At 34.8% G+C, this 269655-nt stretch overlaps 11 protein-coding genes, 1 long non-coding RNA gene and 1 pseudogene across 16 annotated transcripts; 6 read left to right on the top strand and 7 right to left on the bottom strand.

Moving 5' to 3' along the window:
- Positions 1–3533: 3533 nt before the first annotated feature.
- On the bottom strand, positions 3534–43826 carry LOC138332992 (uncharacterized). The gene is made up of 5 exons (XM_069281081.1): positions 41334–43826; positions 13084–13254; positions 10706–10966; positions 8908–9167; positions 3534–7297 (listed from the first exon to the last, which is right to left on the bottom strand). Exons 1-5 carry the CDS (start codon positions 41630–41632, stop codon positions 6576–6578), a joined length of 1713 nt encoding a protein of 570 aa, XP_069137182.1. The 5' UTR covers positions 41633–43826; the 3' UTR covers positions 3534–6575.
- A 16520-nt stretch (positions 43827–60346) lies between these two features.
- LOC138332756 (forkhead box protein E4-like) lies at positions 60347–61204 on the top strand. The gene has a single exon (XM_069280725.1). It carries the CDS (start codon positions 60366–60368, stop codon positions 61143–61145), a length of 780 nt encoding a protein of 259 aa, XP_069136826.1. The 5' UTR covers positions 60347–60365; the 3' UTR covers positions 61146–61204.
- An 8106-nt stretch (positions 61205–69310) lies between these two features.
- On the bottom strand, positions 69311–71952 carry LOC138332991 (uncharacterized). The gene is made up of 3 exons (XR_011209920.1): positions 71664–71952; positions 69988–70167; positions 69311–69538 (listed from the first exon to the last, which is right to left on the bottom strand). It is a non-coding gene; the product is annotated as an uncharacterized lncRNA (long non-coding RNA).
- Positions 71953–74289: 2337 nt separating this feature from the next.
- LOC138332521 (uncharacterized) lies at positions 74290–76128 on the top strand. Its single transcript, XM_069280523.1, has 2 exons — positions 74290–74649; positions 75656–76128. The coding sequence occupies exons 1-2, from the start codon at positions 74415–74417 to the stop codon at positions 76072–76074; spliced, it is 654 nt and encodes a 217-aa protein (XP_069136624.1). The 5' UTR covers positions 74290–74414; the 3' UTR covers positions 76075–76128.
- A 1307-nt stretch (positions 76129–77435) lies between these two features.
- On the bottom strand, positions 77436–78915 carry LOC138332520 (cerebellin-1-like). The gene is made up of 2 exons (XM_069280522.1): positions 78599–78915; positions 77436–77915 (listed from the first exon to the last, which is right to left on the bottom strand). The coding sequence occupies exons 1-2, from the start codon at positions 78879–78881 to the stop codon at positions 77476–77478; spliced, it is 723 nt and encodes a 240-aa protein (XP_069136623.1). The 5' UTR covers positions 78882–78915; the 3' UTR covers positions 77436–77475.
- A 12649-nt stretch (positions 78916–91564) lies between these two features.
- On the bottom strand, positions 91565–93155 carry LOC138332519 (uncharacterized). The gene is made up of 2 exons (XM_069280521.1): positions 92921–93155; positions 91565–92659 (listed from the first exon to the last, which is right to left on the bottom strand). The coding sequence occupies exons 1-2, from the start codon at positions 93138–93140 to the stop codon at positions 91596–91598; spliced, it is 1284 nt and encodes a 427-aa protein (XP_069136622.1). The 5' UTR covers positions 93141–93155; the 3' UTR covers positions 91565–91595.
- A 14615-nt stretch (positions 93156–107770) lies between these two features.
- LOC138332989 (C1q-related factor-like) lies at positions 107771–108764 on the bottom strand. Its single transcript, XM_069281079.1, has 2 exons — positions 108468–108764; positions 107771–108199 (listed from the first exon to the last, which is right to left on the bottom strand). The coding sequence occupies exons 1-2, from the start codon at positions 108700–108702 to the stop codon at positions 107805–107807; spliced, it is 630 nt and encodes a 209-aa protein (XP_069137180.1). The 5' UTR covers positions 108703–108764; the 3' UTR covers positions 107771–107804.
- Positions 108765–108800: 36 nt separating this feature from the next.
- On the top strand, positions 108801–110474 carry LOC138332990 (complement C1q-like protein 2). Its single transcript, XM_069281080.1, has 2 exons — positions 108801–109077; positions 110059–110474. Exons 1-2 carry the CDS (start codon positions 108879–108881, stop codon positions 110466–110468), a joined length of 609 nt encoding a protein of 202 aa, XP_069137181.1. The 5' UTR covers positions 108801–108878; the 3' UTR covers positions 110469–110474.
- Positions 110475–114253: 3779 nt separating this feature from the next.
- On the top strand, positions 114254–126654 carry LOC138332988 (sodium/glucose cotransporter 4-like). Its single transcript, XM_069281077.1, has 15 exons — positions 114254–114625; positions 115294–115365; positions 116164–116268; positions 117058–117117; positions 117694–117798; positions 118246–118351; positions 118983–119063; positions 119308–119513; positions 119807–119942; positions 120244–120351; positions 122401–122551; positions 122922–123090; positions 124069–124284; positions 125347–125479; positions 126382–126654. Exons 1-15 carry the CDS (start codon positions 114518–114520, stop codon positions 126585–126587), a joined length of 1962 nt encoding a protein of 653 aa, XP_069137178.1. The 5' UTR covers positions 114254–114517; the 3' UTR covers positions 126588–126654.
- Positions 126655–130708: 4054 nt separating this feature from the next.
- Positions 130709–163670, top strand: LOC138332987 (ras-like protein family member 12). Of its 2 annotated transcripts, XM_069281075.1 has the most exons (5): positions 130712–131111; positions 154965–155021; positions 155765–155838; positions 157694–157881; positions 162971–163670. In XM_069281075.1, exons 1-5 carry the CDS (start codon positions 131021–131023, stop codon positions 163281–163283), a joined length of 723 nt encoding a protein of 240 aa, XP_069137176.1. In that variant the 5' UTR covers positions 130712–131020; the 3' UTR covers positions 163284–163670. The 2 variants fall into 2 exon arrangements, with proteins under 2 accessions (XP_069137177.1, XP_069137176.1); XM_069281076.1 differs by lacking the exon at positions 154965–155021 and having other exon boundaries at positions 130709–131111.
- On the top strand, positions 159420–162964 carry LOC138332986 (uncharacterized; annotated as a pseudogene).
- A 1852-nt stretch (positions 163671–165522) lies between the features above and the next one.
- LOC138332985 (zinc finger RNA-binding protein-like) lies at positions 165523–187384 on the bottom strand. 4 transcript variants are annotated; one of them, XM_069281071.1, is made up of 23 exons: positions 187265–187383; positions 184530–184744; positions 184186–184267; positions 183635–183838; positions 182174–182233; positions 180719–180909; positions 180376–180558; positions 179630–179951; positions 178974–179036; positions 177863–178002; positions 177342–177487; positions 174513–174648; positions 174227–174310; positions 173540–173613; positions 173087–173152; positions 172456–172636; positions 171787–171928; positions 170370–170470; positions 168341–168436; positions 167814–167925; positions 167430–167527; positions 166806–166947; positions 165523–166574 (listed from the first exon to the last, which is right to left on the bottom strand). In XM_069281071.1, the coding sequence occupies exons 2-23, from the start codon at positions 184728–184730 to the stop codon at positions 166510–166512; spliced, it is 2889 nt and encodes a 962-aa protein (XP_069137172.1). In that variant the 5' UTR covers positions 184731–184744; positions 187265–187383; the 3' UTR covers positions 165523–166509. The 4 variants fall into 4 exon arrangements, with proteins under 4 accessions (XP_069137172.1, XP_069137174.1, XP_069137173.1 ...); XM_069281073.1 differs by having other exon boundaries at positions 177360–177487; XM_069281072.1 differs by having other exon boundaries at positions 183635–183835.
- Positions 187385–199341: 11957 nt separating this feature from the next.
- Positions 199342–259276, bottom strand: LOC138334057 (neuronal acetylcholine receptor subunit alpha-10-like). The gene is made up of 8 exons (XM_069282772.1): positions 258720–259276; positions 235992–236239; positions 229238–229282; positions 225518–225627; positions 224589–225124; positions 216488–216795; positions 215092–215104; positions 199342–199406 (listed from the first exon to the last, which is right to left on the bottom strand). The coding sequence occupies exons 1-8, from the start codon at positions 258787–258789 to the stop codon at positions 199342–199344; spliced, it is 1395 nt and encodes a 464-aa protein (XP_069138873.1). The 5' UTR covers positions 258790–259276.
- Between the last annotated feature and the right edge of the window lie 10379 nt (positions 259277–269655).

The raw sequence follows: 269655 nt of genomic DNA, 5'->3' as shown, positions 1-269655 counted from the left end.
TAAATTTTACCGTTATTTATGAATTTTCAAAGAAAATTGTTTTGAATTAGATATGAAAGAGCATGCTCTCAGACACATAAAATGACCAATTTCAAGGTCATATGATTCAAAATAGCGGAGATATAGGACATCAAAATCGAAATTTTAGTTTATATTTGTCCCTGCGCGAGACGTTTCAGCGCCTATAAACCTGTATGTACAGTCTTGATGGCGGAAATATAGCACTCTGAATATGGCGATTTGTTTCATTTTCTTATTTTTTTCCGTAATTTATGAGCTTGTAGGGCCTTTGTCATTTGATGTAGGGTGTTGATTTTTCGTAAATAAAGACTTTGGCATATTGTCTGTATAGGCTTGTAATTTCAAAGTCATCAATTTGAAAATGGTGGCACGCGTTTTTTCAGCGCCTTTAAACCTGTACAATGTTGATTTTTCATACCTATGTTGTATAAACTTTTGTCTTCAAAAGTTATGGATTTTAAAGGGGTTATATAGAAAAATGGCGGAAATATAGCTCCTCAAATATGTCAATTTGTTCCATTTCCTTATTATTTTCCGTAGTTTGTGAGATCGTAGAGCCTTTGTCATTTAATTTAGGGTGTTGATTTTATGTGAATGTAGACATTGGCATATTGTCTGTACAGGGTTATAATTTCAAAATCACGAATTAGAAAATGGCCGAAATATAGCCCTCTGAATATGGCGTTTCGTTCACTTTTTTAACGTAAATTTTACCGTAAATTAAGACATTTCCAAGAGAAAGGTTTTGAATCGAATGTGAAAGGGCACGCTCTCAGACACATATATTGACCAATTTCAATGTCATATGATTCAAAATGACGGAGGTATAGGACATCAATTGTCCTTTCAGCGATTTTATTTTGTGCGTTTGTGTAGTTGAGATTACATGATGTGGCCAAAGGGAGATAATCCTCTAATACTAAATAAATACTAATAAATCCTCTAATTGTACGAGTTATTCCGCATTGGTCCAAGATCTTCATAAGAAAGGGAGAATTTTTGCACTTTAAAAAAACCTGAAATTCTAATGTTTTTACCTATTCATTATCAAAATTGATATTTTGAACCTAAATCTCAATCTGAATTTCCAAATTCATATCATGGTTATCAATGAATAATTACCTGTCAGAAAACATTTTTAATTTTGAAATTCATAATTAGCCAGCCAATCAGTGGCCGGGTTAACATTATATCCTGGGCTCAATCTTGTATACACAGGGGCCATTTCGAAGGTCTTTTTTTCATTTAGCTGGTTGTTACTTATACCCAACCTGAATACTTTAATTTCGAGATGTTTAAAGTTTTACATGAAGAATGTACACAATCGCCATGTTTGCATTAATACACATACATGTACATGTGTAGCTACACCGCATGCATAGGAAGCCGTCCTTACGTGAAACTACATGTAGCTATTAATAAGACGTACATTTAATAAAAACACAAACAAAAAAGGTAATGCACAAACCCTATAACTGACAGGTTCAAAACCTTTTATGTGTTTGGCAGAGCTGTCACGTGTGACACCGGATATTTAAGCAAAACCGGTGCTATGTTGGGGAAAATACTCGGCAGTTTTGAAACCTCAGAACCAAACAAATTCACATCAAAATTCTTTACAAATTTTACATCTACATGTATTGCCCGACCCATACATTAACCATTAATTAATCTACCCTGAATATATCCAATCAGCAGGCTGCGATATATTCACATCTCTATAAAATCTTAATTCCCCTAGATCTGTTTTTCGGTTGGACCAGACTACTTTCGTAAGAAACGCTTTCTGATTAATATTGAGTGAGATCATCCGTTCGTTCAAGCAATCGTCTGTTTGCTAACATTACTTATATCAATACATACGTGGAAATCCCGTGTTTTGATCGCGATCAAATCTAGTCTTATTTTGTTATACTAACAGCCTGTTTTCTTCATTTTCTTAACAGATGTTCATTTTAGACGAAAAATTGAAAAATGGTTGGAGAGATGTAAGATGGTGAATCTTCTAGAGAAGTTTAATGGTCGATTCACCGAAACCTTTTTCAATAAGAATCAATGAATATGCGGACGTGTTCAGTGTTTTGTCTTGGTAAGTTTTTTTCATTTCCTTGTCGTTTCTCTTTGGGACTCTACACAGGATAAGTCGTTATAACTGAACATTTATATTGATATGGATTCTTCTCGTTAAGGTACAGAGACGTGTTATAATGGTCTCATGAATAATGCATTGCATTGTTTATGTTCGATGTGCTTCATTTACAACAACGGGTATAGTTAGAGGCGGGTTAACTTTGCAGGCAGTGCGACATTAGTTTATTGTCTCGGTGTATTATCTGTAGTGTCTCCCGTGTGTTTTATATATAGTGGTTTATGATATCATAACTCAAATAGATATTGACAGGGATGTTGTATTTTATATATTATCAGACACTTCTGAAACATGAAGCTTTTTATGCGGAATAATTTCCAAGAATAATTATTTTATGACGGATAATTGTGTAATAAACTATATTTTCTTCTACTCGTCAACGAAAGTCATGGTCTCCACTGGTGTCAGTTTGATTTGTACAGACATTAAGCTGTGCTAAAGATTGATGATGCTGCACGTTTGCTATGACCAAGACTTTATTCGACAGTATGACTTGATTGTGTTATAGTGAGCGGTGTACACCCAGCCGACAAGACTAGATCGAGGCGCGCCAAGACGTGACGGTTTAGACATTTTATGGTATTTGAGAATTAGGTTAGTGTTGTAATATACCACTAAGAATGACAGGCAAGTACGAGGCATCGACTTCAATTTATGCTAACTGGAAAAAATTCAACAATAGGTATTTTATTTTTCTGCTAGAATCGATATGACGTGAGGTACGTAGAATATTTTCTAAAACTTAATCCAATATAATTTACGTTTTCGTGATTAATAAGCCCATAGATTAGAGTATAAACACATTAAACTACCAGTATTCTAAGATAAAGACTAATAAACATATGGTTCAGATAATTGAATTATATTTTACAGAAGCGAAGGTTCCTTGGTCATTATCTTGGCAACGATTAAGGATACTAACGTAATGAAAGGTGACATCATCAGGTATATGAAACAAAATATTCGACTATAATTAGCATGTTGGGATAGAAACGTGTTAATACCCTAAACTTCATTTTCCCTTAGAATTAGGCATACTTGGCATTTTCTTGAAAATTCGGTTTGTCTTTTAGATATGCCCACTTTCACCAACACGTTTGGTCCAAAACATTAGGAGAAAAAATGGAAAGTTTGGTTTTTAAATTTACAACGCTGAGCTTCTTTTAAAATCTTTTACAGAATGTTTTTGTTAACTCTGTCTTTTAAAGTTTCTTTGTACAGAACACTTTACAAATACGTTTTTGTTTAAAATTCCTCAAGTTTACGTAATTGTGTTTGACAAGAATGTCATTTTACCGCGGTGTCAAGTGTAAAATGACTCTGTTGTGAACGTAAGACTTTAAACCATTAAAACAAAAATATGAACAATAGAACGTTTTATTATCTAGTCACATATGTATACAGGTCATCATATAAGAACATTTCTACCCACACTGGTACGCTGAAGATTTTAAAAGCAAAAACAAATATCCATACATCAGACCGGATACCAAAATCTATCATACACTATGGTGCAAATAAACCTTTCTTTAGACCTCTCTCGCACTTCTCAAATCTGAAATGAAATTTGGACAAAAATCTACATTGAACACGAGACGACACGGAATTCAGCCATTTATTAAGGAAGAGCGGGGACAGACACGTAATAGCCGCATCCCATCTCAATGGCGGCGCTCGCATATGCCAGACACTATCATTCTCTACAGATATATTTCATCTTATGAAATAATAGAAATTGTCTTTATCTGTCGAATAGAAAGAGTTAGTTGATTGCTACCATATATACCGTCCATAACTATTGTCAAACAACTCGGGACACATCGCAGCAGTGCAGCTAGCAGTACAGTATACTAATGGAAAGTTTTATCTCGACATTTCCATAATTTTTTGTCCAGATTACTACGTTTTTGAAAGTGTTTTTTTTTCATTTGTTTTTAAATATTGCAGGCCGATATATTAATATAACATTTTAATTCCAATTCAAGAATAGATTGAATACATACGCATGGTAAAGGTTTTATCGAATGGTTAATTAGGTCGGATCATTTACAGTTACAATCGTCATCGTCATGGTTACAAAATATGAATAGATTTGTTCTCTATTAACAGATTGAAATCCTGTAAAGATTGAAATTCTGTAATTGCAAAACATACAGTATATGTATTTTCCATGCACGATTACATTAAAACTTATTACACTTGTGGTCCTAAAATAAACATGCCGGAAGTAGGTCTACTTATATACAGACACAGCATCCGGTGCGTATTCTTACGCGACATTACGAAACCGCATCACTCACATACCGTGCACTTAATGACTTAGAAAACGATGTATCTTGATTAAAACACAATGCTACCGACATGTTGTCAGGACTGTCGTGTTGGTGAACGGTAAGCCTTACCGAAAGGGGTCTGCAGAGTTGCGTGAGGAAATAGAAAACCCAATTACAGCTTTCTCAATCAGATCTAGTCTTTATCATCATGATATGTCTGCAGCTATTACACAGAAATTGTTCATGAATTAAGATAGAAAAGCAGTTCTCGAAAAACAGGTAATAAGGATGTTGATGATGTGCTTTATTTCTATTAACATCCAGACTTGAATGGCATTCGCTATTCCGAGAGAAGTATTAAATTTTATCTTTCTAATAATTTGCGGACACATAGGGAGAGGAATAATTACGTTGTCTTCTCAAGTTCTCTATAAGTACACGTTTAGTACATAGGACACACACTACGGTGATGTGTGTCACAGGGCACGATACACATGGAAATGGTATATACTTATCAGGCGACACGCAATAAGTAATGAAGTATTAAACGAAATTCGTCAGTAATTTTAAACTGCAGATACTATACAATGATTGAAACCAAAAATATAAAATGTCACATTGTTATGGGTAACATATTTGATATACATGTATGTAACATACCATTTAAAAAAAAGTTGCACAATAACTGCGTAATGCTTGGAAATATTATCTACATTTAATAAGATATGCCAATTTGGATAAGGGGATATTAAATACATGTATAACATGCAAGAGAATCTAACATAACTTTTCGTTATGGTACTGTGTTGATTTCACAGCTGAAAAATAAGTCACCGTATACGGTAAATGACTTCATGAAGCCATTATTTAGGAAGCTGGCGATTTCATACATCTTTGTACGAATAGGACGAATTGAGCATAGAAGACGCTTAGCATTTGTATTCGTCAAAATAACAATAAAAGAGGATTTTGAATCGCTATTGACTCTCAGTCGAAGTAGGCCCCTTAAATGGTTTAGAACAGTAGAACTGCTATCAATTGAAGTCAAATATCAGTTCTTCTTCATTCCACAGGATGTTGCCTTCCTACATTCACATTACAATTTACAGGTAAGAAAGGTTTTGTAATTAAAACAACTCAATATATGTATATTTATCCTCATTTCTGTGATTCGTTCAAACTCCACACCTTTAGAAAAGATCATTGTGAACACACCATTGTGAACACAGATCATTGTGAACATAGACCATTGTGAACACAGACCATTGTGAACACAGATCATTGTGAACACAGACCATTGATCCTTATTTGATGTTTTCTATGTATGTATTTTTGTTTCACCTCTATAATCAAATGTTACATTAAGACATATATACTATAGTCAGGATTTCCCGTTTTATGTTACGAGAAGAAATGTTTACTTTACGTACAATGACAAATGTTTATTTTATATGGACGTTGCTGATGCCTTTTCACAAATTTGTAATTTAAGTTGTTTAATTGACCAAAACCTGGTTAGAGTCACAATACCGCGAGGAATTTCAATCTTTTTAGCGGTACCTATTTAGCCAACTTCCAACGGTCAATCACGGCGACGGTCATGGTATGCGACACTATCAGACTGCAGATCGGGTAAGTGAGCTTGCTAAGTCAGAATAAAATACGACTTCCTGAAATTAATCTTCCGATGAACTCACCCTTATATTTGGATTTCATGGAATCCCGTTACCTTTGGAACGTCGTTCATACATCAGAACATTAGTCACACTATCCGCCTACATCACATGACGAGGTACGGATTGTTCAGACAATCATGGCCCTGTTAATCCCAGAGTCATGCCACAAAAGATAATTACTAGTTGTACTTCCAGTGACTTACGATACTCCTTTACGTCCATTTGATTACGTCACAGCAATTGAGACTTACTCATTTTTCGACAGTATCGTTATTCTGAAGAAATTCCAATCCTCCATATTACATGTCGAAAATATTTTATAATATGTTTTCTCGGGATTTTTTTTTCAACCTCCACCTCAGTTGTGTGACGGATATGAGTAGATCTTGTGTCGTGTTGACTGTAACCAGTTGCGGATCATCTGGATAGTTTTAAACTAAAGTTTTTAAATATTCGCTATGATTGGCAGAATGATTTTTTTGTGTATACAAAAATGTTTGTTATCCAGATAACCATAAGACAGAACATTGCATGTATTGAGTGAAGGGTATTAGCACTGTTCCGGTGGGAAGCGACATACAGAGTATTGGAAAGCTCCGGGGGATCATTCTGTGTCATAAACCGCCGGAAGTCCGGCGGATCCTTCGTATCGAACGTCGTCACTTCGAACGCTGCGAAGTATCCCGATTTGGTTTCCATCTTAAATTTAATTGTCCCAAAGTTTAACACAAACGCCGCAAATCCGAGCGTTTCGAAATGAAATTCATTCTTCAAAGCTTTGGGATACAGGCCTAGAGTTACGACGCCATACTTTATGATGAGTTTGCCAGTCGTGCCATTGACAGTAACAATCATCCTACCGTACGCCGAATTCTCGTACTCTCCAACGTAATACGTGGCGTTCCGAGGAAGTGCACGGGTTTTGTCGATCAATGGTTTCGATTTTTCCTTGCCGGGTCTAAACCAAGGTTCGGGAAAGGAACATATAGTTGATCCGTTCAACCAGGGAGTTTCATCAAGATATTTATCTGCCAAATAATTGTGTAGATTTGTTCTCAATATGTAGCCGTAATCCTCACCAGTAAGCGATGTATAGATACCAAGGCGCATGGCCGGAAATAGTGTAATAAGTGCTCGGTAACCCCAGGTCGATCCGGAATGTGTCAGGACTTCATATCCTTAAAACGAAACAAAGCAGACTATCAAAACACACTTAAGATTAAATTCGATGGAAATACGTAAAGGAAGATTGTAGTTTTTATTTATTCGCATTATATCGCGATCATACGGTGATGATTCATGTATTAACATAAAGTAATAGACATATGAAAAATTAAACACGCCAATCTAGAATTGTTATTGACAAATTCAGTAATGAAGTGAGTTCAGAATAAGTTTTTTTATTTCATTGTAGCAAAAAAGCTAATTTCGATTTGAATTGTCTATTTTACAATCAAATTGGTTTAGAATTTAATTTTATTAGTAATGTTTTAGAAGATGTAAATGCAGGGTTAATGGGGCGACTTAATTGTATTATATGCTCAATATTATGGTTTTTATATCAAAATATTTTAATATTTTGCAGCAAAGCTTTTTTCGGAAATTATGTAAACATGTGAAAAGTGATTACTTCAGTACATGCATATACATTTATATGTATACAATATACATATAAAAGTAGCAAATATGACAATAAAACAAACATTTTAAAAGAATCGAAATAATAAGGTACATTGAGAATCATTTAACAAGGAAGACATTGTAGCCTCTTTCACGTCGAATGCAACCGACATAAAAACTAAACACCCGGTTAAGTCCGGTTTTTCATTTTCATTGAGAATCGACATCATAATAATAGATCCAGAGTCAGTCTTTACTTGTACCATGTATTATATATATATTACCAAGAAATGGAATGTTTACAAAACCAGGTGCTTTAAATAAAGATTTATCCATGATATTGCATTCCATTTTAATTGTCTCTATTTTCTTCACTGATAATGAATTTTCATTTCAAACAGAAATTAGTCCTTGACTAGTCGATATTCTCCCAATCTGAGTGTTTTGGACGTTATTTGCATATTATTGTCTATTAGCACGAAATTTCGCCTTTTTCTTCGTTCAGAAAAATAAATACCGACGGTGGTATTGAAATAGCGCATTCATTTGACTGACTCGTAATGGCCCATTTATGAAGGCCTAGAAGGATACCAGTATTGGAAACAAGGATAATTTAGCGTCGACCCTGAGTAAACTCGGTTAAAATGAGATAATATGTTTAATTTCATATCTGGTTGTTAATGCATTACAAGGCGTTTATGCCGATCAAAGCCTTTCACATTTCCTGCATAATGTACCGGAAAATTGTGAAGACAACCCCTGCAAATGGCAGGAATCTGATTTACATCAATGTGTTTCCACTCGCGGGGATGCATAGAGCACGTCTTTATATCGTAATGCATTCCGCACACGTGAGTAAAACTACAAACGTATCAAATTTTTAAAGGGAATTGTAGTTTCACTTGAAATCAATTGAGGAGTCTATTTTGTCATCGAGTTTTACAGAAAAGAGCTCTGCTGTTAATTTATTTGATTTCCTCCGTGGTTGTGGAAGAAAGGATTTCTTTGGTGCTCATAATGACTTAACTTGAACAGCTATGAAACAAATCAATATTCCGAAATAATTCACTTACCAATATTCTATATCTTCTGAATGAGTATTGCGTTTTCGAAATGGATTCCTTATAAAACTAATCGAAATCAAACAATGTTTTATTTGGTCACTGACCTCTATAATAGCCATTTTTCCACCCGAGTGCGTAGTTGGTCTGACTATGAGTGTGTGGAACGACGGGTTTAGTGAAATATTTAGAAATGGACGACTTGGCAATGGTGTTGTGGGCTTTATGTGTATGTGCCAGCGCTCTCTCTTCTACAACCTTTACTGAGAAGGAGTTACGCCCCTTGTCGAGGTGGAACATCATCCATTTCGCCATGTCATTCGCTGAGCTCATTACACATCCCGATCCACACAAGTTGCCCCACACTCTAAAGGAAAAGAGCAAAATGTCAGTTTATATGTCATATTTAAACTTAACGCGTGTTTATATTTACCAGACAATTGTAAAATGTCTTCTGGTGCTGATTTGAGTGATTTCATTATAATGTTCTATCTCTAATAATCTTCTTTAAATCCATTTCGTTATGTCATTCAATCTATTCACCTAGTTTGTGTGATTCAAGTTAATTTAACATGTTGACAGCCATGAACAACAAAACTGCAATTTGTGTATCAGTAATATTTGAATTCCAGAAGGATGATATCAAAAATGAAAAACAATGGCTAGAATATTGCAGGGTCAATGAATAACCTTTATCAGAGTGGAGATCCCCGAAGAAGTTAGCGGTAAATGGTAAACTACAATATCGGTACAGTCAAACATTTTCACAACGAACTGCCAAGGACCTTGGAATTTCGCGTTATTCAAGAAGTTCGGGAATCGTCATACCAATAGCCCGAATGCAAATTAACATTTTAATTAGGTCATCTGAGACGAAGTCTCATGTGACCTATTCTAATCGCCTTTTGTAAGTTGTCGTCCGTCGTGCGACGATAAACAATTCACATTTTCGACTTCTCCATAATTGCAGAATCAATTTTAATAAAATTTCGCACAAACCTTCTGAGGAATAAGGCCAACCAACAATGTGAATTATATGGCCTCAACCCCAGGGGACTATGGTATGGGCCAAAAGGGGTAAATTTCACTAAAATTTCAAAAATCCACTCCACTCACAGATGTGGTCGAATTAAATACTCTTCATATATGGAAAGGTCTTAAGGTCCTTTACAAAAAATGTGAATTATATGACCCTGGGGTCTCAAGTATCCCTCTGTGGAGGGGGTCAGGTTTATAATACTTTATACAGGAAAAACACCTTTATGAGCATTATTTGCTCAATTTTCATAGGAAATGAGTCAAACTAGAATTATTAGCCTAAAATAGCATTTTACATCATATACATATTGGTCCTGGCCGACCGCTAGGGGCAAAGAGGCGGTGCCAAAAGGGGTCAAAATGGCTAAAATTTCAAAACATCATCTGAATTTACAGATTTGATGGAGCCAAATACTCTTTAGAGATTAAAAAGTCAAATTTATAAAATCACAGGCTAACTTCAAGGGCCTGATAAGCCAATATATAGTGTTTATATGTTTTATTCTGTATCTGAACTCAGGTGACCTTTAAGGTCCATGGGCCTCTTGTTTCGTCATATATTAGTACATTTGTTCAATCAAAATATATTTTTTATATTTTTGTCGAAAATGCTGTAATTTGGTTTTACCGGAAATTTGATTACTAGTAGGTATATTATAACTTGAATGATAATTCGCTGTACGAGATTTTAGATAAGGCCTGAACGAACGCAGGGGTGATTTTGTTTTATACAATGTTGCAGTCTGATAATTTTTTTCATAAAAATCGCCAAGAGAGCGTTCGTTATAGTTGAGTTTAACTTCAGCTATTCAGAAATTTTGTTCACTGAATTATAAGAAATAAAAAAATATAATCATTTCTACGTGCCTTGATAGTTTAAATGGCACTGGGTGGATTTCTCCGTAGAAATCGATGTAACCTGTGGCCAGGTCTATCTTCTTTTCGTCAGCTACTGTTGCAAATGTTGTCGCTGACATCCCGATAGGATTCAATAATTCTTCCCTGACCAGGTCCTCCCAGCTCTTCCTGCCAATCCTCTCCGCGATATCCGTGATCACACCGTACATCAGATTACTGTAGTAGAAACTCTCCCGGAACCGGCCCCGACTCCGGAGGAACCGGAAACGTCTGTGTAAGAAACATACATGATGTTAAAGATCTACTCTAACGAATTATCTAACACGTTGGTTATTTTAAAAATTTTCCTACAATTTCATTCAAATTGTATTAATTGTCCGTCTCAAAAGTGTCGGCTAGGTTTAAGGACAGTACCAAGGACACGTCGATATAAGAACAAAGTCACGAAGCTATGAATATGATAATACAAGACACACTACTTCAGGTTCCCCCTAATAGCTGCTAAATTACAACATAACTACTGACGAACACCGCCTCATATTTTGGCTTCGAACGCTCGACCCCTGTGAGACACGCCATTGTCTATAACAGTATAACAATTTCCATAAAGAGAGTGGGACGACTGGTTTGTCCGTTGTTAGTATATTGTGAGCGGGTCGATGCGCTGCTCGGTGGTTTTGGCTTCAAGCTTCAGTAAGATAGTACTATAGTACTATCAAATGAGCAAAAATTGTGTGGTATGAATATATCGCAGCCTCCAAAAACAAAAATTCACAGACACAACAAACTGCATATTGGGGAGATCAACTGCTTATTTGACATTGAGCATCCAATCAATAAATCAGGTATGTATAAAGTAGTATGATATATATCATAGTAATAATACGTATTTTTTGCATAAAAATAAATAGCAAAGTTAGCATCTTTCAAGCTCTCCTGCTTTAAACATTTTGCTTGTTATATAAAATGAATTTCACAAAACAAGAAAGACTTTCGAGCACTGCGTTTTTTATGTTGTCAGAATAAAGTAGGTCACAGTCTGGTGACCTCAAGGTGACCTTGAGGTAATTAACTATAGACAACATGGCAGACAAACTAACCCCGACAGTAATTGGGTATAATTTACCCAAGATGTATAGAATAATGTATTTCAAATCAAACAATGAAATATGACTACCAACCGAAGGGAATCTTAAAAATACATTTATATGAATTAGATGAGATTGAATTTATAAATAACTTTATGCACGCCAAACTAGAGGATGATATTAAGCAAGGTATGTAATTAAGATGTGAAACTCATCGATCAGACATGCCTGTCCCGCATTTAACAACGGGTCAACTTTACTACCAGGGGGCGCTACTATCGATTAGGAAGGAGTTTAACAACGTTTAAAAATAAATCATTGCAACACAGCCCATTTCTATATTGATGTTGCATATTTATAGGAGAAATTGCAGTCGACCTCAAGGTTGGATTTCATGACCAACACTGTTAAAGCCACAGCAGAAAGAGGCACAGATAATCAAGGGATAATTACTGTGGCGGAGGAAATTGCGGGTTGCGTGTTGTTTTTCTATCGATGGCTTTATAAACGAAACTGAATATTGCGTCAGATGACTGGGCATGTGTTGAAGGGACAAACTTTAAGTGCATCACAGCTATGGTGACATAGGCTATCTGTAACATTATATGCCATCTAACACCTGGTGATGTATTAAAACGACACATATATATCCACATACTGAACAATAAATCTGAAATACTGACTCTAACCTTGGATTTCATGCTACGGATTCAGCCTTGATTCAGTATCAAAAGAACAATTATCGAGACATTTCATTTGTTGTATGATTATCTAATTTATCACAAAATAAAAAAAGACTGAAATATATATACGTTAATTATCCTCCTATCCTCGCGAACAAGATCAGATGGCATGACATTATCATGCATTCCTGCTTAAATAAATCATTATACATGTATATCATAACTCTTTTATCTTCAATCTGCGTTTACCTGCCATTGTGTACTAAACCCTCGTGTCGTCTGAGGCTGTATTACAAGTCTATATATGCAATACGACCACGTACAATTGTTGCAGTAAAATTTGAACGTAATTTCTAGATCATTGGCTTGTATTTATGTCAAATATATAGTGCAATTTTCACGAAGGGAGCCAAAGTTTTCAGGGAATTTTAAGAGTTTTTAAGATGGCGGAATAGCTTTAAGGCAAAATTGTAATAACTTCGAAGTATGACCTCGGGATCACAAAATGTTATAAAACCCACAGGAAGTCTCGGGTATTAATATGTTTTGCGACCCTCGGATGGAATGTAACCTTTTCTTCATATCTACATATGAAAGAGTCTTATATATCATATACCTGTATATATTTCCTCTTGTCAGGGAGTCATCGAACCTCATGTAGTTGTTACTACGGATACCGATGTTGTGAGCCAGAAGGTCCCGGATAGTGACGTAGCGGGATCGAAGATCGTCACTGAAAATGTTGTCATCGTTATATATTCTACTTATCTCTGTATCCAAAGTGATCCTGAAAGAAAGATGTCGACAATACAAGACAATACAAATACCAGATATATGACATTCAGTTCAAAGTAAGATTTTGATAGCCTGTTTAATCCAGGTTGATCTTGATTATATTGGTGGTTGTGGTCGTTTGGACACATGACCCACACCTCATACACGCAACGCACCGCGTACATGGGAGGGCGCACTTACATGACACTGGCTGTTAATAGGACGTTAATTCAATCAAACAAACAAACAAAAATACTTATTCTGCTTAGTGCTACCGAGGAGTTTTATGACATTCGACCGACTCTAAGTACCTTTCTTTCGACACTTTCTCTGAACCGTTGCATACAAATAAGTATCAGAAAATCGGACCTGATTGAGACACACCATCGGTTCGTCTCACACAAAGGGTAATGTATGAAGCATTTAGAGGTTACAAGAAATGACGACAGGACTATTTGTCTTGAGATCCTGTTTACACTCTCAGGCTTGATAAAAGTAATGCAACACGTCGTGTACAAAACACTAATGTAGAACATAGTGCCTTGCTCTAAAACAGTCGGTTTTCCTCCTCCAGAACCTTTAAGGATTAGGGTATGCATATTTCAGCACACTTGATATTGTATGGACATTTGTCTGCATTTTTACTTTAGAGTGACTAAATTGACGAATACAATTTAAGACTTGAACTGAAAGAATATAAAGAGAACTTATTTGGTGTCGTTATTCATTACATGTCTTTTATTACTTTGATATACTATATATAACAACTAAATACAGTATATGAACTCATAATCTTATAAGTAAGCAACTGGTAAAACACACATTTCGAACCACATAAGCATTTTTTTTATTGATGGCATGTTCTGAAGGTTAATGATAGCCCTGCCAAGTGTAGGCAGCTTTTAAGTAGATATTACAAAAACAAAGTCAGTTAAAAATGATGTCACTTGTAAATAGAAATCTGTTTAACCCTGCTGTATGAGGAACATATATCTCTAACTTCTAGGTAGAATTTGATAGAAGAGTGCCATAAATCTATCTACCCCATATTTTCCACGAACGGAACTACCGTCTTCGGCAATTCCACTTAAAAAATAACTCATTGTTATAGACTTCTACGCTGAAGATGTATCTGTTTTGAACCCTGCGAGTAATGCCAGCACGACCCCACTTAAAAACAAAGTGTCCTTGGGAATATAATTAACAAAATGGTAGTGGTTTCCAAGTCTGATCTGAATAACTAGATATATTAAATGCACGTTACATAATGTACAAGCTGTCCGCACTAAAGCAAGATTTTTTTTCATCTTGTCCTGTTTTAGCCGTGCCCTGGAAATGTTAAGGAACGGTTCACAACTTTTAAATTGACATATCCCAAATGGATAATAATACTTATGGATAAATATACTTGTATTTTCTTTTAAGACAGATTCTATAAAACGTCAAAGATCGTGATTTCTTCATTCGCGTCATGATACGATCGTTTTGAAACTGGATGTTAGTGCAAAGATTAAAAAACCAAATTTTATAAAAAAAAAAAAAATATGTCTGTTTCTGTATTCGATGTACCCATTAGGGTTTGTAAATGACCGATTTTATTGTTGTTTTATATGCTTTGTTTTTCCATCCATTAGTTTTCGTTTTTCGTAGCTGCATTGTTTTGTCACATAAACTTCTGTAATGCTTCGGTAATCTTTTAACTGTGTAAAGCGGCAGCACCGAAGACCAATGTTTGATTTCTACCAACTTGGTTTGTTTGCAAATACACGTGTTTTATCGATAATGCCCAGCAGCTGTATCTTTCTCGAATCTGGCGGGAACACGCGATGAATGTACTCTTAAGCTACAGAGGAATGACTACCACACCGATCTCCAGGGCGGAAACCAATACTAGGTATCTGTTTCGCAAGTAATTGATGAGAAGAAGGGTTTAACACTCATCTTGTAAGGCTTGATACAGGGCAATGAATCTGCCGAAACAAACACTTGTCCAAAGTCGTACTCATAATTTTATTTTATTCGTGAAGCAAAAGAAAAAACGAGTTAGTTTAAAAAAATGACGATAAGACTATTTTCATGTTCGTGACATGGTAGAATCGGGCATCTTCGCTATATCTAGGTTAATAGACTTTATATGCGAACGGAATGAAACATCTAGAGAAGAATTTGGTTTAGTAAATGGCGGAATAATACAATGTTAACACGTTCCGTTAATGATCGTGCATTTGAATTCCAATGTCAACGCGTTCTGTTAATGATCGTGCATTTGGATTCCAATGTTAACGCGTTCCGTTAGTGATCGTGCATTTGGATTCCAATGTTAACGCGTTCCGTTAATGATCGTGCATTTGGATTCCAATGTTAACGCATTCCGTTAATGATCGTGCATTTTGGATACGTTAACCACTGTTTCTGTTATGAAACTTCGTCAATTACATTTTCTTTATAACTCTTATGCACACAGGTAATAGTCCGTAGCTTGAAACGGCTTTGGGCGTCGCTGTCGAAATATAATTACCAATAAAGAATAAATGAAAACATAAAGCTATGCGAGGCAATGACAAGTATAATTTTTACATAAAGACTAGTTTAGTACAAGTTAAAGTTCTGAAAGTATAAAGTCATTAAAATAAAACAGTTTTACTAGCTGCGATGTAAAACCGTGAGAACATACAATCTTTCTAGTATTCGTTTGAAGAATATCTACTTTCCTGATCTCGAGAGAAAGTGCCTGTACTAAAACGATGAGATGTTATAATAAGGGTACCAGGCAGAGTAGCAGGACTGATAATTAACCACTTATTATTAACATTACCTGTCCATGTTTCTAATTCGATCACTGGAAATGTTGAACTGATTGCATTGAAATACACGAATAGAATCACAGAACAGTAGATGACAACTAAATGTACAAATATCAATCCAAGTACATCACAACCAGTAAACAATCACTGATTTTATTGTATTTAAACAAAAGTTTTTTGTAGTAAATGATATATCCTTATACCATATCGCAGTAAATTTCCCTTTATAAAAGCACATCATAGTAATTAAATTTTATGAAATAAACAAGGTATTTACATGGATTGTGAACTTATCTTCGGCTTGTCCAAGTATTAAAGTAAATAAATGGTTCTATATACAATCATATTATTTAAGATTATACAGTGAACAAGGAAATGAAGTGTAGCAAAATTTTACTGATTTTGATATTCATATAAATATAATTAACTTTCTCTCCTGTTCATAAACAAGCTATGAATCAGCGAACTAGAAATGGTCTGAATTCTCTATATCTTAATCTAGGTGTCCCTAAATGACTGATACTATCCTATATGCAGAATCAGATTTAATAGCGATGAGCTTTTATATGTCTGGTCTGCAGAACATTTATCACAACTAATGATGATATATAACATTCCCATGTGTTGATGATTCAATACTGTCAATGGTTTAGTTCCAACACCTAGAACAATACGATCTTCTGCATGGTGATGTGTTAAAATTAGAGCATGTTTTGTTTGATCGAAATTATTTTATCCCAAAAGATGTAAATCTATCAATTATCTTTTATCATAAACCCTTATTTAGTAACTGATTGCAGAAAGGAATAGATATCTGCAGAAATGTTGATACCTGGATGTTTGTTGGTTGGTTAAACATTATATTATCAGAAGGAAAACAGAAATTTAAAATATAATACCAGGACACACAAGTATGACAATTTCTTGATTTAACCAATATAATGTTTCAAAATATTCAGTTAATCTCGATATCTCTCTAAGTATACTAAACTCTAGTCAGCTCTGTTCTACTCGGGTCTTTCCAAAATCTCTTGTTTTTTAAGTTATCTTCTGTTAGAAACTTAAACGACAACCATAGTGACCAAAACTAGCAAAACTACTTTCGCTACTTTCGCTACTGATTTTGATGGTTCGAGCGGCTGATCGGCACTGTTTAATGTGGAACAATGTAGATAACATGGACTTAAAAATCCACAACTAAGTATATTGTGACGTCTACAAACACTTTTCTTTTGTCATTAATATCGTGGTGTTTAAATGATTTTTTTATTAATTAACGTCCTATTAACAGCCAAGGTCATGTAAGGACGGTCTCCCATGTATGCGGAGTGTAACGTGTATGAAGTGCGAGTTGCGTGTTTTGGGAAACTGAATGAAATAAAGTATATGGCAAAATCTTTAATGGTGATGGTGAAACTTTTGTTTAACTAACACAGTTTGTTTCGTTTTAGTGGAGGCTCTTTCTGAATGAGCAATATGATATGTCATTCCTTTGTCATTACACCTACACTGGTTCCATGCCAAACAATACATTTCCAAAACAAAGGGAGATCACTGCTTCTTCGAAACCACACACACCATGCATCCTATCGCGTTTAGGAAAGGGGTGCTATATTTGGACTTAAATTGTGTTCATATACCGACTAACCTAATAAGAGAAGATAGTCAATTATTTAGTACAAAAATAGCTCCTTAAGCATTTGAAGATATCAAATAATATAAAAGCGGGATTGTAATATTGTATAGTGATATAGGGGCGGATTTCTTTGCTTTATGCACACTATATAGATTGCTTTTTTGTCCTCGAAGAATATATAATCACTCATGTGTTGAATCCGTGTCGGATGATTGCGAAACTGTGGTTTAAAAATGCAGTTTAGTTAATAAAATGACATTTTGATAAAAAAAATGTTTTTAACTTTGATATATACAGGGAATCTATACAAAGGCTATAAAAAGATTAAAAACATATGGCATCGTTTATTCATTAGGAATTTGAAAGGTTTCACAAAGCAATCCGATATTTCTTTCTAATTGATTTATTATGCAAATTCTACTTCGATCCAGACAAGAGTTGTGTTTTAACATTAAAGTTCAGGTCTTGAGGGAATATCTGTCTTATTAAACATGGACGAATTCCAACGGCTGTCAAACGAAAATGAACTCCGAACCCAATAAATCCGCACCGGAAGGGAATTCGTCTTACCTTTGAAATATACATTGCCTAACGTATGCAGCTGAAAAACCTATGCACCATTGTTTTTTTTTTGTTTTTTTTTGTATTTTTTACATTTCTTTTGCATATCACCGACTTCTTTTTTTGGACGAAATGAAAATTGCATGAGGTCAAATCGAAGTATTTCACTATCATATTTTTACCCCCTTATCTCTAAATAACGATGGCCGCAGTATACTATAGTATAGGATTAAGAAAATAATTTATAAATAAATAAATTACAGTACATCATTTTTGAGATGCAATCAAGCATAATCTCCGAAGTGCAATGGGAATATGGCATACAGGGATTATTGTCTAACATTTACATTTCCGTTTTCTCTTTGCAATATAACTTTACCAACTGCGAAATCGTTAACACTTGCGTAAACGCAATAGTTGCCGCGCAAGAATACACACACCGGACCACTGACTTCCGCTAGAAGTGTGAATGCGCATTCGCTTAGACCTATTGCAACTGTATGACAAATCTTTAATATATTGCATGTATTAATGTAATCTAAATATCAATTATATATCGGCAAATCAAATATTCAACAAATATTGTATAAATGGGACGATAAATATAAAGATAATGTGGAACTATATTTTGTGTACTCTCGGAATTTGATAACATTTCCCGCCAAATTGAGCCAGCTGTTCCGAGATTCCATCAATTGACCTGCTGTTTCAACAATTGTATAACATTGAAAAAATTATTTCATTTGAACACTTAATTTAAATGAAATGGTCGGTCGAAATGTAAATATAAGGAATGATTGTTATTGTTTGTGGTTTACTGGTGTGTATGCTGCATTTTTTGTATAGATATTTCAACATGATGCGCTAACGCGCGTCATTTAAAATATTTATACAAAAAAATGCAGTTTATACACCAGTAAACAACAAACAATAAAATTCATTCCTTAAGTTGCGTCACGTCGAAGTTCTAAAAGAGTTCATGTGCCGAAAAAACACCTAACTATTAAATACTCCTATTCTGGTACAGTTCCAGATTCCAGAGCCTTAGCATTGCTATTTTGGCTTCCTGACCAATGAACGTTTTGTCCATTGGCACAAAATACGAACCTTGTGATCAGTTTATGTGAGTAATATATATATGTACTAAGTAAAAGAATCTGTTTCAAATCCCCCATGCTAGCCAGTCTTTGTTTTACATAAGCTGGAAGACGTATTGCGAACGAGAAAAACGACCGTTGTCATTTCAAGTTGTACACAACATATTCACATACTAATCGGTTTGTACATTGACTGTAGCACCGTTAATTAGTGACATATATACAAGAGTGTGAGAATATAGTCAATTTACTCATGAACTCGTTGACGCCTTTTTGTGCCTAAGGATATCGAGAAGTACATAATTAGAGACTGCTAGTTCGTCCTCCATGATACTCACTATCCTCGTTAGTTACGATAACCTGGAGCAGAAAAGTGGTATTCAAAAGGCCAATGGTGAGTGAAGTGCCAAGCATCATCCGAAGTAACCGAAAGCGAGAATTTAATGTGACATGTTCACCTTAATTACAGGTAAATAATGATACAGGTGTAATATAATCACAGTATGACTAGGTAATTGTTTAGGATGACAGCCCGGACATGCGTGTCAACACGACAGGGTGTCAGTATAGTGAGGATCAATTGTCGGTGAACCAGGTCAGGGCTACTCACTTCAAAAGGTCAAAGTTGTTGTTTACAAAACAAGCAGTGAATTACGACCCCTCTTAATTGAACTCTGATATGTATTAATATTAAATTCTGGTTATTTTGAAATGAAATTTAATAATTATCCACAAGTAATTATTGTATTTTCTCTTAGTTAAGTTATACTGAAAACTGGGTGATTTGAAGTTTATCTCGATTCCCCGAAGACTTCAATATAACTGGGTTATATATAGAAACATTTGTATTTGAGACTGAAGTCTGTTCCATGATCTTTTAGGTAGATTGTTTTTATATCTAACATTAGATAATCACATTCGCTAGTAACGAGAATGGCTTGACCTCAACGTTTGCAATATGGCCTCTGATTGGCATTAAAGGATTTTCCCTGGGTAGGTCTCGTTGAAGTCTTGTTTCAACATTAATCAAAGAGTTTTTGTGATTTTCAAAAACTTATTGTCTCAATGTAGCAAGTTGGAAAATATGTAAAAAAAATAAAACTTATATTACTTGTAGATTTTTTATACACAAATTTTCAGAAATAACCAAATTGGCGGCCATTTTGAATAGGTTATCTTACAATTTGCAGAGAAGTGAAATTTCACACTTTTTTTACTTGAATATTTTTACTTAACTCCCCACGCTACAACAATTTTAGCTATAACAAGTCAATTTTGCTGTAAATCCTTTTAGATTCATAGAGATAAAAATGATGAGCATTTGAGTTTGGAATCATGACCTATTGGTTTTAAAATTTTACATTTTAGTCAAGATATAGTGATTGGAATGTTTTGCAAAAACTGCTGAAAAATAATTAATTTTGTATCGGACAAAAACTCAAGCGCACTGACCCCCTAATTTTATGTTAGTTTAAGAAACAGCAACATTTTAGAAAAAGTTAGTCATCAGAACTTTTCCTGTAAAGCGTTGAATTTGCTGAAAATTGTAAAAAGAAGGTATTTTCATCTTCAAAATTGAGGGGTAGGGGTAATAGATACAGCTGTTCTGCTCAAAACAGTAAAATTCCGGTAAAATCACAATTTACGATAAATAGCTATCTTTGATTCATAATAGCTCAAAGTCAAGCACACCACCATATTATCTTTTATTGCATTTGGTTTGAATTCATTTTTCCTAAAATCTATATAAGAAAACAAAATTGACTTTTCACCAGAGTAGATCCTTAAAAGGTATAATGATTTTGATAAAAGGAATCCCTCGCGTCATTTGGAATTTCACAGAATGATATTGAGTGATTATGATTTACTTGATATTTGTATGTAATGTTAACATATCAATCAGCATGTATTCAATATGTATTTAAACATTTTTCAATAAATTTATGATCGACATGTATTCATGTCTTTCTGAAAATATCAGCCTTATAAACACATCATGATTGTTGTTTAGATCACTTTAAAGACAACAGAGGAATTCGTCATCGCATCAGATAGTTCACAAACTGAATATTTGATTTTTTGTAAATAGAATGAGTATTTTTCGACCGGAAAATCGATAATTCACGAGCATAAATAATATTCTTAACGAGAGTCGGAGCTTATGCCTTAATTGTAAATGCTTATCTCTCTGATTTACATCCATATATAGAATGTATTTAAGGAAAACATCGATTTGTGACAATACCCTCAAAGGCCCCGTATCTTTAATTTGCAATTTCGACATTATATTATACGTATACAGAAATAGTAATGCTCTTTAGAGACTCAAAAATGGGGGAAAAGTATATGAATGTACGTGGTAGTCAATTGTAACTCATTACCCAATCTAGTCAAAATCCGCTAAACTTGTCACATGACCCATTATCATTTGACGTCATCCCAGCGTTAGCCAAAACACCGACTAGGGACGTGTCAACAGCAGGCTTGTCATAATGAAGGAGATATATGGGCTATTTGGTGCCTTTGATGTCTACCTTAATATGTTAAAGCCTTATCGCGATGTCTACTGAATAAACACGTCTCTTATCGACAAAATCGTGTGCGTTTGTTTGCGTACGTATCGAGAGAGAAATTTTTATGAAGAGAACAATTATTGACGATCAATTAGTAAAATCTTTATGTAATATTATAAACCGAGGAAACAGTGATGGTTTAAGGCCAGTAACTCGTTATTTACTCGGTAACACAACATAAACAATGATGTGAGAGTAGGGTGAATGTAGACTATAGTGCCGTCTACTCATTATATCGTGCCTGGTGGAATGGAGCACTGCTTATAACTTATAGCTTAGAACACTGCTTATAATATCGGGGTGTATGATTACAAAACAAAGTTGTACTATCCATTGGTTTTTATCTAGTGTATTGAAACCAACTATATCTTCGTCAAATAGTGAACAAAAAAGATTATATTTGATTTTTTTATTGTGGTTATCTATGGATAGATTGAAAGAACTGAACGTCGAGTATTATGACGTCTTTCACGAAGAACTTTTTCGGGGAAGTTTTAAAAGCGGCACAGTCATTGGCCAATCTAAACTATTGACTAAAATATCAATGCACTACAACCGAATTTCTTTTACTATAAAAAAGGAAAAAAACCCACGGAAATTCGTGTCTAGCTAGTACCTCATTGAGTTATTAAAACTAAATTATAAACAATATATGGACATTCGGCATTCTTCAAAAGAATATCCATCAGCTTTTATTATCTATGGCTTCATAAACCCAAAAGATATTGGGAATAATGCTGAATTAATACGAAGAACTGATTATCAGCTTAATTTCCTTGCTAATATTTGAGTTGCTAATTTCTGTCACCTAAATGAATGGATGCAAACGAAATGTGTATGTGGGCTAGTTGATGATAATCAACATTGTAGGTAGTTAGTGTACAATACTCCTATTTATCCTATCCATGTCGTTTGCTGCTGCTCAGGGGTATGGAGTAGATCAGTCTGACTTCAATTAATCATAGTTTGACGTTCGGGTAGGGGATAGGAAATCAGCATGTTAACTCATTTTTATTATTATTTGACATAATGCTCTTAAGACAGTTTGTTTCTAACGGATGTTTCCGGGTACATTTATAACAGCATACAACTCGTAGTATTTTTTTTAAAGAAACAGAATATTCTATATTTTTCGTTGTTGAAAGCGTTTTTTTGTAATTTATTAGCAAATTAATTCGTTCTGTCGTTGTTTTTGTACTTTACCTGTGTAATGTTTGATATGTCATTTATAGGCGTTTAATGGAACATGAACCTAAGAGATCCCGGTAAGTTTGAATAAAATACATATTTATTATATATTAATAGTAATATTTATCAGTTATTGGGCAGATGTCGAATAAAGTAGTTGAAAATGAAATTCCAGCGTAATGTATTTTGCATCGGTCTAGTCGAGATTGTAAGACAAAGTGGCTGGTTGAAAACGTGGATGAAGCGAACAACTTATTTATATCATTCTAACACTTAACCCTAATGTTTTAATAACGCATATAAACAAATACGGCTTATACTTCATATGTCAGCAAAATGAAATTAAAGTCATATAATACTGTTCGATCGTTTGAGAAAGACGTAGTTCAGATTGAAATTATTAATTATTTTTGAGGTGAAGACGTTTAGAGGATTTGATGGGAAAATATGTATATGTTAAAAACAAAATTCAATGTATGCAGCACAGGGCATTGGAACAGTTTGCCTTAACTATGCAACGCATGCAGCAACCAATCTAGGTGGCTGTTCTATATGCACAGTACAAAACGTTGGCATGAAAGGAAAACAAAATAGAGACACTACTTTAAAACTACACGGAAACAAAAGGAAATTTAGTTGAAAAATCTAGTTTTAAGAAATTGTAAATAACTCTCGACTCGTTAAAACTGTTGCCTTGATAGTACATAGAACCTTTCAGCGCGCTGTAGTGAAGGCGGCAATGTTAAATATCCTCTTAGCGCTCAATACATACATCACCGTTCGTTTAAAACGCTTGGCTGAGTAAGATCGCCCTTATAGAAATTACTACGCGATTTTCGCGAACAGAGTACCTCGTTAAATATATTACACCATTTAGTGCTTCCTTACAGTGACACATCAAACATTTCTTGCCAATTAGCGGAGTGGATACGTCTGTAATTGACAGATGCAACACCCCAGAGTTCCGCGGCCATCAGATCCACGGACTGTACGACACTATAAAAGACAATCAGTCTCTGATTATCGTATATGATTAACGAAATTCACTTCATTTAGAATTGATTTCATACATAAAGAGTTCCATATGGAATCAATTGACTAGTACAACCCCTGTAAGACGTAGGCAAGGAGATTCCGGCCGGAGATAGTCCCCCATGATCCGGGTTGTTACCTAGACATATAGAGGTTTGTAGTCTCAATCAGGTACATGCTTAGCAGTATACACACGCACTGCTAATTAAAACAAACATGCAACAAACCTCGAACGTAGAACACTCTCAACTTGATGCGGTTCAGCATGCAATGATCGAACAAATTCATTTTTCTAAATTTGGCGTTATAGTTTTTCATTCTGAATGCATTCAGCCATGAATTGATGTGTTGACCAAGGTGGTTCAAATACGTCCAATATAGAACGTATTTTTCACTTAAAAAGGTTAATACGACTAGTTTCCAAATAAGGAAAGTCAGATAAAGTGATATGGATGGAATCATTTATCCCAACGTGGTGGGTTAACGACCAGAGACACAAATTAGTTTTAATTACGCTGTATACGCTGTGGAAGTTAAAATGTCCACGCTTTTACTAAACATACTCGGTGAAACAAAGGTGAAATTAATCAAAACTAACAATGGATACATTGATCCAAACTTTATCGATTAGACCGGTGCAAAAGTAAACAAAGAAATATGTTTACATGGAAATGAACAAAAACCGTAGTGATAAGTTCCAAAAGTGTGAGCGTCTCTACAATATAATGATTATTTCTCAATTTGATAATCAAATACTCTGACTCATATGCTATTTTAATGTATTCACATCTTGTTTTTCCTGAACTGAATTTCCCTTGGTTGTTCATTAACAGTATAAATAACTTTCACCAATATCGTAAACGGTCACGAGAAATCCAAAATTGCAATACGATACAGGTAAATTTAGGACACCAGGGTTCATAACAAGACAAGGATAGTAAAAAAAACCCAGATCTTTAAAGTAATGCCGAAATGCTATATATATAGTCCTCTAGTTCCTATTTCTCAAGGCTAGGATGCTACGCTATCAATTTCTAGAGGTCGTAGTTCCTCAGTAAAATTTGAATACTGCAAGTTGTTTGCCTTGATAAGCGAGCCTAGATTTCCAAACGAGAAATTATGTAGTACATGGGACATATGGTGGGCGATTGATGTGAAAGTTGTAGGTTATACATTTGGTGAAACACATTATGCAATGGGGACGCTATTTGAAACGCGGTAGGCAGTTTCAAATATGTCAAGAACAGTTGGCATATCTTATATAAAACAAAAAATACAATAGGCTAAGTTGGAAGTTGAAGGCTATATATTTGGTGAAACACATTATACAATAGGAACGATATTTGATACATGGTTTCAAATGTGTCAAGAACAGTAATGTTGTCTCTTTTATAAAACAAAAAATGCAAGAGGCTAAGTTCCATTTCCTTTTTAGGGAATTTCGATCTATTTTGAGCTTATGTTACAATTATTACCAAAAAAAGTTGTTCAATGACTTTGTACTATACCGGTCGGTAACGACTTCTCACAGAAAATCATTGTATGTTTTACATCTTCTATTGTGAAATATTTGAGGTTCCGAATTGGTCGCCTTCAGTCACTGTGAAGTCTTAGACGGATTTAACGACTAATAAAATTTACCAAGAACAAAGTATGCTGGTTTACCTATGGAGAGACAGCTTTTCAATGCTATATTACCGGACCATTTACACACTGACTTTTTGTATCGGTTAGTTTATCAATTAATGTAAAATTCGTCAAATCCTTGTATCATGCTCTGGTAATCATGTTTTATTAATTAGACCAGCGGTCGTTACGTCAGGAAAAAAGTGTTATGAAACACGGTTTTAATGTCTTTAAATACATGTACCTGAATACATATTTTGATAACACATCTTCAAAATATAAAGGTTAATAGTATTTCCATGTTTAAAAATCTTCGACATTCGAATTCAAAAATGAAATCACTCCTTTTTAAATTATCCTTGTTTTCACTTTGATGCACGCATTTATTTGATATCATTACAGATTTATGAGTGTTGGAAACTATGAAACAAAAGCAAGCGACGTTTTCATTTTTGTAAGGAAATGGGTTTCACACTATTCCAAAGATAGGAAGATTATAAATCTCGGTAATAAAAGGCAACACAGATGGATGACATGAAAGGATCGCGTATCGAAAAGGATGGAATAAAAGTAAAAACGGAGAGATTGAAACAAGAAATCAAAAGGAGGGGACATATTATAACGATACTATAATCAAAAAGGAAACTTTATAAAAAAATTAATAAAAGCGAGATGTTAAGGATCCTACAGAACCAATATATAAGAGAAAACAGTATCAGTTGCATCAACATCTACCATATCAATCTAGGTCGAGTCAGTTACCTACCAAACAATAATACAGATCTTGTTGGAGTCCGTTACCTACCATATAAATCGAGATGGATTCAGTCACCAACATGTAACATACGATTTCTGGAGGAATAATTTGCCTACTATACAAATCAAGGTCGATTCTGGCACCTACCATGTAAATCTAGGTGGAGTAAGAGCACCCACATCTTGTTGATACGATTACCTTCAGTACAATTGTAGGCCTTTTACAGAAAACTCTAAATATCTTAATAACATTTCTACATGGATATGGAAATATAGCGATTCGCTAAATGGAAAATTTTCGAAAGACAAAAAGGTTTTTTTTCTTCAGATAGCAACGCATGCCATAAAAGGACGTTATTTAGATAATATAAAGTAATTCATGATCACGTGGTTTATCCAAGAAAAGTACAAAATGGAAGTCTTCTCATCGTCCAGATAGAATAACACGGCATATTGGTGAAGCTCAAATATTTTTATGCTCAGATATAAGAGCTAATATTCAGCGGCTTACACGGAGTTCAGAACCGCCTGTCTGTCTCTTAAGAATGAAATTACACAACGATAAAACGATTTGATGATTTTCTATGGAAATCGAATAAAATGTCAGTCTGGTTTGTCCCAACAATGAGTGCAGAATTATCAATCAATCAGACGGAAGATCCGAGTCGTTTAAGGTAATTTATAAAAAAGAAATAGTAAGAAGTACTTTTAGTCTGAGAGCCGTTTATGTCTTGTCATAACATATGCATTGATTCAATATTGAGATTGATTGAACAAAATGCTGGCTCTTTAATGGGAATATGCCTTGCTTGTGTTAAACACAATCATTGATTGTACTGATACAAAACAATGTCACATGCTTCCAATTTTCGAAGATGTTTATGAGTTGAGCTGCAAGGCAGGGATAAAAGAGTTGTAGTAACATCGTAATAGGACAGTGACGGCATGAAATCTCGGCCAAGCAAGTGTATCTATCACACTATTGGTTAGATAGCATGGCAAAACATGCTGATGGATTACTACAATCGATGCCAAATTCAATAAATCCGGAACCGGATTTTCCTTTGAAAATGTTCAAATGCAGATTCTAAAAATGTAAAACAACCCGCATTTGTATGAAGTGAGAGTTATAGATCCGGCAGTGAGGGGTAGTGACCTTGGATCGCTAATATTAAATGGGACCCAACACGCTGACACAATCTCTACCCATAGTGCATAGCGGCTCTTCCTTATTGAACGATTCGCGTCATTTCTTTACTCACATTTCATCAAATACTGAAACAAAAAAACAACTAATCACTTTTCTTTCAACATTGTTTTATCGGGATTACTTTTTAAGGTCATCTGACCCGAAGGGTCAGGATGACCTATTGTCATCATGCATCGTCCGTCGTCGTGCGCCGTCCGCCGTGCGTAAACCTTTCATTCAAACAACTTCTTCTCAATAACCGAATGGCCCAGGGTACTGATATTTGGCCTGTGGAATGCTGGGATGAAGGGCTACTAAGTTTGCTCAAATGAATGACCATGACCTTCATTCAATGTCACAGAGGTCAAAAAGGCTAAAATCTTTAAACGACTTCTTCTCAAGACCCAGAAGGTCCAGGGTACTGATATTGGGCCTGCAGCATGCTAGAATAAAGGGCTACCAAGTTTGTTCAAATGAATGACCTTGATCTTCATTCAAGGTCCCATGGGTCAAAAAGACTAAAATCTTTATACAACTTCTTCTCAAGAACCAGAAGGCCCAGGATTCTCATATTAGGCCTGCAGCATGCTGGGATGAAGTGTTACCAAATTTGTTCAATTGAATGACCCTGACCTTCATTCAAGGTCACAAGGGTCAAAAAGGCTAAAAATCCTTTAAACAACTTCTTGTGAATACCTAAGAGGCCTAGAGACATGATATTTGGCCCGTTACATGCTTAGAAGAACGGCTATTTTTGTTCAAATGAATGACCTTGATCTTCATTGAAGGTCACAGGGGTCAAAAAGGTTAACATCTTTAAACAACTTCTTCTCAAGAACCGAAATGCCCTGGATACTTATATTAGCACTGCAGCAAGATGAGATGAAGGGCTACCAAGTTTGTTCAAATGAATGACCTTGACCTTCATTCAAGTTCACATGGGTCAAATAGGTTAAAATCTTTAAACGTCTTCTTGAGAATAACTAGGCGGCCTAGAGACATGATGTTTGGCTTGTGACATGCTGGGATAAAGGGCTACCAAGTGTCTTCAAATGAATGGCCTTGATCTTCATTCAAAGTCACAGAGGTCAAATAGGCTAAAATCTTTAAACGACTTCTTCTCAAGAACCGAAATGCCCGGGATACTCATATTAGCCCTGCAGCAAGCTGAGATGAAGGGCTACCAAGTTTGTTCAAATGAATGACCTTGACCTTCATTCAAGGTCACAGGGGTCAAATAGGTTAAAATCTTTAAACGACTTCTTGAGAATATCTAGGAGGCCTAGAGACCTGATATTTGGCCTGTGACATGCTGGGATGAAAGGCTATCAAGTTTTTTTTTTAATGAATGACCATGATCTTCATTCAAGGTCACAGGGGTCAAATATACTAAAATCTTTAAACGACTACGTTGTATTGTGCTAATAGTCAGATGACCGTTAAGGCCCATGGGTCTCTTGTATAGAAAGTATTATTTGATATATGTCATGTCACAGTTCATTAATAAGTTGGCATTTACAAATCTAAATAACAAAGTGGCAAGTATTTTCAAAGTGCCATGGTTAAGAATGGTATACGAATGAACTATCAATCAATTGATAATAAGTTAAATACACAATAGATTAAATATAACAAAATACAAAAAGAAAACCGCGTCTTATATTATGATTCATGATGATTGTTATCGTGAATACATATAGATAAAAAACAGACTGCGAAATACATTTTAAAGCCCTTCTGACACTACAAGCATAATAATGATTGGCAACAAAAACAAAACTTTAATTAGGTCAAACTAATTAACACTAAATGGTGCGAAAGCACTTATCAATTAACAATTTGTTAATGTTAGTACAATTTATGATTCCAGATTTTGAAGATAAATGTTGATTTTAATGAGAATGAACGTCGCTGATAAGTGTAAAAACGGTCAGATTTATAGTCTATAATAAACTAAAACAACATTCATATCAATTATAGTCGTCATACTCCGACAGCACGGTGGTTAAAAACTGATATTGTACGCATGTCCCAGACTCGCTCTGTGTAGAATCGACTGCTCCATATTGACTTTTTTTTTGGTTGACAAAACAAATCGCATGGATCTAAGACTTGTTTTCACTGTCTTTACGTCAATAAACTAGAGGGAAGATAAATACTACACTGCCTCTGGCGAACTCTTTACGTATCCAGGGCATAACTGGGTATATAAAAACTGTGACCGGAAATCTAACTTTATGTATCTAAACACTTACTTACAAATACAGCACATTACTTATATAACACTTGATTTACTGCTATTTCTCTTACATTTGCCACCAGAAGAATATTTGATATTTGTTTGTTTCAATTCTATTTCACAATTCAATATACAGTCCGGATTTGGTAGTGATAGGTAATCGTACTAAAAAGAAATTGTAAAATATGATTATTCCGTATATTTATTTTTGTTTTATCTAGACACTTTTGTAAATAAATGTTGACATTTAAAGTCGTAAAAACCAATATAAAACAACGTGTTCCGAATCCTCGTCTATTGACGTTTAGGGTTGTTGACGCTACAGAGAGGTAGAGGATGAAAAAAATTCAACACATATTGACATTTAGAGCACATGTGGCTAGTAAAAGATGTGATCTCAAGTTGTTGGTACCATATATTCGAGAGAATACGAAAAGGAATGTATACAAAAATTTATCATAAAGGACAAATCAGTTTGTGTGATATTGGGGAATGTCGGATTTTTCTGACACTCAGTCTTCGGGCGCTAGAAAGGGAGAAGAGAAGAGGATTTTCAGAGAGTGTAAAAACGGAAGTTTTACTATATAATTCCCTTCAACGCTTACTAGTTATAAAAAGAGAATGTAGTATGATGTAGTGGTAATTATTTGAGGGTATAACGACATAAATATTTCCTGTATGATCGTAAAAGGCGACTAAATTTAGGTTTTTTTCTTTCTCCCTAGCTTACTTTCTTCTTCCTAACGTCTCCCTTGACACCTTGAGGGTTCGCCTCTGTGAGAAAGGTTTTGGGTTCTGTCCCCTGGCCGAGAATACTATAGCCTATTAAGGTGGTAGTTTCTGATCCTACTTAGGGCTCAACATCGAGGGAGTGGGACGACTTGTTCACCCGTTGTCAGTATAATGTGACCTGGTCGGGTGTGTTGTTTGGTGTTTTCGGCAGCATGTTTCAATGACAAAAAGGGCAACAGTTCCACTATACAAAAATAACCAACATGAATATACCGCATTCTCCCAAATCACGAACCTCGCATTGCATACACACTACACGCCGCATACATGGGAGGCTGTCCTTACATGACCCTGGCTGTTAAAAGGACGTTTATTGCTGCATTCTGGAGAGGGACAAAAGTCATCACCCCCTAGTACTTTGAGAAATCGTTACAAATTGGGAAAAACTTATAACTTAAATTTAACTTTTAGGTTTTGTGGCATCAGAAATGAATCCAGGATTAATCATCGGCAATAGACAATTAATCTAATAACAGAGTTTGTCATAACGAATCTTAATAAATCATCAATGGTACAAACAGCATCACCAAGTCTTACCAGGGAAGCCCATTCTGCAATGCTGTCATGCCAAATTCACCATATTGATCATAAAAATCAAAGTGACATAATTTATGTTGTGGTACATAACCCGCTTCCCGAGAGAGTCGAGTAACAATAGTTATCGGGGAGACGGAGGAGGGCAGCAATCGATACCGGTCACTTCGATCAGTGAGAAGAAAAAGGACAGCATGATTACACGCTAAAGCACTGACGAGGTGTATTGGGATGTAGGTAAGGTGATTTCGTGGGATACAGATGTATGTCGGTGGTCTGTGACGTACATAACAACAACACCGAAATATATCAGACAGCAGACGGGTCTGATCGGAGGCCAGACTCTAGTACCCTACCTTCTCTGTGTATTGATATCACAGAAACACATATAGATCGCTAGAGGTATCAATATCGTCCTGTTTCAGTATTCTATCATTAGTCTCCCTTCATCGAGTGCCGAGTTCGAACCTCACGAGAGGCTGCTGTTCAATTGGTGGCGTTCCGTCCATCTGGTTGTTTGTTTTATCAATGATTAACATCCTATTGACAGCCAATGTTATCAAAGGACAGTCTTCTCTGGACGTGTTGCTGGTGTTTTTGGAGACTGCGGTATATTTATACAATGTATTCGTGTACGTATTATTAGAGCTCTTGTTCATTTTATACAGCTATTTTAACACCAGAGACTTCAAACAGTACATACACCAGTTAACATTATATATCGAAAACAGGCAAACCAGACGTCCCACACCCGTTGTTCTGAGCTTTGAGCAGAAGACACTACCGATTTAATAGACTGTGGTTTACCTTTGCTATAAAATGAAACCCATAGTCTTCGTCACATGTTCAATCAAAATGTAAGGCAATGTCAATGAAGACGTTGGGGAGAAAGATGGCTCGAAAGAAGTGCAAATATAAAGATTCCAAATTAAGTCGTTTTTCATGTTTAATGCTATGTATGCTTCATAGTACATTATCCAATCAGATTGTTATCGATATTACTACATATAGCATCATCTGATGAGGTTCATATCTCCTACATCAACATTTCTCAGCAATCTATATTTTCCTTCTAAAAGGCATCTAAATACATTGCTGTTTTGACGCGTTTTGCTGTGTTAAATTAAAGCAGAGGCAAATCAATTTTTTTGTTTATGTTTTCCGTGGTACAACTTACAGTCATAGCAGTTTCGGATGCTGAAACCACTCACGACGGAAAGTGTAACGAATGGTTTAAAAACCTTTTGAGCTTGAATATTGTAGCTAGTTAGCAGCACTATACATCAGACAAGGGGAAGAGTGTCCCCGCTATCTCATGAAGCACGAAAGGATCAAAGTGATAGGAAAAATAAAACATTGGAACGGAAAATTTGAAATCAAAGAAACTGGCATCTTTCACATAAATAAACACATGTAATTTATTATTTTACTGACACAATGCGAATCTCCTCATCCAGATCACAATGAATGACAAACTGTGTTTTACATTTATCTACATTGAATATTAAGTATTTTATTGAGAATTGGATGCTTAGCCGAGATTTCTAGAAATAATAACCATTTCTTATGTTTGTATACAATTTTAAACATATCCGTTTAATTTTTAGCATAACATCAATTGTATAAGTAACAAAACAATATTTTATTGCTTGGCAAAAATAAAAAATATTGCGTTTTGCTAAAGTCCATACATGGTGGGGTCAATGAATTTCGTCTGTAATACGAAAATAGCTACTGAACTGAGACATAACGTCACATTTATTAATTCTTTCCTCCAATCAATGTAGCGGCTAGGAACGTGTACTAATCTACATAGATCAGACAATTGGCATTTAATTAAGAGCGATTCGCTACTTCGAACACTATATCTTTTATTTGGAGCGATTGTGACGTAATGGCTCACCTTGAACTTTGTACTATCAATGCGTGCAACGGGTGATAGGCACTGCCATCAATCTCCGTCATATTTCATTCGCAGAGATTAATTGCGAGCACAGCGGAAGCATTGTCTTTCTAAAATTGATTAATTTCGATCCGTCACATTTTCAAAAGAATATGAAATAATGTGTTGTTTTTTCTCTCTCATTCTAAATATCCGGATCACAGAATGCTTCTCAATATATGTCAAACATAATAGGATACACCGGAAGGGAAGTTGATGTACATGTCGCTTAGTGGGCGATGATATTACGTTTATATTGTGTATAGAAATGTGGCATAGGGGAGGGGCTGGGTAATAGAAGGAGAGAGAACACTTTGTGACCCTCACCATTATTGACTGTGTACGTTTTAATTTGTTTTTACACCTCTTACTCATTATGGTCATTAACATATTCTATCAGTTATTTTAATTCATTTCATGCTTTGTTACATGTACGTTTTAAAGATCGTGTTTTTCGATAATTCCTCCAGTAATTGATGTGAAAATTCCCCATGGGCATTCAATAGATTTTGATTTGTTTGACTGCAATTAAACTTGATAACGTTATCATTTTGTAAAGACAAGGTATCGAAAAATACAATATATCTCCATAAATGAATTCCACATCACAAACAAACTATTCGTAAAGGAGCTTTATGTGTAGAAGCGAGATTGATGCATCCTAGAGCGGTGACAAGCACTATTTGACAACGAGCACATTTGGTGTTCCGCCGTGGCCCACAATGAAAAATGACATGTCGGCAACACTAAGTGTACGAACCTGGCAGACAGTGCCTTAATGGGAGTCCATGCGTCAGTCTAATGAAGGCAAGTCGACATAGTGTTTTGTAGATGGTGCGCAGGGGAAAAGTAAACGACGATTTAACCAAACAGTATACTGACGCTGAGGCAATAGGGAAACCGTAGTCTATATTAGTAACGAGAGTAACATTTGTAGTAATGACAATGGGAAGAAGTGTAATTATCGAGTTATTGTCGGCAGAGCCATACTTTGTTGGGTTTGATTTTCAAAAACATAGCAAATTTAATAAAAAAAAGTTAAATATGTAACAGTAAAAAAAATGCTCACATTAATTGATATTCATTTTGGAAGCATTTCTCTAAATATTAAACTCATTGACCGGAAGTTGATAATTTCTAGCTGCGGAATAAAACCATAATTTCAAAAATGGTAATTTTCAAAGAAGAGAAAGAATTGGCGTCTGTGAGGCATGGTCGTTAGGGAGTTAAAGTGATGCAGATTTGTCGATAATGTTAACAATATCGTCATTTACAGACTAGCACACGTTTCTCTGCAGTTGTCTAGCTCCATATACACAAAAGACGTGATTATCGCCGTCGCCACCAGGCTTCGTTGTTGATGATTATCCTGATAACGGTATAGGGCCGTAAAGGATGGTCACGAAAAACTGGCATTTTTTGTTTAATGACTTCAAACATACGTATGTGCCAAATCATTAAAATATTTTCACCGTTCTTTTTTTCTTTTGCTTGGTACATGCGTCTTCATAATATTTATGATTCATAATTTGTAGGAAGCCGTTATCAAAATTATAAAAAAAAACTTTTGAATAGACGTCTCTGTATGGAAACATTTCCACAATCTATACCTATATCATTGTTATGCAAAAATGGTGTCTGTAATGTAATATCAGTCCTAGATCAGAAGGCTTTGAAAAATACAAGTTGATTTCTAGAGATTTATATCGTTGACATAATTAGTGATTATAGATAAATACTACAGGAATCATTAAAATATATCACCGTGTTCGCTAAGCATATAACTAATATCAGGTCACGGTCAAGGATACACCAACAACCAAAGTCATATTAGGAGGGATGCCAAGGGGACACCAACAATAGGGGTCATATAAAGATGGTTGAAGCTGTCAAAGAGACACAAACAGATATTCTCTTACTCAAGGTGACGCCACAGTTAGGGTCATATTATGTGGGAACGTGTGGTCAGGAGACTCGAAACAGATATTCCCACGAAAGGTGACGCCAACAGGTAGGGTCAAATTATGGGGACGTGTGTCGGGAGACACGAACAGATATTCCCACTAAAGTTGATGCCAACAGGTAGGGTCAAATTATGGGGACGTGTGTCGGGAGACACGAACAGATATTCTTACTCAAGGTGACGCCAACAGGTAGGGTCAAATTATGGGGACGTGTGTCGGGAGACACGAACAGATATTCCCACTAAAGGTGACGCCAACAGGTAGGGTCAAATTATGGGGACGTGTGTCGGGAGACACGAACAGATATTCTTACTCAAGGTGACGCCAACAGGTAGGGTCAAATTATGGGGACGTGTGTCGGGAGACATGAACAGATATTCCCACTAAAGGTGACGCCAACAGGTAGGGTCAAATTATGGGGACGTGTGTCAGGAGACACGAACAGATATTCTTACTCAAGGTGACGCCAACAGGTAGGGTCAAATTATGGGGACGTGTGTCGGGAGATACGAACAGATATTCTTACTAAAGGTGACGCCAAAGGTAGGGTCAAATTATGGGGACGTGTGTCAGGAGACACGAACAGATATTCCCACTAAAGGTGACGCCAACAGGTAGGGTCAAATTATGGGGACGTGTGTCGGGAGACACGAACAGATATTCCCACTAAAGGTGACGCCAACAGGTAGGGTCAAATTATGGGGACGTGTGTCGGGAGACACGAACAGATATTCCCACTAAAGGTGACGCCAACAGGTAGGGTCAAATTATGGGGATGTGTGTCAGGAGACACGAACAGATATTCCCACTAAAGGTGACGCCAACAGGTAGGGTCAAATTATGGGGATGTGTGTCGGGAGACACGAACAGATATTCCCACTAAAGGTGACGCCAACAGGTAGGGTCAAATTATGGGGACGTGTGTCGGGAGACACGAACAGATATTCTTACTCAAGGTGACGCCAACAGGTAGGGTCAAATTATGGGGACGTGTGTCGGGAGACACGAACAGATATTCTTACTCAAGGTGACGCCAACAGGTAGGGTCAAATTATGGGGACGTGTGTCGGGAGACACGAACAGATATTCTTACTCAAGGTGACGCCAATAGGTAGGGTCAAATTATGGGGACGTGTGTCGGGAGACACGAACAGATATTCCCACTAAAGGTGACGCCAACAGGTAGGGTCAAATTATGGGGACGTGTGTCAGGAGACACGACAGAATTCCCACTAAAGGTGACGCCAACAGGTAGTCAAATTATGGGATGTGTCGGAGACACGAACAGATATTCCCACTAAGGTGACGCCAACAGGTAGGGTCAAATTATGGGGACGTGTGTCAGGAGACACGAACAGATATTCCCACTAAAGGTGACGCCAACAGGTAGGGTCAAATTATGGGGACGTGTGTCGGGAGACACGAACAGATATTCTTACTCAAGTGACGCCAACAGGTAGGGTCAAATTATGGGGACGTGTGTCAGGAGACAGAACAGATATTCCCACTAAAGGTGACGCCAAAAGGTAGGTCAAATTATGGGGATGTGTGTCAGGAGACACGAACAGATATTCCCACTAAAGGTGATGCCAACAGGTAGGGTCAAATTATGGGGACGTGTGTCGGGAGACACGAACAGATATTCCCACTAAAGGTGACGCCAACAGGTAGGGTCAAATTATGGGGACGTGTGTCAGGAGACGCGAACAGATATTCTTACTCAAGGTGACGCCAACAGGTAGAGTCAAATATGGGGACGTGTGTCAGGAGACACGAACAGATATTCTTACTCAAGGTGACGCCAATAGGTAATCAAATTATGGGACGTGTGTCGGAGACACGAACAGATATTCTTACTCAAGGTGACGCCAATAGGTAGGGTCAAATTATGGGGATGTTTGTCAGGAGACACGAACAGATATTCTTACTCAAGGTGACGCCAACAGGTAGGGTCAAATTATGGAGACGTGTGTCAGGAGACACAAAAGGTTTTACATTCAAAGTGACGCCAACAAACATACAAGGAAGGTTGTCAAGGAGACATAGCTTGTGAGGATCACATTAGGACGGTCATAAATGAAACGCCAGTAATCAGAGTGATAGGACACGGGGACAACGTGTTGTGTATATTAGTAATAGAAGGACTCTGATCCGGTTTATAGTGCTATCTTTATGAAGCATGCCGCCAAAGCTACCTAACTGGATCTGCCATGCCGACGAAATCACACCTGCTGCCCCTACTACACGATATCGTAAAAAGCGACTAAATTTGGAATATTACCTTCTCTTCCTACCGTGGTCGTTTTTACTGAAGTCTGACTATGATTTTATACTGTTGAGTTATTTCTACAGATCTTCGGGGAAGTTATTAAATAGAAGTTTGACTTTGTACCTGCAAGACATTGTTACTGCTAATTCGCACCCCTATTCTAGACTTGCGGAAATGTAAACCGTCCTTATTATTTCATGACGCTAGTGTTTGTTCTTACGTTTTTGCATACATCGGTGATTATTAAACCATGGTCTGACAAGAGATACACTATATGGCGCCGTCTGAAATTATATCAAACATACTTGTCAGGGAGATCGGAGAGCAAACATTAGTATCCGCTTTTGGTCAGTCATATCAGAGAAATCTATTCTCAGCATCGTATCAGATGGACACCTTTTCTGTGGATATTGAGCCAGGTCAAGCTTTACGATGTAAAGATATCCATTCTAAACGTTACAAGATCTCCTACCGATCATCAATCAAACTAGTTTTAATTACAGATCAAGTATACAATAGTCCAATTTATAATCAGCAGTACGCGATCTCCTATATGTTATGGGCCGCGATGACCCCTGGCCAGTGAGTGGACACAAATCAGCAATTTAATGCTATGGATATTGTTGTCAATGACCCAGGGCCCCGTGTACATCGTCTACTAATCACCCATTCACGGCGATTTTAGGCTTCAGTAGGAATGAATAGACAACTCTTTAATCAGATAACAGTCGTTATTATAAATATGTATATTCCATAAGAGTGTTTCCGCGTAATTAGCGTCCTCATTGAAAGTCACATGACGTGGAAGACGACATCGCATTACGTCTGAATTTACAAGCAAGATCCAAGAGTTAGTCAGTTTGATACCTTTGTATTTGATTTGAACTTCTTCAGTTTGTATTATTTATTGGTGAATGCCAACTAAACCAAACTAGTTGGCATTCATAACTAAACCAAACTAGTTGGCATTCATAAACTCATTTAAACTACAAAAAATGGTAATGATGTTGCTGTAATGCTAATGGTATGCTTGTATTTGAGATAGATTTCGTTAAAACGAACATTGTTTAAAAATACAGTAGCAAGCTCGACCTTTTTACATGTAACTAATTATGATTTACTATTCGCTGTATTGTTGCAATCGACATATTAATAATGATGATGGAATAATAGTTACGTTCTACGTTTTGTACATTTCTTTGTTTTTGTATTTGTTCCACATTACACATCATCGAGACAGTATTTATCGGAGAACGCAAAAATTGGATAGGGAATTAACTGTCATTCATATTCCTCATGAATGTCAAACTGATTTAACTAGTGATTACAACAATCTTTATATAACCACATACATATATACACAACGTAATAACTAACATCAATTACGACTAATAAAATCTCTGTTGAACACCATATTTATCGGGTTAACTAGAGAAATACATCTAATAAACATTTAGATTTTACCGTAAAGATACCGAATATGCTTGAAATCGACTGACTACTATTTCTGCCATAAACAGTCGTCACAATTTGCTGATACTGCATCGAAATTACTTTGTCACGCATCATTAGCCAAAATTTCGTATCACGTAAATACTTATATCAACAACGATGGATCCAACGCCTAGGCAGAACTTTACGATTTTCCTATGTTTAATCATACTTATGTCCGATATGGGTATTCCAAAATATAAAACATAGATTGACAGAACAGCATCAAAACGTATTTTAACCGGAAGAGCTCACACACAAAAACATAAACTTTAATAAGTATGTCACCAAACAAATGATCACGTGACCAGTAATGTGATCCTAATGCGATATGATGGCAGACAGCAGAAAATTCCGCTGTAAGAATGACGGAGCTGGTATAAAGCTGTCAAAATCCTTTTGCGGGTTTCCATGTGATGTTGCAATATTTTACTGATAAGCAATAAGCTAGTTCTCGTTAGTGTTGCTTACACTGTATACCGAATGATCAGGTGAGGGGGAATTGATTTAACTACACCAGATATTGTCATCGCCATTTATCTGGGAACGGAGAACCAGTCCGATAACAGACAAAAAACATCTACCACTTAAACCTATCTCCACATGGAGTATCGTTCTCCCAATCTTTACTTGAAGAATAATTTTACTCCAGCGCAGAAAATAAAATAGGAATGGGTAAAACCTAAAATAGTACTAACCCCTATGATACTACTTTGGTGCGTTGATTAATCAGCTTCCAAGTTTAGTTTGGTTTTATGTAATGTCGAATCTCATTAAATTCTCCTATAAGTTATTCCACAGTGAATCTCCGACACCATATCTAACACTATACTCTCCGTGGTACACAACGTTTCGATAACACAATGTAATTTAAAACTGAATCATTTTCCATAATGGTTTGTGAGAAATTATTGTAAAGGGCGTTAAGTTTACATAGTCTTTTTGACACCTCGAATTATGTCCTAAAATGATTTATCCTTGATGTCTCCAATTTTGTTATGCGATTCTGTACTTTTGACATTGCGAATAATATCCTAAATGAGCCATCTTTGAAATCTCGACGTATGTCCCAAATTATTTAAATAATTATGTTTTAATTGATCAGAACAATGAAGTAAAACAAAGGATGATTCATTACATACAAGTTGGTCAAAATAAAGTGTACGCAATATACAAATCACGTGCTAGGATGGCAAAATAACCTGTGTAACGTATGGATGTCTCAGGACTATTTTCATATTATGTTCAGGTAACATTGGACAAAGATTACACTATTTGTAGACTGGAATTCAAAAATATTCGTTACGGTCTCTAAGTTATTCAGCAGTCTTCATTAAAAAGCTGCCAAAACAATGTTAAATATATATACGACCTCTATAGACATGAAGGTTATGGCTATTCATCATAGCTGTTCGCACGTCTAGAAAAACCTTTTATCATAAAGAGGCATATCAAAGCCCATTATTATTTATTATTATATTATAATGTGTGATAGCTTAAAGGACGACATACACAATACCAAAACATTTCTCATCGACCTTTGGACAGTTGAGCTTAACCAAAATAAACTGCCAAATATCCTAACACGAAAGCTATTCAAGGTAAACCTACAGCTGGGTAATAATATCAGATTATCAAATACGAACATTCAAAAGTCAAATGCCAAATCGAGTACGTTGGATAACATCCCTCGAGTAACTAAGTCCTAGAACGACAGGCAGTTAGATCAAAAGTGATGTTTAATTTTTCTGTTATTTTTACCTTCCATGTATTTCACGAGTGAGGTTAAGTGGGACGTCTTTGATCGACTACTCTTGACCGTTTATAACGGTCAGTCTAGTGACCTTTACCGACTGCGACTCCCGCCAGAAATCTAATTGGTAGTGTATCGAATTTTGGTAAGCATTACTCTAGCCCTATCAGTAGAGAGTGCGTGTAGCCAGCTAATTATCTCTGCAAGTATACCCCATTGTTTCATAAACGTTGAATACAGCTCTAAAACTATAACGGTAAAGATGTTCAAAGATTATAAATCAAATTACCAAACGTCCTATTAGGTATCCAAACGTTTTACGAGGTAACGTTATAAGTGATATATTGTACTGAAATGGGAACATGTCATCAATCAAGTTAAATACAGATATATATTTACATACTCGAGAAACTGTCCAAATATTGTTTTCTTAAAAGGAGCTCAGTTACCGAAAAATCAATTACCATTCAAAAGCCACTAAAACTAAATAGCAGAGAACAGGTCCTACTTTTAGATAATTGCCTATTTTGAACATCAGAGAAAGCAAAAAAGACTACATTTTCCATTTCAAACATAATTGTGTAAATTACATGGTAGCATACTAGGAGAGAAGCCTGTGTCACTATTGTATAAGGGGGGTACTCACTCTTTCGTTCGATGTAGTAGTTTGACAAGCAGCGTAGATGCAAAAGCCTTGGAAAGCGACGCAATTCCAAATAAGGTTTTGTTTGAAACAGGCACCTTGGTCTCCATGTTTTTAACTCCATATCCCTTTGAAAACACAATGCGGCCATCCTTGACCACTGAAACGGCCATTCCAGGATTATTATTGCACGCGAGGACCGTTCTTAGCGTCTTGTCCACCTCTTCCTCCCTAAGTCCACTTTCGGCGAAAGAAAATATAAGTAGTAGTAGGTATAGTACTAGAATTCGTGGTACTTCCATGTTGTTGTATTCGCGATAGATGCAATAATGGAGTGAAGCACTCGCATCCCTCGGAGCCAGTCTCCCAGAGGCACGCTATTTCCCGGCGGACTGCCTAGTGACAAATCTGTGCAATGTTTACCCAGAGATTCGGATGCAACGCGAACAGTCTCTGTTGTAAATTAATTCCAATTTGCTAATTTTCAAAGCATTCGATTTTGTCCACATAACGTGATTGCTATAGTAAGTAAATTTTGGATAGTTTCCTCTAATGTAACGTTATCTGGCTTATAAACTTTTGTGATATCCTACAGAGAAAACTACTAGGATAATGAGACGGAGGATAAAAATACAATAGTTTGTCTTAATGATGAAGTATTGGTGATGTTACTGCTAACTAGCCGGAACTCGCCTTACGGTTCGTTATCGACTAATGCTTTACATTCCAAGAGATTCTCCGCTAGTACGCAGTCTCGTGCTCTCTAAGGCACGTGTCCCTCAGTATCTGTATGATAATACAGTCTCAGGTCTTATGTATTAGTACATCACTGTCAACAACCATACAAACTCTATAGAAAGTATAGAAAGGTGATCTCCATAGAACCTCGCTGATAGTGTCTGGTTGTATTGTCTATGTCTATTATGACATGTGAGTAACTCACTGTTTTGTTAACATCCCAGTATCTGTGCTGTGTTACACAGAATCCAGCTAGCTGCCATTTGCTTACTACTGTATGGAAGTACTGTCAATGTCTATTATGACATGCACTTTATATTATATCTCGCTAGTTTGTTAACATCCCAAGAATTCCCCAGTATTCGGCGGTGTATGCCTTACGTCTGCGTCGTAGTGTCCAACTGTCCTTTACCTACTGTTCTGAAGTACTGTCAATGTCTATTATGTCATGCGTTTCAGAGTACGAATGGTTTCGGCGAACATATCCAAAGGTTTGTCAGTAGTCTGCAGTATCCTTTGACCTACCCCTTTGTCCGTCGTTCTTTTGTGTCCGAGCAATGATCCTTTGTACTTTTGTTGATCAACACTTATTTAAGCCTTTACCTCCTTTTGTAGTATATATCTCACGTATCTTGCACACAAAACATTAATTCATGGCGTTTCATTAAATCTATAACAAGTATTGAATTTTTGTTTCTCACAATTGCAAATCATCAGAAATGTGTCTTCTCGATTTTCTTATGTGACGATACAGTGTCGACTTTGTACAAGACAGTGTAATTTTCCGTATGATGTCGCTTTGACGTTGTGAGATATTGCTATATAGTCAAATATGCTTTAGTGACGTCACAACGTTCAATCCGATATTTGTACTTTCAACTTTCTGATATGTGTATCCAATATTGACGTCATTGCTATTTTTTTTACATTGAACAGCATCCTGGCTCTAGTATACTTGCCGTTGCTTTATAAAATATAACTTTTCCATAAAAGTCTAACTTGTATCGAAAGTTGTATCACGCACCGATAAGAATGAATAGTCACTAAAAGCAATCTCTGTGTATTCTACCTTTAAATGAATAATTTTGCCAGTTGGATAAGAGAAATCCTCGCTTTTTACGGTTTCTTGAATGGAATCCTGTTTGCACGTAAGTGATCCCTGGTGTTGGTATATACTTAATTATCCGATGACTGTAATTTTAAACTTTGATTGTCCACAGCCTTTTGACCACTCCTGTTGATAATTGTCCTTAAATCCACGTTATAATCCAGCAAGCATTGTCACCTTTCTGACGTTCTATGATACTATGTGTGGCTAGAGCTGGGATTCCCTCCCCGTCAAACGCGGTAAAGTGTTCACTACAGGCAATGACAATAATATATCTGTCAGCTATGTATAAAGACCTCCCGTATCCCGCCTTCCCTGTAGTGTTCTATAGGGGCTGTCCAGGGAGCTATGACAGGCGGACAGCTGTGGACCAGTTTGTTAGTCCCTCCGGATCAGTCCATACAGCGGACACAGTATATACACACACAACAGCTTTATATCACAACAACAGTGCTGATTTGTAACATAGACATAACATTCGACTCATTCTAACAAACAGTTCTGTTAATTAGCAATAAATAAAAATATAGGTGTTTTACTCTGGTCAGTGATTGGTAACAGATCGCCGTTCGACTGCATTGCACTGTCTATATAAAATATTGCCACGGAACACATATAACCTACCCGGCTAGTATAGAGCCCCTCTACGTACACACACAATTTATGTTTCTTTACATTAACGTGGTAGACATGTGTTAAGTAATAGAGTACATTACTACAGGCGGTGTGATTTTTTGTCTTTTCTGTATTGTATGTACTTTATGGTCACGGACTCAACCGTATCTTTACACATAGCTATTGAAAGGCTATTTGTAACTTACACTGCACTTCATTTTGTTTCTTTCCATTACCACAGGAAATGACACAGCACATAGACGTGAATTTATAGCCTGAAAGTTTATCATAAAGGGACATTATTTTTACTTTTTTGTGTATGCATATGGAGTGTTCGTGATGCCATTTTAATTTCACTGTAAACTGAGCATTAAAATATATTCCACGTTATATAACACTAGCTGATGATCTCGTGAGATTTAAACTATTATGAATGTATGTTTCAATTTAAAGATCATGTTTCATGGTATCTTAATGAGAGTGTTAGATACCGCCTTGAAGATTATGCGTCGAACTTCTTTACAACGTATTATTAGTGATACCAAACGTATCGCCATTTAAAAAGCATACATATATAAATTGTTCACCAAAGCTTTAAAGTTTCTAAAATTAATTAAAGTTCAAATTCAAACTATTTCATTTCATTACACATTTCAAATTATTTGCATGAATATCATTCAAATATAATTGGCATACTTAAAGGACACAGCACTGATACATTGCAGAATGGACAATATCATAACATTAATATTGTTCTTATTATTTACATTATACACAAATGTATTCAACAGATATAACTCCTTTACATTTTGTATTACTTAAAAAGTTTGATTAACTTCATACGGATTTATTTTTCAATAATATATCTTTAGGAGTTATTTTTTATATCTTGGTAAATTGGACAAATAAGAATAAAATGACATTAACCTACAACATTACGACGAGAATTGTACCTGCCGCCCCTATTGCATGATCGTATAATGCAACTAAATTTAGGATCTTGTCTTTTCTCTTCTTCCTAACTGACTTTATCTTGCCTCCCTTGGCATCGCCTCACTTATGGTCTTGAGTTGAGCGTTCGCCCCTGTGAGGAAGGCTCTGGGTTCTGTCCCCTGGTCTAGACATACCAAAGTCTATAAAAGTGGTAGTTTGTGCTCCTGCTTAGTGCTCAGCATACCGGGAGTGCGACGACTGGATCGCCCGTTGTCGGTATAATGTGACCGGGTGGGGTGTGTTGCTTGGTGTTTTCGTCGACATGCTTCAGTGAAATAGCACTATAAAAAGGAAAAGAGTTCCACTATACAAGAAGACACAACACGAACATATCGCAGTTTCCCAAAACATACACTTCGCATTCACACACGCTACACACTGCATGCATGGGAGGCCGTCCTTACATGACCCTGGCTGTTAATAGGACGGTGAAATAATCAAACAAACAAACAAATCCCAAACCACATGCGCTCACTAACTTACTTATTTTTAGAGTAGTTAGTACGGTTACCTGCATTTAATTGTTCCATGCGGTAAGTTTGTCCAATGCTAAAAATTAGCAGCTGAGGAGTAAAGCAATTTTCTGGTCTAGCAGTAAATACCTTTTTTAATAATACTGAAAAATAACTTTAATTAAAGGGGCAATTATCAACTCCAAGAGCGGCAATGTGTTATATATAACATTTAATCACGTTAATTTTGTTTTGCATTTTTTGCTTTGAGCCTATGTGGGGAAATTAGTTCTATTTAATGTCCTTCCAAAAATTTTCGAATATAACATACAGTTTACAGCAATATACATTACATTTATCTATTTATACTTCATATAATTTGACTAGAGATTGCAACAAATATAACATTTGGATTGCACTGAAATAATAATTGTTAAATGTATTAGTTGAGTGACATCCGCCAGTGTTGTACAGTTTGGGTATAATTACCAGTACAGTACTAGATTAAAGGGATATTGGTAGTATACAGTATCGACAGACATACTCCAGTAAGAATCATGTCCACAATTATCTATACATTCTCTATACAACACTCAACTCATTATTAAGACATGAAGGACCAGTTCCATAGCTAGATCACAAAGAGATTATAATTAAAACAAAATTCTCTTTCAACTGCATTTTTGAATTTGTTGACAAAGAACAAGAGAAAGACACGTACACTAGCAATTAAAAGCCAGTCGTTTGATAGTCATTTTGGAGTTCCCCCATCTCAGTACAAATCTCGTGTGGTTCGCCAAATCGTCTCCAGCGTGATAAATGGGAAGATATGAGCCAGCGAGATGTAAAATAATGAACATCACAAATTGACTTGGTGTTTCAAAGAAGCTCCATGGAATCAGATCGAACAAAACAGGATATGACGTCACCTTAGTCTATGGCGGCATTTAAAAGAACACGAATAATTTCCGCCCCTGTTTCATTACACTGTTTTTTGGTTAATTACCGGAAGTTCGATTGCGATTGGAGCAGAATCGGGGTATACAAATGTACTTTCACACGGAAAATCATTTTGCGTGTGTATCGACATTCTTATTGAATTTTCTATGTTCCATTTCGTTTTGCTAATCTATTATAAAGTATTTACCGAGTCATATTGGGTTTACGGTATTTGGATTAATGTAATTTACTAGAAGATAACACTAATTATCGAGCATCTTGCACACGACTGCATAAACACGTTGATTTTGACATAATTTTATAATTAATCTTGATTTAGTCTTCAGAATTTGAGATATATGTATGAGAGAGTTGATTGTAATCACCAGCTCGGATCCTCGGAAAGTTCCGGCGTGTTGGTGAATGGAGAAATAATCATTAAAATCGGTATGGTGTTGCTTAATATCTTAACCGATATTTTAACATGTGTGGGGGATGTACTGGATCAGTAATGGTTACCAAAGTGATTACAGTACTGTAGTCTGTCTTTTCATGGATTAAAAATCATTCCAAAATCAAGTAGTCATGCCTATTAAAGTGGCGTCACTACAAACTATTGAAATTAAAATTTTAAATAAATAAATGATACACAAATATGCTATCCCTAAACCGCGTTGTGACGTGACGAAAAGACGAAGATTTAAGAAACAATAAAACCAGAACGAAACACTGAGGTGATACAAGTATGAATTGGACAAGATTTTCTCGTTTTTCTGTGTCACTTTGTATCAATTAAGTGTACTGCAAAATTCGAGATTTGCAGCGAAGGTACATCTATATCGGTAGATACGTGTAATACAATGTTTGATTTTAGGAGATCAATCTTATTGGTTATGTAATATTTTCAAGGTCACACTTTTTTTTATTTTCTTCAGCTGTACAGATTGGTCATAAATGTGTAGATACTTATATCTTACAAAGACGTATTACCATGGACTTGGGAGATGGTTTCTGATACAATATGCCGATGTTTCTGCCTACTGCCCATCCTTTGCGTGTTTTGTCCAAACACACTGGTAGATGTGATGAATCAAAGTTGTCTAAAGTGTCCTTGAGAGATCGTACGGAGGACATATGTAGTTGTCGTTATACCAATGGAATGTCTGGCCATTTAAAATGTCATTGTTGCTGATAGTAACCTTGACCTCAGATAGTCTGCCTAAAGAATCGAACCAATACTTTTCAAAAAATGTCTGCGTAGTCATACTAGACCTGCATCAATCCGAAATCGTTGACTGGAAAAGAAGCCGAGTTGGAGAAATAAAGATCAATCTTTAAAAACAAGGTAAAGGTATCATAACATTATGCACTCAATTCGTTACTTATAACATAACACACCGAATGAGAATTTCACAATAATGACTAATTATCCCTTTAGTTTTTTAAATTAATATAACGCCCTATGAACAGCCAGGGTGTCAGTTAGTTTTAAATTAAAGCCGGAGTACCCGGCGAAAACACACCGACAGCGGCAGTACCCGAAAACGGTCCCACATAAGATTCGTGATTGCGACCCCAAAGCTGGGTATTCCTATGCGTTTCAATCAATGTCTTGCTTGCATATGGTCCAGAAATGATGTTGCTTTGGATTTAGAAAATTGTGTGATGTTCACACTGAATTCTCCTCGGTTCTTGAATCCTGCATAAAATAAGAAAGTGGGTTAGTAAGACCATCCTACAGAAAGGGCCTTACAATTGATTGTAAAAGGCGTCTAAATTTGGAATTCGGGGATAAATGTGACTATTCTTAAATTGCTTTCTATTTATAACGGCTCCATATGCACCGCCTCAATTTTGGCGTTGCCCCTGCCAGGAACACCATACATGTAGTCGATAAAAATATTAGTTTTTTTGCTCTTATTACTTAGAATAAATGAAGTGGAACGACTGATTCCCGTTATCAGCATAATGGATAATGTGACCGGGTGGGGTATGCTTGTTCTCTAAACCTGCCTATATTATTAATGTTCCACTTTTACACAACACAACACGAACATACTGCAGTCTCCCATAACACGCAAGACAACGTATAAACGAGAAGCTGTCTTTATATTACCCTGACTGTACTAATCAGCTAAACACAGTGAGGAAAAAATATCCAAAACTTAGTCGCCTTTTACGATTACTGTCTTCCTTTTGGCCTTATGTTGAGAGTTCGTCCCTCTGCTGGAGGCTTAGGGCTCTGTCCATTGGCTGAGACACACCATAAACTTTAAAATTGGGACGACTGATTTGTCCGTCATTTGTATAATGTGTCCGGATTGAGTATGTTGTTCGTTGTCTTTGATGACAGACTTTAGTGTGATAGCATTAAGAAAAGGGCATGGTTTACACTATTTCAAGTTGATACAACACGAAAACACTGCAGCCTCCCAAAACATTGTATACAAGGGAGAGCGTACTTACATGACCTTATCTGTTAAAAGGACATTAATCTAATCAGCAACCAGCCAACCGAGCAACCATGCATACAATATTCTACAAAACTTTCGTGAATAGGTCTTCATCTGCAATGTAGATTATTGGGTAAGGCTTAAAGATTTATTGTTTGTTATGTTTAACCTTATTTTAGAGAAACAAATAAAGAGATCAATATTGATAACCACACACGTAGAGCAAACTTAAGGAACACCAAGCGGAAATTGCCGAGAAAACCCTTTTCTCTATTATCGATTTTCAAAAGACTTCAAAATAATATGTCAAATCTGAAATTATTGCATATTAATCTTCATCGAAATATTGATAATTGTAATTAGTAATTGGCAGCAGACGCGTAACCTCCGGAAATTACATAATAGCTATTCTGTTTGACGGGATTGGAGAAAATCTCAAACACAGAATTCTTAAATTAATTTACATTATCACCAATTTTCTGATATTGCTGAATTAAGCTGAGGCTTCCCGTGTACTGTTTTCAGTTTCGTGTACTATTCAACCAACTGTACGGATACTGTAAACTCAGATATGATTTGTTTGATATGTTATAAATTTTCTAATTAGTCAAAATAATATATCATGTGTGTCTATACAGTGCAATTGTAGATTAGAACGCATGAAAATGAACACTTGTCACCTCTTAGCCATTTGGATTTATCTTACTTCATTTCGTTTGATTTTGCCAGTACTGACTAAGTGATACGAAGGGAGGTAATTCTGATAGTGATAGATCATAATGCCATTGGACCACTAGAAAAGGATCAAGGCACATCAAACAATTTAAGAGACAGTTTCATGACTTTTGAACCTGGCGGTGTCTCATTCTAAGTGACGCACCAGGTAAGATGACGTCACATCTCGCCTCGCCCGATATAATTTTATTTTAGACCCAATATTTTCCCGTATTAGGTCACTAACAAACTGTGTAACTAATATTACATGTGCAGCAATCCTGTCCTCTTCGGCAACGTCTAACCAGTCACGCCATTTCGATTTGGTGCTTTGAAGACATGACAGTTTTTGGTGGCAATGACAATGTAGTTGCTGTAATGTCAGTATACTGACCGCTTAGCAGGAGAGACTATAAACATGCAAAACTGTATGGTAGTTAGACTTACAACCACAGGGACCTGGCACGAAATTTTTTTAACCAATAGTATACATACATATATTATAGTATCAAGGGAATGAACTCGGCGGTCGAGAAAAACGAACCTATTTTTTTTAAACCATGATTATTTTAATAAATGGGTTCTATACAACATTGACTGATATCTTACCCTAAAGAGAAATAATTTATCTTTCCATTGAGTGCTTGATGAACAAAATTGGCCAAGTATTGACGAAGTTATGGCTTGATGAATCGGGAAATTTACGAAAAATATGCTAGGTAGACATTTCCCTGTCCGGTCGAAATGTCGTCTCGGCTCTAATGGGTACCTCAAAAACCAAGCCAAAATCACAAAATCTACGCTTGTGGCGCTAAACACTACCCATAACTGTGTTCATCCACAATCTCCTTTGGAGGTGTCATGGCCCGTACTTTGTTGAAACTCCATTTAAACATCGTGTAGCTCACTTACTTGAACCGTCACCGCCATGTTCATTTGTTCTTCGGAACACTTCTCGAGTTTACCGACAAGCACAACATAACATAATTTGCATAATGTAGTCACGATATGTAAAGTCGAGAAGCGTTCCGAGAGAAAAATGAACATGGCGGTGACGGTTAAAGTAAGTGAGCTACACGATGTTTAAATGGAGTTTCTACAGAGTACGGGTCATGACACCTCCAAAGGAGATTGTGGATGAACACAGTTATGGGTACTGTTTACCACCACAAGCGTAGATTTTGTGATTTTGGCTTGGTTTTTGAGGTACCCATTAGAGCCGAGACGACATTTCGACCGGACAGGGAAATGTCTACCTAGCATATTTTTCGTAAATTTCCCGATTCATCAAGCCATAACTTCGTCAATACTTGCCAATTTTGTTCATCAAGCACTCAATGGAAAGATAAATTATTTCTCTTCAAGGTTAGTTATCCGTCAATGTTGTATAGAACCCATTTATTAAAATAATCACGGTTTGAAAAAAATAGGTTCGTTTTTCTCGACCGCCGAGTTCATACCCTTGATACTATAATATATATACATGTATACTGTTAGTTTAAAAAAAGTCGTGCCAGATCCCTGTGCTTACAACCACCAGACGATATCGTCCTCCGTTCGTCCTCTGTTCGTCCTCTGTCGTCCTGGCGCAAATAATTATCGCTATCCCTGTTTAAACAATACCGAAGTTTTCTCGAATTCCCTTATTTTGCAAATTCTATTTTGAAATCGACGAAAATCAAAATGGCAACCATTTAGTTATCTGGAATATTAAGTAGAATCAATCGATTTGAAGCTTCTCCAATGTTGCCGAACGTTTAGATGGAAGAAGAAAAGGAATGACAGCGGGAATATTATTCTTTTAATTGGCAATAGACAGTTCAATCATATGTGTCAAGACCCTCTATGGTGTTTTACATAAAAAAATCACTGCCAATCTGTGAGAATATCATTGTCAAGTTTGTTGAAATTAAAGACAGTATTTACAATGCATTGATGAAATTATCCTAAATACCCAGACAGAGACAAAAAGACATCCACTTATAAAACTACAAAGCATCCACGTGTCTACGCGATGTTAAATTGAATGGTTGAACATATTGAATTTCAAGGAATATTTCAACATTCATTAATCGGAAAATATTACTAGGTTGTTACGATCTAGGTTTAATAAGCGATGCAGCAATCCATGAATTTTGCTATTTCTGGAAATTAATGGTCAGATACCAATTATTACATACTGTAGTAACGGTCATGTTATTTACCATTTAATAAGGAAATGTTTAAATCTAATCTCCTCAAAACCATTGTAATGGGTATTATGTAAATCAGATCTGTATTTACGGCCATATATTGATCAGCTATAACTTTTGCTTTCATGCTTTCATGACACAGCATAATGATTTGATTCATCCCATCTGTTAGCTAGTATATCTGCACATGTACCGGAACATTTGTTACAGATCAACTTCAACAAGATTTATTGATTTTGATTTTATTTAGATCAAATGAAATGGACATCATGCTACGGCTATTTAGTTCCTTTCCAGTTTGAATTTTAACATGATACTGTATTTATTACCATTAGTTGTTACAGTATATTTGGACTTATCTAAATGTCATGATCAGACGTTTTAGGGTCCTGATCAGACGTTTAAGGGTCCTGATCAGACGTTTTAGGGTCCTGATCAGACGTTTTAGGGTCCTGATCAGACGTTTTAGGGTCCTGATCAGACGTTTAAGGAGTATCAATCAAACCGCAATATGATACATTCTATACAATATAACGTCGGTCGCAAATTGCATTTCTCGGCTTTCCATTCGCACATCGACAACAAAAAGTACCCACAAATGTCGATAAATTTACTTTCTAAAACGTCCTTTTCAACTGTCGTCATAAGCAATCCTGTTTCAGCAATACTGACACAACATGAAAACTGGCCGAGGGAGATTTGCTTACACGGTTATTTGCTTTAAGTTCACGGTCTGGCTTTAGCTGGACAAATTGAAAAATTATATTTCGCTCTTGGACAGAGGCAGTATTATAAGACTCTTGGAAGACAGGGATATTCTACCAGAGGGCCACAAAATGTAGTAAAACATTAGCCCTATTCGTCATATCCAGATAAAAGCGCTTTTTTCTCATACCTCGATGCTTTATTACAGTTTCGCTATTAAAATATACCGCCATTTTAGTTTTAATGCTATGTTGCTATTTGACTCCTTTATACATATGTAGTAAAATCAGTCTACATGCTAGAAGTGGTGCAGACATTTTTACCGGCCAAAGAGTACTCTTGTTGGCGCATTTACGTCACATTGCATGGACAATGAATGTATTGCATGAGAAAAAAGCAGTACTACTCACACCCTCAGATGTGAGAGAATGTCGGCTTATCGTATGATAGCATATTCTCCCATACCTACGGTTGTAATACTTGCTGGTCTCATGCAATACACTTATGTAGCCTGAGGCTGTATTGGATGGTTATGCATGCAATACAGCCTCGTGACGTCACAGCGTCAACAAAATATCCATTTTCTCGGTACAGCTTATTTCTTTCTATCGGAACTTTTCAACATTTTGATTATTCCGTCTGGCTGTTTTCCCCTATATAAATGTCCTTGTATACTGTGTTATGTTGTGGTTAAGACATTAACCCCATACATTGGGTGATCGGGTGGTGAAGTGGTTAAGCCGCTTGCCTTTCACCTAGCCGGCCGGGGTTCGATCCCCGACACGGACGTGAAAAGGTCAGGGGTCACCTGCTCCTGTCTTCTCCGGGCATTCCGGTTTCCTTCCACACTAAGACCCCACGCGCGCTTACATCCGGGCCATCGAGAGTGACTTACATAAGTTTCTCAATCGATGTAAAATAAATAAAGTTTATATTTTTAACCCCATACAACCTTATTCCACTGTTTTCTGACGTCAGTTAATTGTTTACGATAGTAGCACATAGAGGAAGTGGACGATAATCAATGTATCATTATATAGAGATTACGACCTGATCTACCCTCACCTCACTTATACCAACACTTTGAAGTGCCTAATTAAAACTGAGGACTTTAACATTTATTTGAATGACTGAGAAGGAGATTGATAGAGAATTTGTTTGTTTGTTATTTGTTAGTAGCAGTTTGTTATCGATGTGTCATTTTAACCGGAATTAATGCTTACGTTTGAGAGGTCAAAGTTGAAATCGATATGTAATCACAGATCACTTCAAACACAAAAATAATCCCATTTTATGCTTCGTTTGCGCTGCCTGTTTGGCATAACATGTGTCCTCCAGTACGAGAGACCAAAATGCCAGCACAATTTGTCACAATTATACATTCAGTTTGCTTATAACACTTTCGTCATGTTTATGAACATCGTTACCTAATGTTATTTTCACAGTTGTTGAAATGATTAACTACTATTTATTTACTAGTTCTTTTAGATAGATAATTTGAATACGATGTTATATGACGTAAATTGATGGATGAGATATTATGATGAATAGATGTTTTAGAAACCAGATTAATAGATTATCTTCATGCGACAGCTTATCGTATTTCAGAAAGTTTCAGGGCTCTGCTAACTACTAGATTTCGTTTTCACTAAATTTTTGGTTGATTAATTGGTTCAACGTGCAGGGTCATAGAATTTAATGTTTTGGGAGGCTGCGGTATATTTGATTTGTGACTCTGTGCAATAGATAGACTCTTTCTAGCATTGCTATCCCAGTAAATCACACCGACCAAAACATACAACAGCACATACCACCTGATTACATAATACTGACAACGGGCAAACAAGATGTACATCCCAAGAACCTCACCACAAGATTATAAGTACTGTACTGAAGTTCTTTAGCTTGCTCTATAATACGAGAATTAAATATTGACTTTTTAAAACCAAGATCAAAGCAATGCTTGTTTTTATTTTCTTGATTTTTTAAATAAAAAAAATAACAACAACAACCCCCGCCTCATAATACAAGTTAAATGGACATTACATGTTCAACATTGACTGTTTACTTTATAAAATAAATACTATCTAAATTACTGTATTGCTTGATAGAAATTGTTTTAGGTGTATTCATTCGGAGGTCTGGTATACAGACGAGTATTATTATATAATAACTATAGGCCTATAACCATACCACTCACAGACAGGAATTGTTAAAAAAAATCAAAACATTAAGCTTGAATCAATATCATATTCATATTTTGTACCTCCATTTCTAATTTCAGTATTTTGATTTTAGATTATAGTTTATGAGACTATTTCTGGACTTTCACTTATCTGAGCTTTACGATTGACAAGTCGGCAACATACTTCCACAATCTCTCACTTGACTTGTTTTGCCCTAAGAAGAAAATTTTTGTGTTTCAAGGTCAGCCAGCTGCATCATAGTGAAGTATACTTAAGTATCACCCAAAGAATCTCTTCAGTGTCCTTTCCACATCGACAAGAGCATAAACAAACATTGTAAAATCCCTCAAGACATTGTACTCAATTAATACACTTGTGACTGGACATGTCTCTAACCAGTCACTTTATACATTTATTGACGCATATACACCTTGGACGCTCATTTGGAGTTTGACATGAAAAGAAGTTACACAATGTTTAAAATGTTGCTATGTTGTTTGAGGTATTAGACTTAATTGAGACATGCATGACGTATTTCCGACCTAGAACCGACCGAGGAATTAGGGATGGCGAATCCGACACTTGAACCGAAACGTTGGGATTTGTACTAGACATGTTGCCGTTTTAGTTCCCTTATCAGGATTTTGTTTATTTTCGGATCCAGTTGTATGCGCTTTAATTTATACAAAACAAATCACAGACCAATTATTTACAAAACAACCGTTTTCTAATTTTAATGGATTTAATGTGTATTGTTTGTTATTAGTAACCAAAAATAAGGATTGCGTTTACCTGTTTGGGATTACATGTAATATGTAAGATATGTGACAATGGTTTACACACCACTGACTCGTGTTAATTTGAAAAAGGTCGAAGTCGTTCATAAAGTAAACTCGAAATCCAATGACCAAGTATGATACTAAAGAAATCGCAATAAGTCTCATAATAGGTTAAAGGTCCAGGATACGTAACTTTTCATTTGTTTTGTAATCACAACCATATACAATGATCGAACAGTGTACTAATGACCTAGAACAAACATGAATGACGTGTATTTTGACGTTATTCCGTGCAGATAAAGCAATGGTATCGAACGGTCAAATATCATCTCGTTAACATAACTGCCATTTTGAAACAGTCGTTATTGCAAAACCGACAATTACCGAAGCGTTTCGTATATAGCCCTGCACATTTTCAACGGCCGATAACATGTTTGTTTCCGTTTTTCCCGCGCGAAGTCGATCGGGTCAAGTGATATTTGCGGAAATCGAGACTTTCCGTGAACTCCTTCGTTTCGTTTCGGTTTGTATTTATTGTGGGCCACATTATCATTTTTTTTATATATGTATTTTTTCGAAACTTCACAGTTGGTTTCTGTTACAACTTACCTGGCGTTAGTTGACGTTTTATGGAGAGAGAAACTGGTAATTTCTTGTAAATGTATGTGATTACAAAAAAAAATATGAAAAGTTACGTATATAGATCATTTAATATTAGGGTTGTAATGCTTAAATATGTTTTGGAAAAAAATGTGTTTTTAATGTTTAATTTAAAGGTAAATTATACAATTATAGCCAGATAGGTTTGTGTCTTCAGTCTTTGTAGAGCAAAAGAATGAAAGAAAAAGAAATTATCCTTCGTAGTTTATGGAAGGAAAGCGTAGGTCGAATCTTACAGACAGTGAAGTAATTATACCGTCAAACCTAGCTACTCTTATTTCTAGACGAGAATAGACAATGTCAGCCAATCAATACAAGACTTAAATAATGTAGCTATTTGTGATAATAAATTTCCAGGTGCTCCTTTCAAGAAAGATTTTTTGGCGCAAAGTATCAATTAAGTTGTCGATGATGCTTGAGAGCCTGATCAATGTCTACAGAACCCCTGGTATTTCGTCAAGGTCGAACGCAAGCGTGGTATAAAGAATGATACACAAATGTCATTATGATGTAATCAATTATCAAACTTAGATAGAAATACAATCATTTATTTAATTATCACCATCCCTTCCCTGTCAATAATGAAGTTAAAATTAACATCACTCGTTAACTCGTACCCAGGTAACTATGGAGAAATACTTTCATAACTTTGACTATGGAAACATTCACGACAATTCATGAATATTAAATATTCCGTCTGTTTTTTAGGCACAAACTCGTGATAAACTCCTATAAGCTTGGTAGAAATCATATCAAAGTATACAGAAACAGATTGACCACCATAAACCAAACGGATAAAAAAAAAAAATGTCACACATTATTTTTACCAAGCAAACACGACCAACATACATATGGTTGACAAATCCAAAAATGTCGGACATCCTAATGCAAACGGAGACCTTTTATCAGTAAACCGCCTGCATACAGGAATATTGAACATTTTTAGCTAATCTTAATAAAGCTTTAGATACCCTAGTCGCTTTATTGATTAGATTTCACAAAGAACATGAAATGAAATTAAAAATTAATCACATTTTTAAAACGCCATTTAGATTAAATCAGCTTGTTTCCGATGGAGATTTGTTAAGGTTACCGACTCATTTCTATCTAAACCCGTGTTAATTACAAAAAGAAACATTGTCGAATTAAGTATCCTGATAAAAATGATTATGATATATCTTGTTTAAGTAGGATATAATACAGTGTTAAAGCTGCGGTGATTATCCTGCGTTTTAAACAATGGATCGATACAGAGCGGGATTGATTAACGTCATTATGTGTTTGGTAACCGATTAAAGTGATTAATTAATTAGCTGTGCTAGCTTTTATTGGCCCCTATATTGGATCCTGCCTAGCTAGTTTGACATTATTATCTTACGGAAGCAGACGTGTATACGTTACATAATACTTGACGGGCAAACAAAATAGCAGTATCTTTGTTAACGAAGAAAAAACCAGTCATCCAAACAAACAAAATAGCAGTATCTTTGTTAACGAAGAAAAAACCAGTCATCCAAACACACAAAATAGCAGTATCTTTGTTAACGAAGAAAAAACCAGTCATCCAAACAAACAAAATAGCAGTATCTTTGTTAACGAAGAAAAAACCAGTCATCCAAACACACAAAATAGCAGTAGCTTTGTTAACGAAGAAAAAACCAGTCATACAAACAAACAAAATAGCAGTATCTTTGTTAACGAAGAAAAACCAGTCATCCAACCAAATAGCATATCTTTGTTAACGAAGAAAAAACCAGTCATCCAAACACAAAAATAGCAGTAAGCTTTCTTTGTAACGAAGAAAAAACAATCCACAAAATAGCATTTATTAACGAAGAACGTCAAAAAAAATAATGTCAGAAAACAAACAAAATAGCAGTAGCTTTCGTAACGAATAGAAACAAGCCATCAAAATAAAAACTAGCAGTAGCTTTTTAACGAATAGAAAATCAGGTAATAACAAAACACACCGAAATAGCAGTATCTTTGTTAACGAATAGAAACAGGTAATCAAAACACACAAAATAGCAGTATCTTTGTTAACGAATAGAAAAAGGCAATCAAAACACACAAAATAGCAGTATCTTTGTTAACGAATAGAAACAGGTAATCAAAACACATAAAATAGCAGCACAGTGAAACAGTATACACTGTAGTATCACGAGAAAATATCAAATGAAAAACTTCGCAAGCCAAGGGTATTTGTCCGATCTTCTCTATACTACCCTTGGCAGATGTCGCGTCAAAAGTAGGTTCCCGCACTGCGCCACCTGCTGGATCACCGCAGTTGCCCCCTTACATTTACGTAATAAGCAACCAATGAAAAAGCTCGTATCGTTGTTATATGGATTGAAAAATGGCAGCGCCCTTTGAGATGCACATGTTGTTTGCGACAGATTCAAAATACCGAAGATAAACATGTTTGTGAGGCATTATCTCAGTTCGGACACCAGTTTTTGTGCTTTTCATGTTTCAATGTCCAATTTTGTCAGGAGATCGCAGTTTATCTTTGCATAATTTGTTTAACTATTTTCTTTCCGATCTGTTAAGTTCAACGTATCTATGTACTTCATTTAGATGGTCTAAAACAGTTAATAGTAAATATGTAAATAGTAAATATGACTCCGCTACGAGTTGTTGTTGACAGTCATGGTACGCTTCAATTTACAAATGTAGGTAACTACTGTCACTTCGGTACAGTTTTGTTGACATATGAAAACTGCGTTTTCATTTGTCGCCTGAACCTAGCCGCATCCAAACGGCAATACTACAATATGAAAGAATTTGATTTGATATTTAAAATTATGAATGTGTGTGGTTTTCTTTCCAATTTCAATGATTTTATATTTATACTATAGACAAGGAAAGGAAAATGTGACTATCCCAAGCCGAACTTAATGGAAATATTTCTATGTAAACAAGTAATACTGCTTTCAATTGTGCTACTGACTAGAATAGAGGTCGTTATTGGAACTAGAAAAAACTACAATCCAAAGGAATATTTAAAGTCTCGTTAAAGGAAATTACAAAATGCTTACATTCTAAATTGAAAGTAGAATGACCCAATCAGATGTTAACCTTGGGTCTACAGAGGATAACTGTCACGGTATGAAATATTATGATATGTAAATACACATTCCGTTCTCACATCCATATGATAATTAGAGTATCGGTATGGATGGCTGAGCTTCATATACTACATGTTTGATCTGTTATAAGAAACATAAAAAATGGGTTCCTGTGCTCGTCGTAGGACGATATGACGCCTTCAACATTCTTTTTGAATGCTTTAAAGAATTGATAATGACTGTTACGTTCCTCAGTTTATTAAAATGTATTGTTTTGAAATATGTACATTTATTATAATATAATATATCCAACTCTCTTTTTTATAATTATAGCGGTAAAAATACAGACAGTCTTGTAATTATTAAAAATGTTTTCATAAAGAAAATACGGATGGAATGTTTGTCATATCAATAGCCTTATGCATATTTAGACACTTTCTTTTCACCAATCCTGCCATTCACGTTATCAGGAGAGAAGAGCAACCCGATCGATCTCAGTGTCATGACGGAACTTCGTCACGTGACATGTACACAATTATCAAACTTTGCATTGAAGGAAGCGTTTTTGTTATTCTAGTTTTACTGATTTTCTCGGTCAGGGAAAGCATCTGCATATACTCAATCTAAAATGAGCAATATTAGTGTACCGGAGACATTATACTGCTGGATACATAGAAAGGATTATTATGTGAATCGACTTATGTTCATGAGAAACCTGATATTCGGAGATGACACAAATCCCAATAATCTGAATATATTGGTCTTCACAACGCTAACCGACACTATGTAGCACATTGTCTCCAAAGAACTGTTGTGTTGTGTATTACATGTCGTATATATTTTCAAGATGTACAAAGGCAGTGATTGCCAAAGTCTATATATTACTTTGATTAAAACAATTTGAATGAAAATTGTAGCTATATTGACTTTAAAAATACGACTATTTAATGTTTTCTGATAACCCTAATGATACTATACATAAAAAGACGATAGAACGGCAGAACCTAGTTTCACTGATCTGTTCCGAAAACGGCCGAGAAGTACCGAGTGACCTTTCTATTCACATACATATACATGTATCATGGCGACGTTAAACAGTTTCATTGAGTGCGGTATGAGTGTTGGTAACACATACGTCTTATTATGTTTGGCAGTTTGGATAGCTGACACTTTTGTCTGAATGAAATGTTGAAAGTCATTTTAATATACATTGATATATTATAATAGTACTGTTATCCTTATTACTACATTGCGTCTACAGAAAGTTTTATATTAAATCGTCCTGATTTCGTTTGTATATAACAGTTCCGGAGTTTTTGTGTATTCACTCTGCAATAAACAAAGGACTGCAATATATGATATACTTGGTATGATTCTTTCACCACACAACTCTTGTTGGACGGGGGAAGGTGAGTTTGTTTCGGACGTGAATCATGAATGACGGTCCTACTCAGAAAAGAAAACTCGATGCAGAGTCGGAATCAAACCTACATCACAAATTTGCTAAATTTCAGACATGTGAAGATTCAAACGAACATACGGATGGAACTGCTTTAGCAAAGAAACCAAACTTGTCTTATATTGCTTTGATTTCAATGGCGATACAAAGTGAACCCTCTAAACAAATGTTGTTATCGGAAATCTATGATTGGATCTCAAAGAATTATCCACATTATAAGATGGAGGATAAGAGTTGGAGGAATAGCATTCGTCACAATCTCTCTCTCAACGAATGTTTTATCAAATCCGGACGGAGTGAAAGTGGGAAAGGAAGTTATTGGGCGATTCATCCAGCAAACATAGATGACTTCGGTAGGGGTGACTTCCGGCGGCGACAGGCAAGAAGGCGCGTTCGCAAATGTGATGACGAATTAAGGATGCTGTGTAAACCATGTCATTCATCCGGGGACTCAGTGATGACGTCACAGCCTACACTATACTCAGGGTATGTCCCGATGAGTAAAACATGCGTTAGTACAGGGTACTTGGCATCAGTATTTGGGACAGAACCATTTCGCTCTAAAGAAGAACGATATGGAAACAATCATAATACCAACAACGTTATGTGGCCTAATGACGTCATACGTCCAACATTTACCGGAAGTAGAACGTGTACGCCCGAAACGAGAGGAAACATTATCCCTTCTGTGAATGTCAATGTGAACGTTAATCTGGACGGGATACAAAAACAGTTTAGAAAGGTAGAAATTTAATACCATGACGTATCAATACCATTTGAAGTGTAAAGATCACCAATTATTAAAGTTATTTGTTGATAGAATATTTATTTTTAGAGATGTATGACGTTTAACTCATCATCAGCTAGATTTTAAAAAATTGTTAAAAACAAGTAAGACTGATTTATTTTTATGGAAATACATTTATAGTGTAGAATGTATCATTTTAAAAACGTTATAAATCCACGCATGTTTTGAAAAGATAATTTGTTGTGAGACAATCCGAGTTGTTTCCCGTCTGATTGCAATAAAATGATATCACAACTGATGTTGTTTGATGATTGCGTTATAGCATGCCCTGATTGGCCTCAGAATCTTGAGAGTATCTTAAACTTAAGTTAGCTCAGCTAATTATAAATGGTGATAACTTTTTGGAATGTCATCTTTAATTGGTTAAGTCTAAAATCAAGACAATTTTGGACTAAGTCTGTGTCATGATCCTGAGGTCCACGGTCCAGAATAAATCTTATACTTATGTTTTTGAGTAGCCAAACGAATATGTTAAGCAAACAAATGTTCGAAAAGCATGTGTCATTGGCTAAGTCAAAGATAAACAAAACATCATCTTTTTGACCTTGACTCTATACAGGGCCAGTGGGATATCACGGGTATAGTAGAAACAGCATCGCCCTGTCAAATCTAAAAAGAAGACTTTATTTCTGCTTAAGACATCTATTTGGTTGCATGTTGTTTATAAAATATTTATAAAAAAGTAGATAATGTGTAACTGTTTAATAAACAAATGTAGATAATGTGTAACTAATAAACAAATGTAGATAATGTGTAACTAGTAAATAAACAAATGTAGATAATGTGTAACTAGTTAATACAAAAGTAGATAATGTGTATCTAGTAAATAAAAATGTAGATAATGTGTAACTAGTAAATAAAAAATGTAGATAATGTGTAACTAGTTAATACAAATGTAGATAATGTGTAACTAGTTAATACAAATGTAGATAATGTGTAACTAGTTAATACAAATGTAGATAATGTGTAACTATTTAATACAAAAGTAGATAATGTGTAACTAATAAACAAATGTAGATAATGTGTAACTAGTTAAACAAATGTAGATAATGTGTAACTAATAAAAACAAAAGTAGATAATGTGTAACTAATAAATAACAAAAGTAGATAATGTGTAACTAGTAATAAACAAAAGTAGATAATGTGTAACAAGTAAATAAACAAAAGTAGATAATGTGTAACTAGTAAATAAACAAAAGTAGATAATGTGTAACTAGTTAATACCAAAGTAGATAATGTGTAACTAATTAACAAATGTAGATAATGTGTAACTAATAAACAAATGTAGATAATGTGTAACTAATAAACAAATGTAGATAATGTGTAACTATAAAAAAAAGTAGATAATGTGTATAATAACAAAAGTAGATAATGTGTAACAATAAACAAAAGTAGATAATGTGTAACTAATAAAAAAAGTAGATAATGTGTAACTAGTAAATACAAAAGTAGATAATGTGTAACTAGTAAATAAACAAAAGTAGATAATGTGTAACTAGTAAATAAACAAAAGTAGATAATGTGTAACTATAAAAAAAAGTAGATAATGTGTAACTAAATAACAAAAGTAGATAATGTGTAACTATAATACAAAGTAGATAATGTGTAACTAAATAAACAAATGTAATATGTATGTGTAACTAATAAACAAATGTAGATAATGTGTAACTAGTAAAAACAAAAGTAGATAATGTGTAACTAGTAAATAAACAAAAGTAGATAATGTGTAACTAGTTAATAACAAAAGTAGATAATGTGTAACTAATAAACAAATGTAGATAATGTGTAACTATAAACAAAAGTAGATAATGTGTAACTAATAAACAAAAGTAGATAATGTGTAACTAATAAACAAATGTAGATAATGTGTAACTAGTAAATAAACAAAAGTAGATAATGTGTAACTATAAATAAACAAATGTAGATAATGTGTAACTAGTAATAAACAAATGTAGATAATGTGTAACTAATAAATAACAAATAGATAATGTGTAACTAATAAACAAAATGTAGATAATGTGTAACTATAAACAAATGTAGATAATGTGTAACTAGTTAATAAACAAAAGTAGATAATGTGTAACTAATAAACAAATGTAGATAATGTGTAACTAGTAAATAAACAAAAGTAGATAATGTGTAACTAGTAAATAAACAAAAGTAGATAATGTGTAACTAGTAAAAAACAAAAGTAGATAATGTGTAACTAGTTAATAAACAAAGTAGATAATGTGTAACTAGTAAATAAAAAGTAGATAATGTGTAACTAGTAAATAAACAAAAGTAGATAATGTGTAACTAGTAAATAAACAAAAGTAGATAATGTGTAACTAGTTAATACAAAAGTAGATAATGTGTAACTAGTTAATACAAAAGTAGATAATGTGTAACTAGTTAATAAACAAAAGTAGATAATGTGTAACTAGTTAATACAAAAGTAGATAATGTGTAACTAGTTAATACAAAAGTAGATAATGTGTAACTAGTTAATACAAATGTAGATAATGTGTAACTAGTTAATACAAAAGTAGATAATGTGTAACTAGTTAATACAAAAGTAGATAATGTGTAACTAGTAAATAAACAAAAGTAGATAATGTGTAACTAGTTAATAAACAAAAGTAGATAATGTGTAACTAGTTAATAAACAAAAGTAGATAATGTGTAACTAGTATAATACAAAAGTAGATAATGTGTAACTAGTAATAAACAAAAGTAGATAATGTGTAACTAGTAATAAACAAAAGTAGATAATGTGTAACTAGTTAATACAAAAGTAGATAATGTGTAACTAGTAAATAAACAAAAGTAGATAATGTGTAACTAGTTAATAAAAAAAGTAGATAATGTGTAACTAGTTAATACAAAAGTAGATAATGTGTAACTAGTTAATACAAAAGTAGATAATGTGTAACTAGTTAATACAAAAAGTAGATAATGTGTAACTAGTTAATAACAAAAGTAGATAATGTGTAACTAGTTAATACAAAAGTAGATAATGTGTAACTAGTTAATACAAATGTAGATAATGTGTAACTAGTTAATAAACAAAAGTAGATAATGTGTAACTAGTTAATACAAAAGTAGATAATGTGTAACTAGTTAATACAAAAGTAGATAATGTGTAACTAGTTAATAAACAAAAGTAGATAATGTGTAACTAGTTAATAAACAAAAGTAGATAATGTGTAACTAGTTAATAAACAAAAGTAGATAATGTGTAACTAGTTAATACAAATGTAGATAATGTGTAACTGGTTAATACAAATGTAGATAATGTGTAACTAGTTAATACAAATGTAGATAATGTGTAACTGGTTAAAAAACAAAAGTAGATAATGTGTAACAAGTTAATACAAAAGTAGATAATGTGTAACTAGTTAATACAAAAAAAGTAGATAATGTGTAACTAGTTAATACAAAAGTAGATAATGTGTAACTAGTTAATACAAAAGTAGATAATGTGTAACTAGTTAATACAAAAGTAGATAATGTGTAACTAGTTAATACAAAAGTAGATAATGTGTAACTAGTTAATACAAAAGTAGATAATGTGTAACTAGTAAATAAACAAAAGTAGATAATGTGTAACTAGTTAATACAAAAGTAACTGACAAACCGATAATGGAAAACAATGTTACTCCTGTGTAGGATTCTATAGATACAAGCGGTTTCATCCAGAAACTACGTCTCAGCTTAAATGCCTTCTATTTCCTTAATCTGGAGGGAGATCTTAATTGCGAAGTCCATTTAAAAGTTTGAAAATGTTTTCTACCACAATTTAAAATCAATATAAATATGTTGGCGCGTGAGTCGGCGACGATAATGTCTGACGGAGGTGTCGTCACCAATCAGCGGGCCTGTATCCTTAATTGATCAACCCAAATACACAACAGATACTCTGGTTTTTATCCCCCGAGTACGACAACACAAAACAGTAGACATAAACCATACAGAAAAACTGTTTTCATTGAAATGAAATTATTAGCTAACTTTTTGTAAGATTTATTTCCCTTATAACACAGGTGATAACCTTACATTGTCATTTTATCACAACAATTGTTTTATATTATTATTAAAAAATAACGATGTACATAAAAATGGCAAACCAATGATGTAGAACAACCGAGTAAAATCTATCATACAATTCGTTGTTGTATAGACAGTAAAATATGTATCTTATCTATCCGATAGATTTAGACTATAACAGCCTCCATATGCTTTATGAAAATTAAGTTGTTTGATACCAAATGAAATTCGTCATTGGTGAGTCACAAATAACAAAGAAAGAAATCTGTTTAGAATTCTGTTTATGGTTAATTCTCCAAGGAAGCTGAAGGCAAGAAATGTCAGTGATAATACAGGACATCAAAAAACTGTTAGAATTATAAATAAAAGTGTATTCTGAATGGTTTGGTTTAATTTATCCACTTTTTTCGCATTTTTCCTTTGGTTATCTCTCGTTCAAAGTTGATAATTCAGTGTCAAAACAAGGTAAACTTATATATACCGAAGACACGTGTATCATCGACATACATGTAGGTCTACAGCTGGTAGGAAGAATGCACGTGAATTATGTAAACGTATCATACGTTTTACCATGCCACAATTAACAACAAAGAATCCAATCATCTGTGTATATGAGTTTTGAAAGAACAACCCAATATTTTTACTTACAATGTATAAATCAATAACTGACAATGCACTTCCTTTTTTTAATAAATGTTTATTTTTTCAATAAAAAAAATATGAATATATATATATATATACTGATTAAAAATCGCCGTTATCAAACACAGAGAAGGAGTTTCCAATCTCTATGTATATGTGTTTTTGTTACATGTGTTAGTGAGTGTATTTAAAACAAAGGTGACATACGCAGGGAGAACGATTACATTTTGTTTTATTTACTACCAAGTTCCAGCAAGTCGCAGGATTGGGGAAATCTCGGAGAAATTTCTGGCAATCTACGGAAATCAAACACCTTTCCGAAGATTGCTGTATATTTCTCCGAAGTGTTACCATTGCTTTGCCTACCTGTAATTCAACCCTACGTTTAGGCCATGTGCTCGAGTAATGCGTGTACCCGTTATCACTGTAGTGCAACTAGTACGGCAACGATGTTTTGATCCGTTTCCGGTATCGCTTCGATATACGAGTACCGAGCAGGTAGGTTCCAACTTGAAGAGTTTAAATACATTGCGCATGGTGTTGCAGACCGATATTTAGCTCAAGTGTTAATTAGATATCCTACCTTGTATTAAGATCGTGATTTCACGCAAAGTACTCCTATTTATCATACAATTGTGACACTTACATACAGCTTGATGCGAGTTCCTAGCAAAAACTTCAAGTTTTCATCTATATCTTGCTTATTATTCAAGATATTCACAAGATTTGACTGAGAAACAAATTATTAGGTTCATATATATTTGATGATGAAGAATAAAGAGTGATTGACCCATTGTTTACATCGTTGTGTCAGTCTTTGCGCAACGGTTTTGATCGATGATATTGCGAAAAAGTGTACGGTTTGGAGTTTGAGATTGCAACGGTTTGGTATTTATATGATGGCATCTCCATGCGTAATAGAATCCAACCGTAACGTATTAAGCACAGGGATCTGAGAATTAGTTACAGTTTCTATAATTATGGCCCCACCAGAATGCCCATAGACTATTTTTAGATGTTTTAGGGACGTAAATAAAAAAAAAAATCAGTAAAAATCCTATTCTACATTAAACACACAGAGTACAATGTAGAATAGGATATAGACCCCTAAAACGTCTAAAATGGTGTTTGGGTACTCTTGTGGGTCCACGATTACATCATAATTAATGTGCATAAATCTATAAACTGTAAATAATTATCAGATCCCTAGCTGTGGCATTAATTACATTTGTCCAGTTCACCTTTAAAACAATAGTTTGCCGCTGTCCACTCGGTCACACTGACCAATGCATATATACTATTATACTAATTAGGTACATTTTTATTATACGAATGAGATGTGTGTACCTGCATCTGATATGTACATGATTTCGTATACTGTTTTTATGCCCATAATTACAATGCCTATAGGTCTCTCCAATCCTTTGATGTGGAATTAAAGAGTTTTTACTCTTGAAAACTTTTGAATTTATGAATTTTTTTATTGCATACCAACAAAAACTATTTTGGGAGAATTTTAACGGCAAAATTTGCTGTAAATATGCCATAGAGTCGGACATCTTGTACCGCCGTCCTCAATTCCTAGCGTAACCACAAGGATAATTGAAAAAGATACAATTCATTTCAATATGGACCAACCAAAGAACCCATAGACCATGTTTACACGTTTAAGAGGTCTAGATAAAAAATCGGTTAAATCACATTCTACTAAGTATACGTATATATTGCGAAAGGTGGAAAGCTCCCCGACACACACAAAAAAAAAAAAAAAAAAAAAATCTACCACACCTGCGCTTTAGCGGCCAAAAATCATATTTCTAGGAAGTCTAAAGAAACAGATTACTAACGTTGGAAATAGCGATACCTTTTCCTTTTAAAATCGTATAAAATGGTCCATGGGCAATGTGTTGGGTGTACATTGATACAACTTTATCTAATAATCAGACTCTTGTGGGCGTAACATCTTGGTTTCTTGATGTCCCTTCATCGTTATTGAAATTACGTCAGATTTAATTTCGTGCCCGTTAATAACTAATATTTATATTGTCACTGTACACATGTACAGTACCTATGTCTGGCTAATGGCTATTAAACCCAATGTATGATAATTCTCTATCAACATTGGCAGTTACATGTAGATTTTGGTGTGCTAATAATTTCTTCAGAGTTCAAGAGGTCACAAAAACACTGAGTTCAAGTCAATGTGACAATTCGTTGAATAACGTTAAAGTATTCTTAAAATTGAAGTATATATATCTTTGTATATTTGGTTTATCGGTAGTCAGATACTGTCATTGTTTAATCGGTTGTTCATGACAACACACCAGAAGAAATCGAACCAAGTTACCCCAAAAATCATCAACTGTTTATATTTATCAAATGATATTCTTATTCTATGCAGACGTATACGAACGCGTTTTATAATTTAACTTTAGCTTTTTTTTCTATATAACTGGAACGGCTAGTGATTTTGCCCGTGTAATATTTTTGCATGTATCATTAGTGTAATTAAGCATTCGTTGTCATATTTTGACATGCATTGGTGTGTGACATAAACTGGTTGTTTTCGCATATCTATCATGGTGCGGATATATGTTAAAACAGTCATATGATATATATATTTCTATTATCGCACCAAGTATTAATAAGTATATTTGAGTCCTTGTGCGTGCTATTTGATATGGGTTTTTTTAATTACAATAGCCAATGTATGCAAAAATATGACATGAACAAGGTTACTTTATATCAAGCGCATTACGGGATAAACTAGTATACCCATTTCTAGTCTACTACAAAATTAAGAAAACATTACTTACTTTACTTGAAGCTTTCCTAAGTCGTCTAACCGCGTACACGTTAAATATTATGTCTGATGAATTTAATTCTAATAATAGTACACAAATTGGTCTATTTTCATGTCATTATCTGAAAGAAAGAAATCCAAACCGTACACTTACTTTTGTTTTTAACTTGTGTCTCAACCGTACACTATTGAAATTCAAAACCGTTGCGACACTAGTCTGATATCGAACACAAATTGTTGAATTTCATAAGTATATTCAACATTATTGTAAACAAATTATATACCAATGGAAACGGGAAAGTCTAAAGATTTCCAATATTGAATCACAGTAAAACTATACCTCAATATAAGTCGGCAAATCGAAGCTGAACGAAAAATTTTGCTGTGTTTTCTGTCATGTGTGATATTCAAATGCATTTTTTGAAATATAAGAAAACAGATAATAATACATTGTTTTGGTTTGGTTGAAACTTATCATACTCTTCAGCAATCACTACATACCATGAATCATGGTATCATCCGTAACACCAGCAAATTAGTGATACAAAGCACAGTACCGTGGTCTTCATGTCGCCGAAGCGATACCGGAAACGGATCAAAACATCGTTGCCGTACTAGTTGCACTACAGTGGTTATATTCGTTTCTCACATATAAATGCATAACTTTCATTTCCGCTTACTTTGTCCCATTTATAACGCGACGACCGTGCCATCACTAAGTAATTCAAAGCATGCGCGTCCTCCACATCCGGTTCATGATCAGAATTCCACAGAAAATATGCCATCTTTTCCCCATCGTCAAATCGCCATATTCCTTCTGTGACATGATTGCCTTGGATATAAATCTTTTCGTCACGGGAAATATCTGTAAATTATAAAAGTGTCATCGATAAATTACATGTTTAGATGTCTAATGTAGAGAAAAAAATAATACTTTTTTGATTAAAAGTATAACACCATTATGTATGAAACTACACTAACTGATACAGCACGTGAAGACTGGACGGAGACGTGACCACGCTGTTTGATGATATTTAGTTGATATTCGGTGGCAGTTTACAAGTTATACTAAAGTCAATGATTTCGAGCAAACCGGTCGAAATATAAGGATAATGGTATTATTAGGCCTCATAAGAATGTAGAACAATACATTTATGCCATATTTTGCATCGTGGTTATGTAACAAAATTGGCCTTACTTACATGTAATTGTCCCTTTAATGTTTTCCAACGCTATAAAATGCTGATGAACAATATAAAAAGTATTGTGTAGCTTTAGGGTTTTGAATTTGGACAATGCGGTTTGAACATTTACCCAGATACTCGGAGAGGTGTTGTTGTTTCATGTTCGAATCTACTCTAACCAACTCGCCCTCATCACCCTTGCATACAAGCGCTGCATCCGACGCAGATTTAGCATCATTCCCAGAATAAAGCTTGTAACACGTTGATAGGTGACGCTGGTGAATGTATCCAAGTGAAGGATCGCATCCATCTGCCATAAATCGAGAATGTGAAAAAATATTACAGGCATATGGAATAAAGAAAGATGAAGTTGAATGTTGTCACAGAATTATGCGTCACATTATAGGGTTTCGTAATTGACGCAGAATTTCGTGACAACTTTCAACTTCTTTATTCCATCTTATTAATAAAAGTACAATGTATAGAGAAACATATTAACAACATTCAACAAATACTATTATTTTAGGTAAAGCCTATCTGAGAGCGCAGCAGTTAATTCATTTTTTAACTGTTACTAAATAGAAATATATCATTGTTAAGAATGCTGTTTACAATAGATTTCATAGAAATAAAGGATTTCTAACGGCGAAAGAGTTATCTCCCCTGACCCATCAGGCTTATCGATGTCAAGACACGTGTTTTGTTCTTATTGCATATTGTGTGCATCGAATTTGTGTACATGTAGAAACCATTTATAGAATTATTAATTATTAGAATCATAGCTTTGATGAATTACTGGCATCAGATTATCACAAGAAAACATATTTAGTATATAATATACGTGACTGTGGCTACAAAATATATTTAGTATATAATATACGTGACTGTGGCTACAAAATATATCTCAATGCCATTAAGTTACGATTTAGGAGAAAATATAAATGTTAGATTAAGGTGAGAACTAATTGGAAGGTTGATCTTTCACTAATATTTTCATTTTGAATTATTTAAAAGTACAACTTGTTTTTAATCACGCGACCGTTTTCGGTTTCCAACTCTACATAAAAATAAATTGATAAGAATAAATTGGAAGGTTTATCTTTCACTGATGTTTTCAGGTTGATATTTTTCAAAGTATAACATGTTTGTCATCACGCGGGAGATTCCGTTTCCAGTTTTCGAGAAGATTTACCGTTTCCAGTTTTCGAGAAGATTTACATAGATTAACGTTACCGTGACACCTCTATTAAAAGAGATCGCTGCGCTGTGTACAATGTATCAGGGGAAAATTTATAAAACATTTTAAACAGAACTTTGATAAATTTACATAAATTTTGTAATGTTTTTGTTTTGTATTTGAAGAGTCCATTTGCTGATACAAACTCGTCACTAAGTATTCTAGTTTGTTACAAGTGTAGGTCACTAATGAGAAGTAGTTTAGAAAGTACTTCAAAGTACAATATATATAAACATATCTTTTGGCAAACTTATTTTAAAATATTAACACATGCTTTTTGTAATGTATATCGTATTTTGTGTTGTCATACATTGGCAGTGTTCTCCGTCATCTTGCACATATTTCATATGTTGTCACATATATGTTTATTGTAATCATATATGCTGTTTGCATTCGTAATAAAATAAATTGAATGAATTGAATTGAATGTCAAAAGAATCAGATCACTTTCTTCTACAAACGGATACATCTAACCTGCCAGGAAAAAGGTTGTTTCAAGGTCAAGTAAAACGAAAATGGTTCAATTATAACTTTGATGCTTGGCGTGAAGGCCACATCATACAGCTTACCTCCATTCATTTGGTAGTAGGTCCAAGATTTGTCGGGTATCCAAAACGCTAGAACAGGGAACATCACCGAATGCAAATTACACATTCTTCTCTCAACATTAAAAAAGAATGAAATACAGTTACGCGTGGTGAGACAATAGTATGAACACATTCCAAGAGAGACAACTGTCGTAGAGGCGAGCTGATTTTCCCACACAACGAAGTTACGATATTTCTTTTGTTCGTAGGCTATCGCGACATTGTCAGAACAATATATTTGGACGAGAAACGACTGGAAATATAGTAGAAACATATAAACAACAGCACCAGATGCCATAGTCTGAGAGTCACTTTATCTAACTGCTGTGCTGAGGCACACGTTAGCCTCGTTATGGAGACTTCCTTTGATGTTCCATACAAACGCGGCTTTTCAAACAATGTATAAAATCATCATGAGAGGGGAAATCTCATTTTCTCTTTTTTGAATATTCGTTCTGATTGTTAATGTTTCAATGGCGCGGAAGACAATAATCTCTGTGTACACGTTCCGAGGATAAATCAGACTGATATTGCATGTACATCACAAAACATCATGGTCCAGTAGAAGTTTGTAAAAGGTGTTAAGCGTCGAGCCGACTGAGTCGATCGTTGCGGAATACATCTTCGTGAAGATAAACAATGAAGATGCAGATTGGGTGGTAATGTTGCTTTTTAAGCGGAAATCAAAATGTGAAATTTTACTTCAACCTTTCATCGTGACCTCTTGCTAATGTGTTTAAAAGCTTATGGAATAAGGAGTGATTGTATAAATGTCTGCTCACCTTGGGCACAGTTTTATTGTATTCTTATCATCAAATTCTCCATTTTAAAATATAACAGAAGGCACAGAAACAAAATCATACTTGTCTGAACTTCTGTTATCATTTTATTTTTAAAGAATCTAGCATATCTTTCGTGAGTCAAACATGTCCGGGACGATCAAACAGGTTCACACAGGCAAAATAAGTTTAGATGGACAAATAATTATGAATGATTGATTATTGGGGTTTATGTTATCAAATGACAACCTGAGTGTTGATATTTGTAAGATTTGGGAGGCTGTGGTATATTGATGTTGTGTGAAAACACATATTATAGTGCTATATTACCGAAGGATACTTCCTGAGACACCAGAAAATATATCCCACCTGGTCACACTATACCGACAATGGCCGCACGTGTCGTGCCACCCCTTTATAGTTTCACGGAGACGTTATACAGGAACAGTAACCACCACTTTTAAGACCATGATGTGTTTCGGCCAGGTAGTCCAAAATGATCGATATTTGGACAATGTTAAGGTGGTGTCAAGGAAACAAAGGACAAAGTCGGTTATAGAAATAAGAAACTAGATAAGATCCCAGATTTAGTCGCCGTTTACAATCATGAAATTCTAACTCTTTAACTACAGAACTAATCACGAAATAAGTTCAAAAGGACAGAACAAATTAAAAGGGCAAAAAAGTTCAAAAAGATGAAATAAGTTCGAAACGTGTTCAAAAGGACGAATAAATCTTAAAAGAACGAAACGAACTTAAAAAAAGTTGAGAACTTCTCTGGTGAAGTGTTAGTCTCGTTGAAGTCTCATTCCGTTGTAATGTGGCGAAATTACACTTTTATTTTAGCTATATAAAGTTCATGCCTGTTGTACAAAAACATAATCTTTTTGAGGTTCACCATGATGAATTTTAGTGTATTTTGAATATTTAACAGGTAATTATGGACGAAAAAGCACATTGACCCCAAATTTTTATGCAAATCACTTAAAAAATTTCATCAAAAATCCGCAAATTATTAGAGAAAGTAAGTCATCAGAACTATTTGAAGTGAAGAATCTGTCCTAATCTGTGAACAAAAACAAGGGATTTAAGGGATTTATGGTGTAACATATGCTATTATTCTGAGCAATAGCACGGGCTGACTGCATCTTATTAGACAAGTATGATTTTTTCGAAAAAAAAACCCACTACCTTTGTCAATTTAATATGTATGCAATCATTCATATCATTTTGAGGATATCGCTTTATTGAAATTCCGGTTAAAGTTAAATCACACCTACAATGTAGTGTCAAATAGCGTTGTTTGATTCACTAAAGATCAAAATCAAGCACACCATCATATATTTTTTATTCCATTTCAAAACATTACATTTGAAAAAAAAGTTGTTCATAAAAATGTTGACTTTTCAGCAGAGAAGATCCTTAAATGACCAAATAAGTTGAAAGGAGCGAAAAAATGCATATAATATACTAATATTAGATTTCCATTTAGTATTCAATTTCCACTAAATTAGTTACTGATATAGTGATCTGTTAATGCATGCAATACCGAATTTGTTGCTGTTCATCCAATATTGAAAATCGTGATGGCTAAGTGCTGTTTGAATGAACGTTAGACTGATCCATTAATATTGACAGTTAGACTGGCTACCAGTCTCTAGAATCACTAAAATTTGGCTTGATTGTTTTTGTCTGATCCCAAGTTTTAAACAAGGGCGAGATAATCTAGTAAAGAACTACTGAGAAAGTCTTATCAGCAACTTAGGGTCTGGTGGCGAGTCTAATTGACAGTATTTGGATGTGTGAGCAACCCTGAACATACTACATATGTAAGTGACAAATTTCGATGCCACACACTTTATCAGTATGTAGAGATAAGACTTCTCAATCGCCTACAACCCAGAGAGCGTTACAAACAATCCACAACTCGTAGGTGACACTTCAGCGTTTCACAATGAAGATAATCGGTTTAGTTTTAGTATGTGCGATAGTTGGTTATGTTACTGCCGATGAAGGTAACACCGATCTAGCCGATAGACTGAGGACCCTTGAGGAGGAGCGAGCCCAACTAGAGGCGGAGATTAATTTGTATAGAGAAAAGGCGAAACATCTACTGGATATATTCCGAAACGTTCTACAGGACGAGGACGATGAAGCTCCGACTCAATCAATCAAAAAGAGGCAGTTGAGTATGTGTATTGATTTTATTGCTTTTCATTAGTATTTATGAGAGATGCTTTACGCATTTAAGGTGATTTAAGATACATTGTATATGTAATTATAATAATGGTTATTGCACGAATATGTTGTTTTAGCATGGTCGTTATTAACTGTTCTGAAAGCAGGCATTATCAGCTTGAACAACTCGAGATTCCTCATTGCAGAAGTTATCAGATAATGATTAGAATTAGTTATCGCCGCCGAAATATTCAAGTACGGTAATCTATCTAAATATTGAGAAATCAAGAATAGCTTAGTTTTATATACAGAAATATTAACCTACCAAGGTAAAAACTTTTGATATGTTATTTACCACCAAAGGCTGCGAACAGTTTGAGGATTACAATATTCACAATATATGTAATTTTGGCAGTATTGCCAATGATACTGTAGACATTTCTTTCATTGATTTCCGTTAAAAGTTGTGATATTGAATAGATTTCCGAGGCGAAAATACCAGGTCACATTTTCTACAAGATATGGCACATATAACTTTAATCTACTAGTATATTAATGCTGGTAACATTCTTTAATTGAACCTATTTCCTTTTATGGTTAAATGTTCCTTCATTTAACACCAGGTTTTTATTATTCCTTTGGTCTGTCACTTTCTACCTCAATATTTTTTACGATTCCCAAAAGAAAAGCTTCAATATGTGTTGAACATTCATCATGTGAATTTGTACACATGTACATAAAAAAGAGCCAGGACAAACCTAATATATGCCATTTGTTTCTTTAATAGACGGAAAAATAATAAGATTTTTTTTTTTACTTTTTGTCTATGTTGCCTTCACCGTACGAGGATAAACAATACTAAATTGTCTTTTCGCTATTATTGTTTCATGTAAGAGGAACGACGGGTGGTAAACACAGACACAAGATGCAAGAATCATGCGCCTGGTTGTTGAGTAAACGATAATCTAAATTGTCATTTTACTATCAAGTTTTTTTTAAAATACTTTTTCACTACAGCCTGTACCACCGCCTCCTCCCAGATCGCCTTCCACTCACGACTCAGTAGACAGAAGACATTCGCTAGTTCGGGCGAGGATATCGTATTTGACGTTGTGCATACCAATATCGGGAGCGGCTACAACAGTTCCAACGGTCTCTTCACTGCTCCCAGGCGGGGCAACTACCAGCTGATGGCGAGTACCATGTCGACTGACGGAAACACTACTGATGTCCGTATGGTTCGGTCCGCCCACTACCCATACAATGTCTGTCGGACTCACGCAGGAAATGCTCACTCGTCAATGGGACTTTGTGTAGCATTTGTCACATTAGACGAAAATGAAAATGTGCGCGTGGAACATTACTCCGCCCATAACCAGGTGATAGCCGGTGGTAAATTTTCATCCTTTTCTGGACATCTCATCAACGATCACTGAATTCGCTCATTGGTTTTTGTGATTTACAGATAAATAAAATATTACTGCAATTTACAGAGTTATCTATTTCTCTTTTCTCTATGGATACTATCTCGTTTTGAAGATGAAACACAATATTTAGAAAGATTAATAGAACAACATACTTCAAACATCGCCAACTTCATACTGTGTATGGCATTCACCTGAACGCATACAGTAAAAACGAGCAATGAAGCAATGAAAACATGTAGACCGATATTTACCGTAAAACCCTGTTTTGATGCTGAATTTATGTCCAAGATATTGATAGAGAAGGCGGCAAAGATATCAAACGGCTCGACTTTATATTTGTATTTTAAGATGAAGAGCAACCAGTGCTTGCCAAGTACCCATTCTCGTCGTCCTTGATGTATTTATGTGATTATACGTGAAATGTTTCAATGTATTTTTTTTAAATGTGAAAAACTGCATGATAGCGTCTTCAGAAGATGAATTAATTGACGACATTTCACGTGTAACAATACATGTACACAGGTGATGCCAGTATAGATACATGTGTGGATTTATAAATGAAAGGTAGGAGCAGTATAATAAAAAAATATAAAACGCTTTGTGAAAAATGAATTTGATTCTTGAAAATCGTTAAAACTATGGATTCATGCTGTTTCTGCTATAAAGGAGCGCCACGATGGAGACATCATGATACCACTATGGGAACTACTTACTTTACCAGGAAATATGTGTTTGGTGTTACACTATAGGTCTGTCTGCTCCGTTGACATAACCTGATTCTGAATTCAGTCTGTGAGTTCACCCGGATTTGACCTAGATTTGTATGAGCATCATTGGTAGATAAATTGGTTGTGGTTAACATCATCTTAACATCCGAGGTAATTTTAGGGCATGTTAAAAGGATGCTAACCCCAACCAATTTATCCATCAATGATGCCCATACAAATCTAGGTCAAATCCTGGTTTGTCCGTTGTCAGTACAAACCAGTTGCGTTCCTTTCCCCCTGAATACATGGTTCTATTCTACTCGTGTGATGTTCCTTCAGGTATGTTTTATTCTAGTCTATTTGCTCTTCGATTTTGAGTATGCTTTGTCAGAAGTGACATCTTCTGAGAAATGTTGATAAATATATTCGAAGTACCGTTTGTCGAAAATAGAACCAAATGTTATCAAAAAACGAAAAATACAGTGAAAGCTACATTTGAGCTTTTTCTAAAGTAGAGTTATTATAATTGATTTAAAATGTCAGTGTCCATGTGGCATTCCTTTCTTTCCAAAGTTAATTTAAAAAATATACACCCAAATTGCTGCAGAATAACGTTTACCAGTTTTGTTTGATGAACAAATAGCATCTAAACAACAACAAAAATTCTCAATTTGAATCATTTATTCTGCGTTAAATCGATAAATTAATCTCTAGCTATTAAATGACCTGAAAAGGAAGGATAAGCATAGCCTCCATAGATATAGGTTCCTCTCCCACTGTAGTGACGTACGAATACGTCATCACCAGTATTTAGATGAACCATGGAAACGCACATTCCAATTTCCATGTTTGGTGATCCGGCATGCGCCCTGCATAACATCCGGTTATTTAGAACCATTTCCACGTCGACGTAGTAGCCCGAGTAAGCGGAAACAGTTGCCACGAACTCGTAGAGTCCCGGAAACTGGGCCTTGAACACACCGAAGTTTGAGTCATAGGCGTTGCCCTGGTTTGTGATGACGGTGTTGTACACTATGGTTTGTTTAGGGCTCATGACGCTGTATGAGTTAGATAGGGTAGCGTGGAAAACCACTGGGGCTGTCAGGGTAGTGGTTACAGCTGGGGCCGGGGTGGTCAGAATCTCTACAACACATAGGAAGTAATGCTAAATAATAAAAATAATTGCATGTCAGAAAACCAATGATACGGTGATATTGATACATCTACAATCTGAAAATGGTCAATGTGAAACGGAGGCTGTTTCGAAAACTGATATTAACTATATTAAGATATATAAAAGTAAGGTTACCTTAAAAAGTAAAACACTAGATTAAAACAATAAGGTGAAAATTCAACAACATTCCTATAGGGCTGACATCCTTTTTATTTTGTGGTAATGTTGATTATACATGTTTTATCCCATTTCTATAAGCCAACTGAAATTATGTAAACAGTAGAAAAAATAGACTCCGTGTAATAACATTTACATTTTCTCGATGAGATAACATAATTACAGACTCTGTGTGTAGAAAATGAACACGTATGAAAAGTATATTATATACTATATTTGTTTGCATTTGTAATATAAAAGTTTTTCACATTCACATTGAAATATTTCAAATATTAAAGACAATTTTAAATGTTCATTATTTGCATTTCTTACTTAAATGCTATACCAAACAAATATGTTTCGACAATTTCTATAAGAAACACCGTGTTTTAAATTGTGTGTGGAAAGTGAGTAACGAATTGTAGAATGTTTTTATGAAAGTACATACAACAAAATATTGAACAAGAACTAAACAATAAAATGATTAAAAACTCACGTCGTCTGTGGAGTTCATGTTCCGGTTCCGTTTCAACACCAACTTCCGGCTGGTCCTGGCTGTCAGTCTCCACTGGTTGAGCCTTTGCCTTAGCTCTAACTTTGTTTAGAAGTCGAATTAACTCTTCACTATCTTCACTTATTATTTTCTCATAGTTTCCATAAAGGGTTTCAAGCTTGCCTAGCCTCTCAGCTAACTGACTACTTAAAACACTGCCATGACAGGTCCCTAGATTTAACAGGGCAAGTATAGAGACTCCTAACAAAAGCTTGACGGCCACCATTTTGAAATGTTGGAGTAAAATGGAATTGTCTGAGATATATTCATGTATGTGTGGTCTACGTGGCCTTGACAGTGACACAATCAGTATGAGATAAGGAATTATTGGTCCTGGTAGTACGTCCTGGACTAGCCACTATGTCACAAAGATAGAACGTTGTTTCTCTCACATACACACGTGTGTCGTCACAATTTCAAATTTCATTTTCAAATACACATATGACAAATCAATGAAACGAAAACGCAAAATATGATTGTACTTAGAGCGGCGTAGAAATGTTCATATGAAAATGAACCAATTTGTGATAATATCATCATCAAATAACTTAATTTCCAATATTCGTGATGGTTGACAATTGTGTGAAGTCATTTAAAAATCATATCTGTCTTTTCTGTTCACAATAGGCTTTTTCATCACTTCTTAGACAATATGCTTTTCCATCGCCTGTTGTGGTGTGAGCAATAAGCATTTCATCACTTGGGTAGACAATAGTTATATTGTAGTAATATTTCATCATTTGTGTGAACAATAGGTTATATCATCATTTGTGTGAACAATAGGCGTTTTCATCGCTTGTGTAGACAATAGGCTTTTTCATCGCTTGATGTGTGAACAATAGGCTTTTTCATCGCTTGATGTGTGAACAATAGACTTTTTCATCATTGTGTATATAAAAACTTTTTCATAGCTTGTGTGAACATTAGCACTTTATCCTTGGTAGACAATAGTTTATTGTGTTATTCATCAGTTGTGTGAACAATAGGCTTTTTCATCGCTTGTGTAGACAATAGGCTTTTTCATCGCTTGTGTGTGACAATAGGCTTTTTTCATCGCTTGTGTAGACAATAGGCTTTTTCATCACTTGTGTAGACAATAGCTTTTTCATCCCTGTTGTGATGTGAGCAATAAGCATTTCATCACTTGGGTAGACAATATTTATATTGTAGTAATATTTTCATCAGTTGTGTGAACAATAGGCGTTTTCATCGCTTGTGTAGACAATAGGCTTTTTCATCGCTTGATGTGTGAACAATAGGCTTTTTCGTCGCTTGATGTGTGAACAATAGACTTTTTCATCATTGTGTATATTGTTATGTATGACACTAAATACATGTAGTTATGAGATAAGGGAGATAACTCCTATAGCTTTTTTTATCAATACATCCTATGAAGGTCATATCATTGATTTAGGTTATAGAACTTTCTAGAATATAATCATGTATAAACAAATATGTTTGTAAACATGTTGATTTTAAGTAGAGATCTAGAATGATCTATTTCCAGAAAGTTATGTGTGTTTATTTTGTTTACTGCTTTTAGTTAGATATTTCTAGAAGTAGAAGGTTCTCCAATATTCTTGAATTAGGGTTAAGCTATATATACTCCAGCTGTCCACGGCTAATCAGAACTGTAATGAGACCTGTAATGAGACGTATCAAGAATTGTACAGTGCCATATTAGATTCTATTGGGAGAGCTATTGTGACTTTATCTGTGGATTATTACAACACTTTGTGTGGATTTATTCATATTGCCTGGAACTTTACAAATCATCGGTGGACATTCAATTTCCTTGTGGATTTGTGATTATTGTGAATTTGAAACCTGGAAGGATCAAGGATTATACCAGGACATTCGCATACAGATAAGTTACACTTTAAATCATCGTATTACTCTTGTACCACCACCAATTACTTTAGATATTGTAAACCATCTCTGTATAATATTGTATATATAATTAAATTGTGTTTTGAATTTAGCTGCTGGTTTCTCCTTTCTGTTATTCGTTAATGTAACAGAATTGGGGGCTCGTGTCCGGGATCGATATTTAATTTGTGAAATCTAACTTTGAAAAATTAATTTAGAAATTTTCAAAATTTGTGTACAAACTTTGAGTTTACATTTGAAACCAACAGCTAGATAAATATGACTACTATGCAGGTAGAACAGTTTGTTAAAGCGCCATCCCTGGAAGTTCTTTTGCAAGTTAGTAAGAAGGATTTACTGTTATTGGGTAAACATTTAGGCCTTACTATCAAAACTAATTTGAGGAAAGCTGAAATTAGGAATGTAATTATAAGATATTTTGTTGACAATGGCAAATTTGACTCTAGTGCATTAGATAGTATAGAGGAAACAGTCACTTCAGAAATCCAAATTAGACAAATGGAACTTGAACATGAAATGAAAATGAAACAAATAGAGAAAGAAATGAGAGAAAGAGAAATAGAAAAGGAGTTTAGAGAAAAAGAAATTGAGAAAGAATTAAAAGAAAAAGAGAGAGATCAGATGTTAGAGCTAGAGAAGCAAAAAATTCAAGCTGAAACAGAACTTAGAATTAAAGAATTAGAACTAGCTTCTCAAGACAGTTCAAATAATCCAACTTTTAGGGGTTTACAAGGAAACAGAGGTTTTGATGTCAGTAGAAACATTAGGTTAGTTCCTCCTTTTCAAGAGAAAGAAGTTGACAAGTATTTTCTGCATTTTGAGAAAATAGCTGACAGTATGAAATGGCCTGAAGATAAGCTTACAATGCTTCTTCAGAGTGTCTTGATTGGTAAAGCTAGAGACATTTATTCTTCTTTATCTGTAGATGAGATTTCAAATTACCAAGTAGTCAAGAAAGCTATTTTGAAAGCTTATGAGTTAGTTCCTGAGGCTTACCGCCAGAAATTTCGAAACTCGAGAAAGAGAGATGAACAAACTCGTGTAGAATTTGCCAGAGAAAAGGAACAATTATTTAATAGGTGGTGTGATTCTAAAGAAATTGATGAGGATTTCGGTAAATTGAGGCAATTATTGTTGATAGAGGAGTTTAAACGTTGTGTCCACACAAACATAAAAACTCATTTAGATGAGAGAAAAGTTGAAACACTTAGTGAAGCAGCTACAATGGCTGATGATTACGCTCTCACCCACAAAGGCTCATTTGTTAAAAAACAGTTCTCAAGACAAAAACAGTACCACAGGTACTAGTAAATTTGGTCAGCCTAGGAACCCAACCTTTAGTGGCCCTTCTAACGACAAACCTTAATTAGGTGATAAGACTAAGTCTGATTCTAAGACAGATCATAGGGCAGGTGTGGGGTCTCCTTCTGGTCCTGTTTGTAATTACTGCAAGAAAGTAGGGCATGTTATGTCTGAATGTTATTCTCTCCAGCGTAAGGAGCAAAGGCGTAAACAGTCAGTTCAGTTCCTTCTGTGTTAGCTATGTCAAAGCCTAGTCAGAAACTTAGTGATATTGTGGAAGATTCTAAAGTGTCTGTTGAGATTAAGAGCTCAGAGTCTGATAGTGTCTTGGAGAAGTACTCTCCCTTCATTTCTGAAGGTTTTGTTTCACTTACTAGTGATATTACCAACTTGAAACCTGTGAAGATTTTGCGAGATACTGGGGCTTCTCATTCTTTGATATTAGATGGCGTAGTGCCTTTGTCTGAGGAGACCTCATGTGGTAGTAGTGTTTTGCTTCAAGGTGTAGAGTTAGGTTTTGTTAATGTGCCTCTCCATTCTGTTTATTTAAAGTCAGACTTGGTTACTGGGCCTGTCACCATTGGTGTTAGACCGGAACTTCCCATAGAGGGCGTGTCGCTCATTTTAGGCAATGACTTGGCTGGAGAGAAAGTTAGGGTAGATCCCTTAGTGTCCAGTATTCCAGATAAAACAGGTGATGCTGAGACTATTCAACAGGAATTTCCTGGTATTTTCCCTTCTTGTGCTGTAACTCGTTCAATGAGTAAGAAGGTTTCTGATGTTGCAGTAGTTGAGGATCATTATAGTCCAGGGTTAGGTGACACTTTCTTGGCTCATGATATAGAGGATATCGGGAGCAAGTGTGATCTTTTGAGCAATCCTGTAGACTTTGATAGTGATGGAGTTGTTCCTAACAAGGGTACTTCTTTGTCTGACATGATGAGTAAATCATCTTTGTCTAGAGAGGAGCTTATAGTAGAACAGGAAAAAGATCCTGAAATCTCCTTATTGTGTAATCGGGCTTTGAGTGAGGAAGAGGCTGAGAAAGTCCCGGTTTGTTACTTCCGTCAGTCAGGTGTGTTGATGCGCAAGTGGCGCCCCCCTGATGTGTCTCCCGAGGAAGACTGGAAGGTTGTTAATCAAATAGTTGTCCCACCGAGGTATAGGCAAGATATTCTAAGTTTGTCTCATGACGTACCTATGGCAGGGCATTTAGGTGTGACCAAGACTTATAACAGGATCTTAGATCACTTCTTTTGGCCCAAGTTGAAACGGGATGTGGCTGATTTTTGTAGGTCTTGTCATACTTGTCAGGTGGTAGGGAAACCTAATCAGAAAATCCCTGTTGCACCTTTGCATCCCATTCCAGCATATGAGGAACCATTTAGTAGAGTCATTATAGAATGTGTAGGTCCTCTACCCAAAACTAAGTCTGGGAATGAGTATCTTTTAACTATTATGTGTGCTTCCACACGCTTTCCTGAAGCCATTCCACTCAGAAATATTAAGGCCCCTAACATAGTCAAGGCTTTGGTTAAATTCTTTACATTGGTTGGTCTTCCAAAAGCTGTCCAATCGGACCAAGGTTCGAATTTCATGTCTGGTATTTTTCAACAAGTCATGTACCAGCTCCAGATCAAGCAGTATAAGTCTAGTGCTTATCATCCAGAGTCTCAGGGTGCTTTAGAACGTTTTTATCAGACATTGAAGAATATGATGAGATCTTATTGTTTTGAAAACAAAAGAGATTGGGACGAAGGTATACACATGTTGTTGTTTGGCGTTAGAGAATCTGTACAAGAATCTCTTGGCTTCAGTCCCTTTGAACTTGTGTTTGGACATACTGTACGTGGTCCTTTGAAAATTTTGAAAGACAAAATTTTGGACGAAGATTCTAAAGTGAATCTCTTAGAGTATGTGTGTAACTTTAAGCAAAGGTTGACAAGGGCATGTGAATTGGCAAAAGAAAATTTGGCCGTTACTCAAACCAAAATGAAAACATGGTATGATAAAGATGCCCGTGCAAGAAGTTTTGATCCAGGTGACAAAATTTTGGCTCTATTACCAATACCGAGTCAGCCTTTGCAAGCTAGATATTTTGGACCTTATGTTGTTGAGAAACAGGTCGATGATGTTAACTACATTGTACAAACTCCAGGGAGGCGCAAGAAAACTCAATTATGTCATGTTAATATGCTTAAGGAATATGTAGATAGAGAAGAGAGCAAGACCTCTCAACCTATTGCTACTTTGGCCTCTGTACCATCACAAAGTGAAAGTACAGCTGATATTTGTAAATTAGACTTAGATGGTGGTGTACAAGATGTAGGTTTAGACTGTGGTCTTAAGTTACGGAACTCAGATGTGCTCGCGAACTTGGACAAGAAACTATGTCATCTATCAGAAAAGGAACGCAATGAACTGAAAGATTTGATACTTGAGTTTAAACATTTGTTTCCGGATACACCAGGCAAAACAGATGCTATCTATCATGACGTGGATGTAGGTGATGCGCCACCTGTCAAGCAACATCCTTACCGTGTCAATCCTTTGAAAGAAGAACACTTAAAGAAAGAAATTCAATACATGTTGGACAATGATATTATTGAACCAAGCAAAAGTGAATGGAGCTCTCCATGTGTTCTGGTACCAAAGCCAGACAAGACATACCGGTTCTGTACTGACTTCAGAAAAGTAAACTCTGTCTATAAAACAGACTCTTATCCAATTCCAAGGATTGACTCGTGTATTGACAAAGTTGGCAAAGCCAAGTATGTTAGCAAGTTTGACCTGTTGAAAGGATATTGGCAGGTGCCATTAACAGAAAGAGCTAAAGAAGTGTCGGCATTTGTAACCTCACAAGGTTTGTACCAGTACAAAGTTATGCCGTTTGGTATGAAGAATGCCCCGGCAACATTTCAACGTCTTCTTAACAGCGTGATATCAGACCTGGAAGGCTGTGATGGATACATTGATGACGTCATCAACTACCACGACACGTGGGAAGACCATCTACGCGGGATTCGTGAATTCTTCGAAAGACTCACTACCATGAAATTGACTGTAAACTTATTGAAATGTGAATTTTGTCATGCAACTGTTGAATTTTTAGGCCATGTTGTAGGACAGGGGCAGGTTAAACCTGTTCAGGCCAAAGTAGAATCAATTATAGATTTTCCAGCTCCTGGAGGCAAGAGAGAGCTGATGAGGTTTCTTGGTATGGCTGGATACTACAGAAAATTTTGTCAAAATTTCTCTGTTATAGCAGCTCCACTTACTGCTTTGTTAAAGAAAAATGTCAAATTTGTTTGGTCAGACGAATGTAAGTCTGCATTTGAGAAATTGAAAGCCATACTATCAAACTCACCAGTTCTGACTGCTCCAGATTTTAATAAACAGTTTAAACTGTTTGTTGACGCCAGTGATGTAGGTGTTGGTGCTGTTTTGATGCAAGAAGGTACTGAACAAATTGACCATCCAATTTGTTATTTCTCTCGAAAAAGTTTGACAAACACCAGAGAAATTATTCCACCATTGAGAAAGAATGTTTAGCGTTGATTTTGGCCTTGAACCCATTTGATGTGTATCTCTGCACTACAGTTGTGCCTGTGTTGGTCTTCACCGACCACAACCCTTTGACATTCATTGGGAAAAATGAAAAACAAAAACCAAAGAATTCTCAGGTGGAGTTTGACTTTGCAAGAATACAATCTTGACATCAAACATATCAAAGGGAAAGACAATATTCTAGCAGATGCTTTATCAAGGATTTAAATATTACTTGATATGTCAAGAAAGTTTCCTTTTCAAGAAAACTTTCTTTTCTTTAAGGAGGGGTGTGTTATGTATGACACTAAATACATGTAGTTATGAGATAAGGCAGATAACTCCTATAGCTTTTTTTATCAATACATCCTATGAAGGTCATATCATTGAACTAGGTTATAGAACTTTCTAGAATATAATCATGTATAAACAAATATGTTTGTAAACATGTTGATTTTAAGTAGAGATCTAGAATGATCTATTTCCAGAAAGTTATGTGTGTTTATTTGTTTACTGCTTTTAGTTAGATATTTCTAGAAGTAGAAGGTTCTCCAATATTCTTGAATTAGGGTTAAGCTATATATACTCCAGCTGTCCACGGCTAATCAGAACTGTAATGAGACCTGTAATGAGACGTATCAAGAATTGTACAGTGCCATATTAGATTCTATTGGAAGAGCTATTGTGACTTTATCTGTGGATTATTACAACACTTTGTGTGGATTTATTCATATTGCCTGGAACTTTACAAATCATCGGTGGACATTCAATTTCCTTGTGGATTTGTGATTATTGTGAATTTGAAACCTGGAAGGATCAAGGATTATACCAGGACATTGGCATACAGATAAGTTACACTTTAAATCATCGTATTACTCTTGTACCACCACCAATTACTTTAGATATTGTAAAACTATCTCTGTATAATATTGTATATATAATTAAATTGTGTTTTGAATTTAGCTGCTGGTTTCTCCTTTCTGTTATTCGTTAATGTAACAATATAAAAAACTTTTTCATAGCTTGTGTGAACATTAGACTTTTTTATCGCTTGTGTAGACAATAGGCTTTTTCATCACTTATGTAGACAATAGGCTCTTTCATCGCTTGTGTAGACAATAGACTTTTTCATCGCTTGTGTGAACAGTAGGCTTATTCATCGCTTGTGTAGACAATAGGTTTTTTCATCGCTTGTGTAGACAATAGGCTTTTTCATCACTTGTGTAGACAATAGAATAGGCTTTTCATCACTTGTGTAGACAATAGGCTTTTTCATCGCTTGTGTAGACAATAGGCTTTTTCATCGCTTGTGTAGACAATAGGCTTTTTCATCACTTGTGTAGACAATAGGCTTTTTCATCACTTGTGTAGACAATAGACTTTTTCATCACTTGTGTAGACAGTAGGCTTTTTCATCGCTTGTGTAGACAATAGACTTTTTCATCACTTGTGTAGACAATAAGCTTTTTCATCACTTATGTAGACAATAGGCTTTTTCATCACTTGTGTAGACAATAGGCTTTTTCATCGCTTGATGTGTGACCAATAGACTTTTTCATCACTTAAGTAGATAATAGACTTTTTCATAGCTTGTGTGAACATTAGACTTTTTCATAGCTTGTGTGAACATTAGATTTTTTCATCGCATGTGTGTGAACATTAGATTTTTTCATCGCTTGTGTGAACATTTGACTTTTTTTCAGTTTTTACAACCAAATCATAATTTACCAAACCGTTAAGTAAAAATGATTTCGAAGATAAAGGAAATTGAATTAATTTCAGTTAGCCGCCGAGATCATTAATAAAGATATACTATATTCAAACTAAATTTATCAGATTTAAATTAACAATTATGGGCTATTGACTTGCATGCGGTGAACATTAGCGTTGTGAATGAGTTTGTTGATGTTTTAAATTAGGCAAGTCAAACAAGCAAAAACCGGGCACCGATCAATATCACTGCCTTCGCTCCAGCTTCTCCCATGATACAAGCCTTGAACAGATTAATTTAATCAGCTTTCCCATCAACAAATGAATTCACCAATGTAAAACATACTTAACTAAAATATTTCACTTTAGATGTTTTAAATATATGGTGATAGAAAGTATTACAGAAAACATGTCCTGGCTTTAGATTGTTATAATTTCTTTATGCAAAAAGGTATAAAGATACAATATAGGAAAATTATGAAAACCAAATTTAATCACCATTAGTTGGAATGAATTAATTTGAAAAATGAATTTCATGATGAAAATATTATAATGTCATTGATGGCATCATCAAAAAACATTGGTATCTTGGTTTTTGTCAAGGTAATTCGATTTACATGCTTACATAACTATTGCAGGGATGAGGTGAAAGAGGTGAATGTTCTATTGGTAAATGTATCTCAAAGTTACACAGAAACTAGAAAGGGTTTTATTGTGCATATATAACAGTTTGAATGTTTTGCAACAGTTGCTTACTGAATAAAGTTGATCTTCATAGCAAATTATTTTTTATAATTTTTATTTTATGTTCCAATCAATTTTATGAGTACATAGACATATATTAACATGCAAATTCACTCACTATCATTCATAAATTATTTTCATTGAAAGATGATTTCGTATATCTATTTTCAACTTGTTAATGAAAAAATTCTAATAACTTGTTATTTCTTTTTGTTGAATTAGTATGAAAAAATGAATGTTACTTGTAGATATATATAGACATAAGTACGTCAGACTGAGACAAACACACAAAAGATTAGGAGGAGATGGATATAGACAGACAGGCATATATAAAACAGATACAAACACGTATACAACCACTATACACGCAAAACACACACACACATCCTTACACACATGTACGTATAGACATATCACACAAATAGAGACAGAAAGACAAATACGTATAGACATATAAAAAAGAGACAGAAAGACAAATACGTATAGACATATACAAATAGAGACAGAAAGACAAATACGTATAGACATATACAAATAGAGACAGAAAGACAAATACGTATAGACATATACAAATAGAGACAGAAAGACAAATACGTATAGACATATACAAATAGAGACAGAAAGACAAATACGTATAGACATATACAAATAGAGACAGAAAGACAAATACGTATATACATATACAAATAGAGACAGAAAGACAAATACGTATAGACATATACATAATAGAGACAGAAAGACAAATACGTATAGACATATACAAATAGAGACAGAAAGACAAATACGTATAGACATATACAAATGGAGACAGAAAGACAAATACGTATAGACATATACAAATAGAGACAGAAAGACAAATACGTATAGACATATACAAATAGAGACAGAAAGACAAATACGTATAGACATATACAAATAGAGACAGAAAGACAAATACGTATAGACATATACAAATAGAGACAGAAAGACAAATACGTATAGACATATCACACAAATAGAGACAGAAAGACAAATACGTATAGACATATACAAATAGAGACAGAAAGACAAATACGTATAGACATATACAAATAGAGACAGAAAGACAAATACGTATAGACATATACAAATAGAGACAGAAAGACAAATACGTATAGACATATACAAATAGAGACAGAAAGACAAATACATATAGACATATACAAAAAGAGACAGAAAGACAAATACGTATAGACATATACAAATAGAGACAGAAAGACAAATACGTATAGACATATACAAATAGAGACAGAAAGACAAATACGTATAGACATATACAAATAGAGACAGAAAGACAAATACGTATAGACATATACAAATAGAGACAGAAAGACAAATACGTATAGACATATACAAATAGAGACAGAAAGACAAATACGTATTGACATATACAAATAGAGACAGAAAGACAAATACGTATAGACATATACAAATAGAGACAGAAAGAAAAATACGTATAGACATATACAAATAGAGACAGAAAGACAAATACGTATAGACATATACAAATAGAGACAGAAAGACAAATACGTATAGACATATACAAATAGAGACAGAAAGACAAATACGTATAGACATATACAAATAGAGACAGAAAGACAAATACGTATAGACATATACAAATAGAGACAGAAAGACAAATACGTATAGACATATACAAATAGAGACAGAAAGACAAACTATACATATACAAATAGAGACATAGACAAATACGTATAGACAGAGACAAAAGACAAATACGTATAGACATATACAAATAGAGACAGAAAGACAAATACGTATAGACATATACAAATAGAGACAGAAAGACAAATACGTATAGACATATACAAATAGAGACAGAAAGACAAATACGTATAGACATATACAAATAGAGACAGAAAGACAAATACGTATAGACATATACAAATAGAGACAGAAAGACAAATACGTATAGACATATACAAATAGAGACAGAAAGACAAATACGTATAGACATATACAAATAGAGACAGAAAGACAAATACGTATAGACATATACAAATAGAGACAGAAAGACAAATACGTATAGACATATACAAATAGAGACAGAAAGACAAATACGTATAGACATATACAAATAGAGACAGAAAGACAAATACGTATAGACATATACAAATAGAGACAGAAAGACAAATACGTATAGACATATACAAATAGAGACAGAAAGACAAATACGTATAGACATATACAAATAGAGACAGAAAGACAAATACGTATAGACATATACAAATAGAGACAGAAAGACAAATACGTATAGACATATACAAATAGAGACAGAAAGATAAATACGTATAGACATATCACACAAATAGAGACAGAAAGACAAATACGTATAGACATATACAAATAGAGACAGAAAGACAAACAAAAAGACAGATATACATTGCACCTTAAAGAGAGACAGAGATTTACAGGACAGATATAAAAGACAAAGGAAAAGAAGAGATGGTGGATGGATCAATTATTAAATAAATATAAACAACTAATAAAAGTAAGTAAGTAAATATTTGTCAAGGCCCAGGAGACGAACCAAGTCAAGATATATAAGGAAGAAAAAGAGAGGAGAAATACCGTAACATTAATTATAATGAAACATTTTTTCCCCATTTTTGCCATTCCATTTGGAATTTCTCTATAAAAGCATTACCTTATGTATAAGCCAAACATCTCTGAAAATATGATAATCTTGTATAGCATTAATAAGGGTAATTAGATTTAAAGATTTCTGAAGGCAACGCATTATATATATATAGTGTTTCACTACCATTCGTATTTCATTATCAATTCTATTATTTACATTTTTGCAAAAGAAGTCTTAAAAGGAAAGGTTCTTCATTGAAATTGAAAGGGATAAAGAGTGTCTAAAAGAGTTTCAAGATTCACAAGAAGAGTTTGCACCTCTTGACATTCCCAAAGTAGATGAGTAATGGTTTTATATTCCGAGTTGCAAAGTGTGCACATAGGCGACTGAACTATAATAGCTTTAAATAAAAAGAATTATTTGCCGAATACTATGATTAACTCTATATTGAAACCCCTGAAATGGAAGCTTTGAAACATTTGTCCAGGGAATGTTACTCAAATCAAAAATTGAATTCCATTTCTTTTATCCTGATGGTACAACATTGTTTTCATACGACTATTATAAAACACTTTAGAACCTTAAAATTTACTAAACCTCTGTTCAAAATATATTGAAATATAAGGTCAACGTATTTCTATTTTAGGAAAGCCTGGATTGCGATTGAATTGTTTTACTGCTGATATAACACTGTGATACTGAAGGAAGTTAGTCATAGCAAATTATTGACTAATATCTAATCTAGAAGACGTTATTAATAACAGTGACGTCATTTCTGAAACTTAAGGTAAGTACTGAATTTTGTTATGTAGAGCAAATTAAACTCATATGTAAAACTGCATTTAAAGATAAAAAGCAATCAAAGCTGTTGGAAGTCCATGTGTGTCCGATCGTAGCATGTTCCTTTCTGGCATTTGGTTTCATTAAACATTGAAATCGGGACAGACCGCTGCAGGGTGCTAATGAAGTAAAATCACTTAACGACAACAGCATGTAGGACTTTTGTGCGTTTAAAAGCAAACTGATCGCCAGAATTTAAACATTGAAGAATACACGCGACAATTTGATCTTATAATAAAAGTGAAATAAAACAGATATTTCTCAATATTCAATATCTTTTATTGACTATTAATTGTTCACATCATCACTGATCAAGTGTCCGGAGAACGACGAATACCCGTTGATTCCACTAATGTGTGTCCCTTTCCCATTAAAATGGCGGACGAAGATGTCGTCATCTTTTGTAGCGTGAACCATCGACACACACATCCCTATCCCTTCATCTCCTGACGCATGCGCACGACACAACACGCCAGCGTTTTTCATTAATACCACATCGACAAAATGTCCTTTAGCCGCTGCTACCGTCAAAACAAACTCGTACACTCCGTTGTAGGGTGTTTTGAAGAGGCCGAAGTTACTGTCGTACGCATGACCCACATTGGTGATTACCCGGTCGAACGCGATCACTTGTTTAGGGCTCATTACAGGGTACACATTTGTCAGTGACGCGTGAAAAACAACCGGCGGTATGACGTGTTCTGTTGTAGTGGGTAGGGTAGTTGTAGTGGGAGTCGTGGTTGTAGTTGGAGTTGTTGTAGTTGTTGTTGGAGTTGTTGTAGTGGTTGTCGGAGTTGTTGGAGTGGTTGTAGTGGTTGTTGGAGTTGTTGTAGTGGTTGGTGTAGTTGTAGTTGTAGCAGGAGTCCTGGTTGTGGATGGAATTGTTTGAGTTGTTGTTGGAGTTGTTAAAGTTATAGTTGAAGTTGAGGATGTCGTTATAGAGTGTGTTGTTGTAAGTGGTTTACTAGGTGTTGGTGTTGTCAGAGGTGTTGTTGGAGCGGTGATGGGGATCGCTGACGACCATAACACTGTTGTTCCATGTGATGGGATTGTTGACGTTGCTGCTGAGACCGTGGCTGTTGCAGTTGTTGTTGATGTTGTTGTTGTTGTTGATGTTGTAGTTGTTGTTGATGTTGTAGTTGAAGATGTTGGCGTTATTGTTGATGTTGTTGTAGTTGAAGGTGTTGTAGTTGTTGATGTTGTTGTAGTTGAAGGTGTTGTAGTTGTTGTTGTTGGTGTAGTAAAGGGACTTGTTTGCGAAAGAAATAGTGAGATCAAACTGTATAGTCGTTGTTTCGCTCTATACCGGACAGATTCATGGTCTTTCCGTGATCGGATATTCTCTTCCGCACCTACAAATATAAAAAGGAATCAAATTAAATAAAAAGGATTGATAGTTATATGTCGAAACATAGTAGAATATAGCTTATGATTTGTCCCAAAAGAAAAGAATAGTCTTCATTATTGTTTTAAGATTTAAGAATTTTAAAATTGGAATTTTTTCAGACACCTCTTCCATTAATCTATACACAGTGTAGGTAACCGTTGTCATTTTTATGAAGAGCGAAGCGGGCGAGTTTGTAACAATTTAAGTAACCATGGTAAACATATACCTTTAAGTTTGTTAGCTAATGGTTTCGTGAATATTTCCCGGCGTGCGTCAGTGATAGTTTGTATATACTCCCCGATCACGCGAAGCCCCTCCTCCAAGTCATTATAGGACTTTTCCAGATCCTCAAGTTTAGCTATGGTGTCGTCACGACTCGCCAACGTACCATGGACACAAAACAATATGACCATGCAATACCATGATGTCTTTGGAAGAAATATCATGTCTATGTGTTAAGATATCACAATATTTTGTCATATAGATAGGGCAAGCCCAAACTGATCTTATCAGGTGATCATGTCAACCACAACACGGTCAACGTCCATTTAGTGACCATACCTTGAGAATCGGGACTTTTGAATCAGTCGATAAACTTCAGTAATTGCTAATACAGTTTACCGGTTTATGACTATATCGACTTAAAAAGTAAAGGTTCACTTGTTTATGATTATATCGACTTAAATAGTAAAATTGTTTTTAGGTAAGTCCATAAAGAACTTGTTAATAGACATAAAGACGGCCCCTATGAACATGAAACGAGGACATTGTTCTGGGAACAAAATCTCACATCACCTCCAAAGCAGGAGCATGAAGAACAAATAAGAACAAAAAATGGCGGCAAATTTAAAATAATGGTTAGCCTTTCGATTCAATTTGAATTTTTTGTCTGTTGCCATGAAGTGTGATTTAAAAGATTAAAAATACTGATGAAAATGTGAATTTATATATCTTTAAGTACTTAAAGATCGTAAAATGCTGTGAAGTTTGTTTATTGACGAATATCCAATGATTTCTTTATATTGACGTAACGTTACCGTACACGTCACTTGTGAAGAAATACGAGAAACTTTGGCTGGCACGAGTGTCACGTATGTATTAGGCATAAAAATATTTACTGATCAGATTACATTAAATAATTGAAATCTATTTTATTGAATCTGAATTATTATTTAAACAATTAACTTTCAATTTAAAAGGGTGTGGTATTTTTCAGGATTGTTATATGTGTATAAAGTGGTGTCTCCTATTCGGTTTCATCTTCAATGTTAAGAAGATCATCTATAAATTGATTAACTGCTTATGTTTCCAAGTTCCCTACTCCGGCCATTGCCATATTTGTTCTTATGTTATGTTCACGTTGTTTAGGCGAGAATTCATGAGAACATGTTCTCGCTCTATCCTCGGATAGGAAAAAGGTTGTCGCCCAAAAACATCCTTTCAGTTTGTCACTACCCAGGTCGCGTATAGCTCTTGCCCGTTGAGTATGTTACACATGTCAGTCACACGTTAACAATCCATATTAGATATATACGAAACGTTTCCACGTTTACGTCAGGCCATTGTTGACATTGTTGATATAATTTTGATATTTTGTTCAAATTTACTTTTTTATTTCAATAAAAACAAGCCTTAGTAGTGAATGGAACACTGAACCTCACGATTATTGTGCGGCGACTCAACCATATGAGGTATACTGAGCCTGATTCTGTGTGGATTTGACCTATACATTATCGCTAATATTTAATTAAAATATTTTATTGACTACATATTTCTCCTGTTTTGGTACGAGTGCATTACTACAACCCACTTTGAAAAAAATAACGCACTTTGAAAGTTTTTAAAAATGAGTAACCAAGTATAATCTATATCCTTTCAACTGATACATACATTGTAGTAGGCACTGCCGATGTGTCAGTAGTCCACATTGTATGTTTACAAGAGTGGATTGATATGTATGTTTTATCATATTGGTATGTGTATTGAAGGAGAGTCTTTGACTAAATTCTTTAGGGAGAAGGGGTAACATATGAGGATAATCCGAACAGAAACAAGGGGCTGATTGTGTGGTATTATTATATTCCTACACAAAACATTGGTTGATCACTCACGTGAGTATTCATTCTTATCAGACAACCAAATTGGAAAGAATAATTGCTTTAGTTTGTCGTGTGTATTGTCAAAATAGTAAAATACAAATTAAATAACAATTTACGTCAAATAACAATATTTGAATCACAAAAGGTGAAAACCAAGCACAACAACATGCTACTTATATTCAATTTTCGACTTTGGTGTGTACTCTTATTTCTAAATATAGTTTATCTCGTTCTTCTTACTTAGAATTGTTTCCAGAGTATCAAATCGAAAAAGTAATGGCTTTAAAAAATTTTTATGTTTCATTGACTATCAAATTATTTGAGCATAGCTTTCATTGTAATATCTTTTTAAAGAATTACATAGATCATTCATATCATTTTAGAATAATTAATTTTTTATTTATTTTCATAGTAAATCAGAATTTCTGATTGACAGATACTTTTTCTTCATACACTATGAAGCAAAAAGTCCGAGAATGGCGCGAAAACCCGACGTTATCATGTTGCGTATTGATGAAAAATGATCCATTGGAAAGTCAATGGAACCGTACATTTAAACGTATTTCATTTTATCAAGTAGTCTGAAAAATTAATTATAAGCATTGATGTAACGATTTTTTTAACTTCATCGGGTTATGAAAATAAATTTTGTTTTTCTTGTATGTATATATGTATGTATGTATGTATGTATGTATGTACATTTATGTATGTATGTATGTATGTATGTAAACTATACCAAGCATGTGTTAATATGCCTTGTCAATATCTGTCTTCATTAAGTCCTACATGTCATAATTATATTTTATTTATACATATGTGATTGCAACTAGTTGTAACCTGTTTACTATAAAGTAAATGCATGAAACTATGACTCATATAAATATATGTATAGATTAATCTACCTTGGTCAATACTTGTGTGCTCTATTAAGGTCTTACATGCCATATTTATATTTCATGTTTGCCTACGAATGATTACAATGCTCCGTATTTACTGTACATAAACTAAATGTATATTGTTTACTATAAAGATAATTTACCTGTGGTATTTCCTAGAATAATCTACACTAGTTAAAGTGAATAGTCGGGCAAAGGAAACCAGTCTAAATGCGTTCTTTGGCTTTCCAAAAGTCATTGTATACCATAATGATGGTCAAGTTCTGCTTACGGTGTCCAGTTTTGACCATTGAAATTTTGGGGAAGCCCCGTGTAAATTTAGCACAGTTCTAAATATAAATTCGCCAAACTCTTTGAAAACGAGGCTGCGTGGAAATGTCAACATGGACACGTGTTTCTCAGTCGTGTCGGTTTCGTTTCGTGTGATAAACCACTAATGCGGTATGCAAATTGTTGTTTTGAGATGATACATTTGATGCAAATGAAGTATTCTTACATTAATGACAATGCTTTGTAATCATTTTTCGATAAAAGCATCTTGTACATGGAAATCGACACAAATATTCGGCCGATGCAGAGATGGGGCCCCGGCAAGGGGCAATTATTGCAGCATCGCATTCGTCGTATTTTACATCAACCGAATCATGAAGGTTAAATACAAATAATCGTAACATAATTTCCCATTTAAAACCACACGAAAACGTTCCATAGAACGTCCATGCATGTAGCTGTCAAAGATGTGAAAATAAATTAGCTCATACATAGATATTTTACAAGTACAATATATGTGTTCAATTATTCGTGTAGTTTTTTGCAGAGATTTAATTAAATTATCTATGTCTCTGGTTGTTTTTTTTGTAAACAATATTTGAGTTCTGGAGAGAGATGACATGAATGTCCAGCTGGAAGGAAAGAAACTTTTATGATGTATATGTATCGTACAATGTATATATGTAAACGTACATTCCATGTAGCTGCTATAGAATTACAACTAGGAAATTCTCTCAAACATTGATAATATTTAATTCTTTACATTCATGTAGGCCTATGCTGTGAGAATTAACACATCATATATATTTCCAGAAAACATATAGGCCTACATGTATGTTACTTTCCTTTTCTGTTGTTTCCTGTTCTTTTTTGTGCTCTGGAGAAAAAGATGATTGAGTTGAAGAAAAGTAATTAATTAAGAGAAATGTGTACCACAGTACTTTGTCTGTAGCCGAGGGGTTCTATACTGTTTTAATAGTCCAGTAATTAATAATTAAATTGAAAATTTCAAAATTAAGATGAAATTGTAAATTCCATTTTTGAATGAAGTGGTTCCCCTCCTTTGAGAGTACACAGTGTGTATACCCTTTTTGGTTTTTAGGAATAATACCTGAATAGGAACCTGAAATAACATGACAATCAATCAGGTATGTGTGTGTTGGGGGGGGGGGGGGGGGGGGGTAAAAGACAGAAGAATCATGAGGTTGGGAAGTTGTAACTTGAGTGGGGGGTTGAAATATAGAAGAAATAGCTACAGATAACTGGAAGTGGAAGGGTGCTTTATCATTGATCTGGTCATTGCATATTTGGGGTTTACATGGCTTTTTTTTTGGTTATTTAGTCTCATTGATTTTGGAGCAACTTTGAATCCATATGGTACTGTATATCTTTCTTTTTTTTCCATGTGTAGCTATTTCTTCTGTATTTCACCCTCCGCCCAAGTCACAACTTCCCAATAGGTACCACTTTTTTTGTTTAGAACTCAAATCAAAGACAGATGTACTTAGTACTACATACTACATTTTAGTCTATGTGTTTGTAATCACTGTTACTACAGTATTAATACATAAATGGTCTATGCACAAGTTACACATAGACAATAAATGTGAAATTTGGTTCAGACAAAAAGATTTTTAACATTTCAGATAACTTGCTAGTTTTATGGTTTTATTTATATGTTGAGTCTACTCTCTTGTAAAGTAGAATTTAGAAATCCTAAGACAATGGTATCTATATTGCTATATGTAAAAAAATCCTTATATTTTAAAAGTAATTGAAAAGCTATCTCACAAGCCCTGACAAACAAATGGGCCGGCATATGGATGCAAGAATTATAATCACTGGATCTAGAGGACTAATATAAACAAATATTTCTACAAAGTTAAACAATGAAAAAGTATTGCATCATAATTTTATTTAATGATTACAGTTGAAAGGAACATTTAATAAATTAATACTGTTTAAATGTTCTGTTCATGATCTTCTAGGTCCATATTGGAAAAGTTTACTTTCAAAAGCACTCATATCAACATTCTTCAGTCTTCATATGATGCTAATTGTATGTATATGTATACATACACTTGTATACAGGTCCAAGGGATGAACTTTCTGTATTCATGTCACTATGCATGCATGGTGCCTGAAAAAAAGAACCAACAATTTTTTATATCTGTTGAATATGACAAAAATTGAAATGATCAATTTCAAATATATATAAATGAATAAATGTAGGTTCATTCTACAGGGTTTTTTTATTTTAGAGAAAACATTTTATAAGTTGTGAATGTGTCACTGATGCATTTGATAGAATCAAATATTGTTTCAAAAAAGATACAAAATTCATTATCTATAGTTCCAACAAAAATTCAGAATAATTATAAATGATACATGGCTGCAGTACATTTCAACTCTGTAAAGTTTGTCATATACACATGAACCAGGTACAGTTGTAATAAATATACAAACACTATTTATTATTATGACCAGAAATAATACTGTATGTGTCCTCCAAATATATCTAAAGAACAAGCTAAAACCTACATGTACATATGTATATGTGTATATCAGAACATATACAATACAATTTTACCAATTAACCTACAATGTAAATCCTATATACAATGTATGTGTATAACACTACCAGAACATGTACAGAACAAAAATTTACAAATTAAAAATCTATAAATATATACATCAGAACTGTATGAATTGACCGGTAGCATAATATTATAGATTAATTGAAACAAATCTTAGCTTGATAATGCACTAGCGGTTACATTCTAACTGTACATGTATTACAACGGTACATTTTATAAATATACAGGGCATTCATTACCCCTAAAGAGGCCCCACGAAAGAACCGCTATTTACCCCAGGGTTACGTTTTACGCGATTGGGGAACAGGTATGAAACATGTGACCATATGTGACCACTCATTTATGAAAAAATACTGCTAGGGACTATTTACATAATGATCAAAATACGAAGACTCACTCACTATCAGCTGAGCAGGGAGTACCGGGTAGTAGGCCTAGGTACGTTCAGTAGCGGTCCGGAGCCGCGTGCTCGTTTGAACTGTTCTCTTCACTATAACAAGTTGTATTAACACTCTCCATGCGTCGTAATGTTTACCGAGTCAGTTGTTGGGATTGTCGCTGCTCCATTGCCTTTCCTTTCGCATTTTAGGTGAGTCAGTTGGTTGTTTTGGCGGAAACCTTTTGGTTCAAAACTACGGTAGCCATGTTTTGTTTACTACGGAGAGTGGTGGATGTTGCGCATGCGTTAAGATTGAACTGCACTCATAGCCGGTCGGGAGGACTTTTAGGATTCCCATAGATATTATTATTTTCTTCGCATGTACAGCGATTTTGACGGAAAGTTTTATTTTTCTAATTCATAAGAAATTATACCGGATATATTAATACCATTTTTACCGATTTTACAGTCACTTGCCCGACTATTCGCTTTAAAGTGAATAGTCGGGCAAAGGAAACCAGTCTAAATGCGTTCTTTGGCCTTCCAAAAGTCATTGTATACCATAATGATGGTCAAGTTCTGCTTACGGTGTCCAGTTTTGACCATTGAAATTTTGGGGAAGCCCCGTGTAAATTTAGCACAGTTCTAAATATAAATTCGCCAAACTCTTTGAAAACGAGGCTGCGTGGAAATGTCAACATGGACATGTGTTTCTCAGTCGTGTCGGTTTCGTTTCGTGTGATAAACCACTAATGCGGTATGCAAATTGTTGTTTTGAGATGATACATTTGATGCAAATGAAGTATTCTTACATTAATGACAATGCTTTGTAATAATTTTTCGATAAAAGCATCTTGTACATGGAAATCGACACAAATATTCGGCCGATGCAGAGATGGGGCCCCGGCAAGGGGCTATTATTGCAGCATCGCATTCGTCGTATTTTACATCAACCGAATCATGAAGGTTAAATACAAATAATCGTAACATAATTTCCCATTTAAAACCACACGAAAACGTTCCATAGAACGTCCATGCATGTAGCTGTCAAAGATGTGAAAATAAATTAGCTCATACATAGATATTTTACAAGTACAATATATGTGTTCAATTATTCGTGTAGTTTTTTGCAGAGATTTAATTAAATTATCTATGTCTCTGGTTGTTTTTTTTTTGTAAACAATATTTGAGTTCTGGAGAGAGATGACATGAATGTCCAGCTGGAAGGAAAGAAACGTTTATGATGTATATGTATCGTACAATGTATATATGTAAACGTACATTCCATGTAGCTGCTATAGAATTACAACTAGGAAATTCTCTCAAACATTGATAATATTTAATTCTTCACATTCATGTAGGCCTATGCTGTGAGAATTAACACATCATATATATTTCCAGAAAACATATAGGCCTACATGTATGTTACTTTCCTTTTCTGTTGTTTCCTGTTCTTTTTTGTGCTCCGGAGAAAAAGATGATTAAGTTGAAGAAAAGTAATTAATTAAGGGAAATGTGTACCACAGTACTTTGTCTGTAGCCGAGGGGTTCTATACTGTTTTAATAGTCCAGTAATTAATAATTAAATTGAAAATTTCAAAATTAAGATGAAATTGTAAATTCCATTTTTGAATGAAGTGGTTCCCCTCCTTTGAGAGTACACAGTGTGTATACCCTTTCTGGTTTTTAGGAATAATACCTGAATAGGAACCTGAAATAACATGACAATCAATCAGGTATGTGTGTGTTGGGGGGTGGGGGTGGGGGTGGGGGGGCTAAAAGACAGAAGAATCATGAGGTTGGGAAGTTGTAACTTGAGTGGGGGGGTTGAAATATAGAAGAAATAGCTACAGATAACTGGAAGTGGAAGGGTGCTTTATCATTGATCTGGTCATTGCATATTTGGGGTTTACATGGCTTTTTTTTTGGTTATTTAGTCTCATTGATTTTGGAGCAACTTTGAATCCATATGGTACTGTATATATCTTTCTTTTTTCCATGTGTAGCTATTTCTTCTGTATTTCACCCTCCGCCCAAGTCACAACTTCCCAATAGGTACCACTTTTTTGTTTAGAACTCAAATCAAAGACAGATGTACTTAGTACTACATACTACATTTTAGTCTATGTGTTTGTAATCACTGTTACTACAGTATTAATACATAAATGGTCTATGCACAAGTTACACATAGACAATAAATGTGAAATTTGGTTCAGACAAAAAGATTTTTAACATTTCAGATAACTTGCTAGTTTTATGGTTTTATTTATATGTTGAGTCTACTCTCTTGTAAAGTAGAATTTAGAAATCCTAAGACAATGGTATCTATATTGCTATATGTAAAAAAAATCCTTATATTTTAAAAGTAATTGAAAAGCTATCTCACAAGCCCTGACAAACAAATGGGCCGGCATATGGATGCAAGAATTATAATCACTGGATCTAGAGGACTAATATAAACAAATATTTCTACAAAGTTAAACAATGAAAAAGTATTGCATCATAATTTTATTTAATGATTACAGTTGAAAGGAACATTTAATAAATTAATACTGTTTAAATGTTCTGTTCATGATCTTCTAGGTCCATATTGGAAAAGTTTACTTTCAAAAGCACTCATATCAACATTCTTCAGTCTTCATATGATGCTAATTGTATGTATATGTATACATACACTTGTATACAGGTCCAAGGGTTGAATTTTCTGTATTCATGTCACTATGCATGCATGGTGCCTGAAAAAAAGAACCAACAATTTTTTATATCTGTTGAATATGACAAAAATTGAAATGATCAATTTCAAATATATATAAATGAATAAATGTAGGTTCATTCTACAGGGTTTTTTTTTATTTTAGAGAAAACATTTTATAAGTTGTGAATGTGTCACTGATGCATTTGATAGAATCAAATATTGTTTCAAAAAAGATACAAAATTCATTATCTATAGTTCCAACAAAAATTCAGAATAATTATAAATGATACATGGCTGCAGTACATTTCAACTCTGTAAAGTTTGTCATATACACATGAACCAGGTACAGTTGTAATAAATATACAAACACTATTTATTATTATGACCAGAAATAATACTGTATGTGTCCTCCAAATATATCTAAAGAACAAGCTAAAACCTACATGTACATATGTATATGTGTATATCAGAACATATACAATACAATTTTACCAATTAACCTACAATGTAAATCCTATATACAATGTATGTGTATAACACTACCAGAACATGTACAGAACAAAAATTTACAAATTAAAAATCTATAAATATATACATCAGAACTGTATGAATTGACCGGTAGCATAATATTATAGATTAATTGAAACAAATCTTAGCTTGATAATGCACTAGCGGTTACATTCTAACTGTACATGTATTACAACGGTACATTTTATAAATATACAGGGCATTCATTACCCCTAAAGAGGCCCCACGAAAGAACCGCTATTTACCCCAGGGTTACGTTTTACGCGATTGGGGAACAGGTATGAAACATGTGACCATATGTGACCACTCATTTATGAAAAAATACTGCTAGGGACTATTTACATAATGATCAAAATACGAAGACTCACTCACTATCAGCTGAGCAGGGAGTACCGGGTAGTAGGCCTAGGTACGTTCAGTAGCGGTCCGGAGCCGCGTGCTCGTTTGAACTGTTCTCTTCACTATAACAAGTTGTATTAACACTCTCCATGCGTCGTAATGTTTACCGAGTCAGTTGTTGGGATTGTCGCTGCTCCATTGCCTTTCCTTTCGCATTTTAGGTGAGTCAGTTGGTTGTTTTGGCGGAAACCTTTTGGTTCAAAACTACGGTAGCCATGTTTTGTTTACTACGGAGAGTGGTGGATGTTGCGCATGCGTTAAGATTGAACTGCACTCATAGCCGGTCGGGAGGACTTTTAGGATTCCCATAGATATTATTATTTTCTTCGCATGTACAGCGATTTTGACGGAAAGTTTTATTTTTCTAATTCATAAGAAATTATACCGGATATATTAATACCATTTTTACCGATTTTACAGTCACTTGCCCGACTATTCGCTTTAACTGTACTCTATAAAGGTCGTAAGCTTAAAGTTTAAAGTTTATTTCTCTATTGTATAAGTGTAATTGTAATGATTATAGTTACTTAAACATGTTAGAATTTGTGTATTTCTACTTATTTGCTTATCTCTAGCTTTCCCTTTTTTGACTACTTTACTTTATAAGATATACGTCTACCACAAATAAGGAGATGGTTTTACATAAGCCTAAAGCTTGTTACCAAATCCTAATGTACATCATTGAATTGTATTCTATATGTATTGTCTTATCTTTGAATAAAATATTGTTTAAATTAAATCCAAAAATCTATATTAAGAATAAGTAAGTCATATGAACATGTTGACTTCTCAACAGAGACAATCCTTAAATAGCGAACAGTGTCCTCCTATAAACAAGTAAACTACGCCTTCATACAGGAATAAAAAGAAATATCCACAACGTCAACATAGGACTGACTTGTTACGTGACTACAAAACACCTCCCAAATCACAAAGTTAATGTAGTCTATTTTTACATTATGACCTATTCTTATCAAATCATCCCTACGTCGTGATCTGTACGTGTCTATTCGCTTGTAGTCCACGTACAGTTGTAGTTGATTATGGTACGTTTACGCATCTTCTTGTAGTTTACCTCTGAGCCTAATGCTCTAATTCTCCAACTTAAGAATCCGTTCCCTATTACTGAAAGAAGAAAGAAATAAGATGGCTTCCAGTGACCTAGGATTAGTATTACAATTTAGAATTCAACACAAACAAAGATACTACGCATTTTCATTTTTTTCTTTTATATTTTAAACAAAACTCATACAACGTGTTCTTATATCTTTATTTAATACATATTGATATTTTACTCTCTGTCTAAATTAGATTACATTACATGCAATATAATGATGCCGTATTTATTTTCAAAACCATTCGTTAATTGTTTTCTAAAAGGCAATCATATGTCTGGCAGAACTTGTTAGTGACAAACTGTCTACCAAAACATAGATGGTCCCCAAAAAGATCATGGGAAAGGACCATGAGGGTATCGCCGAACAAAAGTCACTTCCCCGCTATAATATAATCGAACACTCATGTTAAATGTGTGTTATGAGTGTATTGTAGGTTCCTGTATGGTAGGGTTAAAGCCAGGGAAACCACACTTTTAAAGAAACATTCTCAGTTGCCTTGGATAATAACAAACATTCTAGATTTATAACGAGGGGAAAATGGTATAAAGCTAGTATATTAATAATCCGATATAAAAGGCCAAAATAAATTCAAAGTAAATATTCAGCCACAATAGGGCCTTCTTCAGTCAAAATAACACACTAGATTAATGAATTAGATTTAAAGATTTAAACGTCATAATTAATTTATTAAAAGGATGAATTTTATTGTCTTGGTGTCTCAGTTCAAACCTCCCCGTTTTTATATGAAAACAGAATGGAAGAATAATGAGGATAGTAGAGGAAAAAATTCAAGACGTTACACAGAGTTATTAGAAACATTTCGGTTAGAGTAGGGAATCGTAAGAGAAATGACATCTGTGTCTGGCGTTTCTTTAGGGAATGTTGCAAATAACCGTCCGTGAACTACCAGATGTTACCGTACCTTGGCATTGGGAAATCCATACTTCCTTGTCTGGATAGCGGCGGACAGGAAATCCCCGACCTATATAAAAGGTCATCATCTGATTGGCTGCTAGGATTTCCCTGTTGCGATAACGTATGGCTCTGGCCCACGATTTTAAACAACAGATAAGTCAGATTCCTCCATAATAGTATTGCTAACGTATATCTACTCATGTCTTCGAGTTAGGGCAAATGTCATTAATACATGTACTTTTTTCCGAATTTGGGGATGTCTTTACATTATGAATCTTTTCATGACTATCTTGTTTTCTTTGTTTTCTATTTAAATTTTTTTTACTGCCAATTGGACAATTTCATTAATATTCAGGACATATTTGTTTCTTCTTTCGTTCAAAAGTACTAAAGAAAAGAACAGCTAGGCATAATTCTAAATAAATTCGTGATATGGAACTATTACGATCTTTTAGTGAATTTCTGATCTTCCATAAGCTTATACAGAATAATCGTATGCATTATAGACCTAATATCGTCTTGAGATACGTGTTTATAACAGAGTATTCATGAACTGTTTTCTTGCAATTGGTCATTGTTTATTTGTTTGTTCATTTGGTCATAATGTCTTAGATGATAACGATTAGACTAATAACACCATTCTGTTCGTACATATTAATGAAGATATTTTCAGAACAAAAGACAGAAGGAAAGTTATTACAACTTACAATTATAAAAAAACTTCTCCTACACGTAAAATGCAATGAGACAAACACAACAGAGAGTGGACCTAAACAATATTATTTGACATTAAAACAAAATACTAAATTATATTTGTTATAAAATCAAAATATATTACATTGTACTTGACTTAAAATTCAAGTTTCTGTTATTTCCATACTTTATAAATTGGAAAAAATACATTCGCTCCCAAAACTATTATCACAGCTACATTTTGAATTGAACAAAATAAGGCAAAATTCAGCTGGATGTATCGATATCTTTATATGAGGTAATAAACTAGAGATTTTGCTGCATAATCAGGTGATATTCATTTTTAAACGTTATAAATGAAGTTGATGATCTACTTGCTACATCCAGGGTATTCCTCATTATAACGAGGAGAGGGAGGTATCAAAAATGTTTGATTAGAAAAGGCCTGTAAAGAGGAATTTGCTGTTTGTTCTTAAAACAAACTTGTTAGTATACCGACGTTTGGAGGACGAAGTGAACAGAAATTGTGTAGACTTCTTCTATATCTATCAGAGAGTGCCGCAAGGGCCGTCTTTTAATATGAATTACCAAATTAATAATTTAATTAGAATGACCGATAATAGAAAACCCACGGCATCAAGTATTATATCTCTACGAGTAATGTTCTAACATCTACAGGTTTGTCAGATATTTGTTATGTTTGTAATTTGTCTATGGTCGTTTTATTCAACTTATCATCATGCGTTTAAAAGGTATGAAAACATCTTTGATAAATAATAGACCATAAATTCATATTATGACATAATTATATTGTACTGAATAGAAATGCATGGAAATGTAAAAGAAATAAACTATTGGAGAAAAAAGATGATTGAAACCATTCATTTCGAAAACAATATGGAATACATAAAACTATTTAAAGATGCTCCACCACGACAGAAGATAAATGATATGCATCATTTGAATAACAATTGGTGTTTAATCGAGTATGTATATGCCTAATTAACACAAAAAATAACATAAAATAATTTATTTCGCCTTTGGTGCATGCGCAATCATTATTTCAATCCATATCGGATATAGTGCAACGGAATTTTTTCGGGATGCAACACGAAGTAAAAAAAGAAGCTCAAACTTTTCAATGGTGGTAATGGAATAAAGTAAGTAACTTTTGTAACTGAAGAAAAATACTAAATCGTCCGTTACTATTTTTGATGGTGAAAAAATACCATTTGTCAGCGGTGGAGCATCTTTAAGAAACGCCCGTGGAGTCAATAACGGTTTACTAACTCATTATGAGAAATACATGTCGTAAATATGATAATGATGTTTTATACAGATTCAATGGTTCATCCAGAAAAACACGATTACAATGTATATATAATAAATGTTGTGTAAGAGTTTTCCTGATAACCGTGCTTTATAGCAATGTTTATCAAATCATTAAAATAAATCAAAACCAAATATTCGTTAAAGACAACACAATTACTTTATTAATGTTCACAGTGTAATGACTCATTATGGAGAAAAATATAAGATAATATTTTGTATTTTGGTGAGTAATTTCTTTCTGTTCCGAAAACAAAAGTACACTTATATTATGTCTATATCTTTAAGTAATTTGGCATATATCTATCAAGAGTTACGTATATAAACGTAGAACATTTACAAGGTAAAAGACATAAAAAAAACATTACAAAGACATTTGTGTTTTTGCGGAATCGCCCAGCATCCTAATAAAAATTGAAAAAAACCCATCATAGTTTCATTCCAACCATACTGATTCTACTTATAGAATAAAAAATGTCGATGATACAGTTGGCAATTTGAAGTAAGACAGCAAAGCTCATTCCGTTAGAGCTCAAAATTCTAACCAAGAAAAAAAATCAATGTTTTCTCCTTTTGTCTAGTAATGCGCGTTTGTTTGTCTACTTGGTAATCAAAATTAAACATTAATTTCAATGTTTCGCGTTTCATGTAATTAGAATTACAATGATAGTACACAAAAGAGTTTGGTCTTTTGCTCCTAAGATTCTTTTAATTTCTATTACTAGTTTAGGCCTCATGTTTGTATCTTAACTGCAATGGTCTTCTTTTGACTGGAAATCAATTTTGTATATTCTTTAGTATTCTTGCATATCATGTCTACAAAGGACGATAAATGAGGACTTCCTTTCTTCGTTAGTTCTACATAATTCGCATCATGGTGACGAGATCAAACGGAGGTTTATATCAAATAGTGAAACATGACACTATCCGAATATGCAAAAAAACATCGCAGCCAAAGTAGTTAACTTCGGATCAACTTATCTCATGATTTCGGAATCTTATCGTATCTGATTATTATCTAATCTAATCAAAGTACTCGCAATTTGAAAAAAAAAACACTTAAAATTCTGACATAAAAAATCAAGGATATGAAAAAGAACTACTTTGTCAACAATATCCTTTCGTAATAACAAAATGCCAAAGAACACAAGAAAGATATTTGATGGTTTGACAATTTTATTTAAGTTCATTTTTACACGATAAGATGACCGGCAAATGAAGGATAATCTTGGCCATTGGCGTACGTTCCTCTGCCACTAAGATGGCGGACCCAGACCCTGTCACCTGCTGCCAATTCTACCATGGTGACACAAGAACCCATGGTCTGGTTGGTTTGACTAGCACGGCCGTAACAAAGATCAACGCCATTTCGTACCATTTCAAATTCCAAGTAGTTACCATCCGAGGACCACATCGTGGCAATAAATTCGTAGGCGCCACCTATCGGTGCTCGGAAGAGACCAGTAAACGAGTCGTAGCCGTTGCCAACATTGGTGACAACATCTTCGTAAGCGATGATCTGATTGGTTCCGATGGGGTAAATGGAATTTTGGAGTCTGGCATGGAACACCACAGGGCCGGCACACGCTATTAATTAAAAAGATGTAATACATTTTATAACTAAATAGTGTTTTCTTCGAATGCATGAAAAATAAGTATGGAAGTTGATATCATTAAATTGTTCTATAAAGTATGGAAAAGATGTTGTATACTTTAAATATAGATATTTATTCTTACTATGACTTATAATTTAAATTTATATGAAATATAGCCTTTTAAGGGATAAAGGAAATGTTTCAATTAAAATCAAAATAAAAACAGAAAGAATTGAAATACACGTAACTATAATACTTACTCAAAGCCTGTCTTTTTTCACGACCGTCGCTCCTCTCTATGAAGTCCGATGAGGTTGCGAGTTCATTAACAAGGTCATTATACACAATTTTTTGATTGGTAAGCTGCTGTTTGAGATTATTATTTAATGCTTCTAACTTTTCAATTCTTTCTCGTATTTCATCCTCCTCGTTACAATTAATACCTACTGTCACTAACACTACAACAAAACACCAAACAGCCGACCGAGGAGCCATGATTGAGAGGTAATATTGTTATAGTCCACATATGTACACTGACCCAGGATTTCACCAAACCTTATCTATGTCGCAGGAACACAGCTAGAACTAGAGCGTGGTGCTATTGTCACCTGGGCATCATATCGACATACTCAGTATAGCCACTCACAGAGATCTGTAAGCTATCGACAAACATGGTGCCTAAAGGAGTCTGTGTTGTCATTTTCGCTGTCACAGTGTCAGCAGCCTTAGGTAATGTCTCCAATGAGGACCGGTTAAGCCGGTTAGAAGCACAACTAGGGAAGGTTACCGCTGAGCTGGAGGAAATTAAGACTCGGTGTCCGTGTCGAGGGGGAGACAACTCTACTGGTTCAGATGGAGGCAGGATTCGTGGTAACGTATTTATTTCTATAATACTTCATGTTAATTAGTTTGTTCATAGTATCTGCTATGTAATTGCTGTTCTGTGATATTAATTGTTATGTTTTGTGGTGACACAATAATTCAATTATTGTAATCGCTGATTGTAGTTTTGAGTGTAATGTAGCTTCTATATGAATTAGTATTTTCAACCATATCCATAAAGAACATGTTGATGACGAATAATTCCTGGTTGTAATAGAGGAACTTTTGATTACCCGTTAATGTTTATTTCAGATGTTTGTAATATGTATATAACGACAGTTGTTTATAACGAAGTAATTGAGATGGTCCCAGATTAATCGTATTTAGCTCTGTTTATCATAAATAAAATATAACATGTAAATCCATCCTATCCATTCCATCACAATTCGAAACGTTAAAGCATTCATTTGCTAACCCCAAAAGCATGTAACACTCTCTGACTATAGAAAATAAATGTGAAATGATTTTAATCCATTATAATTACAATAAGACGACCCATCAAGATACCTACAATTATTCTGCAAAACATTGTAAATTGTTAATAGAAAAAGTGTTTTAGTGCGAGAATATAAATATGGAAGAAAATAATAATGAAATTATACAAGAATAGTCAAACTTAAGCATTGTCAAATGGTGGAACAGAACAGAGCAATTGAAAAAAGAGTATTGAAACGAATATGTCAATCATGTCTTTTAACAAATGAAGAGTTTTTTTCTTCAATTTTGTTGTACAAATGTGTTCTCAAATTTTACATGCAACAAATATTTAAATATTGCAAAAAGTCCGGTTCATAACATGACTTCCTTATATATATTCCACAAACTAGAGCCACGAATCCACTAAATAATATAGCGTTATCAGGTTTTAAAAGGATTGATAATTATAAACATATTTGAGCTATGTATCTCTGAAATATTTTTATTGAGAGTTTTGATAATATGTTGAAACATTTCTATTTTATGTAACAGATACCAGAGATTCTAGTCCGTTCGTTGCCTTTTCCGCTACCATCCAAAGTGATATGACCCCTATTGCCTCTAACGAGGTCATCATCTTCGACAATGTGGTGACGAGTGTTGGTGGCGGATACGACCCGTTCATTGGTCGATTTCAGGCTCCAGTGGCTGGGTACTACCACTTCGTCGTCAGTATTATGTCCTACTCGTCCCACTTCATCGAGATCGAACTAGTTCGGGACGGAACCTTGCTCTGTCGTGCACGTGCTTCTCAGACCTACAATGCCATGGGAGCATGCGCTTCTAACATACATCTGAATGTGGGCAGTGATGTTTGGGTCCGTCATAGGTCCTCTAGTGGTGACTATATCCGCGGACAAATGTTCCCGTCATTTACTGGTCATCTCATTAAATCAGATTAATCTTAATATCTGTTTTAGTTCTTTGTTACACGTGAGGTCATGTGAAATACTAAACCCGTGGTGATATGCTTTTTGCTTGCAGTGATAATAAATAAAAGTTGTCGAGATATAGATAACATCCGCAAATTCGGGAACAAGCAGACGGGTAACAATTATTTGAACAATTGGGGAAAAAACCCTTTTATTTTATTTTTGACACCATTGTGTCACATTTTCATGTCAAGTTCTCAATTGGGAATAAGAACTTACCCGGACTTTGTCCAATTATATAGCGGATGCCGTCGATACATCGAAGACGTCTACTCAAAAAGACTACATGGTCTCCATTTTCCAGTCCCTTTCATATAAATCTTTTTGTTGACCCTTTGTTATCTTCCATGCTTATATAGAATAGCAAGCAGTTGCCATTATGGATAGGTTCTTTAAATACACAGTACATATTTTGCTACAAATATCCTAAATCATGTGCCATCCGATATATAATCGGTCAAAGTCCGGGTAAGTAATCATGAATCATAAATATCGTGAGTGTTAATGCACTTACACTTGCACTCATGACATTTATGGTTCAGTGATTTATATTAATTCATCTGTATCTTCTATCTACGGTGTCATGGTGTCATTTACAAGCAAAATGTCACTTCACTGGAGATCGAATACAAACAAAATGAAGATTCCTTGAAAATGAGTTCAATTTCAAATGAGTGCTAACGCGATATGATAAGAATCCTTATATATATGACATTTTCTGGTAAAGAAATAGTCAATTGGATACAGAAGCATCAATGTAAAGTTTGGATTCATTGATATATATGTATAGTTTGTGATATGATCACATGTGTTCATACTATAATATCTACGCTTTTTGTAGTGTTCATACTAACATATTTAAAAGATGATTAGGGTAATCGTAGTTTAACGACAATTTTCAAATAAAGATAAATGCATATCTTGTAAATCAAACTAGACAAATTCTAATTCCAAATTTGTATCCAATTCTTTACCAACTATACCATTTTAAAGAAGATATAATCACAGATTTTGCAGCAATGGCCGGGTCATACGGCCATGTCATAAATGTCGTAAGACACATGTGTAAAACAATATTATCACGTCACAGGTAGTTTTGATGTCATAATCTATATATGACGTCGCATGATTGTCTCAGTAGATCGAAACATCACATCCAAACCGGATTTTTACTGTTTTACATAGAGAAGAAATCTAAAGTTTTACTTATATATATATATATATATATATATATATTATTTAAAAATATGTGATAAAGAGAATCTTACTCTAGTGATTATTTGATATGAAATTTTCAAAATCGTTAAATAGTCGAAAATGCCACTCGCCTAAAGGCTCGTGGTATTTCATATTAATGAACTCGTTTGGTTAATTTCATATCACATAGCCACATATGTAAGATCCTTAATGTCACAATATATACCGGGACGTTGCGTATTGATTTGTAAATGTAATTCTTTGATAACCCAATGGGATTGTGCATCAAAAACTGTGGGTTTTTTTGTTTGTTAATTTTTGGTTAGTAATTCTCAAAAAGAATAAAAGAAGCAATCATGTGACTTTCTTATTAATTTCTTCTGGGTATGAAAAAAAAATCTTATCAAACTTTTGTGAGATTCCGCGTAGCGGATTTCCAGTGTGTCAGCAAAACCTTTCCATACCTAAATGGAATTAAAACCTAATGGCAACTATGCTTAAATAACATCTCACAGCCACAAAGGTAAGCCACACATGTTAAAGACAAAAAGAAAACTAGTAGCGGTAGACTGACCTAATGGAGGTGTTGATTGTTTTGATCATTTGTAGTAATAATACCTTACTATAAAATTAATATGTGTTATTTAACCTGAATCATATCACCGTCTATCGTCAGTCAGTGAGCCAGTTAAAGTCCCATCATGAATTTCGGTATCAAGAAACGACATTATATGATGGACGCATATCGGATTCAGTCTACTTCATAAACTAGTGTATATAAGGACACATTCGTAAATTGTAATAAAATAATCAATAAAACCTGATAATTTACCAAAAGTGTATTACATTCCTTAACATTATATTGACATTGACCTATTAACAGAATACATAGAGGTTACACTACTCGTTGTTGTTGAATATTGAATTTATTCCACACGAGTGAGTTAGTTTTCAAAAGTTACAAAAGACACGAGCTTTAGCGAGTTTCTTTTGTACCTTTAAAAAACAACTTACCAGTGTGGAATAAATTCAATATTCAACAACCACGAGTAGTGTTACCTGTTTCTACCACAATCATATTCGATTATAGCTGATAGAAACACTTTGGAGATACGGTAACGTTTATTTACCGGAATATGCAAATAAGGTGTGGTAATATTTTCATCAGCAAAAAGACACTAATTAAAAGTCATCGTTTGATAAAGAATCCACCGATATCAAATTCTTCTTATTGGGGACATCTTTATGGTTAAATAATACTCATTTAACGTCTTATTGAGTTCAAATCTTCATAGTTGCTTCCAGAAAATGAAACTCAATATCGGACTACATGTATATATGTAAAAGCATTCGTACGACATGTCATCGTCTATTTCCCGCTAGATAATCATCAAGCCATTACAATCAAGATCAAGTTCGTTTCATACACGTTAAATCTACGAACCTCATCAGTGAATTTTATTGTCCGTCAAGATGTGATAATAAGACTTAATGTCAATTTAACAAGTATGAAAACATCAAGTTTTCGACACAACGACCACGACGCATACGCTTTCCAACAGCAGTTTTGGACGTCAAACGGCGGTAACAACATAGAATGACGTCATTTGGTTATTGATGACGTTGACAATGATAACGTGACACTTGGAAATAAGTAGTTCGGTCAAAGTTCATCGTGTTAGCCAATCAGAATGCATACAGAGTTTATACCCCCAATTGTTAATCAACAGTTGCAGTGTTTATTTAATGTCGCGAGAGTTGAATAACACCGCCTATTGTGGTAGAAAATAACATTTACGTTGCTCAGACTTTAGATATTGGCTCTGACAGATGGTCGTCGCGCTCGAACGAACCTACCTGTATAGCCCAAGGTCGAGATCAACTTTTAATATATTTTTTTTAATTTTTATATATATATACATATATACATATATGCGAACCATCTATTTTAAAATTTTAATTTAAGTATAATTTCGGAGTTTCAAATATGGTATATATACTCTAGGCTTACATTATAAGATACTTCGTTTATTCGTTAAGAATCAACATCTGTTAAGGATGTTTGATCAGTATACGAGTTATAACAGCAATACCATGTGATATTACAACACCTGACGTAATTAATCATTATATAGACGTCCTAAAGGTAATATATTTTTTTTTTTTCCATCTGTCGTTTCAGCTTCCTCCTCATCTTAAACAAAATAACAATATATTGACCTATTACCTGAATTCACTATTATAAACCTTGCTCAGACCTTAGATATTGGCTGTGAGAGATGGTCGTCACGCTCTAACGACTTGTAAAGGCTAGGGTCAGGATAAACTTTTAGTATTGTGTCCTGTTTTATGAGTTCAGTGATATATCTTGTATGCGTTGAAGGTACAATTTTCTAGTTAACATATAATAATATGTGTTGACATATAGAAGTGTTATATATATTTCAGGACGCTGCTGTTTTCATAACTTTTTATTTGTTGCCACTATTTTAAGTGAACACTGTATGTAGTCCAGTATTACAAACATAGTTAAAGTTAAATAGATGGTCGAGAAGTCTTTATAAATACAATCAGTAGTAGGAGAGTGTGATAGATATATACAGCGTTTTTACCTGTAAAGTGAGGACCTGGCTACACAATCATGTGTGGGGAGGTTACAGATGTACCTGTGTAGCCACCACCAGGTTACAGGACAAGTGTTTACAGTACAAACAGGACCGACATAATATGGGCACCGTATATACTGTACACTCGTAAGGTACGAACGGTGTAAACTCTATCTCTAACATTACAACGCTGACTTTTACTAGATTTCATCAAACATGGCATCGAATTCAACGGCCTCTGCGTTTTCGTCAGCAAGCTTAGGAACAATAGATATCGTCGTCATTGTCATCTATCTCGTCTTCTGCCTGGCTACAGGCATATGGGTAAGTATTGCAGTTAATGATATTAGTAATTAGCAATAATTATATACTGATTTGAAATCGTTATGTATCTATTTTATATTTACTGCGCAAAGGTAAATTGAATATTGAAGTAGGACCTAACGGCTAGACATAAAGCTTCCCTATGACTACTGAAGCGTGTGGCCTCCACTGTCCTCTGTGCATTATTTGCCGTCTCGTATTTTAAATTCAGACACAACGTTGTTGATGCTTGATAATACATTTAACATTCGTAAGTGACAGACAAAGCTAATGTTAATGTTAATACGAAAACTAACATGTAACCTTCAGAACTAAAATAGATCGGTGCATTCTGAAGGATAATTTGTAATTTTATTTAATAAACATCCACTGCACCATCAATAAGTATGATTAGCCATCATTTACAATGTATGGAACATATATCGAATTTCAATCATTTACATGTGTACATCACTCTTGTGTAGTTCGTGTAGTGTTTCATTTCTAGCAAATTTCTAGCAAAACTTTCTTCACTATTCCTATGCACAGCTCGTGATGCCTTTCATAATGAAGTTGATTAACATTCAATTTTATGAATATCTAATTTGCAATTTGTATTCGTGAAATTTACACTGGCGAAGGGTCGGCGCGTGAGTATGTCTAAATTATCCGACTTACTATCCACACAGGCTACCCTCCGGACTGAGCGAGGCAGTGTTAGCGGTTACTTCCTGGCTGGCCGGGACATGCTCTGGTTTGCGGTAAGACAGAATTAAGTCTCCGCCATACTAACAATGCTTGACATTCAAAACAGATATCAAAGCTACCAATACCCCTCCATAATTTATTTTGATTACAGCTATACATGAAGTGCAAGTTTTGTAATGCATCTATTTATAGCATGTCAAATATAAAAAATAGTTTAACATATGCAAAAATTTAAATATAGCCGGCTTAACAACACCAACAAAATTTAAATCTAGACAGTATATTTTTAAATACTGTCGAACATTACATATTTAACATCAGTTGTTTTATATATGGGGTTTACAGAGGCTTATCAAGTTTAAGTCGGACATTTTCCGGACAACAAACTGCAGATTTCTCGTGTTTACCGATAAATCATTTATCCCCGAGTATACCCGACGGTAACATACCGATATGTTGAGTAAATAATGAGATGATACATTCTACCTTAGGCATTATATTTTATCTGACGTTTTTAACGTTGCTGCACTTTAATCAGTTTATTTCCCTTAAACTGTCCTCAGTGTTTATGCAGTTTCAAAACAATAATATTAGCCACTTTGATAAATCTAGGTTGGTTTCACATTGTGTATACACAGAGACATTTGTAGTTATTCAAAAATAGAGATGATGAATACATTATTGGTAATAACTTGATATACGGTAGGAATCAATTAAGTAGTACGTTTAATGTAAAGCCAGAAGCCATGTGTTGATGGTCACAAGGCCTCAATTACCATCCATGGGATTGAATTTATACATTTAAAGAAAAGTATTAATCAATGTGTTTTTGTTTCTTCGTTTTTATACAGATAGGAGCATCCCTCTTCTCCAGTAACATTGGTAGTGGGAGTTTTGTTGGGCTGGCAGGGACAGGTGCGGCCAATGGTATTGCTGTGGCTAGTTACGAACTGAATGTAAGTGTTTCACATGTACTTGTTCCTTTTACAATATCTAATTAACGTATGAAATTATCCACCGATATATGGTATTAGTATTGAGAATATTGTCGGTGAATCTTACGAGGTTACTCTTGCGGAATGCATGAGTCAAATTGACCTGTGTTAAAATGTAATTATTTCATGAATCTCTGAAGAGTTAAACATATTTCCATAGTAAAATCGTTATTTCTATTTCTAGTTTTGAATATGACTTTGGTATAATAATGAAGTTATTTTGTTCTTAATTTCCGAAGCATGGTGCCGATGATAAAAACTCTAGCTTACTATGTAATGTTTCTTTAATGCATGTTTTGATCAAAGTAGTCAACACAATTATATCCGATAGCATACTTACCTTGCCACGAAAAGCAGAAGATAACAAGCTAGGTTACGATTCAGGTGACGTTGCTCACATGTAACGTTGACCCTATAATGTAAACAATTAACATTACAGCCATATGTTTTGAGAGATGGACATAATTTTGTATTTCCTTATCCCAAACGGAATTTAATGCGTAATATGTTTTAAAGATGTAATGAGAAGACATAAAATGTTTGCACTTCTTTACCTATAAATTGTGTACAATAAAAACATGTCTAGGTATTCAATTATTATATGTTATCATAGCCTTACCCAGTGATAACAAATACTGCTTACATTTCAGGAATATTTTCTATACGGTTTTACTGTGCTCCATCAACAAATATTAGTTATTTTGACCTCATTTAATTTTGGTGAAATTGTTCTTTATTTTTTACTTCCAGGGCCTGTTTTGTTTACTGTTGATGGGATGGTGTTTCGTACCGATCTACATTTCTAGTGGGGTAGGTATACCACTACAGTTTAAAACATAGGAATTATTTTAAAGTTCAAACAATATGTATAAATCCATACTTGTCCTTATGGAAAACGCCACTATATAATAGTATTCTTCGAATCTTTACACAACAGTCGTCTAATACGGTTTTTGTTGGGTTTGTTATTTGCAATATGTAAAATCCACTGCTGGCAAATGTCTCTCTATCTGTTTCTCTAAAAACAGGCTCAAACGATTAAGTATTTTTCTTCATTCACAAAAGTACACCATTACCGCCAAAAGTTTGAGCTTCTTATTTACTTAAAGATGAAAATATAAAAAAAAAAAATTAATTGCATCTCGAACAAATTCCGAGGCAGTATATGGAATAAAGTACTGATTGAGCAGGCAACGAAAGCAAAATGAAATATTTTATATTATTTTTGTGTTAATTAGACATATAAACATCAATTATTACTCTCTCCGCGGTGGAGCATCTTTAATTATTGAATTATCAAGAATATGTCAGCATTTTTAGCAACTTTAGGTTATCTGTTATTGTGATCGAATATTATTCCTTTTGAAAGTATTTATTCCTGTACAGGTATACACGTTACCCGAGTATCTGATGAGAAGGTTCGGGGGTCAGCGGCTCCAGATTTACATGTCAGTACTCGCTCTCCTCATTTATGTTTTCACCAAAATATCGGTAAGTACAGTATATTATGTCTAATATTTTGCATATATTGTTCATTTGTTAATTTTTTATAATACATATTGATCATTATATAGTATATATGTTCATTATTTTGTTTCTACTATTCATTATTGTAGTCAATGAGTAGACGAACTTTGATGAGAAGTACAATAATGTTGGATTTTGTCACAGATATGACATTCTATAACCGTACTTGTTTCGGCGCTATCAAATTCTACTACAAAAACGGTATTGATTGGGTTAGTACAAATGTTTAATTCGCTCAATCACCATACATAAAAGATAAACTGAAAATATGGTTGACATGGTCTTATTTTAGCGCAGCATTGCTAGCGCGAAAACCTCTAAGATAAAATTACCGTACGTACTATAAAATATTAATACTTCATCATGCATTGTATTACTAATTGGCTAAAAACAATGAGTTTCCATTGTTAGGTGGATATGTTCGCTGGTACTATATTTATACAGCAAGCAGTAGGATGGGATCTGTATACGGGAGTATTACTGCTGCTTGGAATATCCGCATTGTATACAATTTCAGGTAAGAAAAGAGTTTGTGAACATGGCGGTAAATTGACTTGTGATTATTAAAAAAATCAGAAACTATAAAACTTGTGAACATGGAAGGAATATCACTTGTAACATAGTCACAACCTATAAGAATTTTCTAAATTAATCTCTAGATTAATCATTAATCTCTATAATCTGTATTAAAACAAATAAAAACATTATAGCATATCTTGTGTATAACGTTAGTTAGTCCATGTGTTTCTCAACACAAACAGAGACAGAGACTACCATTCCTAATGAAGTTTAATTTTGTACATGTTCAAACTATCATATCGAGCACAGAATGTATTCAGCTGGTCTATTAGCTGATGTGGCCAATGTAACATGAAATAGTCCTAAGTCGAATGTCTATACTAATCCAATTTCGGATGACATTATCAAAAGATATCAAAAGTTTTGGTATTTTAATTGGTGAATACAAAAACAGTCTAGACTGTTTATTATCCTGAAGCATAAATTAAATTGCGAAATTATCCTCAGTTCTGAAAATTGAAACATCGCATAACTATGTACCTTACTAAACGAAAAAACAAGTATCTAAACCCAATGATACCAATGGCCGTTATTAGATTGTACTGTATCCAGCTTTTGTAATGTTTTAGGTGGACTGAAGGCCGTAATGTATACAGACACATTACAGACAGTTATCATGGTGGCGGGCTCCGTTGTCCTGATGGTGTTAAGTATGACGACTTTTACCTAATATTACATTCAACAAGGACTTTTACTCCACTTCCGAAAAAAACAATATGGCTCATGAAAGTCAATAATTTTGTTTGACGAAAATTGGGGAAATCTCAACGTAACAAATTAAAAAATTAATACAACAGTTGAAAGAGCAAGAAAGCTAGCAATGATATGTTTGTCATTATTCTAAGGGCATTAGTTAATTTTAATGGAATGCAATTGTTCTTCACGACGGACTAGGTTATGTCAAAGTAGGGGGTATTGAACAGATTTATTCGGAGTATCCACGAGCTATCCCGGACCAGCGTATAAATGGATCTTCATGCGGAATGCCTCCCGATAACGCCTTCCATTTACTTCGGGACGCCTCGTCCACTGACCTCCCGTGGCCCGGTAATGTGTTTGGCATCACTATACTCAGCGCATGGTACTTCTGTTGTGATCAGGTAAACATCAACAAGCTACAGTCAATAATTGTGAAACTGCTTCAATCTCGATTATTTGAAAAAAAACTCGCAGTGGTTACAGAAAAAAAGGGTTTGGGTGATGATGGACTTGCTTGATAGCCTAATAAACTAGATTTTCATTTATAGTTAATTAATACCAAAGAAGTTGGATTTATTGATACATGTACTATCATTATCATATCAATGACAAAGCTGAGCTTGATCTTGTTTTATTGATATAGTATTACACAAACCCGTTAGAATAATAATTTTATTATTTCGTCTTGATGAAGGTTTTGATTCAAAGAACTCTGTCAGCAAAGAATATGCACCATGTAAAGGGTGGATCTATCCTTGGCGCCTACCTGAAGATATTACCTTTATTTACGACAGTGTTTCCAGGGATGATAAGCAGAATTCTGTTCAAGGGTATGTCTTTATCATTGGGGTGTCGAATGTGTTGATGATTGTTTGTGCGTTCCATCCGCGCGTACTTGAACGGCCAATCATCTGCAAAGTGAATACTATTTTGTACAAAAATATTTTTTGAAAATTGTAACATTTTTTTCCAAATATGAAATCCTAACAAAATAAGGAAATACTAGTTTTTTTTAAATAGCATTTAAATGTCATTTTTGAAATGTGTGTATGCTGTTTGTTGCTAACATTTGCGTAAGTGAAATTCGTGATAATTTTGTGATAGTAATTACAGCTATACATGTTTTTATAGACCAGGTGGGATGTGTGGACCCTAAGATCTGTAAACAGGTTTGTGATAATGAAGCTGGCTGTACCAACATCGCCTACCCTAAACTGGTCGTGGAACTCATGCCAGAAGGTAACGTACTACTCACGGATACATACGATATGTTGATATGTCCTTAGTCCTTTTCCGTAACATTCATAGAGTATTACAGTAAAGTACTGGGAAACTAAATCTCTAAAGCTGACCTATGTTACAAGGGTTAATAGGATTAATTCTGGTCATTGTTGTATAGAGGACCAAAGTGTCTAATGCTTGTCATTATGATATTGTTTTACATATGACTAGCTGGCCACCATTATCTACAAGGTTAAATTCTCTAATGCGTGTCTAATGCTTGTCATTATTATATTGTGAGGTAGGCTATGGGCTCTGTCCCCTGGTTGAAAACCAGTAAAGTCTATAAAATGTTAGTTTCTGCTCCTGTGCAGCTTTAAGGGAGAAGGACGAGTTGTTTGCCCGTTGGTAATATAATGTAACCGGTTGGGTATGCTCCTTTTGGTATTGCTTCTGTGATATAGTACTATATAAAGGATAATAATTCACAACACAAGGATAAATAACACGAATATACCACTCTCCTAGAACACGCACCTCCTCATACTTCACACACGCAAGACACCAAATACACAGGAGGCCGTTCTTACGTGACCCTGACTGCAAATACGATGCAAATTAAAAACAAACCAGGACTGAAGGGTTTAATGCTGGCCGCTACTGACAGTATTATATTGTTTTATACAGGACTGAAGGGTTTAATGCTGGCCGCTATTTGTAGTATCATATTGTTTTATACAGGACTGAAGTGTTAAATGCTGGCCGCTATTGACAGTATTATATTGTTTATACAGGACTGAAGTGTTAAATGCTGGCCGCTATTGGCATTATCATGTTGTTTTACACAGGACTGAAGGGTTTAATGCTGGCCGCTATTGGTAGTATTATATTGTATAACACAGGACTGAAGGGTTTGATGCTGGCCGCTATTGGTAATATTATATTGTAAAACACAGGACTGAAAGGTTTAACGCTGGCCGCTATTGGTAGTATTATTTTGTATAACACAGGACGGAAGGGTTTAATGCTGGCCGCTATTGGCAGTATTATTTTGTATAACACAGGACGGAAGGATTTGATGCTGGCCGCTATTGGCAGTATTATATTGTTTAACACAGGATTGAAGAGTTTAATGCTGGCCGCTAATTTTAGTATTATATTGTTTAACACAGGACTGAAGGGTTTAATGCTGGCCTCTATTGGCAGTATTATATTGTTTTACATAGGACTGAAAGGTTTAATGCTGGCCTCTATTGGCAGTATTATATTGTTTTACATAGGACTGAAAGGTTTGATGCTGGCCGCTATTAGTAGTATTATTTTGTATAACACAGGACGGAAGGGTTTAATGCTGGCCGCTATTGGCAGTATTATTTTGTATAACACAGGACGGAAGGATTTGATGCTGGCCGCTATTGGCAGTATTATATTGTTTAACACAGGATTGAAGAGTTTAATGCTGGCCGCTAATTTTAGTATTATATTGTTTAACACAGGACTGAAGGGTTTAATGCTGGCCGCTATTGGCAGTATTATATTGTTTTACATAGGACTGAAAGGTTTAATGCTGGCCTCTATTAGCAGTATTATATCATTTTACACAGGTCTGAAGGGTTTAATGCTGGCCGCGCTATTGACAGTATCATATTGACCGAAGGGTTTAATGCTGGCCGCTATTGGCAGTATTATCTTTTTAACACAGGACTGAGAGGTTTAATGCTGGCCTCTATTGGCAGTATTATCTTTTTAACACAGGACTGAAAGGTTTAATGCTGGCCTCTATTAGCAGTATTATATCATTTTACACAGGTCTGAAGGGTTTAATGCTGGCCGCGCTATTGACAGTATCATATTGACCGAAGGGTTTAATGCTGGCCGCTATTGGCAGTATTATCTTTTTAACACAGGACTGAGAGGTTTAATGCTGGCCTCTATTGGCAGTATTATCTTTTTAACACAGGACTGAAAGGTTTAATGCTGGCCTCTATTGGCAGTATTATCTTTTTAACACAGGACTGAAAGGTTTAATGCTGGCCTCTATTGGCAGTATTATATTGTTTTACACAGGTCTGAAGGGTTTAATGCTGGCCGCTATGATGGCTGCCTTGATGAGTTCGCTGACGTCAGTCTTTAACAGCACCAGTACCATATTTACTATGGACATATGGAGGAGAATACGTCCAAAGTCGTCGGACGGCGAACTCCTAGTCGTAGGAAGGTAAACATATCATTTTACATATATTAACGACATGCTTCATTATTGAAAAGTTAGTGACGGTTAGGTAAGGTATTTTAAAATATTGTCGCCATTCAGTTCTTTAACAAAGAGTTATCATTTATAACATCAATTATTGTATTTCTAGTGAGATCATCGACAAAAAGATAGACAATTATTTAATCTTCAAAACCTAATTTTGAAACTTGGTTTGAGAAAACGATTTCCAGATTTTATATATCTTGAAAACATTTTTTTAACGTAAAGTATGAATCCCTAAATGTTAAGATATTTCAAAGTATTAAGAAAAATAATTTATGAAATTTATGTTAAGAATCAACGAATAAACTTAAATATACATGCTATTTTTCAGAATTTTTGTGTTAGTTCTAGTCGTCGTAAGTATTGTATGGATTCCAGTATTACAAGCTTCCCAAGGGGGACAACTCTTCAATTACATCCAGTCTGTTACCGGGTATCTCGCTCCTCCGGTTCTCTCCCTTTTCCTACTGGCAATAGCGTGGGGTCGCATAAACGAATCGGTAAGTAAAAGACAAATACAAAGGAATAATAAATAATATTGGTAGATGTTTCAAAAAGAGTACAGTGTCTTTTTGTTACTATTAAATTACATTAAAGATAATAATCAGTAAAATGATATGAATTATACTGAAGGTATTTCCAAACATTTCTTCATGTTGAAGTATTTCTATGTATTAATATTTTCACACACTATATTTTATGTATGTCGTTTCGAAGACTAGTACGATGTGTACACGATGTGACCTTAATCAGGCAAAATTTTGATTTTGTCCAAGATTTGGCTGGGGTGTTAATATACACATCATAATAGGCATCGAAACTTTACACATAAAATATTCACTGCATGTGTATACAATATTATTACATTCCATTGAGGACCTTTTATGGTCTGATGATAATCGTTATTATAATATTACCATAACAGGGGCCTTTTGGGGCCTGATGATAATCGTTATTATAATATTACCATTATGGGTTTTTTTGGGGGTCAGATGATAATCGTTATTGTAATATTGTCATTACAAGGGGCCTTTTGGGTCCTGATGATAATCATTATTATTATTTTAATATAACAGGGGGCCTTTTATGATCCGATGATAATCTTTATTATAATATTACCATTACGGGGGCCTTATTGGGCCTGATGATAATCGTTATTATAATATTACCATTACGGGGGCCTTTTGGGGACTGATAATAATCGTTATTATAATATTACCATTACGGGGGCCTTTTGGGGACTGATGATAATCGTTATTATAATATTACCATTACGGGGGCCTTTTGGGGACTGATGATAATCGTTATTATAATATTACCATTACGGGGGCCTTATTGGGTCTGATGATAATCGTTATTATAATATTACCATTACGGGGGGCCTTATTGGGCCTGATGATAATCGTTATTATAATATTATCATTACGGGGGCCTTATTGGGTCTGATGATAATCGTTATTATAATATTACCATTACAGGGGGCGTTTTGGGGACTGATGATGGGACTACTTGTCGGATTAATTCGTCTCGGTCTTGATTTTGGTTACGGATCCCCTGCCTGTGGCGAAGAGGATTTTAGACCATCTATAATTTCAAAAGTTCATTTTCTTCACTTCACAATTATCCTGTTTTTCGTCAGTCTGTTCACGACAATAATTGTATCAATGCTAACACAGCCGATACACCCAAAACACGTACGTGGTTTTTTGTATTGTTGAAGTACATGCTCTGAATCAAATTTCTTTCTCATGGGGCCATACGAAATAGCAAAAACCAAACAAATATAAGCTGCGAAAAAGTTTATATCCTTACACTTAATAGTGAAATTAACCGCCATGCATTTCTTAAACTTGTAGAGAGGTGACATTTTCTATTTTTTCTTCAATATTTTACTTAACTTTCGGGAGCAACAACAGTTTTAGCTATATCTAGTTAATTTTTGCTGTAAATCTTTTAAATGTCACTGATATGACAATGGTAAACATTTAAGTGTATAATTATAACCTTCCGGTCTTTAATTTCTATATTTTAGTGAAGATAAAGTGATTTGACGAAACCAAGCACACTACTATATTATTTTTCACTACATTTTATCTTTGGTATGAACTCATATTTCAAAAAAATCTATGTAAGAAAAAAGCTAGTCATCAGAAAAAAAAGACTTTTCACCAGAGTAGATACTAAACGAAACAGTTCGAATCAAATCGAGTTTTATATGTGCCATAATTTCGTACTCGAGCTTTTAATATACATCACGAAAGATTACCAATATTTTGAGAAGAACAATATTTACAATATTATATGTTTTAACTGTGTATGCACAAATAAGAGCTCAAAATGGATACTGTCAGATATATGTACCATTATAATTACGTCTAGAGTGCAGTGAAATGTGTAAATACGATCAAAGTGGACGTGGTCTGGAACTTCATTTTTAGAACTTACACATTGCATAAATTGCAATGTTGTTTTAAATCATCATAAATGTTTGATTGTCCATTTGAATAATTTTCACAGCTACATCCATCAAACTTGTTCAAACCTTGTTCAAATTAATGAAGCGCTACTGTAGAAGGATGGCCATGACATATTACACTTTGCGATCATCCGAAACGAATTTAGTCCATGTTAATAAACAAGTAGCTAAATTTGTAATTTAATATTTACCTTGTCACGATAATTTCGACTTACCCGTGTTTTTGTATTGTGTATTACACTGTTAGACATTGACGATGAAACTGTCGTGTTGTCCACAGTTAGTGAGGCTGACCTGGTGGACACGCCACAGTACCGTTAGGAGGGTTCCGTTTAAGGACGAAGAGGAGACCAACAGGGTGTACGAGGAGGCTAAACAGAACAGGATTGACGAGCTCAAAGACAAACCGAAGGGTAATTATATATAGTGTTGTTACATGATAACATATGCAAGAACTTAATATTTGAAATAAAAACTCAACTATATCACATCAAGCCTCTGAGCTTTTGAAGATATACACATTTTTTCATTGAAAACGAAAAATAAACCCAGTGAAAGATATGTTATTTCAGAATTGTAAATAAAATTACTGGACTAAAAGGTGAACGTTGTTCTTAATTCTAAGATCAACAATAACAATATATATTATCCTATGCAAAGTGCAGAGTTATTTGTCCTTTGGGTAGGTAGGTATTATGGCGTCATCATTTGATGAGCAAAATTACGTCTTCTTCCCTCAAAATGTGATGTTATGCTCACACATTCATGACGTAGCGATATATACCTACCAACAAGGTCCGGGATATAAATACGGCGTTACAATACAAACAAACCCAGTCAGGTCACATGGAACTTCGCTAGCAAAGGGCATTCGATATGATTCTCTGTTACAGGCAGAGTAAGGTATTTATACCCTTGGCTAGCGAAGTTGGATTACATGTTAACGGCAACAAATAAGTAACGTCTTTCTTATAAAAATATAGGTTCTTAAAATCAATTTATTGATTATGTATGCGAATGAGAGAAATAAGTCTAGAGTTTATATATTTTATTTATTTCGAGAACATGACATTACCACGATCGAGGTTCGATATACTTTATATCATGCCGCAAAATATTTTGTGTATATTTTGTATAATTGACCAAAACATATTTGTTTTAGTCTTCGCTTATTAGATATTGATGTCCAAACAAATACATGTACAGTAACAAACAAAAATGAAATAATTATATACGCAGGTGATGATTTTTACCATCTTTCATATGCTTTAAGCATGATTTCATTGATTGCTTTATTTTGTTTCTGCATTCACAGAGGAATTACCGAGATGGAAGTCAGTGGTCCACCTCATATGCGGATATGAACCTCCAAAAGAAGTCATAGAATCCGAGGAAAGTAACGAAGCTAAGCAAAAAATGTTGACTGATATCAGTGAGGAGCCTAAATGGAAATTGTTTGTTAACGTTAACGCCGTGTTACTGATGACTATTGGAATGTTTCTGTGGGGATTCTTCGCGTAATCTAGTCTAGTTTTAGTATATTGTCGTTGTAGTATGTTCAGAAATAAATAAAAAGTTCATTACACATCGCATTTGCAGATTAACACATTTGGGTTGAACACACAGCTAACATACGGGAATTCCCATTGATTTCAGCGATATTGTTCAGCTTTTCCACGGTAGAAAGTGATGGCTAGAAGAACATTTGAGAATACCGTGTTGATTAAAAACAAAGCTCTTGATGAAATAATATAAAGTCAAAACAAATTACGATGGTACGTCAAGTCCTATAACGAGAGAAAGGTCACAAAAATAAGCAATGGACAAATTTCACTGTAATGGTATCATGTCTTGCTTATTAGGCAATTCTACAAGCTTTTTTATAAGGAAAATGATAAATACCTTAAAACATACTCAGTTACGCTGCCCCTATCAGTGGAGCCTCCTCTTTGACGTCATGAGTACCTCCGACGACATAAGAACCTGCGACGTCATTCGCGGTAAAACAAATCCATGGAAATAAACATAAAATCCTCATTACACTTCCAACAATTTAATCAATATGTTCCATCTTTGGGATATGTAACATCATAATTGCAAACATTGTTGCGAATAACATAGAACAATTTGGGGTTTTTATTCCGGCAGCACGCAAGCACGCACAAAAATTCGCATTGCGTCATTACGCCGTCGGTCAGAACGACGTCACAAACATATCACTACAGCAACGGGAGTTATAGGGAATTATTATATTCCCATTTTGGTTGGTAAGGTTACATAGTGTCAGTCCCGAGCAAATGCAAATATTACAGTATATCTTAACGTCGAATGAAAATCATTTACTGCAGGCATACTTGCAATTTCATGCAATTAACTACTCTCACCTAATTGATAACACGGGCAAATCATGTAACTACATAAGCGAGCGTCACAAGAATCTATAAACTGTTAACTTTATCTAAATAACATATTCGGTAAGTGAGAGTCACAAGAAACTATAAGCTTTATCTAAATAACATATTCGGTAAGTGAGCGTCACTAGAATCTATAAACTGATAAAGAAAATACCCGTCTTGACTTGTTTCAACATTAGTTGATGATATTTGTAATTAGCTAGATCCTTCACGTTGAGGTAAGTATAGAGTGCTATCGGATCAGATACATATATGTAGGTATATCGACTAGCATCAAACACACCCAACTTTATATCATGTCATGACATGGAATGTTTCAAATCAATGAAGCATGTCCACAATGTTGCACATCTAACGTCATCTCCCAGAATCTCACGTCGCCTGCCGTTTGTATATAGCTTTTAAACGCATACAATATTGTAACCTTTGACCCCAGTGGACGCGTGATGCATTTATAAGAATTCACTATAAATAGTTCATGAAGGAAACACATGTGGAAATGGTTAATTGCGGTTCTAGTGAGTACCGATTATTAGCATTTTAATGGTTTATTTAGATTATGGGATTCCAAAGTAGTGGTATACCGAGAACGGCCTTTTAATTAGTTCTTCCAACTACTGCTGGCATATTAAATTATTATAGTCTAAACATTTTCAGAAGAGGTTTATGTTAAGATATTTAGCGATTAGCAGGACTGTACTTGCATTTATATTGGGTAAGCAACATATTACCAATGCGAGTTCCCTGTCCTTCTTCACCATTCTTGTCTATAATCTAGGTAAAAACTAGGCTTATTTTAGTTATGCGAAGATGTTTGAATTAACACATTTATTTCCAACTATTTACATGTTATCTGGTAATCCCAACGGGTGCCTTGTCTGACCAATTAATGTGAGTCGGTCGGGATACAGACAGCTTTACGAGTGTGTGGCGTTCTTTAACGGTCAGAATCGCAGATTGAGGTAGAATGGGGTAAATCGTCAGTTCACTTTGACAGCTCTAAGCTTAATTTAGAATCTGAGAAAGTTATCCCACGTGAAGTGTTTTAACTAACAACCCCAATCAGTCATGCTATCACATGTCAGTCGGTACAACACGCGCTAACACTGTTGGATATACACATTTCTATTTATAAATGAAATAATAATTTTGTCGACTGTTGCACTGGATCGTGGTTACAAAATGAGTGACGTTCGGATTGGTTCAATTTACCGAATATCCGGTTATGTTTAAACACGATTTAAACGTAAAACAGAAAAACTAAATGTTAAGGAAATTAAATCCCTAATAAGATTGTAAGAGAACATTTTAATCTACATGTATAACTTATTATCTTTAATTTTATCTAAACAGATGTTCACAATTGTCTTTCAATCGTGACCAGAGTTGGAATGTTAGTAGTCATAGGCAAGCAAACCGTCTTGGTTCCAATAGGAGATCACGCAGATAAATGATAGACGTGGGGAACTGTCAATAAAGAAACAATAGTTAAAGATGCTCCATCGCCGACAGAGCATAAATAATATTCATTATTTGCACAATGATTGGTGTTTAATCGTGTATACATAAGTCTAATTAACATAAAAAATAATATAAAATAATTTATTTTGATTTTGGGTCATGCGTAATCAGTACTTCATTCCATATAGGATATAGTGCCACGGATTTTTTTCGGGATGCAATTAATTTTTTTTTTTATATTTTTAACTTAAAGTAAAATTAGAAGCTCAAACTTTTCAACGGCGGTAATGGTGTAAAGTAAGTAATTTTGTAAGTGAAGAAAATATTAAATCGTCTGCTGCTGTTTTTGATAGTGAAAAAATACCATTTGTCAGCGGTGGAGCATCTTTAAAGAGGCAGTAGGTGAGGTGCACTGTTCGGTGTGTTGGGCTGAATACTTCAGTGAAAGAGCACTGTGAAATGGAAATGGGTTTCTACGATTACAAGGAATTAACACGACATATCCAAAGGTCACCAGAACATGACCCCATATGGAATGTTGCCAGATCCTCTATTGAATGGATTGGTTATAAGGATCCTTATTTTAATCAGATTGGTATTGAAGTAATATGTAAAGCAAATTGAACCAACCATCTAACCATTTCAAGAACAGTTTAATTTTTAAACGAACACATTTTCCATAAGTCAGGTCGAACACAATTTCTGACAACCTTTAAGTGAAAAATGTCAAAAAAGACCTGAAAATGACTTGAAAAGAGAAGAATAGTCAGTTTCGGGTTGAAATGCATCATTCTGTGTATAATGCTCTAATGGTGCAACGACTGCACTGTTTCACGTTCGGAACTATATACAAATGTTGCAGCTGCATGACATACATTCAATAGGTATTTATGATAAATGGAGTTTGTTTTGTATACATACTTCACACACTAGACTACAAATAAATCATTATACAAGAAATTCAAATAATTGTATAAAAGACAAAGACACATTGACAATTCAATAATAATGAATCGTACATTAATATCATAATAGAGATCATTCCAACCAGACAATCGTTGTACACATATAGTGTGAGTGAGTGTCGTTGCAATCCAGTCTAAATGCAATATTCTGGTGATATTTAACTTACATTTAAGTACCGTTAAGTTGACATTGGTTAATCTTTCAACATTACAATACAATAAAAACACGTAATCTATCGAGAAATAAAGCCATACTGCATATACAGTAAAACACATTTATAACAACACATTTACAAGGAAATCATAATTATAACAACAATTTTCGTGCATATTACGAATTTGAGAGGTTCGTTATAACCGTGTTTAATTGCACATGGGAGGTAGTCCTTCTTTGTGACCCTAGTTGTTAATAGAACGTTAATCCAACCAACCGACTCAGGTGTGAAGAATTATTGGTGCATTTTATATAGATATTCATTTAAATGGGAATAATACAATAACAAATTTATAATATAAAAAAAAACACAAAAAAAACCTTAGCACATCAATTATTGCCCCTGTCATTCGTCAGATCAGAGTGAATTATTACTTTTTTACACCTAAACTAAACTCTAGCTGTCAAGTTTTTAGACTAATACACGGATTTTACGAAATGTAGATCTTCAAACCCAACGTATGTTATAAAAGTTCACGGGTTTGTGTTGGCTGTGAGAGGCGGTGAAGCGTAGCCCACATAATAACCACACTTTCAGGCTAGGCAAAGTGGATGTACCATATAACCATATGTCTGGCCTCACAACCCCCAAACGCTCACGTGCAGATGGAAACTTCATATGTAAAGTTCTGTTGTGCTGAATTCCACATGAATGCACAAGGCATGAGCGCAGTACTATCCCTGTAAAGCGGCCTGGACCGGAAAATGCTTCAGTACAGTATAGCCTAGGCCTAGGTAGGCACCGCCAGTACCTCTCATTCATGCACTTGATTGGTAACACTCGTAAGACATTCGGGACAACGTAAAAGTGATAACAATGTATCGGCTTGTTCACAATGGATCTAAACAGTTGATGTGTGACCAATGTTGAACTAAAGAGACAGGATACGACTAATCATTATGAGTGGAAAGCGTGTATCCCATCGGAATGGTGGGAGTAACCCGGACTACAACATCGTACTGTTGGGAGAACTAGGAGTTGGAAAGTCAGGTAATCTACTTGTCAAAGTGAATGTGGGTTCCGGATGTTGCATTTCTTTTCTTGACAAATGCCTGTTTAAATGAAGCATCTCTCAAACAGATGCTTAAATGCTATAGGTTAGACGTTAAGAATAGTGTTTATACTCTTGTTTAAGAGTTAATTCTCATACTATTAAATAGTTTCACAATACCTTGTAGTTTTCACAATACACAAAACACCTTACAAGTATTATAGGAGGGTTTGCATTAGTATTTTCAAAACATAAATCAGATATCTTATACATTTAATTTGATATTAATATATTGCCTCGACGCCATTACCTTACCAATGCTCTGATTCATTTCAAGACGGCATTTTACATAATTAACATTTGTGTATATCATTCGTCATGAAGGGTATATCCGTATGTAGGTCGTTTATATATATACTGATAGTGATCTGCAGTGTATCGCTTCCAGGCTCCATGGCAGACGGAAACATAGTGTTGAAGCTGTTCCACACATGTAATCGCAATTACAGAGACACGTGTGTGCCTTAACGATGTCTTACTTATCACTTGTCTTGTCAATCTCACGTGCGCGTTAAAACCGGTTTACATGTCGTATCATGTAAAAGATTTTCGTGATTTTCGTACCAACTGTAGTGTACATTTCTATGAATGTTTTACCCAAAGAAAGGTTTAAAATTTAATAGTCTCACCATAGAGATCTCTATCGAAAGATGTTTGCTATTTCTCTTTGAAATGTTTTCAAATAAAAGTCTCCCCGTCATATAAACACAATAAGATTCCATGAAAATATTTAAATTGGTTGTCCAAAATTGTAAATACTTAACCATTGGCTTTATGAAAATGTTTGTGTACAATTTATGGCAGCCGCATTTCACGTACTGGCAGACAAAACACGGTCGGTAATTGTTTGATACATCAAGGCATTTTAGCTATGGTTTTATGTGTGTTTTTTACCAACAGTAGATACCGTACAGATGTTCACTTCTGTTTGTAGTAAATAAATGCTTTTCTATGATATTATAATTTAAGATTTGTAAGCTATCAGAAGCATTACAGAATAATGCCATATAAATAACCTGTATTACCATCCTCATTTTTGAAATATAATCACTTCTCTCTGTGAGGTTACGTTAACGTTGTACGCTTGGAAATATTGGTTGACTATCATGGGGCTCCAGGTTTTTGTTGCTCAGATATTTGAAGTGAAAGCAGCATTATAATTTTGTTATTTTCGACACTGTGCCTGTGATAAATAGAAAGAGATTTTCCACATGTTCACATATAACGTTCATATACTTATTCACAAGTGCAATTAGAACCCGAGCAGTGGTCCTCTCATGGATATAACTTTGGGAATGTGTTACGTATGTCTTGGAAAGGATTGCTTTAAGCATACAAATAAATGCATATAAATTAATAAATAATAATCAATAGAACGAAGGGGCGAGGATCTCGTTTATCACAATAATTATCGATATCCTAAACCGAACATTAACAAAATACAAGCTCAATTGTCAATACGGAGACAAGGAACTGTTTCTATGCCAAAACCCAATACCAAACGCGCGTTTGTTTTACATTGTGAAGATGTTGTAAACACCTGGTCTATTCCGACATTTTAGACATTTGTTTACTACTAATCACAAATACCACGCAAAGTGCTTAAATGGTTGCATTTCTCGTTACTTCACCTGGCAGGGACTGATGAACACAAACCCTTGAAGCACCTGCTCAAGAGCAGCGCTAGATTTTTTGAAGATAGTTGTTTAGCCTGGCATCTCCTTCAAGCCTGTGTTGAAATTGCTGTCCCGCTGTGGACGATCGCGAACCTGCCAAACTTTTAACGGGACTCGACAAGGATCGCAGACTCCCCACTCTTCATGTGTGCAGAAGAACCACACAAAAAAAACATCTTCATAGAGATTTCAGCATCACAGTAATGGAACTTCATTAAAAAGGTTGCATACTTATCACAGAGCGGCATGTTCCTTGAAACCGCCGAATTAAACAGCATAAAGAATCCAATGTTCGATATTTGCCCGGAATCTTTAATATCAACATGTTTGTGTTCATCTTGAAATTTATTTCATTAGGAATATTTCAATTTATTTCCTGTTTTACACTCACAGTAAAATGATCAGGACGTGTAAACTATGTCAAGGTCAGACAGAGGACGATTTGACCTACTTCCTCTGGAGCCGGGCTATTTCTGTATATTAACAGTACTGTAGTACTATTGTTACTGTTAGATTAAGATAGATATCGCTCACGTCCGTATGGTAACACGAGCCAGCGTTTTTTAGTTATCTACAAGACGAGAAAGTTGTTTCTAAGGTTATGTAATTTGTCTATTTGGGGTTTTAAAATTGTAATTTTGTTATATTCTTTGTATTCCAATCTCTTTTGAATTTATAATCCACAAATGTCTCTGTTGCTTTCCTCTATCGTATGATAAATTAGTCATGTTCGATTATATCAGATGTCTGCTATTATGTTTATGACAACATGTAGTATATGTTTGAATGTTTTACTACATTTTTTTTTAATTTTTATTACCTTTCCATTGAACCCCCTTGTTTTTCCAAGGGCGATAATGATGTCCATGTAATCGAAGTTTTCAGAGCAGAAAATATGTTGAACGCCTGAAAGATATCTTATACCTATATTTTGATACATACCTTTAATTTTGAGCACTTACTTCTTACAGAAGATCTACTTATTGATAATTTGCATTTTTTAATCTATTTGTTAATTATAACATCAAATGTAAGAGAGAAAACATTTGGTAGTTTACAACTGCAAATGATAAATAGAAGACTCGTATCTGTAATTGATATTACCACAGGGAACATCTCCTTTGTATTTTACTTCTGCTAAGGTACATATGTAAACACTTTTATTGTTATGCACAGAACACGCATAGAAATGTCTGGCATGACGTCCATTCTGAAAATGTTGTTTTTGATTGGAGATCATAGGTGAAGAGTTTGGTTTGAATTACGCACAGCAGGAAATAAATGCATTTGGTTCGATTTAATTGTGATAAATTGCAGACATGCATCCCGATTCTACTGTTGCTTTTGCTCTTCCAGTGAACAGTTTACTTTCCGTAATTAAAGCCACGTTTTGTTTGTAGGGTTCAGAAAGCAGTATGTAAACAAGGAAGGATCTATCTGTGCTACTATGTACTATTCCATTCACGGGAAACACACAATCTTCTTTGAAATGTCTTCCTCATATGGCGTAATTAACAAATAATTTCCTAGTTTCTATTTTGTTTGGTAGCTTGTTTTCGCTGCTGCTCTTTGGTTTATATTCTTAATCCAATTATTGTATTACTTTCTTATCTTCATATTTGATTAATCATTGCCTTATGATATTTAATGCCAGACACGTATTAACGGTAAGAAATAACGAAGACAAAACGTGTCTCTTATTCTACTTCCTACCAGTTCGTTATAGTAAATGTAACTAATTGAGACCCGTAACACAACTCATGCTTTAGTATCAAAGGGAAATCTTCCACCAGAAATATCGGTTACATATAACAGCCTGTGGCTTACATACCAGGGGCGTGTTACAATATCATGGACTTCAGTTCTCGTAAAATAATAAAATGAAAAGGTTTATATTTGGCCGCAATCATTTTCCCGACTTTCATTAAAACGTTGTAAAGTCTAATTACAAAATATCGCGTTTGCCCTGGCTTTGTAAAGAAAGCATTTTTCGTGTTTACAAACACAACTTAAACACAACAAATATTACTAACAGAATAAATAGCTAATAAATAAAACCTTACTGATTAAAATTAATACAAAGATTGATGATTAGGTACTAGTACAATAGGAATAAGAACAGAGAACATGTGCTCCGGATGACTGAACATTTTCTACTGAAGCGTTTTGTTTTTTGTCTAAAATGAAAATCCGATAACAACTGAGACACCTAGCAATAATTTGTTTTAATATTTTTTAAGGAATCAAAATAAGAACTGTTTAAACGAAATGATATTCTGTAAGTTTTTACAATTTTCTTCATCATATTCTCTATTTTCGTAGGCCTTTTACATATTATCTAGTGATTTACTTAACGTTAAGAAAGACTTGTAAAAGTCCTGACGTTTAGTCATCAGTGTTCACAAAGCAGTGAGGAGTTCTTGTAACTTCTAATAACCTGTCCAAGTGTATATGTCTTGGCCACGAACGTTATTTTATATCCTTTATGACAGGGTGTGTCACATGGTCGGGAATTATACATCATTTTGGTCTACTTTGAACTCGGAAAAAGATGTCAGTGGTAATTGCTAAAATAGTTTATGGACACTTTAAACCCCTGGCACCTTCACGAAGTTGGTAGCAGTAATTAGGAATAGATGCGATTCATCACAAACAGCTAATGACTGGACGTCTACCATGACTGTGAAATAGCCGTGCGAAATAAGCAACATATTCTCAACTTTAATGGATTGGCGTTGTTATGATGTTCCGTTTTCCGACTGAGATAAACCATATTTCATTCTAATTGTTCTACCAAGTTTTAGTCAGATCAGTGTCACTCTCCTTGTAAAGCAAAGAGAGGCCATGTACAGTCAGCTGACAAGAAAAATGGGACTTGCATGATGGTCATTGCAAATGTTTCTTGAACGAGTGTCTTAAAATACATTCATAGAAAAAAATAAAGAAAAATAATACATGTTTAATATTCAGTCTGGTTCCATGTTTCTAAGATACTTCTAAGTCACGTTGGCGTGCAAACACTTATTCTTTTTCTTTAATGTTTGTATATCCGTGCACCTTGGGGTTCTTGAACAATTAAAAATTATACTTAATTTCCCACCATGTATGCGTACGTACGAACATGCTTATTAAACCCCGACAGACGGTGCTATAGACAATTTTTATGTGATATCATCAGATATTCTATGTGATGTACTTAAAGTTCGGGGTCAGAGATATGCACTGATATTTTTTGTTCGCGTGTATCTCAAAGTTGCACACATGGCGGCCTGGCTGTTAATTCTGCTTTGAGGACCAAGCTCTGGTTTTACAACCACAAGCCTGACATAAACAAGGGAAGGTTAAGGCTTCATCCTTTCATGTTTAGGGGAGATTATATCAAAGAGCCACTCACTGATGGATGTGATGGGTTGTTTTGTAGTTCACACATAGGTATTAACGGACAATAAATACTAGTCCGTGTTTTACTACAAAACAAAACCCACCCAATGTACTTTCTATATACCTCAGTCTCCAAAACGATTGGACACACACACACACTTCTGGTGATGGCGTTGGTTAGACGTTGAATAAGCAATTAGAACCCACATTGATATTTCCGATATTTGACGAAAATATAATGGATGAATAAGATGAAAATATTTTCAACAATCTGACCTTATTGAAAATACCAATCGTTCGTGTGATTAAATTTTAGCATAAAAGAATATTAAACCATCAAAATTCAACTACATATTTTAAAGACTATGCTATTGAAACAACGTTCTGCTGTCTAAAACAGAACCCAGAACTGTGTCATTACACATCGGCATTTTCATTTAAAGAAGATACATGTGGTATTTAACCATAGGATACTGTTTTTAAATAAAGGAGCTACATAATTGTACTGTCAAGAATACGGCATGTCAAGAAAATTCATACTTTATATTAACAAAACATTACTCTAAACGAAATATTACTCGCCATTTTGAAAAATGTCTACAGAATAACAATGCGATGTTTTAAAATACAGATGTTATTCCTTGGTGTGGTCTCCAAGGTATCGGGTGTGACAGGGTTACCTTGGTTACGCCATGCACACGTGTGATTCTCGTAACAGACAGACATCGGTAAGATAGTGATAGAGAATTCGTAACTCCATCTTCATACTCTGCACTTACAATTGTGACACCACAAGGTCAAAAGGTCATGTTTGGGTCAGAGCTAAACTGTCGCACGTGCAATGTGAACGGAGAGTACCATGGTATACACAAGATGAATTATGAAATATATACAAACCGTGTAACGCACATTTAGTTAATTAGCTGAACGAATCAGTAATACCGACAACCGTGTACATGCATTAACGGTAGAGTGACCTACATCTTAGGTCAGGGGGGGGGATATACAGACCTGAAGAGCAAGGAATTGAATAACCCACGGTCAAAATATATTTCCATCTATCCACCTAGATAATAATTATGTCGTTTTTATATTCTTTGGATTATGTAATATACACGAACTAGGTCATATTAATGACTGCATGTTTTCTAAGAGTAAATATTTTTAGGCTACATTTATGATAACGTACAGTTTTTACTTTGTCAATGATTTAATGTTTGGATTTTTTCCTGCAATAACAACATAGTAAACATGAAAATAATTATTTTATAAGACAATTTTACCTTTACTAAAGCGTCCAACATTCGTATTCCTTCCTTGGTCGGAACTTATCGTTTAGTTGTCAATATTAATGTAATATAAATATGTTACGATATGTAAATAAATCAAACATCCCTTGTCTTCAGCAAAGAATACTTGAAATAATGATGTTCGGTATCACATAGCCAAATCAATGTCTAGAAAAGTATAAACCAAATGTACCATTGGATTGATCTCTTATCCTAGGAGTTGGTGTCTAACCGATAAGTCAGCGTATATATGATAAGTGTATTTCACATAAACAGTAACACTTCAGGCCACTAGATGTATACCTATCTACGTTTAGATAATTTCAGAGAACCTAGCTAGTTAGAACAGAAAGAATTTAAAATTAACACAATTTCGCTTTATGAATTGAATTTATAGAAAAACACTTCCATACTACCAACTCGCAGTTTTTCTTTACATTGCATCCGAATAAAAATTCCAAACAGTATGGTGGCTAATATATGCCATTTCGTTATTTCGTTATTTCGCCTTACAAAGGCGATAATCGTCGTCTTTTCGCCCCGCTAATCATCGTCTTTTCGCAGCGCCAGAACGAAATAACGAAATTATTTCAGTCGCTAATTAGCGACGCAAAATATTTCGCCCCGATGTTTATCGTTTTTCAATCCGATAATCTTCGTCTTTTCGCCTTCGCCCCGCGCGCGAAAAGACGATAATCATCGTTATTTCGCCTTCGCCCCGCGAGCGAAAAGACGATAATCATCGTTATTTCGCCCCGCGCGCGAAAAAGCGATAATCATCGTTATTTCGCCTCCCGCATTGACATGCACAGATATAAGTGCAGAAGTGTCTGACTTGTTCTTGAAAAAAATATCATGGTCATAGGAAATTTACAAGTTGTCCGGACAAAGAACCCGTGTATATTGGTTACGATTACAACTAAAATATTGACAAAATCCCAAATCTGTCAAGTTTCATTGATCTTGTGGTTTAGTTGGAGTTGTTGGGAAACCTGTGTATAGTGACCTGGTTAACATTGCAACCAAAATATAAAAAGATGCATGAAACTGCATTCATGTCTACACATTGTCCCACACATTACAGCCAAGTTTCATTGAAATAAATACAGTAGTTTAGAAGGAGTTGTTCGGACACATTTTGGAACCTGTGCATAGTAACCCGATTACAAAAGCAACCAAAATATTGACAAAAAAACTGCATGCACATCTACACATGGTCCCAAACAATACTGCCAAATTTAGTTGAAATCGTATTAGTAGTATAATAGGAGTTGTCCAAACATTTTTTATACTGACAGACAGACGGACGGACGGACAGACAAACAAGCTGATTCCAGTATACCACCCTATTTTCGTTACGGGGGTTATGAAAAGACATCACAGAAACTTAACTTAGGGAGAGTTGGGCAACACACATATATATGTAGATGCAAAATATATATATTTCTATTCTGTGTAAATTGTGGTCATTTTTGTGATGAAATCAACACAATATATATGTATAGTGAGGCCTTTTTAAAAAGAGGTTCAATAAAACTCAATAAAATCTTAATTAGTCTAAAGTATTAGAATTAATGAACCAGTAATCAACTTCATATAACCAGGACAGTAGTGGATATATATAATTACTTACTAAACACTTACTCAGAAATCAACAACAATTTACAATACTCTTATGTATGAACAAACGTACCTGCAAAAACAGGCGGGCGAGCCGAAGGCAAAATAACGATGATTATCGTCTTTTCGCGCGCGGGGCGAAGGCGAAAAAACGTAGATTATCGTCTTTACGCGCGCGGGGCGAGGGCGAAAAAAACGAAGATTATCGGATTGAAAAATGATAAACAGCGGGGCGAAATATTTCGCGTCGCTAATAAGCGACTGAAATTATTTCGTTATTTCGTTCTGGCGCTACGAAAAGACGATGATTAGCGGGGCGAAAAGACGATGATTACCGCCTTTGTAAGGCGAAATAACGAAATAACGAAATGGCACATATCAGCCACCATAAAACAGTGTTAATCATCAACAAGTGTGAATTTCTATGTCATTTAATTGTTATTTACTTTTGATACTGACTTTAGAATGGTTATCCTCTTGTAGTTAATCCTTCTCTGAAATATAGAAGTTTGTTTTTAATTTGTCCAATCGCTATAAAATGTTACCCAATATTATTGCATCGAATTGGTCATCGGGAAGTCTCGAATTCAGCAATAAGTAACGAATTCATTCAGTTCCTTTCTATATATTGTATTGCTTCCTGTATCTCGAATGTGATGACATGATACATATATATCAGCTTCTTGAATTATTAGACTAGCTTAGGAAATATATACTTATATAAACAAATCACAGCAACCATGATGTGTATTTAATATCGCTTACAAATCCATATCACTTAACCCCCACGTGCGCAAGTGTTAATGACATGCACGTGTATTAAACATCAAACACATCTGATGCCATAGTCTGATTGGCAATGCCAGTTACCCCTGCAGGTGCGAGGATAGTTTGGCTTGGCTCGTAACCTGTGTGTAAGTAACATTACAATGCAGCATTTATCCTGGCGGGGACTATATCTACATATGTTACTCCGAGAGGTAAAACACTCACCGTGGCGGATGTATATCCTGTAAACTGTGTAAACAATTCAAGGGGCTCTATTTGCAATGTTATTCTGTTATATAGTGTGTCTATATCACTGACACATACATACAAAAGGCAGTGGTGTCTTTAGTCCAGTTTTCCTCCCATATTCGATTTAAGTAGATTTGTAAAGATTTCGTACTTGAAGCATTGCTCCATTTTCAAATTATTACTTATAAATATACTATATATCTATTTAAAAATTGCATTGAAAGCAATTTGTATCAAACTTTCAAAAGTAAACACATTCTAAGATCAGACTTACTATACTCAATTCATTTTGCTGATTAAGTTTTCGTTCAAAATAATTTCTTTTTAGAAACCTTTTTTGTAGAAATGGTAGAAGATTACATTTTTTTTTAAATCTGGATTCTTCCTTTAAATGCTAAATACACATATTTAAAGGAGCCAGAATTACCATCTCTAAAATAAGTTTGAAGAACTGGCCATTATTTTTTTTACAATACAAAGTGGTACAGGTGCCCGATTTTGTAGATAAACGCTTTATAAAAGTCTCAGAAATAGCTGCTTAAAATAGCATCCAATCCAATAAACTTCACGTGTAGGAAAACGCTTATTCTCAGTTATCAGACACATGAAAGTCGTAGCTAACATTATAAAGCAAATATATGTGACGAAGAACAGCTACGAAGGTGGGGAAATACCTGACCGAATTATTCCTTGTCTACGTCCAGAAACAATTAGCATTATCTCAATGTTATGTATATCTAAGCATCTGTTGATTGTGTTTTGGAAGCTACAGGAATGCACTCTAGTGGGAGTGGTGTTATACAAAATCTACACTACGTCGTATATCTGTACTAGATCTACGATTACCAAACAAAAAGGCCGCCATTTTTTGTTTTTTGTTTACCGTAAACCATCGTATTGTCGCGGCGAATTAATCTCGCGTTTTCATACCTTTAGGTTTACTGTACCTTGGCTCATAGCATTTTCGTAGAGATAAAATTTCACATTTTCAAACCTTTGGTTTTACTGTACCTTGGCTCATAGCATTTTCGTGGCGAATTAAATTCAAATTTTTATGCCTTTGGTTTTACTGTACCTTGGCTCATAGCATATTCGTGGCGAATTAAATTCAAATTTTTTATGCCTTTGGTTTTACTGTACCTTGGCTCATAGCATTTTCGTGGCGAATTAATTCAAATTTTCATGCCTTTGGTTTTTCGTGGCGAATTAATTTCACATTTAAATACCTTTGGTTTTTCATGGCGAATTATTTTCACATTTTCATACCTTTGGTTATACTGTTCCTTGGCTCATAGCATTTCCGAGGTGAATTAATTTCACATTTTCATACTTGTGGTGTTACTGTACCTTGGCTCATAGCATTTTCGTGGCGACTTATTTCTGCGGTTTCCTATCATTCGACGAAAAAACTAATTTGGTTTACATTGTGTCCCTACATTTCAATACACTATATTTCATCTAGATTTAGACAGATACGCTGCAGCACGAAAGTATAACAGAATGTCACTAAAATATCACAGGTACATTTCTTCTCGGAATAGCTATATATCAGTACTTAATTAAATATGATATATGACATCTCGGGGATGTTAATCGGTGTTGTTATAAGCTTTATGTAGTTGGTTCCTTTTAATTGGTGATATATGTAAATCATAAAATGGAAACAGCACTATCGCTTCATATCAAACCAGACGGCTAGACATTTGATTAGTGTAAGAAAGTTAGGGCAGTAAATGTATTTCTCTGTTTCAACAAAACGCTAATGATATACGTAGTGGATTTTAAAGATTTTAATTCGTATCAGCAATGTCGTATAAAGACCATAGGAACTATTTTTAATTTCAGATTCTTGATAATATAGAGCGAGAAGACAATACCTAGTGCAAGGCAGCAAATTGACATTTTCGCCATTCAGTATTAAACAATTTCTATAATATTAAAGACATTAAAGGCTCGATAAATTTGTCTCTGCACCTTGTCTGACTCTAGATTTCCATACTAGGGTAGATATATTATTAGAATTCTTCTGAGAAAATTTATCAATGATTCAGGGTCTTGGTGGCCAGTTTAGCTGTAGTTGTATTCCGCACATCGTGAGTCGTAGGTGTGACGACTTATGAGTCGTGACTGTTTGAATCAATTCCTTTCCACCAGACTTGCCGATTAAACAAGAAGCTTTCCTATCGTATCATTTTCAAGGTTAATGACTCTGTCCATTGGAAGAGAAAGGGCGGCGCTATAGACAAGGTATCTGATATCATTAGAGTAGTTTAGAATGGATCACTAAAATCAGGTGATATGTAAACACTGATGAATCAATACATATTAGTTTGTAGTCCATGGTGTGTAATAAGGAGTTATGTTCTGTGTTTCAAATCTATTCGATTATTGTTTGAGTAAAATTGTTTTCCTGTTGAGTGCCATGTTATCGACCACGGTTAGATAATGAAATATGAAATGCACTATTAAAGATACAAGAAAGGTGCGTTAATAATTTCAAGAAATAATGAGTGCGTGATCACGGAGACAACGAAATTAATAAATAATAATAAATAACGGGTCGAAGTTTTAGTTACAGCGAGTCTTTTTGTCTAGGAACATATGTCTTAACTGAAGATAAACCCATATGACAAGCAAACAAACAAACGATTCTATACTTTAATGTCTGTAGTTCCGTCCCTGCAATAGAAGACGTCGTAAGAGCAGGTTTTATGTTTAAGTTTCATATGAGCAAACAACATGATGTGTTAATCGTCTGTAGTGTTGGACTACTTGATTAGAGTAATTCTTTCTCAGTCTGGAGGATGTACATAGTACTCGGGACGAATGATCCCCTCTTGATTCGACAAGCACCCCCATTAGTGCGGCAGACTGTATAATTAACGCCAGCTGTTTAGGCTTAGTATATCTTGTCCAACATGCTCTCGATAAATATTACGACAACAACATATGACCTCTCATACATTTTTTTATTTTCTTTTTCGTGGCATATCTTCCGTCACAACCAGTAAGTGCATTACATGTGAAAGCATAATTCGGTTAAGCATATATCCCTTCAAAGGTCAGTTGTCTTGAAAATCTTATTCAATTTTATGCATTGATGACTTGGGCGTATAAATAATGGAATACATGAATAATGCAATAACATTGCTAGAAAGCAAGTTTTTGTGTGCATTTTCTTTCATTTTGCAACTTTTGGATAGCATAGTATTGCTCGCTGATGACAATACACTTGTGTATATTATACATAGCCGATGGGTAAGCTGTACGTTACACATGCTGGTGTTGGCTTGAAGGTCAAGGTCATACTGAGAGCAATCCAATTCCCTTCACGCAGTTGCAATCCCTCGTGAACGATACATTAACTTTGACTTTGTGCATGTTCGGGTCACCTCGTGCCATTTCTTAAATACAAATCAGTACTAGAAATAAATGTTTCTGGTGTGCTCTCATCACCAATACATTTTATCTATAAATACTAATTACCGAGATGCAGTAGAGTTAATGGCGAGTAAATGAACGCTATCACTTTATCTGTTTCCCAATTAGAGCATCTTCACTAGACGTTTCGTTAGAAAACTTCTAGCTGATGTGTGTTTGAAACACGTTTATGATAGAAAACAACATGAACTTTGCGTTTTTGAGATCCGGAAATGTAAGTTTGTTCTAACATTTATAAGAGCGAAGCTCTTTCGACGCGCGAAGCGCGTCGAAAATCGAAGCTCTGTTCCGGTAACATGTACGTAAGCAAAAGTACATATTGGGATCAATGACCTGCAGGCATGGATGGCTAAATTTTTTTCGTACTTCCGGTTTTACCTGCGTTGCTCCGGTACTGCTCTCCCATGTAAATATATATTTAACTAATGGAAATTCATAACAGGAGAAATGAAACATTTTTTATTATTTTTTTGAATAATAATAATATCACTTTGAAAATTAAAAGCTATGATATGTAGTCAAAATATCCTTCAAGCGAAGATGAGCACAAGGAATCATGACGTCACAACACGTCACCAAATGGCGCGAAATCGTAGGATTCGCATACGCGGCACCATCCGGAAATCCTTGGGGGGAAATTACATAGATAAATATTCTCGCCATAATACCAGATGAGTTGAGGATGACGCGGCACTCCTGGCCTTGCATGGACACAGAGAAATCCGAATTTTTGTGTTCATTTCTTGGTTTTCTAGACAATTATAATATCATATACTTCTTTAGTTTGAAGTACGTCCTTTTATTTCTAAATTATGTCTTCAACATGAAATAGAAAATAAAAATCACAAGTAGAGCTTCGCTCTTTCCATGCCGTGCATGATTCATATTACTGATTGCCACGGCGATTTGTTACCGGCATTAAATATTAGTTAATACTACTAATGACGTCAACAATATGGCTGTCTAGAGACAATGAAATAAATGTGTATATCAACGTTTGCTTGCTTTCAGTTATTTATAACAACATCGATATAATGCTTTCAGCGTTGTATCGGATACATATCTATGTAAAACACATTTTCCCCTTTAGATGGAAAGTCGATACAGCAACTTATCATTTTAACATTTGTAAAATTTATTCAGTTTAAAAAATGAAGTGGCGATGGCGAAAACCAATACGACAGTAGCACAGTTTATATTGGAAGTAACTGGTTTATGTTGATTTCGGTACAAATTCCATTAAAGGATCCTTTCTTCATAAAATTGAATAATGAATTGACTGTGTTATTGTGCGAATATTGAGTCGAACAGAGAAATGGTTTCAAACTATAATCTGTTAGGTGAACGCCACTCCCTTCATTGTGATTTCATTTCACCAACAATGAAGGTAGATGCCAGAGAGGAATCAAAATATGTTGGTAGAGCTGTGAACGCTTACTCTTTTGAAGTGCCTGGTATTACACCCCTTGTGGTTTTCTTTTGCTTTGTCTTTCTTTGGTCATACACATACCTCATTAAATCGAAAGGTTGAGTGATTGGTTTTGAAATTAACATTGTGTCATGCTTTTGAGACTTAATTTCCTTCTGAATTTTGTTGTATATTGATAAAGTAAGTATTTTACTATCGACAAACTGATACTAAGGATATGAGATATTTGTAAAGGGCTACTGGGTTAGATAGGCAATTATGTTTTTGAGATATATATTACAGTATGACAGAATCAGTTGAACGCCGTGTATTCTCTGATTCTCTGTATACTAGCAGTTAGGAATAGAAAATAAGTTAAACTTCTTGTCTAAGATCACGCCTCTCTGTTACCTTTTTAAGTACAGAAACGTTGAACCAAATAGTTGAAACACGTTTGAATTTCTTCAAGTTTTAGAATTTGCACTAGTGGAACTCGTTTGTTGAGTGGCGGACGTGAGTGGCGGTAAACAGGTTCCCTGTACATTTCACAGTGACCTCCCTGAAATAGACACCACTCTCACACCTACACTCGCTACCCATCCATTAACGTGTATAACCTACAATATCACTTTCTATTTTTGAAATATGTATTAACGTTCCACAGGTATTCCTTCCCAGATTGCGCAATCACCTGATGTATTCATTCAGAAACTTTATCTGAAGCACCTTTTTAGAATCTAAAGAAGGGAGTGTAAATGATTGGGATAAATGTCTTAGTGACGTCACTCAGAATCCAACACATCTGACTTAGATACTATTTTACTTAATACTTACATGACGGGTTATTAGGTCGATACTTACATGACGGGTTATTAGGTTGATACTTACATGACGGGTTATTAGGTTGATACTTACATGACGGGTTATTAGGTTGATACTTACATGACGGGTTATTAGGTTGATACTTACATGACGGGTTATTAGGTTGATACTTACATGACGGGTTATTAGGTTGATACTTACATGACGGGTTATTAGGTCGATACTTACATGACGGGTTATTAGGTTGATACTTACATGACGGGTTATTAGGTTGATACTTACATGACGGGTTATTAGGTTGATACTTACATGACGGGTTATTAGGTTGATACTTACATGACGGGTTATTAGGTTGATACTTACATGACGGGTTATTAGGTTGATACTTACATGACGGGTTATTAGGTTGATACATACATGACGGGTTATTAGGTTGATACTTACATGACGGGTTATTAGGTTGATACTTACATGACGGGTTATTAGGTTGGTACTTACATGACGGGTTATTAGGTTGATACATACATGACGGGTTATTAGGTTGATACTTACATGACGGGTTATTAGGTTGATACTTACATGACGGGTTATTAGGTTGATACTTACATGACGGGTTATTAGGTTGATACTTACATGACGGGTTATTAGGTTGATACTTACATGACGGGTTATTAGGTTGATACTTACATGACGGGTTATTAGGTTGATACTTACATGACGGGTTATTAGGTTGATACACTACATGACGGGTTATTAGGTTGATACTTACATGACGGGTTATTAGGTTGATACTTACATGACGGGTTATTAGGTTGATACTTACATGACGGGTTATTAGGTTGATACTACATGACGGGTTATTAGGTTGATACTTACATGACGGGTTATTAGGTTGATTCTTACATGACGGGTTATTAGGTTGATACTTACATGACGGGTTATTAGGTTGATACTTACATGACGGGTTATTAGGTTGATACTTACATGACGGGTTATTAGGTTGATACTTACATGACGGGTTATTAGGTTGATATTTTCTTTCCATGAGCATTATTGGATCCATTTGCTCTTCCAAGTATAAAACATTATAAAACATTAGATATAATGGTATTGGATAAGAACGTACAACACGTGGTAGTCATAATGTGTTTTCTGTTGTTATCTTCCATTAAAAATACTTCTTTAAAAATAAGTCTTTGTTAATGGTATCCATTTTCGGTTTTAAAAAATTTGCGTACACGTTCATATTTCTTTTAAGTTTTATTTTCGAATAAAGCCGTTTACTAATGTTCCTCTGTAAATATTACCTTGTTTTAAGGGTTTAACACACATATGTTATTTTGATTTTGGGAATGTTTGAAAGACCTGTTTATTACATATTAGCTTACAACTGGAACCCTTTTGTCAATTATCATGCTAGAGACACCGGGTGTCACGTTTAAACATTGAAAATTATGATGAAACGTTCACATTGATTCAGTTTAACGAAATAAAATAATGGAAAATGCTAGAAATAAATACGATACCTCAATCGAACATACTTGTAGTACTTGAACTCGTGACGTAATTACTGAAAATCGGGGTTATATTAAATTATTTCTACAAACTTATGAGTTTATTAATATATATCCTAACAGTGTTTCTATGAACTACCCCTACTCCTACTGAATATTTGTTCTAACACGCAGCGAGAACGCTCTCACAGTAAATGTTTTCGTTTACATAAACTGCTCTGACGTTGATACGCTTTAGACATTGTTTAATCTAGAGTTAAGTTCTTACCTTTCTACCTCCAACCTTCAATTTCAATATGTATTCATTGCTTTTATTGATATGTTTATCGAAGCTTAAATTCTCCCTCTATCATGTTTGTAAAAGAAATATTATGAAAATAAACAATATTAATAAATGTTAATCTGATCGCAGTAATTCCAAGGTTCTTTGTTAACACTACATCTTTTTGACAATATCACGCGCTGACTCTCGGTAGTAGTTGATAATCTAAGTGAACATATAACAATACCTTACTTTACATTTACTGCCTGCAGTTAAAATCCATCATACCATTGCATCGGGGTTTAATAGAGGCAGTGAGATATATAACAGTCATCGATGGTCTACAAAAGTACAAAATCTGGCAGATTTTGTCACAGAATCACAATATAAGACCATTATTAAGGATGTATTAAATTTGTACTGCGGTCACATGGAGGTCTCTAGTGTTTGAACTAATAATCACTTATCATTTAATATTGTCAGGTGATATGCAAGTCCGTGTTTATGAAGTATCAGCACTTTGATGCACTTTAAAAGCTAAGAAGGGTGTATACTTTAATAGATAAAAAAACTCTTACACTAGGCAACATATATCTCCGACAACTTCCTGTTTTATGTATCGTATTACGAGAATATTTCAATATCTTAAAGGTTTTAATAGATATACGATGTTATTTGTAATTTGGTGTACAGAGTTACTATGTTCTTAGCTAGATATGGTATGCTAGTATTACTATATTATAGGGCCACCAGACAACGTGGTCAGGAAAAGAATACTTTAATTGACTTACTCCAAATGTAATGCAAATGCTATCAAACTTTTATCAAGTCACTAGATCTTTTTAGACATTATCTACTAAATGGTCTATGATACTAGAGAGGCTTTTAACACAAACCCTAAACAAAGGAAGCAAATAACAAAGACAATGCGGTTAGTGACATGATTTATCATTTCACAGTTACTTTTTCTCACGTATCTACAATAAAATCCTAAGAATGAGAGGAAAACGCCAGGAATAGTGTGACAGAGAGAGGATAAGGAATCGAACTCTGAACCTCTAGCTAACTGGTCTGACGCTCGACTGATAGAGCTAAAGAGAAGTTCTCCCAAACTGTGATGTATAACGGCTAGTATTCACCAGGGGTACATTTCCTCCCCTTCCTCCCCCAACGATTGTATGGCATTATTTGTTCCTCGAGTTCAGTGGCCTCGTGGCTATCCATAAACAAAGCACAACTGTCATAGTTTAGGTGATTGTGAACAGGTTGTTTTAAATTCTCATCGTATGGAAGATCATGGTGATACAATTATGTTTAAGTTTTTAAATAAAAGAAGAGATTGTGGCAATACAAAATATCATACAGATACGAAATGAATTTTGATTTGTTGTAGAACAGAACTTGAAATGTGATTCCGTTTGCTAAATTCTATGTACATTATACAATTATGGACATTTAGTGATGTCGATCCCCGATTGTTTACAGAACCGATATGAAAAATAGTCTTTTCTCAGAAGTCTGTGATTTATTCCGTAAATCATGAGTAAGCTGAGAGTCCGCAGGTAGATTATATTTTACATCACAGTGGTAAAGATGGGTGTTTTATTTTTTCAGTAGGTTTTTTTTATTGTTTTGTTTTCTTCTAAAAACTTCCACTATAGTTAAGCTCGCCAACCAAACTTAACCAGTTTCCTATCGGCTTCACTAAACCATGTAGATCGCAAACCATACATACTTGCTGGAGCTCTTTAGCAGTGGAGGTATTTAAAGGTCAGCTGAATGATCAAGATACAACTCGTAAATAAAGCATGCATTAAAGATAACGTCATAATCATATCTGTTTGTGTCAGTCTCGGTTTATGATAGCAGATGAGGAGGGGAAGGAGTAAAACGTCTGCAACTTACTGAGGATCAGCAATAATAACGGGATATGTTTATATGTTTACTATCACCGACGGTGTGCATAGAAGCATGATGGTGCATGATCATAAATTAAATCTCAGTTATAGCTTGACATTTACTTATGGTAGCTTTATAAATATACAATGTCTGTCTTTAAAATTAAGATTTAGCTCAATTTAAGCGTCTTCAAGCATCAACGTGGTAGGGATCTACCTCTAAATTTCTCCAGGCAACTATTCTATAATTATACCCTAGAATTTTATCGCCCAGAAAATGTTTTCCGACTTCCCGGTATGCATTACAGATAATCTATCGTGTCTTCTGAAAGTGAATGCAAACTGCTTTATCTGTAAGGATTGTGAAATAGCCACCATTTTGGCAATAACCATATCGACGGAATGAATAGAACCAAACGGTAAGGCAAAGGAAAGCACAGTGTCTATCAAGGCCGTGTAATTGGCGCTAGTTCGGTGTCTATAAAACTTGTCTAAATGTTTCATCTGGATACGGAAACAAACGGTCACTACCCTACAAACAATCTATCTTGATAAGCAGCATGCCATTCTGCCGGAACAAAGGGGAGAGAAAATGATATACACAATTCACCATCGGCGTCTAAATACTAGACAGAGTATCTCACCACTTGTAGAAAGAGTTTAAAGAATACCACCCTTAATCCTTCGGAGATCGTGAAACATGTGATGTTTTGTTGATGTTGTATCTGACTGCTTTGGTTGTGTCCTTGAACATATCTCATCACGCATGTCACGATGTTTGAAATAGCATAGCTCGACACACAAAATAGACCAATGACCTCGAAAATATCGCTCTAGTGAAATAAATAAACTAAATTTAGTCTAATTTTTCAAAACATGACTTCAATGCATTTACTCTACAACTTACATTATTTATAAAACAAACACTTCTCATGGTTAAAACATTCTTTGTTTGGCAAGCAGAATCAATTGGATTCATTTATCATAAATGTATGGGCCTGGCTCAATCCCTGTCTGGTCTACACGTGAAATTCACGTCTCGTAAGTCGGCCCAGACTTTCCATTGCAATCAGCCTTCATGACATTGTTGGTTAACGAAGTGACAACCAGAGGAGGATCCTATCTCCTGTCGATAGATAGTGTCAATATCTGAACACACACGCCCTAGTGCTGCTGACAGGCACGTGTGGCTAGGATTGTAGGTCTGTGCCGGGCAAGGTTAACTACTATATAAGATATATAGTAATCTATTACTTTCACGGGTCTTTTAGTGTGTGTGGTTTGTGTGGTGGCTGGGTTATATCATCGAGGCGTTGTCCAGATCACCAACCTTGGTCTGCAATATCTGCATACGTACATTTTCTCTCTTGGTAAAACATGTATTCATATATATCTAGTACATCATCTCAACGGTAACCCAAGGATAAAACGACTGATTTGGAGTATTGTCAAAAACTAATCTAAATGAGAGTTTGATCAACGATAAATATTCTGTGTTTGACCACGTCCTCGTTTGAATCCATACTAGTTCCGGTGCATTGTTCTATCGCTCTTGCTTTAATGACGTGAAGTTGGCTGACTTTGGGATCACGTATTTTCTTTCTTTCTTGTTTTCTAATTCCCCTATTGTTTTTGTTTTGTTTAAAAATGTGCACCTTGTTGCAATTATTTCTTATATAAATTAATGAATATCCTACAGCTACTAATGGGGAAAATTTAATTGTAATCGATAAATTAATGTTTTGATGGAATATGCGACAAATTAACTAAGGCAACGTTTTCCAAGTCGATCATATGTAAAGTATGATTCAAATAAAAGTGGTCTACTTTAATGTCTTCGTATTTTACAGCTGGAATATATCCAATAAAAATACACATGCATTCATATGGCTATATACAAGACATATTAATATTTTCTTCATGAAAACCACCAAATGCTCTATGATCAAGGTCGAAACGAGACTTTGATGAGACAAACCACATAACAATTTATCATTTAATAAACCTTAATTTCTATTCCGAGACTGCGCCAATGTAAAGTTTTCTACATGTGGAGTTCAGAAGCAAACATTCGTCTTCCTATAAAAATAAACATATCCTGAATAGCTAAACACTTGATAACTCCCATTAAAATCTTGCGTAATATCCTGTGTAATAATATTTTATGTATTAACATTGGTCTTAAAGAGTTCAAATTTAATGGGAGCACCTGATAATTGGATACAACATAAACTGGTTGGGGGTAATTTCTAATTAAATTTCAAAGCTTTTCGATAATATCCTCGGGATTTATATTACGTCAGTGGAATACGAGTAAATAAGTTTATCGCAGAAAGTTGGTCAACAGGAATGTTCTCCGCCAGGTGTTGTTTACCAAGTAATCTCAAAGTAATTAAATCGTTAGTAATTTTAAAGTAATTTTAATTATGCTGAAAATCGTGTGGACATAAATGGCAGGAAACACAGGTGTATGGCGTAAAGTCCAAACCCATGGGTCAAATATTTGTTACATATATCATTTATACCATTGTAAGGACCATATGTTGTGATTTTAAAATTTTGTTTTCAAACCCCCTGTTACGAACCTACGTCTAAAACATCCATTTTGACGCCGTGTCTAGCCATTTGTGCCCAACGATTGACCAGACTTAGAACACAAAAATATTGCAACTTTTAGTCAATGTGGATTGTTCGATTTTCGTTATCATCAAATTCATCTTTTAATAAGGTAAAGTTGTAATTGAACATTGCATTAGTCTATTTTATTCATTAACAACTAATTGATGTTGCGTTGATTCAAATAAAACGCCAAATTCTAATTGAACATTTTGCCGAGAAAGGCACAAACACTGACGATGTTGTGAAGCCACATCAGAAACCTTTTAATTGACGTTGCATATTTAATTGAGAAAAGAATATCATTAACTAAACATTGGAATCGTACATTATGTATGTAATAATCTTGTTACTAAGTAGTCTTGGCCATAGGAAGACATTGCCAATTATGCTTTTCAATCAATAATATATTATGAAAACGAGCAACCTCTTTAACAGTTTCTGAAAATAATGGAACCTTCTAGAACTTACGACTGTCCAGAAGCTTAAAGACTAGAGTCTTTAGGGGGTAAATGATGGTTTCGTTATCTATCCCATAATATTTTTAGACCGTAAACGATATCCACAGTTTATCTTGTGATACCCGCAGGTGGCGAATAGCCATTTGTCATGATCACTTTAAAATGGAACAACACAGAAAAAAAATCTGCACATTTCACCAAAGACGAACTGAGGGAGCGTATTTAGACTGACTCTTTAGTCCTGTATTCTTACATTATCTATCTAGATTTTTGTAAAGTACTACCGCTTTATAACAGACTCACAAAAGTAGTTAGGGTTCCTGGTCATAATTCTGACTCCAAGGCATAAGTATAAACTGACAATATTACTTGACTGGTGTAGTGTTTTGTCTCCATTTGAATCTTACTTCATCCATTTTGAGGCAATTCTATTTTTCTGAACAAAAGGATATCTGTTATTAATCTGCTATCGACATCCGTGGTAAAAAGTTGTATAAAATCTGATACAAGTCATGTTATTTTAGCACGGTTACTTCTATGCTAAAACCCCCAGTAAATAATACTACAGCATTCAACAAAGAGATCAGTATATTTCATTATTCTTTTTTTTCTCATTTTGTTGATTATAACACCTCTCAAATCTTTAATCATCTCATCTCAGGTAATTTTCATCTCCTGTGACATTATGATTACTTTTAGAAATATATCTCTGTGTCCCACAAATACTACTAGTTTTTAGAAACACAAATGTCAAACCAAGATCTGGTTTGGTTAAATAATAATTTATTTGTCGTTATAAAAAGAGTACATAAAAGACACTATATATCATGATAAGAACTATTTATTAACTTTATCAAATGCCCGTTATCCTCAGAATTCTTAATCATATCGAATTCGGTGACGAAATACTTTATTTGTTTAGGTTTACTTATAATTTTGTTACATCGCAGTAACGAATTTATATTTCCATTGAGTCATGGATGAACTACGTGATGCCATATCAAATCTCCAACTAGTTAATAGTACATCTTTATCTTTCTTATTTACATAGAGATTGCATCCAGCCCTTCGGAAGTCTACAAATGGTGCCCCTATCTGATACGATATGATACAGAATAAGATCCCCCGTAGACATTCATGAGAGTCATTCAGCTAAAATGGGCTCGATTTATGTTCTCCCGTTTTGAGAAACATTAATTTTGCAGTAGGATGAAAATTCCGGCATATTTCTGTCCGGGATTTAACAGGCCAATATCCTGATAGTGACGATTTTTGATAAGGATTAAGGATACGATTCTTATACTAATATTTTGATTGTGCGTTTAGCATAAATACAAAATACGTCGACGCGAGTTGCAATAGCTTTAAAAATCTAGGCATAAATATGTTTGATCATATGGAAAGTTGTTATTTTATTCATATGAAAATATCAGACTTTGTTTATTATTTGTTACATATCTATCCTACTTAGAACTACACTTCAGTCGTGTACGTTGATCTCTCACTGTCCAGGGAATGAAGAAACAGGGACAATATTCAGGCTGACGTTACCAATGCAGATGCAAAGTTAATGACAATAGATACAGCTTTGTATGCCATAAACATTGAGATATTTTGTCAGTAGGTTTCAAATATCCAATGGTTTGGCCAAGAGTAAAGCTAGCAACGTGTATAGTTCATTTTGGGTGTTATTTTCACGTGGTTATATGTTTATTTTGATATACATACAAGTATTTTTGCGTGAAACCAAACACATTTGTGTAAATCATGCAACTGCAAAGTTACACGTGTACATTTAATGTACAAGGTCGAGCAGAGTACTGCCAATCTTTACAGACTTCTCTAGAGATAGGCTTGAGATATACTGCTTACGTAACTTCTACACTTTGCCAAACTTCTCTTTCCACAAGGACACAGAAGTGTTCGTTCACAAACATAATGGAAAACAAGAAAGTGTTTGTGCAATGCCTTACAATGTTATCGCGTGCGTTCGTGTAGGAAGCAAGTGAGGGAAATCGCAGTTGTACCAATTGCATATTTTAGCAATTAAAACCTCTTATACCATCTTCACGTCCTACTGGGGCGTCGACGTCATAATTTGTTTACTAGTCATTTTGCGATAGACATATTTTAGAGTTCAAAATCTGTTTTTTTTTTCCTTTTTAAAGATGCTGCATCGCTGAGGAATGGTAATTTTATCTAATAAAACAGGAGTAGATGAATTTGTATTTTTCTTCGGTAACAAAAGTAACATACCATAGTCTCCTAAAACACACAGACAAGCACCACACGCAACACACGTCATGCAACTAGAGAAGCTGGTATCTGTTAATACACCGTTAGGTTTGATCAACTTACCAACTAACTGGTGTTTCTCTCCATTGCAGCTCTCACCGTAAAATATATAACACGAAGGTTCATCATGGAGTATGACCCCAACATCGGTAAGCAAGGAAACTGTAGCTTCTTTTAACATGATGACTGGATACCCAGTTTTGATATTAATAACGATTAATATGATAACCGATATACGAACATTGACGAAAAATACTTGTCACTCAATCCATGTCAAGTTACCATTGTGCATTTAAATCGTGGAAAATAAAAAAAAAACTGCCGCCCTTTCAATAAAGCACAAATGTTGCAACAATCCATAATTATCAGATATAAATGGCGATTATTATGCTTGAACAAGGTGGTAGGTTATAATTACGTGTATCTAAGGCAAGTGCTTCTTTTCATTACGATGACGTTAGAAATTATATTAGAGAATATGAGGAATTTTATAAGAAACAAATAATTGATGTTTTGTTTTTATACCGAGTGCAGCATTTTAATTTTCCATATCCATATTGAAAATAGAAAATAGTGGGATCAGTGTTTGAATAAATAGTAAGGGACAGCGCCATCAATGGACAACATGAAGAGTGCACTCAGTTTTCTTTTACACCATATTCTAAAAAATCAAGATAATTATAATAAATTAATCTTTAATCTTAATCAATTAGCCCCTGTGTATCTTAACGCTAATGTACCATGCTCTTATTAAAATGACATCGATTTTACGTTGTCAGGTATAAATATAACTTTTAGATTAAAAATCTGTATGACAGTAATTTTTTATCAATAATCATTATATTAGGTAGCATGACGTATCGTTTTGATTCCATTTTAATTACTGTTACAGAGGACACATATACAAAGCACGAAGACATAGATGGAACGGAAATGTGTATCCACGTCATGGATACCTACGACAAAGTGAGTACGTCACATCCGGCAAATTTTCAAAGAAAATAATCGAAGACAATTGAAACGCTTATGTGGATCCCTTAGTTTTTAAATTGTCTAATTTCATTTACCTCTAACACTTTACTCTTGCATGGTAACAGCACAGATGATACCAAAGCCATCAACAATTAAAGTTGTCGGCGCAAGCTGATGTTTATTAAGACACCACAAATATCCATTTTACATGTGTTAGAATAACTCCGTTTTATGTGTGTGCTATTGAAGAATAATTAAGATAAAGATCTATACTTCGATAATTTGTTATTATAAATCTTGATTGGCGTCACAGCCAAGTAACAGATACCGACACTAAACTAAACACTTACTTTGGTATTGCTTTCTTCAAAGATTTAAAATGAACATAAAACTTTCGTCATAGATTATAAATTTTAATCAAAACATATTATTACCCATATCTATATTTATAAGCATAAATTAAGTATGTTTGACTCATTTACTGAAAATCACACGTGAACGCTGCAACTCCTTGACTTTTCGTTACATGTGCCAAAGTGAGTGTGATTATACCGATTTTATTGTCTGTGTCTAGTCCCAGCAAAGAACATAGTTCAAGTTATAATAATGTTCTTCTTTAAATGTCAAAATTATTTTTTTTTAAACAGAGAGTCAGGTAATAACGCATTTTTCATCGGTAGAATTCTACTACAGGGACAGTCAAATCAATGACCTTCGGTGGCTTGGAATCCCTAGGGAACAGTTGAACTCAACCTTCGGCCTCTAGCAACAGTTTCGTATGGCTTCTCATATTTCATCGGTATTAAGGGAACAACCATATCATTGGCCCTTGGTAGCAGGAAGCATTCGGTCTCGAGCTTTCATTCTATCTCAAGTTAATAATTCGACTGTTCTCGAGAAGTACCTATGGAACACTGTTATCAAGCCAAATTAACAGGAAATCTGCATTTACACGTTTAGAAGGGGCATCGGAAAGGGGAGAAATACTGCACATATTTAAGCGTATGAAACTACAGTATTATGCAATATTGATACTGTTGCACTGTTGGCTGCTCAATAAAGTATTTAGGCTTCGTCTTCCCGTCAAAAACAAATGTTGTTCTAAGATGGCGAGCAGAAACGCCAACGATGAGATTTCTTTTGAAATAAACGCAACCTTTTGATGTCGTCATAATGTATGCAAAATTTATTTCCGTCCCAAGTTTTGAAAGAAAAACAAATAATTATGGCTGAGAAGGTTACTAATGGAGCAATGTGTGCTCGTACGATAGAATAAAATTACAAAAGTCACATATCACATGGGGAATGGAGAAATATTCATGCGTGGGTAAGGATAGCGATGCCCAACTCACCGGATCACAGGATACGATAAAAACCTCGGCAAATATTGGGTGTTACCACATTTTGACCTCTTGGGTAGAATATCTATATTCGTATGAAAACATATTCCAATCACAGTACAGCTATGTTGGCAAGTGATATTGGGGGTCAAGTCAGATACATTCCAGCAAGAATATCTGCTTTCCTTTTGTGAGCTTCTGTTGTCGCTGTAACGATTTTTTTTTCAGTTGCACTTGTTACAATGTAGGGAGTCGAAACAATCAAAATGCGGGATAAGTTGTTCAACCATTGTGTTAGGTTGTAATACACCAATGCTTACACCTAGTCTGACATCTTGCTTATGTTCTTAGCGCCAAGCATGATCTAACGCAAATCATATACCATTTTCCTCATGACATCACAATTTTATGATAATTCTGATCTGTTCCTATGGTGTCGCTATCATGATTCTACTGTCTGTATACTACCGTGACTGACCAGGAACTATTTGGTTATGTTTTGTCGTCAGGAAGACAGCGACCCCTTGCGGTACCTAAGATGGGCAGATGGGTTTATGGTTGTATACGGGATCACAAGTCGACAGAGCTTTAATAAAGCACGGGAATATTTAGAAAGTGTTACACAATACCTCAAAGCCAACTCCAAGGACTCACCTGTGGCGCTAGTGGGCAACAAAATTGATCTCGAACGATACCGGTAAGTATAGCTTCCATAATCCTTATATTAGATCAAATCAACGTAAGGAACAAAACACATTACACGTAAATCATCTTCGTTGCCCATGCTTATTTAGTGGATCGTAACGAAAATTTCATTGAAATTGAAAATAATAAATTACATATTTTGATACATGTTTTGGCGTTACAGTACTGTATTGTTTTATATAGCTTTCTTTGTTTCTCTTTTTTTGGGTGCACCCAATGATCCCTAGTTTCAATTGGGTGAGGCTGATCCTGCTTATTGTACTCTTCTCATAGAAATTTAAATGAATACGCGGCCATCAAACCAATATAGTCTTTGAATTGAAAACATAGTTGTGATGACATCTATTGTTGTTTCTCTACTTTAACTCCCGGATTATCGGACCATTACCTGTAACTGTCCTTTATGATACCATTTACATTTGGAATATTCCAGCAGGTTGTGGTCACATATAAAAGGCAGTCACTTATAAGACAGTAAAAGGTAGCAAATGGGAGAGTATATGTCTCTGGGCATAATCCCATAATCATGTTAACACACAACCTGCTGGACTATTCCGAATGTAATTTCAAGTCATACTTGTTCTAATTTGGAAATATGTACTTACAGACTCTTCTTGTTCTACTATGAAGATGTCACTTGTTCTCACCGTAGGTCAAAACAAATAAATAGAATTTACAAACATGTCATTTCCTCGTGTCAAAACAATTCTTCACAGTTAAAAGATATTCTAAGTAAGGTATACATTTATTTGTGTTTACGTTGTGTGTTAGTCAGGATGAGTGTAGATAGAACAGATGTTGGCCCTGACAGGTCTGTAGTAAGGTGACCACACCCAAACTATCTCACACAATCTACGCGGAGATCAGCGGATAACGACACGTTTTATTTCCGATTGTTTGTAATAGTAAGGTCAATGCTCTGTCTGTCATGGTGGTCTGGTTCAGGAAAGTTCAGGACGTACGGGGAAGACATTCTCTAATCAACTGTAGTCGCATTTAAATTTTAATGGTGTTTTATGATACAGTTGGTGAGAATTCGGATATTAATTGCCAGTAGAAGGTTTTTTTTAATTTGTGGGTTACAAACAGTGGACAGGTTAAATAGAAGAAATTAATGACTCCAAATGCTAATTGATCACCGCTGTACTATAATATCCATGGTTAAAATCTAACCCGGTCATACAGCAACATGTATTTGCACAATGACATATCGAATATCTTTGTTAAAGTTAGGTTGTCGCTTATTTGCGGTCACCTTTTGTTCTCCATAGTATTTTTATTATTATTATGGGTTTGGAATAATCTGTGTATCTTTAAGATTGCCATGGGTTTCCACTTTTGTTATTTTCCGCAGAGACAGATATATACCTTTTAATAACTTATTTCGAGTAACTTGGTATTATGAAGGGTTTGTTCTGAAAGTATAAATCACCGCAGAAATCGCGACTACCGACAATTTTTGTCTATTCTAGCACAACTAATAGGATAAAGATTGTTGACCACGTTTGACGTTTGCAGGTCAGTAGTCGACTATGTAATAGTGCCCCATGATCAGCTACGCGTGACAGGTCAGTTGTCGACTACGTAATAGTACCCCATATCATGATCAGCTACGCGTGGCAGGTCAGTTGTCGACTACGTAATAGTACCCCATGATCAGCTACGCGTGGCAGGTCAGTAGTCGACTACGTAATAGTACCCCATGATCAGCTACGATTTATTCAGGATTTTAAAGTAACGACAATGTCGTCTATCATTGAAAACATCAACGATCTTATACCAATGTCATACCCTGATCATTCGATATTACAGTGTACCGTGCAATTCCCTGAAAGTGTTGACGTGTATATCAATGACACCGGGAAGGAATGTATTGTTGACACCGAATCTTACACTCGCTTTAACGCTAAGACCCAAATGACTTTCTTCATCAATCTCATCATTTACCTATCATTAATGCAACCATTGAACGACTGCAAAATCATCTGAACAATAGAATGGATGTCAATGCCGCGTATGACTATTTTGTAGACCTTCTGCATCATAATATGGATAATGCAGTTAACGCAAAAGTCAACGTAAGAGCTTCTAAAATCATCTTCTAAGCCTTATTGGAATGATGAGCTGAAACCTAAGTGGAACTCTGTAGTCAAAAAGGAGCGCGATTGGTTACGATGTATGGATCAGCAAAAGTCGCAAAAACGTAAATTGAAACATTCATATTCTGTAGAGCGTAAAGAGTTCGATGAGTTATACATAGGAAAGTCAAAAGACAATTTCAGGCTCAACAAGTGAACGATTTGCATAATAAGCTAGAACAACCAAACTTCAAGGAATTCTGGAAGGAAATCGGTAAAATAGAAATCGCAAACGATAAGCCAGCGCAAATCCCGCAAAGATATCACCGGTAACATTATTAACGACACTCGCCATGGTCTCGAACGGTGGCGGTGAGACTACGCTAGTTTGTATGCGACTAACGACGTCGAGTCAACAGAGTTCGACGACGAACAGCTTGAAATGGTACAAAGACGTATTGCAAACAATACAGTGCCTTTAAATAATAATTATGACGTATCGGATCTTAATATGCCAATCCACCGTCAAGAAGTGGTTGACGCAATTCATCGCGCAAAAATAGGCCGGTATCGATAGCATACCAGCGGAAGTATTGAAAATCGACGCTTGCGTGGACATCATGTTCTCACTAATCAGCCTCTGTTTTATTCACGGAGTCGTTCCTGATAAATGGAAGCAAGGAATCATCAACCCCATCGTAAAACCGAACAGCACCGACCCGATGAATCCATTGACTTACCGGGGTATAATTTACTGTGATATTCCTAACCGCCGTCTTTCATCTTGGCTTGAGGAACATGATATTCTACATGATGCGCAGAGCGGTTTCAGTAGGGAGAGAAGTTGTCAAGACCACGTGTATTCCCTTTACAGCATCAGGAAGAATCGTATCAACGTTAAACATTCTACTTATTCGTGCTTCATCGATCTTCGTAAGGCTTTTGAGACGGTCGACAGAGACTGTCTTTGGTATAAACTGCTACAATCTTGTGTAAAAGGTGCTTTTTACAACGCAGTTTTTGCTCTTTAAAATGGTGTCACCTGTTGCGTGCGCATTAACAATCTGCATACCGATTGGCTACACGTATCATGTGGTGTAAAACAAGGATGTTTGGCCTCTCCAACGTTATTTGCTATCTATATCGATGAACTTAACGCTTCAAATCTTGGTATTAATATTGAAGACATTAGCCTAAGTTGTTTATTTTATGCTGATGACATTGTGTTGATGACGTCATCAGAAGACAGTCTACAGTCGCTTTTGAATATAGTCTCGTCATGGTGTTCCCGCTGGCGCCTCTCGGTAAATACTGGAAAGATTTTAGACACAGATCTGTGCCATTCACTCAACATGCATTCGTATGTAATGGACAATATCTCGATCGCACGGACCGTTATAAGTATTTAGGATTTTGGTTTGATGAGAATGCTGAAGTGGATTTGGCAGTGCAAGAATTGTCCAAATCAGCTAATCGAGCTCTCGGTCTTCTCATCAAATTTTTATAGTATTGGCGGAATGTCCTACTCAGTATTAACAAAGTTATATTGAAGCCTTGTATAACCCTTTATCCTATATTGTTCAGTCATTTGAGGCCAATCCCAGCGCAAAGAAATAAATAAAGAGCAAAACAGAGCGATGAGAGTTTTCATGGGTGCTACAAAACACACATCTAATGTCGGCGTCGTTGGTGACATGGGATGGTTATCTACCCTTAGCAAACAACGTCTGGAGGTATTTTGTTTTTACTGCCGTGTCAATTCCGTAGACGATGGGAGACTACTTCATAAGATCTATGTCTGGTCAAAGCGTAGACGAAATTCATGGGACGCGATAGCACCGAGACTGGGTGCTCAGTATGGTATTCGTTTGATTTTGGAATCTGGGTATAAGCCCACGTAATGTCATGCATGAAATCAAGTCCAAAATTTGGCAGAAAAACGAAAGTGAATGGTTTGGGCAATTGTGGAACGATCTTAGGAATCCTCACGGGATCAAGTTAAGAACATATAGAAAGTTTAAGAAGGACCTAAGACCAGAACATTATATGAAAACATATATACCTGGAGCTTACCACAGTGCTCTAACCAAACTGCGATGTGGAAGTGCGCCTCTAAAGATAGAGACTGGTCGATATAGCAGACCTCCGATTCCTCTAAATGAAAGATTATGTCCTTTTTGTTCAAATGATGTAGAAAGTGAAGTACATTTTCTTTGTGTCTGTCCAACATATAGTGACTTTCGAATGAATCTGTTTCTTCCAATGAGTGATAATTTTAAAAACTGATAATGATGTCAAATTTAATCCATTAATGGAAAATCCTGATATCAGTTTTTATTAGCCAAGACAGTTTTTTTTTGATGTTACGCAGACGAAGATTACTTATTAGCTAATTTTACTGATATTGTCTTCTTAATACTATGTAATGCATTTGTATTTTATGAAATAATTTTTATTAAGTTTATAATTATAACTGTAACCTTATATCTTAAACTTATATAGGACACGTAATATTACCGATATGTTTATAGTGCTTCAATTATTAATTTAATGTAATAACCAACTTTCGTTTTTTTATTCCAAGACTAGGGATGGTGTGAATTGTCGGTATAGGGATCGTCCCAACCACATTTATTCTTTTCCCGCCAATCTATTACGACTATTTTATGTTAAATAATTTTTATCTTGATAAAATGTAAATATTTATATTTTTGATAGAATCAGTTTTATGCTTAATAGTGTCTCGTAAGTCTTATAAGGCTGGATGTTGATATTAGTTTTATTATGCATTTGTATATTATATGCTTGATCGTTTTATGTACATATTAACATGTGACACTTAAATAAAATATTATTGATTGATTGATAAACCTCCAAGTAGGCCTATTCATTTTTGTCCACAACACTTCCTTCACAAAAGGAAGGAAATCTTCCTATATTTTCTATGTACATAATATAACTAAAATTCTTATATATCTATCTTATTCCCTTTTCTTTCCACAGACAAATCAGTAAAGCAGAAGGGAACACATTAGCCCAGGAGTTTGAGAGTCTGTTTTTTGAGACCACGGCAGCTGAAGAGTTTGAATACGTTGAGGATGTGTTTCATGGAATTATCCACGAGATACAGCGCGAGAAAGGCGATCGCCACGTGAACTTTCAACCTTTGTTCATTTCTGAAGAAAAATTCCATGCCGCACAGAGGCGTCCAAAATCGCCACGAGCTGGGCCCGACAAAAAGGACGAAAAAGGGCCGACCAAGAAAAACAGCTCTAGCTTCAAACTATTCAATAAAAGTTTTAAAATATTCAATTAACATGTAGGTAATACTGCAGATAATGTGGAACATTGAGAGACACTACATTAGAGTGTCGTCCGACCTGTGATACGTTTCATTAAATTATTGTGTGTATCATTATAATTACTTCTAATTTATTTCACACCTATGTTTTGTTATTGTGTCAAAATTCTTTCTCGTATTTCTGATATTAACGGATACGAGTGAATTTCTTGTACATTTTCTACAGACAGGCAACTCGTCAGCTTGTTTTGACCAGAACCTAGCGGGCTTCGTTCAGAATCGGATGAGCTGAAATTCGTTTCCAGCAAAATGTTCATACATGTTCTCATTCTGTGTTGTGTTGGTGATCCAGTCCCTCTAGGTGTAGTTCTCATTTTGAAAATAAATTTTGTACAGTAGGAACATTGTGCTGACTTATTACTTTCACGGTTAAGTGATAATTCCAGATCCCATACAGTGATATACTATAAAGCAATCTCCATTCGCTACATCCTTGATACTAGTATTCCAGGGGTCGCTATAACTGTCGTTATATCCATCCCTGATCTATGTCATAGCTAAACTGAAGACATTTTAGGAGAAAACAACTGACCAATCACATGCCAATTACATCTTTCTTTGAAGATTAAACAGAGAGCGAGGCCCAGCTTCAAAGCCATACAATGTGCCGTTACCGATTCTTTAGATGTATATCAAAGGACCAAACTATCTCTTTCATCTGTTGTCGCATACAGGGTATGGTTTTGCTATGGTGTAGTCTGAAGGTGGATATAACGACAATGGTGCTGATGACATCCAAGCCACCACGTATCTATAAACTATCCAGATCAGAAACATAATTGATAATTAGACAATTGACTAATTCATATTTTAACAGAATACTAGTCTAGCTGAAGTTTGTCAAGAGATTCTTTCGGTTAATTCTATAGAAATGGAAAAGTTACCTCCCCTGTCTATGAAAGATTTTATTCTTCAGTCAACATATTTTCCGCGAATTTATTCTTCAGTCAACATATTTTCCGCGAATTAATTCATCTTAACGAATATGATTCCAATACGTAATTATATTTATATTTCTAGTAAATGTTTTTCATTAAACACTCTTCTAGATATTATTTTAATGTATATCTCTGCTAGACAGTCAAGTAATATCTTGTGTAGTATGTTCGATAACTAGTGCACTTTTCATAAGCTTAAATATCGGTATCATTTTACTGGTACCCTACCGTTTCATTCTTAAGCACATCTTTTAACCATATTAACATATTGTGTTCCGAAATAGTTAATTACTCAATAAATTTAACTTTACTTCTAACATTACATTGAACATATTTTTTTTTTATCTTTATACTATTTTATCTTCAGAGACCCATGGTTGATTGAATTACCCTAGTAAAACCAAATGTGCAGAGTAGGGTAATGCAATCCTCCGCAGATCTCTGCAGATCAAGTGATTCTAAAATGACTAGATTTGAAACAATAGACCTAGAGGGATCTTGGCGCTCACACAAGATTAATCTATGTCTCACAATTGAAAGAAGGATTTTTTCTCTGCTTTTCAAACTTTTAACAATCAAAATCCAAGATGGCGGCCTATCCCTTCAGCACTTTCTGAGAAATAGCGATAACAATAAATGTAAAAGGACGGAAGGATAGATGAAAGGCGATTCAATAGCCTACCATCTAATGATGGTGGGCTAGTACGGTAAAACTTCACTAAAACAGAGCTTCTTTGATGAAGACTACAATGCATCAGTTTAACTAGACTGTTCGAAATATATAGCATCACATTAAATAGAGATGGACAGGCACAGTTCACCATCTACATGTCAGAAACTTACTGTAACAACGATAGGGACACTATTTACAGCAAGGATCTAATGAGGATGGAAGCCAGCAACTTATTGATGGGAAGAGATGACGAATGCCAGCAGAATCAAATCTTCACTCCTGTATTACAAGTTACAACACCGCAATGAACACTTGTCAGATCTCAGATCTACTTCCAAAACTTATCTCGTTTGATAAAAATGTAGAAAACAGAGTCAAATTATACAAAAATAAAGTTAGTTCTAAGCTGAAGTAGAGCATAACTCCCAGGGTTAGAGGTTATCCAGTTTCCCTGGCTTTGTCTAAATTATCATACTAGTTCCTATTTATAGGACATCAATAACAAACAAATTCAATCTGGTTATTTATACATACAAATGGATGCACTTGTACATTAACAATAAATAACAGTAAAATTTCAGATACACATAAGATTTATTGACCCATTAAACAAATACACCTTCAGCATATAGAATACACAAAACATACTGTAATCAGTATGTGACATTCGTACGCTAAACATGCACCCGACTACATGTAGACTGGTACCTGTGCTATATGACTGAATGTGGATAAAAATAATCCTTTCTGGACTCGTGAACGAAGTCTGTGTAACTGATACAGCTACACTTAACAGTAAATAATAAGCAGAAAACCAGTTCATCTTACTTAGTCAAGAGGACTGTCCAAACACCCGAACTGCAAATAGCAGTCATAGAAACATCTCACATCTAAACACAGACAAAACAGCAAAACCTGTATCTAGTGTCAGTCTGAATACAACAATCTCAGAACACAGCCAGCCATCAGCGATGACTTACAAATGTTACTATATAATGAGGATTGAACACCCTCAACTTTCACACTGTAATGTTTACACATGACAAGAAATTCTCAACATAAGACAGGTTACTGTAATATAATGTAAATGCAGGGGAAAATGATTATATCTCTGAAATTACTTTGAAGCAACTCTTACAATGGTCACATATGTGTCTAGTCATAACCAGTTATACAAAATTATAATAAATTGAAAGTAGCGGTACATGTTTACAATATTAATGCATGATTTGGATAAACTTTGAACAAAGACAATAATAACAGAAAATTGTAAAAAAGAATATCACAACATCGAGACATTTCATGGTGATAAGGTAAAAGTTTGACAGAGTGATCTTCAGAAAAGGAACACATCTTGAAAAGCCATAACAATATCATAAAATCGACAGACTTTCACAACTTTCTCCAATATCAAAATAAATTCCATCCAAGTTGTACTTGCTATGAAATTTCCAGTCTATTGAATTTATATCCAGAATAGATGAGCAATGTATAGTAGATATAGTGATGAGAGTCTTTATCAATGCTGTTTGTGTAGTCAGATTCACACCCTACAATCAACATTCACTCTTCACTGTTTTCCATCTGCCGTCTCCATGGTTTGCTCTTCATCCTTTTTGTCTTTCTTCTCTCCAACTGTTCATGAAAATGAGAAATGTATCAGTTCATTGTACCAAACAGACCACAAACTGTTCTCATAACTTATAGCAACACTGTATAACCATGAATTTGTTTTAATGGCGTTTGTAGAATTTTTTTTATTTCACTGTACTTGTAAAATTTTATACAAGAAGACCCCTCTACACAAATGATTCGACAATTATCATTTTGGAGCATGTTCATCTGTAGAACTCTACTCTCACTTACCTTCATCACCTTCTCCTGTAGCACTGTCCATTCTCCTGCGTTTGCGAGGGTTCATCCTTTGTCGTTGGAATTTTGGTGCTGGTAACTGGTCCATACCCAACACCTTATGAATTTGTCGGAATGCTATCAACCTCAAAGCATGCTGTAAAATAAATTAAATTAAACCATTGTTTATTTCACAGTACAAATCATCTAAACGATCTCAAATTTTCTCACCTGTCAAAATGTTTTGATATGCAATTTTAACAGACACAAAGACTGCAGAAAAATACTGCTGAATATTATAACTACAAAGAGTATGAATGATAATTTTGAGCTTAAAGAAGGATAGGATCAGTCAATGTTGTTGATTAAGTAAATTGACTGAAAATACATGATGGACAGGAACAAGCTGAACTTGACATGTTTCATTACTGATGATCATTCAGCTCAAATAGTAAAGGAATCTTTGTCAAGTTTGGAGATCCTTCGTTAATCAGGCCTTATCTCCACTTGGTCGTTGTAAGTGCTGACCATAAGACCTCAGTAATGTCAATTCGGTCCATGACTTTTGAAGCAGAATGTGAACTGGGTTGTGCTGAATAGATAGATCGGTCAAAGTCGAAGCTAAAAGGATTAACCAACCTGAGCAGATGAAGTGATATCTTCTCTCTCCTGTGGTGTGAGGGATGCTGCAGCATCGGCTGGGTCCTTCTCACATGGATCATATAGGCCTGGCCCTCCTGTAACAGCAGTCATCAAAATATATAGACACAGGTCATCATATACACCGAGTCAACTGTTTTATTAACCGAATATATGACGTTTGTCTTTTTATCATCAGTGACATGAGAAAAACTTGAACCATATCCAAACACACAAGGTAATTATAAGTATTGAAGAAAGTATATTTTCTATCAAATTTTATAGCCAGGGATATTAAGTTTTCAAATTAAAACAAGTTTTAAGTTTGGATAGGTAGTGCTTGTGTAGGTTGGTTGATTATGTACTGGGTAAATTAGAACGAACCTGGTAGGAGTAAGCCTGAGGCCAGACATTCAAACACTCGGCGTAAGGCATCGCCAGGGCTCATCTTGGCTCCTCCACTACTCACACACTTCTCCACCAGTAACTCCATCGCCTGTGTGGAGAAGGATCAGCATTTATGTGTCATATTTAATTACTCAATTCAAATGTTACATACTTCATGGGCTGTCAAACTTGATTTTAAGGTTTTATACAGAAACAGACCCGACTAAAAATAGTTCACCATTCTAACACCAATCCAGAAGTGTTGAATGATGATCAGTTTTGATCTTCCTGCCTTATGAAAGTAAACCATCCATTCATTCAGAGTGGAAAACAGCAGAAACCTTTACTGGTGCATCTATATCTAATATCTATACACTATAAAACTCTTACATATATATAAGCTATCAAACTTAACTGTTGTGAACATCAGAACTGTATTCTAGAAGAATTCATAATAGCTAAATACCCTCTTCTACATGACAAAGGGCAAGTTATAATCATCCTGACTTGAGTGGTTGACTTACCCATTCGTTAAGAGGGGTCCACGTAGGGACACGTTGGCAAAGGTCACGTAGGATTCGGATCACAACAACGCATGACTGCAGTCCGTTGGCTCTAGCCTATATAATCAATCAGGGAGAAAGTCCAAATAAAATCAAGCTGAATGACTATTTTATTCAAGAATCTGGAGTCAGTTTAAAGCCTTACCATCAAAGGTAAAACTCTAATCATATCAATTTCTATTTCAAACTACTAAATGATGTATGCACAGCAAGCCATATTTGAACCATGCTTACCCCCACTGATTTAACTTTTTGTTCCAGATTCTTGAATATTTCTTGGTATGACTGAGTTTATGGCACAGGTGATGCATGCTGAACACGCATTTTCCACATGCCAGTGGCACCAACACCATGCCTGACGACCTCACAACTTTCCAGCCTCATGTATCAGGGTCCTATCATCTTTTTATGATCAATCTTCATTATCTCAATAGGATAAAAATAAGGCTCCCATTCCACAGAACATCATTCAATAAACATTTACTATGATTTTACATTACACCATTATAAATGTCATTTTGATTAATTTCTTTTTGTGAAAGGGGTTCCTTATGTTTTTGCCTTTCCCACAGTTCTTGATCTAGAGAGAAAGATTCAAAGTTGCCACCATTTAATAGAAACCCAAATGTTCCTCTCTTTTTCCAAGTTTTATTTCACTGTATCCAAATTCTAGAGAGTTACTTTGCTTTTCAATGAAATGTTAGATGAAAGTTCTTGACAACTAAAATATGTACATGTATCAATAATGTAAGAAATGTAATAATGACAAATGAGAAGCAAAACAAGTCTACATATTTGTCATTTGAAATAAAACTTTCAAATCATTACAAAATCAAGTTCCCTGCCTCAATGCACAGAAAGATACTGAGGTTAAATGACAATATTTCCCTGCAAATGATGACAAGAAACTTGCATCCCTCTCACATACCTTTTTTTAGTGTATTTCCCCATAAATCTTGAACAGAGAAATGATCAGCATTATCGTAAATCATGAAAGCTGCTGTTTACTGATGAAAGATGGTTATAAATGAATCCATGTCCCACTACCTACCTGATTAGGTGTGTCATATGTAGCATTAGTTTATAAATAGAAGCAAAACAATCTCTCTCCAATGTTGTTTTCATATGTGGTCTTTTTAGACCAAACATTCTCCAGATTTGATTCAACATTTTCATGAAACCAACATGGACAGTGTTGATATTGCAAAATATAAAAACAATGCCAAATAGAATAGGAGAAAATAAAATTGCTTGTCAGTTTAATATTCCAAACATTTCCAATCTGATGAAACATTAACTGATCAAGCTGACCAGACTCCATTTGACTTTGCTTAAGGACATGGATTCATTTACCATGTGTTTATATATGTCATCCACAGCAAACAGCAAACACTGTCAAAATTTCATACGCTCTGTCTTTCATTCACCACTCAAGGTATGAGAGCTACCATCCCATGACCACTATAGCTCAATCAGAAGATAGGTGATGCTGGACTAATTTGCCAAATATACCTCACAATTCTTAATTTTGAAAACTTTGCCAGATATACCAGACAATAATGAAACCCTTGCCAGATAATTATATAACCACACTATTCCTGATTTTGAGAACTTTGTGGAATATACTTGACAAAAGTATCTTTATTCCTTTAAATACAGATATCTAAGCAGATTATTGTGTAATGATCATCGAGCATTAAAATCTTCCATTTCGTAACAAAAATCTAATATAATTTTCTTAGAGTACATCTAGAAAATTTAACTGAATCTCAGGTCTGGTACCTTTGTGATCTATCTATAAAACTAATGGCAAATGACAAAATATCCCACAACACCAATACAATGCTGATATGTTGCTATGTTGTTACCAGTTTACATTTAAAGATTGATCATTGATATTTGCAAATCTGCAGTTTAGGTTACACAGACCTTCTTCTGTATAATAATAACAGACCATCAGGCTGCAAAGTAAGTATAAAAAGGTTCGAACCTGAAACCATTTAGCATGGCGAAGGGCTGCGAGAGCATCGAGACATTTCTGTCTATCCAACACATCCGGAGGGTCTTTGACGCTTACAGTAGCAGAGGCCTCTGTAGTATTAACACATTGAACCAGTTGTGTTGCAGGAATGGGTGTTTGACCATAGGCAGAAAAGATGGCAATTACAACAGACCGTCTGTGTAGCCACAGACCGTCTGAGTGGACCCCAAAGTATACTACGGCCTCCCCAAAACACACATATACATGCAATGATCAATTCAAATTTAGGATTATGTTACAGATGATGCTACTAAATCTCCATTCTTTTTCTGGATCTTGGAAAAGGATGACTTGTTTGCTTATTCAGGATAAGTATCAGAGAGAAGTTGAAAAAGAATATACAAGTAAAAAGAGGTATTCAAAAAGGACATGGTTCAAAGCGAACTGCAACAAGATTTTTAAAGAAGGAACAGCTCGGGTATTCATGCAGTAGAAAATGATATCTGGTTTTCAATATTCATCAAACCAATCGAGGAATGTGTGGTACAAATAAAAATAGTGAAATAGTCAGATTTCAATTCTGCAATGCAAGGCTTGATAAGATTTTGTTTTTGCTTTCTTTTTCTTACATTTTTTCATAAGCCATATGTTAGACCAGCTTGACGCTCATTATATGTATACTTGAATTACTGTCTGCCTCCAGTACAAAAGGCTATGTTGGTTCTTTACACTGGCGAAACCAAAACAAAGAAACAAGTGAAAAGAAAACAAAAGGAGATTGTTACAAACCAAATCAGAAAATAAAAACAAAATGGGATACAGAGCTGGGAAGGCCAGTATTCTATGAAGTCCACATTTGAATTGCCATCATGGTCAAAAATCCTTCCATTTAGTGACGGATCCTGGTCATTCTCTGACAGAAAACCTGTGCAGGAGATGGCTAGAAGGCTTTCCAAATGTTATGCATATGAAATAGTGTAGGAAAACATGTCAGTTATCATGAAATACAATTTAAACAATACAAGTAAAACCATATCTAGAATACTTGTATGTGATTTTTTTCTTCCAAATTTTCTTTTTTTTCTTCTTCTTTTCATCTGCATTTCCTTTGTAATCAGCTCTAAATAAAACTGTTACTGCTGTATGGTAAAGCCTTCCAACTTGCTTCAAAGTTTTGAAGATATTTTCAATTGCATTTTTTAAAAATAAATTCAGGAAAATTAGTGTACTGTAGAATGATCATGCTAAAGAGAGTATATTTTGTGCAATAATAATTTTCTTTAAAAGTAATTTTTCAGTAAGCTCGATACAACATGACCACTCCACAAACGAGAATCCAAATCAATGAAACATTTTTTAGTTAATATGTATAGAATTATAAAGCAGAAATATATCCAGTACATAAAACACTGCCATTCTTTTTTACCTCCGTCAGACAGTTGGGCCTCTCTCATGACAGGTGACGTCAGTGTAATACTACAGGTAGTCTTGGGCTCCTTGTTGTTTGTGACTATAATGGCAGCTTCCTCCACACAACGCCTTACTTCATATGTTTCCTCTGTCACCGCCTACAAGTCCACAAATAACCTACTGATAACCTAATTATATCATCAGGAGGCCCAATAGGCCTTAACGGTCATCTGACTATAAATACAATACAACATACAGTGATAATTAAGTCTCAGTAACTCATTCAATATTACACACTTTTTTATATGTGACCTTGAATCAAGGTTTTTCATAAACAAAATTGGTAGCACTTAGTTCTAGCATGCTACAGCCTAATAAAAGAGGATCCATTCTAACTCACACTTTCCATCTAAAAATAATCTAAGCTAAGCATTTTGTATAAGACGCATGAAAATCAAATTGAATTGTGCTTCATTTGTTTAGTCTTATTGGTACATTTTTAGCAGAAGCTTATTATTCTGTCATTAGTTAGAAATTATTCACACGTTTTGTCATTAGTTAGCAATTATTTGAATGTTGTTTTCTTCACAAATCAACAATGCAACAATTTACATCTACCCACAAGTATACACAAATTTGAAGGTAAATAGAGTATTAAATTATCAATAATACAAAATTCACTTACTGCAATTTGTTTTGGTAAGCCATCTGCCACTCGCTCCAGCAGTGTACGTGTGGGTTTTTCTGAACACAGAACAACAAGATGTACATTAAGATCGCCATGAAGTAGCAGACCTTTGGCTAGTACTCCAACACGCATCACTCCCTTCAACACACGATTGGCCATTGGATCTTCTTTCTTCTCTCTGAATCAAAAACAAGACTTCTTGTACTTCCTGTACTACACTTAAATCAATATTTCCATATCAAAGAATGAAGATTTAAATGAAGTTAATCTTTAAATTTCAATTATCATTCTCTCTCATATATTTTGTAGTATCATTGCTCAATAATGTGGAATTTACCTGATTTACCTGATCTTCGGTCTATTGATAAGCCATTGGCTTCTAGACTTTTGACTTCGGTCATGTTGATTTCATCGAGTTGATAACATTAAGATCATAGTCCTATTGTCTAACGAATGTAAGACATCTTAAAATTTCAAAATGTAATGCTGGGCATTGTTTTTCATAAATCCAATTTATCATTTAAAAGAGAAATTATAATTTTGGCACATTGCTAGCATCAATCAACCTGAAATCTTCTCTAATGTCAGTGTTTTAGTTAAGAGGAGATTTGTCTCCCTTCATACTTACTCCTCTTTACCATCACCCTCCTTCTTAGGCGTAGCTTTGTCAATGTCCATGCTTTTAGGGTTAATGCTGGAAAAAATACAATTGATATTGTGGAATCAAACACCATTAGATGTTCAATCAATAAAGTCATTAAGAACAAATCTATTTTCAAAAGATTTTAAACAAAACAATCAGTTTAAAATCAGTGAAATACACTTTAGTAAATATGTAGGAGCTATTGTCCAAACCAGCTAGTTTGTTTTTTTAGATAAAGATCAATAAGCAAAATATATTTTACAGTATTATAAACCTGATTTTGACATGACACAAAACTCCTTGACTGGAGTATTAAGATTAAGCAATAAGTAGTGAGTGAAATAGAGCTTTCTACACACGACTTTCTATGATACAGATCAAGGGTCAAAATGTACAACAATGTTATCTCGAGACAAGCCAACACAGATGCACACTTACCTGTCAGTCAAGAAGTCGGATACTTGCTTCAGTGACTTCTCACACAAGGATACAATATTTTGTACAGCTTGAAGCTGGAATGAGAAGAGACAAAATAACTCAAAAATCAAATAATTTAAGCAAATGAAAAGAATATCTGTATTTTTTTTCTCAATGTTTAGGTTTACAATGTATGAATAACAGGGGTTTTAGAAATTCATATAAATGTACATGAATTCAATTGTTTCTATGCATAGTAGTTATTTATCCTTGCAGGCAGATATCAATTGTGACATCTTTAGTTGTTAGCAAAATAAAAATTACTTAAGTTTCCCTGAAAAAATACAGTCAAATCTCTCTATAAAGACCTCCCAAGGGACAGAAGGACATTGCAACCAGGTGGTCTTTATACCAAAGTTGAATTTTCTTGAAATTCGTTATTTGGGATCCTAGAAAAGTGGTCACATAAAGCAGGTGTTATTTATACAGAGGTGGTCACGAAGGGACATGTTACTGTATGATGTTACTCTCACATAAACATGATGTCAATACCTACTCACAATGGCCAATGACTTTTCAACAGACAAATACATAGTTATGGAAATTCAGTACCTTGCAATTATGACTACCTACGGTATCTATTTCAATATTTATCCTGGTTACTTTCATTCCTAGTTGCTTAAAGAAAACTGTAATTTAAGAACTTACCTCTACTTCATTAGGGTAAATAGCAACATGCTTGGCCATCACATGGCGATCATCTGAGGAATCTGGTCGTCTCATAGGCTGGAACTGAAAACAGATCAGAAATATAGATCACATTCCAGTATATGCTTCTCATAAAACACAGGAGAGGTCCTACATCCAAGTGTAACATAGAGATACACTCATCTCTCTCCGACATCTGATCTTCCTCAGATGACAAAATAACAGATATATACATTGAATCTTTATCTAAGGTTATATATACACTGTATATGATATTATTCCTTACCATGTGTGGTCCACCAGGTCCATGGAGGAATGGCCTTGGTGGTCCCATGCCTGGTCGTCCACCCTGTCTCTGCCATTCAAAGTACTCCTGGTCCTCATACCGCCGTCGTTCCTCCCAATACAGCTCATCTTCCATTCTACACAATGAAAACAACAATTACAAAGGTTGTCGGTAAAGTACCATTACACATTGTATAGCAAATCAATACATTAAGTCTAATTAATCTTCTTTTATATTCAGATCATTTATCAACAATCAAAACAATTATAAAATATTGAGATGTAATTGTGATTAAAATTTCAAGGAAATCATTTCAATATAAGACATTTATAAAAGAACCAAAATAATCACTTACATTGAAAATTATGATGTAAATAACATATTTCAAAGTTGTTAAAATCAAAGTATTAGTAATGGTGGAGAAAATATTAAATGTAACAAACAAGATACACAGGCTATAGACCAGCAATTTTCTAACTCAATAATTTCAGGAGCCTATACCTTTTCAATTGAGAAAACACTACATTTCATCTTTCTTGATACATGCATATTAAAAAGAGAGTTTTTCTTTATTCAAGAAAATACTAACATAAAATTGGGAAAATAGTGCAAATTTCTCTAGGGGGAAGGGGCCTTATTCGGCCCCAAATGTACATAAAAAATCACTGTGGACATGTTAACATAACCAAGTTATACTGTATTAAACAACTAGTATTCAAGTAGCTGAAGATAAAAATTAAAATACTCCAAGTACTGCAAATACAACGCAGCAGAATGCATCTATGTTTTCTTTGACATTCTTCTTAATCAAAATTCCTACATAAAATAAAACATTTCAAAATTGAACAAATAATGAAAATAATTGTACCTCTTCTGAAGTTTGTAGGACAACACATTAGGACAGGTTGGGCAAAGAAACACTGTATGCCCCCTCACCCAAGCTATATGTCAAACTATCACAATATTGATGCACGCAAATAGACTTGTAACTCCAGCTTAATCAGTCATGTACAGCAAAATGAAATTCTTTCATTATATCACATCATTTTTACTATAGAAGTATAAATCAGTACATTTATTTTTGAAGTAGATATTTTTTGTCTCATTGCACAGCAATTCATGAATACTTATAATGGATCAAATATGATATAGAGTAGCAGTAATAATAATGCTATTGCTATAACGACAATTATTGAACTTCACTACCTGGTATGTTAGAGGAAATCAGTGGAAATGTGTTAAAGAGATCTTCTGTTATTAGTTTGACAGACACATTGTAGATAATGGGTAAGTAGAAGATATATTCTAGCAGTGTTAGTTGGATAGAGAATTTGTACAAATAGATAACACCACAGGTGTTCGTTTCTAATATAAGTATAAGTATAATACTGGGTCAAGGTCTATAACTCGGCCGGCCATATAACACTACCCAATTTCAGAAAAAGTATGATTATTATCCAACCGTATAGGATATAATAATAGAAATACTCTCAATCGACAGCCAGATAATTTATATTTAATTTGGTATATGATACAATATATATCATGCCGTATAAATGTCACTAGGTATCCAGAAACATCGGAAAACAGCCAGATTTCAACTGGTCGGACACTGTGGTGTCCTCCGATAAACACGCTAGGGCTCTAATGGGTAGTTCAAAAACCACTGCATGTCAACACTTCAGCTTCATAGGAATTAAAGTTTGGTAAAAAACAAACTTACCGATATGTTAGTGTTTATCTATGTACCATCCATTTGCGCAATACAGCCTTTTGAAATTTCCGATTGAAAAAAATGTGTGTCTCTAGCCGTCATGTTGATATGTGTGTAGTACATTTGTTTTCTAAGCGTTGATTGGTCAATTAATTTTCGAGAGCCAATCAACGCCGACAAAACAAATCTACTGCACACATACTTACATGGCGGCTAGAGACATAATTTTTTTCAATCGGAAATTTCAAAGGGCTACGTTAGGCAAATGGATGGTATTTATCCAGGGATTTACTAACCGGTAAGTTTGTTTTCTACCAAACTTTCATTCTTATGACGCTGAAGTGTTGACATGCAGTGGTTTTTGAGCTACCCATTAGAGCCCTGGCGTGTTTCATCGGAGGACACCACAGTGTCCGACCAGTTGAAATCTGGCTGTTTTCCGATGTTTTTGGATACCTAGTGACATTTATACGGCATGATATATATTGTATCATATACCAAAATAAAGATAAATTATCTGGCTGTCGATTGAGAGTATTCCTATTATTATATCCTATACGGTTGGTTAATAATCATACTTTTTCTGAAATTGGGTAGTGTTATATGGCCGGCCGAGTTATAGACCTTGACCCAGTATTATACTTCTACTTATATTAGAAACGAACACCTGTGGATAACACCATGCTAAATCTACAAACGGAGAAAACAGTACACAAAACCTTGCACAAACCAGCCTGGATTTCTTTTCACTTATACTGAAATACTATACACAATCAGTAGCAGTAAAATGCATTGTTAAAAAAATTGTTTTGAAGCTTTGTCACTATGGTTTTTTCTCAACAAAAAATTGTTTTTCATTTAATATTAAAAAAGCAAATTAAATAAAATGCAGCCTGTTTAGCAACAGAATTTTACAAAAGCGCAAATAAAGCTTAGAATATGATAACATCCATATTTCATAAACCAAATTGAGGTACATTTAATAGTGCTAATTTCTTAATAACTACTGTATTGACATTTTCTCAGTGATGAACAGTAATCATGCCCAATATTGTATCATTGTATCATAAAACGACTGATCACGAGCTGGTGTATACAGGTCCTGCACACTGTACCTCATCTCGTCGCGCCACCTTTGCTCCTGTTCTCGTCGTCTCCAGTATTCCTCTTTCTGCGCCTGGCGCCTTATCTTTTCTTCTTGGATCTTCCTGGCTCTAATACTTGGCTTCACCTCAACATTCAGACTAGGGTCCACTTTTTTCTACACACAAACAAAAAAAAAAAAAATTTCACATTTTTTTTTTATATAAATTTATCTTTTTGAGTTATATCCCCTTTAGCATTAACACAGAAGTGTTTTTGATGTGTCATGATTTCCTTTGCTTAACAGTAGTATTATTAAACAACTGAAAGTAGATGGCCACATATCCAAAACAATGCTACCAAAGGACACAACTTTCCTCTCCTAGATTATTGAGAGAACCTTTTATCTTAAGCTATGACAGACCATCCTAATTCATGGACATGAATCAAACTTCGAACATAGATGACTATTATGCTGACATAAATCATGTTCAAAACTGAACAAACTTCAACTTGATTAATGTTTATACAAAATTTTTCTCTATTCACATACCTTGTACTGTAGTCGATGCCTGCGACCCTTCATGTGCATCTCTTTAGCATTAGGGTCATTGAATTTACATTCACACAGTTTGCAGTTAAAGCTGATTGTTTTTCCTTGTTCATTCTTCACTTCTTCTATGTACTCATGGCCTGTAATTCAACAGTATAAACCATTACTCAGTGATACAACAACAAGGAGCCGCAAACCGTGGCATTATCCCCTGCTAACAGGAAAAACACCTAACATGGAAGGTCCGCAATAGCAAAAGGCACAACTAGGGCACTTGTGTGTTGTATATAGAAAGTTTCAAGGAGCTGGGAGATGAATGATTTTTGAGTTATAGCCCGGAAAAGAGTGATGGACTGAGCCCAATTTAAAGTGAATAGTCGGGCAAAGAAAACCAGTCTAAATGCGTTCATTGGCCTTCCAAAAGTTCTCACATATTAATACGACGGTCAAATTCTGCTTAGTTTCCCAGTTCTGACCATTAAAGTAAAGAAAAGTCGAAAGCATTGAAAGCGAGGCTGCGTGGAAATGTAACCACGGACATAGTGAGCCGGGAGGACGTTTTAGAATTTCCATACTTTAAATCAAATTCTTCGTACGCAGACAGATTTTGACGAGAGATTTTATTTTTCCATTTCATAAGAAATTATACTGGATACATTCACACCATTTTTACTGACTTTAGCTATCCTTGCCCGACTGTTCACTTTAATATCCTGCCAATCTGTTTTGCGGGGGATAGCAAGACAAATAATACATTGTCCAAGCTATCATATCATATTATATCAAAGAGATGTCAATCTAAATTATTTTGGTTTGGTTTGATTATTTTGATGTCCTATTAACAGCCAGGGTCATAAGGGCATGCCAGATTCAGGATGTGGAGAAATGCTGTAGTACATCATACCCAGAGAAAAATCCACGAACCACTGTTCAGTGTCAGGCACATAGGATTCAAACTCATGACCCAGAGGTGAGGTCTTGTGGTAATATGACGACAAGTAATATGTCGGTACATTTTAACAACTTGGCCATAATTTATATTTTCTGTGATTGAAAATACTTCCATTGTTAAGATATCACATCAATAATTAAGAGGATACTACAAACTTACCAACAGGTGCAACGTCTTTCTCTCCCAGGATGTTTAGTTTGTCTCCATCTTCATCTTCTTTGTCTGTAAGAGATAAAACTACTAAGGTAAACAATAACCAAGTTTCCTATCCATAGAAACCATAGTAAAACAGACCAACTGATCCGTTAGTTGTTATCATCATGCATTGTGTAAGCATCTCTATAGTCAATGTGAATCACCAACTTCTATCTAATTAAATTTGTTTTTTTCCCAAACTAAATGTAAAGCGGAAAACATTTCATTTCAATGCGTGACAAACCAGGGTCAAGTTGAGAGTAGATTTATAGCAACTAAGGTAGCATTTTCGCTAAGGATCAATGTCCATGTAGAAATTTCTTTTTTTTAAGAAGCACCTCCGATATCTTTACATCAATTACATAAGTTCTTTACCAAAGTATATGGTTGATGTTTTAACTCGAGAAGCTACTGGTCCGATACAGACAATTTCACTATAATAAGAAAGATGTCATGTATCATGTATGCTTACGTATCAGCAATATTGTACTTGAAAACATTAGACTATAATTCCACACATTTGTTGTTGCTAATGATAGGGTATTCCTTGGGGCATTCCATGGTGGGAACTTAGAAAGAAACCTATCAGCTCACAGAATTTTATTGAGAGTTTAACCTACCATCATCTGTTAGTGATGAAGATGCAGCCATTGGTTCCACCTTTGGCTCCACCTTGACCTCTTCAGGCTTGCTCCCCAGTGTCTTGAGTTGTGTACCTCCAACAAAAGTGATTTTGGGAGTGGACAGCACCTTCTTGGCGATGGTGGGCTGTGCTGTGACCACTGGAGCAGGCTTGCTGGCTGGTTTGGTGGCTGTGGTGGTGGTAGAGGGAGCTGAAGTGCCAGTCTTGGTAGTACTGGATGACCCAGCTGATGTTGGTGACACAATCACAGGATCTGTAGATGGGATTGGCTTCCCGAGGCGTGTGTGCAACTTCAGGACCTAGGAACATATATTTAAATAGTACAGGTTATTTTTCACAGATTCAGTCTATCTATGTAAAATGCTTCACACTCATGTCGTAGCAAAGAAACAATTCACTGAACATTACCGAATTTACAAAAACATTGGCCAAAACTTTACAGAATTACTATATGATTTTGTTGTACTCTCTTTCAAAGATATTTTATAGGAGAAATACCTACTGGTGAGTTTATTTTCATGTAGTTACAGAAAGTCAGCAATGGCCTCATGGAGCATCTAGAGATGCTCTTATCTTTAAAAGATAAATTACAGATAACAATCTCCCAAGACTAGTAAATATATCACTTAAAAATCACACAATAGAGACCATCCAAATGCAAACTTTGAAAATATGAAGGAAAATTACAAGTTTATACCAATTTTCAAGTGAAAAGCAGCCTACCTTCTGATGCTTAGAGCCCCTAATGTGGGCAGCATAGGCATCCGCTCCAGTACACGTAACATCACACAGCTCACAACGCAACTGATTTTGACCTCCACGCCCAACAGGCTGAGAATTGTTGCCAGACTTCATGGCAGCTTCCTTCTTTTTGTGCTTCTGACCTTCTAAATGTTCTCTGTACGTCTATAGGAAGAGAAAAAAGTAATAGAACATGAAAATTTCTAGAGATAGGATTCTTATATTCTGGTTTTTTTCCTCTTTATTTTCAATTCAGAAACAGTTTAATGTTTGAGGTGACAGAAATTCATATGTATGTAGTGGATATTAAAACAATGCAACCCACCTGAGGCCCAGCACAGCTAATTTTACACACATCACAGTAGTGTAACTGTGGCTGTTTCGGTGGGACTTTTGGCTTTGGTTTGCCGACCTGTTGACCTTGTTTCTTGAGTTGCCATGTACCAGTTGGAGTTTTGGCAGCCTGCTGTTGTTGATAGTAGGATGTTGCAGCAGAGTAAAGAGCCGCATCATATCCTGTCAAATGTAAAAAAAAAAGGAAGAGTTTAAGCAAAATTCAGTATCTAAATTTTGATTATAAAATCCCTCTATATAGAAATAAAAGTATCATAGTTTTTCATGAATGAGAAGGGTTTTACAGCTAAGCTTATTGTTGAGTGATTTTTGTTTTTTCTGATGACATATTTGAGCCAAATTTTACACCAAGGCAAAATCTGGCAAAAACATATCTGAGGATAACAGCACTGTATTAGTGATGATTGTTATTGTGAGACAGCACAGGGAGAAGGCCACTTTTATTGATTAGCACGGACAACACTGATCAGTTATTTATCATCCATAGAAGATTGACATTGGACATCTGTCCATAGCATTCTTCCATGGATGAATGAAGCTGTAAGATACACTGTGATAGCACAACTAAGGCCCAAGCTGGAGTAAGGAAACATTGTAGGTATATTAAGAGTGAGCTGTACGTTTATAACAATATCAGATTAATCTTGAAATCCACTGGTCTCAGCAACACAGAAAACATTTATGACAATGACTTTACTACAATGAAGTGGAATTATTTTCCATTTTTATGCTAATAAAAGTAACTACTTCAGTGACCATTTTCCATAAATTGCTTATAGCCATAGATGCCAAACATACACAATTTTTTGGAGATTACATTGCATTTGGTTTTAAAATGAAGACATGAAGTGCCAGGCACTGAAAGTTCTAATAGAGAACTGGACATGTCAATGACACTCATCAAACTCTTAAAATACCTACTTTATGTAATAAAATATAGGCTCAACTACACACATAATGCTAACAAAACAAAACTAATTCTTAGCTATGGAGAGAATGAATAAAAAAAAACTTCAATTTATAGTCAATTTTACAGATACTAAAAATCTTGTTTTACTTGCCGTAGAAATCAAATATTTCATAAATCATTTCTGGATCATTTGTCAACAATTGAAAGTATCAGATGAAAAGTATCGTTTATTTTGATATAAACTATTCTCCACATAGTATACCCTTGAAATTAAATATGGCAATGATTTAGAGTAAGGTCTAGCATAATAATCTTATTTGTTTGTAAGAAATGAGATGCATTGAAGTTTTTCATATCATAAGCCAATGCAAGAAGAAAACTTGACATGCAGCTACCTGCAATTTTGTATAATTTTGACAACTATCAAATATGACTTTATTAAGAAGGGAACCTGTATGTAAATAGACAAGGCTGCTATTTGCTTTGACAGATCTGCCATAAAGAGCCTGCTCCTACCTTTAATAACAACAGGCTGTACTGTTTGTTTTATGGTGTTGTAGTTGGTGCCAGTGGACGCTGAAATATGAACACAGTATTGAGTTTATGATTGTTTCTATCACCCACCCATCTCAACATACCCTACATCTTTTATAGCACATAAGTTTTCAATGAAATTTCAACATCTGTTTATGACAAACTGAATTTCAAAAGAATTTAGAGTAATTTGTTTAAACACTTGAATCTTATCTTCCTAACTTTTACCTCTCTGTTTTGAAAAACAAGGAACATGCCAAATTACAGGAGTATCTGGCATTAGTAAGTAAACATGATCAACAGCTTTATAAATCACAGAGTTGAAATTTCTCATCTTATATGCGTGTATATTTCTAAAGATATCAAAATGGACCTTCCTTGTAATTAATAAAGAATGTCATGCTCATAAATTAACTTGATATTCACAGATAAATGCCAAAACCAAACATGTAAACAGATGGTAACTTTCAATTACCCACTGATGCATGCTCAAGGAAGTTACAGGTGCTAGGAGATGTGGTGATAAGACAGTCATTGTGTATGACCACGAGAAGAAATGCTATCTCAAATTTGTTTAGGTAACGGGGATGTGCAAACTGCCTGTGATCATTTAGAGTTAATGATTTAAACATCAAAACAGAATAGTCATATCTAACCCATCTTTCCAATTGTCCAAACACTTTCATTTTAAAGTTTATATCAATTTATTAGAATTATGTTGAAAATATGTACAATAGAAGAACACAGACTCGGAGTGATAATAAAAGAAAACTTGACTTCAAATTTTGTATCATACAACATTACATCATTTAAATATTTTTGGACAATAGATATTTACATGAGTTAAAACAATTATTCTGAGGCAAGTGTCCATCAGGTTACACAGACTCAAAACTGGCTCAAACGCAATATGTATTACAGAACTATTTAGACAGTAAGTTAAATAAACCATTGAACCTCATCATCAAATTTACTCGGAGAACTAATATAACACATATTAACAATTTTCAGATTTATACCAAATTGACTCTGTGTAATGATGTCACAATTAAAATAAAATGCATGTTAAGCAAATCGATCTACTCCTATGTAAACACTACAAAATGCATTAACAATTGCTGAAAGCCCTAAGTGCTCTTAGCTGTCAAAACAATATACATCCATTAAAAAATTTGTTTGAACTTGAAAAGGAACTACTAAATAACAAATCATATAAAACATTACTCTAAATATTAAGTCATAAGGTTATCCATCAAAATGTCAAAACTTTTTCTAGAAACTGTTTTGACAAAAGGAAAACCACACTAATAAAATATGACAGTTTTACCTTCTCTAATTTGTCACATTTTTCATGTGATAGTTAGATACTGGAAGTTATATATGTTTTCAATTTGTTCCTGGTCGTATCTTCTCTCGTTAGATAGTTAAGGAACCTATGTTTACCCTTTGTGGTATATGCTGTTGTGTTGCTGGATGTCGTGTTGGTAGCGTAGTTACTGGCGTATGTGGTAACGGCTGGGGTGGAGTTGGTAGGGTACACGTAGGATGGAGCACTGGACACTTGGACTTGAGTCTGAGCCTTGGGCGCAGCAGCTCTTTGTGTACTGTACGCAGCACCTGTGGTATACACTGGCTTAGCTGCTGCTGCTAATACAATGGATGCTGATTAAATAATGAAATAATGCAATAGTTGAAACATTCAAGGGAGAAATTAGGGCCCCAAAAATCAAGATTTCTGTCTTTACATAAATGATACACACAAACTAGAATTCATATTTGAATGAAAACAGGGTCATTTTGCAAAATGTCTCCAATTTTTTTAGTTCAGTAATTATTTTGAGATGTCATTTGTGAGGCTAAATCAAATACTAATAAAAATACCATGAACATTTGAAAATTATGTCTTAAAAATAATTTGTGGTTTCAAATAACACTGTTAAAAGTAAATGTGGCAGCATCTTTGGAAAGAAATTGGATTTTCCACAATTTTCTACCTGGTTGATAATGGGTTTCAGCAGCTGTATATGAAGGGGCTGCCGGCTGGTAGTAGGCTTTTTGGTCATAAGTAGCAGCAGGCTGGAAATTCAATTGATCATTTAAACTCGTGTAAAAAGTATATTTTGATTCACTTGCAATCGGTATTAGATTTAATATGTGTTTAAGCATTGCAATAATGATTCTATTATTCTGAAAGTGAGCAAAGTAAAATTTCAAAACTCTACTTGTGAAAACAATATACATGAGACTATCAGGAAAACATTAACTTTAAAGAGTTCATTTTTAGAATTTTTCATATTCATAAATATCACAGTATTTTTTCTGTATCAAAGAAACTTACAGTTACAGCTACTTGTGTCCTTGTTGTGTAAGCATATTGAGGGGTTGCATGTGCTGTTTGATAGCTATCGTATGCCTGTCCAGCCCTCGGGGCAGCTGTAGCATAGGCGGCCTGTGGTGCTGCAGCTACATAGGCAGTCTGGACAGTAGGGTAAGCGGCAGCTGGCTGGGCATTGGCTGCCGGATACACAAAGTGTGCCATGGTAGACAGCTAGCCTGCAATAACAATTTTACAATAATATAATTATGATAAGTATGATAATCGTTCACTCAAGTCATTGAATCATTCAACATTTAATGTTAAATAATAATCAATGAGGAAATATTTTAAAAGCTACTAATAACTATTTGTGATCATGTGATATGTAGCATCTATTTTTGGTAACCAATCAAGTGTTAGCAGGTCAAATATTGATACCATTGCTCTAGATCTGTCATCCATCTTTTAACAAAACAAAGGGGGGGGGGGGATAAAAAAAATAATATCATAATTATCTAAACTTGATAAAAATATCAACATATGTTTAACAGGAGAGGAGAAAATGTAACGGTGATCAACCCAGTCCACCCCGCTACATATGAGATAATTCTAGACAGTAGACACAGAGATTTTCCAAAAGAAATCAACAGGTACTTGGAGAGCTGTTCCTGTGCCGACAGATGCTGGCGATAATGCAAAAACCACACTCAAAATAAAGACCTCAAGTGATAAAAGGTTTTTTTTTAGACAAAACTATGGAATTTCTGCATCTGATTTTTCTACTCATCATCATCATGTAGGGCTGTGGATTGTCTAACATGTGGCGATCCCGATCCGATCCACGATTCAGGGCTGACGATTCACAGATCGGACCACGAATCACCAGTTAGATACAAGCAAAAGATTCAATTGCAGTAAAATAAACTGTTTTTATTGGATAAATCAATAATGGTCTTATTATATTGATAAATGTTTGATTGATACTAAAAACCAAATTTTAGCAGTTTTACATTCCTTATCATTAAGCAATAGAGTTACAGGTGAAGTACAGTAGGATTCAGTCACTGTAACTGTAAAAAAAATCAAATCATTTGAATTTTGAAATAACGTCATCTCAAAATACTACTTGCACATCAATTACGGCATGGAATCAAAGTCAAACCATCTGTGAACTGGTACACTGTATATACATTATCATGGTAAGTCATAAATCACCAATATCAAAACATTTCATTGTTACTTTTATTTTGGTCAAATACAGAAAAACATTGAAATTAAGAAAAAAAATTAAAACCCTATAAGCAGAGTAGTTACAATTTACTTTGGTTGTAGGCCAATAGTTTTTATTTTCTAATCAGGTGATTTATGATTTTGTTGACTCATAATTAGCCTACCTTTCGTTTTTGACATGGGGTTCACATCTACAGTTCTCAGTTGCCTAATATAATATATTCGTATTTTTACATATTTCCGACCCATAATGAAAACGAATATCGATAATAATCTTTTATACATCTCTAAAAAGTCATAATTATGTTTTATCATTATTATTTTATGAAGAATTCACAACATTGCATCGAAGCGTGGGTACGAAAATAACATGTTGCTAGCTTTACTTCACGCAGCTCATGTGTACTTCCGGGACTACTTCAAAGTGAAAAACATCGATGATATTCAGACTTTAGTGTACATTCCTTCACATTTTTGAGCTATGACAGCATTAAAGAAGGTACTATTTTTTTGCTTTTGAAAGATCGCGATCCACCAAATATCAGGAGTAACCAATATTCGTATCCGATCTTTCTCAATAATTCGTGAATACTCGAGTACTCGGATACTCGTTACAGCCCTATCATCATGCACTTACCTAATAATTGAAATTGCAGTAGTTTTTGTCATTTTGTAAGAGCAATATTTTTGCATAATCATATTCCTTTATGATTATTTTTCTACAATTTTTTTCAAGAGAAACATCATCTAAACTGACATGGATTGTTCGACGTTACTGCTTTTTTATAATTATGTCCCAAAATGGAATCATTCACCGTTTGAAAGGAGAAAATAACTTATACAAAGAAATCAAAATGATTCTGAGAACAAGTTATGGTGAATATAAAATATATGTGGAAATATATTGCTAAGTGACTGAGCATTGGTAGGAGGAGTCTATTTTCTGGGATGTCTCATTTCGCAGGTTATTGTTTGATTCATCTGTCTTGACAACAGAAAGGAGTAAAAATCTAAGCCTGTGATTAGGCCTATATCACGAGAAAATGCCAGTAAACAATTAATAAGTCATATGTTTATTATCCAGACAGATTCAGACACTGGCCTGAGTGTTGCTTTAGATGGTTGCATTTTACGTAGCTTCTGTTGTAGGCCTACAAAAGTAGCTATATTACGTACACTCTACAGAAGCACCGGAGATTGGGACGAAAAGACCTGTGGTTTCTTGAAATTATTTATTTGTACTGAAACCGATTGACAGCACGAATTATAAACGATTGAACGCGTTTGCTACATGCGGTAGTTTATATAGAGTGGTAGAACACTAAATTCAATGCATTCGAGCAGAAAAGGACTGTTGAAAATATTTCTATTTCCCGGCACGTGTTGTGACCGAAACGCCATCTTTGTTATCAACATTGAATAATGCAGTTATTGAATCAAGTTTTGGAGTTAATTGTAAGATTTAGATTACACCAAAGCATTGCAAGCAGTCATAATATGTGACAATTTCATCAAAAGCAACTCACCAATATATCTTCGTTCTTGTTATCTCAATTAATCGACCTTTTATTTAGGGTAAAATCGTCCTCGCTTTGCGTCCGGTAACACAAGGGCAAGGTCGTTTGGCTTACGAATGACGTCATGTGAAAACATAAATTAGGAGAGGCGAAACTTTAACATTATTTTACATTTCCTTATCATGTTAATCAGCAATTAAAATAACTGTATTTCTTTCTATAAATTCTAGGTTGATATAAATTTGCAATAGTACTGCAAATCCATCGCTCGGACATTTCCGGCATTCGGCTAAATTCGACTGATTCCGGTATTTCTCGATGTGTTACAATATCACCCCTCGGAGAAATTTCCGGTAATCTTCGGAAATATAACATATATATTTCCGAAGATTTACGGAAATTACTCCGAGATGTCGCGATTGTTGCAATATATTTCCGAAAGATTGCCGGAAATTTCTCCGAGATAAGATGAAAATGCTAGAAAATGTCTTTGTTGATATTTAGTTGATAAAAAAAAAATCGCTTTTTAAATTTCCACGTCTAGAAGAGACTACATCTTGTTCTGAACGTTAAAACTAATAATATAGAAATATTCGTCCTATCCATTCTAGTTTTTCTCTCTCTCTTCCAAAAGTATTTCAAATGTCATCTCGTATATATTTATTACGTATTTTTAAAAACTGAATTGGGAAAGGGCTATAAAAGCTATTTATACATAAGTTTGAAAACCTGTGCCAGATCCCACTCATATACAAAAATGTAGGCTTACCTGTAGGATTAAATTAATCAGGGCACAGTTTCATGAACATTCCTTAAATTTAAGAAATCCCTTAACTTAAAATTCTCCAAAGGAAAGCTTTAGTATTAGAAACATATGTAGAAGATTGGAAAATATGCTACAATTTTTCATCTACCTGTCGTATTTCAGTTTAAATACTATATCTTTTATTATTTTGTTAAAAGTTAAGTAGGCCTACTCAATATTTCAACTCCAACCCCACCCCTCCCCTCCTTGCATCCACAGGAGCAGAATAATTAAACACACAGCCATATTACGCGTTAGGAGTACACTAGTCAATGTTTGAAGAAAATTAAATACATCTCCACAAGCTAGCATCAGCTTACCAACGATGTCGACTGAGCGAATACTGAGCGAATATATACTTTATATACTATATTATTACATATAATCACGGTACACATCTAAAGACTCTGACACGTCGCTAACAAGGAATAAATCCCTTTTGGGAAAATTTTAAATATTCAGTGGAGAAAGCCTTAGAAATATCATCCAATGTGGTAATTGTTGGCGATATTAATGTTGATCTACTTACCTTATCACATAATCATGTTTTATATCAAATAATGTTAGAACTAGATTTGACAAATGTAATTAATGAACCAACCAGGCATGGATTAACAAGACACAGTTTACTAGATCCAATTTTGATAAGTGATATTTCTAAATGTAATGATTCGCATGTTATTACAATTGATCGTACCATTAGCGATCATGACGCTTGTGTAATATTTTTGTCTGTGCCAGTAAACCTTTCTCATACTTATACTCGTGAAGTGTGGTCGTACAAGCATGCTGATTTTAATAAGTTTAACGTTTTGATAAATAATTTTGATTGGACCTCATTTTTTCAAAATTTTGATTCCGTTGATATTGCTAGTGTTAAATTTACCGAACAGTTTTTATCTTTTGCTGAAGAATGTATCCCAAAAAAACCAGTTACTATAAGACCCCATGATAAACTTTGGATGAACTCTGAACTTAGGAAAGCTATGCGACTACGAGACCGACTTCATTTAGAATTTAAACGTGTAAAATCAACCTCCATCCAAGTCAAATATAAAAACCAAAGAAACAAGATTAATAACATGAAAAAGCATGCGAGGGAATTATACTATGATAATGTTGGTGATGTAATTGATAAACTTGATACAAGTAACCCTAAATCATATTGGAAACTCGTTCGTAAATTATTTAAACAATCTAGTTCACAGGAAGTTATTCCACCATTGATAAACCCAGAGAACGGAAATGTTGAACTTGATGATATTGAAAAATCTAATATATTGAATAAATATTTTTGCTCTGTTTCAACTATAGACGATAGGGATATTCCATTCCCCACAGTTAATTATAGAACAAATTCTTACCTTGATTCTCTTGTTGTTCGATCTGATGAGATTTGTGATATCTTAAAAATTCTCAAATTAGGAAGAGCGTCTGGCCACGATATTATAAGTCACCACATGTTGAAATATACTGCAAATTCCATATGTAAGCCATTGGAAATTCTATTTAATATGTCATTTAGCCAAAATGTTTTTCCTTCTATTTGGAAGAAAGGAATTGTTCTACCCTTATTTAAGAAAGGGGACAGACATGTGGTGTCCAATTATCGCCCTATTACTTTGTTATCATGTATCGGTAAAGTTTTTGAAAGAGTAGTATTCAAGTATATTTATAATTACTTTCTTGATAACTCCTTATTTTATGAAAAACAATCTGGTTTTATGTCTCGTCATTCTACAGTACACCAATTAATAGAAATGTACCATAATATATGTTGTTCTCTTGAAGAAAAAAAACACACCTGTCTTATTTTTTGTGATATATCAAAAGCATTTGACCGTGTATGGCACAAGGGTTTATTGATTAAATTAGAAGCATATGGTATTAGAGGTAATCTATTACTTTGGTTAAAAAATTATATATCAGGACGGCAACAGCAAGTTTTAGTAAAAAATGTGTATTCTGATCAAGGCTCCACAAATGCAGGTGTTCCGCAGGGAAGTGTCTTGGGACCACTTTTATTCTTAATTTACATAAATGAGATTGTTGATAATTTGAATAGCGTTTCACTTTTATTTGCCGATGATACTTCCTTAATGTTTTCTTCATCATCTTATGAAGATATTCAACGATCTTTAAATAGTGACCTACAGAAGCTTCATCAATGGTCCCAAGACTGGCTCACTAAATTCAACCCGCAAAAGACTGATGTATTATTCATAACAAATTCTAAAAACGTGCCACTTTTGCAACTTACTTTTGGTACTGAAATTTTGAATTGTGTTGAAAACCATAGACATTTAGGTGTAACTTTTAGTTCAGATGCAAAGTGGTCTTTACATATATCAGAAATCCAAAAGGCTTGTATGAAAAAAATATCGGTATTAAGAAAATTTAAATATTTGTTGAATAGAAAGACACTATTGCGGATATACAAAGTATTTGTGTTGCCAGTATTAGAATATGCATGTGAATTATGGGATGGTTGTTCACTGACAGATGTAAATAAGCTCGAGCAAGTCCAACTTGAAGCAGCAAGAGTTATCACAGGCCTACCTTCTTTTTCTAGTAAACAGTCTCTGTATAAAGAATCCCAACTTCAACCATTATCAGAAAGAAGGAAACTAAAAAAAATTTCACTTATGTATAAACTTCATAATAATCTAACTCCTTCTTATTTAAGTAATCTACTTCCTCCAAGAGTAGGGGAGCGTAATACGTACAATGTCAGAAATAATCAAGATTACACCGTCCAAAATTATAGATTATCCATTTCTTATGAATCTTTTTTTCCGTCTACTGTTAGGTTATGGAATGATTTACCAATCGATGTCAGAGAGCAACCATCTATCAATTGTTTTAAATCTAAAATTAAACACAACCTTGACGCATTACCTTTGTTTTATACAATAGGAAACAGAAAGTTAAATGTTTTACATACAAGGTTGCGACATGCTTGTAGCGGTTTAAAATATGATTTGTTTCGAGTTAATATAATCAATGACCCATCATGTGAATGCGGAAATGAATGTGAAAATGTTGTGCATTATTTTTTAGAATGTATATTATATAGACGACAACGTGAAATTTTATTTAAGAACATTTCTCAATATTGTAATGTCACAATTAATGTTATTCTTTGTGGTTCTCCAAACCTGTCAGACGAGCAAAACGGATATATTTTTAAATCCGTACAGGCCTATATAAAAAATAGTAATCGGTTCTAAGATCGCTTAAGAATATTTCACTTCAACAAACTTACCCCCCCCCCTTTCCCCCCTTTTTTGCTATTCTGTTTTTCTTCCAGGCTTTTCAACTCTCCTCTTCTAAACAAATATCTAACTCTAGAAAATCTAATTGGTTATAGTGTATATTATTGTAGATCTGAATACTGTATACAATGTAATTCTGGGAGAAGGCGTTTCTAAGTTGAGATAACTGTGCCTTATCCCTATTGTTATGTTGAACAATAAAAATATGTTTAAATCAGGAATAAATGAATACGCAAATTTGCTAAAAAATTGGCGTGTGACCACCAAAGACGCGAGATTTTAATTGCTGCTTGGGACTCCGGGGGTCTCCTCCGAGAAAATATTACGATTTAGAATGACTGAGATGAGTTTTACGATGCATATTGATGAATTTGAGAGCGCTGAATGCGCGACAATTTGGTGTTGGGGGTGGGGGTGTGTCAGGGTACCTGAGAATGGCTGAGATGAGTCTTCTGATGCATTTTGATGATTTTAAAGCGTTCTTAACATGGTGATTTTTCGATTTAAAGTTCCCCGCATTTAGAAATGATAATATCAAATCATTATGCAGCCTTCAAATAATAATGAATTAATATGCTTGCTAAGACATATATCAACAAATCAATATTTTAAGATACATTTTCGAAATAGTAGAATCCCTTGAAGGACATTTTTAGTTTAGTTTTTCAAAATAGGAGGACCCGTTTTTTTCTTCAAAATGTGCATTTTTAGAACATTTCAGTCGGCGAAAATGGGGGTGGGGTGGGGCAAAAAGCAATTACACCCCCCTGCCCCCGCTTCCAACGTCCCTGCAAAATAACAGAAACAGTACAACCATGATCATTACTTTGCTAGAAATGCTTTACCAGCATTATAATACTTTTGTTTAGAGAAACCGATGTGGGTTTCGATCACAAGATAATATAACGTCAGATATTCAATCGACACCTTCCTGCGCTTTGTAAGTCTCTTTTATCTCTACTTACTAATGAGGTACACCTCGTTCTTGTTACTGGTTGTTGTCCGGTTACATCATATAAAAACAGGGATAACACATAAAGGGTACCTTTGTCAGTCGGTATTTAGATTCAAATTTAGAATTCATTTTATTCTCTTTTTCATGATACAAGCATATAGAGAAAACATATATTTACAATATTATATACAATCTTAAGTATTCGATAAGGTATACAACTGTTGTTTATATGAATAACATGAGCTAAATGAGACCAAATAATATCGTTAAATATCCCGATAAACATATAATTTATTCAATGAATTTATGTAAGTAGAATTTATCAGTTCATTAAACTTTATAATATTTGGCCGTAGCCAAAATATTGATCAATATACAAAGTTCTTTGGACAGCAAAGTAAGTACTACAGTACATTCTAATAGATCATGAAATTCATCGCCAATTTGCTGACTATTGCGATGTGGACATTTTCTTTCAGAGTATACAATCTATTGCCATCGGCCTGTTTCAACAATAAATTTTATGGTTGGACGACTTTTGAAAGTGTTAAAAGTGCGGAACTTTAACTACAAAATTAGGTAATATTATAAGAAGTTTAAAGAATTATTTTGTTTATGTACGTTTATATAAAAAACCACGTATCCAAAATTGATCGTAACAGTTTGCGTTACTGCGTTTAGACTTTAGATTGTCTCTCTTGTTCCCCCATAAATTCGCAAACCTAATTAAGATTTAGTTTAAAAAATGTGAGTTGTGTGTGTGACACTATATAAAATAATCTAGTATTGTACTATATGCGTTTAGTTGCTGCATAGCAAAAAGAAACATATATATAATAATTGTTTCCTTTAATGTAATCTATAACTAATAAAAACGCTGCTGTTATGCATTGCAGGGATTTAGTATTACCTCATGAGTCCGTGCCATTTCGACACCTTCTGTAACGTACTTTCATCTTCAAAAAGGAACCAGTATACCTTAGACGGCCGGTAAACGTATTTATGCGTAATTATCATTTGCCCCTCTTTTCATGCTCACCCTTCTGGAGCTCCACTGAGACCGTTGAAAACTAAATACTAGTTTTTTTAAAAGAAGACGTTCATCCCTATATAGCATGTCAATATCGATTCGGTCATTGCATTAGTGACGTCACAAATCACCTTTGAACATGCCCAAATAAGTCAAAAAATGAGGTCTGAAATCCGGATTTTAGTGTGTGCCCGAAACCTGTCGTTGTCAGCTTAATTATCAAGATACAGACATGCAGATGGTCTTAAACAATAGAAGAGATATCAAAGTAAGAGAGAAAATAGAGAGAAAGGGAAAAGGAAGGGGAAAATAGCACCGATTTCAAAAAAAAAAAAACAAAAACAAAAAAAAAAACAAGTACCCACGCGCAGGTTTCTGCCTCCCATGACCCGTGCGTGGTGACCTTTAGGGGACTTCCGGTGACTGTGTTTGCTTGTTTGTAGTGTGTACTGTTTCTTATCATCGTGAAAATTTGCATCAAACCGAAATCTAGATGCAAACTGCTTTCATAATGGCATTTGTAATAACCTACTATCAAAATCGAGTCAAGTTCGAATCCTGCCGGCCGTCGAAAGGATATAAAGCCAAAATGGGACACATGGAATTTTAAACACAAAATTAAATTTCCAGATCAACACTTTTTCCAAAGTAGGATTACATATTCTTTCATTGGAAAGAAATGTTTCACAAATAGCTAGACAACATTAAATTTCATATTGAGGTAAAAAAAGGTATAAAGCTAGTATATTAATAATTCGAAATAAAAGGCCAAAATAAATTCGAAGTAAAATCAAAAATGATTTCTATGGATATATTTCAGCCACTATAGTGTTATTGTTTTTAAAAAAAATTAGCCATCCATGAACAGAAATTAGTTTTGTGAAATAAAATTGACCTTTGTAGTTACAAAATGATTTTTGTCGTGTAGATGAGCCCCCTTCTGCAATTACATGAACAAAAAACTTTTGTGCCGCTAAACAAAATCGTGACGAGAGGGCTCCCTTACATCTCTGTAGCTAATGTGCGTACAAACATGAATTTTGTGTGACAAAAATGAGTTTTGTAACACAAAGCTGGTTTCATATTGAATTTTCACTTTTGTCTCACAAAACTCATTTTCATTCTCACAAACTCGATATTGTTTCGAATCAAGAAGGCGGACGCGATCGTGCAAAATGTCTTTTAGACAGCACTTCATAACAACACGATAATTGGTCAGACATCATTGGACAAAAATAACTGTAGTCAGTAAGAGGATTATACTCCACAAAATGTTTCTCATAGGCAAAAGTCACATTTAACAGTCCAGAAGGCAGCAATCTAATTGGCCAATCGAAAAGATCACCAGCTAGGACGTCACCTGATATTGTTTGGGTGTTTTCAGGACATTTATCTATTTATATAATTAGTATCTACAGATGTGGGGATGAAGCTAGATAAACATTTATTTTATTTTGTTGATACATTATAACACACGATTATTTTATCCACGTTTATGTAGTTGGAAACAGCTTTTGAAGTGATGTTCTACGACAGAATTATTAAAATTTCGGCGGTCTATTAATCCAAAATATCTCACTTCGAGTTATACGAACATTTTATGTATGATTTTTGTTACTCGGGGCAAAAATGCACATCGTATTATCTGAGAATTCCCAATTCAAACAACTTGGATAAAGAAGAAATTCAGCCAGGACCGGCCAAGTAATTCGTATTGAACGAGGTTGTCAACTTAGCCGAGTTTGTATAAACCAAATTCCACTCTCCACATGCATTGAGTAATCCAGACTCATTTTCCTGCTCAGTATCTACTATAAAGTATATCTCTTTGTGATGTCTTGTAGGATAACGGATTAATGCTGAATAGTCACGATACAAAAAGAGAGCATTTTCTACTTTCCTGGATGCATAGAACACACTAGAATGTCCCGAGGTAAATTGTTTGTAGAAAGTTTGGATTGACTTATAAGCCAAGACGTATGAAGGTATCTCAAACATGATGATTGAGGTATCTTTGCAAGTTGACCGCATTTCTGAGCATGTCGGCGACATGATGTAGTTCAGTCCCTGTATACAACAGTGTTTCATGGATATGTTGCCAAATACTACAAGCTGACAAAAACTAATAGAAGGAATGGCTATCTTGGTTGTGGTGAATGTAATAATATAGCCTCAGAGGATCCTATGTGGTCAACGTTACAGGCAGTCAAACTGGCAGACACAAAATGTAGATGACTTTTCAGACAAGGGAGAGAAAATAGAAGCTGTGCTTATTGGAGACAAGACAATAATGAACAGTGCCGGATCGCCATGCTGACCTGACAACAAGAGGAATTCTTTGAAGAGGAGTGAAAACGACAATATGGCGGTTAGAACAATTTAACGATACTGATCACAGTAGTATCCAGATCTCAATGTCACTATTTGGTAAATGGAGTGGAGATTAGGCGATACACAAGGACCAACTCTGTTGAGAAATCATCATTTTTCTATGACTAAAGTGATGCTAGACAAATTGGTACGCTACTCAAAAACTATACTTTTAATATACATGAAGCAGAATTTTCCGTTTACAATCTAAACTGACAATAACTGTCGTGAACAAAAATTAAGATGATTAACAGTAACTGTGACATTTTCATACGTCGTATTCTTTCCTATTGCTTATTATATCTATTTACACTTGACAAAAGTAATATTCTGAAAAAAAATCCGGAAAACCCTAAAAATACCAAATATCTAAAAACAAGAAAACAACTGCTGGGCGAGATATTTTCAAGATATGTAATTTAAATCAACTAAAATGTTTGAACTTTCCTTAATGAATTCAAGCATTTTTATCGTGTCTAGGCATTTATTAATCAAATCAAATTTAGGAGGTGTACCATTTTTGGTACTCGAATCTGCTAAAAAATCGGGCTAGACAGGGTATGCTTCAAAGTTTTCTATTTATAAAAATATATGCACTGCTGAGAAACAAAAACAAAATCATTAAATTAAATATTAAGACAAACATTTGGATTAAGTTAAACAATCATATCAATTATCTTCAAAAAGTGTACCAATTTGGGTAGCGTCACGTTATAACATACGTCTTTGGAAAGAAGAGTCTATACCATGGTTGAAAAGGGAATAAGACTCGTATGACAGTGTTTCTATTTGGACATAATGTGAATCAAAGAGATCCTTTTGACACAAGCTATGAATCAACACAAGATAAACTGCAGCTTAATGATATCGTCCAAATTGTTTGTTTGATAAGCATGACTGTCTATATTTTGACACATTTTTCATATGGCATCTTACAAATAATGTTTTGAAAATCACAAATCTCTTTAACAAAGGTTGAAACGAAACAACAACGAGCCTTAAGTTTATTTGAATGAAGGTTTGTTAATGGCTTCTAAGCTGCATGCTACAATAAAAAACATACAAACGAAACATCACATCAATAAAAAGACATGTCTTTTTGTTCCTGCTTAAGAGACATTTCAATGGATATAGCAACTAACGGCAGAGTCCAATGGGTAACTGTGAAGTTAGAACTAACAACTTGAGGTTGTCTTTCTTCGTCTGTTAGAGTCCCGTGAGCTTGTTCTTGTTTAAAACTGGATGACCTACTTAGACATGGGTTTGACAAACTTTGACGAGCAACCCTGCCGATCTTGTTGATTTAATCTATGATTACTAAATTCTTCAAAACTTTCACGCCTTCCAACTAGTGTCGGGCTAATTGTACTAGAAACTAGGAATACACAATCTGTGTAGGAACAGGAAGTCAATCTGGACCATTTGATATGTCACTTCATCGGAAATCAAAACCAACTATTAAAGTAATATCAAGCTTTTAAGAAAATATCGATTATATTCATGTTGATAACAATTTTGAACCTGAAGACGCAAACCGGCCGAGAGCAGCTGATAGGTCTAATCAGCGAGCACAAAGGAATAGCGACATGAACTGCGACAGTCATATTGGTGGGAGTTTTTAGATTGATTTTACTACTTTTATACTTGTATGCCTCCAGGCAAAACGGTGAACATTCCATTAGAGCTTAATTTGGTCATGGATACATGTATGATCATATTGAAGGCATTCGTTTATACAAAATCACATATTAGTTTGAGAATAATTGAAAGCGAGGTTAGAATGAAACATATTTGGCTCTTGTTTATTTCAGTTTGTTTCTCACACGCGAAGCTCAGTGTACAATTTTGCGTTTCTGGTAATTCAGCCTTGTAGGCAATATCAAGTCATACATGTTGTAATATAGTATAGATTATGACCTCAGGGGTTAATTACCAGATACAACAGTCTATGTCCAAAACACCCAATAGGGCATCAAACCTATTAATACTGCATTGTTGTCAGACAAACAGACGGATAATTAAGACCTAAAACACTTGTTAGTTAGATGGGCGTGGTATAATTAAACAAAATTTACGAAGTATTTCGTCAACTGCCGTCAAAGGAGATGGTACATACTTAGTCTGCAGCATTGTTGGGAGCCAGAGGGATGAAGCCAAAAACGGGAGTTATTGAAATCTTTAGCACCGCCAGCATACATGTATTAAGAACTAATTTTGTACAAACGGTGAGCTTGAGCTTCGAGAAGCTGAAAGGATGGTGCCGAGGTGTTGATGAGGTGTTGGTGGATGTGAGTTGTTGGTGGATGCGAGTTGTTTCTTTACTAGAGGAATTAAAGAAATTGCTCGCTAGTATAGGTTTACAGAGTTATTCTTATCTTGTTCATACTTTGTGTCTAGGTATTTAGAAGACGAAGGGACGACTTCAGGATAAGCAGAAAGTAACTGATATCTATTTGTAGCATCCTTGTGCGTATCGAAATATATTGAATAAACAGTGGGCTTGGTCTACAAGGATCAAAGCGAAATAGGAAAAAGCTTATTCTTTTTAATCTATCTTGATCTCTAGAAATGGAAACAAGTGGATCGTGTTGGTCTGCAATATCCTCGGGTAAAAGTTAACCTGGCTCGATCATAAAGTGAATGAGAGGAGAGGACAGGTTCTATATTTGACACACATGTGATGCCGACTTAATGTAGCATTTTCGAGCAGGAAGAGAAATTCAATCAATACCTGTGCATACTTAGGGTTACGAAGTAGGTAAGAGGTACATGTCTTCAGATCCATTTACTCTCATAATACTGGTGTATCCGATGCAATACACTCCTTCGTTTGAAGCTGTATTACATGGCTACCCCATGCTATACAACTTCGCGACGTTACTGCATAAAAAAATTACTACAATGTATTTCCTCGGTCAATTGTCACGTCATTCTCAATAACTATACTGGTTTAAGATAAATAATGCAAAACAGACTTGGCGTTAAAAGTATAAGGCAATTGTCATGTACGAGTACTTGATTCGCAGCTGCGAAATGGTAGGCTATCATAACTGTAAAACTGTTATTAACACATGAGAAAGAAAATACTTTTTCGTGTGCGATATGAAGGATAGGGATATTCCACCCTCCACCCAATGTTGTAAATCCCTCGACAAGCCCTGGATGTTATTACATTAAGTGACCTTCGAGTAGAATATTCCTATCCTTTATATCCATATATGGAAGAGTCTTATAGTATTTACGAGTGACCTCTCGAACTTAGATATTTACTTAATTCCAAGAAATTGCATATTAAGGAGTTATCTTACAGACATTTTACTTCGTGTCCTGTAGGCTATACAACGACAGGATCATCATAATACGATAAAAATATCCAGATATCTAGATATGAGACAAATAGACAACAGGAAGCATGACAATCGATGTGCATATCGTTTAATATACTTGATATATGGTTAAACGATAACAGATTGAGTAGCCTGGGCGACATCTTGGCTGTGACTACCGGAAGTCGTGAACTGTTAAAATTCATCATTTATCCGACTGGTCAGTCGATTCTCTGACATGAAGGCTGTAATGCTCGTGCCACACGTGATCTCTGGGAAGTTTGTCGTCGCCTTTTATTACTGGGCGGAGTTTATTGGCATCCCATCATACCCCATCCATCATGTTAACGTCTGTACCCAATCCAGCCTCCGGTAACAGACGCTCAGCCACTGGATATAGATCAACGACAAACAAGTTAGAGATATGATGGATGATTAAGTAAACGTAACACGACGCTGATTAATTCACATGAAATATGAATAAGTTAGTGGTATAAACATAAAAATGGTCTTAAAGCAAGAAAATATAAATTACACAAAAAATTAGACATTTTGATAGATAACTCGTTATCCTCGTTTGACTCAGTGGAGATAAGAAGCTTTCAAATTTTTATAGACACATTAGGACATTCAACATGAGAATTATATTTGATATTTCACAGTCGTTTTTGTTCAATAAATGTTCATTTTATTGATAGACATTTAGCAAAAGAATTTTATTTGATAGTTCGACGACATTTTCTTCAATAAATCTTTTTTTCACTGATTAATGCAACGATTTCAATACGATATTTTAAAAATTGCAAGTGGGATAATGAATTGTACTGACAAAGCTTACTTCAAATGTTATAATAATTTTTCTATGTCATTGTCATTGTAAAGTCTATCAGTGTATAAATTATGTCTGTGATATTTTGCCAGCCATTTAATTGTTAAAATTACAATAATACTTATGTTTGTCGCGAGAATAGCACTACAGTGCTAATGTTGTATTTGTTTCTGATATGAGATGTAAAATAAAATTTCTTGAATCTTGAATCTTGAAAAGATGTGTAAATCTTATCTAAAATATTATGAATAACAAAATAAAACAAAGAACAGAAATAAAATATCATTGGTTTGTATGTTAAAGCTAGAGCATTTACACATGTAATAATTGTTGCATCACGTACTCGTGAGCATAACGTCATCATTTCTTTGTATTAGTTTGCACACTAACTAATAATCAATAGCTTTATTATCTTCTTTATAGACGACCTAATTAAATGTGTATATCACGATGAAAATCTAGGATTATTGCTCCACTACTGATAACATGGACCATTTGTTCTCGTCAGTAAAACACACATTTACATTGTTTGTAATTCATTTCATAATATAATATTCCAGCTGATGTAAATGCAGTCTGTTTGAAATGCAACATCATAAAATCATAACCGATTGAAAAGCTCACTAGATGTAAACTTAGAATTATTGCAACAGCAACACCATTATAACTACATCATTATAACTAAGCCAGCTACTGTGTATCTTTGTTGTGGTCCGCTCTTGATAACTTCTGGCTCGTTTGACAGAATAAGTAATATTTAATTGTTGCATCAGTCGTGTATCCACAGCAAAAGTAACATAGAGATCAGAAGTTTACATCAAATTGAATACTTATGATACACGCGAATTCTTTCTGTATCCTTCTTTTTTTTTTTTAATGCTATCGTAATTTACGAAATAAGGGAAAATGTTCGAGGCGCATATATGCCATTATATCACAGTCTCTTAGACAAAAAATCACATATTGTTGATATTTTAGTCAAAAATAAGAAATAAATGTATGTCTCCTATCATCCTCTGCATGATATAAACTTAGTGTTTAGGATCGTTTGACAAACGACAAAAAGAACAAATATTTCTCCATAAGGTTGATATCATGTATGTGTATGTAATGATAGCAGTAAGAATTTGACCAGGGCTCAGCAAGATTAAATTGTGATAAACTTTTAAAGAAAGTAGCATCTAACATCGACTTTTTCTTAATCAACCATAACGTTTAGTTTATTTACCGTAAAATGCTAGAACTTGGATAGATACTTTCCCATCTTTATCAATCATATATGTGTAATAATAGAGGTAAATAGTAACTTTACTGGATTTTAACAAATTCTAAAAATCAACTCCTAAGTATAATAACCTGGTCATTATATCTTTAAATCGTTGCCAATACTTTTATATGTCCAGATGGATTATAAGAGTTTCAGTTTAACTGGATGTGAATAACATTGTAAAAAGTTGACTTTAATTTAAATGTTGATGCCACTTTTCTCCCGTCTTTCTTGACTATGTCTTTGAAGACGTGACGAAAACTGCGATTAACTTCTATGTTTAACACCGTAACTCTAATAAGTCCTAGGACATAAAATAACATATTTCAATTGAACAAGAGTTTATATACAAATCTAATGACAATGTACGGAGCCTTACATTGCTGTCTCTTCATGATGATAGTCATCAAGTTTTTCAAGGGAGATCCTATCAATGTTCCTCGGCAGCCTATCTGTCACCGTGAAAGACCTATTTGTGAATGAGGAAGTCTTTTTGCATACTTTTAAAATTGCTATATTTATACAGAAAACATAACTATCACATAATCCGCCAGATGTACTATGACTTTACTCGTGTAATATTTCTGCATATCTCACAAGTGCAATTTGACCTGTAGCGATTTCCATTGGCTGGGAATTCATTGTGACGTCAGTAAACAATGACGCGATGCAGATAAAAATGAATACTCATTTAATAACATTTAATGAACAATGTAAGTAAGTCCTACGCAATGTATAAGTCAATCTAGAGGCATTAAAAAGTCAATCATTACCACATTCACATGATGTATGTTCACACATAGTAATGTACCTCTGTGTCATATAGTCTGAATTTCACTTCGAATCTTACACACATTGTGCTATTTTTTCTCTCGGTTTTCCTTCTCATGACAGTAATACATCGAATATATTCATTCGTAACTCTTCACCCTTTGGACGAATAATTTAGAAGTGAAGACATTAAGTCTCTTATGTACATTTTTTTATACTTATCAGATAACGCTGGTAGAATTAACATTTATGTGAGAAGTAGCAATCAACATATCAAGTACTATAGAAACTAGTACGAATGAAAGTCAAATATCTTTTTCCAGATCCTTCAGTAGTAGAGGAAGACTGTTATTTATCTGTGAACGTCAGAAGCTGAGAGGTTGGCCATCTATCACGAACAAAATCAATAAAGACTACTGACATGCTGATGGAATATCTTAAATCGTAAACCAATTATGTGATAAGATATCACAAAAGAAATAAGATTTAATATCCTAAATCATGTATATCCATTTCAGAATGTGACAAAATTGAATTTAAAACATAAGTATTACATTTGAAAGTATATCAACAAGACATGTGCTCTGTATGTGAAGGCTTTGCACACCACTAAAATGAAATGATCAACATAGTTATCATTCATATTCGTATTCTAATATACTATACCAAACACCAATCAATTATTTGAATAGATACCTAAAACATCCTATATCAAAGCCAACGGAAATATAAATATCAATGACATACGATATCGAATCACAAAGAAAATTGAAAATAATACATTTGTATTTATATACATTCATATTTTAGGATGTATTAATACATGGTTTAAATCTACGTCTCGTAATTCAATATCAGCCCATAGACAGAAAACATATTATCCACACAACATTATCTCAAGAGCCTAATGTGTTCCGGGAAACGTAGTTTATAAATGAAATATTGCAAGGGAGCTTTGCTATATCACATACATTCAAGGGTATTCACGGATGATTTATCAATAGATCAATACAGGCCAATTAATATCTACAAAACGACCTTGGCCAATGTAGTTTGTTCAATGACCGAATCAAGATATATGGCGGAACAATGGAAATCGTTAGTCTTCACAGCACCATCGACCATATATTGCGGAAATATCAAACCTGTGTGTACTTGTAAGTGGTTTGAATGTCTTGGATTACAGAAAATACCACATACAATATCAATCGAACAGTAAACACCTAATTTAAATGGTTTAACTCTGGTATCAAAAAACGTTGTAAGCTTGCACTCAAACATTATCGCGAGGAAATATTAGCGTTGTACTGTAATTATCATAATGACAAGTCAGTTTGGAAGCCTTTGTCATTAAGCTAACTCTAATACGTCTACGTGCAACAATACTATTGTTATCATCCAAAGCCTTAGCCACAGAGACCAAGGTAAATACTAACAAAATGTAGGCTTGTTAAAAGTCATGAAAAACAAAAATCAAAGAGACTATATTTAGGTGAGTTTTGTCTACTTAGTAGACTTCACTGGATCTAGGTGATATTCAAAGACAATCGAGTGTGAATACAAGGAGCCTTGCGACTTATACGGAACCACGAAATAGACTGACTTTATATAATTGCCAAACATGTCAAATTGTTCAAAACTCACAAATTTATGTCTACCAGAAACATCGTGACAATCTTGGGAATATTTGTTTGGTGTGGGACAAATCTGAAAAAAGGTCTTCAGTAAATAAATCATATAAAATAAACTAGATTATAAAAGTTAAATCACCTGAACAATAATTGTGTTTAAATGTGTATACATATCTGTCTAATTAACACAAAAACACATACACATATATTTACACTTGCTAGGCTTGGTCACTATACGCTAATACTAGCCGATTTTGTTTACCATAACTGCATGGTAACATTGAACTTTGAACTTGCGTATGAAAATGTTCTGTGCAACGTAAAAGGACTACTTTTTTTAAAAGAAACACATGGCTTTGTTTACATTTTGACGCAACATTACGTGTATATTGATGTTTTTCATAGAATTTTGGAAAAATGTAAACGATATATGCATGTTTTATATTTATATATGATTCAAACAATTTTTAAATTAACAATTGTATAAAGAAACGGAAAAATATCCCGACCGGGGCCACGTGCTTTCATTTTTTGTTAAAAATGATGGTTGTCTAATGTAAACATTACCTCTGTGCCTATGTTCGTCCTACGATCGAGTCTTTGGGATGGACGGGCGTGAGACCCTCAGATAGAGGTCAGTTATAAACATATCCTCTTGTCTTTGTTCTTTGAGAATTTAATCATGTGTATTATAAAACATGCACCGCTAATAATCCACGTGTTGACAGTTACGCGTCACCACAAAATATATTGTACATATCCATCGAACACAAGTGAATTTGTTTCATCTATCGATGGCGATATGGATCTAAGGGTAGATTATATAATCACATGGCTCCCAAGGATGTAATATCGTCAGGTCAGACGACATCTCAAACACATTGAACTACTTGAAAATCGGTGTTTTAGCCAACTTCGGCAAACTCAAGTGTGTAAGCGTGCGTCAGCTTCGCCTCGCTGCACAATAACGGTCACAGAGTTCACACATGTGGCCGTGTACAAATTCTTTATGTTATTACGCTATATATTAACTTTTAGCAAAATTGAATATATATTTAAAGTTCTGATCTGATTAAATAAAATTATCTCTGAAATTTACTTTGTTTGTCATGTTTATTTTACACACTAAAATATTGAACTTTTTTGTCTTCGCGGATGAATAATTCTACCTTACGTGAAGCGTCATCATTCGCTGTTCAATTGAGTAAGCTCCTCCCACTTTTGACCGACTTTTATTGAATAATTACGTCACTTTCAAATGACGATTTTATTGCATAAAATATAAATATAAAGTCGTGTGAGTGTAAATATAGGGATTGGATTTCGTTTTTATGTTAACCATGCTTGTATGGAGCAATTCCTCTAAGAATATATTCAATATGGGGCGCTAACGCGCCCCATAGAATATATTCTTAGAGGAATTGCTCCATACAAGCATGGTTAACATAAAAACGAAATCCAATCCCTATGTAAAATACTTTTTTTTTTTTACATTTGATGTATGTGTATTCAGTACTTCATTCCATATCATAGTATATAGTGGAATGGGGTTTTTGCGGAACCTTATTTATTATTTCTAATATTTTTATCTTTAAAGTAGAATTAGAGGCTCAAACTTTTCAATGGTGGCATTGGTGTCAAGTAAGTCACTGTAGTAACCGCCTACAAATTTAAGTTCTTCTTCTCCTGTTTTTGATAGGGAAAACAATGCCATTTATCATCGGTGTGTCATCTTACAACACTCAGATGAATCAGTATGTTCATGACGTGAACAATCGAACTCCTAGATGTTCCTTCTGACCCCACATATCAGATTGTGATTTCCACTTCAAAACTCTTGACAACGTGCCGATTCTCCATAAAACAAGTTAAGCAGGTCTCTAATGAGCTAAACGACAAAAATGTGCGTGTGTGAAGTGCAGCACTATGTAATACTAATTAGCATTTACGTGCGCCTTCATGTTACAACCAATCCGTGAAGATCAACTGACTTTTGAAAACAAACTGCATGTCAGCTATCAAAGGAATGTCGATTGGATGACAACCCGGACAATGAGGGATGAGGGACTGGTACAGATATATAGAGGGAGGTAGACACAATGATGCAAGCTGTTTGTTAATTAGGCGGTTATTACTGCCTGTCGAAGTTGTCAGAGGGAATCAGAGATATACGGATAACTAGATTAGACTCACTCCGACTAAAGTGTCGCTGACAATTCTCCCGGACGATCGATAAGGATTTCACCACTACAGTAGGAAGTGTAGAGCCGGAAATCACTTATATATTACTCTTTCTGCATCGACATATCATTTAATCCTTTTTATCTTGACAGCTGTGGTTATTGAGATCGATATTCAGAGGAACCTTCGACTTATTCAATTTACTCGAGATAGTGTAATATACTGTATTTACACAAAAGTTTATCCAAAGCTTTTCATAATAAAGCTCCGTATACCATTAAGAGTTCTTCGTCGCTAATTCAAACTTACTTTATGTTATTAGAATAATTTTCAAATATATGACCTGTATCGTTATTTGAGGAAATTTTAAACTGTTAGGATTAACTTGAATATATCTTTATGTTATGCAGTTAAAACACAAAATTTTCAGAATGGAAGTTTGAATAAATTAAAATGATAAAAAAGAACGTCCTTAAATACATTAAAACACTAGCAAACAACTCTGCATAAATACTTTTCTAGGATTTCCAATGTCAAATGTTTTAAAAGACCACTTTACCTCTGTCCCGTGGGTGGACATAGATGGACATGTTGGACTCTAAAACCGTTTAGCTATATGTAATGAGAGTACATTCTGATTTTCCATAACACGAACACAAATATCAAAATTAAATCTAATTATTCAATCTACTTTTCATGACTTTGTAAAATTTCATTTTTACAAGCCAAGCGGAGACTGTCTGCAATATTGCAGCTCAAAAGACGTTTAGACAGAAAATTGTGTCATCTTCGAAAGGTATAGAAGGCCGGGTACGACATTTTAAGCCAATGGAAGTACTTGTTACATACAAGATTGAATTATAAATGTGAATGTCTACTCCCTTATTGAATGAGGCATTCATATATTAAATTGAAACTTGAGAAATTTTACTTGAATGAATGATAATGATATATTTTTGTTTGTGTGATCTACTCATCATTATTCTCATTGTCCTCTTCCAGACGTACATTGTTCAATGATATGAAAATAACGTATGCTCTTGACATACTTAAAAAATCAGTATTCCTATTGAAAACTGCTAAGTTCAATATATTGGCGATTGTTCCTGGGATAACCCATTCATAACTAATTGGGCGAAAGGAAACTACCATAAAAATAGTATTGACTTGATTACAGATATCATCATGCGTTAATAATATCCACTTCATATGATAACGTCTGATTCCTTCACAACAGTTATAAGCTAGAGATTGTAATGCTTTCTAGGATTCTTCACTGCTTGAATTGCTCATCGGTTCCAGTCGGTCGGCCAGTTAACGATATGAAAGTCCATAGGGTCGGCAGATATTTGGCTTTGGCGATGATCGCGATGAGGAATGGTGATCGAAATACATAAACCATCAACACTAATATGGACGATCACCCCCAAAGGAAAATTAGTTTTGATGCTTCCAAAGAGGCACTTCCGTCATTTGAGAATAGTCCTTACATATGATGAATGTCGTCACTTTTTGTGACAGAAGATCTAAAATATACAACGCGGTTCACCCACACAAATATTGTGATGCCTTAATTTGTCCATTATTGTTGTAAAGTATTAATACCGAGTTTGATAATACCAAGACATCGTACAAAATCTTAAAGCTTCTACTTCTTAAAACGTTTTAAAGTTTAAAATAGAAAACTGACAGCGTTCATGATAAAATAAGCTAGGATTAATAAAATCTTACATGGGTCTGTCAAGTGGACAGGAATATCTCAATCCGAGTGAAAAGAAATGGCTTGTCAACTGGAAGATATGGAGCCCATATAGGTCTGACATAGTCCAGTTGCCACTTTACAAGACTTTTATACAGAGGAATACATGACTTAATATTCATAAATTGAAAACTTCGTCTTATATTAGACCAGTGCCATATGCAAAAATATATGTCCAAAGTCACTAGATATCATAGGGATTGTGTGACAATATATTTATTGATAAAAATATTGCGATATTTTTATATAAACATTTTGAAGTAGGTAGCAACATTTTTTAAGTGGCATTACATTACGAATTTTGTCGAGTATGTTCAATATTGGTTGAAAATAAAGTCGCAAAGTCATTTTTGTAAGCAGTGAAATAAAAAAGATATATTTTCTACAGTTCTGTTGTTTTCTTTCACTTTATGTTTGATTAATATGTACTCGTATTAACACGATTCTCTCTTGATCGTAAGGACATTACAGATAGTGAGTCCTCCTGTAGACACACATTGTGTGTTTGATAACGGGTCTTTAGTAGAACCCCCAGAGGGATAGATCGTCCCTGCTCAGGCATTGGACAGCATGGATCACATAATGCTTGGTGTTTGTGAGTCCCACTTGGTCTATGATGTTTTATGTGACGATTCGGTAGTTGTTCTTGTGGCGTGAGTTTTATCACCTCACTGTTCGCCACTGAAATACATTGACTTCAAATAGCATATGTTGACAGTACTATAGTTGTGCTTCATCGTTGCTAGGTGACTTTTCTCCACGCATCAATAAGTGTCTCTTCCTTTCTTCCCATACGGGATACAGTAATAGGCTGAACAAATTTTAGAATGCATGCAAAGAATTATCTGTTTGTAAAGTTTAAAGTTCAACCAAGCCTTAACAAGTTGAGAGTTAGTGATACAAATATATCAAAGAGTGTCAATTTATTTAGCACCAGACACAAGGAAGTGAATGTCACAGATACATTAAAAGTGGGACAGACTGTATACATGTACAGGAAACAGATTTGTTTCAGGGTCCTTGAAAAAGTTCAAGGAAAGTAAATTGTAGTAAAGTACACCACAGGGACACTGTCACCGACAGCACACAAGAAAGTAATGGACTGCACATCAAACGAATCGTATTGACACCTCGACTGTGGTCACATTGTCTAAACGAGAATATAACGGTGGAACAGCAAGCCAAATAATGTGTAAAATCACATACTTCAGAGGCTTAGAAAGAAAATCCTATGTTTTTTTAATCATATGACGATGCTTAGTGCCAAAATGACATTGGTTTCGCTCAAACAAATCCGCGACACATTAATTGATTTAAAGTTGAGTTAGCAAAAATAGTTTGAGTATTTATCGATTATGTTGCAATTGCCTCGGGGTCAGCAGGGCTTTAAATACTGCTGTTTGTTCAGATGAAACACACGAACAAGGAAATATTGGAGTACAATCATTCTTAGAAATTACGTAGACGCAACTCTTAAGTACAGTTTGGAATATGAACCATTGTCGTCCCTACCACTAAGGACCAGAGTGTCACAAGGGTATCTGCACCTTCAGTAGTAAATGTCCATATTTCCATATAAGATAATAATAAGATGTTGGTAGAATCGTAGTAAAATTGTAGGTATCCAAAGACTAAATTGGTACGAGGTAGGAAGAACAATGTGATTTATCTGAAACATAAACAGCATTTTGGTTTACACATGCTCTTCAGATAGTTGAGCTTGAACTAACCAATCCCAAATATACTTACTGACATCGACAATAGGTGCTAGATCACCACACACTGTAGTTTATGTAGTATTACATACACAGGATTTATCTTTTTGAAGTAACAAACTTTGCTTTTTAGATAAAAAATGATTTGTTTTCTTTGCGAAGTCAAACAATGGATGTCTCGTTATCATTCTCCTATTGCAACCTGGTCAGACTGTCATGTGACGTTAAGGTTTATAAACAGCACACTACGTCGTTTACTCTATAGTATGCATAATATGGTTATGGCAAATTCGTAGTAGTGGTCGAAATGAAAACATGTTATATTTAGAATTGATAGCGTCTTATAATTAAAAACAAACTGATAGAAATAATAAATCCGTATTTACCATTTTATATCGAATTCTCCATCGATAAATCAAACCTTATTACGTAAGCTGAAAACGATACGAAAACGAAAATAGTATTTTCTACTTAATCTGAATCCTGGTAGAATGGGAATATATATGTAAGCGCAGGACGAATCGAATTTGGAGACGGTTGACCGCCATTGAATGCATATACCAATAAATTGAATTCCAAAACCTTTGAAGGGAGGAATGTGAAGTGCAGTGGCAGCGCTTTGAAGCCCATTTCTTTATTCCCAGCTGAGTACTTGTTCTTGATTACGGAACATTTGCAATCTTTATAAGCCCAGCCATTCGTGATAGTCGACATTTAAATGATACTCAGTCTATTAAGCTAATCGGCATTTTCTATCGTGTGTCCAGTAATATGCTTTCATGTTCATCAAAACGAATTTGATAAAATCATCAGTGACTTCTTTTTGGTTTTACTTTTCATATTTTCGTTGTATTAACTGTAATAATTGTTAGGTATCTAACCATAAAACTTTCATAGAAATCTAAGATATGGTGGATCTAAAGAGGAATCAGGGAAGGAGGTTCACTAGATAATTTAATCTAGACTGACGCATTAAATAAACAGTTTAGCTATAAGGAATTTGTTGGTCTGGAAACTTCGTTGATCAGCGAAGATACTGCCATGTGTATTTTAAACTAAAATAATATAGATAATTTACATTGTGTAATCTACCTTGCAATATTTAGCCATGTGAAGGTACTGATGATTAATTGAAAAGAAATGACGCGGAATTGAAATGAGCCGCCACCGACCGTCGCCCCGTTGTTATACGGGTACCATACGCTGATCACAGAGGTCATTAAAATGCCACGAGGGCAATTATATGTACTGTTTCCTCCATTATTCATGCCAACGTTTAAAAAGTTGAAAACCGAAAGCCATCGTTTTCATATTATCATGTTATAAATACTATTTTCTATGACAATATGCGAGACAATGTAATGACATTGCATCAAAAATAATTCATTCGGGCTTGTTACATTATGAAACAGCCTGAGGGAGTCCAGCAGCCTCTACCCTCACAGAATGAACGAAAACGTTAAACTGAAGGTTTTTGTAAACGTTAATCGCAAAGAATTAGGGCTGCATAGACTTAGTAAAATCTTGCATATACTATATTTTGACTCCCTACCCTTGATGTTAATTACTTTGAAGACCTAAATCATCAAACACTTTATTCATTCTGTTCAAAGATTTTCACTGTGTTCATTCATTTATAACACAACAAAATAGTCGCCATATCCGATTTATTCATTAGGGACAGCCACTACAACTATAATCCAAAATTTCAACAAGTCTATCAACCTCAGATATGTGGTTAGAAATGTGTATCGCTCACAAATTGCTATCTTGAGTGAAGTGCCCGATGGGAGTGCCCGAATGAAGAATGTGTGTGATATATTTGACGCATTTTAATAATAAACGACATACTCATGTACACCTTCCTTTAAACAATCTTCTACATGCTATACTCCTCCTAAAACAATCCGCCTACCTAGTATAATCCTCCTAAAACAATCGCCTTCTTGATATACTCCCCATAAAAACAATCTCCTACCTGGTATATTCCTCCTAAAACAATCGCCTACCTGATATACTCCTCCTAAAACAATATCCTACCATATACTCTCCTAAAACAATCCGCCTACCTGGTATACTCCTCCTAAAACAATATCCTACCTGATATACTCCTCCTAAAACAATATCCTACCTGGTATATAACTCCTCCTAAAACAATATCCTACCTGGTATATACTCCTCCTAAAACAATATCCTACCTTGCATATACTCCTCCATAAAAACAATATCCTACCTGGTATATACTCCTCCTAAAACAATATCCTACCTGGTATACTCCTACCTAAAACAATATTCTACCTGGTATACTTCTCCTAAAACAAATATCCTAACCTGGTATATCTCCTACTTAAACAATATCCTACCTAATATGCGCCTTCTAAAACAATCGCCTACCTGATATACTCCTCCTAAAACAATATCCTACCTGATATACTCCTCCTAAAACAATCGCCTACCTGGTATACACCCCTCACTAAAACAATATCCTACCTGGTATACTCCTCCTAAAACAATCGCCTACCTGGTAAAACCTCCTTAAACAACCGCATACCTGATATATTCCTCCTAAAACAATAGCCTACCTAATATACTCCTCCTAAAACAATCGCCTACCTGATATACTCCTCCTAAAACAATCGCCTACTTGGTAACTCCTCCTAAAACAACCGCATACTGATATACTCCTCCTAAAACAATCGACTACTTGGTAACTCCTCCTAAAACAAACGACTACCTGATATACTCCTCCTAAAACAATCGCCTACCTTTTATGCGCGCTCCTAAAACAATCGCCTACCCTGGTTATACTCCTCCTAAAACAATCGCCTACTTGGTAACTCCTCCTAAAACAATCGCCTACCTGATATACTCCTCCTAAAACAATATCCTACCTGATATACTCCTCCTAAAAACAATATCGCCTACCTGGATATATACTCCTCCTAAAACAATATCCTACCTTGCATATACTCCTCCTAAAACAATATCCTACCTGGTATATACTCCTCCTAAAACAATATCCTACCTGGTATAATCCTCCTAAAACAATATCCTACCTTGCATATACTCCTCCTAAAACAATTATACCTACCTGGTATATACTCCTCCTAAAACAATATCCTACCTGGTATACTTCTCCTAAAACAATATATCCTAACTTGTAACTCCTCCTTAAACAATATCCTACCTAATATGCGCCTTCTAAAACAATCGCCTACCTGATATACTCCTCCTAAAACAATCGCCTACCTGATATACTCCTCCTAAAACAATCGCCTACCTGGTATTTACACCTCCTAAAACAATATCCTACCTGGTATACTCCTCCTATAAACAATCGCCTACTTGGTAAACTCCTCCTTAAACAACCGCATACCTGATATTCTCCTCCTAAAACAATCGCCTTCCCTCATATACTCCTCCTAAAACAATCGCCTACCTGATATACTCCTCCTAAAATAATCGCCTACCTGGCAACTCCTCCTAAAACAACCGCATACCTGATTATATACTCCTCCTAAAACAATCGCCTACTGGGTAACTCCTCCTAAAACAATCGCCTACCTAATATGCGGCACCTAAAACAATCGCCTACCTGATATACTCCTCCTTAAACAATCGCCTACCTGAAATACTCTCCAAATACTCCTCCTAAAACAATCGCCCTACCTGCCTACCTAATATACTCCTCCTAAAACTAAATATAATCCTCCTAAAACAATCGCCTACACTGGTACCTATATATCCTCCTAAAACAATCGCTCTACCTGATATACTCCTCCTAAAACAATCGCCTACCTGGTATACTCCTCCTAAAACAATCGACCTACCTGGTATAACTTCCTCCTAAAACAATCGCCTACCTGATAATATACCTATATCAACAATCGCCTACCTGATATACTCCTCCTAAAACAATGCCTACCTGTAAAAACAATCGTCCCCTACCTGGTATACTCCTCCTAAAACAATATCCTACCTTGGTATACTCCTCCTAAAACTATCCTAAACATATCGCCTATCAAACAATTAATGGGGCTCCTCCTAAAAAACAACGCCCTATACCTGTATATACTCCTCACTAAAACAATCGACCTACCTTGGTATACTCCTCCTAAAACAATATACTACCTGGTATACTCCTCATAAAACAATTATCCTACCTAATATTACTTCCTCCTAAATACAATCCCTACCTGGACTATACTCCTCCTAAAACAATCGCCTACTTGGTAACATCCTCCTAAAAATATTCGCCTAACGCTAATATGCGGCTCGTAATACAAACGCCTACCTGGTATAAGCTCCTAAAACAATATCAATCGAAAACTATCGTACCTGGTACTAAACTCCTCCATAAAACAATATCCATACCTGGCATATACTCCTCCTAAAACAATATCCTAACCTGGTATACTCCTCCTTAAAACAATATCCTCTACCTAATTTGGATACTCCTCCTAAACAATATCCTACCTGGTATACTCCTCACCTAAAACAATCGACCATACTTGGTAACTCCTCCTAAACAATCCGCCTACCTAATATGCCGCTCCCGTAAAACAATCGACCTACCTGGTATACTACCTCCCTAAAACAATATCGACTACCTGATATACTCCTCCTAAAACAATATCGCCTACCTGGTAATATATCGCCTCCATAAAACAATTATCCTACCTGGTTGATACTCCTACTATAAACAATCGCCTACTTGGTAACACCTCCTCTAAACAATCATCCGCATACCTTATATGCTCTGTTTATAAAACAATCGCCTACCTGGGGTATACTCCTCCTAAAACAATATCCTACCTGATATACTCCATACGTTTAAACAATACTCCCTACGTGGTAACTCCTCCTAAAACAATTCGGCAATACCTGATATACTCCTCCTAAAACAATCGCCTACTTGGTATTCCTCCTTAAAACTCCCTCCTAAATGCGGGCACCAATAATCGCTACCTGGTATAACTCATCCTTAAACAATTTCGCTACCTGGTATTACTCCTCCTATAAACAAGATCGCCTACTTGGATAACACTCTTACTAAAACAATACCGCATACCCTGAATTACTCCTCCTAAAACAACTCGCCTTCCTAATATTACTCCTTCTCTAAAACAATCGCCTACCTTGATTATACTCCTCCAAATAAAAACAATCGCCTACTTGGTAACTCCTCCTAAAACAATCGACTACCTGATATACTCCTCACTAAAAACAATAATCCCTACCTAATATACTCAATCCTACCTATACTCCTCGCTAAACACAATCCTCCTACTTGGTAACACATCTCCGTCCTATAACAATCGCCTACCCTAATATGACGGACACCTAAAACAATCGCCCCTTCACCTGACTATACTCCTCCTAAAACAATCGCCCCTACCTGATATACTCCTCCTAAAACAATATCGCCCTACTTGGTAAACATCCTCCTAAAACAACCGCATGCCTGATTCTAATCCTTCTAAAATAACAATCGCCTACTCTGATATACTCCATCCTTAAACAATCGCCTACCTGATATACTCCTCTCTAAAACAATCGCCTACTTGGTAACTCCTCCTAAAACAATCACGCCTACCTGATATACTCCTCCTAAAACAATCGCCTACCTTTATATGGTATCCCTACCTTTCACAACCCGCTACACATCATACCTGTTTTACTCTCACTAAAAACATACGCCTACTTGGATACTTCTCCTCCCTAATATACCAATCGCCTACCTGAATTTACTCCTCCTAAAAACAATCAGCTACCCTAATTTTGGTAACTCCTCCTAATAACTCAAGATCGACCTACCTGATAAAATCCTCTCTTAATCAATCGCCAATACCTTAGTATGCGCCTCCCTTAAAACATTTGTCATACCGGGTTGTACATCCTCCTAATAACAATCGCTCTTACCTGGTAACTCGTCCTGAAAAAAACAATCCGCCTACATCTTAATATGTGGCTCACTAAAACAATATCGCCTACCTGATATACTCCTCCGAAAACATATCCTCCGACCTGATGTTTACTCCTCCGGGGCCATTAACCTACCTGTGTATAATACATCCTCCTAAAACAACCGATCCCTAACTGATATATCTACTCCATTCCTTAAAACAATCGCCTCACCTGATATACTCCTCCTAAAACAATCGCCTACCTGATATACTCCTCCTAAAACAATCGCATACCTAATATGCGCCTCCTAAAACAATCACGACCATAACCTGGATATACTCCTCCTACAAACAAATCATCTACTTGTATACCTCCTCCTAAAAACAATCGCAACACGGGCCCTTACCTGATATACATCCTACTAAAACAATCGCCTACTATATGTCGGCCTAGCACCTCTCTAAAACAATCGCCTACCAGGTATACTCCTCCTAAAACTCAATTCGACCTACTTGGTAACACCTCCTAAAAACAATCGCCCTACCTAATATACGGCTACTAAAAACAATCGCCCTCTACCTAATATAACCTACTCACTAAAACAATCGCCTACCATGATATACTCCTCCTAAAACAATCGCCTAACTTGGTATACTCCTCCTAAAACAAACCGCATACCTGATAAAATCCCTAAAAACTATCGCATACCTTGGTATTACTCATCCTAAAACAATTCGACTAACTGATATACTCCCTCCTAACAACAATCGCCTACCTGATATACTAACTCCTAAAACAATCCGCCTACCTGAATACTGGCTCCTAAAACCAATCGCCTACTTGATATACTCCTCCACTACCTTTAAAACAACTCATTACTTGGTTATACTCCATCTCCTAACAACAATCGGCCCTACCTGATATACTCACAACTCCTAAAACAATCGCCTACCTGATATAACCTCCTCTAAAACAATATCCTACCTGGTATACTCCTCCCTAAAACAATCGCCTACTGGTAACAATCCTCCTAAAAAACAATACCTGTTATAAATCCTCTGGCCTTATAGATTTTTTTACTCCTCTAAAACAATCGCCTACCTAATATACTCCTCCTAAAACAATCGCCTACCTGATATACTCCTCCTAAAACAATCGCCTACCTGGTATACTCCTCCTAAAACAATCGCCTACCTGATATACTCCTCCTAAAACAATCGCCTACCTGATATACTCCTCCTAAAACAATCGCCTACCTAATATACGGCTCCTAAAACAATCGCCTACCTGGTATACTCCTCCTAAAACAATCGCCTACCTGATATACTCCTCCTAAAACAATCGCCTACCTGATATACTCCTCCTAAAACAATCGCCTACCTGATATACTCCTCCTAAAACAATCGCCTACCTGGTATACTCCTCCTAAAACCATACCGTTCTCCATCTGTATCTCATTTTGGAGTTCCTGGGCGATATTGTCTAAAGTCACCTTTAGAGACATTGTTCGTATGAATTTTGACTCTCTCGGAGTCAGATAACTATTACATTTTTTATCGTCGTTAATGCAGAACAGAGATTGCATTTTACCCAGACAAAGCTTCCTTATCCATGGCGGTACCTCCATTCTGTTAGGACCTCGGTGGTGGAGGTTCAACACAAACACTGTCATCATTACGGACAGAGAAGTCAAGGTCATCACGATGGTCAGGTATATACCTACAACAAACCAAAATTTAATTAGGTTATAATTATGCTCATACAATGTATATGTATAACAAGATAGTGAGATGTATTTAATCCTCCTGGTAATATATCTAGTAAGTTTAAAAGGGCGCAATCACTTCTACCGCTAACACATATCTGAAAACACTGGCCTTTGATATAAGTTAACATTTCATATGGTTAGGGTATAATGCTTTACAATGTAAACGGCGGTCTGTTCCTGAGGACTGAAATCGCAATTGCATTATGGATAAGATCCGGTTGAAGCGCAAATGCATTTACTTTAATTCCATACGTTCAAGTGATTCTATATCGATATCTTTTAACGGATTATTTTATTTATCACATCAATGTTACGATCGATTCCAGTTATCGTAGTAGTATATATTTCCCTTAAACGTCAAAAATAACTTTACGGTTTAATTTGATATTTTTCAATGAAATTGTCCTGGTTGGGGTCCAAATAATAAACTACAATATGTATATTCATGTATAAGATTTAATAAAAGACACTTACCTGTAAAAAGACATTCAAATCGATTTATTAATAATAATTTTTTTATACTGATAACATGTATGTTAGTAGGAAATTTTATCTTTTGTTGTTAATAACTATTTGAAACGAGATAATCGACAATAGTAATGATACCATCACAGATAATTAACTATAATCCTAGTAGTGATACCATATCGGGTATTACTTTTTGCTTGGAGACATTTTAACGGATTCACTATGTTCCTACATAAGGTTTTCACTATCATTATTGTTCTTTCCTTAGTTTAGCTTTTTTCAACGAGTTCGGATTCTAATGCGAAACGTTTCCTGGGCAGCACCAGGTCCAAACATTACACATTGATACCTAGAGTTCCTTGTTATTCATCAGTCTATGTTGTTTCACAATACGGGTTAAAATTGTACATTTAAATACAAATACCCATGTCAGAGTGTCATTAATACCAAAACCTTGTGTACAGATATTTGAGACGGGAAGTCGCTGGCAATGACATTCTCTATTACAGCATGTCTGCCAAACACAGCAGATCGTCTTATATTCCTCTCATACAGATCTAATTAAAACATCAAGTCTAGCTGTGGCCGCCTCGTCTTGGTCATATTGAGAAATGCAATATACTGGAGAAAGAGAGTGTCATGTAAGCCGATATAGGGAGTGGATTGACATGTAAATGTCAGAGGACAATGCTAGCTTTAAACACAGCACAAAACACCATATTATACAGATTAATCGAATAAATGAGATACATTTGATGTAAAATCTACTGTATATTGTACAAACTAGACAATATTCAACTTCTTTAGCCTTATAATTATATAATAAGGAACTATTATTACTTCACCAGTGATGGTCATCGTGCAATAATTGTTTTTCTCATGACGTTATCCTTTTGAAATTAGTTTAGTTTAATTAAAGAATATTGATATTATTACACTATGATTTCGTTTTGAAAGAGAATTTTTTTTTATTTTATTTTTTTTTTATTTTATTGAATTTAATTTTGTAAACACGAGCATTTAATCAGCTAAAATGTAGTTTCTTATTGAAATATCGATATCACGATAGTAGACCACGTGTACAAGACGACTTCTGCGTGTTCGCTATAATAACATGTAGATCCCCACTGAATAATCATATATCATAAAAAAACTATTTAAACGCAAATACATTGCTCAAGGTTATATATTAATATTATGTAAATTACTGAATGATAAGGTTTGGTACATTCAGTTGCTTTCAAAAGTATGGAATCAATAACTTCAAACTTTTTTTTTAGTTAAGAAAAGAAATTGCTTGAATAAACAATAGCCATACCATAGACCAGATGTGTGGTAAAAGAATGACTTCGTATACAATAAAGTGGTCTTTACCATTGTTTACCGAGAACATAGGCTACACGTCTAACGTTATGTCCAGGCACGACTCCAAGAAATGGAATGTGTTTCGTGATTGGGGGAGGTAAAGGGTAAACAAATCTCATGGGAATTTCGACGTTAATTTGGATGTGGAGTAGACGCTCCAATATGATTGGTTAGGGGAGGGAACAAAAATGTACTCGGGCTAAATAAAATGGAACAACAGGAAACCTCTAATGGATCGCAACAATGAAAATATTTGGGTATCCAGAAGAGAATAATGGATACGTACAACGGTCCATAACTTTTTCAAGGACACATCAAACATACCACAAAGATATGTATAAAAAACTTTCCATTACTCAACTAAAACATTGTAAAATACTTTAGGGTATTTTGTAGTTATTGTTTGGTTTATATAATGTAGACAAATTTCCCTACGTTTTTTTAGTCCTCCTTATGATTCCACATCAGCTTGAATGATGGTTCGATCTATCTAGAATTTTGATTGGGTACTCTCTTAATAATATAAAACCTACCTAGATATTCCAAAAGACCACAATGTGTTTAATTAATATAATTTAGGTATCTTTTGTAAAATATATCGCAACCTGATTTTTGCAAAACGGACTCCTAATACAATATCTTCCCGGATGGATGCAGTGGCTACAAATGCACATATTGAGGTCAAGGTCATCATGGTTATTCGTCTATTGTGTAAATGTTTCCGAATGACATTTTCACCCAAAATTACAAACGATTTTATTGATATAAACACTAATGTTAGGTTTACTATACAATATAATTTTTTTAAATAAAATAATGGCTACAGTGACCTTGTCTAAATTGACTTTGTCGCTTTGAACGCCTGGCTGTCTAGACCGTTAAAAACATCTTGTTGTTTGTATGCCTACCGGCCAAACATTGTATTTTGATATCCGTACATAGCAAATACAGATAGTATTGGAGATGCGGACTCGAATAAAAGAGTATAATAAAAGGTTGATTGACTAAACATTACTTTTTATTATTATCACGACCCCAGAAACGTGATATATAGAACGTTTTGATAATTGGATCAATGGTTTTACAAAAGCTAAAATAGGTTCACAGGAGAACGGAAATCATAGGGATACATTAAGGTTGATAATGTACAAAAATAGAGCAAAATAATTCACAGCTACTAGTTATCAATGTCATTGAGTCACATTAGACGCTCACAGATTATAACGATGACATTGTGAATTATTTAAATATGCAATTCATTATTCCATGCATCTTTTTATATAATGTATTTCTTTCTTTATCTCGCCTAAGTTTACGTATCAAAAGTTTGATAGCGTCGTCGTAAGGCATGTGTCACTAAAGGTTTATATGAGGTACATTCCAATCAGACCTAAAAAATGAGTGTAAAAAGGATGGCCTTTAATTGTAAAAAAACTGGCCATGATTGTAAAAAGTATGGCGTATGACTGTAACAAGTATGGCGTTTGATCATAAAAAGAATGGCCAATGATTTTTTTATAAAAAGTGTGGCCTTTGATTTTAAAAAGGATGACCTACTTTTGTAAAAAGAATGGCTTTTGTTTTTCAAAAATAAGGCTTATGATTGTAAAAAGTATGGCCTATGATTTTAAAAAAGTATGGTAATGATTTTAAAAAGGAAGGCCTATGATTTTAAAAAGGTTGGCTTATGTTTGTAAGAACTATGGTCTATGATTGTAAAAAGTATGGCCTATAATTATTTTAAAAAGGATGATCCACGTTTGTGAAAATTTTTGCCTATGATTGTATAAAGTATGGCCTATGATTGTAAAAAGTATGGCCTATAATTGTAAAAAGTAAGGCTTATAATTGTGAAAAGTAAGGCCTATGATTGTAAAAAGTAAGGCTTATGATTGTAAAACGTAAGGCTTATGATTGTAAAAAATATGGCATATGATTATTAAAAAGAAATGTTTACCTGAACATATTGAAATAACTTAATGCATATACTATATGTGTGTACCAGGATGTTATCCACAAATGTGCACCCTTCGTTTTGAATTTTCTTTTCGTTGTGATAAACAACATCACCTTACGTATATATATATACATTTTTTATAAGTTCCTTTTTATTCAGGTTTTTCATCATTGCAATTTACAAATTATCATAACTATCAACTTGTTAACGCTCACTTTTATATATACAAGAAATTCACTTACCCATCTGATTCACACAATAGGTAAACGTATTACAGTAGGACCATATACCCATCTGTAAAAACTCATGCATGCATGCACACCTACTTTCATACACCTACAAGATGCTTTGTTATATAAATTTACCTTACGTATATATAGTATACCTTAATTACTTTCCTCATTTGCAAATGCTATTTGCGGTATTAATGGCCATGCTGCTCTCATAAGACTTCCGAAAATAATTGTGTTTTGGTTGGTCGGTGTAGTAGGGCACACCTTTGCAATAAAGCTGATCAACATATACTAGCAGACATAACAGTTATGTCAGTAGGACATTCAGGTTGATTGTAAACATCTCACCAAACTAAAGATAATTAATTCTAATTATCAGCTGTTCAACACTATTTTTAGGCTGATCGTTCTGTCCTAATAATTACCATACTAGTCGTAACAAAACATTTTTGTGATTAATACTTACTTTAGATTTAACACAGTGACCTTAACTACGGGTTAAAAATATAAATAATTAAAATATGTATTTAAACTGATTTTGATTGATAAGTAGGGGTCTCATAACTGTATTATGTGTTACTATTCCGTATTTGCATACTTGCGGGTAGGTATCGATTGTTAGCGTAATTGACATCCTTCTCTGAAAAGTATGACAAATGCATGACGTCACCATCAATACCTACCCACAAGGGCAGACCACTCTGTGATATTCATATACGGAATATAATTACAGGCACAAGAATGTCGAATGATTCTAAATGATAAAATACACTAGTTTAACAGCCGGATGATTGTTTTTAATTCCTTTGAGCCTGAAATTACATTACTCATATGGGAGTAGAAGTGAGGTATTTCTATAAAGATTCAAATAATTTCAGTATTCGTTCATATGCTTTTAATGATCCACGCCCTGCAACGTCGGTCCCTTGCGTGTTTTAAACCCATTTTGGTTACAGAAACGGGCAAAAATGGTTTTCCATTTCAAGATAGTAATTACACACAAGCCATTCGTCTTTTAGCATACTTTGGGATATTGATTCAGCAAATGGAATTTATATATTTCTCTGAAAGCAGGTGTCATATAAAACATTTCTATTTTTGCCGATGGTCGTATACAGTTCGTCATGGTGCGTTAAAAAGATATCAAAAATATCTAAAAACTGACACTTTCTAGATCCACAAAGGTATCAAATACACAGTTTGTCTTTCCCTATTTGCTTCCGTATGGAATTAAACAAGAGAACTATACAAGGATACAAACAAATGCGACTGCCTTTTGGTGTTAGAAAATCTGAGCAAAAACAAAATACGACTACCTTTTGGTGGTAGGAAATCTGAGCTAAAACAAATATGACTACATTTTGACGTTAGGAAATCTTATCAAAAACAAATGCGACTGCCTTTTGGTGTTAGGAAATCTGAGCAAAAACAAATAAGACTACCTTTAAGTGTTAAGAAATCTGAGCAAAAGGCTGTAATCGCAGATACGTTCCATCGTTTTTGTTTTTGTTTTAGTACGTGTTGGATTTACTTAGAAGCTGGTGAGGATAGGAGGAATCCCTTAATTTCCTTCTTCATTATTTGCGTATTTCCATCGTTCGCACTATCCCAATCATCAGTCTCCACATGGACATCACAGTGGCAACTACGTAATCTGTTATAAACAGATTTTTCCTAAATAATATATTTTGGTTTTGTTAATCATGACATCGTTGACTGAATAATGGTTTTATGGTCGAATGTTAAGAAAACCACCAATTACATAAGCCAATCTGATTTTATTTTTAGGGCATACATGTCTAAAAAAAACAGATGTTTCTATTGAAATTCCCTCCTCGAGTGTTACATATTGCTTGATGTGAATAATACCGCATACTTATCAGATACCAAGTTACGAGGATAATAAACTTTATGATAGTTTCTGGTGACTATATCGTCGTCCTGTGTATTTATGACCATGTTGCCGTCATTTAGCAGTCATGCCTACCTTAAGAAATATGAAACACGTTTTGTTTCGGATAGAAGCCAAGCTAAAGGCGAACATATAGAAATGAAAGCTTTCTGATGTATGTGACGTAAATAGGTGGTCATATGTCCTATTTAATTCACTTAACAGAAGACGATTTTTTTAATCAGCGTGGGCAGGTCAGGTTCGGAATCACAGTACCCTTTGGGAAAAACTAATTTTGTTGATAGCAAGGTCTCTGAAACAGGACCGGATGACGTAATCAACTAACGGCAATGGACGTAGGACTTCATTTAGGGCATAGCATATTTATCATAAGCCTGGAAACGTCGGAAGTATCAAATGATATTATCACCAGTCAATTAACGGTAACGCACATCATTCAGTTGATTCGAGTGAATCAGTACATGGATAAATTCGATCATTCATAGAACATATTAGAGTGGGGATAAAATTCACTGAATTATAGAACTTATAAGAGCGGGGATAAATTTGCTCATTTATAGATCATATTAGAGCGGGGATACATTCGCTCATTTATAAAACATATTAGAACAAGGATATACTCACTGATTTATAGAACATTTAACAGCGGGGATAAGTTCGCTCATTTATAGATCATATTAGAGCGGGGATAAATTCACTGATATATAGAACTTATTAGAGCGGAGATAAATTCGCTGATTTATAGAACATGTTAGAGGGGTATAAATTCGCTGATTTATAGATCATATTAGAGCAGGGATAAATTCGCTCATTTATAGAACATATTAGAGCGGGGGTTAATTCGCTCATTTATGAGATATACGGCTATCTAAAGGTTGTACACAAATATGGTATGCACACTCATCATTGAATACAAATTGTCTGGCACAAATAACCCACTAAAATATCATTATCGCTAACATGTTTTCGTTTAAGATAGTTAAGCTGCAAAAAATATGTCCATTTGCTAATTCTACTTTCAAGTGTATATCTCTACATTGTTGTAGTGTTGGAATACCAAGTCTCTGTATCATGAGGATTACTGTAATCTGTCTGTGACGTCATTATCATAGTAACACACTTAAACAAATACACATATGTGTTGAAACTTGAATAAGACCTTCTTCACAATTCTTGAATTTATGGATTGGTGACTTTCGAATAGATAGAAAATGTGTTTGTCTTGTTCTAGCTTTCCTTTATTTGGCTTTGATTTCACTCTGAATTCGTCGTATCAAGACATGATCATTATCTAGACATGGTCATTATCGAAACAGTTTTATTCCCGAGAAGTATCGGGGCACGTGTATGGTTTAGTAAGATTTCGAACATGATCAATAAGTTGTATATAACAAATATACCGAACTACAGACAATATTTGAACTTTTGTTATCCAAGCTGTACTTTAGGAAAGCGCTCAATGAATACGATGGTCATTCCTTATTTGTTATCGAGCATTTAACACCAGCTCGCAACCAATTTGTCGCTTTATAGTTACAAACTCTAAATTGTCCGATAATAATTCGATATACTAAGAACACAACAGGAATATTGTCCGATAATAATGCAATATACTAAGAACACAACAAGAATATCTGTTGAAATAACATATAGTTTGTATATTGTTTACTATTGGTAGCGATTGTTTTATTGGACATGTTTTCAATCTCTATTAAACAAATATAACCGGTATTTCGTTTATCATGCTATATTCATGATACCTTTTTATATATATGATGATCAATAAATTGATTTCTGGACAATACTCACTTATGAGTGGTACGAATTCTGAGGTTTCCGGTAAATTTTCTGCTACCGCCAACATGAATACTGAAAAGGCCAATAGTACAGTGATTCCGAGGGCAATCTTTTCCCCCGAGTCTGGTGGCAGGCAAAACACGAGCAACGTCAAAGCTGACATCATTATACACGGAAACACTACATTGTACATGTAGTATAAAGTTCGACGCCGGATATGGACATAAAACGTCACATCCGGAAATGGTTCAGGGCAGCATGGGTAAACAACAACGTTTCTGATCACTTTAACTTCCAGTAATTCCCACTCGCCGTTCACTACGTAGTTTGAGAGATCTACCTCCTCTGACCTGTTAGTAATGTCCACTTGGTACCCATCATAAGTCCAGGATCCGAATTTTAATCTACAACTTTGGTCATCAAATGGGAAGTATGTCACATCCACCTTACAGGAACTCTGTAATTTCGTTGGAACAGGCCAGAACACGTCTCCATTATTTTTCACCATCGCATTCGCTGGCATTACTCCGTCAGTATATTCTGCCGCACTACAGAATAATGAAGTATGGATATGAACATTTATTAATCTATTGACAAAATTTTATCCCAGGGATACCTTGGCAAAGATTTGATACCCTTCCGTTTTCAACTATTATTTGGTTGCTTTCAATAAAGATATACCTTTTCATATCTAAAATCAAATTGTCGTCTCTTTGCAGGATCATGGTAATATCTACATTTAATGAAAAAGTAATTGGATACCTAATATATGGTAGGATTGACCTCGTTATAAGAGATTGTAAGTTTATAACAAGATAAGAATGGATATGCCATTTTTTTTTACAACTGAACCAGTTTAATAGTACTGAAAAACTACGATAACCATTCGAGTCATGTTTTACTGACATTTTGATAGATAATGAACACATATAAATACACACTTGTTATAGAGGACGATGTCAGGTAACCATAGTTTGTCACACGGTATCCGTATCGTTGTTATGTTGTTAAAATCTTTAGGATCCCACATCAGAAATTCGTCGTGCCAGCCCTGAAACCATCAAACAACGATCAATATATAAACTTTTATACTATAGGTATATTTTATAAAGGGATATGGGTGATGATGATAGACCATCCTAATTTTCATTGTATAAGGTACAACCCAAGGCTCTGGCAAAGATTTTACCTAAATAAGTTACTTCGAGGGAGATATATCCGTATCGATCAAACCCAGCAAATGACAGAGTATGTTTCTCTCATATCAAATCAGAACTTATTTCCTTAAACTATCGCGTTTTCTCTTCAAGGGCTTGTGTCCTCCTTTTAACATTATAATTCACAAAACGTCATGAGACCATTCTGACATATTATAGGGTTTCTGAATTAGCCATAAAAGACCTATATGTCAAAGGATTTGTTTGTTTGTTTGATTAATAAACGACCTTTTAAAGATTACGATTAATTAACCGTATGTTGTACGAGGTGTGTGTTTTGGGAGACTGCGGTATACTCATATTGTGTTTTCTTGTATAATGGAACTGTTGCTGATTTTATAGTGCTATATCACTGAAGCATGCTGCCGAAGACACCATTCAACACATCTCACCCGGTTACATTATATTGACAACGGGTGAACCAGTCGTCCCACTCCCTGTATGCTGAGCGCTAAGCAGGAGCAGAAACTACCACTTTTATAGACTTTGGTGTGTCTCGGCCAGGGGGCAGAACCCAGAGCTTTCCTCACAAGGGTGAACGCTCAACTTTAATTCCAAAAGTGAAGCGGTGCCAAGGGAGGCATTAGGAAAGATGAAGTCAGTTAGAAAGAAGAGAAAAGATAAGATTAAAAATTTAGTCTCCTTTTATGATCATGCAATAGGGACAGCAGGTACAATTCTAACGCCCTACCTGCAGGGCCAATGTCACAGGAAGATGAGAGAGAAAAAAAAACATTCCAATAATCAATCACATCCACATTATTAGTCTATATATTGTTTACTTTTAGCTTTAAAAATCAAAGCTACTTCATTTCGGATTTTGTTTTCATTCACTCCAATCTTACCTGTTTTCCCCGTTTTACATTTGTGTACAGTTTCTTAGCGATCTTTGAAATCGAAATATTTATCTATATATATATATATATATATTATATGCTTTACAAAATTTAACGTTTTGTCTACATAGTAATATTTAGTTAATTTCTATTTTCTTTAGAAAAATGATTGTTTATCAATAAGCAATGTTTGATTGAAATGGTTAGTATCATGTTCCTTGATTTATACTATCCTGACTGACAATAAAGTTTGACGGTAACATGCTATTATACCAGTAGATGAGGGGAATACAATATCTGTGTCATCCTTCTCTGCAGTGTGGTAAAATTCGTATGACACCTGTGTGGTAAAAATTAACAATCAAGACTTTAAATTGATACAGCGCGCGAACAAAAAAAAGAAAAGAATTATCGAATAATGCTTCTGTTTCATTTTCGACACTAGATATGTGTACTCTAAGTTTATTGACGATGATTCTATTTTTGTACTTTTCATTCAAAGAGTTCCATTGGATGTTAACAATACCGACAAATCTCCAAATGCTTGATAAATGGCGCCACCTTGCGGTAGTTCATAGCTTCCGTCTAGTCGTACTCTCGCGAGATTTTGAAATTGACTGATATTGTTCTAAATCTTTGTAAAATAGCCCATGAGGAATACGTGATTCATTGCCAGATTTTTCCCCGCCAAAATCGACTCTTGCCCTATGAATGTCAGGCGGGGATTACGCGCACAGACCGGGACCATTTCCTATTGCTATTCCCGAGAGAAAAATACGTCAACATGAATTAGTATAATTGTCAAACATGCGTTATATAGCTGATGTGGAAAACGCATAAAGGTTTCATCCAAGTCAGCAAGGTGACGGAGAGGATCCGCGTGAATGTAAGAGAACATTGTCTGAAATTGCAAAGGGTATAACAGGTATACACTTTCCAATCGACATGACTAGGTATAGGACGCAATTGTCAAACGTTAGACAAACAATTGTATTTACAAAAGCAGTGATGGTTAATATGTGTAAACTTTGATCTGGTTTGATATTTTGTATTTACCACGAAGGTGATAATCACTGCTACTAAACATTAAAGACATGCACCATTGCATTTAATAATAAAATACTATTTACTTAATGCATGTTAACTATAAACATCTCTTTGTTTGTAACACTTCCTTGTTTATGGAGTATACAAATATCAATGCGAATAGTCTATGTGATGTAGTAGGATATTTACCATACATGACAGACCAGGTGTTGTTGTTCAGAATGCAATATTTATATTATCTATATAACAAAATGTATGACTAATGCTTTCAAGGAATATGATCTTTGACCGTAATTATTAATTCATGAGTGAGCAAACCTCTAAACTCTCTTTGATGGCTTCGGGAGATAAGATTTCAATTAATATTTGCTAAATAAATGAGACAGGTCTGGGCGCTATGTAATTACAGCTTCCGACGTATCCAGGTTACGGTGTACTTTTCAGTTTGTTTACAATATTATTATGTGTTTTCCACGGAGGTCGAGTGGTTAAGATGCCCCGGCATATTACCGCAAGCTCCGTGTTGCAAGATTGAATCCCATGTGGGGCAGATGTAAAGTACTGACCTCAGGTCGATAGGGAAGTGGAGGCTCAACTGAAGGCTAAAAGTGGGGCGGTACAAAGGGATACGGTAGGATGAAGAAAATAAGTTAGGAAGAAGAGAAACAAGAGAACAATAATATACTTAAATTAGTCGCTTTTTGGCAGCAGGTGCATTTCTAACGCCCTACCTAGAGGCCGTAGTGATTGTAGCAACTGAATAACAGGATACTTTCACATTTAATGCACTTATCTTAACATAAATCAATCTTTTGACATTTCAGTTATGCTAACTAAATTACTATAACGTATCGTTAGGAGTTGGCTGCCTGATTCAATTAAGGCCAATTTATAAAAACAATTGACAGTAAAAATCATCTGTTAGCTGTAATATAATTTATCAGATCCATTGAAAACAGTTAACCCACAACAGTTCGATATTGTCTTAAATCATGAATTATACGATAAAATTTGATGGGGTTTATCTTGCTTAAAATTTATCCCTATATGACCTTTGGAACGAATGTTAAGGAAGTTATATATGTGATGATTGCAGACTTTCATGTTTCAAAACTATCAAATTCAGTCATTAGAACTTGTTAGGATTTAACACAAACAAATATGTAAACAAATAAATATCATTTCTAAACTCCAAAATATATATAAGTGAAGAATTAAGAACATATTCGATAAACTTTCGTTTGAAATTTGTGTTTCTAAAGCTGACAATACAAGTTAAAACATTAGTGTAGAGATAAAAAAGATAGCTCTATTTATACCCCTGTACTTGCAAAACATTTGAAATATTTGTTTTGTATCATCACGAATGTTTATCTTGTAATGTCAGCTTTATTGCTCAGCCCAGTTAGGATGACAGTACAGAAAATCATCATAGTGTGGTCTCCCTGAAGTGTCCTACTGAGCACTCTCCTAGAACGTCTTATCTGCTATATGAGTAACTAGTGCTTCCTCACTGAAGTATTCGGTAATAGGACCACCTCTGTGAGTTTGTTACACTGACCTGATCCAGCCAAGCGTTCGTCACCAGAACTTGATTCTTCTCGTCCTGTAAACAAATAAATAAATCACTGAAAATATTTACAAAAATAGCATAATAGATTACAAAAACACCTTCCCCTATTTTAAAACTGTGTATAGTCCCGAAAGCATATATCTAATATTTCGCATTAAAGAGAGTTCCAAGGCAAAAATATTTTGTATGCATTTACTTCATCGGGTCCATGGACACTAAAAACTGTTTTAGCACTAAATAAAGCAACGATTACAGCTTTTATAACGTATTACTACCGTACAGTAAAAGGATATTTTGGAGAACAATATACTTTGGCTTGTGCAAAGTTATTTGTTCCGTAAGTTCTGATGAATATGATCTGACATAAAAGAGTTATAGTATACTTATGAGCAATGACGATTGGAAAAACTTCAGAATATTACAGTCTAATTTACCGGGATACATTAAATATCCCACAAGTCATCTTCAAATGCAAAGAGTTCTCGAATTTATTTTATAAACACATTATTATAAAAATTAGTTTTGGTCTACATGCATTTAATTAACGCTCTTTTTAGTGAGGTTAAGAACGTTGAACAATCCAAATATTTATTTGACCACTTGATAACATTGAATGCGTTTTAGAATCAGACGGCGGTCAATCAATATATCAGGTGCCGTATACACTGATAGTCTACAACCATAACACTTGTCTTTTATCTTGGGATCTAAATAACAAGTATATCTTTCTAAGATATTAAAGGAATCGCTTGTAAAAATCCCATAAATATTCTGATTTTGGGTTGTTATCTGCTGAGCGATTTACCAGCGTTATTGCCAACGGTACTATAATTTGCAAAACCGAATGAAAAAAATCTATTTCATGCCGTATAAATTGAGATATATGTATATATTTATATTAAATACATTATTCTGATCATACAACTGACTGTTTATGAATATTGGACGCCGGTGTGTGTCGTGTCACCCTCAACTGTAATCTATTGGTCTCCAATGGTATTTTTTAACTTTAGACATATAGGCTTGTCATCGCGTCGCCGACAAGGAGTGCCACTCGTAGTCTGTTACACTGGGAGCTGTCTGGTATTGAAGGTTGTACCCTAAGAGGACGCTCAATACAACCGATACGTTGGATTCTGACCAATTATCTGGCCTGGTGTACAATTTAAAACATCTGCTGCGACAGACAATGTTGGATTAAAATATCTAGAAGAACTTCAAAAATACTGCATGGCAGAAATACAGGAGTGTACAAACAACGCGCATCGAAAACGAAATCATGCTCTTGTATATTATTTGTTCACTTTAGTTATTTGAAAATCTATTATAGGTATTTGAAACTAGAAATATAAACGTAGCTATCGAAAAATCTAACAATATACATTACAACGTAGTTTAATTTCTGTTATGTTTTAAAATATGCGTCTGATATTGCAAGTTGAATTAATGAAATGTAGATTTTTACTGAGAATTAGTTTCGGAAAATCGTTCAAGGTATCAACGTGTTAAAGCTCGAATTAAGCATGACAATATATGTTAAATAAACACTAATTGTTGTTATCCTATTTCGTTGTGTTACTAATTGCATCTCAGTATTTCTAAATAGTAACGTTTTTAACAAAAACTCTGGAGCGGTATGAAGTTTCATATATCATTTCAGAATGTCTCGTTTTCTCAATACATGCATGCAGAACATGTTGAATTTCGGTTTGACAAACTCTAGGTGTTTTGTACAAGATTTATACTTGCTATTTTGTAAGTTATAGTGCTATTAATAATCCGCTTTTATATGTCTATACACTAAACGTTGTGGTGCCCTGTACGAACATGAATGTTCAATATTATTGTCAAAATATATTTGTATAAATGGGATTACGTAATATCTGATTTGCCATAGTCTGCACCGTAAATAGAGGGCATGCCTTCTTATGGTGGTTTATTGTCTTCTGATGGACACAACCGAACATGATAATAGTCGAATACACCTTATCGCTGTCCATTTGTAATTAAACCTTATCAATAGTGGGACTAGACTAACAAATGTGTTGACTTGGTAGAAGCCAACTACCGGTCTTGTATGGGTTGAGAGCGTTCAAATCGGTGATGTATGGTACATTATCTACAAAAACATGTACTCTTCCAAAGGGTGGCAGGATCAGCCGGGATATAGACAACCCTAGTGTCTATTAAGCAGTAACATACAATGGCCGAAGACGGCCTGACAAATTACACATTTAATATGCATGTGACTTGTACATGAACACATTCTTTAAAAATATGTACGTGTACACTTCACCTTAATATTGGATGTGTCATGTGTTCATGTACACATTTTTCAAAAATGTGTACATGTACATATGGCATTCTTATACTTGTTATAATTCAAAGCATTTTTGCCGCGTGCTCTGACCGTCACATTTATGAAACGGTGTAGTTTTCAATTGGCATAAACGGTTTGTTTGTAAGCATACAATTTCAAAGAATATAAGTATATATATATTTGTGTGTGTATTTATTCATTGTATTCTGTATCTAAAGTGGTTAAAATACGTTTAAACGGTAAAAGAAATATGCATGATTGGAGCCCTGACGTCACATAAATATTTCAGATTTTGCCACAGGTGCGCTGTAACATTCTCGAAGCTGGACTTTATCTGCAAACGGCACCTATACAACACTGCAGTGTGGCTATAGCTATATATTTACAGTCAGTGGTGAATTGATAGTATAAACCCCGTTGATTTTAACCAAAGGCTACTCAACTTTATTTCTCGATAAATTGAGTATGTCACGCGCAATTTGGAGCCGCGCGGATGAATTTATGATGGTCCAAATCAGAAACTTTTGGTGTTTTCAGTAACCGAACGTACGTTCGATGAACATGTACATGTATCAAAATAGGTTTGAACACATATACATGTATGTGTGTAAATACAAATGTAGAAAAGTTACATTGTTTATGTTACTACCGTACCTCTTTGAGCAATGCTTCCGTGCGTATGATAAATATGCACATTCCGATGACGTCGCAATGTTTACATGTTGTGTGTCTGTGAGTCTGTGTTGTTCTCTACAACATGTAGCCTAGATCTACATTATATTCGTATTTTTAACATCTTTGGTTGTACGCGAATGGATAAGATATGTCAGAACAACATCAGTATTTGAGTTGGATAAGTGTAACCAAAACGACCTAGCACGACAATGCATTTTTGTTCACCTCGGCGGACAGACAAGTCCTGTACGTTATCTAGAATCTACTGTGAATCGGCGAGAGTAGGACTTACATACACAATGTACGTTTGGGTGTTTCGAAATATCAATGAAACGGAATCCTTCAATTGTAGCTTTACAATACTTGTAATAGACACCTCTAATATTTATTGAAGTGTTTAAATCAACAATATAAATATAGCTAACATTTTGAGAGCGGTACAGTAAACGTTTACAGTAGTGGGCCTACCTGTGTTTGTACATGTTCCTCGAAACGACGTCCGATACATTTGAAAATCTCTAAAATCCGGAAATAATGACATGGAACTATGTAAACATCCGTGTATTCAAGAAATTTCAAACGTGAACTGATTAAGTAGAACTCAAGTGATCACAAAATTGAAGAAACTCTCTGTTTGTCACACCTCCTTGACACAGGCGGTTTGAATCGGACGCCGCGTAACAACTACGTTAAATATCCTGCCACGTTATGAATTGTGTAAGCGTGTGAAATCATACGAAGCAAAATATTAAAACCAAACTGCTTTGCACCATGGTGTTTTTAACAACAGATAAATAAAATGATTTATAGTTCCATACCGGGAAAACCTCAGATATATGCTTCATCAGACGGAACTCATTTTATTGGTATGTTCATTGATAAATTGGCGGGAATTTCCGCCACTTCAAGTGGCTGTTCGAAATGCCTGTCGGAACCAAACGATATAATTCAATTTTAGTCTTATAAATGCCATAAACACTATTAAGGGTAAATTTTGAGCTATGAAAATAATAGTTAAGACTGTAAATATAAGGATTAAAGTCTCTTTCTGGTGGTTCTATCGAAGGATAAATTTGAGTAGGGTATCGATATTTGTTTCATGGACCGCTTCGCGGTCCATTCCAAATATCGATACCCTACTCAACTTTATCCTTCGATAGAACCACCAGAAAGAGACTTTAATCCTTAAATAAGTACAGGTCCCTTATAAGGTCTGGAATGCATCATTGCCGTGATACGGTCGAAACAGTTACATGACCGTTGCCGAAAACACGTGCCCTGAGAAAATTTGGTTCCGTGAAAAATGTGTTAATGTACAAGTCACATGCATATTAGATGTGTGATTTGTCAGACCGTATTCGGCCATCGTAGTAACATGTCTTCTGTCTTACACAACAACACATTGGTTTGTATGGACGATGAGAGTACGCATGTAAAGTACATAATTATGTGAAATAGATCATATTGAAATGACTAACAAGGGTCGATTTTGATTTCGTGTAATTATCATTTTGGGAGATATTATTTGATTTCTATTATAACGGTGATTCTGTTATGCAATGTCAACGGGTATGTCGAAATTGAAATGATATGTTGTATGATAATACATTAAAACTGTCATTAATCTGGCCAGGTTCATTCGAATCTTACAGTCTGTAGTGGTAAGATTGCTTAGGACTGACATAATATATTATTTGTGTAAATAATTCAAAGTTTTACTTAACTTTATATAGCACTTAAAGAATTTTTTATCGATGATAAGACATATCAATTAGTATAGTAAAGGTAATCAGTGTCCCATATCCATTCTCTGTTATGACTTCCTTGTCGCATCCTCCGCATTTATTTGAGATTAAGACCTGTTCCGGCTATTTACTTAGTCTAATTGAGTCTGTCGTCTGCTTCTTTATACAGTTTCTATAATAAATTGTTCACTTAGAGGTACCCCAACAAGTGACTAATAATAATATCATGTTTATCAAACTCGAGTTTCAAATTTTCAAATTTTGAAAAGTCATGAGCTTTAGAAAGAAAATTAATTAACGAGAGTTTAAACAAACGTGAATTGTGAAACCTGCTTAGTAAGGGGATAAATGGAGTTTCGTTGGTATGTTAGTGAGGGGATAAATATGGTTTCGTTGATATGTTAGTGAGGGGTTAAATATGGGTTCGTTGATATGTTAGTGAGGGGTTAAATAGGGTTTCGTTGATATGTTAGTGTGGGGTTAAATAGGGTTCCGTTGATATGTTAGTGAGGGGTTAAATAGGGTTTCGTTGATATGTTAGTGAGGGGTTAAATATGGTTCCGTTGATATGTTAGTGAGGGGTTAAATAGTTTTTTTATATGTTAGTGAGGGGTTAAATAGTTTTTTTATATGTTAGTGAGGGGTTAAATAGGGTTTCGTTGATATGTTAGTGAGGGGTTAAATAGGGTTTCGTTGATATGTTAGTGAGGGGTTAAATAGGGTTTCGTTGATATGTTAGTGAGGGGTTAAATATAGGGTTCCGTTGATATGTTAGTGAGGGGTTAAATAGGGTTTCGTTGATATGTTAGTGAGGGGTTAAATATAGGGTTTCGTTGATATGTTAGTGAGGGGTTAAATATAGGGTTCCGTTGATATGTTAGTGAGGGGTTAAATAGGGTTTCGTTGATATGTTAGTGAGGGGTTAAATAGTTTTTTTATATGTTAGTGAGGGGTTAAATAGGGTTTTTGATATGTTAGTGAGGGGTTAAATAGGGTTTCGTTGATATGTTAGTGAGGGGTTAAATAGGGTTTCGTTGATATGTTAGTGAGGGGTTAAATATAGGGTTTCGTTGATATGTTAGTGAGGGGTTAAATAGGGTTTCGTTGATATGTTAGTGAGGGGTTAAATAGGGTTTCATTGATATGTTAGTGAGGGGTTAAATATAGGGTTCCGTTGATATGTTGTCAGTTTTGTGGTTTGAAATTGAACATTTACTTTTACGGCGGGAAACGTGATTGCGTATTTGATGACAATAACGATACATCGAAATCCAGGCAGGTTGATTTTGATGGCGTAACAAACAAGTACAAAACGTGTTTACACTAAAATTGTTTGCATTAAACGTTTCTGCTTATAAAACGTGATAAAAAATCTTGTATCATAAACATGTACTCAGGAAATAAGAATGTTAACACATAATAATGCGCGAACTTTATAAAACTTTACACTAGCAAGGATAAGTTAAACATCAATCTTAGATATTATTTTAATAGTTATCTTTTCACAACATAAAAACAAAATAACAAGAGAAATTCGAATCCCTGTTCCAGAAAAGTATAATCATTTTCTAATTAAATGATAAAAACCATTTGACAAATTAGGGTCAACATTTTAAGAACTGTAAGGAGGGCCACTATGGAATTGCTTTTATCCTAACACCACTGATCAATAGTTATTTAGCTCTCCCTCGGGTATATCTATAAATCATTGGCAACGTTTAATGTTCCTTCCATATCGCAGCCGATTCAGCGAAATTTTAGTTTTAACTCATGTGTGCAAGCTATTATAAAGACTGATTGATTTACGTGAGTGGAATAAATGTCAGCGCGCTGTAATTACACCTGAGATATAGCTTCAAAGCAATTAGTTGTACATGAAAAAATGATAGACACTGTAACAATTAAATATGGTTGAAATTAAATAAACAACCTTCAGTAGATAATTATCATTATTCAAAATAAAATTTTGTATAAAAAGGGACAGTACAATCTCATCACTCACCATGTCGAAGATTTGCGTCATGGTAAGGCCCATTCCTACCACGACAGGGTTACTAGCGTTACGGACGGGCCGGACCGACTTCTCATAGCCCATCAGAAGATAGTACATCAGGCGCTGTTCGTCCGGCACAGACTGATTACGTAGATTGGGCGATATTTTCTGTCGGTCGTCCGGCGAATGAACTACGTAGGTAACATTGTAGAAAGCGCTCTCAGGAATTCCCTGCAGTTCCGGTAATACGTCATATCCTATCAAGGGAAAAATAATTTCGAATTTGTCATGATTTTATAAAAATGAATTTGTTTGTCATTTAACTTACAATAAAATATTTCTGAAAATTATATTTTCAATTGATATAACAAAAGAACAGTTTTACAAATTCAATAAGATTGCATTAAAAATTCTCCTTATAAGTAACAGAATTTTGAATTTTTAAACAGTTAGGTTCTTTTACATTTTCAAAAGGAAATCCTTATTAAACATTTTTTAAACAAATCTTTAAAGAAATACTATTGATTCTGAAGTACTAAATGATGCAAAACATTGAACGTCGAACGTTAATTAGCATAGGCATCCATTACAATACAAATACATATTATAAAATAACTCATGACAATATGCTTTAATATTTTTTATATTCATGTCGAAGGATATAAAAAAGCATCTGCAATATCTCCCTGCATGTATATATATATGATAAAAATAAAACTATTGAAATAAATACTATGTTTGTTGCATTGTCTTCATGAGTCTGTCATACGTTATCGAGGAGAAATAACGGCAAATCCAGACATATGCACATGGCAACAACATGACACTTCTTTCAGAAGATCCGGGATTATTAATCTAACCATAATACAGCATTTATCAATATGTTAAAGCCAGCATTTATACATTGATATTAAGATATGTATTGTGTATTAATCGTCAGAATTAAATGGATCTGGCCGCTGTAGAAATTATAGTGCTATGTTGGTACGGGCTTCATGCATTGGACGACAGGAACCAGCATCCCATGCTGAAAATTACATCTTTGAATTGATACGCGCCGAGGTAATTTAGAAGGAAAATTGCCGTTTCACTTCAAAATAGCAAGTGCATTTCCTACATAGAAATTGACTGTGCTAGTTAACATGTTTTGAAATGCATTAATGTTTGGCATGTAAATTTTAAAAGCTTTAAGTGTTTATTTTTCTATTATAGTTATTAGATAGCAGTAAACGTTCTCCGTGTCGTATTTAAGGGTTACCAACAATACAATATCACCACAGCTGATTGCTAGTATCTCTCGATAATTTCGGTAGCAAATATGTCTTCATATCTTCACTTGTTCTAAAATTAACTCTGCACGAAACTTTCTTTCCAGTTAAATGCTATCTTTCAATTGTGACCTGCACTGTTGCTGCCTGTTTCGGCGGTTAACACGGCTAAATATATCACCAAAAAGGTAATCTCTTAACAACCTTATGCACTGCACAACACATACATCAATAGTTTTAACAAGCTTTTTAGCAGGTAGAAACTAATTCTCTCAGCTAGAAACACATTCTGATAAATACCAATTATGTGATAGCAGAACCTTTTCTAATTGGATTCTTATCACCAAGCATGCTGTAGGTATTTACAGATTCCAATGCAAAGTTCGCGATAAAAATAGTATATGACTGCAATACATGCACATTAGTGTATACGATGAACATTCCATCTGTACATCGTAGTATTTCGGCCTTTTCTACCTTCCCCAAAAGACAGAATGACGAAGATGAAAAGAAGAATTACGACTGTTCGAGAGACCAATGGGTAGAACGTGGTTAGGTAGGTTTTCGTTGGTGATTTCGTTCCAATTGTCAGAACTTGGTCCGTCCATAAATCGTTTAGTAATGCCATTCATCTCTATCTGATCAATAAGCATAACCATTAGTGACAGAATTTATGTAATTATTTTCTTGATTTCAATTTCTCAGTTCTTCATTTCCTTTGTTCCCGAATTAAAATTTTTTTTCTTCCCCATACTTATACTGTATATATGTAAGACTATAATGACAATAAGGTATGATTTCACACTGAAAGGCTATGTTTTCATAACAGTGAACGTATTTACAGCAGAAAAGAACTTGATATCGCAAAAATGTCATCGCACAAGTAAAAACAATTGAAGTAAAAAAGTTAAAATTTGGACTTTCTAAAAAAAAATAAAAACATTTTTCAGTTGTTGTATAGCACAATCTACAAACAATATAGGTTTGACTGTTTGACCCATTCGTTTTTTAATCTTTTATGAAGGTTGAAATAAGATTTCGACGAGACTGAAACCGTAACAGAGTGATTCCTACATAATTTACAAGGCTATGATATTTATAAATATTCTAAAAAAATGATCAATTATCACTGATGCTGAAATTCATTATGCCTGTTTCTTTTTCATCATTGGTTTTTTTTATTAATATTAGTAATCATAAAATATCATATTGATACTGTATAAAGGTCGTGTCGATTTGGCAAGCTATTTAGGCCCACTCCATAATCTGAAATGTGTTCGTTGTATGTGATTGCGAGCGTGGAAACGTTTGCTATAGGTAACATGGGTGTTAGAAGGTCAGTGTGTATGACATTAGTGTATCTCTACTCAGCGCTTACAAGGACACTTGTCTGGCCTTCCTCTGATATTGCTTACTTCATGGACATTTCTCCCTCTTCGCCTTTTAATTAAAGATACCAAGATGTAACCAAGAGTCTCATATCCAAAACAAGCGATCTCCGAAGTGTCGACAGTGAGACAATCCCAGCCGGCATCAGCTGTATTGGAAATACGTGGTGGACTTACGCTAGACCTTTTACAAATATGTCCTCGGGTGTTCATTTATCATTGGTATAGGACGTAAAAAATCTCGCAGAATTTATGACATGTAGAGAGGATTGAAAAAAAAACCATATTCAACTTGTATTAAACCTTTTTTAACGATATTACCTGATATTTAAACTTGCCAATAAATTGTATTCTGTCCAAATTTACGAATCTGTATCATATTTCCAAGTTGAAGATTACTCACAATAATCAAGTTACATATACAATGATACTTTGGATGTACCATAAACATGCCGTCTATGTATGTTATTAGCATCCATCCAACAGAGATTTGTTCCTCAAATCAGTCAGGGTCAATAAAACAAGAAGTTGATGATGGATTACATATACTATATTCATAATTTACTCAATTATAGCCGATTACTATAGCAACTATATTCTTAATTCAACATTGCCAACATACACCTAATAAATCAGAAAAAAAAACCCATTAGACTGCATCAAGTAAACGGTTCTAAAAACACATATTAGTTAATGATACCATGGCCATTTAGCGGTGAGATGGCCAATGGTACCGCATGTGTGTTTCACCAGGAGTTCATTTTCAAAAAGGAGAGTAATAGGTATTGTGACATCTAACCCTACCAGGTGGGTTCCCTCGGGTTCGCTTGTTGCTTCTTATACTTCAAACCTTCTCCATCAAACATCAATTTAAAAAAAAAAAATCATGATACCAAACGGGGTATATATCACACTTATGCTAACAATTTAGAAGAGGGAGGAACTGTCATTTCAAAGTATATTGTGTATCCCAATAGCCACAGAACCGCGAGCCTTCTTCACCGAGGCGAACGTTCCATTCAAAGTTAAATATGAAGCGGTGTCAAGCACACAATATGAAATATCTTTAGAATTTGAGACCAAATGCGACCTTTTATGCCGTCTTAGATATGAAACAGATACAGAAGACACAATTTACATCTTTTCTGCAGGGCTTTTGGAATTGAGTGATAGTACTAACAAAGTTATGACGACTAGTGGAAAATCACCATTACATGAATGTTCAGGTCCGTAGTGACCATACGTTTTGTTTTGGGTTTTTTTTTCACGATAGGGTATTGGTTCTTCTAGGCGATTAGATTTTCAGTTATATTTAGCAATACAATGTTTAAGAATTAGAAGAGACCATCTTGTAGGTAAACCAATTACACTAAAAATAGTCATTGTTATTTAAAAAGTTTTGAGTTATTTCCGAGATATTGACAATTTCAGCACATTTGTGAGTTCACAACACAAGTATGTCCCACGAAAACGCAATTCTAACATTGTCTTTTCGCTGATGCTGCCAAAATAAGTGGCCTACATTTGGTACATATATTTATCGTGCAGATTCACCTGGATGTCACAACGGCACTGCTATGAACTTCACTACAAGCCGTATTTATGAAAATTGCCGAATTTAACTTACTTAGGAGCGATATAACATTCTCCCACCATTCATTGATCTGTCACCGGTTTTAGCCGGGGATGCTTTTTCTCTCAACCCCTAGGGTATGACAGATTGCGCGCGCTAACCTTTTGAACCTGAAGACAATTACGTGACGTAATGACTTCATCAATATTGACGTGCAAACGATAAAACCATGTTCATGTCGCTATAAAAATGCATTTTCTTTTCTATATGGAAGAAAAAAAATCATTCTCTACCTATGAAGGTGTGACAACAAAATCACAACCCTGACGGGAATTCCTGAATGTCCAATCCTCGGTAAGCCTCGGGTTGGACGTTCATAAATTACCCTTCGGGTTGTGATTTAGTTGTAACACCCTGTAGGTAGAGAAAAATTATATTAAACACCTGTTGAAGCACTCGACTGTTGATTATTCTTACATATCACATTTTGGAGGTACAATCTATATCTCTCATGAATACGAGGATAGGTCAAAGAGACGTATGCTCTACAAACGGCTGAATTTGTTCAAACACAAATGGAAAATAAAGACATCAGTTCTAATAAAAATCTCTATACATATTATAATAATGGTGGATTTTGATACTTAAAACATGTCCTCTTTTATGAGATACTCAATGATAATAGATAGCTGATAGATAGTCTTGTGTAATGCATCATTTATGCAAGCACAGGGGCCAGTTTCATTAACCTTCCTTAACTTTAAGGAATTCCTTTACTTAAAATTTTCCATAGGAAATCATTACAAAAGTTAAGGAAAATATTAAATTAAGGAGCCTTCCTTAAAATATGTAATGCTTTCCTATGGAGAATTTTAAGTTAAGGAATTCCTTAAAGTTAAAGTGAACAGTCGGGCAAGGATGGCTAAAGTCGGTAAAAATGGTGTGAATGTATCCAGTATAATTTCTCATGAAATAGAAAAATAAAATATCTCGTCAAAATCTGTCTGCGTACGAAGAAATTAATTTAAAGTATAGGAATCCTAAAACGTCCTCCCGGTTGACTATGTCGGTGTTTACATTTTCACGCATCTTCGCTTTCAATGCTTTCAATTTTTCCTTTTTTCAATGGTCAGTACTGGGAATCGTAAGCAGAACTTGACCGTCGTATTAACATTTGAGAACTTTTGGAAGACCAATGAACGCATTTAGACTGGTTTTCTTTGCCCGACTATTCACTTTAAAGAATGTTTATGAAACTGGGCCCTGTTATGGCAAGGTCAGAACGACACAAATTACATATACCTTCTGTTAGCACCAGTATGTGTACTTAATCATACCCGGTATGTGTGACATTTCGAATGTTATGAATATGGTATTTTCTTGTTCGTCTTATCACCATCGAAGCTAATGTAGTAATGTTTATATATAGTTCTCGAGGGACTCTTTTCGCGCTTAGATCTATCCGGTGATTGCACGTTGTAAAAAACGATTTTGGCGTTCGTCAATGCTTTGTGTATTCTAGGGCATTGCACGTCCTGGCGTTAATGGCCCATCAATATAATTGCCGTGTAAAATACGCTGCTACTGGGCTCTCGGTAAGAAATTGGTCATTTAGACGTCGAGGGACCCCTCTAGTGTGAAGTCGTTTTTGTGCGCCAGTGATTTTATTATACATTGTTAATGAGTATTAATTTGAAGATATCCAGTTGCAAATACGCATTAAGCATTATGAATAATAGGTTTATATAATTTACCACCGTTCCATGCAGAACTCTACTGAAATATATAGAGCATAGACAACAATGATAGGAAGTGATTTACGATAACTTCAACGCTATTTACAAAGATACACTTTTGACCGTCATAAGATGAGCGCAGTGATGAATGGTATCACAAACAAGGCTGCAAGTGCGATGTCAAAATATTCTTATAAAGTATTACGTTTTCGTATAGATCTTTTAGGAACTAGTTTAAGTAAATTATGATTTTTATAAACCAATTTACGTAAGCACTATATAAGGCTAACAAAACATCCTAGGCTTCATTTCAGTCAGGTCCAATAATTGACCCTGACAATCGATTTCTGCACCTAGTGTCTTGTCTAATGAACCCTGATATAAATATGTGTCAGAATAATCTTTTATCCACAACTACTTATTAACAAACATCATATAACACAAACACCTAGTACAATGGCGAACCCCTTTTTATATCTACTGTCTGAATTCTAAGATAACAAGAGCTCTTTAATATCCCGTGTGTACCATTTTCATTGTCACAGGAAAATTCTAACTTTCATACAAAAGCTTTTGCTTGTTACAATGCCCTTGGTCTCAATATAAAATTTAGATCGTTGGTTGATAAGTTAGTTTTGCTAAATTTCCTATTATAATCTAAGTTAAAATATTGTCAGAAGTTGGATTGCTTTAGCTTGTTAGTGTAGACCAGTGAATGGACCAATCAGGGAAGCGGACTCCGGTGAATGGGCCAATCAGAGAATCGGACTCCGATGAATGTTGCTTTGATAAATATCGGTTTGGAAGATTAAAAAATTGAACGTTCCAAGTAGGTGGGAAGCCATACCTGTCTATAACAACCACCCAATGGACAAAGGGAAAGCAGCTGTGGTCGCTAAGGCAGGTTTGACTATACATAGTGATGCTATTGCTTTTTATTCTCTAAATCCTCAGGAAACACCATAAACGAACCGCTGTGCGCCATAATCTACCTGTTTTGTCAAATTCGACTACTAACCTTTCTGCAATTTTGTTATAGAAATGTTATAACATACAACATCACAGGACACGTGTCCACAAAACTGATTGGCCTCAAGGACATGTAGAAATTGTTTTCTAATGATTGCGTAAACCTGAGATATATATTGGTAACCAGTGAACTATGACCTGTATAGGTATCAATAGCTAAAATATCATGCGAAATACATTAACTGTGTACTATATTTTGAAACGTAAAATTTGAAGACACATAGTCGTATTTATCGTATTTGTATTCTGTAAATAGAAAATATGGCTATGTTAAGAAATAACATTGAATATTGCAAAATCATAGCCGATGGATTTCGAAAGGCCGATGGATACAAAACTGTTTTGATATTTATATTAATAGTTCAACTAATGTGTTAATCTGTAGCAGATATACATACATGTAATGACTTTATTTTAGTTCTTTGGTCCTATATTTGATAGACGTTTTTAATTTGATAAATATCCTTGTTTTAATGTTAAAACTTCATTACATTCTCGAATCCAAAAATTTTGTTGATAGTCCTGTATAAACATGTATCTCATTTCAGTAAAGATATACAAAATTTCTTTTGTACAGGTTTTTAAATATTATACACATCGATGGTCTTCAACGTACCAATAATTCTGATTTATTTTGTATATAACAAATAAAAAAACAACATATGCACAACATTATTCCGTATAAAATGTATCGGATTTTATGCTAAATGACACAATTCCCTAGAAACGCCACAGCGCCAACCATTTCTAGAAGCTCTAAGTAGGCATACAAAACCCGATGATGGGGACAATGTGGCCTGATTATCAAGTCCATAGTTACTGCCTCTGTGCTGCATTAATACATGACAAAACATCAATGATTAAAGGTTTTAACGACAGAAAAAATCCGGGATCTATAATTACGAACTAGGTCATTGCTTCCGGTTTATTACACAAAAAAGACTGGATGAAAGTAACAGTGTGTCCGTTTATGCATATTCTTATCAACCCTAACCCCAGACGAGTACCCATTATCGCCATCACACGTGCATTTGGATGGTGTCACGGGGATTTTCATAAAGTAATCTTCTGATAGAAGACGTAACCATGCAGATTTCCGTAAAAAAATCACGTGCGATGGCGAGAATCGGTCGCTGAACAATTAGTTTTTTGAGATCTTTTATCTTAGCTATCTCCGATTGAAAAATATGGCATTGTAATGTTTGCTATGAAATACGTAAAAAGCACAGATATATAAATATATCAGAAAAGGTTTTATGTGAGAAACTAGAAGGGAATACCGGTAGTTTGTAACCTTGATATGTTATTGTCCAATGTAACCTATGAGAGGTGCCCAACTCAATCTGTGTATGTGTTGAAATTCAGGGAGCTTTATGAAGATTGCCTGCAAAGCTCTGTCACTTATATAGAACATAGATAACATAGAAAGTTAAATGTTTAATTATTCCGCAAATAGATCGTGGCCCGCCCTTAATGAACTTAAAAAAGTGTGACCGACTAGGGGTTGGTGTATTGAATCTTTCTAGAGGAACAGATATGTAGTGTACATATAATAATTTATCTGGACTTTGTATAAGGTGCCAGTATTTTGAACATACAGCATGTCCCATATTTCACATGTTCAAGGTTGGATAATACCGTTAACATATATCTTTGCATTAAGGTCGTTTACATTAGGACAGGCTACTCACAGCACTCACTATTTCTGAAGTTGTTATCGTTTCAGTCCCTATATGACATTCAGAATCCTAATTACCGGAGTTTTCTGTACCTCGGTTTGTAACAGCCACTGATTTCCGTTAGAAGTAATATGATCTAACGATAAAACACATATAACGTTAGTCAGGACATATTGAACACAAAAAACGTGGGAACATATTATAGCTTCTTAAAACCTATTAAAGCGAATCCGTCATGTGTGTAATGTGCACACGACTTTGATTTATTGGCGAATATGACTGTTTACGATAACGCACCTAAAGAAATAGTTCCTCTAATGTCAACACAAATTACTACACTCTGGTTCCTAATCCGTTTTACACTCACCGAGTTCTAATTAATTTGTAGTTAATGCCGAAGTGCACACTATGATATTTTTTGTTTCACAAAAAAGATACGTCAATTAGCAGTTTGGTATTTTCCTGTCCTAAATTGAGAAATGTTGAGGCTAATTTTCGAACAGTTAGATCTATAGGTAACATTAAAGTGTGCTTCCTGCAAGTAATTGCTCCTAAATTTGGTTCCCTTTTAGCAGTGTTAATTATCTTATATTAGGTCTTGAATGGATGGGGAGTAGGCATCTGATTTTACAATTTTAATCATCGCAAATAACTGGGAAAATGCAAAGTTGACATGTTTAACTTATTGCATGACTACTCGGCTTTCCTTACAAAAGACGAGAAGGAATGAATCAATGTATACATATTACGTAGGCAGAGCTCTGGATTTAGGAACGGACGTATGCGTAAAGGACATTAATTTTGTTTTTGGTATGTTTCTTGTGTATGTCACGCATTTGTAAATCATGCGAATGTTATTAATAAGTCCACATTTAGTTTTTCAATCGCGGCTAGCGATATTTCAGATGCATGTTGCCGTAATTTTTTTATAAATGGCGTTTGCAAATAGCTATAACTAGAACAATGATGTTAAAAATATCAAAGAAGGATATTTTCAAATGCTATACATAGAATGATAACAGTAGACAAATTGATGATGACAAGAACACTTAATTATGAGTAAAATGTACTACCAAAATTGAATAACCCTTTTCATGATCATATTGTTATTCATTACAAAGCAGATTTTAAATGTTATTACTGCAGCAGTTGGCATTTGGTTCTTCATTTAGAGGAATGCAGAGACTATCTGATTCTTTTGTCATACCTCTATAAATAAGTTTTATTTGTTTTTATAATATATACGACTTTCTGATTGGCGGATTCTTTTTCTTCACTACAATGAAGAAAACATTCGAGAATTGCGCAAAATCCGACGTTATCATGACGTAACAACAGAGACGTCGACGTTGCGTAGTGATTTAGAAAAAAACAGCCAATGGAAAAACAATGGTATCGTATGTTTAAACGTATTTCATGTAGTTTTATCAAGTACAATGTAGTCTGAACAATTAATTATAAGCATTAATGTCACTATTTTTTCTTTAACTTTATCGGGTTATGATATAAATTTTGTTTCCAAACTTTTGTGAGAATCCGCTTCGTAGATTCACAAAGTTTGCAAACAAAATTTCTTTCATGCCCGATTAAGTTAAAAAAAATACCGTCATTAAAGCTTAAATGAAAAAAATAATGGCTGTTAATGGGATATCAATTAATAAAACAAACAAAATTATAATGTGTGACAGAATAATTATAACAATTTGAGTGCAGAGATGGAGGTACCTCATTAACATCATTATCGTCTTTTCTCAATGTCTAATTGCACTTAAAATAAATAAAATGATGTGGTATAAATGTGACACAAACGGTTATTGGAACACAAAAAAAATAAATATCATAAACCAACCGAAACAAGATGTGTGAACACATGCATATGCATGCATTTAATTCAGTGAAAAATATGCAATATGCAGAATAAGAATATGAATCAACTGTAACATAGCAGCCTAGTTAAACAATACTTTTCTCTGCACCGCCAGAAAATAGAAATAAACTGCGGAGCTTTCGGTTGCCAATTAATTGAGATAAGATCACTTTTTGTGTAAAAACAAAGCCCATTAGGGGTAAATACTGACCCAAGGGATACTTATAATAGTTTGGGTAACATGGAGACGGACTTCCTGGTTACAAACTATAATAGTCTGGGTAACATGGAGACGGACTTCCTGGTTACAAACTAGCAGTGTACTGAGACATTTGTAGATCTACTGAAAAGAGACGGACCTAAACGGTTAACACTTGCAGATATTAAGCGTTCAATCTTTTCTCTCCTGTCATCTAGGTTTGTGAACATACTATATAGATATTACTTTTCAATCTTTTAAATCAACAATTTTAAAGAAACAAGAATTACCTTTCTAGATGTTATCGAGCTATCGACCTTTTTATCATAATATTTTATTTGTTGATATTCAAACAAAGAACGCCATGTTTATTATGACTCTGCTGGTGTAGGATATTTCCTCATTAAGAATGATATTTACTAAAAAAAAAGCTAACGCGTATGCACCACTCTCCATGGCATGATAAAACAATAGTATCACGGTCACATAAGTGATGATATTATTCCCGCTTGACTGGGTAATATCGGTTTCTGCCTTTAAGATATAGACAAGGAGAGTTCAGGCTGAGCATGGAATTAACACAGAAGATTATTGTTACCTCACATCCGATTACTGGTGTTGATTTTATCAGATGATTGCATCCAACAAGCTTATGTACACATAACGGCGGCAGCCGTTAACAAACAGCGCCATTGGCACAACAACGCTGCATATATGTTTGGGGATGATTAAATACAAAGAGAGACACCAGAATAATCCAAGCAGATGATATATTCGAACACAAATATCGAATTACCAATGTCTTTCCAAAGCAATGACAAAAATTCGAATTGATTAGAGATGGCGTCTGCACCGCGGGTTTTCCAAAATTAACTTGATCTTACGGTTGTCCATCGGACATAAAACGCAACGGGCACCAAGCCTTAGTGATAGGAATGGCATGCATGTCGTGTTACTTGAATAGTACAGAGCTATAAGAAATACCGTAATATAAAATTATATGATGTTTGACTTATATTACGTCGATCTAGATATTCGTTATTAAGATGTGAAAATGAATACCAAAACAAAACGAGAATCTTTGGTAAAAAATATTGTTTAATGTTTGAGTTCGACGTGCGTTAGGTATCGTCTAGAATTTATTTCGGAATCCGCTGTTTATCAGTCGAAAATCACACCTGCCACTATCATACTTAAAGAGAAAAATCAGAACTTGTATGATGCATGATAGCGCATTCTCGCAAATTCCTCAAAATTTTGTAGTTTTGTTTGTTGCAGTGTTATGGTCTAATAAGGATTGTAAACAAGAAGTAAATTCGAACTAATGGATGGATGATAGGTTACAGAGAACGGGCTCATGTTTTATTTGTATTGTCACAGAGAATGGCGGTTAGCTGATTTAGCACGCTTTAAGTTATTCCTGTGGTAATAAGAGACAATATAAATACACTGTCTAAAGAAACTGAATTATTCTGAAATGTTTGGTTCATGGTTCAAAAGGATATACTTTTGCTTAATACTTTAGGACATAGGGTTTATGATACAGATTTAGTAAAGTCAAATTTTCAATTGTAACACTAACTAGTTATACACGAAGAGAACAGCTGTAAGTTATATAGGCATAATCTCAAAAGGTATGCTGTATCTTAATGAGGAAAAACGGTATAAAGCTAGTATATTAATAATCCGAAATAAAAGGCCAAAATAAATTCAAAGTAAAATCAAAATCATTTCTATGGAATATATATTCAGCCACTATAGGGCCTTCTTCAGTCCGAAATAACACTAACACAACGTGTTCGTCTACATGTTTGTTTGTTATGCTGTATCTGTATAGCAATTGTTTTTACCTTCTGTACCAACCAGAAACATATTAATTTGATCCTAAATCTTGCATCATTTATTGTTCGCTTCACAGGGGTTATGCTAAGGACATTTTGTCTTTAGTAGGTATATCTCCTGTAGTATTATCGGCTCTACCACAAAATAGACGCACGGGATTTATAAATGTAAAAACCAGACTTTATTTCTCCTATTGCAGTCTTGGACTGCCAATATAATGCCTCCGTTCGGATTTGTATGCAGCGCAATATATAGCTGTTGTATCTATTCGATGACGATGGCATTACACGGATTTCAAACAAGCCGGTATGTTGAGAAATTTAGAGAATATCAAATCAATTGTACACACTGTTGCGGCTGCTTTACGGAATACGTCCAGGCGTATTTATCTATAGACCGAATAAGTTTTTCTGAGACTGCTGTCAGCGTCTTTGGGTGATGCGATACGACATTTTGTAATGGGTGAAGCTGTTGGATAGGCAAATCCACTTCTATCATTCGTACGACTTTCACGGCATTTGTCACATCGTATCGTAAGGGCTGAGAGTGTTTGAGGGACAGTCACTTGAAGGGTATTTACGCGATATGGCACATATCATTGCATGGGGTAAGATCGTTCAGGCACATATCCGCTCATATCACTCAACGTGTAACATGTCACAAGGCAGTGTAATGGATAAGAGTGCTGAATGATATTCAAGTGTAATTCGTCACATGACATTGCAATGGGTAAGAGTGCTAAATCATATTCACGTGTAGATTGTCACATGGCATTGTAATGGATAAATAAGAATGCAGAATGATATTCACGTGTACATTTTATTTGATTAATTTACGTCCTATTAACAGCTATGGTCATGTAAGGACGGCCTCCCATGTATGCGGTGTGTTGCGTGTATGTTGTGCCAGGTGCATGTTTTGGGAGACTGCGGTATATTCTTGTTGTGTCTTCTTGTATAGTGGTACTATTGTCCTTTTTATAGTGCTATATCACTGAAGCATGCCGCCGAAGACACCAAGCAACACACCCCACCCGGTCACATTATACTGACAACGGGCAAACCAGTCGTCCCACTCCCTGTTTGCTAAGCGCTAAGCAGGAGCAGAAACTACCACTTTTATAGACTTTGGTGTGTCTCGGGCAGGGGACAGAGCCCAGAGCCTTCCTCACAGGGGCGAACGCTTAACTCAAGGCCAAAAGTGAGGCGGTGCCAAGGGAGGCATTAGGAAACATAAAGTCAAGTAGGAAGAAGAGAAAAGATAAGATCCTAAATTTAGTCGCCTTTTACGATCATGCAATAGGGGCAGCAGGTACAATTCTAACGCCCTACCTGCAGGGCCATGTCACATGGCAGTGTAATAGGTAAATCCACATTATCAATATGATACATTTCGCAGTCATTCGTCATGTCTTAATATAACTGGTGATATCCTAAAGTCTTTTTACACTACTTTCAATACTATGCCTTCATAATTCACGATTTCCTTTTTAGTTTGCTCATATATGTGTAACAATACAGTTTGAAAGTGTAGCATAACTTATGTATATAACCAAGGTTACGTTCCTGATGTCACGAAATCCCACCGGAGTGCTGTCATAGATGTGATTCGATTATAATTCAACCTAATTTGAAGCATTTTAGCAGTTTGGCATTATTAAGGTTCAGTGATCATGACATTGTACCTTATAACAGTTATTATGTTGAGTGCACTATATCCATGTAGCATTTATTACTGAGCAAAGTCATGGTAATTCAGTACTAACTATCATAATTACAATATTACATGCAGATACATTACCCATATCCATGTCTTGGAACGGCACAATGTGTATAGAGAGCCTGTCTACGGCTAGTGCTGTGTCAAACCGGCCATTTACCAGTCTCAACGATATTGTCACTTTGACGAAGTTATGCCTTTAGTATTTCCTGCTTTTAAATACAGAGGCTTGTTGCCGATACCAATATATAAGTCTGTGAACAAAGAATACTTTTATGGGAGACATGTTCTAGATTCCAAGTCGATGGTGTTTACTTTATCTGCTTCAGTGTTTTATGTGATCTCCTATACAAGGCAGTAGGTTCTCGGACTTCAATAAGCGCAATATCGACAAAACAATAAAAGTCCAGGTTAATGAATTTGACTTAAAACTCTACAACAATATCCGCGGACGTCAATATACATATCATGTTACTTTTAGAAAATATATCGACTACCTTTTTCTACAGACAAGTGAGAGGGGTATCAATAAGAATGATATCGTCCCACAATCTCTTATTCCATACATTGAACAATAATAAGTTATTGATAATAATGCCCGAAACGGATAATAATTTAGCTTACACTTGTTATTGTATACATCTAATACGAAAAGTTTAAAGTATGTAGCAGAAATGTAATTTTCAAAATAGACGTCCAATGCTTGTTTGTGCCATATTCCCAGTAGAAACGTTGGTATCATCTGCTGTCTGATTCTTGTCTGATTTATAGTTTCACAAGTATTTAGAGAGTATCTGAAAATAATACAAGATTCTCTCTGATTTGTTTCGAATCTCATGTCGAATTCGATAAATAGCATATCCAACCGTTGTTTCTATTTTTAGAAACACCGAGTCTATATCAAACTTAGAACTCAATACACCTCAAATTTTGATTTCTTCACGGTGTCTATCTATGGTCAGCCTTCTTCTTACGTTCTTACGATGAGCATGCACAACTGAGTATTTTTTGGCATTTGTTAAATAATTCATTATCTCAATGAAATTTAAGGACATTTGATTCTGTCCTTGTGTAATACCGCTTGTTAGAATCTAAAATGACCTCAGTCAATTTTGCATTTCACCAGGGTGGTAAAACACCATATCAACATCAATAAACTTTCATAATTGTATATTATTAACCCAAAGACTTGCTCATTTATACCTAGCTTTGTTATATATGTATACACCGGACATTATATACAAGAGATATCAATAATCGCTATATTGCTTCATATTACAGATTCCCGCTTTCGGTACATACTGCTGTGATTTAAACTGACATGACATCAGAGTAATTCTTTTCACTTAGGTTTTCATATTTTTAAAGAATCACATCAATTTGGAACAGTCACAATTCTAGTGAAATGGGCATGTGTTTATAAACGTTGTGGGAATTCGATTAAAGAAAATGCCAGTTGATATAACGTATTCGGAGACACGTCTTTGGTAATTATTTAAAGAATTTATTTGAGCGAATATCAATGATAGATACATTTTTGGTATAAACAAAGCATTCAAGTATAAAATAATTAAATACATTCGTTTCTTGGAGCATTTAGGCAAATCGATAAAATCCGGAACTGGCATAAATATTAAATCATGTCGTCGCTCGTCATTATGAATTGCGTTTACAATTGCTAGTGCGTTTCATCAATACAATTCATTTGTATACAATGATATACCAACACCTATGGTTCCGTTATTGTCAATAAAAGTATTTCGAATTGAAATTGTTAACTAGACCAGATAAAAGTTAATATTCCATGAAAGATGCTCCACCGCTGACAAATGCTTTTTTTTATCTCTATCAAAAACAGCAGCAGACGATTTTTTAATGTATTTTTCCTCAGTTGCAAAAGGTACTGACCACTATAAAAAAGTTTGAGCTTCTAATTTTCCTTCAAGATAAAAAAAATATTAAAAACAATTAATCGCATCCTAAAAAAGAAAAAGAAAACATCTGTGGCACTGTGTCCTATATGGAATGAAGTACTGATTCCGCATGCAACAAAAGTAAAATAAATTATTATTTTTGTGTTAATTACTCACAAATTAAAAATGATGAGCATGGTTCATGCTCTTTCGGCGGTGGTACATCTTTAACAGAATGAATGCTATAAATGAAATTGTCAACAGGCTAACGCAGTTTTTTTTTAACTAATTCACCACTTTGCCCGTCATTAGAAAAGACATTGCATTATTTTATTGGGTAACATGAAAACAAGATGCAGGAGATTTAATTTAATATCTAAAATTTTTTCTCAATGTTTCTGATCATTTCACTGACCAGACTGGCTACAGCTAAGCAACGCGATTCCCTAATGATGTTCCCATTTGATTACTATTTGAGAGATTTATATCTTTGAACAACGTAATCAACATATGTGTTTATTTTCTGACGACGTCTAAATGAAGTATGGTGTTAAATCGTAAAACATCAATACTGGAAGAATACTATACATTTAGACTCTTCTATAAAAACATATGTACACATAAAGGAGAGAGAAATGTTCACTTTTGAAATATCTTTGCTAAAACTGTAAATATGCTTAATAGATTAACCATTGGTAACTTAAGAATGCTTAAGATGAGGGCTAAATGAAACTAATGTACAATAGTATGAATTTACTCAATCCAATTATTCAGATGTGTCTCCGCGGTATTTAATACTTGTCATGAGCGTTAACTTTACTATAAACTTAATTTATTTTACATCGATTGCGAAACAGTTATACAACGTATAATACAAGCTAGTGGGGGTCGTTTAGATCGACGGGAACCTCCTTTCCATATCCGTACAGGAGATCGACCCCAGCAAGCTAGGTGACGTGTAAGCATCTTAACAACTACGCCATCCGATCGTTGGCGTTTCAAATACATTGAAGAGATTAGCAAGAGGAGAATGTATTAATTTTAAAGATGGAAAACGGGACACCAAAATAATGTTATATTCCTATGTAACTGAGTGGAACTGACACATGGCGAGGTCAGTAAAGTGTGTTACATTCATTTGTAGAGAGTGTCTTTCTTTTCCTATTCGATCTTGTGTTCCTCAGCAAAAATACCGGTTCATAAGGAATCAACTACGCAAGTGTGCCAATTCGGGAAAAATTACATGTACCTGTACCTAAAAATGTAAATGTAAAATGTTAACAAAATCTATGATTCATTAGTTACCCTGTAATACAATTACTCTGGAAAAAACTTATAATAGGTAAATACAAAACTGGTCACCAAATAAAACACGCATTGTATATGCTTTCATAAGTTTGCATGCTTTAACAAACCTTATGTTCAATGCTCAAGATGAAATGTATTATTTTTTTCATTTTCTTTACGATAAATAACGAGATATAATTACTAGAGCATTAAGAAAATAGGCTCTATGACACTTATCACTTTAGTAACATGATGATTTTGGTTTCATATATAACGCTTAAAGGTGGTGGACCGGTCTTTAATAATGGGTTTGTAAATCAAGTTTCCCAACCAAGCTCAACGCAAGGGTTATTAAGTGTTAGATTGTTTAATATTTTGCTTGCATGCTAACAAGTTGGAGATGGTCCTTATGTATTAATTGCGAGAGTCAAGTACATGCATTCCCTGATCGTCACATATAATATACAAGTGTACGTGTGTATCGATATACTTTGTCTATAATGTATCAAGGGACTATGAAACGTTGACGCACGGTACCGATAGCGTGAGGATTATTGTCTTTATATGGCAATTGTTAGTCACAAAGGTTATCATCTAAAGTATTTAAAAGAGGGGGATATATTAAAATGGTTCTCATTATTTAAGTCTGACGTTCAATGAAGTAATAACTATGAAAATGACTATGATATGTGGCTGGACACTGTGTTCACTGTATTGTTTTCATGGGCTTTGGTGATTATGAACCATTTGTCTCCTATCATAACTATAAGTATGACGTTTATCACAGCTACCCAGTGTAACGGGTATGCCACGTATGTTGAATACCTGGGTATTATAGATACAACCTGTAGTCAATTGGTATTCAATGGCGTGATAGGGAATTCAAACAGTTACATTGAATCAGCAATTCTAGATACTGACATTTGTTGTTTTGTAGAGGAAATATAAAAGCTAAAGGAAGGGTGCACATCACACACGATTTTACATTATCTACATATCAGCTGACAAACGTGAACAGGACTGATTACCGACATTCATAGTAACAGCTTAGCATAAAATAACTTCTTACTGTCGAGGAGTCAGGGCTGTTGAATAATTTGAAGTAATTCTTCAGTATTCTGCTATATTTCATGCCAAACAACCACCCAGGACATGGTTCTTCGAAAGCTACGAGCTTGTTACCGAATTCCTATTCAATAAAACATTGTATTGCAATGGTACTCACTTACTTTCATAAAGTAGCGTTTAAACTAATGATCAAAAGAAATAATATTGAAAAATACACTAAATATATCAATAAAAATTATCCGATGTCCAGGCTGTATGACGATTGCATAAATGATATTAGACAAAGGGGGAAGTGAGCATGCTAGCTATTCAGCATATGATTGATGGAGAATTAGTGATGGTCTGATTTATTGACAACCTACTTTCATGATCTATCTATGTTAAGGGAAATAATATCACAGACGTGGCCTTACAAGGTGTTGTTACTGGAACTAACTTTTAAAATATAGGACAGAGGGTATGGTATTGGGAATGAAAATCACATTGAATCAATTAAAAGAAAGCCTATAATTACAAAATGATGTCATTCACGTTATGAATTTTAACGAGAAAATGAGACTCATTATATAAGATATTAGCTTGCTGTATGTAACTATGAACTGCAGTTACAGTTTGACCCACTATTAAAATACACTTTGTATTTTCAATAGACATATTAAACTGATTCTTTTAGACGATTTTCATATCTCTATTATGTAGAACATCAGCTTAAATCTTCGTCACAAGGAGAAGGATGACGTTATTTTAAGGGAAAAGTGGACAAAGCATTTGATACCATAGTTGACTTTATCTTTTTTTGACAACCTAATGTAAAGAAAATTTGTTCAGAAAAAAAACTTGTGAAAAGCATCAGAGATTGTATATAACAGAATACACCAATGACGCAATGTCTGCAAATCTACGCTATAAATATTCTAACGTGATATCCTCGCAAGTTTATTTCATCATGTATGCGTGTATAAGGTAATTACTTACCCTGGTAAGTAAAACATCCATGCTGATTCGGTTGGTAGGTGGTCATTTAATTCTTTTCTATCCCTTTCCAGACATTATTGTTAGAACAAACTTTTTTATACGCGCACGATGTATTTATATATGAATGTTATGAATATATTGTATACCACGTGTATTTAGAATAGGGCAAAGGTGCTAAAATGACACGCTAAATGAAAAGCATGTAAAGGCGACGTGAAGAGCTTGCTTGAAAATATAGCTCTGTTATCAGGCAATGGGAAAAAACTTACATGCCATGATGATAGTAGTCACATTCAGTACATATTGAGGTATTTTGTTTTGCATTTTAGAAAGACTTTTCATTAGAACGAAGGCTATTCGTCAGCTGTTTATTGTAATTTAATTGAGCATTTATAGGTTATTTTTGGTACTGTAGTTATAAAAATAATTCACTGGTTTTAATCTGATTAAAATCTTCTATTCATGGCTTCAGTTACGACGCCTTCGGCAATGGATGTAACAATCGAGACTTGGACAGGTAATTTGAATCCGATTTTTACCGAATTAAAACAAAACAAAGCCATAATAACAACGACAACGTTGTCGAAAAGACGACGTGAAAATGACATCGTTTCAAAGACTAGGATAACTGGGAGGTCTTCTACACTTCCTAAATTTTGTAAATACATTGTATTCATTACATTTTTGATTAGCGTAGTATTGTATGTCAATATGTATTATTGAACCAGTCATATTTATAAATTCCTTATTAAATTCTGAATAAACAATCAACAAGCCTATTAGGATAGTTAATCGATACCATACAGCATTAGCTAGTATACAACCGTCTTACAATATTTGGACCCACACCGCTTAGGACAATACATAGGTGGGTGGTGAATGTGTTTTCCACCCTTTATTATTTGTTAACAAACATCCAATTAATGTTAATAGATATATGACAATAATATAACAGATTGTCAACTGACATTATAATGATATACAAACAGGTGGTAATGATTTAGTTCAGTCATTTCTAACAGATAAACACTATCTTGGTAAACATTCTGTGGACATGATATTAACCGAATTTGACCTAGACTCCCTTAAGTTTTACACAATTCGAAAATACAGTGATCATTCGTATATCTATGCATTATCAAAGCAAAAACGATGAAGGTCAAAGACCCAGTGTTTACGGATAGCAATCATCTTGTAATACACCCATTATAAGAACAACGGGAGAAATGAGCCATCAGGCAGATAATGAATAGGACATTATGGTGTTTATCTAAATGTCAGTGGTACAACTACAAATAAGCAACTGTGTAGTTCTGGTTAATTTTGTATATGGTAAATCAAATAGATATTAAATATGTCCATCTTTATATTAATACAAGGTGGTCGGCACCTGAATAATAACCACCAAAGAGGGAATAATTGCTATCAAAATGTTTTTTTGTAATGAGTTCCTTTCATAACAGCTTTCTGTGGCTTAAAACTTCAAAGGTACAGTATCATTATAAAATTTTAGTCAAAAGCTTTTATATTGCGTAGAAAATTTTACGATTTGATTAGATTAGATTCCATATAATTGATAAATGCTGCAGCAGTATCTTTCTATACCGATGTTAAAATGGCTTTGTTTAGGAATTACATCCCATAATACAAGCACAATACTTGTTATTCATATAATACTGGTAAGAAATTCCTTCGTTGGCTTGGTGGAACTTTAATATGAAACCGTATGTAGAAATATTAGTATCTTATCTTAGAAAGAATTCAGCGAAAATATTTTTTCCTTTTTTCCATTTATGTAGTTTCCATGACAACAGAAAAATGACAGTAGTTTTTACTACAGTTTCTTTCACATTTTAATACACATATTTTTTGTGTTGACTAAGCTTTAGTCATAGAATATTATAAGATGGGACTTCAAACAAAATTGACCAAGAAGCCATTTAACTACATTAACATGATATTGTATTTGCTTAGAAAATATGAGCTTACAATCCACTGATGATCAGACAGACATCGCTTCATTGAATAAATCAAAACAGTAGATATGTTGTTTGGTAAACGAAGCGGTCTGTGTTTGGTGCTAAGAGCAATACCTTGTGGTTTGAAGCTTTTAAATCTGTTAGACGAAGTGATTGTAGCCCGTCTTTTGAAAAATGAAAACAGTTAAATATCGATACAAATTTCACTATCTTTGTACAATGGCATGTTCTATAGAAATTATCTAATTGGTCCGAACAATATCATATTGTAATTTCAAAACTGTATATTGTGCTCAATAGCAATGTGGTAAAATGGCTTATTTATAAATGGACCATCAAGTAAAATAGACCAAAAAACCTTTTAATGTATCTGTAATTACCCTGTAAACATAGCAATACCTTAGTATTGTTTATGGTTCAAAAGTGCGTTTTACGATTCAACGACGGATACTTAAATATCACAGGACAATTTATACAAAACAAATGGCTGAGTATTTGAAATCAATGCCATATGTTCAGGTTGTTCTGTTTTCTGCATTTGTGTAAAATTATTGTATGTACAGAATACATAAGATGACTCTTTGGTCGGTTTGTACACGGCCATCTGTATTATTTCAATGCTTTACTGACTGCACGAGAACATGTAAAATTTGTGTAAAAGATCAAACCACGGCCCTTCTAGTATCACATCACAAGAGACGTAGAGATTATTGTGACTAGATATATCAATAAAGAGTGCGTTGGAATGCAACCATATGCTATCGCTGGCTGAATTATTTAATATATATCTAACAGTCACTATCACAATACAACTGCTGTAATACACATACTTTCGGCTGATCATGATACAAACACTGATGAAATGTTGTTTTGGTGACATAAATGTCATGCTTGTTTCCGAGAATTTCAGCTATGAAAGCTACTGTGTTTATAATTTCGTTAACAATAATACAAAATTCGCCATACTAAAAGTCTAAAACACTACAAGCGAATTAAATTTCCTTTTTATACGATTGTTCGCTTCACAAATCGATATTTTTATTGCTGATTAGTGAAAGCCCGCAGATTTAGAAATTATTGTAACAGAGAAGACGTTGGACTATATTCAAAATTATAGTTAGCAAGATATCTGGATTTTGTGGAATTATCTGCGATAAAGGATATATATGTAATAAAGGAAATATGCCGGAGGACAGAAACAACTTAAAAACTTACCAGCTAATGAAGATTCCGCTAAATAGATGAGAATCGTCAGTAGAATGAAGGTTAATGAAGCCTCGCCCATAGTAGTCGGTGTTGAGACATGTCACCTAGAACTGTTGACGGGTATCCCCTTCACTGTGTCCTCGAACACTTGGCAGGACGATTCCTTCATAACTACAAATCAATCAGACCTGGGACTAATCGTAGACATATATGAACATATAAATACCGCTCAGCGCTTCTTGGCAGGCTGACACACAGATGTATGGTCTAAGCACTAACAGTCCGCGATACTATAGCCCCCCTGAGCTGTTCACTGGTATATGTCCTCTTCCACGGCGGAGACACCGTTGAACCTAACAATCACAGGCTGGGGTATACGTTAAATAAAATAACTACTGTAATGTTCCTTGTTATACATGGTTTATATGTTCACCGTGCTATCAAGTGACGATGGTTTATAAGCAAATTAGATCTCTGGTACATGGTACAAGCCAGGAATCGATCGGCAAAAATCCCACTCATTAGAAACATTGGTTTCATTCAAAAGTAACATTGCAGCTAGCCTGTTATTGAATATGAAACCTTTATGGACTTAAAAAGCGTTGTTCTTGCTTTAATTAGCGCATGATCTAGAACAATAGAGCGGCTTTCATTATAGTTCCGGCGACGGCATTCATTTACCACGTTTCCTGAACATACCCAACTATCTACATAGTTTGTTTTTATGTTTCAACGCGATGAACTCTATTGAAATATCAGAAACTAAACTCCATAAGTAATGAATATTAGTAAAACAAAGCATTAATAATTCAACGTTTTCAGTAATGGTCTCCCCCATTCACGGAACACACAGATGAATAGAGACATGGAGATTTCCCATTGAATGTTAGCGGATTGCGGAAAGTGCCCATCGGTAAGTTTAGTCACATTCTATAGTCCCACGTTAGATTTCCCTAGACGTCAGACATCGTTAGGGCCCATCAGTAAAGAGCCTTGTATTTTTTTGGTTCCATAGGTTCTTTACACATATACTATACTTGACTGTGGAAAGACGCCATTGGCGTGCCAGGGTACCATCCATAATCTACAAGGTCAACTGAACTTTGGTAAATCTGCTAAAGACAAGGCTTCCTTATTTCCAAACTTTATCGAATTTCCCCACTCTACAGTCAAGCGAAGTTCCATCATTCGGTCAATTCGCGTTCGAGTCAATGTGCAATGTTGTTTGAATTGCAAATAATTGTTTCTTTACAGGAAGACGTGAAATATTTGCATACAAAATATTCAAATATGTCGTTCTCTTTTAGCTATCAATACGTTGTGTTGTTACAGGAATACGTCGATCACTTCACCTGGGTATTAAGATAATTAGCTAATACAGCCATCACCAATCCTCATGTTTATTCTCCATGGGATACATGGTTCGATCTAGTATGCTTTTTTGTTATTTGAAGCAAAAAATCTCTAACATGACAATAAAGTAAATTGTCCTTTTGTTCCCCCGTAACTGTCCAGTAATATTAAAACACTATTGTATCGAAACACAGGAGAAAGATATACTTGATAAAGGTCACAATGGTCACAGAATCGTCCATATTATATAACTGATTGGACAACCACCTTCACTGAACTAAGCAATGGTTATAAATCACAGAGCTTATAACGAAATGACCGCTTCTATTGTTTGACAGAGTTTGTCCTCACTATCACGTGCTGACTGGCCGGTGACGGAGGTGTCGTCTGCGCGTGTTGACACCACGAGGCCGTTATGTCTGTCGCGTGCTCCTATATGTCCAGATTTGATTTGACTCTGAATATTGTTTACCTTTGGGAATATACAGAATATACGAATGATCAAACTACAGCTTGGTTTGCATATTACAACTACCACATCCCAGACCATTGGTATATATATACATGGGGAACTCTGATCGTGTGCATTATGCACAGACTTAGCAACGATAACTTAATGACATGAATTACAAATCATTAGCTGACAAATTACATTAGAATTGTGCTAATCTGAGATAGCGGTACCATTGATCTAGTGTTTATCTCCCAGGGCCTGGTTACGGTTAGAAATAGGCCCGTATATATAGACTTACAATTTACGGTCGATTCTGGTTTCACTTATAACAAAGTATGCTTAAACTACAAACCACTATCAGCACTACGACAGTCACATTAAACTACAAACCAGTTAGGTATAGCCACTGTCTATCCAATTTTACATTTCGGTACCGATTTCTTAGATTTTGGATTTGAATAACAAACTATTTCGAGCCAATAGCTAACCACAAATAAAAATATTCTATAAACATTTAATTGTTTCATCTTTCTTTTCGTACAAATTTGGCTTTCTCATCGACCTTATTCTTTTTTTTTTTTAATTTTATTTTGCATTCCGCTATGAATAAAATAGAGAATGGCGCGATAACTTGACGTTATTCTGACGTTACAATAGAAACATTGAAGTTGCGTATTGATTTGGAAAAATAATCCGTTGAAAAACCGATAGAATCGTACATTAAAACATATTTTATTTCATCAAATAGTCTAAAAATAATTATATGCACCGAATAAATTCTTATATGAAGGAAAAACAGTTTTAAATGAAAATTAACAATTAGTAAAGTAATTGGTTTTTCCAACGAGTGGCACCGTATAACAATTAGGTAAGTAAACTCCATGAAAGTTCTACACTTTAACTACTAGAGTTTAGACTAATATGAAAGCCCTCCTCTGACAATGCGTCTGTACCACATCGAAGCTATATATGTATACGTTGTATATTGTTCATCCTTTTATAGCAACATTGATCCCATGTCCTCTACTAAATGTGCTATACTCATTAGCCCGAACAGAAAACTATTCGGGACGATCTCCAGCTGATGAGGCACATGCGATTAATTCAGTTGCCTGTAGCTTGTCTATATAGACATGGACGGCCATCTGGAACCGAGGAGACTGTACTCGAAATAAATCAGGACTGGGATCCAGTGCCACATGCTGCTAGTTTGTTATGTGCGGAAAGCCTACAATGGCTTTGTTGCACTTCCGGTCTTTTAAATAATTTAATGCTTACTTTCTTATTTGTTGGATTGAAAACTATAGATTTGTATATAAAATAATCTATTTGCTATACAACTTTTTTTAATTTTCATAATGTAGATAAATGTGTTTCCTACTTCCATATAAGCAAATAAATGTGTAAGTTAAAATCAATACTGTTACTTTGCATTAGCGGACGTGTGTATTCAATGCTATACAGCACATTTGTATATTAATCTAACATCATCTACTTTGATTTACATTTGTACAGCAACCGTACTATGTGACCTTACCAAACGCACCTGACATTGCTGTATGGTCTTGCAGGCACAATAGAAGCAAAAATCCCTAGCAAATCTTTAGCAAACGCTATTTAATTTAAACATAAACTTTGAACAAATTTCAGTTGACAATTATGGGAAGGTGAATGCAAACTTAGCAATACTAATTTTAACGTGCTTTATTAAATTTTCTGGTTTCCAGATAGTATCCATACTCAAATACTTTCATAGTGAGATTCGTTCCATCCTCACATGACGACATATTAGCTATTTGTTGGCACTGTACACATAAACACTAATCAGTCGATGTCAGTGACGGATATGTGTGATGGTGTAGTCATCATGTATCTTAGATGCTCCTATTTTGCTTCATACAATTGTCGACGCCTGCATCCTATTACAATCTATTATGAAAAATTCTTCATGCTTCATTCGAAATGTATTATAATCCATGTTCATAAAATTTTACTGTCTTTCTCGTCGGGATAATTTGAATTTAAGATTTCCCATTCCCCATAGACTTATATATATAATATAACGTGGTCTTCTGTGTGTGCAATATGACCACCTCTATCACATTTGTTTACATGAGAAATGGACAATGAAATAATACACGGAACCACTGCTACGCTACGATCACTACAATTAAGTTTTTAACTCTAGTGTATGCTTTGTTTTCTAAACAGAGACTGAGCATTGATTCCAGGCGTCGCAGACTCCTGTGACTAATAGAATCTTTCCCTACCTAGAGGGTTTGACAATAAAAACATAACCCGAGGGGTAATTCCTGAACGTCCAACCCTAAGCTTGCTGAGGGTTGGACATCAGGAATTCCTCCAAGGGTTGTGATTTTTGTGTCACACCCTCATAGGTAGGGAATGATTCTTTTTCTCCCATATACAAAAGGAAGAGAAGAACTAAAAGCCTAAACAGAAGCATTTTCACCGCGACATGAGCATGGTTTTATTGTCTGCACGTCAACATTGATGACGTCATCGACAATGCACGCCAAGGTCACACCGCATGAAGTCATGACGTCACGTAATTGTCTTCAGGTTTAAAAGGTTAGCGCGCGCAATCTGTCATACCCTAGGAAGTTGTTAACGGTAAACCCAGTCCGATTAAATGTCCTGACGAATTACCACAAGCTCTCCATCTGAGGATTGCCAGTTCGAATCCCATGTGGGGCGGTTGCCAGGTACAGACCACTGGTCGGTGGCTTTAAACTTTTTACTCTGGCTTTCCGTCACCAATAAGCCTAGACGTCCGCAAATGACCCTGGCTATTAGTAAGACGCTAATATAGTAAAACAATCAAACCGAACAGCAGGTTTCAATGCGTCAGCACAAAAACAAAATTAATTTGACCTACAATGGACAATACTCATTAAGGTAGTGCAATGATATTCGCATATGATTAAAAGTAGTACATATCCATATTACTACATGTATGTGTGTGGTGTTTGAGTGTTATACGCGAGATAGTGTGGAAATTGAATATTAGGGAAGGAATCTGATGATATAATGTACAAACATTTTCCCTCTGTACTTTCATTTTATCACTCTCCTGCCCTGTCGAAATGGTATCACTAACATCCTCTCAATACCTCTAATTAACTTTAATTTCGTTTTGTCAGAAAAAATAACCATCTGAAAATGTTCCATTTCGCAATTGAAATTAAGCTGATATATTGTTTCTGTTTATGTAGGTGAAAACAATACATCAAAACAACTTTATCTCTTCCAAAATGTTAGGAGGCTTCGAAACATTAAAAAAAGAACCTATGTGTGCTTAGACCCCGGAACAGGACATTTTGGGAAAATAAACTACCATATTAAAATGTTCATTAGCGCTGTTGCTTGGTAGGATAAGACGCGACAAGAGGACACACAAAATTTATATTTGAAATATGAAAACGGATTATGTTAAAGGGACCGCCAAAGAGAGCAGCAAATTTTTTTACCAGATTTTTTTACGTGTGTCTGTTCTAATGGAGTGTATTTTAATTTAATTTTTGACATTGCTTTTAGCTAGAAAGTCGTTGAAAAAAAAATGACAGGTTTCTTCTTAGAGGAATACCAGTAAGTGTACTAAATGAAAATGTGTTCGCTCTAATTGATTTATTATTAGTTATGTCCTTCATTAAGAAAATCAATGCTTCACGAAACAAATGTCGTCCGATGTCATTTCTAACATGGTTTCCCAAGTACTTGCTCTCGATGTTTTTTCGCCGACAAAGTTTTTTTTTCGTCTTTCTTTTTAATTGTCGTTTTCATGTGTGTACTTCCCTTGGTTGTATGACAAACTTTGCATTGATAACATATAATTATGTCCCATTCACGTGCTACTTCCTACACGTAAGTCGATGAATAATGTTATAAAATATATATCAGCTTCTAACAATTATTCCAAACCCGTGATCAAGGGGGATAATAGTTCAACAATAATTGAGCAGAAATACGCTTTAACTGTTCTTAATGATTTAAATACTTTCAAAATGTACCCACATCCATATATACACCCACCAGTTTATTGATACTGTAACACTAAAGCCTCTCTAACAGGTTTGATCTATATAAGACATAAGCGATCTGTTATGCACATAGTTAAAGATACATTCACTACAAATGATGCGTTATACAAAGGCACAATTTCTTCAGGTCAATTTCAGATGAAATATTTCAGGTCAAATTTATATTCAGGGTAAAACCTTGAACTGAAATTTCCTTGAAATTCATATGAATTTGACCTGTATTTTACATAAGGAATTTCATCTAAAACTGATCTGAATTTTGTTCATGTGGAATTTACTTCAATTTCATTTGAATTTCAGGTCAATGTACAATGATGTCCGAAAAAAAATCTATATGCTTGTTCATTCAGATATCTTCAATACACAGTGGTGAAACTGATACGGTTGATGATTTTTCTCAGACTAAAATAAGTGTATACAATGTGATAAGTTTTTCGCCTTTGCAATTGTAATGGTGTACATGCTTATATGATTTACTATCAAACACCACAGCTGTGCGTCTCTTTCTAAAGAGCATGGCGGTTCTAAATAATACCCGTACGGCGGTATAACTTATTTATTTATCCATCTACAAAGAAAAAAAGTATGTTTGTTTAATCAACATCATCAACATGGAAAGCTGTTTTCGGTAGATAAGGCTATAATGTTATTCTTTAATGATATTTTGACTCGAATAAATCAGACATTTTCAAGCACAACAATGTCCTGAATTAAATATAAAAAGTAAAATCTCTTACCAATGCAGAGACTTCAAAGTGATGAATATTTCTGATTTTGGTCGTCACATTCCAGTTACATAGATACTACAGCATAGATACAGTTGTACTTATAATCACATTGACTCTTTTCATCTTTTTAAATTAAGCATGATTCGTTATATTATCATACAAATCTGGGACAATATCGTAAAATTGAGAATGTTCTGTGTAGTAATAACTCCAATTTGAATGATGTCAGTAGCTGTCATCTTTGTGATTCGATATATATATATAGCTTTATCTCCCTTTACCATGATCTTACCCAAGGGATAATGCTGTATACAACAAGAAAATACACATAGCCCGTTGTTAACATGCACTATTATATAAGAGGTCACGAAGAAAATTAAAAAAAAAAAAAACCCACCATGAACCCGATATGCGAGCATGTATCTCTGACGTGCTAAATGTGTACATCCGACAATACAAATAATGCAAACTTAACTATATTGTAAGCGAAAACAATAATAAAACTATTAACTGTAATGCTAAATGACAGGATACAAGATCTCGATTGTTACCTAGGTTTTTTTATCACCTTAGTTAATAAGTACAGATGTAAATACGTAGTTTGTGTAGCAACAGGCGAGTTATATATCTAAATAATAAATTGGAATATCGGATTTTGAAGCGTGATAACTTCAAACGCAAGGAAGGAGTGTAGCTCTTGGAAGTAGAAGAGCATGCGCATTCCGGTCTGGCAATGAATATTCACTCTTTTTACATTAAAATGGATACATAAAAGACTAAAATACATCTTGTTCAATGTTTGATATACTGTTTAGAGTGACGGCAATATTTTGAGTATCGCTAAGGTAATAACGTTCTTCAAACAATTTTTTTTTAATTTTTCATCTAGTAGAAATGAGTTTCCTTCACAATTTGTTATGACAATAGTGAAGGTGATGCGTGCCTTAGAGTACTTAATTTTACATCAGGAGAAAGCAGAAATAATAAAATTAGGAACGTGGTATTGTCTTTGGCGACCACAAAGGGCTGATTAATAGTATACCGATAACCGATTATTTCCTTAAAGTAGGGAGATGACATTCTACGTTTAAATACCACGACATTTAAAATGAAACATCTTCAAATATCACCATATGTAAATTATTTCATAATAATCAATACAATTTCTGTTGGTATTTAAAAGGTATTTAAAGAAGGAAAAACTCTTTTCTGTTTTTTACGCTTCTTTTAAAAAAATCTTTACAGCAACTCCCACATTCACTGTAAATTCCACAATGACACTTGAACGAAAACATTCCATGTGAACATGCACTGGAAACATATTTATTTGGTTTAAATCTTTATTTCTTTATTCAAATCACGACGCATTCGCTGTGAAAATCTGACATAAAATAAACTTAGACCGACATAGGGAAATCCTATATAACACGGAAAACAATAAATAAATTTTGACAGAAATCTAAATAGAAAGTATAAAGTTGATTTTCCGCCGCGGCTGGTGTGCTCCTAGATAAGGTTCCGTGTACGTAGATTATACAAGAGGAATGAGAATAGCATGGCTCTGTTTGTAAAACATCAATAATGTTTTATTGTATACCTACCAAAATATATTAGGTGCTTGCCAAGAATATTCCTAAAATCTCTGTAAATATAGACACAAGTCTTTCTAAGTTATTAGTCCAGCGATGATCATTATACATAGTTCCCTGTATCTATCACTCAAACAATACATTCGTCTACATGAACTGTTTTATTGATGATTTTTTAAAGGTTCTAGCACCAACTATAAATATATATTTTGTGGCAATTCAAGCAGCAGGGAAATCGAACGAAAATCCCATAATCGGTTTATAATTGAAATTGTTTGACAATCAAAAAAATAGCTGCGATAAAATGTTTTACTTATTCTGAGAGCAAGTCAAGTTATATTTACGGACTGTAGCCCTGTTATTTCGGAAATCAAAAGTAAATTTTTATAACATCTTGTGACATGTTAAGTAGTTAAGCAGTTTCCGAAACTTCCAAGTATCATTTTGATTTCGAAACGCTCCAAAATTTCGCTACTTGTAATAAACGTTACGTATTTTATGTTATTTTAATCGTCTCGTCTTTCAACATTTTTTCATGTCAAAGGCTCACAAAAATTGTTTAAAACTCATACATGAAATTATCATATATGGATTAAATGTATTTTTCTAATTTTTAAAGCGGGCTTTTTTGCAGAAGACAAACGATGAACAAGAAATATAGTTAAAATAAGATTTGATTTAATTATTACAGTAAACCTTAGTTGATTCTATATCAAGAAACAGCACATTAGGTTTCTAGTTTAAATATTGTGGGGGACTATTTTTATATTGATAGGAAACTGGCGTGATGTTTGAAATCATCTGATCGATGCACAAGAATTTGGTATTCATAGTGTTTTCATAGACAAATGTTTGTTTTCGTCAGTTGGTTTATTCGCATATTGACGAAATACTCAGAATGTAAATATATAAAATAAAAAAACACAATTTATATAGTGATATTATACTATATTTATACTATTGAGTACAGGCATTTAACAAATAGTTCCGGAAACAAAGGTCTGCTTATTCACCAACAGTAGACGTTAACAAGGACATGTTATAACGATCGTGTGAACGGCTGAAGCTAATTAGGAACGCAGTCTTCTGATCAGGCATGACGGACTGACAGGTCTGGCACTACAGCGACACCCTGGTGGCGTCTAACTCGACACTAATCCGACCATCTCCTACTAACCTTCAGCTTAATTCAGTTCCAGGTATATGTGTAGTGGCGAACGATTCATCATGGAAGATTCACTTGATTTACATTTATATATCTTTTTGCCTTGGTTTATTGACATTTGTTGAGTCCATGTGTGAAAGGAACAAGAAAAAATCAACATCAAACATATAACATGTCGTTGTAAACGGTAGACTCCTGCATGATCGCATCACTCTTGCGAAGAAAGAACGTAGCCACGCAACACAGTAGCCATAGAAATCCCGATAATATTGAACAGTACGTTTCATATATAGATTTATAATTATCCAATTAATCTTTTCCTCTATCCTTTTGAATTGTTGAAATTTTGAAATTAAAATTGAAAAATGGCACTAGAAACAAATTGGTGAGGACTGCACAGGTGATTGTGTTTCAACAAAATTAAGCAAAACCATCAGTTAAACATTGAATGATAATCCCATGTCACTAGTTATGTTTAACTTTCCATTATTCAGGCTTGATAATATACGAACAAACAGTCATAACAGGGTTAACATGTATCAAAATGACTTGAAATATCATAACAGGTAAACTAAATGTGCTTTTCACTATAAAGCAATATGATTGTAAACTGCATTTCATACCCTTACATCGATAGATAGTATGTTACAGAAAACAAGGAGTAATTGGATTGAATTTGATTAAGTTCTTGCTTGACCCTTCCCTCTGTTGTACATGTTCTACTTTGTCACGGCTAATAATGGCGGCCACTGAATCATCCCCAATAATGTACTCAGGTCACAGATGCCCTGAAATACCGCCCTTCCCATGTCTAGGAGTCGTCAGCTAATGTAAAATAATGCCATGGTCTAAGATTGAAAGGTTTCCTCTTGCTCTGTATCAAACGACAACTTTGCCCTTTACACGGCTTTCTCTTGAGTATCAAATGTCAACACATCATACCAGGCTCGTGGTCGTATAGCCTTTGGGCTGACAGTCAATATTCCTTCGTCTCATATTTGCTTCCGGTACAAGGTTTCAAATGTTTTTAATTGGTGCATGATTAATTTGCGGCGGATTTTTACTAATCTAATCTTAATAAAAAGCATCACGTGTTTCCTCTAACACCTGAGAGTCATTCACACATTGAAGCTCTATCGGGCATCTTAATAAGCAAAAGTAGAGGTTATGTACGGCAGGCTTCATACGGCGGACTGGTTTGTCCGTCCGGTGGGGATTATTACGCAATAGCCTCTCAGCTTCCTTTTTAAGAGAACCATTAAATGACAATCAGTACTGTGCTCAACCAGCCGTACAAAATCGGTACACAGTCATGGAACAAAATGGCGATATAATGAAGGGTAGGAGTCTTTGTCAATGAAGGGGAAAATCATATCGGAAATATGTCATTTCTCACTTCTCTCTAACGAATATTGTCAATCACTTTTCTACACTTTCTTCGTAGAAAACGTCAATACAAAACCAAGGAGATTTCTTGATAAAACCCGATGGCATGTAGACGCTTGACATAATCTGAACGACGAATCAAGCTTTGTAGCAAACATTGTAGAGATCATATGGTTTAATTAAACCCACTGGCAATGTGGACTCGTCTGATA

Source organism: Argopecten irradians, chromosome 10 (genome assembly GCF_041381155.1).
Source record: "Argopecten irradians isolate NY chromosome 10, Ai_NY, whole genome shotgun sequence".
Lineage (NCBI taxonomy): Eukaryota > Metazoa > Mollusca > Bivalvia > Pectinida > Pectinidae > Argopecten > Argopecten irradians.
The sequence above is the reverse complement of the archived record's forward strand: the minus strand, read 5'-3'. Positions and strand labels throughout refer to the sequence as shown.

What these genes read in the sequence shown, in the direction of transcription:
- LOC138334057 (XM_069282772.1), bottom strand. Translation starts at nt 258,789, where the DNA reads ATGGGCGAGGCTTCATTAACCTTCATTCTACTGACGATTCTCATCTAT. An exon ending in TGACGCAAATCTTCGACATG is followed by an intron (nt 229,283 to 235,991) that starts GTGAGTGATGAG and finishes ATTTGTTTACAG; the next exon opens with GACGAGAAGAATCAAGTTCT. An exon ending in CGAACGCTTGGCTGGATCAG is followed by an intron (nt 225,628 to 229,237) that starts GTCAGTGTAACA and finishes TGATGGTTTCAG; the next exon opens with GGCTGGCACGACGAATTTCT.
- LOC138332520 (XM_069280522.1), bottom strand. Translation starts at nt 78,881, where the DNA reads ATGGTGGCCGTCAAGCTTTTGTTAGGAGTCTCTATACTTGCCCTGTTA. An exon ending in ACATGAACTCCACAGACGAC is followed by an intron (nt 77,916 to 78,598) that starts GTGAGTTTTTAA and finishes TATGTGTTGTAG; the next exon opens with AGATTCTGACCACCCCGGCC.
- LOC138332988 (XM_069281077.1), top strand. Translation starts at nt 114,518, where the DNA reads ATGGCATCGAATTCAACGGCCTCTGCGTTTTCGTCAGCAAGCTTAGGA. An exon ending in GCCTGGCTACAGGCATATGG is followed by an intron (nt 114,626 to 115,293) that starts GTAAGTATTGCA and finishes CTATCCACACAG; the next exon opens with GCTACCCTCCGGACTGAGCG. An exon ending in TGGCTAGTTACGAACTGAAT is followed by an intron (nt 116,269 to 117,057) that starts GTAAGTGTTTCA and finishes TTTTACTTCCAG; the next exon opens with GGCCTGTTTTGTTTACTGTT.
- LOC138332756 (XM_069280725.1), top strand. Translation starts at nt 60,366, where the DNA reads ATGAATGACGGTCCTACTCAGAAAAGAAAACTCGATGCAGAGTCGGAA.
- LOC138332521 (XM_069280523.1), top strand. Translation starts at nt 74,415, where the DNA reads ATGAAGATAATCGGTTTAGTTTTAGTATGTGCGATAGTTGGTTATGTT. An exon ending in AATCAAAAAGAGGCAGTTGA is followed by an intron (nt 74,650 to 75,655) that starts GTATGTGTATTG and finishes TTTTCACTACAG; the next exon opens with CCTGTACCACCGCCTCCTCC.
- LOC138332989 (XM_069281079.1), bottom strand. Translation starts at nt 108,702, where the DNA reads ATGGCTCCTCGGTCGGCTGTTTGGTGTTTTGTTGTAGTGTTAGTGACA. An exon ending in TGAAAAAAGACAGGCTTTGA is followed by an intron (nt 108,200 to 108,467) that starts GTAAGTATTATA and finishes TTTAATTAATAG; the next exon opens with CGTGTGCCGGCCCTGTGGTG.
- LOC138332985 (XM_069281071.1), bottom strand. Translation starts at nt 184,730, where the DNA reads ATGGCACACTTTGTGTATCCGGCAGCCAATGCCCAGCCAGCTGCCGCT. An exon ending in AACAGCATATACCACAAAGG is followed by an intron (nt 182,234 to 183,634) that starts GTAAACATAGGT and finishes TTCATATTTCAG; the next exon opens with CGTCCACTGGCACCAACTAC. An exon ending in AGGTGGCGCGACGAGATGAG is followed by an intron (nt 174,649 to 177,341) that starts GTACAGTGTGCA and finishes TTCATTGTGTAG; the next exon opens with AATGGAAGATGAGCTGTATT.
- LOC138332990 (XM_069281080.1), top strand. Translation starts at nt 108,879, where the DNA reads ATGGTGCCTAAAGGAGTCTGTGTTGTCATTTTCGCTGTCACAGTGTCA. An exon ending in AGATGGAGGCAGGATTCGTG is followed by an intron (nt 109,078 to 110,058) that starts GTAACGTATTTA and finishes TTTATGTAACAG; the next exon opens with ATACCAGAGATTCTAGTCCG.
- LOC138332987 (XM_069281075.1), top strand. Translation starts at nt 131,021, where the DNA reads ATGAGTGGAAAGCGTGTATCCCATCGGAATGGTGGGAGTAACCCGGAC. An exon ending in GGAGTATGACCCCAACATCG is followed by an intron (nt 155,022 to 155,764) that starts GTAAGCAAGGAA and finishes TTACTGTTACAG; the next exon opens with AGGACACATATACAAAGCAC. An exon ending in ATTGATCTCGAACGATACCG is followed by an intron (nt 157,882 to 162,970) that starts GTAAGTATAGCT and finishes TTCTTTCCACAG; the next exon opens with ACAAATCAGTAAAGCAGAAG.
- LOC138332519 (XM_069280521.1), bottom strand. Translation starts at nt 93,140, where the DNA reads ATGATATTTCTTCCAAAGACATCATGGTATTGCATGGTCATATTGTTT. An exon ending in ATTAGCTAACAAACTTAAAG is followed by an intron (nt 92,660 to 92,920) that starts GTATATGTTTAC and finishes TTATATTTGTAG; the next exon opens with GTGCGGAAGAGAATATCCGA.
- LOC138332992 (XM_069281081.1), bottom strand. Translation starts at nt 41,632, where the DNA reads ATGGAAGTACCACGAATTCTAGTACTATACCTACTACTACTTATATTT. An exon ending in GTGCCATTTAAACTATCAAG is followed by an intron (nt 9,168 to 10,705) that starts GCACGTAGAAAT and finishes CTTTTCCTTTAG; the next exon opens with AGTGTGGGGCAACTTGTGTG. An exon ending in GAAAAATGGCTATTATAGAG is followed by an intron (nt 7,298 to 8,907) that starts GTCAGTGACCAA and finishes TTTCGTTTTAAG; the next exon opens with GATATGAAGTCCTGACACAT.